Source organism: Lepidochelys olivacea, assembly GCF_965140295.1.
Source record: "Lepidochelys olivacea isolate rLepOli2 genome assembly, chromosome: 7".
NCBI classification, from domain to species: Eukaryota; Metazoa; Chordata; order Testudines; family Cheloniidae; genus Lepidochelys; species Lepidochelys olivacea.
In genome coordinates this window covers 97,152,127-97,440,484 of record NC_140417.1, presented here as the reverse complement: position 1 = coordinate 97,440,484, position 288,358 = coordinate 97,152,127, and the positions used below count along the sequence as shown (strand labels likewise).

Genomic DNA, 288,358 nt, shown 5'->3' with positions numbered 1-288,358 from the left:
TTAGCCTCGAGCGGGACGCCATGTGACTGTCTTCAGCAAGTGCCCGCCGAAGGGTCCCTCTTGAGACCCTGCCCGATGAAGGCTCTTCGTGCTGTGTCCTCCCTTTGCAGCGCTCCCCGAGCTGTCTGCCGCTGCTCTACCTCCCTGCCGCCCTGCCAAGCAGGACAAAGTTGGGGAAAAGGTCACTAAAGAGACTGTCTGGGCAGGGCCTGGAACTAGGTAGCTTTTCCTTCCCGGCACGGACCCAGTTTTCATGGCCATACCTTGAGAGAACAATACAGTCTTCTTGCAACTCCAGCCAATGGGTTGGCTTTTGCAACTTGATTTTTGTGTGTGTTTGTTTTAAATCTCCGAATCCGCAGCCTGAGCAACACCGGGACACATAGGGGCTGGAACCAGGGGTGCTCCTGCACCCCCTGGCTGGAAGTGGTTTTCATTTATATACAGGGTTTATAGTTTGGTTCAATGGGTCTCAGCACCCCCGCTGTACACATTGTTCCAGCACCCCTATTAGGAAAAGCTCCTCACCCCTCTGCGCTGGTTCGGAAAGCGGTGGGACAACCATTAAAGTGTTGGTGTTGCCACCTAGTGGTGCTCTGCGGAAGTGCCCCGAAAAAGAAAGGCTTGTAAGTAACGATAATATAAGGCAGCTTTGCAAACTCATTATGAGACTTTATCAGCAGAGCAGGCACAACATTTATTCACCCACTTTTACTAAGACGGTAACAAACTCAATGGTATTTTGCTTCCCTGGCGCTTCTCCTCCCCCCCCAAGCAAATAGAATGATGCAAAGCTTAATCATACATTTCCCACCAGCATGTATGCAACAATGCATCTTTATAGGGCTAGTCATAATTGATTAGTATACTATTATCTCATAATATTTTCTGCCTCTGAGCTAATCATAATGGACATGTTCAACCGTGGCTGGTGTATAGCTCAGATGGAAAAAATGGTCCTTTCGCCTGCTTTGTTTTCATTTTCCTGAATAAAAGTGTTTTAATGTATCATTTTTTAATAGGCTCCTCCAAGAGTCTCGGCCACCGAACAGAGCCCCAAAAGAGACTTATAGTTCACACAGACTCTGAGATGGCTACATGTTTTATTTTCAGGGCTCTAAAAAAAATCCCATCCTTCAGATTATTCCAGTAATTGTAATAAATCAAAGCACATTAGGTGGCTTATACTATTTCCTTGCATCACATTTTACCAGGTTGTGGTGATTTTTTGTTTGTACTTTAATCCCTGTCATCTGAAGGTAAATATGATTGCTGGAAAGCATTTGGACCATGTTTGGACACCAATAATAAATTGAAACAGGAGTTTTTAAATAAAAGAGCCTGAGAATAATAAGCAAGATAGAAGTGGATTCAGACTAGCAAAGGGATGCAAAGAAACTTCAGTGGTAACCTGCCAAACTGTCCCCTGGTGTGTAACCCTTCATTTCCATGGAGTCATTTGGGAACAAAATATTATTTCATGGCCACTTTTTTTCCTTCTCATTCTGTTAAGCAAAAATGAAACTTTTTGTTGGGCTATTCACTGATAAAAAACAGAGCACTTCATTACATTTAACTATCTTTCTATGGGAGAGACAGCTCTAACCTTGCAACTACTGAAATTAATGGGTGTTTTGCCCTGCCTCCCATGGGAATAGAAACAAGCCACTGGTGACATTTTGAAGTTTGCAAATAAATGACTACCTTTGCTGGACATAATTTTGAAACAAAACTGAGATTGGTAACAAGTAATAGGGAATAAATGCCTCTGCTGTTTACACATTTCTCCATGTTTGTCATGTAGCATTGTGTTAAGTTTAGCCAATATGGTTTATATTTACCTTAGGAAAACAATAATTTTCTGTTTAATGAAGGTTTTAGTGCAATGTTTCTTATGGGCCAAACTCCACATGAGCTTTTTTATTAGAAAGAAAGAAAGAAAGAAACCTGATTAATTTTATGCATTTAAATGGGCAGCAAGCCCAGCACCCACTGAGGTCAGGTTTTGCATTCATTGGAGTTTGGCCTGATAAAGGCCAGCAGGATTTGGCCCATTAAATGTTGTTCGTTTATTATGATATTTCTGTTGTTTAAAGGGCCAGGGCCTGACTTCCTTGTGCTGCAAAAGTTCCACTGACAATGCATGTGTTTGGATTTAATTCAGCGGGCGTGTTTAACGTACAAAGATGTCAGGCTTATGGCTAAACTACTTTTGTAGGATATGTGCCACCTTTTGTGAAAAAATGTTTGGCAAGTGTTTAGAAGCTCTGCTGGCCTTTTCTCATACACAGGTGTTGAGTCAACAAAATAAAACCACAGACAAGGATAATATAGCTTTCATGCTTAGATCATATGCTTTGTCTTTCTGTGTCTGTACTGATTATTATATATATACACACAATACACAAACACATACAAAACAAATGAAATGACTTGTGCAGCAAGTGTTCTGTAGCTAAGTGATATGTCAGCAGTGAATTTTATAGTTTCTGATATGCAGTTTTATGTTAAAATAGAGTGTATTTTAAATCACTTTAGCATATAATGTGACTCAGACCCATAAATGTTTTCAGGATTGGACTGTATTTGAGCAACATCTAGCACAATGCTGTTCTGGTCCTGATTTGGGCCTCTGAATACAATATTATAAACAGTCTTAATAACAATCCTAATAGCTAAGGCTTTGGCCTAACATTTCTTTTGTTGAATTACACCTGGAAATATGAGAAGTGGAATGTGATTAGCCAAGCAACCTGGGCATGGAGAGTAAGCACTTGACACTCTTACAATAGCACAGAGAGACTATAATTCAGGCATATCAGAAGTTGCAGAGCAACATTAATGTGTTTTGATGGAGTAAAAAAATATAATTCCTCTTGGTATCTAATATGTTGTGGCAAAGCACTTAGTTTTGCCTGGGTTCAGACTGAATGCTATGTGTAACCATGGAGTATTGCATGATTTGGAATCATGCCATAAATGCCTGCCCAGATCCTGGTTACTTAAAGGGGTTACATAAAGGGGTGCTGAGTTTTGGATTTGGGAATCTGAAGCCAGGTGACATTTGTGTGGTTTCAGGCTTTGCATTAGCAGGCCTGCAAAGGCTGTGTAAATCGTCCCTTGCCATTTTCTGATATATATGGCCTATGATTTTATTGTTGTTTATTGGTTCTTTAATCTAATGTCAATCATACAATAAACATAGGGAATCACTCATGCCAGGCAATTTTGCTTCCTTAGCTGAACCCATATGCTTCTGCATCCAGCAGTTCCTAAGGAGAAAGAAAAAAGAAGGAAATATTTGGAACGTCATTGAATTAACTCTGAATTTGGAGTATCTCCAAAAATCTATTCAGATTAAAGTTAATAAAGACAATATCACTGCTGTAATGGACCGGAATAAGTAGAAACTGTTAACAATTTATGGAAAAGCAGTCTCTTTGGGACAGATTGACACCCCTTTGCAGAAACCTACAGAAAAGGGACCATAGAGCTGGGAAAACTCGACAATGTTCCCTGTAATGTGCCTGTAAGAGAAAGAGGGATGGTGAGCTGTGGTGTTTACAGCAAGTGAGGCCTCCCAAGCCCATGAATCTTTAGGACCCATAGGCAAGGGATGCCACAGACCCATACAGATGTCAGGGGACCAGTGAGAGGCCCTCTCCACACAGGGGACTTTTGCTTCCAGTGTAGCTCTGTGTCCCTCACAGCACATTTCCTGCTTCTTTGCAGCACAGCTCCACTGGATCCATGTTGTCATTGCTTCCACGCCAGCAAGCACCTCTGGGTCCTATTAAATGGTTAAGTTTCTGCTCCCAAAGGGGTCCATACAAAGTGAATACATCCTAGTATTTTCTTTGTGGGGCATCTTCACAGGGTGATATATGTCCCTGATGGCCACACTCCTATCTTCTGTGTTCCGCCCTGGCCACCCACCTCCTGTTCCTTCCCCACATTTGACTCTCCTCATCCAGGGAGAGCCTTCTGTGCGGGCCAGGGAGTCGGAAGGAACATAGCAATGTCGGGAACAGTCCTCTTTTGTATATGTCACGTGCGAGGATTTCAGGGTAGAACTGGGCCCAGTATTAGGCTCTCACAGACTCTCCTGTGTTTCTGATTTTTGTTTCACCCTCATTTTAGAGCTTGATCCCACAGTATCCCCCTAGTTGAGGATTCATGTATAGCACACAAGACCAAGACATTAATTCCATGTGCTGCCTTTATTAGGTCACTATATAGTAAGAATAAGTGTTGTAAGGAAAAGAGAGAACAACAAATTTCCCTGCAAAGTCTTACATTTCAGGAAGAAAATGTCAGAATCCCAGGCCTAGAAGGAGATGATTAAAAGAATAGTGCCTGAGGCAGACTGAGTTACCCAACTATCAGACCTCAGGGCGCCACCTTAAAGTTTTATAACCCCATTCAGTGTTAAAGGGAGATTAAAACAATTAATACGCTAATTAATGTACTGGCAAAGTTTCTCTTAGAGACTACTGCTATCTTAACAGCTGCAGGGAGTGATTAACTGAAGGTCAGCACCAGGGGGCATTAAAAAAAAAAAAAGTCCACTTATGGTCAATCGGTACTTGAATGCCAGAGTAAGAAGGAGAGAGGAGGAGTTATGTCAGTCAAACAGGAAGCTTATGGAGGTTGTGCTCCGCTTTGAAAGCGCAGTCAAAGTTTGCGAAGGCAAAAAGGAAGTTTGCCGGTTTTGTCACTGCTGTGTCATGCTGTTTATCTCTTAAACATTCCTTGTATGTGCAAAGTAATTGTTTCCCTGGTAGAATCTTACAATGCCCTTTAAACAAAGTAATAAACAAAGAGAGTTTAAAAACTGGGCATTCTCATTCAAGAGTTTGTGCTAAACTATTTGGTTTCTGCTGGCAATCTTTTGTAATGAAAAACTGGTTGATGGTTGTCATTCAGACTAAGTATCTCTTGTACCTAAAAGTAATGGCCAGCCAGCCTATGACAATATAACCTATTAAGGGGAGTCAGGGTCAGCCTGGCCTGTGAGGAACCACTGCCTCCCCATCCCCAGCTGATCCTGATTGGCTGGAGATCAGATGGCTTGGGCCAATAATGATCAGAACCAGCTGAGAGGGAATCAGAGGATTTCCATAAGGGCTGAGAGAGTTCCACTGAGGAGGAGTGATGTAGGGGAGAGTTTATCTCTTGTGACTGGCCCCAAAAGGACAGGAGGCTCCTGTGCTAGGGTCTGTAGAGGGTCAAATCTAGACAGCTGTCTGAAGGTTGATGGGAGAGACCTAGACTAGGGAAAGGACTCTAGGGAGAAAGCCCTGAGGGTCAGTGGCTTGGTTATGAGCTTGGACTCCAGGGAGGAAATGTGGAGGGTCAGCACTCTGAGAGAGCGAAGTGGAAGGGTAGCCTAAGAGGGGGCAGAAGACCTTTCCATGTTATGTTTCTTCTGGGACTATATAGGTTTATCAGTGCCCTGCATGGGAGTGTTGAGAGAGATGGTGGGCCACAAGGGGATGCTGTGGACGCTGACCCTGTCACATATATTAATTATTTTTTAAAATAAAGACACATATATATTTATATATAGATTTGAGAAATGCTTGAACCAGTCCTTGGACTCCTCATTTTGTTTTAAAGGTAGAAGGAAGAAAGTCCTAAATCGCTGAAAACATTTCCCTCTCGAGTAGGCCAAGAGTTACTAAAATGTAATTAAATCAACTTTATTTTGCCATGTGCTGGCTTATGAATTAATAGATTGTTCCTTTTTTAACGCAAAATCTCATAGTCTGCTTATCGCCATGCTCAATGGATGGTGAGCTTGGGCTCCTCTACTGAAAAGTTGACAGTCTTGCAGCCTGTCTCCGTGATATTTGGGAATTGTCATATTCAGGGGTGCACTCCAGACCAGGGAGGGGTTGAGTCACTGCCTGCCTTGTACCCTGAGTGCCTCAAAATGCTCTGCTGCTGGGGTTCACTTGTTTGGATACTTCTAACCAGCATACAAGCTGGCACTGAGTGTCTGTGTGTTCAGCAGCTCTGACTCAGCTATTCTGATTCCAGCAGCCTGCCTACCACACAACAGTCACACGCTGGTCTCTACCACCCAATTACCAGGGTTTAAATTCACAGAGATTATTTTCTGGAGTCCTCCATGTCCCTCCTGTCCCCCGCCCCCAGGCTTCAGCTGCATGGCAGGGGGCCTCTGGGCTTTAGCCCTGTCGGGGGGGAGGCACCAGGGCTTAGGGCTTTAATCCCATGGGCTGTAGATTGCATTCTATGAAAAAGATTGTGGGAACAAAGGATTAAAGCCCCATAAAGACAAGATTAAGACAGATTGAAAACAAGACATACCCATACCCTTAAACAGGTCACAACTCTAAACAGTTTTTCCAAATGATGGATTTTGTAGATGAGCTAAATGATGCGCTCCAGAAGAGAAACTTGTGGAAGGGCTGGGGATGGAGGGGGATGATGCAGTGGAGAAGGGCTTTTCACTCCATATTGTTTATGAAAATATGCTTATGATATGACTATGACATAACTGAGATGTACTTTATGCAAGATGGGTCTTGTAAGATATCACTGTAAAGGTTATAATTTACTGAATGTGATTATCCAATTTGTATGCCGTATCATTGCTGTATCTGGAGTTAGGAATATTGACTATGTATCTGTACTTCGACTATGCTACTTTAGGTGACGCCCACTGCTAACACTTCAGGGACAGCAATGGAAAAGCCAGACAAGGCGGATGGCCCATCAGCGAGGACAATGGACTGTGAAAAGGCTTGACCTTCCTGTGGATGTTCCATATTGCCACTGGCTCATGGACACTGTGATACTACAGAGTCAGGTGGTCTTGTCACCTGATCCTAAACATTACCTGGGACTTCTTGTAACTTCCCACTGGAAGGGAAGGGTGGTGGTGGTCAAGTTTGGGAAACAAAGGATTCCCGCCTTATGTAAAGCCTATTTAAGGGTGGGAAGGAAGGCAAACGGGACTCCTCTCCATGGCCTGTCTGCCCAAAGAGAGAGACTGCAAAAGCCACCTGAAGGGAAGGCTTGGGGGAGGGGCAGGGTCCAGCCTGAGACAGGAATGCTGAACTACAGAAACTTTGCAACCTGCCTAAAATAACATTTAGGGCAAAATTTTACATTTTGTAACCTGTTTCTTAAGTATGTTGAGCTTAGCTTGCATATTTTGCTTGAGTTGGTCAGAAATCTGCTTTGTTCTGTCTGTTATCTCTTATATTCACTTAAAATTCACCTTTTGTAGTCAATAAACGTATTGCCTGTTTATAATATAACCCAGTTAATGTAATTTCTAACTGAGGGGGACAAGAAATTGTGCATTTCTCCCTCCACTTTGAGGGAGAGGGCGAATTTCATAAAGCCTTTGGGTTTGTACCTCTTAAAGGGAGTGGGCACCAGAGTGTTGGGGAAAGTCCCTAAGGCTGAATCTTTCCAGAGCGGATCTCTGTCTCTCTGTGCAGCTGGGTGTGGCCCTGCCTGTGTGCTTGGCTGGAAGAGGCTTGTGAGCCTAACCCAGCAGGGCCAGGTAAAGGGGACCCAGGCTGGCAGAATAGTCTGATAAAGTAGGGGAGGCTCAGTTAAACCCCAGCACATCAGGTGCCACCGCAAAGGGCCCAAGCCCGTCACAGGGCTATCCTGCACCCTGCTGCCTTTCCCCCTTTCTTGAGCAGCCTGCCCCAAACCAGAGAGCCCTAAATGTGCAGAATTACCCATTGTTGTGGTGACTTCATGGTTCAAGACCCCTACTTCTGACTACATTTGGGACATTTCAGCAGGCTTTCTGCTCTTTTTCTATGGCAAAAAATAGTTATGAAAGATTTGCGGTTGATTAATGATAATGATTAATGCCTTCGTCAACCACAAACACTTCATAACTATCCTTTGTTGCAATACTTTCCTTAAAGAACAAGAAGAACAGAAGTTTCATATCTATAGTGTAACCCAGATCGGAGCGTTGACATTTCTGACTCATACTGGAGTCAAGAACTGTGTTAAATATATGGTTTCAATTTGCAATAAATATACCCAATTGCAGTACTTCATAATACACACTTTATAATATCATTTTTCTGAATACAATTTGAAAAAAAAATCTACTATTTTTATGACCTAAATACTTGATACCAAGTGTCACTATTTTTCTGCTTATTTGATTGTTTTCTGAAGTTGAGCTTTTAGTCTCAGACTGAAGAACTATTTGAAAAAAATGTATTGGTAAGTCTATTGAGCTTGACTCTTTTCTGTGTCTGTTTGATATGTATCAGCATAAATTTGGCTATTATGTTATATTGAAGTTTTCAATTTCTTGGCCCCTTTTTGGTGTAAAGACTCATTCCTCAGCTATAGATTTCAAGCTCCAAGGATTTCAAAGCCCCTGGAAAATATTAATTAAGCTCACAATAGCTGTAGAAGATAGGCAAGGAATCACTTCACCCACCACTTGAAACATAAACAACCCCACTCGAAGAAGTGGAACATAGCACTTCAGTACTACATATTTTATAATAAGAAGTGAAGAATAGTCTCTGTTCCACATGAAACTGCCGAGAGAGTATAAGTAGGCAATATGTAATTACCAGAATAAGACTTTTGTCAAGCTAATGGAGTTAACAATCCTTCTCTACAAAAAGTACTTTTGATAACTTCATGTGATCAGGGTCTTCATGGCTTTATGGTTCTTCCCAAACAAACAGCACATTTGGCAACACAGCTGCTCTCAGACATGCTGTAAATTGGATCAGTACTGACTCCGTGTGTCACCTACTGAATTACCCGGGCTGCTTCCTGCAGCTCTTTGGTGCTCTTTTTGAAGTTGCCAGTCCCTGGATGGTACTTTAGCTGGAAACCCATTCTGTCCTGTCTATTGCTTCACTTCTTCTAATGACTTGCCTCATTGCTAGTATTTTATAAACAGTATTTCCTTATGTCAGGCCTGGTTTGCTGGCTTCTCCCCTCACTCAACCTGATACTTTTTCTAGTTGTGTCCATTATAATAGTTTATCCTTTTAATGAGTTATTCTTTAAGTGAGATGAGCCCTTGTGTGCTCTATCTTATCTAACCAAGATGGAGAAATCGTTTGCCCTTATTTGTATTAAACAGATGTATAAACTTTGCTACAAGTCATTAGTGCTATAAAGCGATTGCTTTCCTATTGATAGCCCAGATGGGGAATTTGGGAGTAAATTGCCAATAAATAAAGAGAATGCTTGTAAGCTCTATTGATTCCTGCTGAGCCACAGAAAAGTGTTTTGTTAGTAAAACTCTTCCTGAATGTACAAGCAAGGCAAAACATAATTAGTGACTGAAAAAGCAACTTTAGGTGACAAGCTCATTTTTCCCTTGGAAAGGTCTGCTCTTCCCCAGTTATAGAGACAACTGCTAGTAATGTGACTACAGTTCTTACTTCTACTGTCAGGACATACCACTGGCACAGCTGAGGGGAACAGCCTAGCATTTTCTCTCTCAGACATCACCACTACCACAGGAGAGTCCACAAGCCACAGGGAAGGCAAATAGAATTATAGAAGTTTATGACTGGAATGGACCTTGATAGAGCATCTATTCCAGTTCCCTGCACTGAGGGGTGGGGGGGGTATTATATAGACCATCCCTGACAGGTGTTTGTCTAACCTGTTGTTAAAAGCCTCCAGTGATGCAGATTCTATAACCTTGCTAGGTAATTTATTCTAGTGCTTAACTACCTTTAAAGTTAGAAAGTTTTTTCTAATGTCTAGCCTAAATCTCCCTTGCTGAAATTTAAGCCTATTACTTCTTGTCCTGCCCTCAGTGGTTAAGGAGAACATTTTATCACTTTCCTCTTTATAACAACCTTTTACATACCTGAAGATGGTTATGATGTCCTTGTTCAGTTTCTCCAGACTAAAAAAAGTCCATTTTTTTTCAATCTTTCCTTGTAGGTCATGTTTTCTAGACCTTTAAGCATTTTTGTTGCTTTCCTTAGGACTTGCTCCAATTTGTTCACAGCGTTCCTGAAGTGTGGTGCCCAGTACTGACCACAATACTGCAGTTTGGGGGCCTTATCAATGCAGAATAGAGTAGAAAAATTTATTGTCGTGGATTGCTTACAACACCCCTGCTAATCCATCCCAGAATAATGTTAATTTTTTTGCAAGAGTATTATACTGTTGACTCATTTTTAGTTTGTGAATCACTATACCCCCCAGATCCTTTTCTGCTGTATGCCTTCCTAGGCAGTCATTTCCCATTTTGCGATTGTGTATTCCCTCCAAAGTGTTGACTTTGCATTTGTCCTTATTGACTTTCATCCTATTTATTTCAGACCATTTCTTCATTTTGAATTCCAATGCTGTCTCCCAAAGTGCTTGCAACCCCTCACAGCTTGGTATCATCCGCAAACTTTCTAAGTGTACTCTCTATGCTATTATCCAAATCATTTATGAAGATATTGAATAGAACCAGACCCAGGACAGATCCCTGTGGTACCCCACTAGCTGTGCCCTTCCAGTTTGATTGTGAACCCTTGATAACTATTCTGTAAGGTTTTCCATGTCCATCTTCTAGTAGGTCCATAAAGGCTATATGTCCCTAGTTTGTTTATGAGAAGGTCATAAGAGACAGTATCAAAAGCTTTACTAAAGTCGAGATATATCACATCTACTGCTTCCTCCCATTCCACAAGGCTTGTTACCCTGCCAAAGAAGGATATTAGGTTGGTTTGACATGATGTTCTTGACAAATCCATTCACTGTTATCACCTTACTATCTTCTAGGTGATTACAGATTGATTGCTTATTTTCTCCATTATCTTTCTAGGTACTGAATCATAGAATATCAGGGTTGGAAGGGACCTTAGGAGATCATCTAGTCCAACCTTCTACTCAAAGCAGGACCAGTCCCCAATTTTTGGCCTAGATCCCTAAATGGCCCCCTCAAGGATTGAACTCACAACCATGGATTTAGCAGGCCAATGCTCAAACCACTGAGCTATCCCTCTCCCCGGTTTACTGAGGTTAAGCTGACTGGTCTATAATTCTCTGGGTTGTCCTTTAATCCCCTTTTTGATCGATAGCTACTATATTTTCCCTTTTTCAGTCCTCCTGGATCTTTCCTGTCCTCCATGAGTTCACAAAGATAATCACTAATGGCTCAGATATCTCTTCAGCCATTCCTTAAGTATTCTAGGATGCATTTCATCAGACCCTGCTGACTTGAAGACACCTAACTTGTCTAAGTAATTCTTAACTTGTTTTTTTCCTATTTTACCACCACAGCCCATCCCATTTACTCTGATGTTCACTATGTTAGTAGTCCAGTCACTGCTAACCTTTTGAGTGAAAAGTGAAACAAAAAAGGCACAACACTTTGGCTATTGCTGTGTTATTAGCTTTCCCTCATCAATGAGTAATGGGCCTACCCTGTCCTTGGTCTTGCTCTTGCTTCTCATGTATTTGTAAAATGTGTTCTTGTTACCCTTTATGTCCCTAGTTAGTTTAATCTCATTTTATACCATAGCTTTTTGTCCCTATAGGCTTGTGTTGTTATTTTTATATTTATCTTTCTTAATTTGACCTAGGTTCACTTTTTGTATGACTCTTTTTTGAGTTGCAGGTTGTTGAAGATCTTCTCTTACCATACTTCCTATCTTGCCTATGTGTTGGGATAATTTGTTTATGGGCCCTTGTGACGTTATCTGATTAAAATACGACCATGTAGATCATTGTTGCAACCACTGTTATATATTTGCAACAAATCTTGTACAAAATGTGGCATGTAAGATGTCTATGGAAAAGTTATGATTTGCTGGTTATGATTATGCTATCTGTATTCATGAATCATTTTTGTATTTGAAATTATGAGTATTGGCTCTATACCTGGATTTCAAATGTTTGTCCTAGGGTAACACCTGGGGTAAGCACATCTTGGAGGGATTATTCAAATTGAGTGGCCCATCAAAAGGACACTTAACTCACAATGGACCATGGGAGATACCCATCCAAACTGAATGGAATTTCCTGTGGACATTCCATCTGAAATATAGGTAATGGTTTCCTGCTGTGATGAAGCAAAATTATGCATGGACATGTGATTCTCCCGTGTGACTCCAAACACCATCTTGTCACCTGTAATTTTCCACTAGCTGTGCTGAGGCCTTTGTTTGAAACAGTGGGTTTTCTTCCACATATCAGAAGCTATAAAAGGCCCTGGAAACATCTCAGTTTTTCCCCTTTCCTGCTCAAACCTCTGGACTGTGGACTTATACTAATGGGAGCATTCTCACCAACGGACTGAGGTCCTTCCAATGATTTGGAAGCAACCAGAGATTTAACAAGCCAGCAGTTTATTCCATCACTGCTACAAGCCTGAACCAAGAACTTTGCAATTACTGTATGTATTTGATTCCTTTAATCAATTTTAACTCTCACCTTTCTTTTTCTTTCTTTCTTTTCTTTCTATAAATAAACCTTTAGATTTTAGATACTATAGGCCTGGCATCAGTGTGATTTTGGGGTAAGATCTGAGTTATATATTGACCTGGGTGTGTGGTTGGTCCTTTGGGATCAGAAGAACCTTTTATTTGAGTAGAGTGGTTTTAAAGAACCACTCAGCTCTAAGTCTAGTGTTTTTGGTGGTGACACAAGGACCGGTATGCCTAAGGAAATTGCTTTTATGACTTGTTAGCCAGTGTGGTGAAACAGATGTTTGCTTTTGTTGCTAATTTGGTATATCTCATGGGAGAATTACCTCCACTTTTGGGGTGTTTCTGCCCTATTTCACAGCAGTTTGTCCTGAATTTGGTATTCTCAGTTGTGACCTACAAAGGCACCATTACAACCCTTAATAATGTCTCTTTAAAGAACTGCCAACTCACCTGAACTCTTTTTTGCCTTAGACTTGCTTCCCACAGGACCTTACCTACCAATTCTCTGAGTTTGCTGAAGTCTGCCTTCTTGAAGTCCATTGTCTTTATTCTGAAGTTTTCCCTCCTACCATTCCTTAGAATCATGAACTCTATCACTTTCACCGAAGCTACCTACCATCTGCAAATTCACAACCAGTTCCTCCCCATTTGTCAGAGCCAAATCTGGAACGGTCTCTCCGCTTGTTGCTTTCTCCATTTTATGCAATAAAAAGTTGTCTCCAATACATTCCAAAAACTTGTTGGATTATCTGTACCTTGCTGTATTATTTTCCCAAAAAGATGTCTGGGTAATTGAAGTCCCCCATCACCACCAATCCTGTGCTTTGGGTGATTTTGTTAGTTGTTTTAAAAAAGCCTCATTCACCTCTTCTTCCTAGTTAGGTGGTCTTCAGTAGACCCCCTACCATGATATCACCATTTTTTACTCCTTTTATCCTTCCCCAGAGACTTTCGAGAGGTCTGCCTCCCACTTCGATCTTAACCTCAGTGCAAGTGTATATAGTTTTGATATACACAGGAACACCTCCTCCCTTTTTTCCCAGCCTGTCCTTCCTGAACAAGCTGTACCCTTCTCTACCAATCTTCCAGTCATGGGAATTATCCCATAAAGTCTCTGTGATGCCAGTTATGTTGTAATTGTGTTTAGTCACTAGTATTTCTAGTTTTTCCTGTTTATTCCCCATACTTCTTTGATGTATACAGACAGCAAAGGGCTTGGCTACACTTGTGCGTTAGAGCGCATTAAAGCAGCCCCAGGCACCCTAACTCATGACGAGTCCACACTGGCAAGGCATGTAGAGCGCCCTGACTCCACGGCTGGAGCGCTCCTGGTACTCCACCTCAGCGAGTGGAATAACGTTTGATGCTCCCCCACTGAAGCTTCGCAGTGCCAGTGTGGATGCCCTGGCCTGTTAATGCGCTGTGATCGGCCTCCAGAAGCATCCCACAATGCCTGTTCTAGCCACTTTGGTCATCACTTTGAACTCTATTGCCCTGCCCTCAGGTGACCAACTGTCAGGCCTGCCCTTTAAATTCTCTGGAAATTTTGAAAATCCCCTTCCTGTTTGTTCAGCCAGGCGTGGAGTGCTCTCAGCGAATCTTTCCAGGTGACTATGCCTCCACGTGCCAGGCGATCCCCAATATGGAGCAATGGCTAGGTGCTAGACCTCATCAGTGTTTGCGGGGAGGAAGCTGTCCAGTCCCAGTTGTGCTCCAGCTGTAGGAATTATGATATCTAAGGGCAGATATCAAGGACATGATGGAAAGGGGCCGTGATTGGGATGCACTGCAGTGCAGGGTTAAAGTGAAGGAGCTGCGGAATGCCTATCGCAAAGCCTAGGAGGAAAACAGCTGCTCTGGTGCTACCCCCACGACCTGCCATTTCTACAAAGAGCTGGATGCAATACTGGGGAGCAACCCTACCACCATTCCAAGTACCACCATGGACACTTCAGATCCCAGTTCAACAAGGCAGGAGGAGAAAAGCAGGAGCAAGGGTGCTGAGGAGATGGGAGACACCCCAGCATCCCTAGATGCATGCAGCCAGGAGCTGTTCTCAAGCCAGGAGGAACGTAGCCAGTCGCAGCAGCTGGTGCTTGGGGAAGGACAAACACCAGAGGAGGTTCCCAGTAAGTGGCTTTTATTTTGGGAATGAAGTTATTTGGTGCAGGCTCTTGGGGCAAGGAGGGTTAGGGCTGCATGCATGCTTAGATGTGGAATAGGGTGTTGTGCTCTCTCACATTGCAGTAATCAGCCTCAGTGATCTCTTCAAAGGTCTCATCCAGAAGTTGGACAATGCACTTGCGCAGATTTCTTGGGAGAGCCACTCTGGTCCTTGTTCCAGTCAGGCTAACATATCCATGCCTCTGTGCCATGAGGGACGGGGGAACCATTGCTGCAGACAGACAAGCTGCATATGGGCCAGGGCGGAAGCTGCACTGTATTAGAAGATCCTCCCTTGCTTCCCAGGTTAATCTCAGCAGCGAGATATCTTCCAGGATGAACTCCTGTGGAAAATGTGGGGAGAGTGTTCAGTATAGGGGCCCCCTGCAGCTGTTGGCTCTCCCCAAGGCACAGAAACCTAGAGGACAGTACAGCCATGAAACAATCAGTACCCCTTAACCCAGGGCTTACTCACCATTTTGGGGCTCCCGTGGGTTATGTGTGCTCGCTTTGGGACGGGCAAATTATGCTATTGTGTAGACTGTGCTTGCCCTTAAGTACGGGGGAATCATTGCTCTGTCTGGTGTGAACAATGCTGCCTCTGTTAAGTGTTGCATTTTGCCTTTACAGATGAAATCTTGAGATCTCAGCCGTCCGTGTTATCACCGTCCGAAAAACTTCAACGAATTAGGAAGAGGCCACGTAGAAGTGAAGAAGACATGCTGCATGAAGTCATGCAGCAGTCCCTTAATGAGAATCAAAAATTGTAGGAGTGGCGGGACAGTGAAAGGAGGATCCGCCAGCAGAATGAGAAGTGCCAGCACAAAAGTGCGGAGCTCCAGCAGCAAAGCACAGAGCAGCTGATAAGCATCATGGAGCGCCAAGCGGACTCGATTCAAGCGCTTGTACCTATGCAGGCGGAGCACTACCATGCCCGCCCCCCGCCCCTACAGCCCTTGTCCCAAAACTCTTTTCCTTGTGCTCCCAAGCCACCTCCAACCCACTTTCCCCAACAGCCGGGTTCTTATTGCCACCAGCTGCCTCCAACCATTGTAGCTTCACCACCCAGCCCTGAAAACTACGACCCTTACCAGCTGTACTCAACCCCCATCACCATGCATTATAGCCATCCTGAAGTGCAGCACTCATTGCACAGCACTCCAGACAGGAAGGCTGAATATGATAACAGGCCATACGCAAATCTGTGATTGTACCATTCCCTTCGCCACCCCCTGGCCCTTTCTGTTTCCCAAGCAGTTGTGTTTCTTTTCAGTAAATGAATTTCATTTTCAATAAATGGATTTTTTGGCTTTGAAAACATTCTTTATTATTTATTGCATAAAGTAAAAGATACCTCAGCCCAGGAAAGCAACAGGCACTGCAAGTCAGTGTAGCAATCACAGATTCCTACTAACATTGGAACCACTGCACTTCACTCCCGTACAGGGCACCAAACATTACCGGTGACTTTCAGCCTCAGATTGCTCCCTCAAGCCATCCCTAATCCTTGCAGCCCTGTGATGGGCCTCTCTAATAGCCCTGTTCTCTGGCTGTTCAAATTCAGCCTCCAGGTGTTGAACCTCCGAGTTCCATGCCTGAGTGAATCTTTCACCCTCCCCTTCACAAATGTTATGGAGGGTATAGCATGTGGATATAACTGCAGGGATGCTGTCATCAGCCAGGTCCAGCTTCCCATCCAGAGAGCGCCAGCGGCCCTTTAAATGGCCAAAAGCACTCTACAGTCATTCTGCACCGTCTCAGCCTGTTGTTGAACCACTCCTTGCTGCTGTCAAGGCTCCCTGTGTAGGGTTTCATGAGCCACGGCATTAAAGGGTAAGCGGGGTCTCCAAGGATCACAATGGGCATTTCGACTTCCCCTACAGTGATCATCTGGTCTGGGAAAAAAGTCCCAGCTTGCAGCTTCCTGAACAGGCCAGTGTTCCGAAAGATGCATGCGTCATGCACCTTTCCATGCCAGCCTGCGTTAATGTCAATGGAATGCCCATGGTGATCCACAAGCGCCTGGAGAACCATTGAGAAATACCCCTTCTGATTAACGTATGGAGGCTAGGGGGGCTGGTGCAAGAATTTGAATATGCGTCCCAATCTATCACCTCTCTTCAGTTAGGGAAATCCATTTGTGCAAAGCGGGCCACAATGTCATGCACGTTACCCAGAGTCACAATTTGTCTGAGCAGGATGCGATTAATAGCCCTGCAAACTTGCATCAACACGATTCCAACGGTCGATTTTCCCACTCCAAACTGGTTAGCAACCGATTGGTAGCTGTCTGGAGTTGCCAGCTTCCAGATTGCAATAGCCACCCACTTCTCCACCATCAGGGCAGATCTCAATCTCATGTCCTTGCGCTGCAGGGTGGGGGCAAGCTCATCATACAGTCACATGAAAAGTCCCCTTTTCCCATCCAAAAGTTCTGCAGTCCCTGTTCATCACCCCAGACTTGCATGACAATGTGATCCCACCACTTGGTGCTTGTTTCCCGAGGCCAAAAGCGGCGTTCCACGATGGGGAGCATGTCAGTGAATGCCACAAGCAATCTCACGTCGTATGTGTTACTTGAGTTGATATCATCGTTGGACTCCTCACTGTCAGTTTGGATCTTAAGGAGTATCTCGACTGCCAAACGTGACATGCTGGCGAGCCTCGTCAGCATATTCCTCAACAGTTTGGGCTCCATTCCTGCAGACTGAAAGGAAAGACAGAGTGCGCAGTAGAAAAAACGCTGAAAGATGGTGCCAAGTGTGGACGGAAGCAGAGGGATTGCTGGAATGAGAACTGATGCATCACGGGGCATTGGGACAGGACCCAGAATGCCCTCTCACCCCCTTCCCACAAGCCACAGCGCCAGAATGAGAAGAGGTGCGTTCTGGGATAGCTGCCCATAATGCACCGCTCCCAATGCCGCTGCAAGTGCCGCAGATGTGGCCATGCCAGTGCGCTTGTTGCTGTCAGTGTGGACAGATGGCAGCACTTTCCCTACTGTGCTCTCCAAGGGCTGGTTTAACTCAAAGTGTGCTACATCTGCTAGTGTAGCCATGCCCTAAGATGTTCTTTAAATTTCCCCTCTACATTCCCTCTGTCTTGTCTCTCCTTTGTCCCTGCCGTGATTGCCTGAGTTGTCTCCAGAGTCTGATCCTTCAGCCAGGTTTCTATGTTTTGAACTTACCTGTGGGCTTTTGTCTCCGGTCCCCATTGACCCTAGTTTAAAGACTGCCTCTCTAGGTTAGCCAGTCTGTATCTGAAGATACTCTTCCCCTTCCTTAATAGGTGGACTCCATTGCTGCTCAGCAATCCTTCTCAGAACAGCATCCCATCTTGATGACACCATCTGTGCAGCTGTGCATTCATCGCCAAGATGTATTGGTCTCTGCCTGGGCCCCTACTCTTGACTGGAAGGATCAATGAGAACAGCATCTGCGCCCCCACACGTTCACCCCCCGAGCCCTGTAGTCACTACTTATCTGCTCAGGGTCATACCTTGCAGTATCATTAGTGCCCACACGGTTGAGCAGGATGGGGTAGTAATCAGAGGCCTGGATGGCCTCGACTATAATGTGGATCCCTGGCGGGCAGCACATCTCCTGGGATACCATGTCCAGTCGGTAGATGGATGCCTCCGTCCCACTTAGAAGTGAGTCACTGACCAATTCTCTTGCCCTTCATTCCATCTTGGAAGTGGTGTGGCCATGGTTCTCCTCGCCTTGTGAGAACATGGCTTCTCCTGCTCTACCTTTGGGGGAGGATAGTTTATATAAAGAGTGGAAGTCAGCCTGATGGGGATCAAGGAGAATGTACCTGTAGGGGAAATCTGGCAGTGTGAGTAAAGAGGCCTTTCTCTCAATGAGCCAATGACTGCCCTTTCCTGTCTGTGATCTCTCTTTGTGTCAGCTGGGCAAGTGGCTGGAGCATTCTGTGTTCTGATCCCCGGACTACGGAGGAGCCAATGGGTAGCTGTTCTAGGCTGTGGCTGAGGCAGCTTTAACGTATTCCAGGGGCTAAACTAGTCTCTAGAGCAGCCCAGAATGTGTGAAATACAAAAGTGGCACAAAGCCACCGCTGACTCCACCCCCCCGCCTCCCCACTCCAAGGCTGGGCCTTTGTGCTGCACTTCTCAGAAGGGGTAACACAGAATTGAGTTCTGTACCTTTTCCCATAGCTTTATCTCCCATGTGTACGGATGCTATTAAGAGCTGATATAATGGGTTATACAGAAGAACCCATTTTCAGTGCACAATAACAGTATTAATGGCCCTACTAAGCCAAGGAACTATGCTACTCATTCTTGAGCGCCATCTACTGTCATCAACTATATATATAGATAGATAGATATGTGGCCAGAGCCACCTCTGTAACACAAATTATTTCCAGAGCTACTGCTATAGATCCTGCCTCTTCCCCACTGATCATCATTAACAGTTACAACCAACCCTTCCCAGAAATAGTGGGCTGTGACATAGTGTCCTGTGTTTGTTTGCTCTGTCTTATTGAGATTTACCGCCCCTTCTTTAGGGAGGGAACATTTCTTATCTCTGTTTGTAAAGTGATGTGAAAATGTACCACACTATATAAAATATTTTCTACACCACAGTGAGATTAACAAGAAAAACTAACAATACATTCTAGGAGGGTTATATATGCTTGACTTTTAAACAGTAATTGTAATTAATGAAGCAAATGTACAGGAGCAGGGGATATAGTTTCCTTATCTGGGAGCTGGGGCACTAGGCACTTGTGCAGGGTGAGCATGTCCCTGTGTATATGAGCTTGCATGGAGGGAGTGAGAGGAATTCAGGGCAATGCCCTGTGGAGCCACCTCTGAATGTATAGGAGCCGGCATCAGGGTGGCTTGGATGACCAGACCAATGCTTACTAGGACTGGTTTCAGAGTAGCAGCCGTGTTAGTCTGTATCCGCAAAAAGAAAAGGAGGACTTGTGGCACCTTAGAGACTAACACATTTATTTGTGCATAAGCTTTCGTGGGTTACAGCCCACTTCATCAGATGCATAGAATGGAACATATAGTAAGATGATATATATATATATACATACAGAGAACATGAAAAGGTGGAAGTAGCCATACCAGCTGTAAGAGGCTAATTAGTTAAGATGAGCTATTATCAGCAGGAGAAAAAAAACTTTTGTAGTGATAAGCAGGATGGCCCATTTAGACAGTTGACAAGAAAGTGTGAGGATACTTAACATGGGGAAATAGATTCAATATGTGTAATGACCCAGCCACTTCCAGTCTCTATTCAAAGCCAAGTGAATGGTATCTAGTTTGTATATTAAGTCAAGCTCAGCAGTTTCTCCTTGGAGTCTGTTTCTGAAGGTTTTCTGTTAAAAATTGCCACCTTTAGGTCTGTTACTGAGTGGCCAGAGAGGTTGAAGTGCTCTACTACCGGTTTTTGAATGTTATGATTCCTGTTGTCAGATTTGTGCCCATTTATTCTTTTGTGTAGAGACTGTCCGGTTTGGCCAATGTCCATGGTGGAGGGGCCTTGCTGGCACATGATGGCATACATCACAGTGGTAGATGTGCAGGTGAACGAGCCCCTGATGGCATGGGTAATGTGCTTAGGTCCTATGATGGTGTCACTTGAATAAATATGTGGACAGCGTTAGTCTCTTACAGTTGGCTACTTCCACCTTTTCATGTTCTCTGTATGTGTATATATATATATATATATATATATATCTTCTTACTATATGTTCCATTCTATGTATCCGATGAAGTGAGCTGTAGCCCACGAAAGTTTATGCACAAATAAATGTGTTCGTCTCTAAGGTGCCACAAGTCCTCCTTTTCTTTTTACTAGGACTGGGATGCTTGCCCTGAGAGCTAGCACCATGGTCAAAGCCAAGCCAGACCCAAACGCTGTGGTGAGACCTCTAGATTCTGTCACATCCTGGTGCAGAAGACTGGGTTTCACTTTCACTGTATCCCAGTGGAGTAATAGTGCCCACAACATTAAACAGGTCTTTGACTATGGTTGATTCCACAGACAATTCTCCTTCAATACAATGGACCCTTCACATTTTGAGCTCTGTCTAGCTGGTCTGTCTCACCCAAAGAAGTTGGTCCAATAAAAGATATGATCTCACCCACCTTCTAATAGTCTGGGACTCTCACTGCTACATCAACACTGCATACTCTCTTATTAAAGAAGGCATAAAGCATATTCTAAATGCTGGAGATGTACCAAAGCTACTGATTCATTGATACATATTCCCTGGAACTACTCTAAAGTGAAGGGTTTTTGGAGAGACATGCATGACTAAAAGTTTAATTTGCTAAAAGGAATAGCTACATTTAAAATAAAATTAATTTAGACTGGACTAATGCAAATAGAGGCCTTATAAACCCTTGAAATCTTTGTGCTTCACTTCACTTGCAAAAGTGAAAATGCCATTCATCTCCCAAGATTAAAGCCTGGTATCATAACATCAGGAATGGAAGCCTTTGAACGATTCCCATACAAATGATGGTGAGAACTCAAAAAGCTTCAGGAAATATTTAGTTACAGATTAATCATTTGCTTTCTTTGTTTAACCCGGAGAGTTTGTATTTTATGTATAAACATGGCTGAGAAGTGATTCACCAACTGGATATTTTTCTAACACTTCTCCTCTCTTTTTGCTCTAATCCTCCTGCTTCTGGGATCCCTTCCCCCTCCCCCCAGACAGTCTCTTCTTTTCTAGATCTTTCTTTTTCTATCCATCGTTCTTCCTCCAATATTATTGATAATGTACTTTAATGATCCTTTGAGTGACTTGTTTGTATTCCTTCCCTATCGTCTGCAGACATTTTTAAACAAATACAGATTTAATTTAAAAAAATCAAGCCTCAAACAATCTAGGAAACAAATGGTGCTTATATTTTGATTTACTTCACTCTGTGTGTGGTGTGTGTGTGCGCGCTTGTGTGTCGCTAAAATACTTAGCTTTCATCTTGCATCTGCATAGGCAGTGATGGAAAATTACATGGCACTGGTGAGAGTGGCTGCTTTCAGAATGAGAGCCAATGGGATAGAATTTAATTTACACCACCTGAGGGCACTATTTCCCCACGTGTTCTAATTACTCATGAAAGGAGAGTATGTCTGAAATATTTCAGTGCACTGCATACTTGCTAATTAAGGGAGAGGGGATGTGAGAGTCAAATCCTGCTCACCTTACTGAGGCAAGAGGGCCCACTGAAGTTAATAGGACTCACCTCAGCAATACACATCTATTTGTTGTACAGTTAAAGGCAAGCAGGGGCATTATTTCCCTAACACATTCTCCTTTGTGCACAATTTTGGGAGATACAATCATTTTAAATTATCTGTTACTATGTCATTGATATATTATGGCTTGGCTGTACCAAAGTAACAATAGCTCAGGGTTGCCGAGTTTTCTTTTTCGTTGTTTAGACAATCTCTAAGTTAGCCCCTCTTCTTTCTTCCTGACCCTTCCCTAATTGTTCTCTCTCTCCTTCCCTCTTCAGTTTCCTCCCCTTCCATCCACTTCTCCCTTGTTCCCACCATGTCATTCACGCCCCTTTTCCCTACTCTCCTCAGTGCATAGTTGCTAACATGTGAAACGTGTTGCAAGGAACACGCCTGCTAATAAGGGGGCAGTTCTGTGGCCCTTTTCGTGAGCTTTTAGGTTATTTTCTTCTCTGAAGGTGAGGGGGGAAAAAAATCATTGCAAGCTCACCCAGAATCCTGCAGAGTACAGACAAAACTCCTCGATGACCCCCAAACCCTCTGGCCAATTTGAAAAATCATCCCTGAAAATAAAGTTACTCTCTTTTTATTCCTTTAGCTTTCCGTTCTCCCTTCTGGCCTGTGAGGCTTTTCCTGTTACTTCCCTGATCTTTCTGTGGCCCCTGGTGTTTTCTTGCTGGCATAAAGAGCACTCCTTTTCCTTCCCTGTAGCTGGGCCCAGCTCCATCCCCTTGCTAAAAGAAAAGGAGTACTAGTGGCACCTTAGAGACTAACCAATTTATTTGAGCATAAGCTTTCGTGAGCTACAGCTCACTTCATCGGATGCATTCAGTGGAAAAAAATTCAATGAAGTGAGCTGTAGCTCATGAAAGCTTATGCTCAAATAAATTGGTTAGTCTCTAAGGTGCCACTAGTACTCCTTTTCTTTTTGCGAATACAGACTAACACGGCTGCTACTCTGAGCCCCTTGCTAAGTTGAGCACAGCTCTGGAGTTAGAGTCAAAAACTGGGAGCCACCTGTCTGATGCTAAGAAAAGCAGCATGTTCCCTGCAACGTTGTTCCAGACAGCGTTTATTTGCAGTGGCGTGTCAGAATCTGATACTGTCCCAGCCAAACCTAAGGGGGATGGCGGTTTCTTCCCTCTACCAGCCCAAGCTTACCAGAGTGATCCATGTGAGATATCGGGGTGTGGGTGAGGTGGGGGCAGCATCGGTCAATGCTTTTGTGTGAGCCATATGCTCCTCCAGGTGCAGAGAACAGTCATGCTGAAGAAGAGACTGCTGGAAGAGAACATGAAACACAGCCAGGCAGGCTTTTTCTCTGCTCCTCAGCTTCACAGCTAGTGCGTACTTCTACAGTGGGGGTGAGGTGCCAGAAAATGCCTCCTGTCCACATTTTTCTGACACCCCAAGGGGGCAAGAGACTGGCAGTTTCCCTACTCCACGTGACCCTGCCATCCCTCTTCTCCAGCCTCTATTGACCTCTCTGGACACCACGTCCCTTTTCGGGCTATTCAGAGATCAGGGCAGGGAAAGGGGACAGCTCCTGGAATTCAGAGGCTCCTTTTTCCCCCCACCACTTGTGCTGCATGGCACCAGTGGGCATGTGCAGTTAGAACTGTCATGCCAAGCCCAGGAGAGAGCTCAGGCTACCCTTCTTACGGTGCAGGTTAAATATCTTCTGCTTATTGGTCATTATTTAACTTAAAAATAATCCATGTCCCTTCAGGGAGTAAAGTGGGCACTCTCGTGTGAGGTCAGCAACTCCACTGGCTCGTGCCAGGGTGGGGGCCCAGTCTCTTCCCCAGCCCTTTGGGTGACTAGTGCCAACAGGGCCATAGGCAGGAAGCAGTCCTTGTTCTTAGGTGAGCTCCAAGTCTGCAGTTATGGCTAGTCCTTGAACAGGGAGTCAATGACTGAGACGCCTTGTACTCTCCTCCCAGTTCATGCCTCTCCCTCCTTTTTGATTTGGCCTGATTTGTCTGCTGGCTTAGGTCAATGGCACCAGAACCAGGAGACCAGGGGTTAGCATTGTCCCCTCAAACTGCAAGCCTAGGGCAGGTGTACTTCGCGGTGGGGGAGCCGATCACCATAATCAACTGCTCCATGGTGAAGCACAGCTGCTGCTGGTGCCACTCCTTGCCCCCAAACTATGCGTCTGTTAAAAAGGTGGGGGGCATGGCCCCCTGGGTCTCCCCCAGTTCTGGCGCAGGTGGCTCCCCCACTTCTACAAAGGTTCCAGCATCCTTGGCTTAGGTTCCTACAAAAATATGTTATAAAATAGCTGTGGTCAGGCCATGTTCTGGCATGTTTATTTTTGTTTCCGTTTGTGTAGGCAGCGATGACAAATTAAATGAGTTAACTGTGTCACAGTCCATACAAGCTGGCACCCTTGCTGGTGCGTTCAGAAGCAGAGAGGCCAAGGACCAAACAGACACAGAGACTGAAATAACTACTCATCACTCAGAGGGATCCCTCTAGAAAGTGGTGTTGCAGTACATTGCTGACCTAGTATGGGGAAGCTTCCACTGCTTCTTCTGAGGATAAATAGAGCTGTATTATCCATGTTTCAAACACCATCCACAAGCATTACAGTCATCTTAAAGACCCCCCCCACCCCGACATTTGTAACCCATAGATCTGTGTATGTTATGTTCTGCTCTCTGCCCCGTCCCGCACTTGGTTACAGCCCCTGCCTTCATAGGCTGGCTTTTTAGCTCAAGCTATAGTGACTATAGAAGCTAGGCTTTCAGCCCTGAAAAGCCCTGCTTTATTCCTCAGTGCGTTATCTAAGATGTCAGCTGCCACACAAGTGCATGGTACATGCATTTATTTAATAACTGCTTTTTTTCCAGAGTAATTTGATGCTTTTGCAACAAACTCAGTTTCTAAGCCACACATGATTCTTAGGTGAAAACAAATCTACTCTGAATTTCATGCTTTGTTATGGATTGCTATAATGTTACCCATTTGCAGTCTGTTGCACTACTAAAGAACTCACTTTTAAATAATCATTTGGTGTTACCTTCTGTGAGGGATTGTGATAAGATGTTTAAATTAGAAACCCATGACATGAGTAGTCACTGTATTCGTTTTACTTTGCTTGGATGTTTTAGTGACCCAAGAGTAAGTCAGAAACCATTTTTAGACATAGCTAATTGCTCTGCTGCCATGAGCCAGCTAGATTAGCCCAACTCATGCTTGTAAATTGCATCCACTGATTACAGTGGCATAAGAATTCTACTGTTTCTTCTGTATTTGATGATAGAAATGCATTGGATGAATTGGTTTTCCATAATAGGATTTCTGGCTAGTGCTAATGGAAAATAAAAGTCATGTTAAATAAAGCTGTTCTAAAATATATCTCTGGAGTGACTTATTATCCAGGAATTATCATTGTACTAGGAAAAACAAGAAAAATGAAAGGAGAAAAAGAAAGTTGGATTTATAAATAAAACTACTTATAATGGTCATAAGGTGAACCGTGTATTCGGGACAAAAGTTACCTTTGGTTATCATGGAATATAAAATTGGTTTTGTAGGCCTGAAGAATGCTGTGGTCTCCCAGAGTCCATTGCACTGCCAACTACAATATGACAAGCTTATCAGAAGGCAAAGCAGAAATATTTGTTGAAACTATTCAGAGCACTGTAATAGAGCAACAGCATTGACTTCAATGGAGTTCAGGCCCTAAGAAGGGGGAGGGGGGTGCTCAGGATTTTTGCAGCGTTGTAGGAAACCCTATGAAAATGGATAGAGCTGGTTTTCTGAAGTAGTTAGGAATAGATGAGTCTTTATCTCTCCCAATTAGGCATTACTTAACTGAACATGGACAAGGGGATGAGGGGAGCAGTTAGGAAAAGAAAGATAAAGAGAAAGGGAGTCATTTTATTGCAAGACCAGTAGGTATGTGAGACTGAGGATGGAGAATGCTGACCATACCAACATTCAGCAGAATGAGATCGTTTGGCTGTGGAGAGTCATGCAAGTATTCCATCCAACACTTTTACTTTTCAGAGTAACAGCCGTGTTAGTCTGTCTTTGCAAAAAGAAAAGGAGTACTTGTGGCACCTTAGAGACTAACCAATTTATTTGAGCATGAGCTTTCGTGAGCTACAGCTCACTTCATTGGATGCATACCGTGGAAACTGCAGAAGACATTATATACACACATATAATATAATATAATAATAATGTATATAATGTCTTCTGCAGTTTCCACGGTATGCATCCAATGAAGTGAGCTGTAGCTCACGAAAGCTCATGCTCAAATAAATTGGTTAGTCTCTAAGGTGCCACAAGTACTCCTTTTCTTTTTGCACTTTTACTTTGTATGTCTTAAGGAGATGGTGGGTATGAGGTTTCTAGAACACTCAGTTATACACTTGGCTATGCTTCCTTAGTAAGAATAATATGGGCCCCGTCTCAGCAAGGTACTTAAATACATTCACAATTTTAAGCATCTAAGTTGTCCCATTGACTCTCATGTTTGAATTAATGGCATACTTAACTACCATGCTGAACTGTGGTGATAAGAACTACTGAGCGTCTTTCTTTCCTTTAACTGGGAAAAGCCCAATGGGATTCCTTCAGTAATAAGATCATCCATACGATACGCATTTATTTTATGTTTCCTAAAGTTGATTAAAAAGTGTGATTTGCCAGACTGAAATGTTGGATTATTTCAGAGAGGGGCATTTGGGAAAAGACATGAAAGAGCATTTTGAGATGGAACAGAGAATTTGAGGATAGCTCAAGAGAGGATGGAAAGAGGATTTCTCCTCAGAGCAACAGGGAATGTGGACTAAGGTTGGCCAATAAAATACAAAAGCATGGTCCTTTTCAGTAAGAAGCTGCAAGGCAGTATAGGGATTTAGGGCTAGATCCACAAAGGGACTTTTGCATTGCAATCCTTGACTTTTAGATGCTTCTGAGAGCCTCAAAAACTCTGCTCAGGTGCTGCCTAACATCCCTCACTGCCTAAATTTTCACTGTAAAAGTCCTTAGGAGGCCCCTTTTTGACTGCTGGGCATACACACAGCTATCTCAGTCCTGCCCCGCCTAGCAGGTTGGCCCCTATCATACACCTAAGCACCACTGAGATTGTTAAATTAGGTGTTGCCCTGCCTATCTTGCCTTGGGGGCACAATCCCCTAGGTGTGCTCAGAGCATGTCTAACTCCACACAAAATTATTTTGGGAGGAGGACTAGAACTCCCTTATAATACCTAGTACAGTAGTGAGGATGCTTGTCCAAAATGTGGGAGACCACAGTACAATTCCCTTTGTACCTAATGCAGGGAAGAGATTTGAACTAGGTTTGCCTATCTTACAGGTGAGTGATCAAACTACTTGACTAAGGGCTATTCTTGTGTGGTTTCTCTCAGTCTCTACTGTTGAAGCTGTTCCCCAGGGTATGATAAATAGGCATTGGTCCACACCAACATGGAATGAATCTATAGTCTAGTGGTAAGGGCACTCACCTGAGAGACAGGAAACTCAAGTTCAACTCCCTCCTTTACATCAGGCAGCTGGGGGATTTGAGCCTGGGTCTCCCACATGCTGGATGAGTGCCTTAATCACTGGGCTAAAGGTTAGAAGAGAAAATGCTTGTTGACTCAATGGGCTTTGACTGAGCTTGAACTTCAGGACTGGTTTTCTACACTAAGCTCTAGAGATTGATAGTTGTGGGTGGTGAAACAAAGGGAAGCATCTCCAATGGCTCCCCCAAAAAGGGTGTTAAAAGCAAAAATAGCAAGCGAATGGTGTGTAAAAATGATTGCAACTTTATACCTATCGAATATATTCCCCTGTGTGGCACATAGCAAACACCTATCTTCTGAAAGCTGAGAGCTTATACTACCCTGAAAGAGATTTTTGAGAGACATGTGGTCTCTGTATGTGAAAACCAAGGGTTGCCTTTATCTTTAAACACTACTTACACATACTTTGTTACCCACACACTTTCTCTTCTGTTTCAAGCAATGACTGGTACATTATTTTTCTTTGCTGACATTAATTTTTGACTATTAGACATCCAATTTGCCAAATTAATGATGACACTAATCCTTAAAAGTCTTTTCAACGTGTTTTGTTGTGTTGCTTAATTCCAGATTGTGTATTCTCAGGTTACCCTTTTCACTTTCCTGACTTTTCCTCCCGAAAGAGTTGAAAGACTGAATTTGTTTATACTAGTTAAATTAGTGCCAGATAGTATTACATTCAGTTTAATCAACTATGAAAACTGTAAAGTGTAAATATAGTCTGCCTGCTGCTTAGAACAGGACATGTGTCTCGATGGATGATAACGTAGAAAAATTCTATGTGAACTCAAACTTTCAAGTCTACAGGAAAGAGAGACCAGAAAATTTCAGACCCAAATAAAATGAAACCCGCTGTAGAAGAAAAGGAATGTAAAAAGATTCAGATTGCAATAGTCTTAAGAGATGTCAAATAGGATTTCTCCTCAGAGAAACAAGGAAACGTGGCTATTATTTTAATATGTGATATTTTCTTTTCAAATGCTAATATTTATGATAGGGCAATATCAGCATGAAGAAAATGAAAGGAAATTAAAATGAAAAATCAAAGCTGTCTGTAAAAATGAGGACCAGTGTATCTTTTAATGCATTTCAGAGGGAAAAATCATGTTATAGTCTATAATTAAAAAATAAAAATAAAGACAATTTCATGATCATGAAAGGTGCCAAACTGAGAGCCCAGGAGAGCGATCTCCCACATTACCCACAGCAGCTGCACTGCTGTATGTAGATGCTTCCTACATTGACGGAAGGGGTTTTTCTGTCAGTGATCCACCACCTCTGAGAGGTAGTATGTAGGCTGCGGGAAGAATTCTTCCATTGACCTAGCTGCCTGTACAGTGGGGATTAGGTTGACCGAACTAGCTCGAACAGGTTGTGAAATTTTTCACAGCCCTGATGTAGCTAAGCAGACCTATGTTTTAGGTGTAGACCAAGCCTAAACTTCCCCAAACTGTTCACAAATATGCTGCAAGCTTAAATGCCAAAATTTAGTGGTTCCCTTTGCAAAGGTAAGATATTTGGATGGCAAAGCTATTTTCTCCCAAAATGACAGGTTTCAGAGTAACAGCCGTGTTAGTCTGTATTCACAAAAAGAAAAGGTATGCAAGGTAGCCTATTTCCCCTTGTTTTTTCCTACCCCCCCCCCCCCAAGACGTTCTGGTTAAACTTGGATTTAAACTTGGAGAGTGGTCAGTTTGGATTAGCTATTGCCAGCAGGAGAGTGAGTTTGTATGTGTGTGTGTGTCCCCGGGAAAAAAAAGAAAAAGGGGGGTGGGGTGAGAAAGCCTGGATTTGTGCTGGACATGGCCCACTTTGATTACCATGCACATTGTAGGGAGAGTGGTCACTTTGGATGAGCTATTACCAGCAGGAGAGTGAGTTTGTGTGTGTATGGGGGGTGTGTGTGAGAAAACCTGGATTTGTGCTGGAAATGGCCCACCTTGATTATCATGCACATTGTAGGGAGAGTGGTCACTTTGGATGAGCTATTACCAGCAGGATAGTGAGTTTGTGTGTGTGTTTTTTGGAGGGGGGTGAGGGGGTGAGAGAACCTGGATTTGTGCAGGAAATGGCCCACCTTGATTATCATGCACATTGTGTAGAGAGTTGTCACTTTGGATGGGCTATTACCAGCAGGAGAGTGAGTTTGTGTGTGGGGGGGGGGGAGAGGGTGAGAAAACCTGGATTTGTGCTGGAAATGGCCCAACTTGATGATCACTTTAGATAAGCTATTACCAGCAGGACAGTGGGGTGGGAGGAGGTATTGTTTTATGATCTCTGTGTGTATATAAAGTCTGCTGCAGTTTCCACGGTATGCATCCGATGAAGTGAGCTGTAGCTCACGTAAGCTCATGCTCAAATAAATTGGTTAGTCTCTAAGGTGCCACAAGTACTCCTTTTCTTTCTCCCAAAACTTTACAGGGTCCCTTTTCCTCTCCTTTGGCTCCACCGCCCTCACTACCATTCCCACTAAAGGCTCTCAGGAACTTGCAGACATCTTCAATTGATACTATTATTCACTTGCAGACAAAACTCAGCAACCTATTGCCTTCCAACTTCTATAATTCTTTCTTCATCCTGAACACAAACCTTGCAACCTCCCTTTCTCTGACTCCCAACACCCTATGACACTGACTTCCTACGCCCTTCCAATAGGTTCCTTCCCACTGACCCCCAAGTAAGTTGAGAACTTTTGGACTTTAATGTCATGACTGCAGCTTTTACTGTCAGGGATGCTGTACATTTCACTCCCCAACTTTCTTAAAGAACCTTGGAGGAAAGAGGCATTTTATTTATCTAAACCTTTGGAAAAGTATGTCCAAAGATCAAGGATTGGTCTGAGTTTTTATTCCTGCAATCTGCTTTCCTCTTCTGAGATATAGGAACAGTAGTTGTGAGTTATAAGGTTATACACTGTAGGTACTATCTTTGAGATGAAAAGTAAAACCATGACACAGACTATTAGTATTCAGGACAGATTTTGTAAGAGGAGGGGTGTCCAGTCCCATGGCCAGATTCTAATGCAGGTAATTAAATTCTGCTTACTTAAATTCCTTCTGCAGTTTCAGTTTGATTTGGAGTTCTTCTTCATTGCCTGTCTCTAAATGTTGTGTAGTGTTTCTGTGCATTATTAAACAACAGCCTGTTTCATCTCCGAGGTGACTACATTTAACCGATGATTGAAATGATCATTATATGTAGTTTGCACAGAGAATAAGTTCCTGTAGCAATTTGGTTTCCTCTCTTAAGAAAGAAACCACAATAAGTTATTTTATTATTAACAGGTGGGTATGAGAGATTTTTGAACAGGAAAATGGCAAGGTGTACTTAACTTTCCTTTCACTTACAACTAAAGTATAAATTAAAAAAAAGCAAATATAGCAAAGTATAAATTAAAAAAAAGCATATATTCTGGTATTTACAATTCACTTGTTTTTCTTAAACTAGCTACTTTTACCTCGATAGCATGAGACAAAATATTTTAATGCATTAGTTACATTTAATGTGAATGCTTTAAAGTATTTTTCTCTTTTGTATATTTTGCTATATGCTATACTTTACTCAGTGTATGTGATAAAGGTAATGTATAGGTGTTTGGATCAAGGTAAAAACTGCTAAACCCCCAAAATATATTACATTAGGGTTTGTTGACATACTCTTTATATCGATATTTGGGGTTTTGGATGCTTATGTGTGACCAAGAGGGTGGACTAGCTCGATGACATAGTCCATTAGAAACACTGATCAAGCAGCCTATGTTTTCTTCTTAAATGGGAGGATCCAGCACATCCCATCTTCTGCTCAGAAATTTCCAGAATTCTTTTTTCCTCATCTCATCAAACTACAAACATTTCTAATTATTTAACAGCCAAAACCTAATTCACAAGGACAAGAGCGTTCTTGAGTATGTAGATGAAAAGATTCTATGGTGTCAGTGAATTCAATCCCAGGTCATTATAAAGCTAAATGGAAGACTGAAGCATGAATTGTGATCGCTTATTTCTCTGAAAATATCTGGTTCAGCTAAATGGGTGCTATAATTCAGGGTTGGGTGATTTCAGAGAACAAAATGGTTAAGGAACATAGGAATCCCCAATCTCCGCCTAAACTATAATCTGCGTTATATAACAGTATGTGTGTGTAATATATAAATGCCATATATCAATGCCACTCACTCAATCCCTTGCCAACTGCATTATTTTTTGTAAAACAATAATGGCTTTGGCAAGGGACTAATGAGAGGGTGGAGTTCATAGATGGAGCTATTTATAATTATACGTGGAGCGTGTACTGCTGCCTATAGTTAAGATTACCTGTCAGTTCCCATTAGAAGACCCTGTTTGCAATTGTTTATAACTTTGCCAAACTTTAACCATTTGGGCTTAAATTTCCATACAAGGTCTTTCCCTCAAGCCTAGTATTTTTCTGGAATTTTTAAGCTAAAATAGTTCAGCTTGGCGTCCCCCCCCCATTTTCCTAACTGGGAAAGGGACTTTCATTAGACATTTGTGATGCTCAATCCTTAGATTTATAACAGTCCTTTTTATGGCCAATTTGTCACAGTAGTAGCATTTAACTGAACAGCTTCCCTTTGTTTTTGCAAACAACGTCCCTTGTTTTAGAATTAGAATTTAGAATTATTTTTTCTAATTGTTTAAAAATGTTATGAACCAGATTATAATCCCCTTTTCCATTGTACATATTAGACACAGATCTGTATTTGTACGCTTCCCTCTGCCACCATAGCGGCTGCTTCCTCTTCTGGTGCACTGCTGCAAGGAAAGATTCAGGTTCTGTGGCAAATTTCATAACCTCTTGGACCGTCTTTAGCTTCCTTTTGCTGATTTTGATCTGCAGGTCCAAGTCCAGCTAAGCATCTATAAATCAGTCCATGGCCAATTTACCCTTGAAGTCCTCGCTGGTCTCAGTGTATTCCAGGAGCAGAAGTCTCTGCAGGTTCTCTGCTTTTTCAGGTAAAGTCTCTTCTTTCCCTCTTTTTCTTGCTTTGAGTTGTACCCTGGCTAGCTCAGATTGAAGGCTGGCCCCAAATATATCAAGGGCTTGTACTAGATATGCAGAACCATCAAAGGTGGCCACTCAAGTTAGGGGCTAGAAATGCCATCCTTTTGTCTAGCTCCCCAGCCATTCCTTTAGTCTGCGAGGTTGAACAGAGCCAAAAAAACCCCAGTGAATTTTCCCCTCATTATTTGAGCTGGGACAACCCAAAGTCTCCAATCTTACCCAAGTCCTTCAGCTGACCCAATTCTACATCCAGGTGGCTGCCTTACATTGTGGTCTGCAACCCTTTGATTTCCTTGTCAAGGTGACTTCTCAGCTCCTAAAGTTTCTACTGCAGCTCATCCATGTTAACAAGTGCCAAGCTGGCTAGGGCTTTCTGGGTCTTCCCTATTTCATGGAAAACCTTCTGATCTTTGGCAGTCAGGTTGCTAGTCACCTCATTGATTTGTCTTGTCATCTCTGACTGAAAACCCCAGTTTCAACACTTCCAATTTGTCTTGACACTTTGTAATTGGTGCCCCAAGAGAAATTTCATCTCTGTCTGCAAGTCATCTCTCAGCACATTCTGGGAAACCTCCAAATGCTACTTTAATTTCTTTTGTGAGGCCTTCAGCTCTTTTTTTTTTGGCTCTTATTTTAATTCCTTTTGCAAAGTCCCTAGCTATTTCAGGTCTTGTTTTACTTCCGTTTGGCCTCAGCTGATTTCTGTTACCATTATCTGTTCCATCCTAATGCCACAGAAATACTAGCTCAGCATTTCTCTTTGGAAACTGGATCTCACTCTTAACACTGGCATTACCTCTTTTTGACCTGAGCAGTTAATAAGCGTTATGGGCCTTGTGTGTTGTTTCTGCTAGGAGAACAAACTGATGGAGAATCTATAAAGTCCAGTTTGCCTGAATACAGGAGGCATGAAGCAGCAGGAGATATTTTCTTTGCTCACAATTACAAGCCTCTTTTAGCCAATATTTAGTCCAAAGATCTCTCTCGGTTTTCTCAGGGCTATGCATCCAGTGTTTGACTGGTTTGCGTCCTTGGCTTTCTACACCTCCTGTCTGTTTCTGTGGGGTTCTCTGCTGCTTATCTCTCTCTGCCCTGGTCTACACTAGGACTTTAGGTCGAATTTAGCAGCGTTAAATCGATTTAAACCTGCACCCGTCCACACAGTGAAGCCCTTTATTTCGACTTAAAGGGCTCTTAAAATCGATTTCCTTACTCCACCCCTGACAAGTGGATTAGCGCTTAAATCGACGTTCCCAGCTCGAATTTGGGGTACTGTGGACACAATTCGATGGTATTGGCCTCCGGGAGCTATCCCAGAGTGCTCCATTCTGACCGCTCTGGACAGCACTCTCAACTCAGATGCACTGGCCAGGTAGACAGGAAAAGAACCGCGAACTTTTGAATCTCATTTCCTGTTTGGCCAGCGTGGCAAGCTGCAGGTGACCATGCAGAGCTCATCAGCACAGGTGACCATGATGGAGTCCCAGAATCGCAAAAGAGCTCCAGCATGGACCGAACGGGAGGTACGGGATCTGATCGCTGTTTGGGGAGAGGAATCCGTTCTATCAGAACTCCGTTCCAGTTTTCGAAATGCCAAAACCTTTGTGAAAATCTCCCAGGGCATGAAGGACAGAGGCCATAACAGGGACCCGAAGCAGTGCCGCGTGAAACTGAAGGAGCTGAGGCAAGCCTACCAGAAAACCAGAGAGGCGAACAGCCGCTCTGGGTCAGAGCCCCAAACATGCCGCTTCTATGATGAGCTGCATGCCATTTTAGGGGGTTCAGCCACCACTACCCCAGCCGTGTTGTTTGACTCCTTCAATGGAGATGGAGGCAATACGGAAGCAGGTTTTGGGGACGAAGAAGATGAGGAGGAGGAGGAGGTTGTAGATAGCTCACAGCAAGCAAGCGGAGAAACCGGTTTTCCCGACAGCCAGGAACTGTTTCTCACCCTAGACCTGGAGCCAGTACCCCCCGAACCCACCCAAGGCTGCCTCCTGGACCCAGCAGGCGGAGAAGGGACCTCTGGTGAGTGTACCTTTTAAAATGCTATACATGGTTTAAAAGCAAGCATGTGAAAGGATTACTTTGCCCTGGCATTTGCGGTTCTCCTAGATGTAGTCCTAAAGCCTTTGCAAAAGGTTTCTGGGGAGGGCAGCCTTATTTCGTCCTTCATGGTAGGACACTTTTATCACTCCAGGCCAGTAACACATACTCGGGAATCACTGTAGAACAAAGCATTGCAGTGTATGTTTGCTGGCATTCAACCAAAATCCGTTCTTTCTCTCTCTGTGTTATCCTCAGGAGAGTGAGATATAATTCATGGTCACCTGATTGAAATAGGGTGCTTTTCTTCAGGGACACTCAGTATAGCCCATTCCTGCTGTGCTGTTTGCCTGTGGCTGAACAGAAATGTTCCCCGCTGTTAGCCACGGGGAGGGGGGAGGGTTGAGGGGGTAGTCACGCGGTGGGAGGAGGCAAAATGCGACCTTGTAACGAAAGCACATGTGCTATGTATGTAATGTTAACAGCAAGGTTTACCCTGAAAGAGTGTAGCGACTGTTTTATAAAATGTGTCTTTTTAAATACCGCTGTCCCTTTTTTTTTCTCCACCAGCTGGATGTGTTTCAATGATCACAGGATCTTCTCCTTCCCAGAGGCTAGTGAAGCTTAGAAAGAAAAAAAAACGCACTCGAGATGAAATGTTCTCCGAGCTAATGCTGTCCTCCCACACTGACAGAGCACAGACGAATGCGTGGAGGCAAATAATGTCAGAGTGCAGGAAAGCACAAAATGACCGGGAGGAGAGGTGGAGGGCTGAAGAGAGTAAGTGGCGGGCTGAAGACAGGGCTGAAGCTCAAATGTGGCGGCAGCGTGATGAGAGGAGGCAGGATTCAATGCTGAGGCTGCTGCAGGACCAAACCAGAATGCTCCAGTGTATGGTTGAGCTGCAGCAAAGGCAGCTGGAGCACAGACTGCCACTGCTGCCCCTCTGTAACCAACCGCCCTCCTCCCCAAGTTCCATAGCCTCCACACCCAGACGCCCAAGAACGCGGTGGGGGGGCCTCCGGCCAACCAGCGACTCCACAACAGAGGATTGCCCAAAAAAAAAGAAGGCTGTCATTCAATAAATTTTAAAGTTGTAAACTTTTAAAGTGCTGTGCTTAAAGTGCTGTGTAGCATTTTCCTTCCCTCCTCCACCACCCCTCCTGGGATACCTTGGTAGTCATCCCCCTATTTGTGTGATGAATGAATAACGAATGCATGACTGTGAAGCAGCAATGACTTTATTGCCTCTGCAAGCGGTGATTAAAGGGAGGAGGGGAGGGTGGTTAGCTTACAGGGAAGTAGAGTGAACCAAGGGGCGGGGGGTTTCATCAAGGAGAAACAAACAGAACTTTCACACTGTAGCCTGGCCAGTCATGAAACTGGTTTTCAAAGCTTCTCTGATGCGTACCGCGCCCTCCTGAGCTCTTCTAACCGCCCTGGTGTCTGGCTGCGCGTAAGCAGCAGCCAGGCGATTTGCCTCAATCTCCCACCCCGCCATAAACGTCTCCCCCTTACTCTCACAGATATTGTGGAGCACACAGCAAGCAGTAATAACAGTGGGAATATTGGTTTCGCTGAGGTCTAAGTGAGTCAGTAAACTGCGCCAGCGCGCCTTTAAACATCCAAATGCACATTCTACCACCATTCTGCACTTGCTCAGCCTGTAGTTGAACAGCTCCTGACCACTGTCCAGGCTGCCTGTGTACGGCTTCATGAGCCATGGCATTAAGGGGTAGGCTGGGTCCCCAAGGATACATATAGGCATTTCAACATCCCCAACAGTTATTTTCTGGTCTGGGAAGAAAGTCCCTTCCTGCAGCTTTTGAAACAGACCAGAGTTCCTGAAGATGCGAGCGTCATGCACCTTTCCCGGCCATCCCACGTTGATGTTGGTGAAACGTCCCTTGTGATCCACCAGAGCTTGCAGCACTATCGAAAAGTACCCCTTGCGGTTTATGTACTCGCCGGCTTGGTGCTCTGGTGCCAAGATAGGGATATGGGTTCCGTCTATAGCCCCACCACAGTTAGGGAATCCCATTGCAGCAAAGCCATCCACTATGACCTGCACATTTCCCAGGGTCACTACCCTTGATATCAGCAGATCTTTGATTGCGTGAGCTACTTGCATCACAGCAGCCCCCACAGTAGATTTGCCCACTCCAAATTGATTCCCAACTGACCGGTAGCTGTCTGGCGTTGCAAGCTTCCACAGGGCTATCGCCACTCGCTTCTCAACTGTGAGGGCTGCTCTCATCCTGGTATTCATGCGCTTCAGGGCAGGGGAAAGCAAGTCACAAAGTTCCATGAAAGTGCCCTTACGCATGCGAAAGTTTCGCAGCCACTGGGAATCGTCCCAGACCTGCAACACTATGCGGTCCCACCAGTCTGTGCTTGTTTCCCGAGCCCAGAATCGGCGTTCCACAGCATGAACCTGCCCCATTAGCACCATGATGCATGCATTGGCAGGGCCCATGCTTTCAGAGAAATCTGTGTCCATGTCCTGATCACTCATGGGACCGCGCTGACGTCGCCTCCTCGCCCGGTATCGCGTTGCCATGTTCTGGTGCTGCATATACTGCTGGATAATGCGTGTGGTGGTTGATGTGCTCCTAATTGCCAAAATGAGCTCAGCGGCCTCCATGCTTGCCTTGGTATGGCGTCCGCACAGAAAGAAGGCGCGGAACGATTGTCTGCCGTTGCTCTGACGGAGGGAGGGGCGACTGACGACACGGCTTACAGGGTTGGCTTCAGGGAGCTAAAATCAACAAAGGGTGTGCCTGTACATCAAGGAGTATTTCAGGCAGGACTGCACGGAGGGTTCCAATAAGAAATGGTGCACCAAAGTTATCGTTGTTATTGGAACAAGGAGGTTAGCCTGGCCTCTGATTGATACATGGCTAGATTAACCTCGCTGCGCCTTCTCTGTGACTGACTGCAGTGTGATCTAGACAGGGGAGGAGGAAAATGAGTACAAAACAAATCTGGTCTATTTCTTGTTCTGACCCACTCCATCGATCCTTTACATCTTTGGCTGGCAGCAGACAAAAAAGGCGCGAAATGATTGTCTGCCCTTGCTTTCACGGGGGGAGGGAGGGTGGGAACGGGGTCCTGACGATATGTACCCAGAACCACCCGCGACAATGTTTTAGCCCCATCAGGCATTGGGATATCAACCCAGAATTCCAATGGGCAGTGGAGACTGCGGGAACTGTGGGATAGCTACCCACAGTGCAACGCTCCAGAAGTCGACGCTTGCCTCGGTACTGTGGAAGCGCTCCGCCGAGTTAATGCACTTAATGCACTTAGAGCATTTTCTGTGGGGACACACACACTCGAATATATAAAACCGATTTAAAAAAAAACGACTTCTATAAATTCGACCTAATTTCGTAGTGTAGACATACCCTCTGTCTCTTTCACACCCACCCACCCCTCTAGTTAAACTGTATTTAGCAAAACCCCTTTGCTCACATGTGCCTTTGTTGTGGGTGGAGGCTGCTATTGTTTCAGCTATCTGGTTCCATAACGCAGTGGCTCTCAACCTTTCCAGACTCCTGTACCTCTTTCAGGAGTCTGATTAGTCTTGTGTACCCCCAAGTTTCACCTCACTTAAAAACTACTTACAAAATCAGACATAAAAATACAAAAGTATCACAGCACACTGTTACTGAAAAATTGCTCACTTTCTTATTTTTAACCACATAATAAAATAAATTAATTAGAATATAAATATTATACTTACATTTCAGTGTATTGTACATAGAGAAGTATGAACAAGTCATTATCTAAGAAATTTTAGTTTGTACTGACTTCGCTAGTGCATTTTATCTAGCCTGTTGTAAAAGTAGGCAAATATCTAGATGAGTTGATTTACTCCCCTGGAAGACCTCTGCGTACCCCCAGGGGTACATGTATCCCTGGTTGAGAGCCACAGACATAAAGGAGCTTAGTGGTTTCTTATAACTATCTAAAATGAAGAACAGTGGTTACACCTGCTAGTTTCAAGTTGATTTAACACAAACTATAACAATATGTGGAAACAGGATTAAAGGATTTAAATATAGGCCTCTCAGCTGTAAGAAACAGAGCAACTATCATGCTAAGTCTTAGCCTAATGTCGCAGGACCTGTAGAAGCAGGGCTCACGTCAGAAGCGGGTGGGAAGACAGCAGAGTAGAGTCAGCATGACCCAGCCTTGAGATTAGCGACGTTTTGAGAACAGAAGAGAGAAAATACAGGAATGGGCAGGACATAACATAAACAAACTGCAGATGTTTTTAATTAATGCATGCCACTAAAATGTACAAATGCTTGTGTGATATTGCTTGTACTTTGAAGAAACTGAGGCAGAGATGCTCTCTGTCAGCTGTGTTCTTCCCTTGCAATTGCATGTCCTGAATAAAGCTGTTTCTGATTTTGTTGCTTCCAACCTGAGAGTGAGGATTTAACTTTCTTCCACAAATATGACATGCTATATAATGCTATACACTTTGAAAAATTGGGTCCTAGGCATGTCAAATTGGGCACTGAAAATTAGTGGATTTTTTGACCTTAGCTCTGTGCCTCAGTTTCCAATTGTAAAATAGGGCTAATAATACTCTCTCTCATCTCACAGGGTGTTGTTAAAATAACTTCATTAATGTTTGTGAAGTACTAGGATACTAGTGATAAGCACCATAGAAAACCCCATGAGGAAATTAATAATTCCGTCTTCAGTGCAGGATTTGACTAGTGTGCAGTAAATAGGTCATGGTGGCACAAATTCAACAATATTGAATCATTCTATATGCACAGTCTACACTCTGTTCTAAATGAGGCAGGGGTCCTGTGTAAAAAACAGACTGTGATCATGTAATTAAAGTCTGTATCAGAATGCATATACACAAGGGGACTGAATTAATGTTGCATGGGGAGTCTTAATTCTGGCATTTCCACAGTGCTTGACTTTTAAACTTTAACATAAAAAGCTATGTGTCAATATTATATATAATATAAAGTATTGGTACAGGATTAGTGAATGGGGTGGGGTTAATGGCCAGAGGTGACATTACTTGTTTCTCCCCCATCATCAGTTATAGCACCTCAGTTCCGCCCCCGCCCTCCCGCCCAACCGCATTAAATTAATTTTCCCTTTCTCCGAAGAAGTTACAGAATTAGAGGGATGCCCTTCACTTTACTTCTCAACTTCTTTCCTCGTTTACGTGGGGTTGGAGGTACCTAATTGTTTGTCACGCCTTTCTGTCCATGGCATGGGTTTGTAGGTCTCGGAGTTCTAGGCTCTCTCGTTTCAGACTTTGCTTGATAGAGTATCCTTGATCTTCCACATCATCTCTTACTCTCCTCTTCCTCTCACACTTTCTTTGCTGGTCTTTCTTGTCCCATTCTTATATCATGTTCAGCCCATCTCAAATGTGCACTCCACAGCCTATTTATCACTGACTGTTCCAAGTTCATCTTCCCTGAATTTTTTTCATGTGTACTCTTGTCTACCCTCTGTTTGACTGCCTTTCTCCTCAGCATATTATTTTCTACTAGCTATACCTTCTTTTCTTCTTTCTGTGTAAAACCTACCTTTTTAAAATCATACAGCAGGCAGGGACCAACACATGCAGCATACGTCTTTCCTTTCAGTCTGTTACTTAACTGTCAGCCCCACAGGACTCCTGCCACCTTTTTCACTGCTGCCCATGCACGTTGGATTTTTCTTTTCAGATCTCTCTCTGATGGTACTAAGTGTCCTTCCCAAATATACAAATTCAGCTTCTCTCCTGAAACTTCAGACAGCATTTCTTCCACCTTCCCTACTTGCATTACTTCAGTTTTCTTTGTGTTTACCTTCAAATCACAATCTTCTAACACATATTTCCACTCTGATTCCCTGTTTACCAATGATGTTGTGAAGGCCAAGACTATAACAGGGTTCAAAAAAGAACTAGATAAATTCATGGAGGATAGGTCCATCAATGGATATTAGCCAGGATGGGCAGGGATGGTGTCCCTAGCCTCTGTTTACCAGAAGCTGGGAGTGGGCGACAGGGGATGCATTACTTGATGATTACCCATTCTGTTTATTCTCCCTGGGTACCTGGCATTGGCCACTGTCAGCAGACAGGATACTAGGCTAGATGGACCTTTGGTCTGACCCAGTATGGCCATTCTTATGTTAATGCCTCGTGGCTGCCAGCCAAAAGGGTGAGATCAGCAGCATACATTAGTTTTCACTGTGTCTCCATAGGTTCTATTCTCTTACTAACTAAAATTAATAACTTGGAGGAAGATAAGTGGACTTAGCACATTGCATTGTCTCAATCCCACCTTCACCTCAAAACTCTGAAATTCACAGTATTGGTGCTACACTAGCTCTTGACCATTGATTCAGCTCCTATGTCATCTGCACTTCTTGCAGTCCCCCTCATCTCAATACTCCAAACTCCCAGGGAACCAACTCATATGCTTTTTCAAGATCAATAAATGCTACACAGCAGTTACACCTTCCAGTCATCATTCTTTCAAACTTCTGTCTCATTGAAAATATTGTGTGTATAGTATTCCCTCCCTTCCTCCTCTCCTATATTTCCCCTACTTTGCACCCCAACCTTGCCTCTAAAATTCTCTCAAGGACTTGAAGAAGTGACTTAACAGATTGATGCCCCAGTTGGTGATTGGAAGGGTAAGTGTGATGTAAGTGATCCAAAGAAGCACGTTCAATCCCATTCTCCAGGCATCTGCTATCTTAGCTTGGTCCCAGTTGACACATAGTAATTTATGAAGTCATTTTACTCCAGTATATTCAACTGCTTTGATCATATCAACAGTTATTTGTTCTTCACAAGGTGCTTTACCATTCTTCATCTTATTCAGTGCTTCTTCTACCTTCTTAACAGAGATTGATACCTTTTGAGGCTTCCCTGTAATTGTCCACACTGCTCAGACTTGCAACTCTCCCCTCATTTGGAAATATTTTTTTTATACTTCTACCACCTCTTTCAGGTTAGTTAGCAAACAGCTCCAATCTTTTACACAAAGATTTCTTCATATCTTGAATTTCATTGTTTCTCTTTTTTGCGAACCCCAAAGCAAATTTCCAGCCATCAACTTCCTCCGATTTTCTGTATAATTCCTCTTCAGTCTCCATTCTGACCTTGCCAACTGCTTTTTTTTAGCTTCCTTTTTTGCCTGTTTATATGTATGTTTCATGCTTTCATTAATATGACCTGCTTTCTTAAATTCTTTGAATAATTCTCTCTTTGTATCTTCTCTGGTACATCAGACTACTACCACCAGGTTGTTCTTTGAAAGGACCCCATTGAACCACTTGTGCTACCACGTGTTACCTCTACCATCTTAAAGAAACAATCTATAAAGTGGCTCCATTCTTCCTCCACTGACTTCTTTGTCACTGGCAAAGCTTTAAAGCCTTCCTTTCCTTTCTGGCAGAGCTCTGCTTTTCTCCCCCTGTGACAGAGTGCTGGGCAATAACAGCTGAGCCACTACTCTGGACACTGCAGTTCCAATTAAACAGTGCAGAACAGACCTCGTTAAGAAAAGCAGTGCCTGACTGGTGGGTGGAGGAGAGCTGGAAGACTAATTAAGTCATTAGGCTGAGGATATAAAAAGGCACAGGAAAGCAGTAGGAGAGAGGAAGCATACAGAGAGAGGAAGAGAAAGATTACTCTTCCCTGCTTACCTCACGAGCGGAGGCCCCCCTAAGACCATAGGAGAAAGGCTGTACAGTGTTTTAGGGTGGTGGGAACCAACCTCATAAATAAACCACACTAGGTGTTTTAGCAGCATAAAGCATGAGAGATTTGTGGACTTGAGAGAGGCAGAAGCAAGTGGGCCCTGATACTCTCTCCCTGCCCTTACATAACTACCAATGCAATATCTTCCTCAATTTCCTTTCCTTTCCCATTTTCTCAGGTTGCAGTCAGATTTTAATGATTAATATCTTATGTGGTCTTCCACATATTCACTCAGTATAGCCTTTATATCTTTCACCATTTTCATATTTCTCTTCTTATCAAAATATAGTCTCCTTGGACGTTACTTTTTCCTCTATAGTATATCACCATATCCAATTCTCTTCCCCCCCAAACCATGTATTCATCACGGAAAAACCAGTAAAAAAACACCACCCATTTCTTTCTGTGGTGGAAGTCACTCACCTCACCACTGACCAGGGGTATCTGCACCTGTACTCCGTCCACTTTGGGTGACCCCTAATGGCTGTTAATCTTCTAGACAGGCTTCAGTGACTCAGCCATCTGGCTGAGTGACACACAATCTGTTAGTGTACAAACAAAACAGACCCCTTCTAAAGTAGAAGTTCAACAGGGCCTATCACAGTGCCCTTCAGTTGCAGATTAGCCACTGGACCAACGGGGTCCGTGTCCAAGGGCTCTGGCCAATTGGGGGGCCCCAGAAAAATGAGCACTCCCGCACCCTGACCTGCTTTGCCTGGTGCTCCTGCTGGGGAATGGGACAAACCTCCATGCCCTGACCCCACTCCCTAACAGGAGCCGGGGGAGGGAAGAGGGAAGTCTACAGGCAGAAGGGGTGGGGAGGGGACCCCACTTGCTCTGGCCCAGGGCCCCATGAAAGCTTAATTTGCCCCTGCACTGTGTCTATCTGTAGCCCTGCCCCTGGGCTCAGTTCTAGTCTAATAGGGCCTATTATCGTACCCTCGATTGGTATCTTTAGCCCCAACCCCAGCTCAGCTTTCAGTCAGCCTAACAGGGCCTATCATAGTACCCTGATTATCCTTAGCCGCTCCTGGGCTAGCTTTCAAACTGTGTCTCAGCCCCACTTGGGCTAGCTTTCAATGGTCCCTGCTCTGTTATGGAGCAGTGCCCCAAGGGCTCCCTCGCTGATGACTCTTCACCCTGTCGTGAGACTTATTGACCCCAGCTCTCCAGATGAACCACTAGTTCAGTTCAATCCCCTTCCAGGGGTAACAAGGGTCAATTAAATGCTGACTCTCTTTGGGGTCTTCTGCCCCCTTCTCTGGGCCTGGTTAAACTCCCTTTTCTGGGCTGAGGCCACTCTGCAATGTGGGAGGTGAGGGTGGGGGGGCTGGGGAAGAGACCCAGGTCTGCCCACTACTCCAGGTTCCAACCCAGTGACACTAAGTAGCAGCTGCCTGCTGCTTCATTTTAGCTACTCGTTGCTGTATTTCTCTTGACCACTTCCCTTCTTAGCCCTGGTACTTCCAGTTTCACCCTTACACCTCAGGGATAAAATGCAGCTTGAGTACCAATAATCAGCCAGGAGCACTGTGCTTGGTCCTCTGGCTCTAGCCAGCAACTGCCCTGCCCAGGTACTGAAGCTCCTGCACTTAGCCATGAGCACCTTTCTTACTCCCTTGGCTCCAGCCAGCAACTGATCTGGTCTGTCCAGCAGCTCCGTTGACATGAGCCTGCTGGGCTCTGATTGGCTACTTCCCTGCAGCCTCTCTAGGTAGCCTGGAGGACCCACCTCTACTGTTCTTTCCTGGGGCAGGGCTGCAAGGCCTCCAGCAGGGGGCCTCCAAGGGCCTGATACCCACCATCACACTCTCCTTCTGCATTTCCTTAGCCAAAGCCAATTTCTGGGCTCCCTTCACCAGTATGGCAGTTTAAATCACCACCAACCACTAACAAGGTGTTACTCTCAACCATAACCACCAACTCTGCCCGCTCATTTCTAAAGCTCACCTTTTCTTCCATAGGTCAACCTTGTTGCAGAGCATGTGTTGACATCACACAAATAATCCTACTCTCTATCATTAACCATGCTGCTACAAGTTGGGTCATTATCATCAAAGAAGAGACTAATTCATTTTTTCCTTCAAACCAAATAATTTTAAATCTATCTCTCAAGATTTTACTTTTGCCTCCACAACATCTAGTTTCCTGCAGCTAGTATATGGATTTTCCTTTTAGTCATTGCCTCAACCACCTCTCCTGACCTACCTGTAAGTGAATTTCCAGGTTAAAAATTCTCAGATCTTTGCCAATTTGTTACTATTGCCCAGAAATTGGTGTGTTGGTTACCTCCAGTGTGGTAGCATGTTTTAAATGACTAGAGCACAAAAAATCCATAATACACAAAGAACCTAGGAGCTAAATTGCCTGCTGGTGCTGCCCCACTGTGCTAACCCTGTGGCTGTTTTCATTTGGAGTTTACTTTCTCCTAGATCAGTTCTATCCAAAGGTTCCAAGTCTGAACCATCTGAAGCTGAGAGTCATTTCCTGTTCTCAGGGCAAAAGCTGCCCTACATCTAAGTGCTCCTCCACCCAGTTAGCCATTGGCCCTTTTAGGGATTGATTGCTTACACCAGGCACACAGAGCTGTATTTGCCACTCAGTGAGTGTTACCACCCTCTAACATGTGGAGTTTGTGGTTGGGATGTCTGTGATGAATATATTTGTAACCCACACAACTCCTGGGTGTGGTGTTCTGTCCCATCTAGTGGCACCGAGATCACTGAGAGAGAGACAGGTTCATGAGTCCACTCTACAGCTTTAGCTAACAAGCAGTTGGTTTTTAGCTCATGCGGTAGAGGCTCATGCACTAAGCTCCAGGGGTCCCAGGTTTGATCCCATCTGCCAACGACTAGGGTCTGCCGGTGTTACATATTTAAATGATTTCCTTGATTTTAATACATGGTAACAGAGCATCCGACGGAGGGAAACTTTCCCCATAAAACCTCACAAGAGAAAAGTCTAGCACAAAGTATACATATGTCTCACACACTATCCTGTTCACAAATTCCATTTTGATTATTACATTCTGCCTAACCTAAATTCATCCCATATTTTAATTGGATATGGTATTCTTAATCACTTCCTGTCCTAAATTGTTCTTGGGGCCAAGTTTTATCCCCAAGGTGCCTGCACTTCCAGCAGGAGATGCAGTGATTCTTGTATCTATGCAGTTTATAAAATACTTTGGGGTTGTGTGGGATGAAAAGCACTATGTAAATGTAAGTTATTATAATTGGTTTTTTATTCATAACACACTAGGAGAATTTTGGCCTTTGGCATAACATTAGATCGTTGCAGCAATGCCAAATGTAAAGTAAAACACTTGAGAATGCCATTAACAGAGACAAGAGAAGCACACATTTACGTATGTGTCAGTGAGATGAACCTTACAATGCTGTCCAAGGGCACAAATAATATGAATGAATAGAGCAGAATGTAAGCTCCTGGAGAGTAACAACAAGAAAATGACAGCTGTTTCACTAGTGTTCCTTTCAATGCAGCTCATTTGACATATTAATTTATGGCCTTTCAAACTTGAAATAAACCTGCATGGTGAGCATGTTCCTCACTTAAAATAAAATAATCAAAAACCTGCCAGACACCTGAGTGTATAAAACTGAAGATAAAACAAAAATCAAATCTTCTTATCACTACTGCATTGATAAGAGAAAAAGTGGGGTTGGGGGAATTGGAAGCTTAACAAGAACATACAGGCAGGTTTGGGGTGGGCGGGGGGGGGGGGGGAGGGAGGGAATGGCAGCAAAAACTAAAACAGAATGAGTTAATGTTAACTAAAGGGATTTAGGAGATAAGAAGGGCTTTTACTAATATATCATGGGCAAGACAAGCAGTAGGTAGAAGGCAGGTTCATTAATAAATGAGCTAGAGGAATGGAATTGATATGTCTTTTTTACCTCTCATCTAGGTCCCAATCCTGCAATAAACTCAGGTGCAGGGGATCCATCCCACAGAGCTCATTATCATATTGAGCTCTTAGGGCCAGATTCTGAAAGATATTTAAATGCATACAGATGCAGATATGTGCATTCTTTTAAGTAACTATTGAAATTATTCCTGATTCATAAATGAGAGAAAAATCAGGTCCACTAACTCAACAATGTTACAGTTATCTATCTTTAACAAGAAAAATAAGGAAAAGTTTGCACTATTATCAAAGCAAAACATTCAAATATCATAAATCAGCCCCTTTTTTCAATCCCCTTCCAAATGAGCTTTTCAAAATAACAGATTTTTGGAATCTTTTTATTTGCCATCAGGCTTTTGAGCCTTTAACATTCACATTTTCAAGCTTGTCTCTGTAATATGAAGGCTAGAAACTTACTTTTTTACCTTCTAGAGCTGGGGCTTGAAGAAAAACACCATGAGACTCATGATAAAATCCTGATAGTTGGCAAGATTGAGTTCAGACAATTATCTATTAAATTAATTAATATAGTTGTCACTGAGTCATTAAGAGAAGCAAGAAAAATTACAGCATACGTATTTGCATTAATGAATCTCTCTGCGTCCTTTATTTCTAAAAATATTATACTTTTTGCTGGCTGCATAAACACACCCAGATTTTTTTTAGTGCTGGGCATCATCAGAATTATTATTATTTCTTTCTCAGAGCCAATTTCTTGTCTAGATCTGGTAATAAATAAATAGAATTTCCCTATATTTAGAAAAAGTGTGCAATTTACAATCGTTAGTACTCACATGAGGAAATCTAAGTACTTTATTGCAAATTATGAATTTTAAAATGCACTTTTCACAATCATCAAAGTGCTGTACAAAACCATGACATGAAGGCACAAAGGAATTGCATATGCTTCAAGCCTGCAGTGTACAAAACTTCACTGGGAGTTCCATGGATGGAGGACCTGTGCGATTGAACCTGATGTTACAAGATACTAACACCCTCATCATCCTTTCACTAGATAGTAAATTATGCAAATCTGGTAAAGAACTCCACATCAATTAAAAAGCTCTCACAGATTTGGCAAAAATGCTGATATTAAAAGCAAACCAGAAGTTGAACAAAAATTCTGATTGGGTCTACATTCAGAACCCAAACTAGACAGGTAAAAGGGCAAACAGGAGTGAAAGACCTTCAGGCACCTCGAGGCAACTTCAGTAGGAGTTCAGCTCTTAGGAGAATCAGGTCCTAAATGCCCAGGTTCTGTATGAGAACTTTTAAACTGTATACAAAGAGAAACATGACGCTAGTGAAGGAGCTTAATGAAAGGAATCACATAAGAAAAATGAAAACAGTAAAAGGTGAAATGATTTTCAACAGGTTGGAAGTTGAATAGGGTACATGCCAGCAGACCAGTAAAGAGCCTAGTCCACCAGTAACAGAATCAGGGCATGCAGCAAGCTATCAGTTATAGCAGTTTTCAACGTGAAATAGTGACAGGTCTTGACTACAGACTCTTTCCCCATAATGCATGTCCCAGTTAAGAGGATTATTCGATATTACTGTTAAGAGGAAGAGTTACAATAACCTAATTAATCAGAGTAACTGATATTTAGAGAAAAAGGTTTTAAAGGATTTTCCTTCCCCTACAAAACCAGTACTGAAGAAGATTACAAAACGCTTCTTGTTTTACACTCTCTTTTCCTTAGTGAAATTTAGGTGCCTGAGGGCTTGTCTATACAGTAATTTAGTGAGCAACAATTTGGGATGTAAATCTACAGCGGACCAGCCTGCCATTGCACGAAGTGACCATGTGTATCCCGCTGCTGTGCTCTAAAAGCTCCATTGTGCATTTTGACGCACAATGCTTTACTGTTTAGAGTAAAGCACTCTGTGGTACTCAGTGCGCAGTAGCAGGGGCCATATGGCAACTTAGTGTGCCACAGGTAAGAGTGCTGTAGATTTACACCCCAGCTTGCCATGCACTATGTGGCCTTAAATATAAGCCCTGAGTCCCCTTTGCAACTTGGGTATTTATTCATTTCCACCTGTGCAACACACAATGGTGAGTATGCATACATTCCGTATAGCTGTAAATACCATGCCAGGTGCAGGCAGGGGAGAATCGGGCCTTGTCTGTTTTGAATGACCAGTGTCCAGCCTACTATCTCCCATCAGACCCTTAGAAGGAAGGTCTGTAGATAACTGTTAGTACTATATACTATCATCATTAAATACATTTAGATTTTAAAATAAAAATCTAGGATTCAAGTCCATGAAGACAGACATCTTTCTAACATCACTATGTATCTTTCAAGATCTGTTTGTGCTAACAATGTGTATGCCAAGGCTTATTAAAAAAATATAATCAGATAAAACCAGGCATGCAGAAAATGTCTGTTTCACATGATTGCATACCCAAGCTTAATCCTACCATAAATATCTGAAGAAGTTACTAACTACTTGACAAAGTATGAAAATAATATCTCCAAGAATTCAAGGGCTACTCATAGACAGTTGAGGGCTTGGAAGAAACATACAATACACGCTTCTGACCTAGCTCTCGTCACCTATCAAAAGTGATCTTCCATATTAATTTTCCACATAAGAAACCTGTCTGCAAAGGATAGTGTCGACAATTCTATTGCACAACTGTAACAATGTATTAACTTTAATTTAACTGCAAGAACCAAAGGTAGAAAAATGATCTTTGAACTAAACTGTTCTGTAGTGTGTATTGAGTTTAAATATGATTACTTCAGTATAGTTTACAAAAAACATGACACAAAGGGACAGCCTGCATTTTATTTATAGACCTCTTGAACCTGACAATATTAAACAATAGTTTGGTTTTATGACCATAGCCAATAGTCGGCAGGATACTTGGAGAATATTTACTTGTGAATGTGAGCGGAAAAATTATTTTGCATGAATAATCATTCAACTAAGGTTCTGTACACTAGTCTCAATATTGGAAAGGCCCAAGTGGAGGATTATATGACATATAATTCAAGGTATGGTACAGTGCAATACAAACATCACCAAATGAGTGCAATCCAGTTTCTGTGTGCATATCAATTTTCACTTGACAATTCATTGGTTACCTGCTGGTGAGTTTAAAAGGGCTGGTACTGCAAGATGCTCAGCATCCTCAATGTACTTTGAAATCACAGGGAACTGAGGGTGCTGCATATAACAAGAGGTGCTTATTGTGTCAGAGCATCAGGCTATGAGAAACTATAGTAGTTTCTAAACAAACTAAATGAGAACACGCAGTTCCTCTAGTACCCATAAAAGTGAGAGATCATTATCTCAAGCTACGGTGAGACTCAGTATGGACATTGTTATTTTGTTTTAACTCTGCCTGTACACCTAATAATTGTGCTAAGTTTGCAAATATTTCTTACACCAAGCCCTTGCTATCTCCAGTTAGATATTATTAATTATTAAAAAAATCACAATTAATAACAAACAACTGGACAATTTGTATTGTATAGCAGAAGCAAATTTATCTGAATTAAATTTTTAAAAATGTATTTTTAGCTTCTTTTCACCTGCTGTCTATGGTCTGAACAAATATTGTTGCATATGGGTACCTACTCCATAAAGTGCTGAGTGCCTCTCACGCTGAATGCCCTAAACTCCTACTGAAGTCAATTGGAGTTGAAAGGATGTGGATTTCTGCATTATTTTCCTCACCTAGGCTCCAATCTTGCAAACATTTAGACACATTGTTAATTTTACTATTAAGAGTAGTCCCATTGAAGTCCAGAGGACTACTTGCAGTAGTAAAGTTAAGCATGTGTCTCAGTGTTTGCAGGATCAGGGCCATAGGGCCTGCACTTTTAGAGAGAGGTAAGGGATTGACTCTGTGTACACAAATTTGCAGAGGGACAATAGGGTTGAGGCCTGTTATTTCTCACCTCTATATATTATTTAAAAACATTTTTGCTGTTAACAAGCATGTTATCTCTGGAGACACAAATCCACAGTTTGAGAACCGCAAAACTAAGCATCTCTGATGGTATCTTCTAGACTGACACTGAGTCCCATTGGGTAGATAGAAAGATTAACCTAAATAATCTATACAGAAGCCTCCGGTACCCCCATAAGATTGGGTCCCTAATCCATGAACTCTTGGAACTTATTTACAAAACTTTTCTTAAACATTACATGAATATATTGTCTCATACTATAGAATTAGAATTTATAATCCCTATTCCATGATGAGATATCTTTGAGCTATATTGTATCTTTAGATAGCTTTTTCCCTCAAAAAAAGCACTTTCTCAAAAAAATCTGATTTAAATACAAAAAAATCCATTTTTTTAATTTTTAGTTTTAAAAATCATTGATTTTTATCCACCCTGCTTCCCCCCATGCTCAGCAGTCTTGCTTGCAATTCTCTGGCAATTTCTCCACTTACCACTAGCCCATCTCCAAGATACTTAAATGCAGAAAGTTTGTTTAGGTGCTGGCCCTCTTTGTTGATGTTCACCTATCTTGATTCTGCATGGGTCACCCACATGACTTCAGTCTTTTCTTTACTCATTTTGAGGCCATAGTTTGTTAGTTCCCTATTCCAGGCATCAATTGCCTGGACCAAATCTTCCTCAGTATGCACCATGAGCACAATATCATCTGCATAAAGCAACTTCATACCACCATCCATTTGGATTTGCTTACTTATGAAGTCCACCACAATTATGAATAGTAATGGACTAAGTGCAGATTCTTGGAGGTCTCCAGCGTTTATCTCGAAACCCTTCATTACACCAAAGGTTGGCCACACTTTTTTTATGGAACCATTATACAAACTTATCACCATCTGGAGAAGTTCCTCTGGTACCCCATAGAATTGTAGCAAAGGCCTCAGAAGTAGCTTAGGTACTTTGTCATGTTCTTTCTCCAAATCAAGGAATGCCCATCTGTGCTCGACATTTCTCTCTAGGTTCTTTTCCACCAACTGTCTAGTAATGAATGTACCATATGTCATAGGATTGGTTGTATATGTTACTCCTAAATGATGGGTACAATTTCAGCAGTTTAATTACTTAGGGCCTGATCCTGATTAAGTGTTGAGCGTCACTGACTGCAATGGTATCGATGCGTGCTCAGGCTCTTGGTCCAGTAACCTCTTGACATCAGCCTCTTGGTCCAGTAACTTCTGGGAAAAAGGAAAGAAGATATTGTGCTGGTAAGAGACAGGAGTAAATTGAAGGGAAGATTAGACTGGATACACAGAAGCAGAGTTAGTGAACTACACAAGTGGATTTTTTTAAAATGTGAAAAAAAGTTTTATAATATACCTTGGTAATTGGGAAAACAGTTCCTCACCCCCTCATCCACCACCTCCTCCAAAAAAAGTGACAGCTTCTCGTATAAGTAAGAATAATTACTAAGGGCCCAGTTCTGTACTTCATATCGCTGGCCCTGAATTCTATGATTCATGTTGTAATGCACAATCATAGGAGGTGCTGAATAACTGCTGTAAGATGCTCCCATGTAAACCAATGGAGATAAAAGATACCCTGTACCTTCTCAGATATACCCCTGCCTTGCGTGGCTGAGTCCCTAATCATTAATGGCCTGATCCTGTGAGGCTGATGAGTGCCTTCATTCCCCAGTGAAGTCACTAAGGGAGTTCATCAATTCACAATAGGGGTTAAAGTTGTGCAGAACCTCTATCCCCAGAGGATTTCATGTGAAGGCCTCATAATATACAATATAATTACTTCACACTGACACTTCTACAGAATTTGATTAGAAACTCTTCTCTCCACCATCCGGACTAAGCTTTCTCTTTTATATAACTATTTTGCCTTGTTCATCTGCTCCTTTTTCTCATGGTATGTATATCTGAAAAGGAGGAAAAATTCACAAAAGGAGCCATAAAAAGAACAAAAAGTATTTGCGTGTGTCTAAATTTAACGAATCCTTTGGCTTTCTGCGTGAAGTAGAAGCAGCAGCAGAGGAGGATGGAGAGGAGAGGGTATGTGAGGATTAATTGGACTGAGACTGACTTTGTGCAGCTGCTCTGTGGTGTGCCAAGTCTTGCTGCTCAGTGATGTTGTTACTAAAGAGTAGCTTGCACATTTTGTCCAAGATGATGATCCGTGTTAAGATTCATTCTCACCACAGTCTGAATGCAAGGAGCATCAGACATTATTATTTTCAAATCACAGCATCGAACCAAAATGTTTTCTCTTTTGAGCTAGTGTTATATTTTCTCCCCTTCTCAGTCCATAATATAATATTTCTTGTCCTGCAGTAATTGTACATGCCCACTGCTAAGCTTTTAAAGTGAGCCCCCCCACTCCTAGTGGTTTCAATGTAATAGCAAGACACACTTTAATAACACAGATCAAGAGGGCCATAGCTGCAAGAGCAATGCAGCATTGTAGGATGAATAATTTGGGGCTCAAGATTTACAAAAGTGATTAGCAACTATGGATGTCTCAGTTTTTGGGTGTTCAACTTGAGACACACACACAAAAGATATTAATAATTCTCCAGTAATTGAGCATGAGTAAAAATACTTCCTCTTTTCACAAGAAAATAAGAAAACATATCAGGATCCAAACTTCTGGGGCCTTTTGTCCTTAGAAAATATTTTCCAAATATAAGTCATTCCTTTAATTAAGAGAAAGAGAAAAACTCTGTAATATTCTTTTCTCAGGTACATTTGTTACTTTACCCTAATAAATTATTGTATTTTCCAGCCTATTGATATCAGCCTACATCCTTCATTCGGGTGCTTCAGGTCTTCATTTTAACATTTCCCTGGAAGTTTAGAATGAACCTCCAGCATGGGATAACCAATCAAACTGTCAGTTCACTAACAAAGATAATAACTTCCAATCAGGTTAGAGAAAAAAAACTTTAACTAGAGAGGTTACCATAAAATGAAAAGAATCACAAAAAGTCAAATTATATTTTAAAATGAATTTAATTCCAATACTGCAAATTTTCACCTAAACAAGTTTTTATTCAGTTCTTAGTTCAGCCCTAAGTGATCTAATTAGATTAGATAGCAGCTCAAAAGGGCGGGGGAGGGGAGAGAAGGGAAACTTTTCCTCCTCCTCTCTCTCTCTCTCTTTCTGAGCTTTAGACTGCTACTGCACTCACATCACATGGGATACAGGCAAAAACTATGCCTCTATTATCGTAAGAGAATGTGATGATGATGGAGTCTCACGTTCATGTTGACATATGAGGGTTCAACAAACACTGTAGGTGAACATGTATAGGAGATCAGATCAATCCAAGAATCGCAAACAATCCAAGTGGAGTAGACAAGATTGTCCATGGCCATTGCAGGCTGTTATAGCTTTGTCTTGCGCTGTTCGTGCTTTTCACATAAGGTGTTAATATGCCTTGCTTCAAAGTGGTTAACAGTAACATGACAGATATGCCATTTAGGAATATGGACCTACATTTAGGCTGAAGTAAATTATGATTTTAAATTGAGTTTGAATGTTCACATGATCAAGAAGCTCAAAGTGTGAGACCAAAAAGAATAAAATCATGAGAAAGAAAAAATGTGTTAAATTTGTAGTGACCCTGGAAATACCAGCATCATTTTATGTAAGGCTTGTGAAATAAGTTAACTGCACCTGATTAATTGGAAACTGGGTGCAGATGTAGCCCTAATACTCCCTTTTTTTATTTTTGGCTAGGGTTCAATAATGTCACTTGCTTGTTATAATATATTAAAAACAAGACTTGTGGAAGTTTGTTTTATCAGAGCTTTTTTCCTTACCCCGTTGGAGTAATATCCTGATGGGAAGGAATCTCCTGGGTCTGACGGTATTGTGACTATTTTGGCCAATGTTTACAAGTGTATTGCTGTTAGGATATACAATACTAGTGTGTATATGCATATATAGATATTTTGGATGTAATCAATACCAAGTGACAGTTGAACTAATGAAGTAATGCTTGTATGGAAACTGAGTCATGGTAAACCTTAATAAACTTAAAAGGGAAATTATTTTCAACATGCCACCACATTGCTCTGTAATGGTCTGTTGCTTCCCAATTGCTGGGGTCAACCTGACATGCTTTCAAGTTTGACTTCAGTGTGTCTTTATATCGTTTATATTGGCCACCACAGGCACAGGTGCCTCATGTTAGCTGACCATAAAATATGGCCTCGGGTATTCTTGAGTCATCCATATGAACGAGATGCCCAGACCAGTGCAGCTAAGCTTTCATGAGCATGCTTTGAATGCCAGACATCCAGCAAAGATTAACTATTTTGATATTGGGACTCTTGTCCCAACGTAAGATTCTTCAAAGACACCAAAGACAGCACCTACAGAACTGATAACATTTACTAATGTGGCAGTGATATGTTGTCCATATCTCACAACCATATAGAAGCATTGTAAGCATGACTTCCCAATAAATATTTAGCTTAGTGCTTATTTTTATGCCCCTAACATTCCAAATGCAGAGCTGGCCTTGGCTACACAATGGATAATCTCATCATCCGTTGTGGCATTCTGTGACAGAATACTCCCTAGGTAGCAAAACTTCTTTCGAGACTTGAGAGGAGCCTTGTTGATCTTAATAATTGGGTAGACATGCATGGCCCCAGCACAGGTTGGTACAATGTTTCAGTTTTCTTTAGGTTGATTGTGAAACAAAAATGATTGACTGTACAAGTGAGGGGATCCGTTATAAATTGAATATCATCAATCAAGTGAGCTATCTGTGCAGTCATCAGCAAATAGAAGCTCCTTAATGAGTAAATCTGCCACTTACATGCGAGCATGGGAGCGTTGCATATTGAACAACTTCCCAACACTGCCAAACTGCATAAATACTCCTTTGTCAATGTCATGAAATGCATCCATAAGGATAGCCGAAAAAAAGGATAGAAAAGTGCATGGGAGTCAGCATGCAACCTTGTTTGGTGCCATTGATGACAGGAAAGCGGTCCTACATCTTACCATTTTCCAGCGCTCTGGCCATTATCCTATCATGGAAGGACTGAATGACAGAAATAACCTTCACAGGACAAAAGTTTCCCAAATCCCTCATTATTTACAGACTCAAAAGCTTTAGTGAAGTTGACGATCACTATATAAAGACCACGGTTTTGATCTCAGCATTTTTCCTGAAGCTGGAGGGCTGTGAAGATCATGTGTCTACTGCCTCTACCAGACTGAAATCCATATTGAGATTCAGAAAAAGAAGAAGATGATAAGAAGGGAGGATGGTTTCCAAAAGGTAGGTGTTAAGTCTATTTAACATTACCTGTGAAATAATTTTCCCAGAAACAAAGAGTAGGGAAATGCCATGATGATTATCACAGTTTGTGCTTTCACCTTTGCCCTGATAGAGGTGGACAGTGTTGGCACACTTGAAATCCTGTGGAACTGACTCTTGCTCCCAGAGAATGTGGAAGAGCCATGTGAGGTGCCTTGCAGTGTGATAGCCACCCTGCTTATAGATCTCTACTGGAGTGCCATCCAGTCCAGGCGCTTTCCCTTATGACATCTGCTTGATTGTGTTATGCTCTTATATAAGTTGGGGGCTAGTGTAAAGTTATTTTAACAGGTGTTGTGGAAGAACATTACCTGTAATTGCTTCCTTGAAAACATTGGAAGGGTGATTAAGAAGCAAACTGAAATGTTCTATCCATTGGTCAAGTATTTCTTTTTGGTCAGTTAAAAGTTGATTGCCATTCAGTGTGCATATAGGTGTGATCCTGTGCACCTAGAGCCATTCACAGCCTGAAAGCCAGCAAAAGAGCTTTGGTATCTTTCAGAGTAACAGCCGTGTTAGTCTGTATTCGCAAAAAGAAAAGGAGTACTTGTGTATCTTTGCGATCTGCTGCCATTTTTAACTGCCACTCTCTTGGCTTGCATTTGCAGTCTGGTCAGAAGTCTGGTCTGAAGAATCTATTTTGCTGGAAGACATATAGCTTTCCTAGCTGCCAAAACGTTGTCCGCTATGTAGGCTCTATGGGTGGCATGCAGTGAGTTCAAGAGTCTATATATTTCGGGGCCATTCTCATCAAGCCTGTCCTGATGTTTCCTCTTAATGAAGCCAAGAACTTTAGCAGCCATATTATGTCATGTAAACAAACATGTAAACTGGGTCCAATACTCACTATTCACAGTTAATTCTTTCTGAAAATCAAAAATTTGTGCCCTAATAATGAATCTAAAAATCTACTTCATAAAGCAGACTTGAAATCTAACTTGTTCAATGGCAAAATATAACAGTATAGTTCTAAAGTGGGCACTTAAATAATGAGGTTTCATAAAAAAATGCTCAACCTATCTGGGGAGCTTATTATTTCTCTTTCCTACAAAGTTCACACATCCCAAAGGACTTGTTAGTGGATACTAACTCCCTATAAGATTATATAGATCTAGAGATGTTTTAAGACTTGAGAATCTTTTTGGATATTTCTGTTTGTATTAGAAAAAATGTTAACATAGAGGATATAGCATTTGAATTTGCACGTGGAATATAAAATGTACAGTAATGGTTATAACAACATCTTCAAATGATTTATGATTATTTTCATATTCTGGGGAATCCTATTTTAAGATTATAACTAAATTGTGTAAGGATGCAAATATTTTACCAGGATGGTTACATATGTGCAGAAAATATTTTGATGTATTTTAACTACAAATATTTTTATTTTGTAATGTTTGTAAACCGTGCAGAATTGAAAACCCTGGAGAGTGGTGTGTTGTGTATATCATCACAGGGTCTGATCCTCTGGTCTGATCAAACCGTGCATGAGGCATGACTAGAGATGGGGCAATGGTGGCTTTAAGATCTTCATGCTTCCCCAATCCATGGGCCAGCCAGGGACAGGCTCATCCCTGGTAAAAGTTAGAGCAAGCTGAAGACTATGCTTATGTCTCGGGGTTTGTTCTGAAGAGCCTGTTTTGGCATCTAGGGCCTTGTCTTCACTACAGCGCTAGCTGTAACTTTAGTGTTGCCCCAACTTGACTATTGTCATCACACAAAAATCTCGAGCTGGTGTTAAGCTGACCCATCAGGGAACGTGGGTTGAAGCTTGAGTGCTGCCGACCCTCGAGCTAATAATGCAGTGGGAATGCAGCTGCTCTGTGCTGCTAATCCAATCACCCTATGCTGCGCAAAGTGCTGCTTTCCAGTGCAGCTGCTCTCACTTGAGAGCTAGGTTAATACAAGAGACTTTAACTCAAGCGGTGATAACATGAGCAAATTCTGCAGTGACCAGGTACACTGTCAGGACATAGGGACATTCCTTGTTCGTGCCCCTGCATTGGTGAAGCAGCCCTGACCACCTCCGGTTACCCCCAATATAATGGAAATTGTTAGGTGGGACTGATCTTCTGGGTTTATGGCTTAGCAGTGCAAAGCAGCTGGAGTGCACACAGAATCAGGCCGTCAGAGGTACAACATAAGCATTGCACAGTGCTTCAGTAACGTGCTTCTGTCCTGACCAGGAGTGACCACCTCTTTCAACCGTTGGACTCTTTTCTGAGATTGCCAGTTGTGGTTGTGGTGGTTTTGTGGTGTGGCACCTCTTCACTAGGAAGTGTACTGAGTGAGATTCCATTTAATTTGTGTTATGATCTGGCAGATTTTTCAGAATTGTGAAAAGTATAACATCTGTGGTAAGCCACAGCTGTTAGCTTGCACTATGTAACAGCAAACAACTGAGTATGTGAGATGCATTTTAATTCACTATGCCATAGTGTAACTTTTTGAGCAAACTGCTGCAACATATGTTGGTCAGATTTATTATAGTGGTGGGCGACAGTCTGAGTTTATGGATTTTTTTGGTCATATTTAGGATATGAAATTTGGAGGACAAAAGATGTTTACTGAATATTAGGAGTGTAGCAAGGTCAAGACTCACTGGTGCAGCACCTCCTGCTGGTCGTCTTGGGAGTTAGCTCTTTCAGCACTCGGAGTGTCCTCTGCTGGCCGGTGTCTCGCCTGCCTCAGGCCCCATGTCCCTCCCGGACCCCAGTGCCCATTTACCTTGGGGTTCTGCCCCAGCGGCACCCACTCTCTGGGTCTCTCCTCCCAGGGGAACCCCCAACCCTCTATCCCCACCTTGCCCCAGTGGCTACTGCCAGTCATCATCTAGCCCCCTTTCACTGGGGCAGACTGCAGTCTGTAATGGCCACTCATCACTGGCAAGGGGGGTTTGGACCAGCTGCCTCTGCCTAACTCTGGACTGCACTTCTGCAGCCCCAGTACCTTCTTTAGGCCTTGCACAAGGCCTGCAGCCTTGGGAGTTGCCAGGCTGGAGCTCCCCAGCTCCTCTTGCCTTTCCCCAGCACTACTCTACCTCTGGTACCCTGCTCCCCGGCCGGCCGGTCCGTCCCTCCCTCCACTGCTAGAGAGAGACGGACCCATCTCTTCCCTGAGCCCTTATAACAGGGCTAGGTGTGGCCTGATTGGGGTGTGGCCCCAGCTGTGGCTGCTTCCCCAATAAGCCTAGCCTTTTCTCTCAGGAGTGGGGTAACTGCCCTGCTACAAGGCGGTATTGGCTTAGTTAGTCCTTTGTATATGGCAATTTCAGCTAAAAGTTTATTCATCTTATAATACTAATCACAGGTACTAGAATGGTCTGTTATGTCCACATAAGATATGCCTATAAAGCAGAGAGGGAACAGATCAGAACCAAATTTCTGCAAATTGCTGAGACCAAACCAAAATCTTGGAAAATATCACCCCCCCACAATTTTGGGAGGCTGGGATGTGTTGATGCAGTTCTGAATATTGCAGCCAATATCTTGGGCCATTACTTGTTATTAATTTTTGAATTTTGACTAGAATTTCTTAATTTCTATATACTACTTCTATACATACAAGAATTAATATGCATTACAAAGTTTATCGTGTTAAATAAATGCATCATCTGTTTTCAGAGTCCATATTTCATATTAAATATAGCTAGACTGGGCTGTTCTTACTTCCAAAAGTGCTAGACTATTTCTCCAGCTGATACCACAGTGTTAGCTGTGTGTGTCAAGTGAGATAAGAAAAATTAATAAAAAAGGCAAAATAAAACTCTCTCTGGCAGACATATTCATAAATATAGAAGACTGCTCTACCTAATATGCCATCAAAAACAGACATCAAATTTTTCTTAGTCAGTGAAGTGATGAAAGCATCCAGAGAGATTAAGGCTTCCACAGATAGTGTCTAGAAGCAAATCACAAGCTAGGAAAAATTAGCAAATTGGGACAAAGTTTACTTTTTGGTACAGAGACAAATATATTTGATACACATTAAAACCTCCAATTTCTTTGTATTTTAATAAGCAATCCAATTACACTTAAGTGACAAAAAGGTTTCTATGACCCAGTTTCTATAACATAAATTAATGGGTAAATTGCCTTGCCACTAAGTTATCATATCAAGGCTCAATTTACTTCTTTTGCTTTGGATTTAATAATTTATAACAACAAACTGTGTTAAAAGGTCTTCCTTCTTATTCCTTTGCTTTACAAGTAAAAAAGCCTGCTTGATTTCCAATTCTAATTTATATTACATGATTGAAAACCTGTAAAATTACCATAACATGACCAAGGTCAGTTTAGGCAGAAGAGAAAGCAGCAGAACCACATTAATGGCTCTGTGCTATAATTGTTTTAATTAGGGCTGTCAATTAATTGCAGTTAACTCACGTGATTAACGCAAAAAAATAATTGCGATTAAAATAATTAATCCCAGTTTTAATTGCACTGTTAAACAACAGAATACCAATTGAAATTTATTAAATATTTTTGGATGTTTTTCTACATTTTCATATATATTGTGTTCTGTGTTGTAATTGAAATCAAAGGGTATATTATTTTTGATTACAAATATTTGCACTGTAAAAATGATAAACAAAAGAAATAGTATTTTGCAATTCACCTCATACAAGAACTGTAGTGCAAGCTCTTTATCATGAAATTGCAACTTACAAATGTAGATTTTGTTGTTACAAAGCTGCACTCAAAAACAAAACAATGTAAAACTTCAGAGCCTACAAGTCCACGCAGTCCTTCTTCTTGTTCAGCCAATCGCTAAGAGAAACAAATATCAGGGGGTAGACGTGTTAGTCTTTATTCACAAAAACAACAAGGAGTCCAGTGGCACCTTAAAGACTAACAGATTTATTTGGGCATAAGCTTTCGTGGGTAAAAACCCCACTTCTTCAGATGCAAGGTTTTTTACCCATGAAAGCGTATGCCCAAGTAAATCTATTAATCTTTAAGGTACAACCGGACTCCTTGTTTTTTAAGAGAAACAAGTTTGTTTACATTTACAGGAGATAATGCTACCCTCTTCTTATTTACAATGTCACTAGAAAGCGAGAACAGAAATTTGCATGGCACTTTTGTAGCTCTCATTGCAATATATTTACATGCCAGATATGCTAACCATTCATATGCCCCTTCATGCTTCGGCCACCATTCCAGAGGACATGCTTCCATGTTGATGACGCTCGTTAAAAAAATAATGTGTTAATTAAATTTGTGACTGAACTCCTTATCACATGGAATTACAAGCCCACAGCAAGGATTTTCAATGACTTGGGGGGGGTGTTTCATATCCTATCACTGGAGAATTGCTAATATAGTGCCTATTTTTAAGGAGGGGGAAAAAGTGATTCAAGAAACTACAGGCTTTCTAGTTTGATCTCAATTGTATGCAAGATCTTGGAACAAATTTTGAAAGGGAAAGTAGTTAAATACATACAGGCAAATGGTAATTGGGATAAAATACAACATGGTTTTATAAAAGGTAAATGTGCCTGACAAAAATGGCTTTTTGATCAAAATGAAAATTTGAAAATTAGTAAAAATTGTCCAGTTTTTCAACCAGACCAGGTAACATTTCTTTTCTGATAAACATTTTAATTTGGTAAAAATAATAATTTTTGGTTTGGTTTTAGCCTCAAAATTTTGATGTTTGGTTTTGAAAAATCAAAAATGTTTCTAAATCAAACATTTTTTACCTAAAAAGAAAATATTTTACTGAAAATGTTTTTCAAAAACCTTTTTTTCCATTTTTTCCCCCCGTGGTTGAAAGCAAAACCATGGAAAATTGTGAAAACAATTATTTAAAATTTTTTGCCATGAAAAGAAATTAGTATTTTTAACCACCTCTGGTAAAAATCTTAATAATTAACATTTCTAAAACACCCTTAGATCCTTGGATGAAATTTTAAAGTATAAATTATTATTTAGTTACAGTGCAATTTCTTAAAGAAGCTGGTTTTGTACTCTTATACTCATTCAGATAGAATGTCTTCCTGAATATTTATTGAAACCCTTTATAAAGGTTCAGGAGGTGAGAGGAGAGCAAAATTTGTTAATATTTTGACTCACAGGTCTTTCTCAGAACATTGCAGAGCTATAAAAAAAGCAATGCAATTGATAGCCAACCAATGTGATCATAGAGACAGCTTTCTGAAACAAACATACTCTTCTTCTGTGGAAGGTAGTTAGTAAATTACCTAACAGGTAAATTGTTCCTATCTCATATAGCAATGACCTGGGCAAATAAAAAATAAAATAAAATAAAGTAAGTTCTCAAGCAAATATACAATTTAAAACTCCAACCAGAATGAATATCAAAAGGTACGTCCTGATATATTTAAAAATAAGACAGAAGACATTGTGGACATCTCAAAACATATACATCTGAACTCCAGTACTCAAAATGAGATCAAATTCTTTCATAAGTTAATAAAGCAGAAAGATTACCAAACAATAAGGTGGATCAAAAGGTCCAAAGACTAGTAATACCCCAGAGATTCTCAAATGCTCAGTGAAAGTATCATTACATAGCAAGCTGAAAAGCCATCCCCATGGTACAAAAATAAAAATCTCTGATATTTAACTATTTCCTTCATTTCACAGTTAGGTCGAATGCAGCTTCTATTACAAGTTTCTCTGATGCACAGGGTTCTTTCATGTAGAATGAAAGAGAAGGAGACACATATAGCTACAGTACTCGTTCTCAGCGAAGTTTAGTAGAGGTTGGGGGTTCTCCTTATTCATATCTGACTTTCAGAAAGAAATTTAATGAATGAAGTATCTGCCAGCATAGATCATAAAAATCTACCCAAACTCAGACCACGTTCTTTGTGCCTATGCCTCCAATAAATCTTAATCTGCCTCTGACACAAACAAACAAGCATGTTACTCCATTTGATCCCTCAGACTAGGGTTACAGGCATCACAGCAGCAGTACGTCTTGAGGAGGGATTTGCAGGAGCAGAGAGTAGCACCTTCCAGCTTTCTGTACTGATTTCAGGAATGGGCATCTGTGAGCTCAGTGGCCCAACACCTGGGTATCAAAGTCATTTGCTACTCCTCCTTCAAATTTGTCCTCACCACTTCCTTTTACTGTGATGCCTACAAGGCATTAGCATCTTAGTTTATACTAATTTATTTAATGACTGGATTGTGGCCCAACCCTCCGTGGGGTTCCCTTTCATGACCTCCCGGCATCTCCACTGCAGGCACGGAGCGGTACTCTGGGGCTGCACACCTAGTACTCCCATGCAGATGAACAGGAATTGCTAAAGCAGGATAGGGAATGGACACAACATTCAAGTTGCAGTGCGGGAGGTTTAGGTTGGATATTAGGAAAAGCTTTTTCACTAGGAGGGTGGTGAAACACTGGAATGCGTTACCTAGGGAGGTGGTAGAATCTCCTTCCTTAGAAGTTTTTAAGTTTTAAAGCCCTGGCTGGGATGATTTAATTGGGGATTGGTCCTGCTTTGAGCAGGGGGTTGGACTAGATGACCTCTTGAGGTCCCTTCCAACCCTGATATTCTATGATTCTATGATTCATTCACTGCCTCTAGTGGGCTGGCCAGCATAACTGAACCTGTGCAAGGGTTAGTAGTCTGGTACTGGCCAGGGCCAATAGTCAATTACTACTTCTAGGGAGCAAGGGGAGAACAGGGAAGGAATTGTGCCTCTGTGGGTACTTCCTGGGCTCCTGCTGGGGCAGCACAGCTATGAGTTCCCCTTTTACATAGGCTTGTGCCTAAAAACATAACCCTTATATATGTATTTCTATTAAAAAACTCCCATGCTTTTTACTGAGAAGTTATGCACTGACATTGTGCACACTTCCGTTGTGAACTGGTTATTGTTACCCTTGTCCTCATCTACTGTTTGTCACACCTGGTTAATCTTTTCTTAAATTACACTGTAAGATCTTAGAGACATCAACTATTTCTACCTTTGTGTTTCTCCAATACCTGGAATAATGGGGGCCTGATAATAATTTAGGGTCTGAAATACAAACACAATACAAATGATAAATAAATACAACAATTAATACCAATCAAACGTTATCACACCACACCCATCATGTTAGGTTCAATCCATGAAATTCAGATCTGGAGCCAAATTTCCCCGAAGTTCAGTCATATCTGGGTCAGAGTTTTTGGTTACAGTTAATCTTTATTAGGAACTACTTTTTAAATACTGTTATGAGAGAGAGGCCTTGAACCAAAACCCTTGATCCAAACAGCCCTGAACTTTGGGGATGTTTGGATCTGGAGCTGAACTTCATGGCTCAGGCGCATTTCCAAATGAATTAGACACAAATTGACTCCCCTGTGCAGACATGTGGTCCAAATTACAGTGTAGCTCTGAATACTTCTGCTGCTCTGAGCCTTCACATTTGCTTCTGTCATCCCCACTAATACATTATTATGAGATAATTGGGACCTTTCTGTATGGAGGTGGTGTGGCTGTATTGGTTCTGATGTATGAAGCAGCTTGAATTTCATGGGGGCTTGATAATGAGTTTCTTGACACATTTTAAGTCTGGATTAAAAATGAGTTCAGTGAGTGAATGACAGATTGTTTGACTTTTGTTTGGAGGCTTTTTATTCACTCTTTATTGTGAGCCTAAGAGACCAATGAGCTCGCGAACTAAAAGCTTGTGAACCCAGAGGGACTTTTTTGCTAGGTCTTGGCTTGTTGTGATTTAGAGCCAGCTGTAGATCCCACATATAAATCTCCATGAATCCAATTTTAAAAACACATAACTTTGATTGTTCCCCCTTGAACAAGTAATAATAAACTGAGATGAATGTGTCTATTACAGAAGCCTACATCTGTAAAATAAAAAAGTGTTGTCTCTGCTGTGCCAAGAAAGCAAATTCTGCTTTGTGAGACACTGCTGTTTCAAGCAGAGTCTGATCATGAAAAAAACTCTGACTTCATTATAAAAGTCAATTAAAGTTACAATTGCATGTTGGAGAAAGGGCTTGTGATAATTACAGGAAAGACAGTGGAATAATTGTTTTTCTCCATATTTTGTCCTGGTGGTTGATAGCAGATTAATCACTGCTCACTGCCTCTTCCTCTGCAAAGGTTTAGTCACATAAATTGCTGAGTAGCCAGTTGCTATCCCATTAAATATAGTCAATAATTCTTGTCTACCTGCAATATTTGTACTTTGAAGATGATAAAGACAGTCCTGTTTAACGATTGACTTTTAAACTCTGATCAAGATGGACATGGTTGAGAGGTAAATTTCTTCACCGTGTATTTTCACTGTAGGTAAATATGATGAAAAATGCAACATACTGATTTCTGACTCTGACTTTCGCTTCTTCATAGCTTTGGTCTCAATATAATGCCAATGTTTAGTGCAAATACCACATGCAATCCTTAGAGAATGTGAAATCTAAAGCAATGTTTGAAATATTTGCAAAGGATTGTAGATATCTAATGTCAAATTAAATACAGATAGTCTTTTTCTTTTTAAACACAACGAGGAACCTGGCTAAAGATTAGATTCTGCAACCTAATCATAATCATAATCAGTCTTATGGAATCATACTGAAGTCATGCATGTGATCTCACTGAAGTCAGTGGAACTTCTTGAATGAGTAGGAACTATCTAGTGAGAGCGAGAATTCCAAAATCAGGCCTTAAAAAAGAACATGGTGTAAGTTTTGGAACTATATCTTAAATAAAAACCACCACACGAGTAAAGACACATTTATTTACAGTTCAACAATTAAAAAGTAAATATAATTGATACAAACTCTTTCTGATCTTTTGGTGTTCTCTGTGTGTATGCTCTATGTCCTAATTCTTGCCTGCAATTTGATATGCACTATCCATTCTATCATATTTTGGGATCTTATTGATAAATCAAACATAATGCTGGGAACTGTGAAGTATCTACCTATGGAATTTATTCTCTATCTGATAGTGCATGATCTCAGGTTAGGTTCAGAGCTCTTGAAAATCTGCCGTGTGAGGCAAAGACCTGGATTACAGGAAGCACCCTTTCATTTTGTTGTCCATCTATTCTTTGCTTATCTTTAGTAGCAGATAAGTGGATTTTAACTGGATAACATGGACATCTGAATCCTCACAGAACATGAATCAAGGACAATGAGATCAGACATCAACAAGATGTGTACATGAGAATGCTCAGACAACCGGCTGATGCAGCATTAGAGCCAAACTGGGCTTTGAAAAAAATCAGTTTAAAATCCAATGATGCACATTTTTAAGTTTTGCCAGCAGTCAGAAGGTTGAGAGATGTCATGTTACAGAAGACTGGCCACCAGCCTAGAAACCCAGAGCTCCTGAGTTTCATCCCAGCTCCAGTGTTGCCTGGCAGCATGGCCTTTGGTAAGTCACTTAGGCCTTATCTACACTACACAGTTTTGTCATCAAAAGTCGGCTTTCATCGACAAAACAGTGGAGGTGTACACATTGAAATGTTTCTCCTGCCGACGTGACTCCCCTGCTATGCTGACATAATAAAGCTATTACGACGAGAGGGATAGGACTTATGTTGGTGTAGTTAGGGCAACACAGTGTCTATGTAGACACTGCATTCCTTACATCAGCTATTGGCAGCCATTCTGGAGCTGAAGCCATGAAATTGACAAGAAAGCCAGCTCCTGGTTCCCCTTAGACTCTCCAGCCAGGCAAGCTAGACTTAGTAAAAAAATGGTCACTTACAACAAAAATCATACAATATTCAGGTTTCTTCCAGTCCCAAGAGACCAGTCACTTACCACAAATCAAGTAGTACCCTATATTCTTATAAGATTAACACCTATTTTGAGCAACACTAACACATAAGTGCAATGGTTTGGTCTCCTGCTATCAATTTGTCACTTGTTAGCTAACGTCTGAGGCCTTAGCGAAAGCTGGCACTTGGCCTGCCAGCATCACGGTGTGCTCCTAAGAGTCTCCCATCTAAGAGAATTGTAAAGGGTAATTGTCACCCTATTGATTCGGAAACTGTAGAAATAGGAGCTGAACCCATTGTAGGTTAACACAGAATCATTAATTCAGTTCAAATAAAGAAAGGCTACACCTTCATGCAGACCATCTGCAGACATCTCTCAGAGAGTGACTGTTTATGTGCTTCTCCTCAAAAACTGCAGAGCTCCCAAGGAGGGAGACAGCACCCTGGAGAAGGCACTCCTTGCTTCCATGTCCCAAGGAGGAGTGCCACCTGTGTTAAGTCCCCTCTAGTTGCATAAAAGCAAAGGAGGTGATCTGGGCCCATGTGAGTTCAGTGAGCATTGATCAAGGATGAATTTAATCCACTCAGACTATATTTTAATAGGTGCAGATGGCTTTTTAGACACATAAAAGCATTAGCATTATTATATTTTAATTCCATCCTCCCCATTAACCTTCACACAGGCTCTTTATATATTTGTAGAACCTCCATTAGCTCTCTAAATAAGCAAAAGGGCAAGATCCCGCCCCATCACTCAAGAGAATGTTAGGACTGAACCTAGTTCTGTGATGGCTGAGGCATCATTTTCTATAAGGTTGTGCTATGCCATATTTGATGTATACAGTGAATCCCTCAGCTGGCTGGTGTGCATTCTGCAGTGGGTCAAATATTCTCACCAGGGGAATATTTTTTTCCCCACCAGAGGAGCAGCAGAGTTCACCTAACTTCCCCTTCTGCCCAACTAATCCACACTCCATGAAATCCTATCCTGGCCAGCACAATTTGAGGTGCAGATGTAGATGTATCTGCCAGAATCCCTGCTCTTCTAACAGTGTGGGCAAGGGTAAGATTTAGCCTTTATGGAACGTAGGACATGATCCTGTGAGGTGCTGAGAAGCTCCTGACTTCAAAGCGAGATGAGGGTGAAGGTTGTCTCACAGGACTGGGCCTTAAAGTAGACCTTATCAAATCCTATTAGAAATGTCTCCATGGACTGAATACAGTATGAATTACAACTATAAGCTCTTAGAAGAATGAACATAAGGTGAGACTGAAACAATAGATCACATATCAGTTGTGGATATTTGGCACATCTCTCTCTCTCTCTCTCTCTCAAACTCACACACACACACATTTTGAAGAGGGCCCAGTCCTGCTCCCGTTGAAGTCAATGGCAGTCAGACTTCAGTGGGAATCTCTGATGTACCCTTTACCTCTCCAGGGACACGTGACAGTTGAAGCACAGAAAACTTTGCAAAGCCTGTATGTTATAACACAATTAATCTTTAGGTAGCGCAAGAAATGTACAAATCTGGACAAAATAATAAACACCTATATGCTTTTCTCTGCTTCAGTTTCCTCACCACTCTTGAGCATTCTTTGGGCTCAGGTCAGAGTCTTTATAATGAGTCCAGAATTCTTCCTCTCCTCTCTCTTCTGCAGATGGAACATGGAGTCTCCCCTCATGCCTTCTGGTCTCTTCTCCCTAAAATGGCCAGTGAGCCATCCTTTCTTTTACAACATCCACTCCTATGTATCAGGTGACCAGTGATTAGAGTCCTCCACTAGTGATCCATTGCTTAGTTACCTCCCCACTGGAGTTCAGGCTTGAAAAACTGGTTTGCCCTATGTAGTAGCCACCTTTGTCTCAGGGGGCTTCCATTGGAATGGAAGACTATCAAGGTTTAACAATGCTTCATTGTTAGCCTTCTTGGAATTTCAGGCCAGCGCTGAGGTACCAAGACAAAAGAGACAACAGGCAACCCCACATTCAAAATGGAGTTTTCAGTTGGACACAGATACAGTTGGAGAGTCCCCAATATAAAACAAGAATGCATAAACTGTACATAGATCCCCCAGATTGTCACACTGAGGTTTTGTTTTTGTTATTATGATCTATTTTTCCACACACTGTGTAGACTATAACAACCTCAGTGGCTAAAATCTATTATTAGCCCTACAGAATGCAATATCAAAGAAATTTCAAATGAATAAAAACATTGTAAAACTAATTACACAGCAGCCTGAATATGGGTGATGTTTCTTTTTCTACTGAACTTAGGAATTGTCACATTAGACTTTCAAAAGTATGACGAATGGCAAAAGTTCATGGCAGTTGTTTTCTAGGGTACATGTGGACACCCATTTTATACAAAACTTTATTTATAATCTTTTTATACTCATAAAAGAGCTTGCTGGACCCACACAAAAAGCCCAGGTGAAGCACACATGTATGATCAGTACACAATAACTTATCTACATTTTAATTGCAACACACTTGAATTAGAAAACTTTCCAACCCCAACACACTTATACTGTATTTATATTTATTGCAGAAAGGACAGAAAAAACCCAAACCAGTTCTTCATTCATCACACCCTTTTACGGCAGAGGAGCTAATTTTTAAAGTTAAAATGATTCTCTTTGAAATGAGAGATTCTGATGAACAGAGGCACAGATTGACGATATCCTGCTTCCATAAATGTTTTACTTTAGCTCAGAGTTCATACTAATTAATCTCACTGTAGATTTTATAGTTTGAAATTAATTAAGCCCTTCAGATTTTCTCCATAGATTTTTTTCAATGTGGATTAGATAACAAATAATTTACCCATTCAAGCTTTAATGTGACCTTTAATTTGACATTCAAGGATGATGGAATATGTTTTTACTGAAGATATCGGGAACAGCTGACCAAGTTCCGAGTTATAAAGTCACAGACATCTATTTTTTTTAGAACTTCTGAAAATGAACTCACTCCAATACATCTTCAGTATTTTGTGACAATCTGTAAGTAAATATAGTTTGTTTTCATTCTTAGTATGGTATTTCGAGAGAGCATACTATATTCTTATCACTTTCGAGAATATTTTTAGTCTTTCTAAAGCCAGGTTTATGTCCAGTCACAAAGGTTAACAGATTTTCCCCTTAACCTTTTTGTCACCTTTGGATTATTTTCCACAATTATTCCCTTTGGGTTTACTCTAAGTGAAAGTAAGTACTTTTTTCATATTTCACCTATCTCTGGGTGTTATTTAAAAACATCAGGTATTAGCACTGTTGTCAGCAGGTTTTTGTGCAGCGTTCCCATCCTGAAGAGATGTTCCTTATTTTAAATTTAAAAAAATGCTGGGTTAGATCCCTGCCCCTCCTTCACCCATGCAGAAGCAACAGAAAGCTGCCCTACAGGAACAGCTGGGACTCCCCTGATATAGTAGAGTGGCTGTTGATCAATACAGAATTAAAGGAAAGTAAAATAATTAATGATGGTAGTATGGGCTTATGGAAAACAGATCCTGCCAAACTAACTTTATATCTCTTTTTGATGAGATTTTAAGTATGGCTTATAAAGGCAATAATGTAGATGTAATATACTTAGATTATGGTAAGGCATTTGACTTGTTGTCACATGATATTTTGATTAAAAAATAGAATGATATAAAATTAACATGGAACACATTAAATGGATTCAAAAATGGCTAATTGACAGTTCTCAGAATATATAGCAGTAAATCCATCATTGAGCAGATGTATTTCTAGTGGGGTCCCACAGAGATCAGTTCTTGTCCCTATGCTATTTAACATTTTCATCAATGACCGTGAAGGAAACATTAAAGCATCACTGATACAGTTTGCAGATAACACAAAGATTGGGGGATTGGTAAATAATGAAGAGGACTGGTCACTGATACAAAGTAATCTGGATTGCTTAGTAAACTGGACACATACAAACAATATGTGGTTCAATGAGGTCAAATGTAAAGACTGTAGGCCATACTTACATGGTGGGGGATCTCAATTCTGGGAAGCAGTGACTCTGAAAAAGACTAGGGGGTCACGGGTAGTGATCAATGGCTCGATGTCTAGTTGGCAGCTGGTATCAAGCGGAGTGCCCCAGTGGTTGGTCCTGGGGCTGGTTTTGTTCAACATCTTAATTAATGATCTGGATGATGGGATGGATTGCACCCTCAGCAAGTTCTTGGATGACACTAAGCTGGGGGGAGAGGCAGACACGCTGGAGGGTAGGGATAGGGTCCAGACTGACATAGACAATTGGAGGATTGGGCCAAAAGAAATCTGATGAGATTCAACAAGGACAAGTGCAGAGTCCTGCTCTTAGGACGGAAGAATCCCATGCACTGCTACAGGCTGGGGACCCACTGGCTAAGCAGCAGTTCTGCAGAAAAGAACCTGGGGATTACAGTGGATGAGAAGCTGGATATGAGTCAACAGTGTGCCCCTGTTGCCAAGAAGGCTAACGGCATATTGGGCTGCAATAGTAGGAGCATTGCCAGCAGATTGAGGGAAATGATTATTCCCCTCTATTTGGCTGGTGAGGCCACGTCTGGAGTAGTGCGTCCAGTCTCAGGCCCCCCCACTACAGAAAGGATGTGGACAAATTGGAGAGAGTCCAGCAGACGGCAACGAAAATGATTAGGGGGTTGGGGCACATGGCTTACGAGGAGTGGCTGAGGGAAATGGGCTTATTTAGTCTACAAAGGGAAGAGTGAGGGGGGATCTGATAGCAGCCTTCAACTACCTGAAGGGAGGTTCCAAAGAGGATGGAGCTTGGCTGTTGTCAGTGGTGGCAGATGACAGAACAAGGAGCGATAGTCTCAAGTTGCAGTGGGGGAGGTCTAGGTTGGATATTAGAAAAAACTATTTCACTAGGAGGGTGGTGAAGCATTGGAATGGGTTACCTAGGGAGGTGGTGGAATCTCCATCCTTAGAGGTTTTTAAGGCCTGGTGTCATAAATATAAAGGGAAGGGTAAACCCCTTTGAAATCCCTCCTGGCCAGGGGAAAGCTCCTCTCACCTGTAAAGGGTTAAGAAGCTAAAGGTAACCTCGCTGGCACCTGACCAAAATGACCAATGAGGAGACAAGATACTTTCAAAAGCTGGGAGGAGGGAGAGAAACAAAGGGTTTGTGTGTCTGTCTGTAGTCGCCTTGGCCGGGGACAGAACAGGAATGGAGTCTTAGAACTTTTAGTAAGTAATCTAGCTAGGTATGTGTTAGATTATGATTTCTTTAAATGGCTGAGAAAAGAATTGTGCTGAATAGAATAACTATTTCTGTCTGTGTATCTTTTTTGTAACTTAAGGTTTTGCCTAGAGGGGTTCTCTATGTTTTTGAATCTAATTACCCTGTAAGATATATACCATCCTGATTTTACAGGGGGGATTTCTTTATTTCTATTTACTTCTATTTTTTATTAAAAGTCTTCTTGTAAAAAACTGACTGCTTTTTCATTGTTCTTAGATCCAAGGGTTTGGGTCTGTGGTCACCTATGCAAATTGGTGAGGCTTTTTATCCAACATTTCCCAGGAAAGGGGGGGTGCAAGTGTTGGGAGGATTGTTCATTGTTCTTAAGATCCAAGGGTCTGGGTCTGTAGTCACCTAGGCAAATTGGTGAGGCTTTTTACCAAACCTTGTCCAGGAAGTGGGGTGCAAGGTTTTGGGAAGTATTTTGGGGGGACAGACGTGTCCAAACAGCTCTTCCCCAGTAACCAGTAATTGTTTGGTGGTGGTAGCGGCCATTCCAAGGATAACGGGTGTAATATTTTGTACCTTGGGGAAGTTTTGACCTAAGCTGGTAAAGATAAGCTTAGGAGGTTTTTCATGCAGGTCCCCACATCTGTACCCTAGAGTTCAGAGTGGGGGAGGAACCTTGACATGGTGGCACAGTGGTGGGATTAACCTGAAATCATTTTGAGATCCAGTTGAGATTTTTTGAACTAGAAATACAGATTTTAAAAAGGAATTTTTAGGAAGTCCAGAAGCAGCTTTGAAACTGAAAGCAGCTTGGTTTCTCTCTGCTTTGTGGCCAAGCAGAGACAAAAGGGGATTATCTTGTGAATTGCAGGTTTTCTTTGCCTGGAGGCAGGGTACTTAACTCCTGCAGGGAAATTCACAGTCTTCCAACCCAGAGGTTTTTTTTTTTTTTTCTTTTCTTCCTAAAAGTAAATAGGGGGTGTGTGCTCTACCCATTTGCCTGGAGACAAAAGTGGCAGGGTTTTTTTTAGGATTTTGATTTTTTTTTTGTTTTACAAGGAGCACAGGTTTGAAAAGAAATTTTTTTTTCTTCTTTGGGCTGGGTAAGCAGGTTTCCAAGTAGTTGGAGGTTTTTTGCTTTAATTTGGGCCCAGAGCAGAGACAAGGGAATTGTCTTTTTCTGTAGGCTGACAATCACTATCAGAGAATAGGTATTCTATTCCAGCACAGCAAAATTTTACAGCCAAGTTTTGTTTGTTTATTTCTAAACCTCGGGTGTAAAGTTAGTTAAAAACAGAGAGGTTAGAATGGCCAAATCCTCAGCTCGACTACAGCTGGAATTAGCCAAATTTCAGGCTGAGGAAAAACAAAGGAAACATGAAAGACAGATAGAACTCATGCAGCTGAAGAAGGAACAGGAAAGGGAGGCAGAACAACACCAAGAGGCTGCCCACAAGAGGGAAATGGAGGCAAGGAAGCATGTGGAGGAGGAGAGGGAAAAAGAGAGGAAGCATGTGGAGGAGATGGAGAGGATAAAGGCCCAGCAGAATATACCAACAAACCCTAGCAATCCTTCTCCAGGTACCACTTCCCATCCCAGAAAGTTCCCCACCTACAAGGCAGGTGATGATACTGAGGCCTTCTTAGAAAACTTCGAAAGGGCCTGCCTTGGGTACAACATCTCTACTGACCAATACATGGTAGAGCTGAGGCCGCAGCTCAGTGGACCCTTAGCTGAGGTGGCAGCTGAAATGCCTAAAGAACACATGAACAAGTATGAACTGTTTAAATCCAAGGCGAGAGTCAGAATGGGGATAACACCCGAGCAGTCTCGTCGGAGGTTCAGAGCCCTAAGGTGGAAACCAGACATGTCATTTACCCGACATGCCTACCACATTGTAAAACATTGGGATGCCTGGATATCAGGAGCAAGTGTTGAATCTCCAGTAAATTTGCCCTTCCTAATGCAAATGGAACAATTCTTAGAGGGTGTTCCTGAGGAAATAGAAAGATACATCCTAGATGGGAAACCCAAAACTGTAATTGAGGCAGGAGAGATTGGAGCCAGATGGGTGGAGGTGGCAGAGAAGAAGAAAACTGGTCGCAGTTGGAGCGGAGACCAGAAGGGACCACCCCAGACCACACCCTATTACCGGGGGCCGCCCAAAGCCCCACCTACCTCCCAAAGAACCCTCCAGACCCCTTATCGTCCCACCACCCCGTTCTCCAGCAACCCTCCTCGCCCCAGTGACCCGTCAGCTGGACGATGTTTTAAGTGTAACGAGCTGGGGCATGTAAAGGCCAACTGCCCCAAGAACCCCAACAGATTACAGTTCATTGCACCGGAATCACACCAGAGGTCCACAGGCCCAGATACCTCCCAGATACCCTTGGAGCGGAGGGAAACTGTGAGTGTGGGTGGGAAGAAGGTCACCGCGTGGAGGGACACCGGAGCACAAGTGTCAGCTATCCATGCTTCCTTAGTGGACCCCAATTTAATCAACCCAGAGATCCAAGTGACGATTCAACCCTTCAAGTCCAACTCTTTCAATTTGCCTACAGCCAAGTTGCCTGTCCAGTACAAGGGCTGGTCAGGAATGTGGACTTTTGCAGTCTATGATGATTATCCCATCCCCATGCTGTTGGGGGAAGACTTGGCCAATCATGTGAAGCAGGCCAAGAGGGTGGGAATGGTCACCCGCAACCAGGCTAAACAAGCCGTGAGGCCTAGCTCTGTTCCGGAAACTTCTATCAGGACCCAGTCAGAGGTGATGGACCTGGACCCCAGGCCAATGTCTGCAACAGCAGTAGTGGATCCAGTCCCAGAGACCCAGACGGAACCAGTCCCAGAACCGGAACCAGCCAAACAACCAACACCAGACCCCGTGTCAGCACTGAATCCAGTACTTGCAACCTCAACACCAGAGGGCCCCACCGAACCTGAACTGGCAGCAGCCGATAACCCTACACAAGAGGCTCAGCCGGAGCCTGAATCCCAACATAGTACACCAGCGGAGAGCGGTTCACAGTCAACAGAAACAGCTCCATCCCCTATATCGCTTCCAGAGGGACCAAGCCTAGGTCCACAATCCCATGAGGAACTGATGTCTCCAGCATCAAGGGAACAGTTCCAGACCGAACAGGAAGCAGATGAAAGCCTCCAGAGAGCTTGGACGGCGGCACGGAGCAACCCACCGCCTCTCAGCTCTTCTAATCGATCCAGGTTTGTTGTAGAAAGAGGACTTTTATACAAGGAAACTCTTTCTGGGGGACACCAGGAAGACTGGCATCCTCAGAGACAGTTGGTAGTTCCAACTAAATACCGGGCCAAGCTCTTGAGCTTAGCCCATGATCACCCTAGTGGCCATGCTGGGGTGAACAGGACCAAAGACCGTTTGGGGGGGTCATTCCACTGGGAGGGAATGGGCAAGGATGTTTCTACCTATGTCCAGTCTTGTGAGGTGTGCCAAAGAGTGGGAAAACCCCAAGACCAGGTCAAAGCTCCTCTCCAGCCACTCCCCATCATTGAAGTTCCATTTCAGCGAGTAGCTGTGGATATTCTGGGTCCTTTTCCGAAAAAGACACCCAGAGGAAAGCAGTACATACTGACTTTCATGGATTTTGCCACCCGATGGCCGGAAGCAGTAGCTCTAAGCAACACCAGGGCTAAAAGTGTGTGCCAGGCACTAGCAGACATTTTTGCCAGGGTAGGTTGGCCCTCCGACATCCTCACAGATGCAGGGACTAATTTCCTGGCAGGAACTATGAAAAACCTTTGGGAAGCTCATGGGGTAAATCACTTGGTTGCCACTCCTTACCATCATCAAACAAATGGCATGGTGGAGAAGTTTAATGGAACTTTGGGGGCCATGATACGTAAATTCGTAAATGAGCACTCCAATGATTGGGACCTAGTATTGCAGCAGTTGCTCTTTGCCTACAGAGCTGTACCACATCCCAGTTTAGGGTTTTCTCCATTTGAACTTGTATATGGCCGTGAGGTTAAGGGGCCATTGCAGTTGGTGAAGCAGCAATGGGAGGGATTTACACCTTCTCCAGGAACTAACATTCTGGACTTTGTAACCAACCTACAAAACACCCTCCGAACCTCTTTAGCCCTTGCTAGAGAAAACTTACAGGATGCTCAAAAAGAGCAAAAAGCCTGGTATGATAAACATGCCAGAGAGCGTTCCTTCAAAGTAGGAGACCAGGTCATGGTCTTAAAGGCGCTCCAGGCCCATAAAATGGAAGCATCGTGGGAAGGGCCATTCGTGGTCCAGGAGCGCCTGGGAGCTGTTAATTATCTCATAGCATTCCCCACCTCCAACCGAAAGCCTAAGGTGTATCATATTAATTCTCTAAAGCCCTTTTATTCCAGAGAATTAAAGGTTTGTCAGTTTACAGCCCAGGGAGGAGACGACGCTGAGTGGCCTGAAGGTGTCTACTACGAAGGGAAATGTGCTGGTGGTGTGGAAGAGGTGAACCTCTCCATGACCCTTGGGCGTATGCAGCGACAGCAGATCCAGGAGCTGTGCACTAGCTACGCGCCAACGTTCTCAGCCACCCCAGGACTGACTGAACGGGCATACCACTCCATTGACACAGGTAATGCTCACCCAATTAGGGTCCAACCTTACCGGGTGTCTCCTCAAGCTAAAACTGCTATAGAACGGGAGATCCAGGATATGTTACAGATGGGTGTAATCCGCCCCTCTGAAAGTGCATGGGCATCTCCAGTGGTTCTAGTTCCCAAACCAGATGGGGAAATACGTTTTTGCGTGGACTACCGTAAGCTAAATGCTGTAACTCGCCCAGACAACTATCCAATGCCACGCACTGATGAACTATTAGAGAAACTGGGACGGGCCCAGTTCATCTCTACCTTGGACTTAACCAAGGGGTACTGGCAGGTACCGCTAGATGAATCTGCCAAGGAAAGGTCAGCCTTCATCACACATCTCGGGCTGTATGAATTTAATGTACTCCCTTTCGGGCTGCGAAATGCACCCGCCACTTTCCAAAGACTTGTAGATGGTCTCCTAGCGGGATTAGGAGAATATGCAGTCGCCTACCTTGACGATGTGGCCATATTTTCGGATTCCTGGGCAGACCACCTGGAACATCTACAAAAAGTCCTTGAGCGCATAAGGGAGGCAGGACTAACTGTTAAGGCTAAGAAGTGTCAAATAGGCCTAAACAGAGTGACTTACCTTGGACACCAGGTGGGTCAAGGAACTATCAGCCCCCTACAGGCCAAAGTGGATGCTATCCAAAAGTGGCCTGTCCCAAAGTCAAAGAAACAGGTTCAATCCTTCTTAGGCTTGGCCGGTTATTACAGACGATTTGTACCGCACTACAGCCAAATCGCTGCCCCACTGACAGACCTAACCAAAAAGAAACAGCCAAATGCTGTTCAGTGGACCGGAAAGTGTCAGAAGGCCTTTAACAAGCTTAAAGCGACACTCATGTCTGACCCTGTACTAAGGGCCCCAGACTTTGACAAACCGTTCCTAGTAACCACAGATGCATCCGAGCGTGGTGTGGGAGCAGTTTTAATGCAGAAAGGACCTGATCAAGAATTCCACCCTGTAGTGTTTCTCAGCAAAAAACTGTCTGAGAGGGAAAGCAACTGGTCAGTCACTGAAAAAGAATGTTATGCCATTGTCTACGCTCTGGAAAAGCTACGCCGATATGTTTGGGGACGGCGTTTCCACCTGCAAACCGACCATGCTGCACTAAAGTGGCTTCACACCGTCAAAGAAACTAACAGAAAACTTCTTCGGTGGAGTTTAGCTCTCCAAGATTTTGATTTCGACATCCAACACATCTCAGGAGCTTCTAACAAAGTGGCTGATGCACTCTCCCGTGAAAGTTTCCCAGAATCAACTGGTTAAAATCGTCCTTGAGATGTGGAAAATATTGTTAGTCTTTATGTACTTGGTAGTATATTTAGAGATGCATGTGTCTTATTAACTCTGTTTTCCTAGAGCTCCAGGAAGAAATCCCAGCCAGTGTTTCACCCTAGCTGAGATTTGGGGGGCGTGTCATAAATATAAAGGGAAGGGTAAACCCCTTTGAAATCCCTCCTGGCCAGGGGAAAGCTCCTCTCACCTGTAAAGGGTTAAGAAACTAAAGGTAACCTCGCTGGCACCTGACCAAAATGACCAATGAGGAGACAAGATACTTTCAAAAGCTGGGAGGAGGGAGAGAAACAAAGGGTTTGTGTGTCTGTCTGTAGTCGCCTTGGCCGGGGACAGAACAGGAATGGAGTCTTAGAACTTTTAGTAAGTAATCTAGCTAGGTATGTGTTAGATTATGATTTCTTTAAATGGCTGAGAAAAGAATTGTGCTGAATAGAATAACTATTTCTGTCTGTGTATCTTTTTTGTAACTTAAGGTTTTGCCTAGAGGGGTTCTCTATGTTTTTGAATCTAATTACCCTGTAAGATATATACCATCCTGATTTTACAGGGGGGATTTCTTTATTTCTATTTACTTCTATTTTTTATTAAAAGTCTTCTTGTAAAAAACTGACTGCTTTTTCATTGTTCTTAGATCCAAGGGTTTGGGTCTGTGGTCACCTATGCAAATTGGTGAGGCTTTTTATCCAACATTTCCCAGGAAAGGGGGGGTGCAAGTGTTGGGAGGATTGTTCATTGTTCTTAAGATCCAAGGGTCTGGGTCTGTAGTCACCTAGGCAAATTGGTGAGGCTTTTTACCAAACCTTGTCCAGGAAGTGGGGTGCAAGGTTTTGGGAAGTATTTTGGGGGGACAGACGTGTCCAAACAGCTCTTCCCCAGTAACCAGTAATTGTTTGGTGGTGGTAGCGGCCATTCCAAGGATAACGGGTGTAATATTTTGTACCTTGGGGAAGTTTTGACCTAAGCTGGTAAAGATAAGCTTAGGAGGTTTTTCATGCAGGTCCCCACATCTGTACCCTAGAGTTCAGAGTGGGGGAGGAACCTTGACACCTGGCTTGACAAATCCCTGTCTGGGATGATTTAGTTGGGATTGGTCCTGTTTTGAGCAGGGGGTTGGACTAGAAGACCTCCTGAGGTCTCTTCCAATTCAAATCTTCTATGTTTCTATTCTATGATAGTCTGCTGAACAGGAGCTTCCAGGGTGATGCTGTGGCCAAAAGGGCTAATGAGACACTTGTATGTATATATATATATAAAATGCTGTAGCTGTGTCAGTCCCAGGATATTAGAGAAATAAGGTAGGTGTAACCCTTCTGCCCGTCAGAGTTGGCAGCAACAAGGGCCGGGTTCAATATCTAGGGGTTCCATTCCAATAACACAATGCAAACCGGCTCGAGCCCCCACCCAGTGACCTGGGACAAATATATACCACCCCCGCTGGGCGCCTCCAAGAGGCAATACTTCCCCTCTCGCAAGCACATAGTCTGAGTGTAGCAAAAGTCTTTTAATAACAGAGAGAAACAATGTGGCATTATGTTGGGGAAACACCACCAACCGGATTCATAACACAACCCATGAGCAAAAACAACCCCACCCCAGGCAAATTGGGGCATGCCCTTTTCCCTTTGGTTCTTGAGTCCAGCAACCCCAAAAGTCCAATGCCCCAAAAGTCTCTGTCCCTGGTCAGGGCAGCCCCAGAGTTCGAAAGTTTATCGGCGGAGCTTTACCTCCCAACCTGGGTGGAAATGGGACGGGGGTAAGAGGCACCTTACGTGATCTGAAGCTGACCGCCCCATAGCTCCATAGCGGCGCTCCGCTCCGCTCCGCCAGCCGCCCCACAAAACTCCTTCGCGCAGCTGCACTCCGCTCCACCAGCCGCCCCACGAACTCCTTCGCTCAGCTGCGCTCCGCTCCGCCAGCCGCCCCACGAACTCCTTCACTCAGCTCCACGGCCCACAAGCAGCTCCTGCCATCCACACACTGCTCCGTGTCGAACTGCTTCACCAGCCCTCCCGCAAACTGCTCCACAATATATCTTCAGGCTCCCCCACTACTTAACACAACACTCAGTGATTTCAGCTCTTAGGTGAATTCAGCTTATAGTAGGGGAGCCCCAGTGCTGGGGCACTGTCAGCCCAAAGTGAGCTCAGCAGCCTATAACTAGACTTCTAATAAAATCAAAATTAGCTCTGATATTCCACAGTGGAGAGAGGAGGAAGTGCAATCAGCATGTAAGGCCCTCACCAAGGGGCCCATGCCACCAAGTATTAATACTTGTCCCCAGCCTCTCTCCATTCACACAGTTTTGGAACCCATGACCCTTGCCTAGCGAGTGCTACTTAGATGATGGTGAATCCCTCCATCGTAACAAAAGGCCACGTACAGTTCCAAGCACAGTTCCCATAATCAGGGTAATAACAATTTATTCTTCCTGCCCCAATAACAGAGACACTGGGGATCCCACAGCAGCCAAAGTGACCATTTGGGCAGCTATGGTCTCATTCTAGGCGGGGTGGGTGTGCCTATGCAAATGAGATCTGCCCCTGAAGTTCTTTTCCACAACTTGCCACACCTCACCACCAGATGTCAGGGTGGAGCTCATCCTGACACTGCTTACATAGGTAAGCTAATATCTTTTATTGGACCAACTTCTGTTGGTGAGAGAGAGAAATTTCAAGCTTACACAGAGCTCTTCTTCAGGTCTGGGAAATGTACTCAGCGTGTCACAGCTAAATACAAGGTGGAACGATTGTTAATCATAAGTAGTTAACACACATTTCAAGGGATCATTCAAGGTGAAGTGGCTTGTTAACACCCCTTCAATCACAGGGGGGAAAGAAAGGTGGTGGAAGTCACCTGGGTGGCGGGGGGAGGGGTTGTTAGTGAGCTATAGCCATAAATCCGGTGTCTCTAGTCAGACTATGATTTTTAGTTATGAATTAAAGCTCCCAGACTCATCTTTTGAAAGTACTCTCCTGGTTTCCTTTGAGGATTAGTGGAGTTAACCAGCAATTTCATCTTGAATGGTCCCTTGAAATATGTATTAACTACTTAATTAACTTATGTTAAACTATCTGTTCCACCTTGTATTTCGCTGGGACACTGAGCACCTTTCCCACATCTGAAGAAAAGCTCTGTGTAATCTTGAAAGCTTGTCTCTCTCACCAACAGAAGTTGGTCCAATAAAAGATATTACCTCACCCACCTTGTCTCCCTTGTAGGTATAAAGGGGGGAATATTGAGTAGGAGTAAAGAGGCTGTATCATCTCTGTATTTGGAACTGGTATGACTGCTACTGGAATACAGTGTACAGTTCTGGTGTCCACAATTAAAGAAGGATGGTGATAAATGGGAGAGGATTCAGAGAAGAGCTACAATAATGATTAAAGGATTGGAAAACATGCCATATAGCGATAGACTCAAAGAGCTCAAATTGTTTATCTTGACAAAGAGAAGCAAAAGGGGTGTCTTAGATCACAGTCTATATGTATCTAGTTGGGGAACAGAAATTTGATAATGGGATATTCATTCTAGCAGACAAAGATATAACAAGATCCAATGGCTAGAAGTTGAAGCTGGACAATTCAGACTGGAAATAAAGATTCAAATTTTTAACAGTGAAGATAATTAACTATTGGAAAAACGTTCTATATCACAGGCAATTTAAAAATTAAGGTTAAGTACTGCTGGACACACATTTTAGGAATGGGAAAAAGCTATCAAGACAAACAAAATTATCTTTTTATTTTTGTATTATTTTAGTTACACCTCCCTGCTTGTTCATAATTTTAGGACATAGGATGGTCAAGTTTTCTGCCATTGTAGAGTTTTATCAAACACAAATACAGTAACTGGATAGATTAATCCATGGAACAATGATACTGACTAAATGGATTTACATGAGGGTAAATTTATCCTTTGGTTGAACCAATGACATAATGGGGAAAGATCATCTCCTCTAAAAACATCATAATGTTGACCACATGGAAACTGCTTGTAAGTCAGTTGTATTAGGCAACTATAAACAGAGCAATCGGCAATATTTTTCTGGTGAGGTTATATATTTTATTTTAATGTAGAAATAGAGGGAAAAGAAAACGAATGGAAGGGTGGACGACAGGAAGGAGGAATATACCCAATATCAAACAAACTGCTGTAAATACCAGTTAAAAAACTGATCAAGTGAAAATACTGTAACATCTCAAAAAAAGATTAATTTAAATATGCATTATTGGGTATCTAGCTGGGCATATACTTCCAGAAACAATGCTCTTTCCTCCTAAAATATGATGGACAAGATACACCAGTAGAAGCCAGTGCAACCTGGGTTGCAGTCCTCTGGGGTAGTAAATACAACTGGAGTAAGACAGCAGTTATTATAAGTATGTATTTGTATTACTGTAGTGTCTAGGAGCTTCTTCTCATGGACCAGACCCATTATGCTAGGTGCTGTACAAAAACACAGAACAAAAAGATAGTCTTTGCCCCAAGGAGTTAATCTAAGCAGTGGCCAATCAATACATAACCTCTATTCTGCAAGATTCCCAGGAAGCTTCTGCCAGCAGATTTTATAGCTTCCCTTCTTCATGGGTAAATCCTTTCTTTGCTGAAGCTACGTCTCCATGCACAAATAAGCAAAATTTAGGATAGTGGGGGTAAATGTGGTTTTAAAGCTTTCCCCTTTGCACAATGTAAAATAACCCTCAGCTGTTGTAAATCAGCATAGCTGCAATGAAGTCTATCGATGTATGTTTATTTACATCAGCTGAGGCTCAGGGCAAGATTTCTAGACTTGCAAAAAAAAAAGGAGTACTTGTGGCACCTTAGAGACTAACCAATTTATTTGAGCATGAGCTTTCGTGAGCTACAGCTCACTTCATCGGATGCATACCGTGGAAACTGCAGCAGACTTTATATACACACAGAGAATATGAAACAATACCTCCTCCCACCCCACTGTCCTGCTGGTAATAGCTTATCTAAAGTGATCATCAGGTTGGGCCATTTCCAGCATAAATCCAGGTTTTCTCACCCTCCACCCCCCCACACACAAATTCACTCTCCTGCTGGTAATAGCCCATCCAAAGTGACAACTCTCTACACAATGTGGATGATAATCAAGTTGGGCCATTTCCTGCACAAATCCAGGTTCTCTCACCCCCTCACCCCCCTCCAAAAAACACACACACAAACTCACTATCCTGCTGGTAATAGCTCATCCAAAGTGACCACTTCACTTTAGAGATAAAAAAGCCGTGTTAGAGTGTATACTTTGCTCCCTGCCAACAGTTTCCAACAGGGCATTGTGAAGTGCTATTCCCAGTTTCCAATAGGGCATTGTGAAGTGCTATTCCACAACATCTCTTAGGAAATAGGTCCACATTTTGGTTCCAAATGTCTGTTTTTACTGGATTATGTGTTTTACTTCATCTTTTTCACTTAATTCTTTATACAACATGTTTCTTAGTAACGGTAATTCCAGGAACATTAGCGCAGCTCTTTTCCCCTGTTGTCATATGTTTTGATATAACAAAAGTAAAAGTCACAGTTGAATATTCTTACACTCTCAATCCTCTAGAGCAAACTGTTCTCAGATACTCAAGAAGAGATGAACTGTGACAAGGCAAATTTAAGGCCCCTCTTTGTTTGGCCCTATGTCAATGTATCTTGTATTTATGGTCCCCTATACTGATTAATGGATGAACTGTTGGTCCAGTCCCCTTCAGTTTTAAGGAGGATGAGCATTCCAGTAGTTGCAGAAAATCTAGGAGGATAATGGATATTATTATTTAGCTGAGTCACTGTCCCTTAGTAAGACCCTGTGTGAGACACAGGATTCCTTCTGTCTCCATATATCACAGCAGATAGAAAACCGAGTTCTGCAGCATTTCTTTGTAAACCAGGTACTGCATCTACAATGAGTTCTTCTGGGTTAATAATTTGCTGTTTATTTCCAGGCTAATCTTCTTACTGCACAAGAATGTTAAGCTTGAATGTCACTATTTTTCATATTCTATTTTTAGATAATGAAAAGCAAGGTCATGCTTGTGATGGTTCTCAGGGTACCCACGTCTGCGAGCCACTTTGTTACCCCTGCCTCCAGAGTGAGGGAGTCTTGCTTGTCGTAAAAGAATGTTAGCTCCCTAACACCAGTAGCCTTTCAGCCACTCAAGCCCTCTCCTCCAGGCTATGCCAGCACTGTCATTGTCTGACAAGTTAACAAGAGATGCACTCCAGTCCCCCACCTTTGAATTGTTCCCCTATGATATCTAGCGGCTGCATTGGCTACCCACAGAAATCCCAGCTCCTCTGCCTCCAAAGGAGCAGTGTATCCCAGTTTACCAGTTTTACCTTAAAACCACGGGTCCGGTATAACACACAGCACTTGTAATGAAACAAAAGAAGGAATAGAGATTCACTTAGAAATGAGAGAGTGATGGAAACAAATGCTTACAATACAAACCAAAATAATAAAATGCAAACTATAGCCTGTACTTATTAATAGTTAACTTTCCTATCTAATAAAGTAGGGTTTCTCTCCAAAGTTCAGTCCATTGTAGAGCTGGCAGGCTTCATAGAAGCAAGGATCCAATCTTCCATGAAAAACACCTTGCTCAACAAAATGGCTCCTCGGTAAACAGATCCAGAGTTACCTGTAATACTGAGACAGTCTTATCTTTTTTCATAGGCAGGGTGAACCCTGTCTATTATAATGGTCCTTTTTAAAAAAACCCTCCAAGTGGTTTCAATTGTTTGCAGTTGTGTTTGGTAGTTTTCCATTAGCAGTTCTGTGATGAGGCAGCAACTCCTACACAAACAAGCCATCTCCAAGAAGTATCACTCCTTGGTGAATCCTTTTAATCTTAAGAGCATAAACCATAAGAGCATAAGGGCATTAACTTCAATATAGTTATTTTATTCCTCAATATTACCTGTACACACATCACAGTATGTTTATGAACTCGATAAGTTGCAAACTACGTTACCATTTCAGGACAAATGCTCTGTAAGCAATGTATTTGATGTTGTCAGTTTGTCAGGTTTGAGACAAGAGTTGTTTCAAAAGAATAGGGGACCCTTTTCCAAGGGCCCTGTGTATCACAGTGTTCATCTCACCTTTTGCCATCTGTCAGGATGATATGTATACAAGCAGGTGCACACCTCTGAAGACAGGTGAATACTGTCTAATGAAGTTGTATAGGTAATCATAGGGTTACAGAAGCTGCCATTGTCAGTTTCAGTGGTCCCAGCATTATCATGCCACTGGTATTTGGAATAATGGACTAGATGAAGGGTTATTGGAAACAAAATTCTTATACACATTATAAGGGCCAAACCCAGAGATAGTAAGCAGCTGATGAACATCAACAATTCTCATTGATTAAAATGAGGTTTATTAAATTAAATGCATACAAATCACCTACCAAATCTCTAAGCACTCATACAAATACACTGAAAATCCACAACTAATCAAAAACAGTGTGCCTGGCTTGACCCCCTCATAGATTATAAATCAGTTAGACAGCTGATGATAAACTAACCCCTCCTTGAATGCCCAACTATCATGTACCCTGCAACTTACCACCTTATTAAAACCCTGGGACAATGAGAAAGCATTGCAGAACATCCAAAAATTGCACAATTTCAGGCTATTTCAGACTAAGGTGGGTGATGACAGAATGGAGCATCCCTTATGGAAATGGCCTGCCCACCAGGGAACTGGTACCTTAAACTCCTCTATTAAATACAGCTGAGGCATCACAGAACAAGGAGAAAAGTGGTCTATAAAAGAGGCAGGTCCCAAACCTTTTGCGTTGTTATAAACTAAAATCAACATCCTAAACTACATCCAGAAACTAATAGGCAGCCAGGGTACTGGTATAATGTATTCTAGACCAAAAACTTTACTTAACAGGCAGGCAGCCACATTCTGCATTTGCTTGAGTTTACAAATGGTCTGATGATACAGGACCATGTAGAGAGCATTCCAGAGTGTAATTTTAATTTGGAAAGGCACAGATAGCTGTAGTGAGGTCCACATCCAAAAGAAAGGGTCATACCAGTCTCAACAAGCAAATTTGGAAAAAAAAAAAGCAGTCTTGATCACATTTGCTAACTGATCTTCCAGCTTTCAGAGTAGCAGCCGTGTTAGTCTGTATTCGCAAAAAGAAAAGGAGTACTTGTGGCACCTTAGAGACTAACCAATTTATTTGAGCATAAGCTTTCGTGAGCTACAGCTCACTTCATCGGAGCTCTGAATTGTGAACTTGTGTTAATCTTGACATGAAAGTGGTGTCCTGATTTGTCAGCATCACACTGGGGATGCCTACCTGAGAGAACATTTTTAGCAACTCATCAACAGTGGAATTACACTGGCGCTGCAAGGGGGCCTCCACATCCATGGAGATGAAGAGTGGATTAGTCCCCTGACGAAATTTTGAAAATAAAAATTAACTAATGGAGTGGTGAGGGCATTTACTGACATGGTTAAACATCACCACCATTGTAAATAGTTTGGTCCTATCAAAAGTAAATTCCTCCACTTTTTCCAGATTTACACTGAACCTCAGCAGAACTAAGAGCCCCGCCTGCTTTCATAAACACTTGATTGGACAAAGCAAATGCTTCACAGCCACTTATGTGAGTGAAGGCCATGGCTGTTTACAGAGTAGTATCCTGTGGGACTGACTTTCACAGACTCAATTTTAGCATACTGAAGTAATTCAAGGATACCATTACTAGTATCACATTGATTTAATATCCCATTTCCTTCTCTAGGTCTCCTGGGACTGGTAAATTCAACCCAAGTTCAAAAACTGACATGTACAATTCCAGACAACGGACTTGATTTTAGGTAGCACAGTTCTTATCACCCTGAATTTGTCTTGCAGTTGGAATTACTGAGCGCATTTTACACAAACGTTATTTACATCCGCTCCTGACCTCTGACCTTATGTTACCTGCTCAAACCAACAGTAATTTAGCCACAGACTGAAGGTCTTGTCCAGCCTGCAATCTCCCCTCTTTGTTTACTTTATATAAGTAGTATTAGTCACCAGGGTCTTTGGTAAAGAAACAAGTCAGTCCCTAGCACTTATTCCAAGTAAAGCAGAGGCTGCAGGAATGGGCTAAAAATCTGGAACATGATAAATTCTTACATGGCAGGGCAGTTCACGTTAATGTGGAAATGTTAACAGTTTATGTATACAGCAAAAGAAAAGGCTGAAAGGCCAGGAAGAAAAGACTGACCATTAATAGAAGTGGAAAAACCTAACATCAGGAAAAAAACCAAACAAACCCAGGAGTACTTTTGGCACCTGAGAGACTAACAAATTTATTAGAACATAAACTTCGTGGGCTACAGCCCACTTCATCGGCTGCATTGAATGGAACATATAGAAAGAAGAAAAGGAGTACTTGTGGCACCCGAGTATGCATCCGATGAAGTGAGCTGTAGCTCACGAAAGCTCATGCTCAAATAAATTGGTTAGTCTCTAAGGTGCCACAAATACTCCTTTTCTTTTTGTGAATACAGACTAACACGGCTGCTACTCTGAAACCTACACATATTGAATCTATTTCCACATGTGAAGTATCCTCACACCTTCTTGTCAACTGTCTAAATGGGCCATCTTGATTATCACTACAAAAGGTTTTTTTTCTCCTGCTGATAATAGCTCATCTTAATTAATTAGCCTCTTACAGTTTGTATGGCAAATTCCACCTTCTCTGTATGTGTATATATATATACACATATATATAAATATATATATATATATTTTAGCATACTGAAATATTTCTTATTATGTGTTCCATTCAATGCATCCAGTGAAGTGGGCTGTAGCCCTAATGCTCTAAGTGAGCTGTAGCTCACGAAAGCTTACGCTCAAATAAATTTGTTAGTCTCTAAGGTGCCACAAGTACTCCTTTTCTTTTTGCGAATACAGACTTACACGGCTGCTACTCTGAAACCTAACAAATTTGTTAGTCTCTAAGGTGTCATAAGTACTCCTGTTTTTTGGGTTTTTTTTTTTGGATACATACTACATGGCTTCTACTCTGAAACCTAACATCAGGAGAAAGGATTAAGGGTATTTGTTTTATAAAAGGAACTAAAAAATCTTGTACACTTCCTGGTTGTGTAAATATAAGTAAATAGCTGCAGAACTGCCTCTTTAAATGACAACAATTAAGAACAGCCCCCTGCTGACCAGGGTTCTTAGAGCATTGCTTTGGCTTTTTAAATTTAATCATTATTAATTTTCAAGAAAAATAGTCTCACGAAAAAAAAACAACAACAGAGAAAGCACATATAGATATGTTATTTGGATGAAAGAATGATCTGGAAAATAACAGCCATAAGTAGAGCTGGATAATATAATTTTATGAAAAATTTTTTCAGTGGAAAATGCAGACTTGGCAACACCAAATAGTTCTATGAATTTGTGTTGATGTTGCTGAATTGTTTTGGTAAAAACTAACCAACCAAAAAACAAAACAAAAGAACTCTAAAACAAAAATCTAAAATTCAAAATGTTACATTTTGATATTTTCTAAACAGAATGTTTTGCTTTTTCAATTCAAAATTACTTATTGCTTAGAAATTTTATTTTAAAAAATTTAAAATGCTCAAAAGTGTTCAAAATTGAAACAAAGTGTTTCATTTTAGGTCAAACAAAACATTTTGCTGAAAATTTTAAAAAAAATATTTTCAATTCTATCTGAAACTGTTTTTTCCACCAGACAATTTCCAGTGACCAAAAATAAAATAAAATAATTTTAAAAAATCCAATATTTGCTCATCTCTTCCTGTAACACACCAAGACAGGAGAACCAATCCAGGATACAGCAAGTGTATATTGTAAAAATTAATAAAAATACACATCATGGGGAATCATATTCAGTCATAAAGTAGACCTACCAAAGAAGAAGAACAAGACAAACAAAATATAGATAGCCAAGACAATGAGACATGTGAAACCAAATTTCTGAGAATGTTGAACAGAAAAGGGTAGCACAATATCAAGATAAAAGGGAATACATTTAAATTGTATCTAAAGTTACCAGTGATACAAGTTAGCAGTACAATACAGCAACAGCATAAAAATGCCCAAACTGTGATGATCAACATATAGCCAAGGAATCTGTAACTGTCATGCAAATCTAGCTATGAACTAATTTCCTCCAATGTAAGTTAAATCCCACTTACAAAAATTACTTTTCAGGATAAAAACTTACTCAGTATGAGGAACAGCATGCAGTGTGTGAAAAAGAGCTAAAAGGACAGTATCAGCGTTTGGTTTCATTCTCACAGTTAATGGCATTTAAGGTGATGTTACATCGTTTTAAATAACATGATAATATGAAACATTAATTATAAATTCCTAGGCCAGATCTTCAGCTGTCATGAATTGGCATAGTCAATGGAGCTATGGTGATTTACACCAGCTGAGCACCTGGACCATCAATTTTAACCAGTGTATTTTGATTTTTAATTATGCCACTTTTTGCTTTTTAATATTTTAGTTAGCTTTAAATTATTTATGAAGTTTGTGCTATTAAATTCGATCTGTTTGTGTATTGCCCAACCACTTCAACTGAGTGTATGTTGATGCTTTGTAAATAAAAATATTATTTTAAATGATGGAAGATGGGTTTGGTACTTTTGAGTTAAAAAATATTCTAGTATCTTCCCCACCATCTTTCCATCATCATGTCCAGAAATTCTTATAATTCACTCTCTCTTAAAAAAATAAAAATCAGTTCTAGTTGTTTTAGTTAACAATATAGAAAAATCCCACTGTGACCAGTAATGCCACATATGAAAATGCTATGAAAAAAGTGAATGGAAAAATGAAATTAAGTTAAACTTAAAATTCCAAATCCAATCTTCTGTGGCTTCTTCTGAGGAAGAAGCATAGAGAACCTCTTCCCTTGCATTGCCTACAGGGAAGACTGTCTCCGGCACTTGCCAGTAGAGATGGCTGACCCTTTTATCATGTCCTCTTGGGGCTTAGACCCTCGTATTCCTGTGACTACTGAAACCACTAACCTATGCAGATGCATTTTTATATTACTTTGTCCTCACTGCCCCCTAAACCTTGCCATTGATTCATGTTGTTCAGTGTCAAAATCCTACACTGTGAGCTCCTTAAGAAGAACTGTCTTTGCTTTTGGGTTTGTACATTGGTGCTCTGATTCCTGATTGGGATCCTTAGGCACTATCTCAGTAGAAACACTAATAAATAAATAATCTCTATATTCTCAGGCTGTTAAGGGGCATCCCCACCTGTGATATAATTTAGAGCAGCTTCAGAGACCCATCCATATGGTACCAGATCACTGGCTTGAAATGGGGAACTGAGCAGGCCAACTTGGAAAGAGTAACATAACTAATAAATAATCATAATGGTGATGAATAAAGATGAGTTAGAGACTGGGCATCTGATCATCTTTTTTAGAGGTATATGACTGATTATTAGGGTTCCTCTATATGCTACTATTCCGTGGTCATGACATACCAATTTCATTTGCTCATGTGTGTTTGTAAATTCTGTATTTGCAGTTACTAATGTGTGTATATGAGATTTGCTGTTTCTTTTTGCATATTGTGTTAGAGCTTGAACTGGTATAAACTGACGTAGCTGCAGAGCCTCAAAGGAACTATGCCAAGTCACAACAGTTGAGGATCTGATCCATAGAATTTGGTGATTGTGTCAAGTTATTTTCCCCAGTATTTTACATAGTTAATGATTTTAAGCAATTAAATCATAAGTGTGTGACACACATAAGACACCCCGGTGCCACTTGCTAAAAATATCTGGGAAAAACAGATATTCTTCTTGAGGAATAGAGTCTGCCACCCTTATTCCTGCTGAGTAGTAGCCTTACTTGTCAGGTAGCCGCAATGGGTGCAGGAGTATATTACTCAAGAAGTAAGATGCAACTTAGTGTGAGTAAAGGAGCAGAACTTGACCCTTAATTAGTATGTGCTGGTTTGGTGTTGAAAATATAACTTTTTGTATGCTTTTATTACAAAATCAGTAAAAACCCCTTACTGAAAAAAATGTGTACAGTACAGTGAAAAATGACTAAGGAAATTATGATGAATACTACAGGCAACTGGTCTGATGTCGCTTCAGTTTTAGGGAATGTAAGTTAGCAGAGTAGCTTAGATTTGGACAATTTTACACTGCAGTATCGTTGCCACATTTTACGCCTGCTCTGGCATTCCACCTAATGTTGTCAGGTCTGCCCTCTCTCAAGCAGAGGGAAGTAAGAAAGGAGGCTCCACTCTGTTGTGCTTCCAGCAGAGAGAGACATGAGGAAGATCACCCCTCCCTCAGTAACAAAGGGATTGTTTCATTTTTACAAGGCTGTTTGGCAGACAGGGATTCCAGCCATAGCCTCATCTTCCCCCACAGAACAGGGGTGATCAGAGGTGTGTTTCTGTGTTGCTGTTGGCTGTGTCAGAAGGAGAAATCCTGCTGCTCCTGTAGTTGGGCTTTATTGCAGACGTGGTTACAGTAACAGCTGCCATGAGAGGAAGACTACATTACTTGTCAGAGATCTCCCTGCTTGGACTTGTTCCCACTTCCCATGCACAGCACTGAACTTTCCTCTAGCCAAAACTTTTACTTCCTAGACTTCATTTGGAAAGGAAGATTCATGGAGCTTTTGTTTAAACGACTGTTGGGGATGGCAAATTCCTCCTTTTAACCTGAATATCTACCCCTTATACAGTCAAATACTATCTGAGATCCTTCCCTTCTCTGGCGAGGGAGAGAAAGAAATGGATGTGTTCAGAGCACCTGAAAATGAGTCTCTGCTCTCTGATTCCACTGCAAGCTCCACACCTTGGGATCCCTTCCACCACCCCCTGGAAATCATCCAGCCCTGGAACTTCCAGCTTCTAGCTGCATTAATGTTCTTGGTGACATCTCTGTCGCTCTCTGAGAATTTTGCTGTCATACTGGTGACTTTTAAGTTCAAACAGTTGAGGCAACCTGTCAATTATGTCATAGTAAACCTGGCTATAGCTGATTTTCTGGTCTCATTGATTGGTGGCACGATCAGTTTTTTTACCAATATAAAAGGCTATTTTTATATGGGACATTGGGCTTGTGTACTGGAGGGATTTGCCATCACATTCTTTGGTAAGCTTAACTTTGTTTATATTTTCATATTCATTTGTCTTAATATGAAGCCTTAAGAAAAGAAGTTTCCCTCAGGCTGAGGTCTGTGTTGTGTAGGTTTAGAATCAAACAGGAACATCAAAGTGGTTGTGTACACTGCAACTTTATAAAGTCACTGACTTTACATGCAAATAATTTCACTGGCTCTTTCCAATAAATTATGTTCTGTAGCTGCTGTGGCTTGCTGAGTTCATGTTGCTCATTGAATGTCTTTATCTTTAACATATGTTCGGTTATATTTTTCTGTAAAACAATGGTAGTAAAATATTTTAACAACAATATTTAACAATTTTCATGGTGTGTATGTGTGAGAGAGAGTGAGAGCAAGCACGCACCTGCTGTTCACAAAGTATGAAAAAATGTTTTGATAGTAAAACTCCTCTTATTTTATGAGGATCTTCCTATAGTTTGGGCAGGATTGTGATATTGCTGCAATAGTAATCTCTGACATACTATGCAGTGTTATAAACAAAGATCAGAAACTAATTTTGACATGATCTATTTCAAATCAGTCATTTTTCATGTTCCTTTCTTGTTGTGTTACTTTACTAAATATAAGAAGTATATTAAAAACTGAAAAAGAATAGTAAACCTAGCAAGTTATAGCCTTTCTCCCTACACCCCTTCACCTCCCAGGTCTTCAGCCCAGATAGGAAATTAAAATGAGGCATCCCATACAAAAAATAAATCAATGCCTGCATTCTAACTGGCTTTTTCTCTTTTTGCTGTTTTATAGCTGGGTATCATTTTTCTGAAGTCACATAGCAGTGGTAATCTCCTAACCAGGTCAGCTCTCATACTCAAGGACAGTGCTAGAGAGTGAAGTCAGAAATATTGGTGTGTAGCCGTAACCATCCATACTGATGTATGAGAGCAGCCCGCAGTGAGTGACCCATAAGGAAGGTCCCTTGTCCTCCACTGACAGCTCGTCCATTCTAGAAGTTGCCAGATAGCATAAGAGAGACTGGGAAGAGCTGAACCTGCCAACTTTCTTGGATTATTCTGAAATATTAAGTACCTCAAAGTGTGAAAATTATATAGTCAGGGGATTGTATTTGTTTCTAGCAACCATATTTAGTTGGGGATTGGTCCTACTTTGAGCAGGGAGTTGGACTAGATGACCTCCTGAGGTCCCTTCCAAACCTGATATTCTATGATTCTATTTTGCCAAATAGAGTAAGTCCAAACCACACAAGATCATGTACAAACCCTAAATAGGTAATTAGTACTATTATTTAGCAATTCTGTAATTTTTTTCTTCTTCCTCAAAGTGCTTTACAAAAATTGACTAATTAAACCTTTCCACATACACCCTATGAGGTATTATCACAGATGGGATAATGGGACAAGGAATGTCATGGCAGAGCAAATGTCATTAACTCAGGAGTTGTTGGCTCCAGGTCTTGAGCTCAGATGAGGAGATATCGGAGTACTATGGCCTGCATTACAACTTAAAAAAAAAAATCCATACATCTTTGGGCATAGAGTTCAGCAAATGTAATTGGCAGTGTGCGGGGAGTCAAAAGCTTTTGGGAAGGATTGCTGTGAATGTACAGGGCCAGTCCTGTAGAGTTGTATTTGTGCAAGATTACAATTTAGAGAGGCTCAGTCTTAAGAGACAGTATTATGAATATAGGAATTTTGAGATGTGTCCTGGAAAGAGATTTGAGGACACAGTGTAGCTGTGTACAGCAGTTCACTACAGACACTCTAGTTTTTTAAAATAGAAGTTGTATACCTTTCTCATTCACTGCTTTATTGTTTAATGAACCCCAAGATCATTACATGGTGTCAGAACTGCTGAATGAGAAAGAAACTGCAGTAGTTCTGAGGTTAACTCCTGTGTTTGAAATGAAAGCAGAGGAAAGGGGAAATCAATCTTTTTGCATGTTGTTATGGAAGAAGCACCGAATATTTATAACAACTTTAAAGAAGGTAAAAGCCTGAAATTAAGTAAAACGTTGACTAAACTTGTGGAACATTGCATTCCAGAAAGGAATGAGACATTTAAAGAGAAATTTTTTACCTGCATGCAAAAACCTGATGACACCATAGAGCAATGTGTCACACAATTAAGTAAACTCAGTAAAACCTGTGTCTTTGGTGAGTTCACAGAGTCACTGCTTAGAGACAGAATCATTTGTGGCACTAAAGACAATGTGTTAAGAGAGAGACTGCTCTGTGAAGGAGATTTAACTTGAAAAAAAGCCCTCCAGATATTCAGGGGGCAGAAATTGTGAAAGCACAAACCAAAGAGCTGAATTCATCAGAAGGGGTTATCCATGTACTAAGTACAAAAGAATATAGCCAGAAAGGGTCAAATTAAAAAGTGGAACTACCAGCTATGAAAAGCACTGCTAGCAGGGAGACTGGGTACAGGTGGTTATGTGGAAGATTTGGATCTCAGAAAGACCCCAAACATTGTTTTGCCTTTGGGAAACTCTGGCATAAGTGTGAAAAAAATAACCATTTTGCAAAATGCTGCAAATCCCAGAAAAGTCAAGTGCATGTAGCTGAAAACATGGTTGGGGAGTTTCACATAGACGTGCCTGGATCAAGCAAAACTGATGAGATGGACTGGATGCTGCCAATGAAAGTGAATGAAGCAATTATTCCACTCATACTGGACAAGGGAGCTCAGGTTAATAGTCTGTCTGAACAAGATTATGAGGGAATGAAAATAGACCAACAAATATAAATATAATTGGTTATTCTGGAACAAATATACCAGTGAAGTGGAGGAGCATCGCTCACGTCAAATATAAAAGCACCACATACAGGCTCCCGTTCCTTGTAGTACCAAAGCAGGTGACACCAATTTTAGGTCTGGCTGCCTGTGAAAAACTCAATCTGGTAGAATAGGTGCTCTCATTACAAGATCACATTGAACCTGGCTATGAGATACTCATTTGGGAATATCATGATTTGTTTCAAGGATTGGTTGCTTGCAGGGTGACCATACAATCCAGATAAACAAGCTGATCCCTCCAGTTATCCATCCATGTAGAAAGGTGCCATTTCAACTCTGTGATAAATTTAAGGCGGAACTCATAAGAATGGAAGCTATGCACATAATACAAAAAATTGAGGCACCAACAGAATGGGTGAGCTTCCTACTCACTGTGGAGAAAAACAACAGCCAGCTACACATAGGCTTAGATCTGAGAGACCACAACAAAGCTATAAAAGGAGAACATATCAAACTGCCAGCCACACAGGAGATTATTGCTCAATTTGCGAATGCACAGTATTTCAGTAAATTAGATTCCTCCTCAGAATTTTGGCAGGAACAATTAATGGAAGAAAGCTCAACATTATGCATATTTCATATCTCATTTGGAAGATACAGATTCTTATGCCTACTCTCAGCATAGCTTCAGCACCAGAAGTGTACCACAAAACCATGCCTATGATATATGAACATATGAATGGTCTCAACACGTCAATGGATGATATCATAATCTGGGGTTCAACTAACGAAGAGTGTTATTTCAGGAAGTCTTGGATGCAGCTAGAGTTGCAAACTTGAAACTAAATAGGGAGAGACATGTTTCAGGGGTTCCAGAACTGACTTTTGTTGGAGATACTATTTCCAACAAAGGTGTAAAACCTGACAAGAGGAAGGTTTCAGCCACTGAAATAATGCCATGTCCTCAGTCAAAGAAAGATGTCCAGTGGTTTCTGGGAATGTTAATTATCTTGGAAAATTCATATCTAGAAAAGTAGCAGCTTTGAAGAAACTTCTAGAAAATAAAAATGAATGGTACTGGGGTGCAGAACAGGAGGAATCATAGAGAAGTTTTGAAACAACAACTCATACAAGAGCCAGTGCTGAAGTTCTATGCACCAAGCAGGCCTATTAAAATTTCAGCAGATGCTTCATAGTCTGGATTAGGTGCAGTGATTTTACAGAAACACGATGATTGTTGGCAACCAGCGGTGTACACATCCAAGTCACTGATTTATGTGGAAACCACATATGCCCAGATTGAGAACAAGCTTTTAGGAATATTGTTTGCCCGTGAGAGCTTCAAGCAATATATTTATGGCCAGACAGTGGATGTTGAAACAGACAGGAAGCCTCTCATAGCATTATTTGGCAAACTGCTAAATTACTGTATCTTAAGTAGTCAAAGAATGATGATAAAGCAGCAAGAGTATGATTTGGTTGTGACCTGAACACCCAGCAAATTCATGTTTACTATGATGCACTTTCCTGAGTGGTGACTCTCACTCTGAAGCCAGAGAAGACCCGAGCGATAGAGATGCAAGCCTGTGTAGATCTGATTGTAAAGTCAATTCCTGTACCTAACAAAAACCTGCAACAAATCAGAGGGGAAGCGATGAAAGATGAATCATTAGAGATCCTTAATGTGATAATTAAAGGGTGGCTTGAAGAAATATGCAGTTGCTGTCCAAGTATAAGAGACTATTGGTAGAGCCCTGCGCGGATACAAATTTATACTCACAGATGCAGATATCCACAGATATAAATTAATATCCGCGGAACTGCAGAGCTCTCCCGGGAATCACAGCGGTGAAGGGAGCAGAACATGGGGCCACCACTCCCAGGAGTCATTGCTCTGCACTGGCAGCTCCTCCAGCGTGGCTGTACTGACCCCAGCCCCGCTCACTGGGGCGGGCACCAGGCTCACCAGCAGCTGTCCCTGGTCACATTAGTGTGTGCAAGCAGACAGGAGACGCAGATAGCAGCAGGGAAGGGACGGGGAAGGGGTACAGCCACACAGGAAGAACTGCTGGCATGGGGCGCTGGCTCCTGGGATCAGTGGCCCCATGTTCTGCTCCTTTCACCACTGCAGTTCCTGGGAGAGCCATACGGTGCTGCGGATACCGATTTATATCCACAGATATCCGCGTCTGCGGGTATAAATTTGTATCTGCACAGGGATCTAACTATTGGAACTGCAGATATGAACTTACTGTGATAGACTGAGTGATTTTCAAGGGCTGCAAGGTTGCAATACCAATAAATTTTCAGAAAGAAATGCTACAGAAGATCCACAATAGTCATTTAGGAATTGAGAAGTGCAACCAATGGGCAGGAGAGGCAATGTTCCCTCTAATTTTTCCATCCAGGTATGGAATAAATTTAGTTATGTGCACCGAGGAAAAGTGTGCATGTGCGCCACCAACAGAAACAAAAGATCTAGATATAATATATATTTTAAAAAAGGTACCATAGGGATAATTACTCCAGCCAGGACAGGTTAGGCATTTTAGAACTCACTACTCAAAGAACTAAATTTAAGTGCAAGAGAGAAATAAAAATGATGAAATGCATAGACCAGTCAAAAAACTAAAATAACACACTTTGAAAGAATAAAATTACAGAGAATATATGTGCATTGCAGGAACTACCAACTACCAGACTCTGTGTGTGTGTGTGTGTATATATAGACAGAGATACACACAGACTCTCTCTCTCTGTGTGTATAGACAGAGACACGCACAGTGTGTGTGTGTGTGTAAGAGAGAGAAGAGAGAGACAGACAGTCAGAGATTGTGTATGCTGGGGAAGTCTGTGAGAGACTGTGCGTTGTCTCTTTAAGGTAAAGGCACTCACTCACTGCCCAGTGTTCAGACCTCAGACCCTCTCTTGCTTGGAGTCCTGGGTGAGGCTGTTCTGTCTCCCCTGCTGGGGTACAGGGGCGGGTGTAGGGGAACACTCTGACATCAGCCCCCCTCTCTTCCACTCTGCACAGCCAGCAGGAGGGTCCCAGGAGCAGCAGGGGCTCCAAGGCAGAGGGCAGAAGCAACGTGAAGCAGCAGGGGGAGGGGCACCTGAATATACTCTGGCTCTGTTAATCAACTGCACGGCACTTCAAACATTCCTGGGAGGCCACCCCAGTGCGCAGTTTAGAGGGAACACAGATGAGAGGTGTTGACTGTGGATCAAGCACGAGATTACTAATGCAGTAGGAAACTGCTTTTTGTGATTGAACTAAAAGCCATGCCTTGCACAGTGCCACAAGGCCCTTATGAGAAAGTAGGCACTGACTTATTTACCAAGCAAATGAAAGAATTATTTAATAGTCACAGTTTATTATTCTCTGTACCCAGCACACTACTAGTAGTAAGTCAGTGATAGCCAGCATGAAGGGAATATTTTCAAGACACATCATTCCAGATGAAGTCTTTAGAAATAATGGACTGCAATTTTCCAGAGCAGATTTTAGTCAATTTGCCACAAATTGGGATTTTCATCACAAAACATCAAGTTCAAATTACCCCCAATGAAATGGACTTGTGCAAAGATCTATATGGACAGTAAAGAACCTTATGAAAAAAGACTTTTGATAGTGGGGGCATTTGAATAGCTCTTCCTCTGCTCAGCTGTTAATGGGAAGGATCAGATCTAATTTACCAATCTCTGGTAACTTGCTGAAATCTCCTGACAATGAAGATGGAAGATGAAAAAAACATGGAAGATAAAAGAAAATCAGAAGTGGAAGCAGAAATGTTTTTAGAAAAAAGCCAATGATCTCCCATCTCTTAACCTAGGTAGTAGAGAGTGCCTGAGGAATTACACCTCTAATATTTGGAGCCAAAGGGATACCATTAAAGAACTGCTGCATCCCAGGTCTTACATAGTCCACTAAGGGGTCACATTTTGGACTAATCAAAAGGATCTAAGATTCATTGCAGAAGTTTCCAAAACAGTGAATGTGGATTCTGGCATTTACTAACTGACTGATGGTTTATCATCAAAGGACAAAGGACAAACTGGAAAGCAACAAGAGAACTCAGACACTAATGAAAGGCTGATACTGAGATGATTAGAGAGTGAGACCAAACATCCTGAAAGGCTCATAGAGACTTGCTAACCTGGCTGGAGAAGGGGTTATGACAGTCTGTACCATTATCATTACCCTTTTTATAAAACTATGATAAATTTTGTACAAGGTATGCCTTGTGAGGTTTAATTTGAAAACTCATAATCTGGTGAACATTATTTTCTTGGTAAAATATATGTGGCAACATTGTATGTAAAGTTATAAGATTCTATTTTATAACTTTGTTATAATAGGCTCCAAGTTTAAGACAAGCAGGCCCAAACTAGTTTTTCAGAGACAAAAACACACTAGTGCCCCATCAAATATCAGCATAATCAGATAAACTATTATAGACTATTATCTAGTTAAGCAGCCATTCTGTAGCAGGAAGAAGGGTGTCAGTGAGAACTTTACATATTGACAATGGAACAGCTGGGAGCAGGGCTTAAATTCAGCAGAGCTTCAGTAAATATTTTCAAACCCGCAGCAGCCCCGGTGCCTCCCACGGGGCTGAAGACCTGAGCCACAGCTCCCCGCAGCTAAAGCCCCAAGAGACCCCCCCTCCCGGAGCGGAAACCCAGAGCCCCAAATTGGAGAAGACGTGTGGAGCTCCGAGAAATAGTCTCTGAGAATTTAAGTCCTGGCTGGGATCTTCCTTATAAACTGACTGCCTGTCACGTGAACCCCAGCTGTAGATAATCCTCAAAGAGCAGAGAATGGTATAAGAATGGAGGACACTCACAACACAATTACGTCTCTCCACCATCTCTACTCACAGCAGCTACAATGCTTGAAAGACAAAGGAAACATCGTTTGGGGAAAGGGGTCCTGGCTGGGATGCTTTTCATCCAATACAAACTGCTGTAAGCATATGGTGAGATTAAAACCTTTGTTTTGAATTTATTTAGTTTACTAAATTAGGTATTAGTTTGCATATTATCTTTTAATTTCTTTGTAACCAATTCTGATTTTATACCTCATTACATGTAGTCCCTTAAAATCCTTCTTTCTGTAGTTAATAAACTTCTTTTATTGTTTAACCTAAACCAGTGTGTGTTGGGATTGGAGTGTTCGGGAACCTCCACTTGCGATAACAAATCTGGCCCATATCATGTTCCATTAATGAAATGACAGACATTCTATGATCTTGTATTGTCCAGAAGGAGAGAGCTGGGCAGAACAGGATGCACATTTCTGGGGACAAGTCTGGGACTGGGAGTTTGCTGGTGTTGCTCTACATGTAATTCATGAGTGGCTGGTCAGAGCATTCATTTAATTTAGCTGGGAGTGATTTTGCATGCTAGAGGCTGTGTGTGAGCAGGACCAGGAGTGGTTTGTTCTCACAGCAAAGAAGTGTAAAAAGCACTCCAGGTTGGACACTTAAGGGGACACAGCTGTTCAGCATTCCAGATTGTACCCTGGGTAATGTCACAGGGGTATTTGAGGAAAGTGAGTGGTAAAGAGTCATGTCAGAGTGATATGCAGGTAACCCTTCCTCTCTAGATAGTTGATACATTTTGTACATGGATTATAGTTTATGGAAACATATTAGTTGGGTCAAATTTAATGTATGAGTTATTAGATAGTTCTTCTATATACAAGAAATAAGAGCTAATTTTCTTTTAGGAGGGAAGATGTAGAAATAAGTTTGTGCAACTATAATTTAGAGAAGCTCCCTCATGAGGGACAGTATTATGAAATAGGAATTCTGAGATGTGCCCTGGAAGCAGCTGGCCTGAGAACACAGTGCAGCACTGTACAGCAGTTCATCACAGACACTCTCTAGTTTTGTTAATAAAGGTTTCATTCCTTTCTCATTCACTGGTTTGTGACTTAATGAATCCCAAGGTCACTACAAGACCCTCAGCCCCACCAAGACTGGTTTAACTGGCAAGCTTGGGGGGAAGCTCTGCATGGTCTAGGTCTCCCATGACAGCTCCTACCCTCACCACTCTGGCTCCTTGGTGCATGACGTACACATCTGGGGGGAAAGGAGTATCTACGACCCATGGGTAGCAGAATGGTTCCTTGAGGCGGCAGACAGCTGAGTGTAAGACAGAGTTGCATGACAGTTTGAGTTACAAATGGGCTAAATCTGTTTCAGACTTTTGAAAAGTCAGCTTTTTAAGATAGATCTTACCCAATTATTCTTACAAGCCACACATGGCTTCCCTTGCACTCTGATAAGAAAAATCTTTCTGTGGCACACAAGGAACAAGAGGAGAAATCCAATGCAATTAAAACAATCCACCCTTTGAGTTGCGTTTCTAAATCCGTGTACAGCAGGCCAAAGCTGTAGTCCAGTCTAAGAGCTTTTGCACACTCAAAATGAAACTCAAATATGGGGTAATTCTTTTACACATTCAACCTCTGCTTGAACTAATAGCAAGGGCTTGTGATGTAGGATGGAGTTTGCTTTTTGATCTACTGCTAAGATGGTATTGTAATGTCCTCTTTTTGACCAAGATGCACATTTTCATTACAGGAATCGTTGGTCTCTGGTCTCTTGCTCTGCTGGCTTTTGAGAGATACATTGTGATCTGTCGCCCACTGGGAAATATGCGCCTGAGGGGGAAGCATGCAGCCCTGGGCATTATCTTCGTCTGGATCTTTTCCTTTATCTGGACCATCCCTCCTACCATGGGCTGGAGCAGCTACACCACCAGCAAGATTGGAACTACCTGTGAGCCCAACTGGTAAGGTAACTCCCATAGCACATCAGTGAGAAAACAAAACCAGAGGCTACACTAACTTGGGGTTTGGCTACACTTGCGAGTTACAGCGCAATAAAGCAGCCCCAGGCACCCTAGCTCACTTCACATCCACACTGGCAAGGCATGTAGAGCGCTCTGACTCTGCAGCTACAGCGCTGCTGGTACTCTACCTCGGCGAGAAGATTAACGCTTGCTGCGTAGTGGCTGAAATGCCAGGACATCAGTGTGAGCGAGGTGTTGCATTACTGCGCCCTGAACAGCCTGTGGAAATGTCCCATAATCCCCTTAAGTCAAGTAGCTACTCTTCTTATTGTTTTGAACTCACCCTTTGAAATGTGGATATGCCCTTTGAAAGCTCCGTTTCTGACAACCATCTCCGAGACAAAGCAAGCCATTACTGTGGAATGCTGTGTGAGGGAGAGAGGTGGAGAGGAGGGGGAGGTCTGCTGCTGTCTGAACTTACAAGACAGCATGCGGACATGCTTTAAGACCCCCAAAAACCCACTCTCTCTCCCACCACATACACACAACACACTCCCTGTCACACTCCACCCCACTCACCACCCCCCCATTTGAAAAGCACATTGCAGTCAATTGCATGCTGGGATAGCTGCCCATAAGGCACCGCTCCCAATGCCACTGCAGGTGCCACAAATGCGGCCACGCCAGTGCACTTGAAGTGGTCAGGGTGGACAGACTGCAGCGCTTTCTTTACTGCGCTCTGTGAAGGCTGGTTTAACTCAAAGCGCTCTACATCTGCAAGTGTAGCCATAACCTTAGAGTCTGAAAGTACACACAATAGATTGTGTGCCCATTTATGTGCACCTCATTTGTGCTCACACAAACTCCAATATGTGTGCAAGCCCTCATTTGTGCATGCAGAGAGGTATTTGCCCACAATATTCATAGAAATGTTTATGTACCAGCAAAAGAGCATTATATGTAATGTGTACCCTTTGAAAATTAGACCAGAATATCCAACAGGTAGGTGGCTTGAGCCACCTATAATAAAATGTTACATTTCTGTACATCCCTGCATTTCAAAGGGTCACAAAATGTTTTATAATTAAATTCTGTTTATAAAATATATCTGTATGTGAGAGATACTGATACTCAGTGTCTTGTTGTTAGACTATACTGATCTCTGAAAGCATCAGCCTTCTTACAGCACAACATATAAGGTTTGCTTTCTAATCAAGTAAAGACACACACACAAAGCACTCCTGATATCACTGGAGAACATGAAAGGATTCTTTTCCTCTCCACAAAACAAACTGAAGAAGTAATAATGTAATATTAAAATTATAATACATTTTGTGTTTTATACAGGTATTCAGGAGCCTATAATGATCATACCTACATTATTACATTCTTCACCACCTGTTTCATACTGCCATTACTTGTGATTTTGGTATCCTATGGAAAACTGATGAGGAAACTAAGAAAGGTAGGTACAAACACTACAAAGTAAACAAACAAAAAGGCATAATTACACAGTTGTTTGGAATTTTCAGCACATAAGCACTGTCCAAGACCACCAAACTGTGAGCAGATCGAATTTCCAGACAGAGTGTGTAGTCAGCAGATTTATCATGGCTTGTTAAATACCCATTCTTCCACAGAGAAATTCATACAGATTAGCAATCACTCTTCAAAAGTCTGACGTTTGACTCATTTATCAGTACATCCTGTAAGTTAAATATCAGAGGAGTGAAAGAACATGCTATACTGTGAAAACAAACAAAGAAACGGAACAAGCCAATAAAGTTTATTTACAGTTTTACTTCAAATCAGTGGAGTTTCTTCAGATTTAAACCAGAGTGAGTCAGTATCTACTCAAAATTTCCAGGTTTTGGAAATGTTAAGAGCTGTGTTGTGGAATATGACAGTAATGCTTAAAAACAGCACTACTTAACACGCTGACACAAGATATTTACATGAGCTCGTAGAAACTGTAAATTACAGAATACTGTGCGGCACATATCATGGAAGGCAATAAACTGAATCCAGAAGGTTCTCCAGGGACACTGGGACCTGAAAAGGATAATAGGCTTAAAAAATGTTTTTTTCTGTGACTTAAAAACTATGCCAACTTTCTCAAAATAGTACACATACAAAAAAGGAATGCTCACAAATTTGCTTAAAGTGTGTTAATAAACTACTCACTATGTTTTACACCTAGGAAGAGAATATTACCACCTTTGTTTTATTAATAATGCAGCGCCATCATAATCCTTCATCTAAGCAGGCTACATTGTACTGGGATTTTTTATTTAGGGTTTGAATATTTAAATGTCTGCTTTTATTTATTCTGCATGTCAAAACAGGTCTGGTGTGTAAAATAAGACAGAAGAGAAAAGTTAAGGAAATGAGTATCTGAGCTTTCATCCCAAAGACAAGTTCTAATTGTCTACTGGGATAAGCTGGATAGGAAACTACATGTTGTGGGTGAAATCCTAGCTCTATTGAAGTCAATGGGAGTTTTTCCATTGACTTCAGTGGGGCCAGGACTTCATCCTGTAAATATCCAGGGGAGGCTAGCTGAAATAGCTGCACAAAGATTCACGTAGGTCTTAAAACAAAAAGCGTTCTCAAACTTGGGTGTTAACTGCAGAAGAACTTGTGCTTCTACTGTGCACAGACACTCTGATGTGGAACTGGACCCCTTCAGCAAAAGAGAGAAGTAAATTGCAATGTAGTGGAACCCACAAAGCATTTATGCCTGTGTTGACTTCAGAACAACCCAAAGTCTCTAAACATTGTTGATAAAGGTGATGAATCTCTATTTCCAAAATCCATTACTCGTGGTTCCCCAAACAGTTTTTTTGTGCGGCTGCACCAATGGGGCTGCCTTTCTTGGTGTAGTCAAAGCTGATTGCAGGACCAAGAGAATTTTTTTTTTTTTTGACACCCAGAAAAGAAAATTAAAATGTGGAGAGAAAGACGGGTTTCCTTCAGCACATGCAGCAGCTTTGATCAGCTGCTCTTCCGCGGGAGATGGTCACTCAGACAGGCCTTTCTCCATAGAAAAGGGGTTTTCCTGTAGACTCCAGAAGCCAAAAAGAGAAAAGGAAAAGAGGATATAAGATGGAAAAGGAAAATGACTTATTAATGAAGGGATGATAACAGGAACCTAAGACTCACATTACAGGTGCTGTTCAGGATTTAGCCGAAACTAGTGATGTTCCCTCTCTTGGCTTGGCTTTCACTATCAGGACAACGAAGACCCAACAGCGTCATGGTGGATTCCGGGGTTCAGAAATGATCTTCAAACAAGCAATGTCCAAATCTGTGACTTTACTAGGAGCGTTCAAGACCCCTTAGCATAGTTCTTTTAGTGAAGCCATTCAGTTTGTACTAATCTTTGTCCACAACTTTTGCCAACACTTTTATATATGGGACTGAGTTGGGGTTTCATTACTTTTGACAGGGTAAAGTACAGGCCTCTGCACAACAGTATGTTGATACTGGTTTCTTGAGTACGGAGCTCTGTAATTGCCATTAGATTGTATTAAATACAGCTATTCAATACAGTAGAGAGGGACGCAAGCCTCAAAATTGGGGTCCTGAATATTCCTAAATGCAGGTATTTGCAGCTAGTGATTTTGTCTGGGGCCATCTCTGTTTGGAAACATGCTGCTCTGGGGTCTCATCAGTTTCTTTCCAAACAGAGCCACTCACCGCAGAACTCCCATCTCTCAATATTCATGTCTCTACGGATCCAACAGAAGGTTTAAAAAACAAGTTTGAAAGTTACTAAAGGACTGAACAATTTAAGGAAAGTTTTTAATTAGTGATTTACAACAGAGATAAAGACCTTATGCTTCATTCCTTCATTTGTCATATAAAGCATCACTTCAGCGCTCCTTATCAATTAATTGGTCCTGGGTTTAGGAGGAATACATTGTCATCTGTGACAAGCCAGAATTAGAAGGGACAGGCTAATGTGAGACAAGTAGAGATGGAGCAGAGTCAAAATACTATCCAAACACAGTACCAGAAAAATACATCCTAGCTGTCATTTACACACGGGCACACAGTGTGGAGTAACCCACAGCAGCTCCATTAGGATTAATGGGAAGGAGTGCGTGTGTGGAAACAGAGTTTATAGCTCCTGTCAAGACTGCATCTCTGTTTAGATACTTTGCATCATATGCTCATCTGTGGCTGAGAAACACTTTGCATAGCTGAAGGGAGAATGAGGCAAAAAGGCATCTCTTTTGTATTTTCCGAGTCCTGGAGACACTGCACTGAGCTAGTTTGCTGGCCCAGGTTAGAGTACCCTTTGGCCTTCAGCCTGCTCTCATCTGTGACAGCTGCCAAGAGCTCAAAGGGGACATTCCGGCAGCTAGGGATTGCAGAGGAACACCTCAATCATGCCATCGAAGGCAGTTCTATGCCATCTGAAAAACTTACTTAGGTGAGAACCTCTGAGAACTGGATCTGCTGGGTTTATCATCAGTGTGTGCCAGTAGAACAGTACACAACAGCTGGAGCATGGCCCAGAATCCAGGCCTCTATTTATATATTGCAATACATCCCAAAAGTTCAAAAAATCATGAGATTGGCCCCAAAATCAAAAGATTAAAAAAAAAATTTGAATCATGTTTTCAATCCTTCTTCTGTTTTCTGAACTTCCCTGTGCCTGCCCTTTAATGTGTGTGGGATAACCCAGTGTTGCCAACTTTCACAAATTTAGAATCAGAGAGGTGATTTTGCCCCCTCTCCCCAGTTGGAGCTCTCACTGCAGTCCCCAACTGAGTTTGGGGCCACACTGTGCGACTTGCTGTACAAACACAGAGTAAGGGAAAGTCATGAAGAATTTACAACCTAGTGCAAAATGTAGGGGTGAGTTAGTGGTGTGGGAGCTGGAATTGGGATTCGCTAAACGTATCGCATACAGGGGTCATCCAGCTTCCCTTAGATCGGAACAAGATCTAATCCCTGTTGAGCTAAGCAAGATACAAATGGGTGACCTACAAGTGAAAGGCTCTGGAGCTCATTAGCAATACCCTCAGGCAGCCCTTAAGCACTGAAGTTACACATTCAAGAATGGGGCTGACTTTCTGGAAGGATAAGTTCATTTGAAATCAAGTTCTGACATTTTATGGAGTTTACAGGCAGGATCTTCTGCTTTCTGGGAACACAGGCAAGATCTTCCACACATGTGTAGCTTAACCAAACTAAACAGCAACAAGGTACTCTTGTTCTTAAGAGAGTTCACTCTTGATCAGGAGTAACTCCAGGTGTAGCCAAGCCCTTGACAGTCTTGAATACATTCTGAATCTGCCACACGGTTCTTAAAAGGACAGCTCCCACTAACCAAAACAAAAACACTAAACATACAATCATGAAACCAACGTTAACACAACATCCAAATTCACTTCTAAATACATCCCGCAAGTCACTCCTTGGACTAACTATTACACAGACGTGTATAAATTTTTCACCTCCACACATACATCATCATCATTTGAACCCACAACTGTCAGCAACTTAGCACCAAGCTCACCCACTTGAGTTACAGGAATAATTAATAGATGGAGAGTATGATATTTTCATCTGGGTGGGCTATGCCATATATGGAAAAACACCACACATATAGAGAGTGGGTTATACAAGTATTTGAGAGACAGCAGTGGAATACTGAGAGAGCAGGCTTTGGCTCTCCTCTTCCCTTTATAGCTAATACTGCTCCTCTTATCTGTGGGCTACAGGATTCACTCTTCCTCCTGTTCTCGCTCCTAGCACTTGTTCATCTGTTTTCTCTACCTCTCTCTCACCCCATTTCTCTGAGCATCCGCCTCTCCACGTTTTCCTGCATCTGCTTTCTCTGTCCCTTTCTACCCGTTCCTTTTTTTCAGTTCACAGAAATGTTGGGGAGTGTAACAGGGAAATGGGATGGAGAAAGGAAGAGAAGAATGGACATGAAGGGAGATGTGATTTAGGATCACTGTCAGAGTTGTTGATGGAGTTGGTTTGTGAAAGGACTGCCACTGCATAGAGAGAGTGTGTGTGCCTTGCACATTGTGTCACAAGCATCACCAGACCATTACACAGCCAGTTAAACATACTGTATTTGCCCTCTGCTCCTATTCTCCCTTGCAAGAATCACCACATGAAAAAATAGGACTGGCTTCTCCAACCTGCACCTTAGGGGTAGGTTCCCAGAGCTCAGGGCTCTTTTTTATTGGCTTCTTCCCCACACAGCTTGTTCTGCAGTGTAAGCATGACCACCTATGCTCCAGGAAGTACAGACTTCTCTTGGTTGGCATCACCTGATGATGCTGTCACATGACACACTATGCGATACCTGTCTGCTGAACTCAAACCCGTCATGATTCAAAGAAGGACTTTGGAAATGCATTTGCAAATATCCCCAAAGTGTTTGTCTTGTCCTCGTAGACACCATAGTCATAATGTATTAGCTCTGCCTTGGAATCAGGCGAACAATTTTTGGTACTGGAGATGAGCCTTGCTTGCAAAGTTTGGAGGATGGTTGGATCCTTCCCAAAATTTAGCAGTGCTTGGAACTGAGGTTTTGGGATGAGTCCCTCTCTATTTTGTATATTAGGAAATAATTAAAAGGAGACTTTGAAAACTGCTGAGTACAGCGTAAGAAAAATGCCAAATATCTTTGAGCTCCTGTGGGCTGGCTTGTATGCAGCTGAGACATCTTAACTGTTTGTGGACAGCTGGTAGACCTTTGTGGAGCCTATAAAACATGTTACAGGTTCATTTTCTTTTGGTTTTGTGCTGAACTCCATTCTCTGTCTGGTTAGTCAGTACATTTAACAAATACAGTTCTCATAATGCAGCTAGACTTTCCATTCTGAACATACAGTTCATCTTTCAGAGGAAGACTCAATCCTTGAAAAACAAACAAAACAAGTCCCGCCCGCATCTCTACAGAGAAAAAAATCAGTACATCTCCCAAAACAAAATCTTCTCTGAAGGCTTGACTACTTAACCTTATTTAATTTGGCCTTACAGATCCGATCTGGCTAGAAAACAAACTCCTTCAGTAAATATATGACAATATATGACTATTTCATTTAGGGATTTAGGTTTTCAGTTTAAAACTAAAAATAGCTGATAAAACAACATTGATTGTAACTGTTTTAGAATCTGCTTTTTAAAGAAATAAACTACTGAAAACAACTACCAAATAGAAAGAGGCAAGGTTCCTCACTAGGCACTCTGCTGATTTCACCCCTTATTACATCCAGTTCTTACTCTCTGTAGTTCACTTCTTGGTAATGTATAATAACAATACAGAAGCTCAGTGTATGGGTGTATAGGTGTGGTTACACACAGCTTACAGCACACAATGCAAACAATAAATGATCGCTTTTATGATTATTTGTAAAAGCGCTACATCTTTCTAATTACCCAAATTATATTTGCTCAGATGCAGGCTGTCACAGTTCAAATAAAACCATAAAAATTGATTTCTCTAGGAAGTTATAAGGCATTAAAATAACCAAAATAAACAGAAACGAGTAAAAATAGGAACTGAGAACTGGAATTCCTAATTCCTTCTAGAAATCCGACTTGTTTGGGAAGCGGTGCAGGAATTTAAATAACTTAATCCTTTAATCATCTGTTTCAAATGTGTATATTACTCTCCTTCACCACCTTTCCTAAACCATTACTATTGGTTAAAATACTCTAGTGTTCTTCTTCAGAGGTGACTGTATTTCAGATATGGGTGAAGTGATTCCTAGGTATGTGTAACCCATGCTGCTGGGTGTTGCACTCTGTCCCCCTTTAGTGGCACCCAGACCAGCCAGAGATTGATGAGCCCGCTATAGCCTTGGCTAAGAGACATGTGTCTTTTAGTTCATACAGTAGAGGCTCTTGCGTTAAGTTCCAGAGGTCCCAGATTTTATCCCTGCTGACAATGACCGTTGTCTGTCAGTGTTACATAGGTACATATGAAAAGCACCATATAAATGTCATGGGCTCTTCGGGGCAGGGCCTGTCTTCTTGTTCTGTGTTGTACAGTTCTTAACACTGGTCCATGACTGGGGCTCCTACTAGCACAACATACATAAATAATTATTTGAGATGTATCATCATTACTATTAAGTACTCTTAATTTCTATAGTTTTAACTCACCTCACTCTTTGTTTCTATGCTTGACTGCAAACAGCCATCATTTCAAACATATCATAGAATGCCTCTATTCCTGCTAACTCTGGGGTTCCAAATTCACTACTGAGTTAGTCAACTTTAGGACTAAATAATTTGGAATCTTATGCAAAATCATAATGCCACAGAGCCTCTTTTTTAAAAAAGGAAAATACATTATTGTAATCAAGCAATCAGTTTCAGGTATGTATTCCAATGAAAGGGGTAACAGCAATAAACCAATCTCTTTTCATACTAGATTTTATAAGCAAAACAAAACAAAATCATCCCTGCTAAATCAAGAGCAAATGCAATCAAATCAGGTGGAAAAACATATAGTGCAAAATTTAAAGCATTCCCCATTGGGAGTTAGGTGCCTAGGTGCTTTTAAAAATGCCATTAGGTGCCATCTGCACCTTTTGGAGCCTAAATACTTTTAAAACTCTGCCCCTAAAATGCCGCAGGAACAGTGGAAAATGTAGGGTTGTAACCCTTCAGCTGAATCTACTTTGTCACGTGCTATCATTTCCCTTTCCTCAGGTTGCCCAGCATGAGAATATCCCTCAACATCCTATGTCAAATAAATACCTCTAAGCTTCCCAAGTGCTCTTTGCAGGAAGACAAGTTACCACATATGCGGTCCTAATCCTGCTGTGCTCAATTCACAGTGCTTCTTCCCTACTCTCTGGTGGTGAAGGGCATGCAGCAGCAGAGTGTCTGATATACACTTCTGGCATCTCTGCTCCTTGTGCTCTAATGATCACTCCTGGTGACTAGGTAGGCATATGTACAACTACAATAAGGATAATTCCTGTTAACATTACTATCACACTTCTATCTGTCTCCAAAGCACTCTGAACAATTAGCACCATAATCAGGTGCTGTATATCTGTTATTTGACTCACCATGATCTCTTTTTTTTCCAGGTGCAAGCTAAACAGGGCGCAAGTCAGGCTTAAACTGGTTTAAGTGCCCATGTGCAAAGTTGCACTGGTTTAACTAATTCAGTTTAACATCAGACCTTTAGTTAAACTGGCACAACTTCTGTGTTTAGACCTATAGGCAGGATCAGGATCATAAAATCAAGGAAAAAGAAGTCTGAAATTGACGAAGCTGGTGAAGGAACTCATAAGGAGAGGTGCTTGGTTGGACTGATAGACAAAGAAGATGATTTTGTAGACGAGATCATAGCTTTAAGACAGGGGTGGGCAAACAACGGGGTTGCAAAATGGTATGGAGGGCTGGGTAGGGAAGACTGTGCCTCCTCAAACAGCCTGGCCCCCACTCCCTATCTGCCGCCTCTCACTTCCTGACCCCTGACTGCCCCCCCGGCCCATCCAACCCCCACCCTGGGACCCCACCCACTATCCAACCCTCCCTGTTCCCTGCCCCCTGACAGAACCCCCAACCCGTCCCCGCTTCTTGTGCCCTGACCCCGCCCTCCCAGGACCCCCGCCCCTAACTGCCCCCCCCAGGACCTCTCCCCTGCTCCCTATCCACACCCCGGCCCCCTGAATGCTGAATAGAGGGCCAAATCTTGTGCACTTTGCACATGACTAAAGTCAATAGGATTAAGTATTTCACTGGGATTGTGTCTGAGTCAGGCAGGAAGAATTTGGCTGTGAGATTGTAAAATAAAGAATTAGTGCTACTCCTTTGTAATCAAAGATATTGTCCTTTAAAACCCCCAAACTTTAATAATGATACCACTTGTAATTCACATAAGTCCTCAGTGAACCTCACATGCTATGATCTAGTCACAGCAACCTTACAGGTTGTCTTCAAAAAAGCAGCTAGTTTTCTTACTAGATTTACAGATCCGTGTCTTTGTTTCTTATAGTTAACTAATATATGCTAGCTTGCATACATATATATTATACTGATAATACTACCCACCATATATAGTCCAAGCATTTAAGTCTACACATTATTAAAGCAGTTATTTAGCCCAAATTGGCCTGTATCTTTGTTATAATCCTGTTCACTTAGGCTAAGTATCCCATAACAACTTGCATGAGCTGAAGCAAGCCTTGGCTTGAGTAGATAGGAAAACTGTCAGTATCAGGACATATGATTATTTCCTCATGGCAACAGGAAAGGAGTTACCCACACAAACCTATGAGATGTCTTGAGGCCCCTTGGTACCTGGAATGCATGTGCTCAGAACAAAGATAAGGGTACATCATGACCTGAATGCAGGGGTTCAGACCAAAAGATAAAGGGGTACCCCCATGGTACCAGAAACAAACAAGGTAAAAAGCTGTTTAATTGAATCTAGTTTCAGGTGATGTATATGGTACCTTTTACTGGTAAACAGGTAGGGTATAAAAAGATGGCTTTGGGGATGTAACTTCAGGGAGCACATCTTGTGCATAAGGGGAATGTAACATCACTGCATGGGACTGATCTTCTGAGACTGCTATCGTGTAGATCCTTTTTCCTGTACTATATTAATAAACCTGACTGACACGGATTATTTCCTCTGTTGAGTATATTTCATAACAAAATAACAAACCAAAGTGTGGCCAAGCAACTGACTATATAATTCATCAATATTATTTTCTACCAAATTTTCTGGAACCTTATATGTTTTTCTTTAAAGGTGTCAGATACTCAAGGCAGACTGGGGACTACAAGGAAACCTGAAAGACAAGTCGCTCGAATGGTTATTATTATGATCCTTGCATTTCTATTCTGCTGGTCTCCATATGCAGCCTTTTCCATTCTTGTCACCGCATGGCCTTCCATTGAGCTGGAGCCTCGTCTGGCCGCAATTCCAGCTTTCTTTTCCAAAACAGCTACAGTTTATAATCCGATTATTTATGTCTTTATGAACAAACAGGTACTGTATGCCTTCAATACTCATCTTTTGATATTTTGTTTGAGTCATTCCTGAGTGAAGGCATTGTTTCAATAATTAATTATCTACCTACATGTTAATTCATTTAGATAAATATTGCTCCACTTACATTACACATCTTTCCGAATTAAAATAACCCAATATTTATATCCATCTACTGTATATTATAGGGCAAGGACCTTGAGGTGGCTGGTCTCTAAGCTTTGCTGCAATATAAATATTAAATAAAATAACAATAATTAGTAATAGTAGTTGTAGAAGTTAGGGTTGGAGAAGAATGGAAAAAAAAGCCTTCCAAATTATTCTGGTTCCTTAATGAAAGTTCAGTTTGCAAGACTCTCCCATTCAATTTTTGTCATTTTCTGGGCATTGCAACATTGGTGGATGTTGTGAGGTGTGTACATGGAGGAGCAATGTTAGGGTGTGTTTGCAGAATTTGTGAGAAGGGGAAATGTATGTGTGTGTTTGTGGAGGAGGGGAAAACGTTGGTGTGCGTGAGATAGCATACATTTTTCGGGGGGGTGGGGTGGGGAGGATTGGCTGCATGGAGCTGAAGGAGGGCTGACAAGGGGAAGAAACCTGACTGCTTTGCTGATAGACACAGTAATAAGAAACTCAGTGGAAAGGAATGGTTTGTGGGATGAACAGTAGTGGTTCGTGGTATTAAAAATCAGAATGCAGAGTATTATTATAATAAAGAAAAAAGGACTTGAAATGGAAGTTGTATCTAGGTGAGATAATGAAAGAGCAGCTGATACATTTACTGGCACTCATGACTTTATTCGTTATGTCAGCTGCAAATCTAAACATTTTATGGTTCCGACAGCTATTTCCACACATTCCCAATCCTGAAATGTTGATTCACGCAAGGATTTCCAAATGTTTTCATGCAAAACACAAACAGCCTCACAGAGATATTTTAAGCTTCATGGTAAGGTTTAAAAAAAAGTTAATCTCCTTTATTTTATAATTCTAGTTCCGGAGGTGTTTCATTCAGCTGTGCGGATGCAGTGACCAAGAGACTGCAACATGCAATATGAACCCAACTTTGGAGAGAGTGGTGATAACCCAGGACAAAGGTGGTGATGAAATGTTCACAATAGCAGCACGCAACACCATTTCAAACAGGAGAAATGAGAATGAACAGAGGAGCTGCCATTATTTTACTCAGTTGACAGTTTCAGAAAACAAAGTCTGTCCGATGTAAACAGAACAAGTTTCGAGATAAGAAATGCAGCACTACAGAATGTTCCCTTGTTATCAGCGGTTCATTCAAATGGTTGTCAGCAAGACTGTGAGGGCCCACAATCTGGCAGAAATTTGCTTCTGGGGTTGCTGAGCCACAGAAACACCAAGGGCCTCCAAGCTCTGCAGCTGTAGGTATTCCTTGTATTCAGAGGGCAAAGAATCAGCATGCTATGTGACAGTGGAATGCCCCACTATTAACTGATTCCACACTATCCCTTTTCCAGTCCATCCACCCTCCTGGCTCCTGGGAATGACTTCAGGAGACTCCAGTGAACATATACTGGGACTTGACATGCTAACAGGGAAGTAGGTTCTCATTCAACTGACTGAACATTGGGAATTGGAAGAAAACAAAGGATCCCATGGCTCCAAATTAATAAAGATAAATAAATAATACTTAGTACTTGGCTGACTGGAGCTCAAACAGGTAGAGCTAAGAAGGGATTATGAGCTCTAATAACTTCAAAAAAGAAGAGAATGCAGAGTGCCCTATATTCACTTCTGATCTGTGGTACGGTTCCTTTCCCAAGCCACAACACTCTATGGCAATCAAGAGATGCCTCCAGATTCCCAGCCACTGTTTCATTAATGCAAACCCAGCCAGGGAGACTTCCCGAGAGCCCTTCAAGTCTCTCCTTTCCCCCATATCTTTGCCATACAAGAAAGTCCCTAGAATCCCCTGAGGTGGATTTATAACAGCTGACAATGATTGTGGTGGGGAGAGAGAAGAGGGCTAGGATGTTGCGCAATAAGGGAAATGTCACACCCCACTACTGTGCAAGTGACCTTTCTGAGGAGAACTTCTGTAGCTGGCTGACCTTCCCCTGTAGAAGTCTGCCTGATGCAGAGCTAGGATCCATTACCTTCCAGAGATCACATGGCTCGGGAGGCTGCTGCTATTAATGATCTTTGGGTTTTTTAGTGAATGCCATTTGTAAAAGTCAGCCCCTGGGGTTGAGGAGATTATGGTTAAAAGGCTCAGCTCCAACAAAACTTTAGGCAGACTCTGTGCATCCCTATACCCAAGATGAATTCTTTCCCTTATCCCCTACTTACTTCCCTGGTCCTTCTCGCATGAACAGAGAGCAACAATACCCGAAGTCCAAAGGTGCAAACAATTCAATGTTTATTGGGGTGAACTTCCAGCAAGCATAATTCTAGTTTCCTTCCTTAGTGCCCCCTGCCCAGCTCTGACACCAGAGCCTTACATCTGTGTCCCTGTTCCCATTCCTGCCCTTAGCCAAACATGCTTCCAATTGCCCCACTCTGAAACCTGGGTCATGATGTACTTCTCAAACAAGGCAGCATAGCCCCAGGCCAGCAATCAGCTGCACCATCTTCACTGCTCAGCCTAACAAATTTATCTGAGCATAAGCTTTTGTGAGCTGCAGCTCACTTCATCGGATGCATTCAGTGGAAAATACAGTGGGGAGATTTTATATATACAGAGAACATAAACAATGGGTGTTACCATACAGACTGTAACAAGAGTGATCAGGAAAGGTGAGCTATTACCTGCAGGACAGCGGGGGTGGGGAGAAACCTTTTGTAGTGATAATCAAGGTGGGCCATTTCCAGCAGTTGATAAGAACGGGGGGGGGGGGGGGGAATAAACAGGGGAAATAGTTTTACTTTGTGTAATGACACATCCACTCCCAGTCTTTATTCAAGCCTAAATTAATTGTATCCAGTTTGCAAATTAATTCCAATTCAGCAGTCTCTCCTTGGAGTCTGTTTCCCCCCTACTGTTCTTGTCAACTACTGGAAATGGCCCACCTTGATTATCACTACAAAAGGTTCCCTCCCCCCCCTGCTGTCCTGCAGGTAATAGCTCACCTTTCCTGATCACTCTTGTTACAGTCTGTATGGTAACACCCATTGTTTCATGTTCTCTGTGTATATAAATCTCCCCACTGTATTTTCCACTGTACGCATCCGATGAAGTGAGCTGTAGCTCACGAAAGCTTATGCTCAGATAAATTTGCTAGTCTCTAAGGTGCCACAAGTACTCCTGTTCTTTTTGCGGATACAGACTAAGGCTACTACTCTGAAAACTGCTCAGCCTGTGATCAGCAGCTAAGTCTATGTTTCTGACCTTGGATTCTGGATTTCAAGGATCCTGCCAGCATCAGGCCTCATCTATTCACTGTAGCATTGTGTTCCTGGGCCAAACACTTCAAACCATTATCTTATCTAAGCTTGGATGGCAGGAGCAGGGAGTGCAATGTAAATACAATTTCCATAAACAGTGAGAACAAAACTTACCAGCTTTGATCCTATGTGTTTTTGCATGTCAAATACTTAACGTTATTTACTAATAATGCAGAAATAAAATCTGCTTCCCCTGGACAGCATACACGCTCACCCCCAAAAATCAGGCTAGCACTTGAACGCAATAAGGAATTTAGTTTTGATGCAATCTTTGGTGTACATTGTATGAAATATCACTAAGGATCAGGCATAGTAGATTTGAAATTCTATATTTGTTCTTTTGTAACTGAGTGGAACTAGAATGATGTCAAATCAACATGCAGCGTCTGGCAGTGTTCATGGCAGTAAGGTGTTGTAAGGCAGTATGTCCTTAACGTGGAAAACCATTATTTCTTGAATCACGTGTTTATTAAATGCTACTAGAAGACAGCAATTATTTCACTGCATCCATGCTAGCCATATTATGTACTGGCCATAGCAATGCCAAAGTGATAACAAAATCAGTCACCAAAACCCAGAGTTTTCATTTAAGTTTTGTTTTACTTCAGAGCAAAATAAGAATAAAATTCCTTCGCTGTAAATAAATCAGTGTTGTTTCTAGCTGATTTTTCCTCTTTTTTCTGTACAACATCAGTTTACAAGGAACACAGTATGATAGAACCCTGAACGGTGAATGGATGTGTGATTGACACCAGCATGGCTGGCATATTATGGATTGAATTGGGGACTTTCAGAAAGAAAAGCATGAATCTCTTCAGCTTGAGCTAAAGTGACAGTTTCTGTAACAGACCTGTACCTTTGGCAGGTATAACTATACCTATAACTAGCAGTCCTAGACAAGACTCCAATTACGTGATTACAACACCAGGGACCGAACCACAGAACCAAAAGCTTGAGTTGCCACAGCTTGGGTGAGAGTGCCAGACTTTCTAGCACTGGGATCCTCTGTGGACTGGGCACTGAGGGTGACACATCACATATGCTGACCGGTGGGTACAGATGCATTGATTTTTCTTTCACAGTTTAAACATCAACATTTTTATAGAATAATTTACCACTCCCAAAAGCTGCTGACATATATTCGACACTAACTTCACCAAGCCAGTGTGTGTTAGCTCATAAAGAAATACATAGCCAAAAGGTGGGAAAATGCATCATCTCTTCCTCATCTGTCTCTCTTTTCACCACGACCTTCTTGCCTGAAACTTCATGTTACAGGATTTACAATGTATATTCTCAGAATACAGGTTCTGCAGAACCAATGGGATGTTGTGGGTGCCCTCTAGTGGTCAATATAACACATGACCGTTAAAAGAATATATTACAGTACATGTATTTTGCTGGACGACTATCTAAGCTTACTTTTTTTCTTTTGGAAACCTTGCTGCTGGTGTTTTTTCTTAAAACGGTCATGGTTCCTGGGCCAGATTCTGCCCTCAGTGACTTCTGTGCAGCCTTCAGTGATGATGCATGGGTGTCTCTGAGGGTAGAATTAGGTCCACTAGTTAATTTCTGTCAGTTTTATTTGATAATTTAATCAGTACCTCCTTTAAACCCACACCTAAGGAACTCAAACTACAATATTCAGTAAAGAACCTTTTTGTTTTACATTTATATTGTTTTATGTGTAACTTTTTTCAAAAATCAATACCACAGAAGGTGGTCTGACATTTGCAACTTGAACCAATTTAGAAAAGGGTTACTTGTTTCTGAACAGTATGTATATTATATTCAGGATTAGTAAGTCTTTCTTTTCATTGGCCATATACTGTTCTATCTAGCTGCAATATTTTTGGGGTGTTATTCTGCACATGAGAGCCAGGGCTTTCTAGGGCAGGTAATTCCCATGTCGTGGGATGGTTGGCTCATTATGCATGGAGGAGGAAAACAAATATCCTTTTGGCAGCACTGTGCAATGTGGAGATGTAATTCAAGTTCCACTAACCTCAGTTTTACTCTGAAACCAGTTTTTGATATGTACTCTCTTACCTCCTGCTCAAGCTGTGCAGGGTGAGAAAATTTCTCTTTGCCTCAGGCTATTGTAACCTCTTCACAGAGGGGGGGTCTGCAGAGAGGGGGTAAATGGGTGGGCCCTGGCCAATTTTCTTGGCAAAGTTAAAAATGCACTAACCTGCAGTTGAGGTTGGTGGACTATTGTCATCAACTGGGGAAGGCTGGTTCAGAGACTTCTATATGTTCCCTGGTTCTGCATTGTTGTGGTGAGGGGAACTTCCTTCCTTCCTTCTTCCCACCCTGGGTTTTTCCTTCCCCTTTGATTGTCACCGGGAGGAGGAAAATCTGTAGCTCAATAAGCTCCAGTCAGCAGCTGTCAGGCAGGGTCGGCTGGTACTCAGAATAAAGCTGGGCTCTCCCCAACCACGAGGCAGTAGAACCCCTGCTAGCTAAAAGACCACCCACTGTCAGGCAGCAGAGCCATTACAGCTCCCCCACAGCAAAAAGGATCCCTCCTCCCCACCAGCCAAATGCTCCTCCAACAAGCAGCAGAGACCTTACCCAGGCAAAAGCCCTCACCAGGCTGCAAATCTATGCAGAGGACCCCCTCTAGTCCACTGGCCATAATGCCCCCCACCCGATTTCAGAGCTTCCTAGAGCTTCCTCCTTGTCGGATAAGAGGTTCTACCCCTCAGACTCTCAGGCAAATAGCTCTTGCGCTACCCTTGCAGCCAGCAGAGCCCCTAAGTCCCGCCTGTGCCTTCCCAATGGGCTGCAGCTCCTTGCAGAGCCCCCTCCCCCGGGCAAAGAGCAGCAGAGACCCCTCTTCCTACCAAGCTCATTTGGTGCTGTTGCTCTTCAGATGCAAAGGATGGTGCTGGCAAGCTCCTCGGCCTCCCTGGCTGTCTGCTATACAGGCTCTTTGTGTAGCTCCTGAGGTGGGGGTGGAGCTCGGCACCGTGACTGCTCAGATTCTTTGGGGGCACATTCTTTTTAGCTGACATCATCCCTGTTCCATTCTTTCAGGGCGCCCCCAGAAGTTTTTCCCATGGTATGTGTAGTCAGTCTTCGTGGAGCCATCCCTGCTGCAGCTGCTGGCCCTAGCGCCTCACCAGCTGAGTCACCACCATGCTCAGTTCCTGCCTTCCAGCCTGGACATCCAGGTGCAGAGTCCCTCCCAACCTCTGAGAGGAGAGCAGGCTGCTGGAAGTGTGGTGAGGCCCGGCTGGCCTCGGGAAGCCCTTGTGCAGGAGATGGTTGCACGGCAACAGTGAGAAGGAGTATTACTGTCAGACCCTCTGCTGTGTGCGCCCACTCAGGTTTGGCCTCGTAGCCCTCTAATTTGATGGGGAGGCAGTGGGGCCAAACCTGGGCCTTGCTGCGACCCCCCATGCATGGGGATCACAATGTCACTCACTTAATTTTGGCCCCACAGCCCTGCATCATGACAGAGGGCAGGCAGGGCCAAACTTGAGCAGGTAATAGGATGGCCAGCACTGCTGCTCCTTGCCACTGCCAACGGTGCTCACCATGAGAAATGTGCACATGGCTGTGGGTGCCACAGATGAGGAGCTTCTTTAGGATCAGGCAGCCACCAGCCTGTCCTTTCCTGGGCTGCACTTCACCTTCTTGTGCTGGGACTTGCCCATCATCATCATCAGCCACAACTGCTGTCAGCCAAAGGGCCTGTGGCCCTTTCCAGTAAGATGTACAATAAATGAGGTGCTTGGAAAGGTTTAAAAATGGTTTTAAAAAACTTTTCTTGCTGACATCTTAGTGTGCAAATTCTTTTCATTCTGGAAAATAGAGAAGTATAAGCAGCAAGGAGTCTCTGTAAGTCATGGATACCTTGTGTTACTAAGATTTCATAGACTTTCAGTAATATTTGCTCATCACACAGGTAAGAAGACATTTAAGGTCAAATACTAATATGAAATGTACATGGGTTTATGCTCAAAAAAGAATAAAATGTACAGTCAGAGTAAGACCAGTAAACCTAGCTTCAAACCCAGAAAACAGAAATCTATTCTATATAGAGTCTCAGATGGTGCTCATCAGTGTAGAACGGGGTGGGCAAACTACGGCCTGAGGGCCACATCCGGCCCTCCAGATGTTTTAAACTGGCCCTCAAGCTCCCACCTGGAAGCAGAGTCAGGGGCTTACCCCGCTCCACGCGGCTCCTCGAAGCAGCGGCATGTCCCACCTCCAGCTCCTATGTGTAGGGGGCTCAGTGCACTGCACCCACCCCAAGCACAGCCCCCAAAGCTCCCATTGGCCGGGAACTGCGGCCAATGGGGGTTGCAGGGGAGGTACCTGTGGATGGGGCAGCCTGGTCGCACCTCTGCATAGGAGCCAGAGGGGGGACATGCTGTTGCTTCTGGGAGCTGCTTTAGATAAACGCCACCTGGAACCTGCACCCCTGACCCCCCTTCCATGCCCCAAGCCCCTGCCCCAGCCCTGATCCCCCTCCCACCCTCTGAACCCCTCAGTCCCAGCCCAGAGCTCCCTCTTGCACCCCCAACCTCTCCTCCCCAGCCTCACCCCAGAGCCCTCACCCCCATCCCAACCCCCAATTGTGCGAGCATTCATGGTCCGCCATACAATTTCTATGCCCAGATGTGTCCCTCGGTCCAAAACGTTTGCCCACCCCTGGCGTAGAATCTGAGTTCCTACCAGTAGTGCATTAGGGTGCATGACTAACATCTGTCATGTGATGTTTGTTCTCTCATCCTTTTCCCAGGGGGAGAAGTGGGGACAGTGGAGTGTCTTCTTTTGATAGAGGGAGGATTTTTTGGTTCCTTTTAAATGTACATGTTACTATGTGTTTCTGTTAGAGAAGTGAAGCTCAAAGAACATTGTCTTCACTTGGAGCAGAAAGTCATGAGGTTTGTAATGGTCCTTACTTCCTGGGAGAATTCATTTCACAGTCTTGGACCAGCCCTGAAAAGATTCTGTCTCATGCACAGATGAGCCTTACCTCCTATTGTGCCTGAGCCATGAAGTTCTTGACCAGTCTTCATCCTTGAGCTTTAGGTGATCTTTTAAATATCCTGGGCCCAGGCCACTTAGTGCCTTGAGAATAAGGGCTGAGACCCTGAACTTTATTAATAAATAACGGGGAAGCCAGTATAGAGAACAGAAGACAGCTGTGATGAGCTCACAGTAGCTTGTGTTGCTGAGGAGATGCACTGTAGTGATCTGTGCTAGTTGGAATTTCCTAAGTGCTGAAGGCTTCATGCCCACGTATACACCATTGCTGTAATCCAGCCAAGAGATGATGAAGGTGTGAATAACTAAGGACAGAGGTCAAGGGTTGACAGGATGAACTGTGTCTCCAAGCATCATACAGCCTCTGGAAATGCCCCCTTTCACATGCTAAGCCCTAGACCAGGGGTTCTCAAACTGGGGGTCAGGACCCCTCAGGGGGTCACGAGGTTATTACTTGGGGGGTTGCGAGCTGTCAGCCTCCACCTCAAATCCCACTTTTCCTCCAGCATTTATAATGGTGTTAAATATACAAAAAATGTGTTTTTAATTTATGGGAGGAGGGTGGCACTCAGAGGCTTGCTATATAAAAGGGGTCACCAGTACAAAAGTTTGAGAACTACTGCCCTAGACCTCTACAAGGGCAACTCCACACGACTGGACAGCTAGATTCAGCATCCATGTTTCTCTCTGTAGCTGTCCAGCAGGTCCAAATGAGTTTAGACCCATGGTAGAGACTTTATCCCTGTAGGAAGCAGTACAACCAGTAGCTATTTGCAGCAATGCAAGACAGCATTCTCAAAACAAGACTGCAGTTACTAGTCAACTGAAATACACTATTCAAGCATCCTTAGGTGAGTTTGGAAATGTAAAATTTCATTACGTGCCCCTCTTTTCCAAAGCCTTCTGGACTGCATCTCTGCTGCTGATGTGCAGCAGAAAATCTTAGAACCAAGTGACCTCTCACCTAGAGTCCTTTGTCTCAAGGTCAGTCCTGCTGTGTTCACAGGTTCTGCTTCCCTTGGCTCCTAGCTGTTAACAGTTAGTGTCTGGTCATTGGTCCTCCATTGTATCTCCAAAGCAACTTCATCCATATGTGGACAGTTCTTGAAAGTTCATTCATACCAACTCAGACCTGCCTATATAATGAACACCCCACCCCTTATTCCTCCAGCCCAGAGGAAAAATTAACTCTTTCAGACCTACTGGGAAGCAATACAAAGTGAGTGGGTAAACTGAGTCATGCATATTTTCCATAAAATATTACCAAAAATTTCTACATTTTCCACACCAGGCATCATCCACCAGTATGCGACAGACTTTCCTAGCCAACCAGAGAGGATAGAAAGCATTACTCCTGGATGCTGTTCTTTGAGAGCTTAGTGTTAAAAAGGAAACCAGGAGCAACCCTGAGCTATGGACTAAATGGACCAATTGTGGGTGTGCACTTTTAACCATAGGAGACTGCAAACTCCTCTAAAGGCTTTCCCCTATCCCCTAGCATTACCGCTATCTTGCTGTGATTTAGCTTCAACCAGCTGTTCTCCATCTATGAGCTGATCTCATGCAAGCACTAGGCCATCTTGATAATGGTGTTGACCTACAGACTGAAAATTTGCATCTTTGAGGTTTTATTTTTTCCATGTTCATATGGTCTTGCAATTCTTGGCTTCACATTAGATTTTCAAGCTCACGGAAACCAGACAAAACTGAAAATCTTGACAGAAAAACCTGAGATTTTCACTCTATAAGGAGTCAAAAAAATTTAAATACATGCCCACTGCCTATCTGAACAAATATGTTTTAATTCTGCTAGGACTGCTCACCTGATCCATCTATTCACCCTCAAATAATTTCTGTCTATATTCTGTCTGCAGATAGCACAGCCATGTTCTTTATTGTAAGGTCTTTGGAGCTCATCAAATTATGTGTACTGTGAGCACATTTTTGGGTATGATACAAATTAGAAATAGTAAATATATAAATATACCTGTACTACCAAAAATAATGGGTAATATTTTCTGATCCTATCCTTCTTGTGTTTACTTACTATATTAACGCAAAGTAAAGGCCAAAGGCCATTTTGCAAAACTTTTTCTTCCTTAGCTGACTAATGTGAAAAATAAGTTATTATTTAGCTCTTTCACAAGTACTGGAAAATAAATAGGAAAATTTTTGTATCTACTTTTGTAAAAACTACATTTGATTGTAGTGCAGTAAATGCCATTCATGACATCCTGATCTAATTTGCATTCTTATCGTTGCAGTGTTATATAGCTCCTGGAAAACAGCGCAACATTCTAGAAACATGATACAAAGATCCTCATCAAGGCACTTAGATAACAAGAGCAGAGTATAAAAACACAGGCCTGTCCACAGTGGATATTTGCCCTGGTGCAGCAACTGACCACCACTGTTGGCTGTAATTGGAGGTCCAGCCTGGACAAGACTTCAGGCAAACAGATCACATGAGTGACCTTTTCCTTTGTGCACTAAAAAGCAAAAACAATAAAACAGCAGCTATTATTGACCATTGCTTGATTCAAATCTCTGCTCTAGAAGAGACATACTCCATAGCTAATTGCCAATCCATTTTGCTTTCTAAATGTACCGGTAAGACATTTTACTAAAATTCCCTACTGGAGACAAGGCTACAGTGCATTTCACCCCAAAGTCTTAAACTTTTGTTAATAAGCTTTCATCATTCATGATGTGTACTATGATCCCTATTGTACATATGAGTAAACAGAGGCACAGAGAGGTTAAAGGTCATATAGTAATACAGTGGCAGTGCTTGGTAAAGAACCCAGGAGTTCTAATTCCATTCAACCCCTTGTATCAGTAAATGACAATTCATCTCTTAAAAGGTAGTAAACAACAACAACAAATCTAATTCCATATTAACAGGGATGGACATTTTCTTTCTGACCACTGGTCAGACAATGGTTCTTGGAAAACTAATGTCTTGAAGAATTTATATTGGTCCAAACTGCTGTTTCTAGCACTGGTCGGTCAGAGACTATTGGATCTTACAATGATGCCTACGTTTATTAAATTGGTTTTTCCAGTATTCTTCAATTGTTGTGGAATACTAACTTTGCAAAAGTTCTGTATCAGTAGCAACATGAAGCATACATTAAATGTTTATCTGCCTCCACTGCAGTTCCCTTTTGAGTCCCATGCTGCTGCTGTTTCATAAGTAGTGTCTTGTTTCTATGTTCAAGAGAAGCCACGTTGGTCTAATAAAATTAAATTGAGAAAATTCAGGACAATGGATTTGCACAGGTGTTTCCGAGGGCAGATAAGACCAAGAAAGTCACTTGTGAAATGGTCCACTACAGAAAATGTGTCTCTTATTTGTTCACAGTAAAGGTACCCAGAATTCTCATAGTAACTCAGTATTTGAGTGAATCTCAGCAGATGGAGCAGGAACACACAAAGAGACACTGATTTTTAGAGGCGCTGAGTACCTACAGTTCCCATTGGACCCAGGTTACTAACTTCAACGGCAATTGTTTGAAAATAAGGTCTATAGTGCATTGCACATCCTGGTATAAAACAGACATGATTTCATTTGCTCTGCATACAGGTCATTACTTGCATCACACAGGTGAAATGTAACTACATGGCGAGTTATGAAATGAGGACACTACCATTGCTTATTTGTTTGTTAAATCTATTTCATGTCTAACTAAATTCAAGTGCCACAAATGTACTGTGACCTTAGCTACTGTTAAATATTTCTATATAACACAATTTCAATTATTTTCAAATTATGAGCCAGAGAAAATTAAACAAAAATATTGTATGATTTACAGTGGTGACACCTGATTAGTTCTATTACTTAATGACAACACAACACTAACGGTATGCCCTGCCATGTGCAAACAATTACTTGTGCTATAGACAGGGGACAGTCATGTCAAGAGTTCATGACTGGAGTATAACTTATGCATGTTGCCAAACAATTTGATTATTAAATAACTTTGCATGTAATTGAATTTATATTTTATTGTCAGAAGTTGCCATCAGAAATCACACAGATTTACTGAAAACTATTTTACAGCTTTAACCATGGTTTGGAAAATTAGCATCCTAAAGCAACAACCTCCCTCTGTTTTGTGATCATTTATTACATTTTAATGATGCAGCCTAGACAAACTAACTGACCTTCTTATAAATCTTCCATGACATCAGAGGATAATTGCTTTGTGTTTTTCCTTAAAGAATGTGTCAGCAGTAATCCATCACTTTACTTGTTTACAATGGAAATAGTACTTTTGTTTTCCAGAATGCAATATATAAATTATCCTTGTCATGAGCCTTACTCTTCACTTAAAGTTGTGCCAGCATTCTTTTGAAAACTCAATTTTTAAGGGCTTATGTACCAGAGCAGTAAAAATTTGTTCCTGACTGAAAACTGGCATAGACAACGTTTCTTTAGAAATTAGTTATTTCAGCAAATCTGAAAAATGACTTTAATTTTAATGTATAAATTAAAAATTAGCAAGTAGCACTTTCACTTTTCAGTTTCTAGAACACTTCCACTCAAATACAAAATCGCATTTTAAAATCAATTTTGCAGGTTATTTTCCCATTACCTGGACTAATGCCTGGGGTATTTTGAGGGGCAAAAGGATAAAAATGAGCTAGGGCCAAATCATCCCCTACATGGGGAAAAACATATAGGGGAGATAGGAATCCTTGGTTTGTCATGTAATGTTTCTGTGTGCTGTTAAACAGCTACCACAGCCCACCCTAGTGGTAGATGATATGAGGCTCTGTATCGAGGACTTCACTAATACCTTTCTGAGTGGTAGAAATATTAACTACAGTCACTCAACTTGTGCACCTTTCATAATCACATATGCCTGTGCAGAGTGGATGGATGTAAAATGTTGCCAGATCAAACGGCTAGTATTTTACACCCACTTTGAACAGGTGTTAATGACTTACACAAGGTGTGAGGGCTTGGTGAATACCACCTTGGGTTTTCATTAAAGACCTGCAGTATTTATATTAAACTGTATTCAGTCCTCATTCCAGCAGTAGTGGCAGGCAGGTCTTAGCTGGCCTGTAAAGCACTCCACTTTGCCATATGATAAACAGGTTGACACTTTTGCAGCCAAAAGGGACATTGCTATATGGTCAGCATGCATTTAATCACTTGCGGGCTGTGACTCAATAGAAATGCACATCCAACCTTCCCAAAGGGCCACTGTCATAAATATAAAGGGAAGGGTAAACCCCTTTGAATAATTTAATTACCAAGCTTCCATTCAATGTGACTGCACAGAGTTGCACATACAGTTACATGTATATAACTGGGTTTTATCATTAAACAAAAACTTCCTTCTTGACATCTCACATAAGTATCCAAAGTACCCTCCATTAAAACTTCAGAAAAACAAAAGAGTGTGGAAAGGCAGGTTGCACTTTGAAACTTTTATTTTATTTTTTTTTCCTCCACTCCCCCAGGACCAAGTCTCAGATCCAGTCTCTAAAGGTGGTCTGTTAACTCTGCTTTTGACCTTAAACCCTTTTGTGCCAAATCATCTTTCACTACCCCTAACTAATTTACAACCCTTCAGCAGCCCTTGCTGAAGCAGCACCAAACTTGAAAGATTTCTGGCAGCTTCCCATAATGCTGCCCTTACTTCAAACCTCTTAAGCAGACTGAAGTGCCTCTTTTCCCTGGGAGGCATTCAGTCCCGATGGGCAGGGACCTTCTTCCCCTACCCATATACCAAGGAGGGTGGGCTCCTCAGCCACCCCCCATACCTCTGGGTCCCCTAACACTTCCTCCATTTCCTTTTTAATCTTATCCCAGGTTGACCCCTGTACCTGGTATGGGCCCTGGTCCTCCCTTATCCATTTATCCAAAAAATCCTTTACTCTGGCTTGCCAGAACCCACAACTACCATCACTAGAGTTCGCGATACCCCCTCCAAGCAGCTGCGCGGACTGTTGGGGAGGGGGACTTACAGGCTGCCACTCACCTATCCAATGAAAAGCATCCGAGTCACCGGCACCAAGATGTTAGGGGGCTTATTCCTTCACCCACTTACTTCCCTGGTCCTTCTCGCATGAACAGAGAGCAACAATACCCAAAGTCCAAAGGTGCAAACAATTCGATGTTTATTGGGGTGAACTTCCAGCAAGCATGATTCCAGTTTCCTTCCTTAGTATCCTCCTTCCCAGCTCTGACACCACAGAGCCTTACACCTGTGTCCCTGTTCCCATTCCTACCCTTAGCCAAACATGATTCCAACTTCCTTACTCCCATTCCCTGTTCCCATTTCCCCCTTTAGCAAAACATGATTCCAATTTTCTTACCCCCATTCCCTGTTCCCATCTCCCGCTTTAGCAAAACATGATTCCAATTTTCTTACCCCCATTCCCTGTTCCCATCTCACACACCCACCTGCCCATGCCCACCCCCACCCACACCCTGAGGTTTTCTGTTCATTAAAACACAACAATGCTAGCAACAAGACAAACACCACAAAACATAGATCCATGGTATTCTGGGTTATTTTTCTGCTGGCGCCAGCTTGCTTGTAGAGTATCTGAAAAACAAAAGAAACAATTTCCACACTCTTTTGTTTTTCTGAAGTTTTAATGGAGGGTACTTTGGATACTTATGTGAGATGTCAAGAAGGAAGTTTTTGTTTAATGATAAAACCCAGTTATATACATGTAACTGTATGTGCAACTCTGTGCAGTCACATTGAATGGAAGCTTGGTAATTAAATTATTCAAAGGGGTTTACCCTTCCCTTTATATTTATGACAGCCACAGAAATCAGTTGTCCTTCAGATATTTGCTATTAACTGATATGTTTGCCCCCGTGAGTAATTTGAACATCCCCACAGTGTTGCACACACACAAACTTTAATCAGATAGAATCCCAAGTGCTTTCAAATCAACTTCTTTCATGCAAGCTGCATAGGCATGCTGCAGGAAGATGAACAATGCATTCACTAGACCTTTGTGAAAAAAGGTCTTGGCACAGGTGAATGCTCTACCCCGTATTCACACCCGACTGCAATGGTTTTTTGTACAAAATATGCCCTGTGAGGTATCATTTGAAAACTAATCACACATTAGTCAAGAATATCATTGTAAAATATGTGTAACAATGCTGTGTGTGAAATTATGGATACTCACTAGTATTATTCTTTAAAGTCTGACTAAAAGGTGTTTCAACTGGGCATATCAGGGTGAATTGATAAAACGGGTTTTTTTTCCGAGACAAAGGAAAAAGCCTGACACCTCAAACCAGATGTGGCTCAAATTCAAAACCCCATTCATTGTATCGGAGGTTGCAGCATTAAGAAATATTGTGCATGGTAGTAACTACCAGTGGGGGAAGGAACTAGCATCGAGCCTTATCTTCTAGACCTCAGGGGTCCTTTACTCAGCATGAAGTAATTAACTTAATCTGGGGGTACCCTTCAGAAGAATATATTTAAAATGTTCAAAGTATAAAGAGAGGGCGAGTGAACCCTCAGCTATCTTGCACTTTAAGGAGACAAAGAAACAAAGCAATTTGATCTCTGTGGGTCCTGGCCAGGTTGTCCAGTGAAAAGCTAAAAAGAAGACGGGGGGTGAAAAACCATCTTGAACAACGACTGTCTTGCTAGATTAAGTTTTAGACTTTTAAATGTGTTTTCACTTTTATTTGCTTTTAACTACCTTTATCTTTAGCTCTTTTACTTGGTATCACTTAAGCCATGCTCTTTTGTTAATAAACTTGTTTTGCTTTCATTATAAATCACCAGAGCTGGGTAAGTTTGGTAAAGTGTGTGCTTCTACTAAGCTGACAAGTTAGAAATGCAAGAGTATCTTTGTAAAGGCAGCCAATCTACTGCTTTTTCTGGAAGGGTCCAGTGAGAGGGACTGGTCCCTGCAGTAGGACAATTTTGGGGTGAGTGTGGGGTTGGAAGGGTACTAAGGTCAGCCTGCAAGGAATAAACAAGTTGGGCAAAGCCAGGCTGAGGTCAGTGGGCTGCTAGTAGGCCTTTGGGGTCAAAATGCTGAACCAAAGCTGCATAGCTACAGGACACCCAGGGCTATAAAGCCCATGTTAACTGAACACCTTAGTGGCCTGGGTGAACCCCAACATGTCATAGTGTACAAATAAGGAACTGAATGACAAGACAATGATTTCAATGAACAAAACTTCTGTCCACGGGAATCCCTGGGTAATGGGTACATCCATCATAGCAATCTGTATGCCAACATCCCACACCTGGCTCCTGGTGCAAGAGAAGTGTTTGGGTGAAAGGGGACATGGACAGGGCTTCCCTATGCCATGGTGATCCATAGCTGCCAATCTGCCCTGGGGGGTAATGGACAGCCAGGCATAAATTAGTGCAGCCTTCAGGCTTCTTTAACTTATGGCAGAAACTAGACTAGGCACCTTTGCCCACTCGTCCAGTCTCCTGTCAAGCATAGCTTGGCCAAACCAGAAAATCTGGCATCACATTTGTAATATACAGGGTGTTGTCCAAATTGAATAGATTTGTTTTATTAGTTATATATCTTTGATTGGCTATTAAAACAGCTTGTTCTATTGTTTCATCTGTTAGAAACGCTTCCCCTTTAATGGGGACTTCTTTATAGAAAACCTTGGCTGGCCTCTTGCAGATAAGCCACTGGGAGGCTTTGTTGATCAGTAAGGTGCTGTTATTGAACAGTCTTGTGGTATGACAGAATCAATACTACTAATCATGTTATCTTCATCTTTTTCATTATTCCTTGAAGGTTTTTCAGATAAGAAAGGACAAGAGAATGAATTGCCTGAAAAGCCGAATTTGCTGAGTAGAGGGAGTTATGAGCAACTCCTTCCACAACATGATGGAAATGGGGTCCAGACAGTTCTTGCTACTGCTGCTCTTATGATATTAATTACATCAGTGGAGTGATTTTGATTTTTCAAACATATGTTCATTTACTCTCTTGTTATCCATTACCATCAGGTGAATCATTCGCCTATCAGGCACCAGTGTTAGCTGCACTGTAAAATATGAGCTGTTCCTGAGCGGCTTGAAGAAAAGACTAATAGAAGCAATTGCAGTGATGGGAAGAATTGTATTCCATAAAGGAGAGACATGGAGGGAGGGAGGGAGGTTAAGGGGAGACATGAGCTAATACATTGGGGGAAAGGCAGAGAGAGGCTAATTGAGGATGGAACAAAAGAAAGAAGAGCCACTAGTGATAAACCAAGTCCAACAGCCCCCTTTCTCTTATGTTTCCAGCATCAGCTTTCACGTATGTTCCTGCTTCTGCTTCATTTTCTGCTCCTACTCCCGTTTCTCCAGGTGCAAACTAGTGCTTAGACTAGAATAATAATATAACTTCTATGCTTCTCCTTTCCCTTCAGGCCCACTGTTAGCCTGGGGATTCTCAATGCCACTCTTGAGAGACCATGCTCTCACAATCTACTTATTTACATATTTGCTGTTGCAGGAGATGGCTTTAGATGGAAACTTGACTGGGGTTAGATGGGAGGTGTATTCCAGAATGGATGATTAACTGGGATAAGGGCTTTGGTCCTCTAGGTATTTCTATGCACTGGCATTACTGTGGATACTCCTTCAGGGGTGTATGTCACTAGGAAGTTTGTGCTCAGCTTAACTACAAGAGTAAAACCCACAAAGCTGGTCAGTCAAAATGGTGGTGAAAGTATTTTCTATATATTTTGACCTTAGTTAAAATGATTATCTAAGAAAATAATGCTAATATTAAAAGGATTTTAAATTACTCCGTCCTCTACCCTACCACCTTAAGAGGATTAACAGTAATCCTCATCTCAAATGTTCAGAAACAAAGTTTTAAGATCATTAGTGAAGAAAAGATTTTTAGGAAGAATTTATGGTAATCCTCTTTATTATATTTCTCATTATAGTTCATGTTTTTCTTTTTCTTTATTATATTTATATTGAAGTCTCTCTCCCTTTGCTTGTCACAAAGAGTTAAAACTGTAAGAATTTAAGAGCTTTTCAGTAATTTGGCACATCAGCTTTATCCCAGCTATTACCCAACTGCATCAAGATATTAATGTAGTCATCTCTCTTTAGTCTCAATGAATTGTGATAAAAATGTCAAACAATTAGATTATATTGGCCAACGTAGCCACGTTTGATTGAGTATAGATGTAGGCCATGTCCCTTGAATCATACTGATGAAGAGGCATAAAGGCTTGTAGAACTCCACTGTATATTTATTTCAATATGCAATAGCCTTTAGGTTTCTACTGTCAGTAATGTAGATAACTAAAATATGCTAAACAGGTGTTTTCAGGCTGCATAAAGGTCAATGTCATTCAAGGCAAACAAAACTGATCGCTGCAGGAGGAAAAAAACCTACCAAAGCCACAAAAGATTATGACATAATGGGTCAAGTTAAGCAGGCAGTAAACAGTTTATGACTACAAATTTACAGACAGCAGGTACATTGCACAAATTTTACCTCAACCACCTGAGCTAAAGAATAGTCTGTTAGCCATAGGAGTATTAGCGCTTATATCCTCTCAGCCAGTTACCAGAGTAAATGGTATATATACACATTCTAGCCATTACAATACACAGCTTATAGATAATTGATATGGATAGCTGGTTATGAACTTTTAATGCTAGATATTGTGTATTTACTGGAAGGGCAGTAAGATATCTAGGATGAAATTTTCAGATGGCCTCCCTTTTCTGCATGCACAAAATGTGTGCCCTATAGCCTGTGGAAACGGTACATCACATACTGACAACTCTGAGCATCCACATGGAATGCACAAAACCATTCAATTTGCACATAGAACAGCTACTGATTCCTCAACGGATAAAGTTACTGCAGAAACTGTCATTTTGATGACTTATTTAGGAGATTATAATATGCTCAGTGCAGTCAGGACACAAAATCCAGACAGTTCATGCCTTAAAGAGATCTACACAAGATCCATTAGTAATAGACCCATTGTAGTAAGAATCATTGTTAACCTCACTCCCTTCTGCTCCAAGTGTAAGATGAATTTCCATGAGCTGCCTTCTCCAATACAAACACAGAAGGGTGTGTACGTATTTTAAAACAAAGACAAAAGCTCCACCCTAACATAACACTCCACTGGACACACACTTTCCCCCTTGGTAGAGGATGAGAGAAAGAATGAACCACAAGCCTTGTGGATGTGGGGAAGTGGTAGATGTGGTATATTTTCACTTTAGTAAGGCTTTTGATACTGTCTTGCATGACCTTCTCATAAACAAACTGGTGAAATACAACCTAGATGGAGCTACTATGAGTGCATAACTGGTTGGAAAACCATTCCCAGAGAGTAGTTATCAGTGGTTCATATCAAGTGGGGTCAGGCAGGGATCAGTTCTGGGTCTGGTTCTGTTCAATATCTTCATCAGTGATTTAGATAATGGCATAGAGAGTATACTTACAAAGTTTGCGGATGATACCAAGAGGGGAGGGATTGCAAGTACTTTGGAGGCTAGGATTAAAATTCAAAATGATGTGTACAAACTGGAGAAATGGTCTGAAGTAAATAGGATGAAATTCAATAAGGACAAATGCAACATACTACATTTTGGAAGGAATACTTAATTGCGCAAATACAAAATGGGAAATGACTGCCTGGAAAGGAGTACTGAATGGATCTGGGAGTCATAGTGGATCACAAGCTAAATATGATTCAACAGTGTAATACTGTTGAAAAAAAAAAGCAAATATCATTCTGGAATGCATTAGCAGGAGTGTAGTAAGCAAGACACAAGAAGTAATGCTGATTAGGCCTCAACTGAAGTATTGTGTCCAGTTCTGGGTGCCACATTTCAGGAAAGATGTGGACAAATTGGAGAAAGTCCAGAGAAGAGCAACAAAAATGATTAAAGGTCTAGAAAACAAGACCAATGAAGGAAAATTTAAAAAATTGGGTTTGTTAGTTTGGAGACGAGAAGACAGAGGGGACATGATAACAGTTTTCAAGTACATAAAAAGTTGTTACAAGGAGGAGGGAGAAAAATTGTTCTCCTTAGCCTCCGAGGATAGGACAAGACACAATGCACTTAAATTGCAGCAAAGGTAATTTAGATTGGACATTGGGAAAAACTTCCTGTCAGGGTGGTTAAACACTGGAATAAATTGCCTAGGGAGGTTGTGGAATCTCCATCATTGGAGATTTTTAAGAGCATGTTGGATAATCGCCTGTCAGGGATGGTCTAGATAATACTTAGTCCTGCCATGCGTGCAGGGGACTGGACTAGATGACCTCTCAAGGTCCGCTTCAGTCCTATGATTCTATGTGACAGATGTTAGTCATATTGCTTAATGCATTACTGGAAGGTGCTCGGATACAATGAAGATGAAGGCTGTATTAGAATCAATATCAAACAAAACCAAATAGCTATGGCCATGGGGACTGAACGCCCCATTCCACCCTAGAAGGTGTCCCTCCAAAATCAGGGTAGAGGATTATTAACAGGAGGAGAGGAGGAAATCCTGCATTATCCATGCTGTGCATGTTCGATAAACAGAGGACTTCATTTTGCAGTAATATAAATCTGACCTCATTCACAAGCAATAAGTTCACACATAACCACACATCATTAAAGAAAAACACATATTTCTTAAATAATGAATCTGATTAACAATAGTGGATCTGATTCAAAATTCACAGTGGCAAATGACTTTAGGGGACTTACCCCTGACTTACTTGAGTGTAAATGAGACCCCAGAATGCTCCTGGATCATCTCCTAAAATCTAAAAAGATGTTATGGGCTACAGTTTCTCTATAAAATTGTTCTCTGAAACTTTCACTTTAGTCAGTAGCTTGTTGTGTGACCTTAAAATAATCCAAGCAAAGGAAAAAAACCAACCAAACAAACAAAAAACCCAAATAAAAATATAGAACTTAGTAGAAAAGTGTTTTGGTTGCAGGATGCTGCTTAATGTATTTAATAACCCTCACTTTAGCGGTCAACTATTGAGGTATTTATTCATAAAAGAAAATAAACACAAAGTTCTAATTAGCACTGCATTATTGAAGATTTCTGGAAAGGCTTTTCATCCTTATTTGACTTCTGGCCTTTCCTAATAATTTGAAATGGTAAACGCCAAACTCAAGAACATTAAATAAAATGATAGGATGTGACCTTCCAATTTGAAAAAAGAATGTATTCCTGGAGTTAAGTAGTGATCTCATTTTCAGTTTCATCTTGCAATTTTCTGCCCTCTTCTGCCATCACGTGTCAGGCCCAAGCATTATGAGAAATATAGGAAAAATAATTCAAGTTAAAAATTCAATGATAAATAACTAGATTTCTCAACGTTTGACTTATTAATGCACACTGCCACCAAATTGAAAATCTAACTAAAAAAAAGATGACATTATGTTTAAAAACATTTCAGAAAGATAACAAAATACAAATGCAGTAAAATCTACTTTTATCTATATTTTATTCTAGTAAGGGGGACACCCAGACACTTTAAGGCTTACAGCTATTTGCTGTGTTCATCTTCTTCCATTTACTCTGCTGAAATTACTTCTGAAGGACTTTTGCTTCTAAAAAGAATTTTTATTTTGTTGGCTGCCAGTATAATGCTAGAAGGTATCACATGTCTACCACATGTATATTCTCCCTACAATGCACATGTACAGGGCATGCATACAATGAGAGAATACACTCCAGCCATCTGTACCAATGCTATTGTTATGCTGATATTTATTTTTAAGGTATATTATTTATATAGAAAATACAGACTGTGGGCTTTAGCCTTGGAGACTTTGCAGCTGTTATTTTATACTCCAGTAGGGTTGTGTAAGGTATTATACTGCACTTTGGTTTATAAAGAAAAGAAAAAAAAGAAGGGGCCAATCAGTCTGAAATCAGTCTCTGTACCATAAGAGCTAAGCAGCCCTTCTATAACCTGCAATACTTAACAGAAATGTTTCTCTTATTAGGCATTCTGCCTCACTCTCTCCTCAATATGCTGTAGGGAACTAACCCAAGCAGGGCTTTTGAAGATGACATTCGTCAGGCTCACTCAAGTCCCCCAGATGTGCTAACGCAGGAGACAACTCTCACCAGCTGGCTGCACATCAGCCAACCAGCAGACAGCTTTATGTGAGCCACAGCCTAATGTTCTTGATGTTAGTCAGAGAGACCTCATTTATGCCAATCATTCACTCAACCTCTCAGTACTGGAAAATGGATGGCATAAAGTCTCACTGTTTGACCTCAGGAATGAATCTACCATACATGGACGAGCAACAAAAGGGAACCATGGGTTTTAAAATTTGAAACTTTCAAAACATTCTGGTCTCTGACTATGTATCTGCTGCCTCCCAAGCACTATAAGTATGAGACTTAGTGATAGGATGGTTCCAGAGCATGTCCATTCCCCTCACCTATTGTTGCATGTGAGAGCAATATGCTCACATGTGAGGGACCTAAAATCTATCACCATGCAGCATTGTTGAGTCTGGGTAAAAGGTTAAACTCATTTGTATGCACTCACCCTGCAGTGAGTTCCACAGTGATCAGTCTTCACTGGAAATTGTTATAAACGTTTTAGGGAGAGGCTTCTATGTCAGCCCACCTTCTCTTCTCAGTAGGTAAGTTTCATTGTACAGAAGGTTGTGAATAGATTTAGCTTGATCACATTCTTAGAACTGATGCATATACCACCTGGACAAGTTTTTGGTTAGTTATGCATGTTCCTTAAAACTAGTTATGGGAGACTGTCACAGGGCAAATACATCCTGTCACTCTGGGGGTGGGGTAAGGATATGGTAGTCCCGAGGTTAAATCTACATGGCTGCCCTCAGCCTCAGGGCTGCGTGGTCCAATGGCTGGTGCCAATAGGACTCCCCCTGTCTGCAAGGAAGCACAGCCCAATGGCCAGAGTCAGTAGGACTCCCTTTGGCTGCAGGGTAGTGCGGCCCAATGGCCAGAGCCATCAGGAGGGCATGTGCTGGGCACCCTTTAGGGGGGTGGCCGGATAGGGGAACCTGGACCCTTCATGCTCCACTGGGTCCCAGCCCAGGTAGTGGCAAATCTGTTTGCCACGAAGTCAGCAGGGAATCTGCCCGCAATACGCCGTCTGCTGCAAAGACACTGGCTAGTCCCTCCCTGGGCTACTTCCTACTGTGACTCCTGCAATTGAAGTCAGAGTGTCTTCAGAGTCTTAGGGCTCCTTTGGTGGTGACTGCAATCTCCCTGGGGTGTCTGCAGGTACCTGTGTGCCTGCCTGGGCCTTGGCATCTCCTGCTTCCACAGTCCAGGATCCTGACTGCTCCTTGGTTGGAGCCAGCGAGGTGCATCCTTGCTCCTCAGCCATCAGCCCAGACTAGGCTAGGGTACTCCCTTTTATACTGCAGCAGCACTTGGAGCATGCCCAGCAGGGTTGAGAGGGCGTGGCTTCCACTGCTCAGAGCGCTGCCTTAACCCCTTCCGCTGCAGTGTGGGGCAAGTACGCCCCATCACAGAGACCCATACCATACCTATCTGATTCCTTTAACACAGCGGGATTAAATATTTGGTGGACAGTGTAGAATGCTCAAGTTGCCTGTTTTTGAGTGCACAGTGCTTCTTTGAACATGTGGTATTTCAGAAGAAATTTTTGGCAGAAAATATTTTTCACTGTTTGGATACCTGCAAAAATGTCAACAGCTTTTCACATTTCATTTTGAATGGTGAGTTGGGGGTAGGTTACATGATCAAAGTTGACACTTCTCTGTCTGTAAATCATTTACCTCCCAAGACATGTACTGTGGACATTGTGCAAGTTTTCAAATGAATATGCAACATGTACTGAGAGTACAATACAATTCATTGGTGCATTTTGTAGATTTATAGTGGTTGATTCCATGCTTTGTATACAAATGATGGTAACTACTGCTTTCTGTGCTTCTAAGGTATCTGAGGTTCAATCTTCAAATGGGCCAAGTTTACTCCTGGTGCAGCTCAGGAGAGGTGGAAAGAAAGAGGCTCCCCGATCATGGGCTGGCATAACTTAGAGCAGTCTCAAGGTTATTCTAAGTTATACTGGGTGCAACTCTCCATCACACCAGCTGAGGATTTGCTGGTGTGCTGTACCCTACCCCCTTTGGAAAGTGGCGGGGAGTATGCAGGAGTAGGGGGACAGATACCTAAGTCAGGGGGAATCTTTGTCTGCCCCATTATGGCAGTTTTGTGGCAGCATAAAGCAGTCAGATCAGGGACAATTAAGTGCCTTATTTTTGTTATACCCTTCTCTAGCTAACTGGATGCATTTCTTCACTATGGTACATTTAGAGCTATGAAGTTTTGTCACATTTTTCTTGGACTGTTACCTACCACTCAAATTATGTTCTTGTCCTGTAATATTATCAATAAATTCAACATGATTTTTTTTTCTCCTCACATTTTTTAGGTTACATAAATTTCAGCAGAGCAATTTTTTTCATGCTCGAATATATTATGGTATGTCATTTCTGTTATAAAAGCTAATTGATAATGTGATTTGTTATGTTGCTGAGACATAATTCAGAAAGTTATTTTAAAGCCTTTGATACATGGAATAGCACTAACTGTTTAATATTTCTTGTATGAATGGAGACAGCATCAGGTAAAAAATGTGGTGGCATGTAGATGAAATATTTCCAGAAGCTTTTATTCTTGTTGTTTGGGCTTGTGCCAATGTCTTTCTAGTAGAAAGCTCATATTTCTAAGAGGCTTCTCCTAGAATTTATTCCTTGGTCATTCGTTAGCTTTTTTTTTTTTTTTTTTGGTGGCTGAAAAAAAATAATTTGAAAAAAATAATAGCTTGCAACCAAATATTGAAGCGCATGTCCCTGCAATCCTAAGAACAAAAAAACCTATCGAGCAAATGTTTTTGGTTAAGATTATTTATAATACAGTATAAACATTTAGAAAGTGCACTTCTGAAAAATTGCTGTATTTGTGTGCATCTAATAATAGGTTTGGTGTAATCTTATCAAAATCTTTCTATCTGTGACCATTCTCAGTGTAGTTATCCCCAGGGAGTACTTTTTCTATACAACTTGATAATGGAACTGAAGGTTAACTCAATTTTTATACTTGCACTTGAACAGTTTGGCTGAAAAGATTAAATTTACTCTTCATATTGTAAGATGCAGTCCCTGAACATGGGACCCCACCTCAGTTCCCAGTAGTTCTCCAGTTAACCCACTTGCCACCAGGAGTTTTAAAATAACCTTTCCACTCTTGGGGTCTAATGAATTAAGTCCTCTCAAAATAAATATACAATTTCTTTGGCCCTTGCAGATTCAAACTCGTATTTCCTCAGGGCTTCTTTGTTTCAGGGCTTCAAGTTCTGGCTCTCTTGGCTCCCCAGGTCCTTCCATTCAGGGGGTCTCTGCCAGTCCCACTCTGGCTTCTTGCTCCTCTCTTCCTAGTCCTGATCACTGAGTAGCTCAGATCCTTTTTTCACTTGAGGCAGGGTCTCCCTAGCCCTCCTTGCTTAGGCTGTGCTTGTACTGTGTAGGTTTCCTTAGCCCACCATTATCCTAGTGATGACACCAGAGATCCTCCCTGTTGGTCTCTCCCGACTCTAGTCTCTCCTGAGTTAAGAGCACTCATTTTTAATTCACAGCATGTGGTCACATGACTTAAGACAGCAGGCCTCCCATTTCTAGCTTGGTCTGGTGATCCTTCCCTGAACTTAAAGGGGCCATGACTTGGAACAGAGTTGGCTGGTCCCAGGCCCCCTTCTGGGGAAAGCCCACTCTCTTAGACGTCAGCAGAGATTTCTATAGAATGGTAGGTGCTAAACTTGCAAACAAAATTCATATGACTGCCCAGACAGAGAATTAATTTCAAGAGTTATTTGGCTTGTTCAAAGTTAAGACTCTCTGCGCCTATCTATGCTACAGCCATGTTAAATGCAGCTAGGCTTTGCCCATCTTAAATAGTTAGAGCCAGCACAACTCATAGAGGGTCTCTTCTGCAGTGACTGGGGGAAGATGGTGGAGAAGCAGTTTGCAGCAATGAGCAATCCTCTGCTAGGATCTTTGCACAATCTCATAAAAAATAATATTCCAGTGACTCGTATATTCAGGGCAAGAGGTCAGTTTTGCATAGTTGGTAATTGTAGCACTGTTTTTCTAAATTGCCCAAAGTCACTACAGTTCTTGAATCTACTAATTTGCCTTGAGTCACTACTCAGTATTTAATAAACTGTCTTTTTAAAAACAGTCATTAAGCTTTTCTTAGCTTTAGTTTGTGTCACTTGTCCTGTATTAAATAATAGCTAAATTAGTCTTGTAGACCTTTAGCTTTATTGTTCTTTCAGGAAAGTGTTTGTAATAATAAGGATCATCTGTATTGCAAAGAACGTATACCTAGTTTCCTTAACCTTTTTGAAGAAGAACACTCCCAAATTCCCTCTATCATGCAGAGTAAGCTCTGTGATATTATAAACCCCTTCTATTCTTTTAACTCACCCTTTTACTAAGGGTCACCTCAAGTGTGTACTACACATAAAATATCATTTACACTAAAACCCCATTAATCACTCTGGCAGGTTAAGGTGACCGTATACTGGATGTAAATAATATTTTCCACATATTTTAAGATCCCTTTACACTTCCAGAGTGGTGTAAAGGGCCCTTAGCCTAAGTGAGAATCAGCCCCATAGAGCATTTATGTAGAATGTGACCTTATGAATTGCTTAAATATATACTAATTTCTGAAAAGAGATAGGGATGGCAAAAATTATTTGGCCAAAATAAGAATCAACTTAACTTTCAGCCACAACTCAAGGAAAGTTTGGGAAAAACTTCAGAAAAGCACTCAGGGTTTCAGGTGCTTAACCAACTCAAGCCTTTGAACCTGCCCTTTTCTCCACGACTTTTTTCAACTGTTTGTACACCCCATAATTTGCCCACCCTCGCTTTTTATTTACCAGCTTTGTTGCTTAAAAACTCGCCGCTCTAGAGTTTTATCAGCAGTACTGATGAATTTTTTCCTTGTACAATGTATACTAGTTTTCCTTCTTGTTATTGTCCTCTAGTCCTTACATTTCTTTGCAGTGAAATATAAAAGCTATTCATTTGTCTGTGCTGTTTGGTTCTCCAAATCATTCTGAATTCTACCAGCTTGTGCCTTTGCACTGAGTGACCCTCTGCTTTTATAGTATCAGGAAATTTAATCATGTTACTGCACATTGCTTCTACCTGATAATACAGAGGGAAAAAAACCCACCAAGTACTAATCATTGTGGCATTGACTAGTAATCATCCTATATCACTGCATGAGTACCCACTTTCATTGATATTCAAGGTAGTTTATTATCCACTCAAGCAGCTATACTATATTTACTGATCTTACTAAGTAGTCTTTAGTGCAGTACTGCATAAAAAGGTTTATTAAAGTCCCAGCAACCCATGTTTATGGCTGCACACCATGGCCACAAGTCAACTACTTTGGTTACTTTCTCAAGGAATTTGATCAAATGTTATGCGTGCCCTCTGCTCTGACTATCCTTAATTAGTATAAATCATACATTTCTAGGTGTTCCCCGCTGTATCCCTGATTAGCGTTTCCAGTATCTTCCTCCCAACAAGTCAAGCTTACAGGTCTATAGTTTCCTGGATCTAGACATTATTCTTTATCAAAGTTTTATGATAAAGTAGTGCTGTCAGACTGCAGAGAAATTTTCAAACGTACTCATTCATCTTTTTGACAGAGGTTGCCGCCTGGCAGTTAGGGACAAAGCATCCAATACCAATGGGAACATTTTTGGGAAAAGTCACTTCAAAAGATAAAATATTTACATCAGTTTCATAAATAAAATTCACAATTGTAAACTACTGAATAAGCTAAATACACTTTGATATTAGACACTGCTAAACAGTCTCTCTTAACCTTTTCAGCATTGCATCTTTTATCTTGGGTTATTATCGAAGAACATCCTTTGTAATTTTCTGAATAGGTGAAGAAACTTTTCTGGCCCTGTCATAAGTCTGGAAAGCTGGTACTTCAAGCATACTAAAGTTAATGCAGTAAGTTCATTAAGACATACGTAGCAAAATAGGAAAGGATTGTTGATTTACAATTAAAAAAAGAGTACTCTCTTTTTCAAGCCCTTTTATTATCCATTATAGAGATAAGAGAAGAAAAAGTGAATGAGTGGCACCATATGTCAAAAATATTTACAATGCCAACAAACTACAATTTGACAATAAATAATGTGATGAAGAAAGATGTGGGTAAATTCTCTCGGTGAGAATTCAAGAGAGAAATACCTGTGGATATCTACTACAGGCCACTTAGGTACTCCAGGTTACCAAACACTGTACTCACGGGGAATTTAAATTATCTGTATGGGTGCTGGCAAATGTAGCCGAACATGCATTGAAGAGGCTCCTTTGTTAAGATAAAGTAAACATAAATAAAGGAAAAAACCCTTGGTTCAGAAAGCACAGACTTGAAACAGAGGAGATATTGTTGAATTATTTCATACAGATTGGGAAGAACTGACTGAGAACAAGATATACTGAGAAAGATGTAACCAGTGAACACGATGAGTAACTTAAATTCAGTATTGGAGACCATGGGTTCCCAGAATGAACATTAGATTTCAGAAAAGCAAACTTTGTGAAATTAAAATAGTAAGTATTATTAAAATCAATCATGGTGGAAGAGAGCTGGGAAAGCCTAAAACATATCAAAATTCAGGCCTAGCAGGGTCAAGTTCCTTTCAAAAAGAAAAATGCCAAACAATGGAGTGGCTAATGTGGCTTCAAACTGCTCAAAGATCTGAGGCTAAAAAACATCCTGTCCTGGGGAAAAAAAAAGTTACAAGAATACTTAGTTAAAGCTTACAGGAAAAAAAGTTACCACTGGCTAAATAGATCAAGGGAAATAAGAAAGGTTTTTAAGAAATATATCAGAGGATAAGGAGAAATAGGGATAAACAGATACATTAATAAAATGAGGATGATAACATTAATGGTAATTCAAAAATGACTGAAGCTGAATACATTTTAAAAAGCCTAAGTGGAAAGGGAGAGAAAGAAGATTGAAAAATTGGTAAGGAAGGAAGGCTCTAAAAGTAACTGTAGATAAGGCGCAGTTAAAGGAGTACTGAGAAATTCTGAACATACAATTAAGGTGGTCTGCATGATATGCACTGTAGGTAAAAAGAGAATTAGTTAATGAACTGAGTGTACCACCAACTATTTTTGAAAAATCATGGCCACTGGGGAAATATTGCAAGACTGGAATAAGGCAAATGTAATCCAAAACTACAATAAAGAAAAGTGTAACCCTGGCAGTTACACTCCTGTAACTTCAATTTCTATACTGAGTAAATTAGTGGGGAAAAAAAAATCATGTTAAAAACATAGGTAAACACCTAGAGGATTATGGAACCATGAGCTACAAGCAAGATGCATTTTAGGAAGAAAGTCTATAGAAAAACCTTGGCATTTTAAGAACAGAATTACAAAACTGGTGGGTAAACGGAATGCAGCAGATTATGATTTTAGTAAAGCATTTAATAGATCTTCACGCAAAATTTTGTAAAGCAGCAATTCAAATGGGCTTGGATATGAACATTCACTTGGGCTGAAAAGAGGATAATGCAGGCTGCTACCAGGATAATGCAATGTATCAAGATGAAGGGTAGTGTCTATTGGGGTACCACAGGGATTGGTATTACATTTGGTTTTATGTAGCACCTCCACTAATGATCTGTAAGAGGAAGTGAATTGCAGAGCTGACCTGTGCATTTTTCGTTGGGCTTCCACCCACAGCAAAGATTAATGGTCTGCCATGATTACTCTACTATGCACAGGGCTTGCATAAGGATTTTGGAGAGGCTTAGAGAGTTTGAGAAATTTCTTACCTGATAATTCTCTTTCTGTTAGCAGAGCTTTACCATTAGTTTCCACAATTTTAGGGTGTAACCGAATCATTACAAGAGTATCCTTCAAAGGGCACAATCCAAAGGAAATTAGCTTCTGTATTTACTGAAACACACACACATACACACACACCATAGGCCTCTCGGTCCCACAGAGGCTACTACATTTTGGTGTATATTTTCGAAGGAGTTCAGGGGACTTAGTCACATAGCTTTGAAAATCTCAGCCTTTATGTTGCCCCCCGCCCGACTCCCAAAGATAGATTTACCATCCTGATTGTCACAGAAACAACTGAAGAATGCCGCTGGGGGACTCATGAAAGCCTGAGGTGTGTTCTGACATCATATTACAAGCGCAGGGGTCTTATGAGTTTTTTGACTGAATGGTTGTCAGTAAGGAACGAATAACCGAAACTCTGGACTCTTCTCTGGATGACAGGTTCATTCTGCATATCATCCATGAGAAGCAATACAGGGGCTACAATGCCCAACGATTATTTCCTGATTACCATATTCCCCTCACTCCTGCCCCCTCTTGAGGCATCAAAAAAGAGCAACTGAAGAAAAAGGGAGAAATTCCCTTCAACATTACAGCTGAGGTAGAAGACACCCAGTGGACCACAACAGTAACTGAAAGTGTACAGGACTCCTAGGCATCCCTCAATCAAGTAAGGAGTCCCTGACCTTTAACTGCATGCTTTTTTTATTAAATATTTAAAACATGCAAAACAAAACAAAAACAATCCACACACACTCAAAAAGAAGATAGCCATTACATATTTAACTGTGACAGGGCAAGAGTAGCTGCATTTAGATACCTGGATTATCTCCTAGGACATGCATGCCCATGGGAGAGAGAATTCGTGTTTCTGAGACTCAGGAATAAAAGAGCATAGGAGGTTGGGAGCTTTCTGTCTCCTGGACAGCTACACTTGCCAATGGGGAGCAGATTTTTCTGAGTGTGCAAGACTATGGGAAATGGGGAATAATTAAGTGGGATTCCATGCTAAATATGGCCATCTGCTGTGGCTGTCTGAATCTCGAAAAGTACAGAAGACTGAAGAGAAAACTTATTTTGCTGAATCAGTCCTATGTTTTAACATTGATAACTTAAAACGTTATATGCCAACACTGCCTGGTTTAATTTTGGCATGTTCCCAAAAGCCTAGAGGAAAGCAAGGCAATACATTTACAAAATGTGACTGAGTCAAATGTTTAACTAGAGAAGAAAATTCAATTTAAATGGAATACATTTGTTAAAAAGCATTGTGTGTTTTATAACAAATAATTTGATATAGAAGTTACAGGTCATATAAAGTTATCTGATAAACCTCTGGTAGTGGAGAAGAATTTATTGATATTCTTGTGTGAACAAAAAAGATGTTTTGCATGTCGTGATTTTATAATAATGTGCTACAAATCTTTAAAGCTCTATCAGACTCTAATTAACGTTAGCACAGTATGGTAGCCAGGAACAGTATCTTTTTAGTGACATTTTAATGCCTTAAAAGTGAGTACAAACAATTTATCACAGGGAACAGGCTTGGCTGCCTTGCTGGGAAAAAAGAGTATTTTAAAACTTTTTTGTTTGAAATGATGATCAAAGCTTTATATTTTCACTAAGTTCTAAATTATTTTGCATTTATTACTATTGGTACAAAAAAGGTTATAAAAACTTCCACCGGTGACTGACTAAGCATAAGGCAAACGAAATCTGCCTATTTACAATTATTTCGGAATGTGGTTAATTTAGTAGTTCTACATAAAAGATGCTTTTATATTATCAATGAAACCTATGAACAGACAGCACCAATTAAATATTACATCCCTATTTTAGGTAGTGTAGGACACATAATTTATACTCCCTTATTAGTTAGTTAGTTAATTAATTTTATTTTATTTCATTTATTTTGGAGGCCAGCAAATGTTATCCATGTTTACTGCTATACACTAGGGAAAAGATCAATTACCTCATAATAGGACACCCTAGAAAAATTTTCAGTCAGGTTCCATGGACATTAAATGGTCTGTCTGGGTGTCGAGCTTTTTTTTTGATGTTCACTGTTAAAGTAATACAGGAAAGAAAAGGTTAAGTAATATACATGGTCCCCTAAAATGGGGCACAATCTACTAAGTAGGATAGGGGAAAGGAATTTTAGTGACTTGTACCTGTACAAAACTCCATTGAGTACTTTTATAATTGCTGCCACATCACTGGCTTTAGAATGTGCCCAAATCTTGTGTTCTCTAGGCTGTGACTGTAGGACAAAGCATTGTCAGCAATATAGTAAAGGTGTGACAAGATCAGGAGTGCTGGTAAGAGGCTGGCCTTTCCCATTGTTGGGCTCCCATTGCTGAGCTCCCTTCCCACATCTGTGTGTGGCCCTGGAAAATCCAATCACTATTTATACTATTGTAGGTGAATGCAGAGCAAGTAATGCAAAAAGACGTGGAAAATATACCTTATTTTTGCTCAACACAACATAGTTGATTGCAAATGAGTTTTCTGGAATTTTGTGAACCACAGGAGAGATTTGAGAACTTCGTCAATGCTGTTATAAATTATTCAAAGGAAAGTTAGTCAATTAAAAAATACTTTTGAGTCTCATCGCACAAGTTTGTGACATGAAAACCAATATGTTTGCTCTTTTTTAAGCAGGAGGTAAATAATGGAGTAATCACAAGCAGAAATCCAAGATTTGTTTTTAAAGACTTTAATCAACAACAGAAGAGCACAGAGAACTACATATTTTCAATAACAGAAAGCTCTGATGAAAACCTTCTTTGATACTTTAATATCAGTACACAGATCTAAAACAAAGTAAATTAGCTAACACGCTTTGCATATTCTTAAACTCAGTTCTTATTAGTTTACACAAAAAGTACTTAAGATGACTGACTAAATGCTAGCCTTCAAGATAAGGCCAATATCACGTATTCCTATTTACATATAGAAACCTGATATGAGTTCACGTAACAATTATGTTGGGCAGCCCATATAATACACAATTGAAAGATGAAGGCTGAATTGCAGGAAGGTTTGACTGATTGGGAATGATCTGGTTTTCGATTTCATCACTAGAAGAATTCTTAGAATTCTCTTCCACTAGAAAATATTCAAAAAAACTGTTATTTACAATTATACCTATTAGAATATTTTACAATATAGTATTTTTGCCTTCTGTTTGCTTAAATATTCTAGTATTTTTGCATTCCTCTGTTTTACATTGAAATTATGATCAATACACACTAAGGACATTTGAGTACAGAACAGAGAGAACTCAGACAATACTTATGATTTTAGTCTTCCCACTACCCCAAATCATTACTACAATAAGTCAGCAAAGTGAGGATTTTGTTGGCTTTTCACCAAGAACAATTGCGTTATTTTATTGTACTTTACAGGCAGAAGCCTTAACTTTGGCAACTTCTACACAACTTTGTAAATGGAATATGATTTATGATGCTATGTTAGTAAAAACCAATAGACAGATAAGTCCAGGACTGCCCCTGTGAGGGTCTCCCCCAAAGCCAGCAGGTGGAAATTCCTCTATAAATTACCCTGTACGGAGAAGAATTTCTAGTAGCTACCTTCTACCAAGCAGGCTGAACTTATTTTGTATTTGTAGAGATTTTGCCATGATCTGCAGCCACATCACTGTAATTTACTACTTGCTGTAAAATGTAAAATTAATGAGTATATTTCATGTTTGTCATGCTCTTAGCACTGCTTGCCACTCACACAAATGAAATTTTATATCAGTCAGACTTCATGGGAAATAATCACACTATGTTGGTGAGGATTTGGGCTAATTGTGGTAAAGCTACCAAACAGGAAATTTTACATAGGCAAAATGTAATTACCCAGATTAGATTTTGGTCATATTACTGGCCTTGGTACCCCTAACTTTTCCAAAAATTGCCACTGAATGTCAGCACATGTAGTCAGGACCTTAGCTTTAATTCTCATCTGTTAGACTGCACTTATACCAGCAAAACACCCCCTTTAAACATGTTATTAATTCAATACTAACTAAGGCCCTCTGCCTGCAAACACCTATGTACATGTATAATTTTAAATTTGTGTGTAGTCCCACTGACCACAACGGGACTGCTAATGCGTTTAATGATAAACACATGAGTAACTGTTTGCAGGATTGGGGCTTCAGACGGGAGAGTGCCACCAACTTAATCACCAACCATATTGTATTTTCCAGGGAGGTGTGACTTACGTATTGAGCTACTCTGACTCTATTTCGTGTATGACAGCACACCCAAGGCAGTAAGACTGCACACAGTACATTGTTGATAAATACAGATTGGAAACTGCAGAGAACACTATAAAGAGTGAGTCACATTCATTACTTCCTACTGAGAATTTGCATTTTTATGGAAGTAATTTTATATAATAATAGATTTACTTCATGCAGAGATAGTTCAGTTTACTTTATTACAAATACATACTGCATATGTCAAATGAAACCAAATTCAGAAGTTGCTGGAATCAAGTGAAGAAGTTTTCATAAAATGTAAAGATTAATTAAGCTTTCCATAGAAACTAAACTTGAAAAGTACCTTACTAAATTATAGAAATTTTCCAAATATCCATTCTCCATGGCATATGCATAAATTAAAGCTTGATTTTCAGAGACTCCTGGCACCAGCAGCTCCCGCTGCAGTCTATGGCAATTGCAGGTGCTCAGAACCTCTAGAAATGATGCCATTATGTAATAAGCTATATAAAATGTACACCATTAGATTAAATAGAATGAATTTTTATCAGCATAAAAATAGAGTAATGCAGCGATTTATCAGGACCCAGATTATGAAGCAGAATCAACGTCGTCCTGGATAGTCCAAAAATGTGAGATTAAGACTTATTTGTCTTAATATATGTTGAATTAATATGTTTCTTATATATATTACGACTATATGGTGATTAAAACAATTTATGATTTGGTACATATTAGACACTCTAAGATACTAGTTCACCTTGACTATCTTGTGTGCATCGGTCTACAAGGTCTGACTTTTAAGCTCTTCTCTTTCCCCTAACTCCCTCCATGAACTGTGGATGTACATATCAACTGCAAAATGTTTTAAAAATTGTTGTAATTATATATTCTTATCTCCTAGTTAGTGGAGGCCTTTTTTCAAAACCACAATATTCTCCTGATGTTCCTTTGTTTAAAACATACTTATTTCCAATCTTACCTTTAGCTTTGCAGTAAATCAACTGAGGGAGAAGTGCAACTGAAGACAGGAGCCACTTGATGTGGCCACATTTTTCCTCTCTTGCATTGTAACAAAGAATTGTAATAGTGGTTAAACTACAAGCATCTAACTTTGTTAATATCAGAGGCCAGTTTCTGTACATTATACAGAAGTGTATTTCTTACCTCCAGTTGGTGATTTTTCCACTCCAATCGTATACTTTTGAAGAACACGAATGGTCTGCCCAGTTGTTTTTCCAGTTTGTAACAAATCTAAAAAGAATGACTGTCATTTTAATGAACTTTTAATGAGAATTTTGAAAAACAAGAAGATACAAACCCTGGTTTTTTTAGACCAGTGCCTCAGCTTTTAAAAATTGAGCAAATCAAAATGATATAAATCACTAAGAGTTGGTTATAGTTCTGCCTGATTGTGCTAGTAACTTTCAGGTAGTTTCCCTTGCTGTGCCCTAGCAGCACCTACAGATTGCTCTGTGGCTCTCATGATTCAAGACCTTGCTCTTAACTATAAAAGTCTTGCTCTTAATTTATAACCAGCAGCTTGTCCTTCACTCACATTCATTTTACATTCTTAAAGCAAGAAGACAAAGTTAATGTTCTCCTTGAAGGCATCACAGAACATTTTCTCAAAATAGTAAACTGCTGCTAGTGTCCGGCAGCTCAAGGCCACTTCTCTCTCCATTAATGGGGGACAGGTAGGGCTCTGAGCAGGGTTTTTAGGAGGAGGGATCAGAAAGCCCGCATAGCCAGCCAATCCCTGCTACTTATTAGCATGCAGGTCTTCACAGCCTCTCTCTCAGCCCTCGATCTACAGAGAGGATAGTACAAGAATTGTGCTATTCTACATAAAGCATCAGAAAATTTTAAGGACTAATGTGTTAAGGTAAGATTTGCCACAAGTACATACTTTCAGACAAGATTTCCAGCCTTTTTGCGTTCTCTTGCAGGGGTGTATACCACTGGTTGGCCATAATGGAACGAACACCGGTAAGGCTTAGAAGGATTGCTGTCTCTGTTGGTCTCTCTACAGATATATGTAGACGACTAAAGAAAGTCAATAGTATAAGAATAATAGAATCAATCAATTTTGAATATAGAGGACAAAAATGACTTTTATTCAACTTTTGCCATACAAAACATATCAGTAAATGGTGGATTGCATTTTTCTCATACATTTTTAATTCTTAGTGAAAATGTGTTGGAATGTTTTGTATTAAGTATGGGATGCTATATAAACTACTATGTTAAGTTCTACTTCAACTTTGCAGGGTGTGAACTCTGACCTCGCAGACTGTGCACTGCCATGTTACTGTTTAGGGAAGGATAATAGAGTAAATTAAAGGAAAGAATAACAGACAAAGCACATTAGTTGTGGATAAGGGGCTGTGCAGTAGGCTTTAGAATCCCACTGAGTTCTTTGGAGACAGGCATGCTGAGTTGTTGGCAATGTTTACCTTCAGGAGGAGGAAAAAGAAGAAGAGAAGTGACTTCTCCTTACATGAGATGCATGTCTACGCTTCATCATATTTGGAGATAGGGCTGCTAAAAAAGTTTTACTTTTTTACTGCTAAAAAAGTTGTATTTTGTTTCCCTTGTGGTAATAACATGTGTGAGCTACCCCAAGGTAAAACAACAATGAAGACAAGGCACTTCAGGCTGCCCTTGCAGTTAAACTAGAGTCCCTGGTCTTACTGTATTTTTACCTCAACATAGGTCACACATATTAATTACCCACAGTAAAAAATGCAGATACTTTAGCAGTGAAAACAAGCGGTTATAGCGAGTGCTGAAAAAGTTTGGAGATTCAGAAACAACAAACAAGGAAACATGTTCTCCTCCCTGGAGCTGGACTAAATGAAATTGCTGCAACTGAACATTTGGAGATTTGGAGTTTTGATAGATTTTTTTTTTTAGGTGAAATTTTACAGTATTGGAATTGTAGTAATTTAAAAATGGAATTTGGCTTTTTGTCAGTGTGCATTTCATGGTAATCCCTGTATAAAACAACAGTTAAGGTTTTCTATAATCTCTTTGGAGGATGCTATCTATTTCTTGGGGGAACATGAAGTTATGTGATTTAGCTTCTAATTGAAGTTATTCTAAACTTTCAGGGAACTGTCACAGTCAGAGCCATAAATCATCCACTTAAGAGATGCAGGATGACAGCAACAGGCTGGTAAATACAATAATCTATTAGGATGAGACTGCAAATGTACACAGTTGGAAAACCTACATTAAGAAATTGTCTTTTGACTTAATTTAGGGAACGACTGTGTTTGGGGGAAAAAAGCTTTGAGAAATAAAGGCACCATTCTTAATTGTTTTCACGTAAAAGAGGGGGATTCAGGCTTAGTTACTGGATTTAAATATTTAGTTATTTTGTGTGCGTGTGTATTTATGTATTAGATATCTTACATCCAGCACATTTTAATTTGCAAGGTGTACAGGTACTTTCAGTGGAAGTGGCGATACTCACTGATGACTCTTTATATTTTTAGGCGGACTTTTCTATATATTTCCTATTAGTGGGACATTTATCAGATGAAGTCAGAAAAGTGGAAAGTATTTTAATCTCTCAATAATTTGTATTAGATATATAAAATAAATGTGTAAGCTTTGTCTCTTTAAATTTAGAAGCAAGGCAGATACTTAGCTGTCTTCAAGGTTAACACCTTTAATCAGCAATACTAAACATCTGGAAGGAAGTTAATTAGCATTCCAAAACAATTTATTCTAGCAGACAAACACTTGGCTTAGTGTCAAAGTATTAATTGTATAAACCTTCAGAAGGACTCTAAAGTACCTTTCTATGCTAGAAAGGCTGTATCTGTTTAACTAGATTGATTTAAAAATCCTGAATTCAGAAGACAGTGGGGAAGGTTTCTGCCCCCCTGCCTTTGTCTCCTCACAACCTTGATCTGTCCTCATCTGTGGAACCCTGATACAATGCAGCACCTGCAAAAAAGGCTTCTGTAGGATCATGAAGAAAAGCAGCCAAACTCCCCACTCCAGACTCAGATCTGAGTCCACCCCACTTTCAGAAGCAGAGGAGACAATTTTAAATTTGCTTTTAAAGACAAAAAATGTGGCACTGTGACTATCTGCAGGATAAAGTAAGATTTATGCTACCTTTTGAGTGTATCAAGCTTTGCCAGTCGTTGGAAACTCTGATTTGACTGCATCAGATCTAAAAGTATCATCAACTGGCATTCTGGAAAAATAAAGTTAGTTGTTTTAACAGCATTTACAAAATGAATATAGATAACATGTGCCTTTCTGATGATATTGCTCTGGTGAAAGTATTGAATAAACAGTTTTCAATATAAACATTTATTGTTTCTTCTGCCATAACTGTATATTCAGCTATTGGTTAAGGAAAAGCATTTGAATAATCACTTTCTACTACTACCCGACGTCTTTTTGTTTTGTGTTTGTACAGCACCCAGCACAATTGAGTCCTGGTTCATGAACAGGGCTCCTACGTGTTTTGGTAATACAAATAGTAAACAAATAATAATAATAATAATAAATTTACAGGACTCATTTCTGCAACCCTTTCAAGCTCAGAAGAACTGATTTCAGTAGGATTTACTTGCATGAGTAAATACTGCTTAAGGTTGCAAAATTTGGTTCAATGTGATTTTTATCCAGAAGGGTCCTATTTATTCTTACAAACAAATGACAGGGATCTCTGCTTCATTTGTCAGTTGTCTGTCTGAAAGCAAATTAAATTTAAGTGAGATTTACGAATATTTCTACTATTCAGATAGATAATCACATTTTGCAAATCAAATGTGATTTTTCCAAATGCGTTAAGTTAATTTACATGGTCAGTGAGACCAAATCAAGGAATATATAGCAGACTAATTCACTACCAATGCCTTTTCTGTACTGTTTTTGAATATTTGTTAAGGAAAAACACAAGAAGCTATTGGAATTCGAATAGCTAACTTATCCTTTCTAAATAAATATTCATGTCCTTTGAAAAACTGTGAAATGTGGATAATTGTAGCCAGGATGGCAAGAAACAATCTTCACTTACAGAAAATTTAGTGAGAGAATTATAATGCCATGTTTGCAGACATAGGTCAGTGGAGGGTCATAAGAATTAATACTTATTAGCTTCCATGAAAATTAGCTCTGTACCCAATTCAGCCTACAGGTAACATTAAATGACCTCATGGGCTGTCAACCTGTGGAAAGTTGGGTAGATGACCAGAAAGTGGAAAGATTGTGCAGCTACCCCGACAGATACACTGTGTACAGTGGATATTTAAGGGCTTGAGGCCAGATTTGTAAAGACACTTGAAATTAATGGGTGTTTCATGCCTAAGTCCTTTAAAAATCCCAGTAGGTGCCTAACTGCCTCTTTAGGTGCCTAAATACCTTGAAAAATCTGGCCTCAAATCCTTAAATATGCCCCTAATGGATCTGTCAGGATTAATTCCCTGTAAAAGGTATACTGTGCAGCCTCTAATAGGAATAACTATATTTTAAAGGAATAGAAGCGGTAGCCACATGAAAAGAACATTAACACCTACGCTACTAAGTGCTTAAAGTCATTTTTGAAAATGGGACTTTGGCTTCTAAGACACTTGGGTGCTTCTGAAAATAGAAGACTTTGGTCTTTCAACAGGCTCAGAGAAATTTAACAGACACAGGAAACAGACTTGTTTTCTTTTCCAGTGAGGATGAAGGCCATCACCACATTGGTAAAAATGCATCTGAGTAACTGACAAATCTACCAAAGCTTTCTGAGAAAATATAAGATATTGTATCACTAGCCTCTGTGTTTCCCCTGCACTATGGTCTCTGTCCATGGAGAAGTGCTGGAAATCACACAACATCTGTCTCACATATTTTCTGTTCCGGTGGTGTCTTTATCAACATGTTTAGAATTTCCTGTTGATAAAATAGGGGGACTAGACTTTTCCTAGCACTTGAAATTTGATTCAGCATTCAAGAAGCACCATCATTCTAGACATAGGAAAGGCATTTCCCTGCTTTTTCAGGGGACTATAAAACAAGACTACCAGAGACATATCATTTAGGCCCATGTTTTCAAAAGTGAACTCTAATTTTCAGTGCTCAACTCGAAACATGTAAAGTGTAATTTATAGATACCATCTCCAACTCTAACTCAACTCAACTCGGAGCTGTCAGCGCTCAGAAACTCTGAGAATCAGATCTTGGACTCCCAAAATCTGAGGCAATTTTTGAAAATTTTACTCCTAACCTTATAATATGTGGCTTTTTGAGAAATTTGGACCCAATGGGAAGAAACTAAATTTCAGGAAGAAGAAAAATATGTCCAACAATAAAAACAGCAAGCAAGTCTGACAGTAACCCCTCCGTCCCAAAAACAGTGTTAAATTCTCACTGCTTAAATTCTAAGACTATTCTAACAGATGGCAAACAACAGGAATTTAAATGGCTATTTGTTCCACATGTTGAATGAAGAACTTCTTGAATGAAGAACATGGTCCCTTAGCTCTGTGTTAAACTGTACCTTTCATTGCATAAGCCTAATATTCTCATAATTATTTGGCATGGAATAGAATTTTATGACACTTTGCAAGGTAAGAGAACAAAATATATAGTTTTTTCAGCTTCCTTATCTCACCTGGGATGTTCATAGCAATGAATCTGTTAAGTAAAATATGAGACAAGAATCTTTCCATTCCATAGAACAGAAACGCACTGCAGTTATTCAGAAGCTGCTCCCACTCAGCTTGACTGCAAAGAAAGGTAAGCTATTTAGACCAGACAGTTGATTTACAGTAATATTTTTCTGGATACATCTCTACAAAATATTTCAATGTCAATTTCTCAACAAAAAATTGTTTGAAAAGTAAAAAGACAAAAGAGAGAGAAGACTTCAGTTATGGTACAGAATTTGAACAGCAGTGTGTGTGAACTATTACACAATAATTTACTTAGCTAAATTGTATACTTTACCATAGTAATACAACACCCCACAGTAAATAAGACATGGACTGCGCTTTTGAGATTTAAGGGACTATTCTACAGAGGAACAAGGGAGTATATACTGTGCAATCCCCAATTCTTTGAGATACAGTATTTATTTTAATGTTCAAAGGGAATGCTCAAGGACTAGCAGAGATACACTCATTAGGGAGCTAAGGAATTGGGGTGTGGAAAGAGATGATCCTAAAATTGAAGTAATTATAAATGAAGCTAAGTGAACCACCTATATGAAACAATATTAATTCCATCATCAGGTCTTCTTGAAATTGTAAACTACAGGATGAATCTGCACTATTTTATTTCAGAAGTCTGTGCTACAATATTACAATCCTATAGTTAGTGTGAAAATGATATAGTTTTCAAGTATTTGGTTCCAAAATTGTTGATTTATTAATTCAGTGAAGATGAAAGTACTTGTAAGATGGACGGGTGGTGATCTGAACTATCTGAACTTGTAACCTCCTGTTATTTTGTCAGAGTGATATTGCTAGAATGCCAATGTTATAAATTTGTCTATGTATACACTTTATAACTTTCTCTCAAACTCCTTGTATATGTCTTCTCCAGCTTTCCATTATTTTAGATAAGAAGGTTTTTTCCCAAGTTCCATTTATGGTAATTTTATTACAATCAAGAAGGACAGTGCCATTTTGCTAACAATAGAATACCCCTATACATACTATAACCTTGCTTGTGATCAATATGGCAAAATGTATTACAGGTGTGTCTTCTGGATTCTTTCTTTAAATTCTTCCATCTATAAATCTGTAGCTATGCTTAGGGTAGGGGCGATGTCTTCCTATGCATTTGCACAGCACCTAGCACAATGGCGTCCTAGTCATGACTGGGGCCTCTGGGAAATACCTCTTTGAAAAAAGAGAGAAATATAGAAGAGCCATAACAAACCTTGGAACATGCATGCTACCAATAACTCCTTCCCAGTGTGGTGTAAATTGGTCATGATATTTTTCTAGGATTTCCTTTATTTTTTGGGAAGGACTTACTGCTTCTGTAACATAAGAATTTAATCATTTAACGTAATATAGAGTATGCAATGCAGCCTAAATTTCTAACACACAGAGGCTGGCAATACAATTTTTTTATTTCTATCATCCTTCAGTCTAAAGTTTTTCATGAGAAAAGTCCAGTCGATATGCCCTGTCAATTGTAGGTCTTAATCCTGACTAAAGCTAAAGGTGCCAGCTAGTGCCAAGTGTGATGGCACATTTTATGACTGAGAGGGATACAAAGATAACCTAGGAGAGAAGTCAAGGATAGAATAGGTATAAAAATGAGCTCTAAAGATGGTTCTTCTGTGTCAAGAGTTAACATAACATTGCACTGCTCATAATATTCCTGCTTTAGGGGCTCAGATACTCTGGTGATAGGAATTATATAGCACCTATATACAAAATGGAATTCAATTTCCAGAGCTCTCAGTCTAACACATTTCACAAGACTAAACTCAAAACCAAACAACCCTTCAGTTTTAGTTACAGTTTAATTAGTCTTTTCCATATTGATTATATTTTCTATGTACATGTAGCTATAATTTCCTACGTGCAGCTCCTCCAAAACTTCAGAATCAGTTATTTCTGCTCTGCTATCAAAGAGAAATTAGGTAGAGCAACGTGTCCCAAAGTCATAACATTTGTTATATGCTAAGGCTGGAGCAATATTTTCCCCTTTGTTAAAGATTATTTTTTTATAACTTTATCTGGTTCAAATTCCAAAGTTAAGTATATTTTGAGCATGCTGAATAAATTAGCTTTTGCTAATAAATTTGAATAAAAATTAAATTAAATTATTGTCTTCAGTGGGAAAATAGGTGACATTGGTAGTTATGAAAATATTTTGTGTCATACTGTACAAACACAGTAACTGATACACGTAGCCTTGGTAAATACACTCCACAAGAAAGAAGTGGCCATTTTTAAATGACCTTACATTGACATTCTTGATTATTGTTGTATCCTTGACCTTTTATAAGGAATCACAAGATAACATGCCACTTCAAGGCTTTAATCACTACATGAGTTTTATTTATAATCTTTGGCTAGAGGACTTCTAAATATAACTCTTGTTAAAAGTGATAAAATATACACAGAATTCTAGCATAATGGCTTTTATTTATCAATAGAATGCATAGAATTTTGTTTTTCAAACTTTAACTAGAAAACGTTATTTTCAATTTTAAACGATTCACAAAATATGATTCACAAAAAATGATTCACTAAATCACAAATATGAAATTTCCAAATGTACAGCAAACTGGTATCACATTTCTAGGAGGTTATTTGGGAGGTCTAAGTGCTTTTGAAAATCTTACTCCCAGCGTTTATGTAAGTTTGAAACCAAACAATTTGATTTTTTTTTTGTCTTCTATTTCTTTACACAGGTTTTAAGTGTCAAACCTCCAGGCTGGATTTAAGTGATAGAGTTACATTATTATACCAAACATTTCAGGTACTTTGAATGGATACTCAGGGTCACAGAAGATTTTATGTATGATTACATTTCAAAGAACGCAGAATAAACACCGATTTTTAGAAATGTGTTGATTCACTCTTTGCTGTCACTTGTAGATAACCATTTGATACTTATGAAACGCTGCTTTTCTATAAATTTAGAAAACATGAAACTATTAACACCAATTGTTAAGCGAGGAAAAGGGCTACATACTAAATATTGTAAGAATTTCAGTTTTACATTAATTATTTAAAAAAGAAAAAAGTCCAGCTTATTACCCTGGGGTGAAATTCTTATCACCAACATGAAGTCAGAGTGATCAGGCTCTGTGCAGGTGAAATGCCAAGGGACAGTGGGTTTGGGAGCTGAAATTTGCCCTCACAACCTGATGCGAGGGTATGGAGTTGCAGCACAGACCTCCACTGCAGCTTATGAACTGGAGTAGCAGCTAGAGCTCCTCTGTATCAGTTGCATGTTATCGAAATATGACTGGCTCCCAATGTAGATCACTCTACCTCTCCTCTACCTCACTCCCACCACTACCCTTTGCTCTAGCCCAGTGATACTCAGACTTCAGTGGTTCAGGAGCCAAATTAGTGATCAACATTACCCAACATTACCCAAAAGAGCCACAGTAGTGTGAATTCATTGTTTCATTTACTATTTTTATATAACATATATATTATTCTCCCAGCAAAATGCCTGACCAAGTATTCTACAATTGCTTAATAACATAGTAAAAGCATCCTGACTGGTTAATAACTTAGATTAGTTAATAATTAAATCACACAGTGTTTTAATATCATGTGCTAGAAAGAGCTGCAGGAGACACATTCAAGGGTCAGTTGCAGCTCGAGAGCCTTAGTCTGTTCTAGCCTATGCAGGGCCTGCATGGAGATCTCTTCTGCAACACATAGGAAAATCACAGAGCACTCATTCCTGTGGCTCCTCATGAACCTCCAATGCATGCTTAAGTAGTGCCGAGGCCTTAAGTTTACCAATTTAATCCAAAAATAGTAAAAACAAATTCTTGTTAAAGAGCTATACATTTTGTGGGGAAAATATAATGAGAAAGTTTATTTCAATAATTATTTTCTGGGAGATGTTGGTTCCATATTTTATTAGTTATATGAAGAAGGAAGAATGCAGCCTAATTTGACTGAATCTGAAACAGGTTTTTATTTTTATATAATTAGAAAAATAATTAAAACATAAGCAACATTATGAGGATGACCTGTTATGTCAATTACCTTGTCTTAAGTTCATCACTTACTATAAAAATGTTCCAAACCCACAAAACCTTTAGGTTGTGGAGAAAATATTTTCTAAATATATTACCTGCTTCTTTTGCTTCATTATATGGATCCACAACATCTGACCTATAGCTAAGGAGGTATAAACAATGAAATCTATCATCTGAACCGATACATTCTGGTTAATAGTTCCTTTTGAAAGGATACATTTAAAATTGTGTGTATCAACAGACAGGCAGTTAGGTGGTAGAATACGGTTAATGGGTACCTACAATTAAATAACAAACAAATATTTTGCCATGCAAAAATATTCAGTAGTTATATCAATATTGCACAACATTGTGTCCGACAAAATGAGCTACACTAAAATGCTTTACTGAAGTCTGGGGGCTTAGACCAAAAGCGGTACAATATGCCAGTGCCAACTGAAACCAAAAACATAAGCACATTTTGTTGGGGAGAAGCAGTTCAAGTCTGTTTGAAGCTGCTTACTTTGATCTAATGCTGGATACTTTGCTCATACACAGAATATGAATTTAAAGGAAATGGAGGTTAGTTACCTGTAACTAGATGTTCTTCAAGATGTGTGGTCCCTGTCTGTATTTCACATGTGGGTATGCATATGTGCCATGAGCCTGAGTCGAGAAATTCTAAGCAGCAGTGTCCATTGGCCTACAAATGTGCAGTAGATCTCTCCATACCCAACTGATGGCATAAGAGGCAGTGTGGGCCAACACCTCTCCAGTTCCTCTTCTGATTGCAAATCCAACAGGATTTGAAGCAGAGGAGACGAAGAGTGAGATTTGTATAATACAGATAGGCATCACAAATCTCAAAAAACTTCCTGTTACAGGTAAGTAACCTTCATTTCTTCCTCATGTGGGTGGATTGACAAGCCATGCTTAGACTGGAGGGGAGTGAGAAGCTGGAAGCAAAGATGCTTGCAGTACTGCAGTTCCCACAGCTGCATCTTCAGCTGAGGCCTGAACTAGGTCATAATGTCTGCACTTTCCAGAGACACATGTCTCACCCAAGCAGTAGAGGCAGCATTGATGACTGTCACTCGTGGAGAAGGAACAAGGGCAGGAGACGCAATTCTTGAACTCTGGGACTCTGGGCATAGTTCCAGGTGACGGGGAGGGAGTCCCCAATACAGGGAAAAACAAGCTGTAATAACAATACTATAAAACTCTAACTAGATTAATATAAAAGTTATGAAACATAGAAACTATTAAATATTTATTTACAGGTTCTATCAAGAGAAAAAGCTGCAGAATTCTGTGGACACAGAGATTCTGACTCAGGCCATGCGGCAGTAAGATGGAACTGGAGAGGTGTCAGCCTGCGCTGCCTTTTATACCCTTAGTCGGGAACACAAGTGGGCCAATGGACACTGCGTGTTAGAATTTCTGGACTTGGGCACATGGCACTCATGCATACTCAGGTGTGGAAAACACATAGGCACCAGCACTCAAAGAAGAACTAGCTCAGCAGTTACTGGCAAAGATTAATAAAAAAGATTCTAACAAATTCTGTGGTTTTCACTCCATCTCACACTTACAGTGTGTGTAACTAAGACCCTGATAAGAACAACAAATTACCCTATTGCTTTTCTTAACTTATGTGTCTTAGGAAAATGTAAGGAAATAAATTAAAAAAAAGAAGGCTGAAATATGTTTGTGAGATAGTTTGCAATTATGGTCCTAACATAGGGACGAATGTCTCGCTACACTTTTATGTAAAGCAGTATGAATTTCTCTTGCTTACCATTTTGACGTTCTTTTTCTGATCCACTTTTGGTTTTGGCTCCTTTGTACTTTTAGGGTCTTTTTTTACTTCATTCTCTGTGAAAGTTCAAAGAATAAAAACTTTAAAATATAGGTGGTATTTGCTAAACTGCTGTGCAAATGCTCCTTCACTGAAAAAAAAAAGTAATGATTTTAAAAGATAGACAATATGTGGAATGTTTTGTATCTGAATAGGGACTGCTGAACCCAGTGTCGTCCCTGGCCTGCAGAGGGATAGCATAATGAGCTGTGAATGTGTGGACAGAGGACCACGTTGAGGCTCTACAAATGTCCTGGATAGGGATGTGTGCCAGGAAGACCGCTGAAGATGCCTGAGCTCTAGTCAAGTAGGCTCTGACAATTAGAGGATGCTTGCTACTGCCTAAAAGACTAAGAAGAAAAAGGCAAGGGAAAGGTTGAGAGCAAAGAGAACTGCTACTGACCATTGCCACAGGGGCAGATGATCTGGCAGTAGCCTGGAGACAGTGGTGTTGGCTAGCACAGGCTCTGCTACAGCTTTGAACTGCCTCCAGAAACTGTAGACAGGAGGGGATTAGTTCATAGGTAACAAAGTGTGGGAGACATGGGGCTGCAGAAGACATTTAGAAGAAGAAACATTTCCTGAAAGATTACTTGTTGTTTCTGAAGGTCTATTCTGAGAGAATAGATTAAAAACAGGAAACAATTTCATTCCAGCGAATAACAATGCATAACTATCTGTACTAACCACTTGTCCAAGGCTGACGCTTGCCAAATGGGAAAAGAAGTGAGAAAGGTGGTCACCTAGGCATACAAAAGTTCCAAGAAAAAATACACATATTCATTGATTATTGTACTGCAGATTTAGGAGTGGCGGGCTGGGGAAGAATTGTAGAAGCACTGTCTAGGCTTATTATAGGACCAAGCGCTAGTACCTATCCCCGGAGTAACTACAACCTTTTAAAAAGAACTGGAGTCTTTGTGAAAGAACTAAAGTGAAGAACAACAAAACAAGGACTGCCTGTATTTGTAAGAGGCACTGCATTTTTTATTTAAGTAGTTTTGAAGGATCAGGAGAAAAGAGCTTTCATTTCTCAGTGCACACTGCAACAACTACCTGAGTCTGCTCTAAATTATGAATAATTGGCTATTGTCCCAAGTGGCTGTATAGCAGTCAGGTATTGATGGAGCACACTGCAGCATGGGGATAATTTGAGGTGCCCCTTATTACTCACTAGTTGCTTTTTACTCCTCTTTCCTCACTCTCAGTGGCTGCTTCCATAATTGCATAAACCAAGACCTTTCCTTCAGGCTACACACCCTCATTCCTTCAACACCCATGAAAATGGCTTTCCATGGACTCTGGAGTGTGTGTTTGGGGATGTGACTCTCTCCTCCCTCCCACCAGTGGAACACAGCAGCAGCGGGCACCAGCTCTAGCTGGCCCCCTACATGTTGCCAGCACCATCAGAAGCAGCAGGGCAGTGACCTCCCTGAATTTTATGAAAATTTAAAAACAGAAATTAAAAAAAAGACATTTTCTAAAACTGCCTTTCTAACAAATATATGGCAATGTGTTTGTGTATCTGTGTATTATACAAACATTTGAAAAAACAAAACACTTCTATCCCGGGGAGAGGATAAGAGAACAAATGTGACAGATGTCAATCACATTACTTAATGCACTAGTGGAAGGCACATACTACAGTAACAATCATGGTATGTATTAGAACTTATATAGAATACATTCTGCTTTCTTGGTTTGGAGCTAGGTTTCCTGACCTTACGCATACTTAAGCCCCTTTGTTTTCAGTTTCAACCGATTTTTACCGAAAATTCCGGGTTTTCCAAAAAGTGTTATTTGTTTTTTTCCAATTTTCACTCTACTTTTGTATCATTCAAATATATAAAAATAACTTGTTTTATGAGGAAAATACAGTACATTGCATGAGATATATATATTGCGATAATACATTAATCTGTGTATACGTGCAAAGATGCCTGTTGAAGTAAGGCTACGTATTCGTCTATAAATTACACAATAAACGAACAGGCACGCACGCATGTTCTGAAGTGCATATGTATCTGAACGTATTAATGAATCTCACACCCACCACATACACATTTCAAGCTGTTAGCAGATAAGGTTTTACAGATTTGATATACTAAAATGTGAAGAAAACAAAAATCTGTATCAGAATAAGTTTCAGAATGCAAGGAAGTATTTGAAAGTTAAAAAAAACCCAAACAAACAAACCAAGAGAAAAGGATGAAATTGAATGTATGCATTGCAAATGGTGTGGCCCAATTATTAAATGTAAATATTTATAGGACAATAGATCTTTTATTTACTAATCTGCAAAGGCTTATGATTCTTCTTATTCACTAATATTTCATACTGACAAAGAAGTAATTGTTTTCAGAGCATGTTGTGAAGATTGATTTTTGCAACACACAGAACTATATTTGGGTAACAGAATATGAGATGTTGTCAAAGCAAGGTCTATGTTTTATAAATAATATCTTACACTGATAAGTGCTTTTCATACAAACATCTCAAGGTACTTAGTTGTAGTCCGCTCCTGCCATGCATTTTCTCATGGGCTTCAATGAGAATAGGATTAAGCCAATTGTGCTCCCTGCCACATCCCAGTAACCCAGTTCTTGACCTTACTCTCAGCATCTCCTGAAGATTTCTCTTCCAGTATCTCTTGCAACCCCTGCTTTTTGCTCCTTCCTATAACCTCCATTGTGTGTTGCTGGGACAGAGTCTTCTGCAGCCCTTCTAAGCCCCACTTTCAATAGCTGCCTACAGCAGCACAGAGATTCACAAGGCCCTGTGCTTAAGGTCATACTCTAACAAATAATCAGATACCAGCCAACCAGCACCATATGGCAAGGTTTAGCTCTTTGATACCTAGAAAAATACTGGAACAAATTATTCAACGATCAGTTTGTAAGCACCTAGAATTAATAGGGTTATAAGGAATAGACAGCATGTATTTGTCAAGAATAAATCTTGCGAAGCCAACCTAAATTCCTCCTTTGACAGGGCTACTGGCCTAATGGATGGGGGGGAGGGAAGCTGTAGATATGATACATCTTGATTCAGTGAGGCTTTTGACAGAGTCCCATGGACACTCTCATAAGCAATCCAGAATAATGTGATCTAAATAAAATTATTATAAGGTGGGCGCACAACTGGTTGAAAGACCATACTCAATAGTTTGTTTTCAAACTGAGTGGGGATATCTAGTGGAGCCCTGAAGGAGTCAGTCTTGGGTCCAGTATTACTCAATATTTTCTTTAATGACTTGGATAAAGGAGTGGAGAGTATCCTTATAAACACCAAGCTGGGAGGGACTGCAAGCATGCTGGAGGACAGGACTGGGATTCAAAATGACCCTGACAAATTGGAGAATTGGTCTGAATTCAACAAGATGAAATTCAATAAAGACAAGTGCAAAGTACAGTAGCACCACAAAGATACGAACACCAGAGTTACGGACTGACTGGTCAACTGGACATCATGTGAAACTGGAAGTAACCAATCAGGCAGCAGCAGAGAGAAAAGAGAGAGAAAAAAAAAGCAAATATTGAAACGTGCCTGCATTGCATCTTAAAGGTAGGCACATCTGGGCTGCCTGTCCCCACCCCCACTTACAGCTACAGTAAGAGGTGAAGATGCTGGGGCTGCCAGCCCAAGGAAACCAGAGCCAGCAGAACTGCTTACACACCTCCCACCCTGCGCTGCAAGGAATGGGACTCTCTCTCACACACACACCCCCCATCCTGCTGGGAGGGTGACAAGCTTGCAGTCCGACCCAGGGAAAGAAGCTGCCTGTCAGAGCTGAGGAGGGAGCTCAGCTGCTGCTGAAGCCTGGCCTGGTGTGTCAACCTCCATTCCCGAAGTATCCGTAACTCTGAAGTTCTACTGTATGTCAATTTAGGAAGGAAAAAGCAAATGCACAAATACAAAATGGAGAATAACTGGCTAGTACTGTTGAAAAGGAACTAGGCATTATAGTGGATCACAAATTGAATATGAGTCAACAATGTGATGTAGTTATGAAAAAGGCTAATTTCATTCTGGGGTGTATTAACAAGAATGTTTTGTGTAACAACATGGGATGCAACAATGCTGTGGTTGACATTGGTGAGGCGTATATTGGAGTACTGTTTCCAGTTCCAGGTGCAACACTTTAGGAAAGATGTGGACAAATGGGAGAGAGTCCAGAAGACAGCAACAAAAATGATAAAATGTTTAGAAAACCTGACCTATGAGGAAAGGTTGAAAAATGGGGCATGTTTAGTATTTGTCATTACTCAGGGGTCTCAAACCTATGTCCTCAGGGTCCATGGGAGAAACCATATTCCAACCCCCCACCTAACAGTTTCCTAAAAATGGCATACCTATGAAGCCCAGCCCCAGGGTGACGCTCTGCCTCTGAGGTCAGACTGGCAGAGCCCCAGAGCAGGTGATTGGGTCTCTGGCCCTACTTAAGCCAGTGGCAGGAACAGGAAAGTTTCTGATCAACTAGGCTCCACCCTGCTCTGTACTGTGTGCCTTCTGCTCCTTGATTTCCTGGTATCCTGACCTAGCTTGACTCCTGGCATCTGACTTGTGGTTCAGGACCTCCAATTTGTTTCCTGCCTCCGACCCCTTGGTATCCTGACCCAGCCTGACTCTGGTTTCTGACTTGTAGTTATGATCTCCAGTTTGTCTCCTACTTCTGATCTCCTGGAATCCTGACCCAGCTGACTCCTGTCTTATGACTGCAGACTCTGGCTCTGACTATTAGGTCTGGATCCCCATGATGCGGTGGTGACAGCCTTGAGAAAAGATGACTGAGGGTGACCTGATAACAGTCTTCAAATATGTTAAGGGCTATTATAAAAAGCATGGTGATCAATTGTTTTCCATGTCCACAGAAGGTAGGACAAGAAGTAATAGGCTTAATTTGCAACAATGGAGATGTAGGTTAGATAGTAGAATAACTTTCTAACTATAAGTGTAGTGAAGCTCTGGAATAAGTTTCCAAGGAAGGCTGTGGAATCCCCATCATTGGAGGTTTTTAAAAATGGGTTGGACAAACACCGGTAACAGATGGTCTAGATATACTTGGTCCTGCCACAGAGCAGGAGATTGGACTTGATGACTTCTGGAGGCCCCTTCCAGTCCTATGTTTCTATGATTCTATGAATGCTGGTTGCACAGAGGAATATGCAAATCAATCAGGAGATGATCTGATTCAGTGAGTACCCTTAGAAATCAGAACAGCCCTCTCAACTGGGTTTGAGTTCTCTGGGCATGTAATGCAAGCCATCCTTTTCACACAATTCTCCCATATTTTCTGATCATAGATTTTGCAACAATAGCTCAGTGGATCAAAAGAAATATGTAGCTCACAGTGTAATCTCAGCTAAATACAAAGGAAAATGGTTCAGTAGTTGTGAGGTAACATGTCTTAAAACTTAGTCACATACGGTTTTATGTTAGGGCTTGTCTGTACAGCAAGTTAGTGTGTTGCAAGACAGAGTGTGAATCTACAGCAAAAAAGCTTGCCAGGCACTAACTGGCTTCATGGACCCTGCTATTACACACTAAAGTTCCAAAGTGTTCTTTGACACAGACCTTTTAGTGCATGACAGTAGGGTCCCCCTGGCAAGTTACTACGTGGCAAGCTAGTGTCCTATACATTCACACCCCGGCTTACTGTGTACTAACTCACTGCATAGACAAAACCCTAAATCGCTTTCCTTAATCTGAATTTTTCAATTTAGCTTCTTTGTTCTGTTCTCTGTTCTGACAGCCACTACAAATGTTATGGCTCTAAGAACCACTTGTGTAATCTAAAAGGTCTTTCAAAATTTAAAGTCTAACAAACTTTACAAGTGCTGTAAGGAAGTCCAGGATATTTTAAATTAGAGGCCTTGGAAGCAGATATTGTACTGACACTTTTTTTCTTCTTTCATATATGATCGATGCAGCAGTTAGACAACAGAATATCGAGGGCAGCAAGGTGTTGTAATCCACCCTCCAATCTTCTAATTGTGCACTCCTCCACCACAAGTTTGACCATCTGCATCGCTACCCTGCAGTCACACTGTGAAGTTTGGGCGAAGCTAAATTTCTGCATTGTGGCAGCCACTCTGGCTGTTCCTGTCACTAGTCTGTTAAGCCTAGTCCAGGATCACATCCCACATTGCAAACAGGGGGATGTAAGTTAGGGCTTCTGAAATTTGTCACCATTCCTGTCTCTATCACAGAATTGCTGCCACAATGGGAGGACATAGCAGTTAGTCCTGATATGCCTTTGTTCATCTGAGATTAGCACTAGGCTGGCAATGCTGAGCATGAACAGCTGCTGCAAAAGATGTTGCAAAATCAGTCATGCAGGAACTGCAGGTAAAGTGGCTGTACATAGAACTTATCTAAGTTTTTCAGCTGTATGGTCAAAAGGTAGGTTACAGAGAGGTGACAGACTCCTAGCGTGGATTCAATCTTGGTGGCTTTTTTTTTAGAAAAAGAAAAGCTCACACTGTAATGATATTATAAATCTGTACATACTGAAAAACTATAGTATGTTTTTTAACAATAGATATTCCAGCCAATATTACTAGGAAACTTTTGGGTATGAAATTTTGTCTCATAGTCAAATGTATTCAATGTAAAATAAATGAATAACATAATAAATAATTGATTTTATGATATCATCATTGTACCTGGTTCTTCTACATGTATTCGATTGTAGAGAATTTGGAGAGAAAAGTCTCTGGATACAGAACTTATTGCCTCCTCTTGAAAGATACTTAGAGCTTCCAGAGGTAACTCCATAAGTAGTTTGTCTGCTAGTAATATCACACAATCACCTAAATCCGTAAGTCCACCTGATATAACAAAAATGAGATATTTAGTAATTCTTCATAAATATGTTAATAATTAAAATTACCTGAGAATATGGAGTTTCTTCTTTATCCCACTGCACAAAATGCTTTTTAAATAATGTTATATTATATTTTTAATATTAATAATTCAATAATAATCTGGATAATTCTCTTCATCCAAAGAGAGGCTCTGCAAAGTTCTTAGGATATGCATTTGTGGAGCGTACTCCTCCTTCAGAGGAGAAAGTACCTCATGAACAACCATATTGTCCCTCAAGCAATGTCACATGAATTTGACATATATGCAGTTTCCAACATGGGAATAATATTAGGAAATGTACAGACTTGCCCATTCTGACATGCAACATCCTAAGAAAAAGGCAAGTTAAATGAATTTCAGTCAGAGTACACTTTCAAAGGAGCTGTTATCCAAAGACAGCAGTACCTTTGTGTATGAAACAAAGCAAAATGGTTACTTACTTTCTTGTAACTGTGGCTCTCCCACTGACATAGTGCTGTCCACACTGATGCTTATGTCAGTGTAATTTATGTCGCTCAGGGGGGTGATTTATTCACAAGCCTGAGCAACATAAGTTATTCTGACCTAAGCTGTAATGTAGACAATGCATCCATCTACTTAGCTAAGACTAAGAAACTAACAAATTTATTAGAGCATAAGCTTTCGTGAGCTACAGATCACTTAATCGGATGCATACAGTGGAAAATATAGTGGGGAGATTTTATATACACAGAGAACATGAAACAATGGGTGTTACCATACAGACTGAACAAGAGTGATCAGGAAAGGTGAGCTATTACCAGCAGGAGAGCAGGGGGAGGAGGAGGAACCTTTTGTAGTGATAATCAAGGTGGGACATTTCCAGCACTATACAAGAACAGTAGGAGGGGAAATAAACATGGGGAAATAGTTTTACTTTGTGTAATGACACATCCACTCCCAGTCTTTATTCAAGCCTAAATTAATTGTACCCAGTTTGCAAATTAATTCCAATTCAGCAGTCTCTCCTTGGAGTCTGTTTTTGAAGTTTTTTTGTTGAAGAATTGCCACTTTTAGGTCTGTAATCGAGTGACCAAAGAGACTGAAGTGTTCTCCGACTGGTTTTTGAATGTTATAATTCTTGACGTCTGATTTGTGTCCATTTATTCTTTTATGTAGAGACTGTCCAGTTTGGCCAATGTACATGGCAGAGGGGCATTGCTGGCATATGATGGCATATATCACATTAGTAGATGCGTAGGTGCACGAGCCTCTGATAGTGTGGCTGATGTGATTAGGCCCTATGATGGTGTCCCCTGAATAGATATGTGGACACGGCTGCTACTCTGAAACACAGCAAAGACTATCTTCCATTGGCATAGCTGCATCCACACTAGGTTTTTCTTGACAGAACTATGTTGGTCAGGGGTGTGTTTTTTTTCACACCCCTGACCAAAATACCTATGCCACTGTCACTTTTCAGTATAGGCCAAGCCTAGGACTGTACTAAGTCATACAGACTGTGAGGACCCCCACAGCCTAGAAGAGTGGAGGAGAAGATGAATAAGGAGACTGATGGATCCCAGAGAAGTTCTCTCTTTTTGATCTTCTGCAATGGGTCATCTTTTCTCCCAAATAGATTGTCTTGCTATGGGCTTGTGCAGCTTTGAAAGCAGTGGATAATCTAAGCAGCTATTTTGCAGGCATAATCAAGTACCTGGACATGTCCGGTAAATGGCCTAAATTGCACTTACAACTATTTGTACTTACAAACTGTTGCCGGAGGGGGGGGTTGTGTGTCAATATTTCAAAATTTGTCCCTACATATTATTTTCTAGATCTGACATACCTTGTAATCCAGTATGTTTTGTCTCCTTATCTTTGGCTTTTGTTTTTCCTGATTCTGCTGTTGATACTGATGGACTCTGCTGTCTGAAAATAAGAATTATATCTCAAAATACTACATATATCATAGCAAACTTGAATTTTCAAAGCATTGTGAAGGAAATAAGTGTCTCAATGTCATTGAAATTTAGTGGATGTTGGAGGGCCTACCTCCCTTACGTTTCTTGGAAAATGCAAGCCTTAAATAGTTTAATGATAATGTTTCAACTCTGATTTTAACACTATATAACTTTTGTTATACAGTAACATTTAACAGTGATGGCCATTAATCCTATTTAAGACCTGATCCTGCAAAGACTTACATATGTTACCTTTAAGAACATAAGTAGTTCCTTTCATGGGACTATTCCTGCTTAAAACTAAGCATGTGTGTATGTTTTTGCAGGATCAGGAACTAACTTCATAAATATTTTTAATGTTAATTTTAATATGATTTAGGAAAGGAGATGATAAAACATTTGTAAAAATCTTACCTAAAATCAGTAAAATCAAATACTGGCAAAACTGGTTTCAGATATTCTTCCATGGCTTTTAAAATATCACAGAAATCTGATGTAAAATTTTTCTCATTTTCATTTATGTTTTCTGTTAGATTCTATCATACAAATAAAAAAATCATTGGAATGCTTACAAAGTTAAATGACAACAAAGATGGGAAGTACAATAGGTTAATCAGGGCTAAATTGAATCATCATAGTTTGTAACTAATTGAAACATCATAATATTAAAATAAACAATTTCCCTTAAATCACTGAATTAATTATGTTTTAAAATTGCTCTCTCTGAATGCTTTATTAATGTCAGCATTTTGTTGAAATCCCTTCTCTAATGCAAGAATCAGTGCAATAATGCCTGGGGATATAAAATAAGATATTTTAGCTACAAATACTTTATACTGAATAACACTTGAATTGCTGTAAAGGAGCTAGCTGGAAGGAGGAGGAGGAGAAAGAAGAGAGAAGACCAGAAAAAGACAGAAGTAAAGTGATGGCACAAATCAAGGAAGGAAAAGTAAGAAAGGGGAAATGTGAATAGTAGATGGGAGTAGTAGAGAAAAGGTATGGCCCCAGAGGGAGAGAGGCTGATGAGGGACTCAAACAGGCTGAGGAAAACAGATGGGAAGAGAACTGACAGGCAAAGATGAAAGGAGGTGAAAGAAGAAATGGACAGAGGAGGGAGAAAGTAGATTAGAAATAAAAGGAAGAGGGAAATAATTGAATAGCATAGAAAGGAAAAGTTAAAAACACATACAATTTTAATTTTACACTGAAAGGTCCATTTTTATAGCTATCTCACCCCAGTCTCCATTTGTGTGGGTGTAACTATGTGTGTGCATGAACACTTACACATGCTATTGTGAAGTACTAAATGTCTGTATGTACAGTTGATAAATGCTATCGTATCCACATGCAGCAGATGGGTTCTGTGAAGTAAATTCTATCCTTTGCAGGCAAGTGATAGCATTTATTAACTGAACAGGCAGGTCTTAGCCTTTCAAGTGTCATTATAGGTAACTGAATACATACAGTTCATATGCACACATGGAGGCCAGTGTTTTAAAACTCTGGCCTTGTTCATTCTAACCTATGTTATCATGCTATTGCTATTCCTTATTGGTCAAAAGGAAGGGAAAGGAGAGGGAACCAAAATAATGATCAGATAGGTCTCCATGACAACTAAGGCTGGTTATGGCTACAAACAAATTCATCAATATTTTGCCCACCAGCTTAAATCAGGATTTTTGCTGAGGGACACTGGGATGGAAAAGATAAGGTTCTCCTTTTAGTTTTAAAATTCCTTCCTGATAATTGGTGGTATTCAAAGATTTGTTTAAAACCAAAAATAAGCATTTAAAGTTTTTAAAAAGCAAGGGTTCTCGTTTCAGACATGTTATTTATCACCCAGTTACATATGTATCGTCACCTAATTACTAGAGGCCTGCTTTTACTAGTAGTGATGTAGCAACCTCCATGAAACTTGGAGAAGTGCAGATTGCAGGAAAGAAGTATCTGGAAAAGGCACCAAGAAGTCAGTCTGTGTGCAAATGGCTTGAATGCTAGCTGCAATTGCAGCAAATCTGTAAATAGGTGCTTTAAAATAAACTACCATTTCAGCTTTACAAGCATGCAGTCTTCTCATGTTATTATGCTGCACACGGGACATGAAACACTGACAATCTCAGACAAAGATTTATTTGATCAACCTTTTTTATTCAATTATAGATGTTTTTCAGTGCTTTTGTTAGGAGGCTATAAATTAAGAAAAAAGTTTGACATTTGAACATCACATATTGTATGCCTGTAAGAAAATTAACTACTGTGTGTAAAAGCATATCTAATCTAATGAAGCCAGAGTTCTTGAGTTGACATCAATTTCCTGTGATCTTGCAATCTAAACACAAATGAATGCATACTAAGGACCCAATCCTGCAATTACTTATGCAAGAGCTTTAACTTTATGTATTGTGAGCAGTTCCATTGACTATTTAAGGTTAAGCACTATGTAAATCTTCACAGGATTAGGGCTTAATAGGGACCTAATGATTTTCAGGAATGCCTAAGGGAATTAAAGCCAAGGGGGAGCTTGGTACCTAACTCCTATAGTTTCTTTTCAAAACCTTTTCCCTAATTTTTATATATAAGTAGAAATGAAGACCTCTTAAGATATACAATATTCCATTTGGGGACAAATTATGAATCTCATTTTACATCAACATTCCATCAGTCTAAATTGTTAAGGAAGTTCAAAACTGTTGAAAAAAATCAACAACAACAACAACAGAACAACACTCCATTATTTAGAGCAAAGAAAATAACGGTAAGTTTCAAAGTAGAGCATACACAGGAGATAACAGTTACAGAGCTTATAAGAAGTTGCATTTGAAATAAATGTTAGAAACTGTAGATGAGGGCTATTTTGCCCAGCTTTTTGTTTTATCTTCCGTATATATTTTAATGTCTATTTTAAAAATAAAAATCCTGAATCAAATATATTACCATATCTATTTTGGGAGTAGTTTCTTGCCATTTTTGAAAGTCAATTTTCTCTACATGGAATTTCTTTTCTATTTCCTGTCCGAGGAGATTGTTCATCCTTTCCTGTTTGTAAAGATGTACTTTTCCCAACAAAATCAAGATTGTATCAGGATTCACAGGAAAACGAGAAACTTTAGCCTGCACTAATAAAAGAAAAAAAGTATTTCTTTCTAAAAAAATAATTTCCACATAGCCACAGATTTTTTTATATTCCACTTTGAATAATTCCAGTATATAAAGGGTTAAAATATAGTATTAAACAACAGCACAATTATTTAGGTATAGTCAATATCGAGGAAAAAACAGTAATATAAGTCTGTCTTGAACTTGGAGACACAGTGGCAGAAAGAGAATCAAGTATCTAAAAGCACATTGCCTGGAGCTGCAAGAAAAATGATTTCTCCCCCACGCTATTAAAGATGTGTTTGCATTTTATTATTATGACATATAATACTTTAAAACACACAAATCACACCTGACCTATAAGAAGGGTATAACAACAAAAAGTTTACAATAACCATTATTCTGACTTTGACCATTTTTTGGCCCTCATAAACAACGCGATTAGGTTATTGTAAATTTGGACTAGTGATAAGCACAGAAACAGTACATCTGTTATGCATATAACTTCCACAGGCATTAATGGGATTTATGTACATAAATTTCCAGGTATCAAGACAAGACTACACCCCTTAGCACACTGTCTTAAAATTATATCCATTGCTTGACAGCATGAGTTGGATTTTCTTGTACTGAATGCAACAGTGAGAGCTATGGATCTCCTAACATCACCATTTTGATCACTTTATTTCTAAACAGAGACACTCACCCATTGGCTGACCTGGTTTTCCTTTCTGTTGTCCGCTACTGAGTTTTGGCTTATCAATCATTGCACTATACAACATTGATCTATGGAAAGCAATAAAAATAGAATGGAATATTTGACTATTCACATATTCAGACCTTTCAGCCTTTCAAAGCAATAATTACCACTACCCTGGTGGTCTTTGAATTGCTGCACTAATTTTCTTGTCCATCCCCTTTCCCCCCGCCCCGACACTTTCTCAGGGTATGTCTATACAACAGCTGGAAGGATGCGTCCCAGAGTGGGTAGACAGATGCACTAGCTCTACTTGAGCTAGCATGCTAAAAATAGCAGTGTGGCCACGGGCAGTAATTTGGGCTAGCTGACTATGTACCCACGGGGTTGGGTGGGTTTATACTTGGGTGGCTAATTGAAGTGGTCACACTGCTATTTTTAGTGCGATAGCTCAAGCCTGTCTATCTGCATTGGAAAGCATTCTCCCAGATGCTGTATACATATACCCTTATGAAAAAAGGAAGAAAATCTCTCCTTTCAGGAAGCCTGCAGAGTTGTAAGCAAACTTCACCCAAGTGTGTGTGTGGAAGCTTGGGGAGAAGATTCTCTGTTAAGAGACTTTCACTGATACACATCTGGTCCTTCAGTCCCACAATCTCTATAGGGATGCATAGTGAAACATGGGGGCTGTAAAGTGGACCACTTTAAAGATTTTGGCTCTCTCCTGTCCACCTGAGGAACAGAAAGAGAGAGCACTGTGGAAACTTAAAAATGACTTTAGGTTCATGTTTGAGTTTTGGTCAGTTCTTATTTTTTCTGAACTTGTTCACTTACCCTAAATTACAAAATCAACATAATTAGAAGTAAAAGATAAAAAACAGTCAAAATAACTTGGGAAAAGGAAAATAAAGTTTGTACAAAACAAAATGATAAAGTTTTATACCTGTCATTTGAATGCTGGAGAATGAGTATATGGAAGTTTGGTGGCAATTCATTTATGATGTTAAAATGTTGTGCAAGAACACAGAGATTTCCCCATGCCTGTACAATAATTTAAAACTGACATTACTTTTGCTATCTTTTTATGAACAACACTTACAGTGCATTCATCAAGAGACTGATCTATAATAGTTCCAAAAAACAAGGCACTGTTATTTCCAGAAGGCATACTTAGAAAAGAATAGTGTAGTGCACAATAAATGAAGTTAAAGCAATAATTCATGGCTAACATTAACATGAGTTATTTGCCTACTATACTGCATATCAAGCTAAAAAACTACCAAATGCTGAAACCGATTTATATTATCAGTAGAAAGGAATAGCAAAATATTTCAACTCAACATTTATACTTTCTAAAAGCAATTCAAGCATTTCCATAGGAATATACACCTGGACCATTTATACTCCTCTGTAAAAGGAACTGTATAGACTATAATACATATGTACAAATATTATACATAATAATGTATAATTTGGGAGAAAGAATAAGATCTTCCGGAGCAAACATTTTGCCTACCAAACAAAGGAGCAGATCACAGCTCTAATCTTGTAAAAAATTAAATACATATGATTAACTTTAGTTTAAGTGAAAGGAACTTTTCACGTGCTTAAAATTAACCATGTAAATAAGTGTTTATAGGACCAGGGCCAAAGGAATTAAAGGGAGGGGCCATTATTTTGCTCCAGAGCAATTTCGTTCCACTCATATATAGTATTGTTCAAAAAGTTACCTTTGAGGTAGCAGTTAGCCTCTGCTCCACATTTTTGAGAAGATTACTGGTTATGTCCCCTTTTTGTTTTAAGTGATGTTGAAGATGCAATAGTGCTGCCAGCTGAGAGCTGCTAGTGTTAGAAGTGGCTGCTAGCAGGATATCCTTCATCATCATAGATGATGAACAGCTCTGTAATATTTTAATATTCGTTTATTTTCCCAAATGTTTCATACAAATATTATGAAAAAGCTTGTCAGATAAAAGGTGAAATGAAATGGCAAACATATTACCATTATTTACAGTTACAAAACAGTGTAAAAGCTTTGGCGATAAATTATGAGGACTGGAAGATTTCTTAGCTATTAATTTCCTTTCTGAAATTGATCTCTCCGTCAGTCCTGATTGCTGGAACGCTCCTCCCTGCACTGAGGTAGGGAGAGATCTAATGAGTTTATGGGAGCCTGGGCTTCCAAATCAGGCTCACTGGTATTGTGTCAGAAGAGTACTTCCAAAGGTGTGCAAAAATTTATTTCAGCAATTCAGTATCTAGTAACTATAAACACAAAGTAACTAGAAGAAGACAGCTTAAACCACCTTCAGGAAGCCTGAAAATTAGTTGCTGGAAAATGGTCAACAATGCCAAGGGTTAGACATACTGATGTTGATATCAATCTGACAAACCAAACGTACAGGTAAAATTTTCCAATCCGCTTTAACACAATGAATGCAGAAACCCAGGGCATCATTTTCACAATCCTAGAAACCCAGCCATTTTTACAATCACTTTAGAGGGCAGAATTGCACTTTTTATTGCAGTATAGTTTTCTTTCATTTAATTTTATTATATTTTATACATAGTAAAATGATACAATAATGGTATCTACTAGTGAAAACCTGAAGTCCATATTATGAAAATTATCAAGGTTTTACAATGGTCAGATGTCAATAGCACACTGACAAAAACCACTAAAATCAGCAAACATATTTTATATTTAATTATTATTAATAATAATACCACTACCTAGTTCTTACATAGTGGGTTAGTGGTCAGTTGTCATGCTATCCAAATAGACAAATTTACTTATGGTACTCAAAGCTCTTTTTTATATTGTAGAGGGACTTAAGCAGCAGTTGTGTTACCTGATGAAGGGCCAAAAACTGGCTACTTGAAACTGGATCAAATCGTCCAATGCATTCAATGATTTCAAGACTAGCAGCAGCCAGAATATCAATTATGTTGTTACTGAATGCAACATTCATGCACTGAAGCAAAACTTCACTGGATTGAGAGAGGTATCTTTGGGCCAAAATCCGTTTTCTCTAAGTAATAAAAATAAAAATGTTCTACATTAAAATATTTGTTAAATTACATAAATACATTATTGATGCATTTTTGATCACTACAATCTTGGCAGAAATATCTGGTTTTGTTCTTGTATAATTGTATTTTTTTAAAGTTTGATGAAAAATTGTACAGGTTTAGTCTCCTTGTAAGGAATACATTTAATATCTATTAACATCAGTGAGAGTTAATAGTGTGCAATCAAGAGCCTAGACTGAATGATCAGTTAGTAGAGAGCTATACCGATGAAACTATTCTTTTTAAAAACATCAAATCTTAAACATTTAGTTTATATTTTTCTTTTAAAAGAGAAATGTCTACAATAAAACATCTACAATTATGTATATGTACTAGCTAGTATTATACCAAAATGCCAGTCATTATTAGCCAATCAACACTACTGGCATATGTATAATCACTATAGTTGTTTCTCACTAATCACTTGTGAATGAGAGTAACTTCCTACTCTGACTGGCTTGTGTAATTTTCAAGCTGTTTGCCAGCAATAAAGACACCAGCCCAGCTTCTTGATCCAGTCACCTGAAGCAGAAAACTTCAAAATGTTCAAGAACAAGAATGTACCAAAAATATGCCAAAAGTAAAGAATATGGGATTGTACACACTCAGGCAAGTTAAAAACTCTTTAGTCTCAATTCCCCCTTCTCCTCAAGTGGGTTTCCTCTCCTATAATTCAAAGTTCTTACAAGAAGAACAGGCACATTTACGTTTGCCTTGTTTATTTACTGTACATTCTGCAAATCCCAGACACTCTGTCCCAACTCAGTTCTGAATACAAATTAAACCAAATGACAGCTAGTTAGGGAAGAGGAGGTTAGCTAACCTGTAGCAACCAGGGAGATGGGGAAAAGGGGTAAGAGTGAAAGAAGAGGAAAATGTGAAGGGAGAGCAGGGGAGGTGACAAGAAAGAAGAATCCAACAGGTTTTGTAACTTGTATTTGGAACAATATGCCTTTGGCAGCTTGCCAACCCCATTTTCTGTTTACTTCTTTACTTTGGATATTTAATTAAAAGCTTCAGTATTAAAATGTTAATTGTCTGTAAGAGTGAACTCTGCTACAACACTCATTCTTCAGCCTCAGATTCCATTTGCTAAAAACACCTCACCCCTGAGGCTAATCAGCCCCAGCATAAAAAGGAAGCCCTCAAGTTATTTATATAAATATCTATGTAAAATACCTTTAATTCATTTGCTTTCTTCCTTTGCTCATCATGTTGGTTTTTACTAATTGGAGAACTGCTACTTATCATTTCACGTTCATTGCATTCTGCTTTGGTTGTGGGAGGCTTCATGGTGTTCAATGGAGTTTCTTCCTACCCACCAGAAACAGAGAGGATTCATTAATATATCTATCCCACTAAAATTAAGTGCATTAGTTATTGTGCTTTAAGTTAGGAGGAGTGAAATTCACTGGATAAAGAGGAAGCTAGTTTCAGCCTTAAAAATGGAGAGAGGGTCTATCTCACCACAATAATACCTTTATAATATCAAGTGAATTAGCAAGTTTATGAGGCATTAAACTCTGGTTAGCAGGTGATAGTGATGAATCTGCTAAGTACCTAACATTAATCAGGACTCGTAGGAGAATGAAACACAAACATGGGGATGGATTTTTAAGCAGGAGACCACAACTTTATTAACTTTAATGGTGGAACATAAACTGCCCACCAGAGCATGAGGTACTTACTCAGGTACAGTGCAGTGTTAAAAGGACTCATACTAAAAAACTAGGTTTCAGAGTACCAGCCGTGTTAGTCTGTATTCGCAAAAAGAAAAGGAGTACTTGTGGCACTTTAGAGACTAACAAATTTATTTGAGCATAAGCTTTCGTGAGCTACAGCTCACTTCATCGGATGCATCTACAACCATGAGAGCTAGAACCTTACTTTTATATTTTTAAATGAAAACAGATTCTCACATATTCCCTTAACTCCAGGAGCTAGGGCTTTAAGGAAAGCACGAAATATCATGAGACACATGATAAAAATCACAATAGTAGGCAACACTAGTAATAGTAATGTAGTGGGGAAGCAGTGGTGAAAGAGTTAAAGAAAACCTTCTCCTCCAGGCCCTGACATCACTATTTTACATTCTGGTAAATGTCCTGCTCAATTCATGTCTCATGAACATTTTTATTCAGGATTTGAAGAGGCTCAACTCTTTTCGCCCAGTGGTCAAAATACTGTAAAAAGACGTAAACTTGAGCTTATCAAATAACATTCACTGCATTTTATATATTTTCATTCAGAATCAGATTCTGCCTGCCCCATACAGACAAGCACAGAAGTCTCCCTCTCACTGCACAGCCTATACAAAAGACATACACAATTTTACACCCTGTGCTCTGGGAGAGCACGGACTGCTAAGTCCCTCCCAGGATTTGTCTACACAAACAGTGCATGGCAAGATGGGATGTAAATCTACAGTGCACTAATGCGCTGTTCAATAACTGTTCATGTGGACCTGGCTAAAAGTTCCTTAGTGTGCAATGACCTATTCCCATTTAAAAGTGGATTAGATCAAACTACACTAGAGAACTTTTAGTGTGCAGTAGCAGGGTTCATATGGACAGTTAGTGTGTGGCATACTACTGTGTTGCAGATTTACTCCTCAGCTTGTCCTGCACTAACCATTTGTTTAGACAAGCCCCCAGGAACACATCTCAAAGGGAGTGAGGAAGCAGGGCTACAGCAGAGGTGGCCAGCCACATGGGGCTGCAGAACACAGGCGAAGGTGTGCACCTGGGAGCTCTGGGGAAGGCAAGGCTCCTTTAACTATGGGTTCTGACTAATTTGCACAGTCTATTCCTCAATTAAAAAAGCATTAACAGTACATAAAGAGCAACATTCTAGTAAGCACTTATCAATATATATCTAATAATCTTAATTTAGAACCAAATTCATACCGTAACAGTTTCATTCCAGTAAATATCTGAATTTAAGGGGTCCACATTAACTGCAAGTAAACGCAAAGTTTTCCCAGTGAGATACAGGTACTTGGCTTTGATATCAGGACATCCTGTATAAAGACTCTGTAGACTTGCTAACTGAGCCAGCGCAACGTGACCCACAGTCCGTCCTATGTCTATCCATCCCTGGTAAAATCAAAATTATGTTAAATCAAGTCACATTTTCATATATAAAATAAATGTTCTCCAAGACATCATGAATGAATGAACGATTCATAGATTTATATTGCTCTTTAGCTTGAAATATTGGGTTTTGGGGTTGCATGTGAAACCTAATAATTAATTCTTCAACTTCATGTAACCTTCTTTTCTCTGAAAACATAAAGATAGTTTCAGCTCTATTCCTCCCTTTTTTGAACGCTGAAGCAATAATAGAAAATGAAAACAGAAAATAAATCTATTTTATTTTGAATGCTGAAATTCAATATACTAAAATTTATAAATATGAGAATTTCCAAAATTATCAATATTGGAAACTAATTTCCACTACTTGCTTTACCAAAGCATGTCAAGGGCTCTGTTAATTTTCAAGGCCAAATGGGACAATTTTGATCATCTCTGCTCACCTGCATAATGCAGGGTGTAGAATTGCACCAAGTGATTCATACATCAAGCCTATAACTTCTGGACAAGTTATAGCCTGTCTTTTAGAAAGACATACAATACTGATTTAAAGACTTCAAGTGACAGAGAATCCACCACATCTCTTGATAAGTTGTTTCAATGATGAATTACCCTCACTGTTAAAAATTTGCACCTTATTTCTGGTATGAATTTGTCTAGCTTCAGCTTCCAGGTATTAGTTTCTTAGAACAATCCTGATCTTGTTATGTACAGAACCATTGCTTTTTTTTTTTAAAAAATAACTACATATCTTTCTGGAGTGTGCAAGGTTAACTTCATATACTCACTAATGGACTAGTAAGAGTAGACAGTGTCAGAGGGCCAGATTCTCAACTACGGTGAACCAGTGTAGATCCATCTACTTAAATGGAGCTATGCCCACTTACACCATTCAGATAACCTAGCCAAAAGAGCAGGGGTTAATTTAGGGGTTGATCCTCTAAACTCACTATAGTAAGCACTATACCTGGAGGTACTGGGTGGCCAGTGATGCAGTATTTATGAGGATTCATAGCAGACAGTTTACAGCAGGAGCGTTGATTGGGACTATTAGGTGGAAGATGAGCAAAGGCCTTTCTATTCAGGTTTATTACAAATATTGAAAAATGAGTGAAAATCGGTGCACAAAGTTAACTTCATGGTTTTCAGGGTAAATTTTGGGGTTAATATTCTGGAATGGGAGGACAGAAAAAAAGCAACAAACAGAAAAAAGTAACAGCTCTGAAAGTAAAAGTAGTTAAATACTGTGGTTTATTTCATGAAGTATATTAATAGAACATATACATATGCATGTGCATGTGTGTGTATCTTCCATTACATTGCCTTACTTTAACAGACAACCCTACATTTCTACTAAGACTAATTTATTATTAACAAACCTAATGAAATATATTGGATTTTCTTAAAATAATCAGTATTTTCATGTTGTTGAGTGGTCCAAAATTCAGATGAAAAAATCTGTAAAAAAACCGAATTGTTTTTTTAAAAACCTGGGAATTTCTCAGTAAAAAACTGAAAATGAAGGGCCTTAAGGATGAAGTACAATGCTGCAGTCATATTATGAGTATGAGTGGTGAAAAGAGTGTGATTTAATGGGGAAAATGTAGTTCAGTGAAGACAGCTCAATTTCACTCAACTTTTGCTTCTGACAATAATCCTTAAGCCTTTGCCTTGGAGAGACAAGAGCCTTTTTGGCACAGAGAACAGGCAAGGTCTTAACAAGGTCGTGAAAACCCATACTTGAATGTTCTGTGCCCCCGTATTCAAATGAAAGATTTGCCAGCCCTTTCTCCTGTTTAGCAGTTATTAATCAGTTATTAATTGTTAGCTAAGGCGATCCCTCTAGCCTAACACAAGGATTTTTTTTTAAATATAACATTTATAGTTAAATCACAGGAAGGATCATATGTAATTACCTGTTCCACTGAAGCACTATCAGGTGTTAACCTGACAAATTCTTCGACAACTTGATTAAGTGATCCCTCTCTCAGCTCTTTCCGCTTTTTTTCCGCATTAACAAGATGAAGAATATCCAAATTAATTTCCACAAAGCTTAGCTTCAGATTAGCAAGCCGTCTCATTAATGGCATACTAATATTTCTAATCTGAAATATAAAAAAATTGAGTGGAAGTCCATCTTTAAATCACCGTCATCGATTGGTCCATCAGCCCTCACAGAGAGAACACTGATCGCAACACATCAGTCGCATTGTTCTAGCCAGTCCTTCAGCCACCTGCTGGCCAGGCTGTCAGTGGCCCTGGACATCCGATCAGCATAGTGCACCGCAGCCCACAACCCGAGCAATCCGCCAGCCTCAGTCTCCCAAGCAGCTGGGATTACAGGCACACGCCACCGCGCCCGACCTATCTTTAAATATACAGTGTTAATATTTTTGTTAATTTATTGGATTAAAGTTAGAATTTCAGAACTCCTTTAATTATTTGAGGCACACATTTTAAATAAATAATAATGAGATCACTACATTATAGCACACTGACATATTTCTATGAAAATAATAAAGCAGGGAAAGAAATAAGGGTGGCATTTCAGACCACCTCACAAAAATTTTTCCACATGTAAGAAGTCACAAAGGAAAAATCATGGAGAAACCTGTGGGAGAACTGGACAAGCAGGGTATCCAGAGCTGCATCACTGGCCAAATAGAAGGGACTGACTGACACACATGCATCCCTTTTCAACTAGATCTTTGATTTTTTTTAATGTATCCTGCTCTATTCTGTGGAGATTTTTGCCCCATACAATAACTCCTTGCTTAACGCTGTAGTTATATTCCTGAAAAATGTGACTTTAAACTAAACGATGCTAAGCGAATCCAATATCCCCATAGGAATTAATGTAAATGGGGTGGGTTAGATTCCGGGGAAATTTTTTTCACCAGACAAAAGACTATATATATATATACACACACACACACACACACACACACACACACACAGTATAAGTTTTAAACAAACAATTTAATACTGGTACATAGTGATGATGATTGTGAAGCTTGGTTGAGGTGGTAAAGTCAGAGGGTGGGATATTTCCCAGGGGACGCCTTACTGCTAAATGATGCACTAGCAATCAGCTGAGCCCTCAGGGGTTAACCCATTGTTGTTAATGTAGCCTCACACTCTACAAGGGAGCACGAATGGAGGGAGGGGAGACAGCATGGCAGACAGAGACACACACACTGTGTGTGTGTGAGAGAGAGAGAGATGCGCATTGCCACTTTAAGTACGCTGACCCCACTGCCTTTTAAGTAGATCAGCAAGTTGAGACAGAAGCTGCTGCCAGGAAGCTCCCTCTGTCCTGAACCCTGTCGTGTCCCCCCCCGGTTCTATGGAAATGGGGTAAGTGGGGTGCAGGAACAGGGGGACACCCTGACATTAGCCCCCTTTCCCCCCCGCCCCCCCACACAGCAAGCAGGAGGCTCCGGGGAGCAGCTCCAAGGCAGAGGGCAAGCGCAGCCCATGGCAATTGATAGCCTGCTGGGCGGCTGCCACACAGGAAAGGGCGGCTGCCACACAGGAAACGGGGAGCTGATAGGGGGGCTGCCGGTCCACCCTAGCTCCAAGCCACCACCAGTTAGCTCCAATGGGCTGCTCTTCCTGCAAGCAGTGGACAAAGCAGGTGGCTGCCAAACCACGTTATAAGGGAGCATTGCACAACTTTAAACGAACATGTTCTCTAATTGATCAGCAACGTAACAATGAAACAACGTTAACTGGGACGACTTTAAGTGAGGAGTTACTGTACTTATCGCTATAGTATCTGAGCACTTTTCAGCAGCTCTGTATTTGTTAGACAAAGTAAGATCAAAGAAATGGACCTTGCACTTGGGAATAGAAAGTGGTGAAGTTTATAATCGTCTTTAGTTCTTATCTGTGTCTTATTTTAGGGTTTATCCCACTGTGCATTCATAGTATTAGGGAGTGACCCATTTTGACTAGTTAGGTAACTATATAATGGTCTTCCCTTATCCTATATATTTCTGACAGATCTAGATATTATTTTTATATCATGACAAACCATACAGAAGGGTATATTTCTCACCTAATAACTTACTGTATGCTAGTTCAAAAAGAAAAAGGGATATATTTCCTAATACCCAACACAATGCTTACTTCCCTTCCTTGACATTTCACTTCTAGCTGATCTAGACAATTCTAGCAGAGTAAGCCCCCACAGCAGGGAAGCACAATTCTTCTTGGTACTGTCTTAGCCAGGGAAGTGCTTTAGCCAAGTAACAGCTAACTGTGGTTTCAGAGTAGCAGCCGTATTAGACTGTATCCGCAAAAAGAAAAGGAGTACTTGTGGCATGTTAGAGACGAACAAATTTATTTGAGCATAAGCTTTCGTGAGTTATAGCTCACTTCATCTGCTGGAAATGGCCCACCTTGATTATCACTACAAAAGTTTTTTTTCCTCTCCTGCTGGTAATAGCTCACCTTACCTGATCACTCTCGTTACAGTGTGTATGGTAACACCCATTGTTTCATGTTCTCTGTGTATATAAAATCTCCCCACTGTATTTTCCACTGCATGCATCCGATGAAGTGAGCTGTAGTTCATGAAAGCTTATGCGCAAATAATTTGTTAGGCTCTAAGGTGCCACAAGTACTCCTTTTCTTTTAAGCTAACTGTGGTGTCCATCATAATTTATCATTTAACAGCAGAAATGTGTCTATGGGCTAAAAACAACTTGGACAAATGAAAGCAGCTATTCTTCAAAAATATGCTATCTGTACCATTTTTAGAAGTACTAGCAAAAGTCAACTTATCTCAGTGTCAGACTTCTGGGGGGAAAGGTGGGGGAGGATTCTTACCCTCGTATAGATCCATTTGCAGGATTAGGACCTAAATATTTACTCTGTACTAAGGGCCAATTCTGCTCGCAATTACACATGTGCAACACTAACCGCTGTCTAAACAAACAGTTAGTGCGTGACACAAAGGGGTGTCAATCAACCTTACACTAGAGCGCCACACACTAACTTTCTGTGTGGACCCTTCATTAGAGTTTCACAGAAGTAAACTATGGATGGAATCTGGTTTCTCGTTTCATAATGAAAGTGAAGAAATGACAAACTGAAGTTATGGTATTTAACAGGAAAACTTGGTTTCATGTGCTCTGCTGGTAAAAGACTTCTGAGTCTCAAACAATAGGCATAACACTGGGTTAGGCAAATATAATAATACTCCTTTGAATACCTAAGCACATTTTTCACCTCACAGATTAGAAGGTGGTCTGGGGGAGGGCAGATAGTCTATAGTGGAGGGAACTGGGGAAGTTTGGGCTCCCTGTTTTTTTGCCCCTGCCCAGTGCAGGTTACAACAGCCTGGAGACTACTCTAACTTTTGGCAGCTATAAGTAGTCCCCAGAGATCTGCTAGCTGGGATCCCTGGCATGAACTGGGAGCTGCAGGGAGGGAGGTGTAGGAACTAGCTATCCTTGCTCCATGCCCATTAGCATGCATTTCTAGCTGGTAGTTGTGAGCAGGGGCTGGCCATACTGTGCTACTCAAGTGGCACAAAGGAAGCAGAGTGAGCTGAAGAATCTAGCCCATAATATTTAGAATTGGGATAAATGAGAAATTCAGCTTCACATGGGAATTTTTTCTTTTCTGCCTTATATGAAGCATAAAATAAAATAAAGTCTTTTAAATTTTGTGACAAATTTATCCTGTGCTCATTTTTAAAAAAAATTAATTTCAACTTTTTTTATTTTCATTATCTGACAAATCATTTATTGAACTCTGGTGAACTGGTTTACAGCCTGATCAAAAACTGTCAATACAAATTCCTTTTAGTTTTTTTTAATCTGAGTTATGATGATTTTTCACTGTAAATGTCATATTTTTTCTTTTGAAAGGTTTGCGTCAAACAATCGTTTATCTTTTAGAATGTCTATTAGTTGGCATTCCTAATTTGCTTTTTCTTCCTCAAGTTTGCTGTAGTTTATTATGCAGGGCATTTATGATGGATTTATAGTGAATGTTTGTGAGAATAATGTCATATTCAGGTAGTTCTGTTTTTGATTGATTTCTTTAGTATCTGGATAAATATTAGAATTAAATGCTGAAAAAATAAGTGGGAAATTAGCTTACTTCAAAAGAAAGAATATATTTGCAATGCTAGTATCTAATTTCCAGTCAAATTTTACAAAGAATGCTATTGGTGTAAAAATATTACAACAGGATTTCCAGGAAACAGGATTGGCAGTAGTGCTTAGTGGACAGGGCACTGGACTGTGACTATGGAGACCTAGATTTGATTCCCAGCTCTGCCAGTGGCCTGCTGTGTGACTTTATACCAGAGGTGGGCAAACTACAGCCCGTGGGCCACATCCAGCCCGCGGGACCCTCCTGCCCGGCCGGCTTGCCCTCGGCCCCTCTCCCGCAGCCTCAGCTCACTGAGCTGCCCGCACAATGCTCTGGGTGGTGGGGCTGCGAGCTCCTGGGGCAGCGCAGCTGCAGAACCTGGCCTGACCCAGTGCTCTGTGCTGCGCGGTGGCATGGCTGGGTCCAGGGGGCGAGCACGGCTGCAGCACCGCCAGCCACCGGTGCTCCAGACAGCGTGGTAAGGGGGCAGGGAGGGCGGGGGGTTGGATAGAGGGCTGGGGAGTTCAGGGGATGGGGGTGTGGATAGTGTTTGGGGCATCAGAGGGCAGGGAATGGGAGTTTGAATGGGAGCAGGGGTCCTGGGGGAGCAGTCAGGAAGGAGGAGGGGTTGGATGGGGCAGCGGGGGGCAGTCAGGAGCAGGGGTTTCAGGGGGCAGTCAGGAATGACGGGGGGGGGTTTGGATGGGGCAGTGGGGGGCAGTCAGGGGACAAGGAACAGGGGGTGGAGGCACATCAGGGGGCGAGAAGTGGGGGGGAGGGAGATAGGAAGTGGGGGCCGGGCTACACCTAGCTGTTTGGGGAGGCACAGCCTCCCCTAACCAGCCCTCCATACAATTTCCAAAACCCTATGCGGCCCTCAGATCAAAAGGTTTGCCCACCCCTGCTTTAGACAAATCATCTCATCTCTCTGTGTCTCCATTTTTCCTTCCATCTTTTTTATGCCTTGTCTATTTAGAATCTAAACTCCTTTGGGCAGAGATTGTTTCTCACTTTGTTCCCTGCCTGCCACAATGGGGCACCATCTCAGATGGGGATTGCAGGAATTTCTGTAATACAATTAATAATAATCCTAATTGAACAGATCTCGCATACAGTAAAAGTATCCCATTTACCTCGTGAAGTGGAAGCAAGCTCCAGATATTGTTAAACACTTCTTCTTCTTCATATACTGCTCTCTGAGCTAACTTGTATGCATCTAGATAACAACTATGTTTTTCTTCTTCATCTTCTGTATGTGTTGCAATTGTTCTGTAAAAAAGCAAAACAGAGTTTTACAAGAGTAGTAGTATAAAAGATTATTACTTCTATAATGCTATAAATATTCAAAATGCTCAATGAACAACTAACTTGCATTGTTTATGTATATTGTTTAAGACTCAAATACAAAAAGTAAATATTTAAGCATTAATTTTTTAAAGGCCTTATTCTTGGAACAGGTTAAGTCCCTTCTGCAACATAAAGAGGACTTAAAGCTGCCCTAAATGGATAGCTGGAGAGTCTTCTGCCAGAAGGTATGCCCCCGTGGCATAAGGCTAGCGTAGCTGGCTTTATTCTTCCCATTCTCCCAGTCTCTGAATGGGGTGTCCTGGGGAAAGCTGGAAGTTGGAGCACACTGTGCTCTGGCAATCTCTAGCCATAACAGCAGACCATAGGGAATTGTTCAAGAGACATCAATGAAAGGAATCCTGTGGCTACTTTAACTTATGCCAAGGGTGCTGGTTCAGCAATCAAATGGCCCTAAAATAGAAAGAATCCTTGGTGCTTTATTCTGACCTCAAAGGTAGAACACATAACCATAAATCTTGTGAGAACAGCTGCTACATGCATAGGAACAGTAAATCCTTGATTTTACAGAATATTTGTTGATATATTACATCAAGAATGACAATGTGAATCCAAAATCAGGATATAGAAGTAGGTGATATTATTAACCCTCATGCACTTTTTCCCAGACAGCTGAAATCTTACTCTAAATCAGCACCTGATGAGTATTTTAAATAAGGTGTAATAAACATTTCCAGCAAATGTGTAAGTTTACCTGTGAATATTTGCACGTTCCAGCAGGATCTCAGCACTATGATCTTTATATCCATAACGAAGGAAGTCCTCTTCAATTTGAATTAATTTGTCATATGGTTCCTGTAGCATACTTGATAACTGAGAGGACTCAGCATTAACCTTCATGAAATTTTGGGCATATTTTATTTGAATAAGTGTTCTCCTTTGGAGAATAATAGAATATATACTAGCATGGGATTAAGAATTCTGATAAACAGTTCAAGTATCAACCTCATATTTGTGTCCAAAAACTGATGTATTATTTTTCTTTCTGCCTCCTTTTCCATTTTTCTGTTTGTAATGGATATGGAGGAGGACCCCTTCTAATTCTTTATATATCTTAATATGCTTTAACAATTAGATGTAGTTTTAAAATAGAATATACAAAACATGATTTTCAGAAACAATGTTTCAACACCATATGAGTGATGCCATGGTGCAATTATTAGATCCATATTCATTTAATACATTTACCTAGGCCTAAGCAGTCATTTAAAAGATAGCTAAATTAAGAAGTCCATATTCAGTTAAAATAAAAACTACTGGAGTGATTCTGTAATTATAAGGAAAAGGAGACAATTACATATGCTGTTTAGGAAAGAGAAATAAAAGGTAAAGGTGGTGGAGTAGCATTGTATATCAATGATGAGGTAGAATGTAAAGAAATAAGAAGCGATGGAATGGATAAGACAGAGTCCATCTGGGCAAAAATAACATTGGGGAAGAAAACTACTAGAGCCTCCCCTGTGATAGTACTTGGGGTGTGCTACAGACCGCTGGGATCTAATTTGGATATGGATAGAGACCTCTTTAATGTTTTTAATGAAGTAAATACCAATGGAAACTGTGTGATCATGGGAGACTAACTTCCCAGATATAGACTGGAGGACAAGTGCTAGTAATAATAATAGGGCTCAGATTTTCCTAGATGCGATAGCTGATGGATTCCTTCATCAAGTAGTTGCTGAACCGACTCGAGGGGATGCCATTTTAGATTTGGTTTTGCTGAGTAGCGAGGACTCATAGAAGAAATGGTTGTAGGGGACAACTTTGGTTCAAGTGATCATGAGCTAATTCAGTTCAAACTGAACAGAAGGATAAACAAAAATAAATCTGCGACTAGGGTTTTTGATTTCAAAAGGGCTGACTTTCAAAAATTAAGTAAAATTAGTTAGGGAAGTGGATAGGACTGAAGAATTTATGGAACTAAAAGCAGAGGAGGCCTGGGATTACTTCAAATCAAAGCTGTAGAAGCTATCGGAAGCCTGCATCCCAAGAAAGGGGAAAAAATTCATAGGCAGGAGTTGTAGACCAAGCTGGATGAGTAAGCATCTCAGAGAGGTGATTAAGAAAAAGCAGAAAGCATTCAGGGAGTGGGAAGGATCAGCAAGGAAAGCTACCTTATTGAAGTCAGAACATGTAGGGATAAAGTGAGAAAGGCTAAAAGTCAAGTAGAGTTGTACCTTGCAAAGGGAATTAAAACCAACAGTAAAAGGTTCTATAGCCATATAAATAAGAAGAAAACAAAGAAAGAAGAAGTGGGACCGCTAAACACTGAGGATGGAGTGGAAGTTAAGGATAATCTAGGCATGGCCCAATATCTAAACAAATACTTTGCCTCAGTCTTTAATAAGGCTAAAGAGGATCTTAGGGATAATGGTAGCATGACAAATGGGAATGAGGATATGGAGGTAGATATTACCATATCTGAGGTAGAAGTGAAACTTGAACAGCTTAATGGGACTAAATCGGGGGGCCCAGATAACCTTCATCCAAGAATATGAAAGGAATTGGCACATGAAGTTGCAAGCCCATTAGCAAGAATTTTTAATGAATCTGTAAACTCAGGGATTGTACCGTATGACTGGAGAATTGCAAACATAGTTCCTAGTTTTAAGAAAGGAAAAAAAAAAAAAGTGATCTGGGTAACTACTGGCCTGTTAGTTTGACATCTGTAGTATGCAAGGTCTTGGAAAAAATTTTGAAGGAGAAAGTAGTTAAGGACATTGAGGTAAATGGGACAAAATACAACATGGTTTTACAAAAGGTAGATCATGCCAAACCAACCTGATCTCCTTCTTTGAGAAGGTAACAGATTTTTTAGACAAAGGAAACGCGGTGGATCTAATTTACCTCAATTTCAGTAAGGCATTTGATACGGTGCCACATGGGGAATTATTAGTTAAATTGGAAAAGATGGGGATCAATATGAAAATTGAAAGGTGGATAAGGAATTGGTTAAAGGGGAGACTACGGTGGGTCATACTGAAAGGTGAACTGTCAGACTGGAGGGAGGTTACCAGTGAAGTTCCTCAGAGATCGGTTTTGGGACCAATCTTTTCATTACTGACCTCGGCACAAAAAGTGGGAGTGTGCTAATAAAGTTTGCGGATGATACAAAGCTGAGAGGTATTGCCAATTTAAAGAAGGACCGGGATATCATACAGGAGGATCTGGATGACCTTGTAAACTGGAGTAATAGTAATAGGATGAAATTTAATAGTGAGAAGTGTAACGTCATGCATTTAGGGATTAATAACAAGAATTTTAGTTATAAGCTGGGGACGCATCAATTAGAAGTAACAGAGGAGGAGAAGAACTTGTAGTATTGGTTGACCACAGGATGACTATGAGCCACCAATGTGATATGGCTGTGAAAAAAGCTAATGCGGTCTTGGGATGCATCAGGTGAGGTATTTCCATTAGAGATAAGGAGGTGTTAGTACTTATACAAGGCACTGGTGAGACCTCATCTGGAATACTATGTGCAGTTCTGGTCTCCCATGTTTAAGAAGGATGAATTCAAACAGGAACAGGTAAAGAGAAGGGCTACTAGGATGACCCGAGGAATGGAAAACCTGTTTTATGAAAGGAGACTCAAGGAGCTTGGCTTGTTTAGCCTAACCAAAAGAAAGTTGAGGGGAGATATGATTGCTCTCTATAAATATATCAGAGGGATAAATACCGGAGAGGGAGAGGAATTATTTAAGCTCAGTACCAATGTGGACACAAGAACAAATGGATATAAACTGGCCATTGGGAAGTTTAGACTTGAAATTAGATGAAGGTTTCTAACCATCAGAGGAGTGAAGTTCTGGAATAGCCTTCCAAGGGAAGCAGTGGGGGCAAAAGACCTATCTGGCTTCAAGATTAAACTCGATAAATTTATGGAGGAGAGTGTATGATGGGATAACATGATTTTGGCAATTAATTGATCATTTACTATTCATGGTAAATAGGCCCAATGGCCTGTGATGGGATGTTAGATGGGGTAGGAACTGAGTTACTATAGAGAATTCTTTCCTGGGTATCTGGCTGGTGAATCTTGCCCACATGCTCAGAGTTCAGCTAATTGTCGTATTTGGGGTCGAGAAGGAATTTTCCTCCAGGGTAGATTGGAAGAGGCCCTGGGGGTTTCTTGCCTTCCTCTGCAGCATGGGGCTCGGGTCACTTGCTGGAGGATTCTCTGCACCTTGAAGTCTTTAAACCATGATTTGAGGACTTCACTAGCTCAGACATAGGTGAGAGGTTTATTGCAGGAGTGGGTGGATGAGACTCTATGGCCTGCATTGTGCAGGTCAGACTAGATGATCATAATGGTCCCTTCTGACCTTAATATCTTTGTGTCTATATGAACGGTAAAATGAAAAGAGACAGCCCTTAGTCTGATAGACAGGGCTGTCCTTAGGGGGGTGCAGGGTCCAGGGCGGGAGTGGTGGATTTGTCTCTTCCGGGACTCACCACGCCGGCCAATTGCACCGGCCCACGGGACCCCCAAAGTGCTGGGCGTGGAGCAGTCGCCCCAATTTGCCCCACCCAAGGGACGGCTTTGCTGATAGTTTTGTATAGTCTTCTTAGCTGAAAAAAATTCAAGTAAGAAAAGGACCCAGTTAATAGGTCCATTATATCTTGCCCATATAATCCAAAAGCTACTGAACTTTGGAAATTTTTTTTATTGATCTGAATATTACGGACATCCCTCCTCTTCCTACCCACCCAAATTCATACTTTAACATCTCAAACAACACCTTTCAAGGAACGTGATTTAAAATATATAACAGAGGGTAAAATAAATATGGGTTTCACTATCACCAAATTAACCCTTATGGTATGTCTACATTTGAGTTGGGAGATGTGAATCCCAGCTTGGGTGGACATACCTGCACTTACTCTGCTTAAGCTAGTTCACTAAAAATAGCAGTGTAGCCTGGGTAGTAGCATGGGCATCAGCTCAAGCTTTTATCCAGCGTAAGTTCCCAGGGGGTCCAAGTGGATTTCCATTTGGGTCCTTAGCCTGAGCTGCTGCTCAGGCTATCCTGGCTACACTGCTATTTTTAGCATGCTTGCTCTAGCAGAACGAGCATGGGTACATCTATGTGAGCAGGGAATCACACCTCCCAGCTCAAATGTAGATGTATGCTCTGTTTCAGGGTTTAAATTCACAGGGCAAAGGGCTTCTTCCTGGATCCCTCTAACTTAGATTATAGTGCTTGGTAGCACATTCCAAAAGTAGTCATAATAAACTATATTTCCGATTTTAGACTATTACTTTTGTTAGTTCAAACACATCAGCCTCGGGCAGGTAGGGCAAACTATATAAAAACATAAGGTTCACAAGGGTATCTCTACGCAGCAGCTGGGAGGGTGCATTTCAGCTCTCATAGACGGATATGCTAGCTCAAACACACTCAAAATAGCAGTAAAACTGAATGTCTAGCTACCTGAGGGGTATGCGGGCTTGTACTTGGGCTGTGAGCCTGAGCCACCGCCTGGGTTGCTGCAGCTGCCCTGCTATTTTAATCTACTAGTTTAAACAGAGCTAATGCATATCTATCTACCAGCACTGGGAAGCAAACTTCCAGCTGGGCTACATGCAATATATAAAATTAGGAAAGGAGAATTAGGCGTTAAAAATTAACACCATCAGAAGAAGTCAACTAAAGAAAACACACTTAAGCATGCATAGAAAATACTGAAGTAAAGTTGGGTTGAATGATAAATGACATCCATATTCCTATCGAAAAGTCATAAAATAGGTTATTTCTTACTCTCAGCTAGAATAGACCAGCACTGCCATGGAGAATTTGAGAAGGGACAGTAGTGTCCCTAGTGTAAGCTGTTATTTGCTTCCCAATGAGGAAAATGGCATCATTAAGCTAAGAACTCAGTCCTTCATTCCAATGGGGATGTTTTGAAATTTGCTTTTATTCAAAAAATGTTCTCTCAGACTGACAACCTTCCTCAGAGGAAAAATTCTAGAATGTGAATCTTTTGGGCATCATTACTTGATGGCTTGTGGCTACCATAACACTTTGTGGCACATGGTTATTAAACAGCACACTGATGTCTATAAAAAAAAACCGACCTGTGACTCATATATAATAATTTAAATGACAAAACTGGCAGAAGGAAAGAAGCAAGGCCTATGGATTACATCAGGACATTGGGTGTTAGGACTCGTGATTCCTGATTCTACTAGAAATATTAACCAAGTGTATAAAAAATATAACATGATGTATGAGACAATGTCTTTAAGGTGTTTTTAGCTTCTTGGAGGAAAAACACAATATAGTTACAAAGTAGTAGCTGGACAAAAAAAACACATGACGGATACACTCAGGGAATAGTAAATTGTATAAAACACTCTGATAACAGAATGTCCATAGCAAAGGCAAAAGACTTTATAATTTCAAAATTTACATCGAAAGTAAAGAAGCTTCTTTACTAAACATAACATATATAGCTAGTATCATATCCCCCCAAAACCAAATACTACAGACATAATGCATATATATATAATTAATTATATAAAAAGTTACCTGGCTTCAAGGGATGCAATTATAAAACCCAGGTCAGACTTTCTGTTCGGTCTCTCCTCTAATGTAGATCTAAACACCTTCACAGTTTTTTGCAAAATTTTGCATGCCTGCAGATAACATTATAATATATGTAACTGTCTTTTTATATTTCTATATACGTTAACCATTATTTTAGAACACACAATTGAGAAGAAAATCTTTGTTATTTTTTCCTAATATTCTCCAAGATTATGGAACTTATCTTGTACAATTTGCTCAGAATTTTAAAAAGTAACAGTATAGACAGGACTACATTTAATTAACTATACTGATTTAATTAATCTATAAATATTCACCTAGGGACAGATTCTGATGCCCTTATGCTCGTTGAGTAGCACATTACTCCACCACTAGCCACACTGGGTTAAATAAGACTACTCACAGAGTGAAGGCTTGTCTACACATGACAGTAAATCCAGAATTAGATAGGGTGTGAATTTAAAGCTGATTAACTATTCCTGATTAGCTACATGTGTGGACACTCTTGAGAATACAGCACTCTTATTCCAGAATAAGAGCATCCACACATGGAGTTAATCAAGAAGAACTATTCTGGAACAGTTTCCTGTGTAGACTGTACCGAGAAAGGGAACAATATCCATTTTATTTTCTTACCACTCTCTCTTTTCCTTCCTTATCTTCCTCTAGAACTGCCTGTATGAGACTCAGAGTGCTATTGTACCAAAACTGTTCATTTCCTCCTATCAGTTGTGCCTTCTCAAGAAGTGCCTTAGCTTGCCCATGGTTCTTTTCCAGGTTAGCCACTACAGCAAGAAGGTACAAGCATCTTGACACTGCATGTATGTCATTCATTTCCTAGGGGGAAAAAAGATATTTCAGATATATTTAAAAGCAGAGACTCTACCTTGTCCTAGTAACATTTAAAGACAAATACTGGGATAGGCACTGAAGCACAAAATCAGTGACAGTTTTGTGCATGTATCTGGCAGAAGAATTTGCTCTTTAGCATTCATGCTACTTCCTAATTGTTTTTCAGGCTACAAAAATTTGCCAGCTCATTTTAAGCATATTTTCTATTTCCAAACTATTGCCTATTTTCCTTTATCTCCCCAAGTGGATTCTTCTATACCATAGGTAAAATAAATCCTCTTTTTCCCTTTTATTAGATATTATACGTTCTGCTGTCAGAATCTGAGGCAAAAGAAATGTGATCACAGAGAAGAGTTTCAATGGGTCATATCCTCAGCTGGTCTCAATCAGCATTTCTCCACTGACTTCAATAAAGCCCTGCTGATTTATATCAGTTGTGAACCTGGCCCAGTATCTTTTATGATATAACAAGATATTTTTTCATTTCACTGGACTTTGTTCACTGCCCAATACTAAATTCATGCTGTATGTAAAAGAAAAAATATTTGTTTAAAATATGATTAAAAATAATAGTTGATATTTGTATTTGTCTAAAAATATAAAGACTTATTTGAAATGATGATGAAGGGCAGAAACAACTATGACAGATTAACATGATCTTCATGAGGAGAAAACCACACTGCACACTGGAGAGCAGCAGGATGTAACAAGACAGGACTTAAAGATATCTTTCATGCAGATCCTTTACATATTGAATTGGCAGGGGTCAGACTGGTGAGTGCATGGTAGCACTGTACTTAAGCTCTGCCCAAAATTATAAGTCACACCCCCACCCCTGCGCACACACTATTCCTGCATAACTGGATGTTTCTTTCTTTTATTTTAAAAAAAGACCAGCAGTGAAACAATTAGCAATATTGACTTCATATTGCCATAACTAGGTTTCAGAGTTATCACACACACCGAGATGAGTAGAGGCAGGTCACATCTCTCAAGAGCAAATATTGAACTCCCGCACAATAGCTAAATAAACAGATCCTGGATTGATACATTGCTTCCAGTAGTACTAGAGGAGCATACACAGCTGCTGCCACTACTTCACAGGGTGCATTGCATGCTCCATCCTATGCCCCCTCAGCTGTAAGAACAACCTCTAGAGGGTAAGAGTTAAAGTTTTTGGGTGTCATAACTCCGAATCTCCATACTTTCAAATGTTTGGGTTTCTTTTAAGTTCTTTTAAATACAAGATCTAGGTTTCTAATGAATGTAGTCTTTTTTAAAGTAACTTCAGTGTTCTTTTAAGGATTTTGTAGCTTTAAGTATATGATATAAACCTTGTAAAACTGAGAGTATATAAATTTAAACTCCAAGAGGTAATTTTCCAGCCTTTGGACAGTGTTTTTGCATTTTGACTACTATTAACATAAGTGACATTTTAATCATGCTAAACATTTTGTTTTTACAGGCTTGAATTATTTCTGATTGACCTGTGTTGCACTGTGTGCCTCTGAAAGGAGTAGCCTTGCTGGTTGATATAAACCCAGCTGAATTAGTACTTCAGCTTTGTCAATCCACAGGTATGGGAAAGAAAGTCCACTCAACCCTTTTCCAGTTACTGCATCTAACTCCAAAATCTGAAAAATAATAAAACTTTAAATTATTACAGTCTTTCAGAAAATTAATCCAAATTAATATTGAAAATCCTACTTAATATTAAACCTCATATTCATCTGACTGTTTTATAACCTAGAAATTAGAACTTAAACTATAGTAGAAAACGTATTTACTGGGGCATTTGGACTTCACAGAACACAAAAAGAATTTGCATAACAAATGTATAAGATAAATGCAATACTGTAACTGACTTTTGGGTAGTGAAAATAATTTAGATCCTGTACTGTCTGGAAACAAAACTAAGATGGGAGAAGTTAACTTATTTTGTCCAGAACTAAGAGAGAAACAGGAGAAGAATATGTGAGAGTTAAATGAGCGGGTTGAGGAGGAAGTCATTAATAAGAGGGAAGAACTCGTGGGAGCAGAGGGAGAGGAAGATAATGAAGTAATACAGGGAAAAAGAGGAATGAAATGCAAATGAAGAGACGAGTGGAAGAAAGCAACAAGAAAACATGGGATTATTTTGTAAGACTAAAGTTAGGGGAGAGGAGAATTAGAGCTGGAATGTATCTCTTCAGAGCTGCTTGCAGGGGGAGTGAAAACAGTATCTAGTGATGTCAGTGGAGGGAAAAGAAAGAAGAGAAGAGTGATATTAGAGATGGGAGCTCCTTTTCCTGTTCCTCGATCTTTGCTGTTGAGCTGGGCTAGCCTTAGAGAAACAATATCACTGCCAGATACTGGAAAGAGCAGCAGTCAGTGGCTTTAAATACAGCTCCGTTCTTCTTGCTCTGCATCAGTTCTTCATGATGAGCAACTTCAACTCACATCAGCTCACATGCTGGTAACCTAGGTCAGAGGAACCTAAGTAGCATACAATTTTAAAGAACATCTAAGATTCAAGAAATATGGTTCCTACAGTTGAAAACTGTAACTGATTGAAATCAATAGTGTATCATAATCTGTCTAGAAAAAACACAGTGAAAATAGAAACTTTGTTCAATATAGCACGTGTGGAATTGAATTAAATAACCTTTTCCTTTGCAGTAAGTGAGTTCTTATATCCATTATTATGTGATTTGGTACATTCAGATAATCCATTTCTTTCCTCCTCCTTAGGTTGCACATTTTCCCCATTTTTTAATGCAATCTCTTGTCTATACCTAAATTGTAGTGGCAGAGGGGAGGGAAGGAAATTAAAAATATTGTTTAAAATATCTTTAATCTGAAGTGTTATTATACTACACAGATTTATGACAGTAATTCTGTAAATTTGTGTGAAATGCTTCATAGACAATGTTGTGCTGTGTCACAAGTATATTAAAAGTGGTGCTAGGAAATGGTGTTTTAAAAATAAAATTATTATCATTCTAACTTTATAATGCGCTGCATAGTTTCCATGTTACCAGATGACTAGATGACTTCTCCAGGTCCCTACTGGTCCTATGATTCTGTGAAAACAAAAAAGCTACACAAAGTGCATTGCGATAAGAACACATACTTTGCCTGTTCCACTTCGTTAATGTATGCTTCTCCAACTGCTTTCTCATGATATGAGAATGCCTGACTCAATTTTATATCTGAACATATCAGGGAGATTCTGTGAAAATAAAAAGATTAGTGTGCATAATGATCACAAAAATGAAAATATTGCTTGATAGAAACAAAATTTCTGAAAAAGTGTATTTTTATGCTTTCAATTTTTTTTTTTGGTAACTTTGACTAATATAGCCAATAACAACAGAATTCTGTGAAGTTTAAATCTGGAAAAAATTCAATACATTTTGGAGAAAGTTTTTAACCTCTAACATGCTAGATCCCTAACAGATTTTATGCTCTTAACAGAAGCATAAAAAAAAGTGGGGAGCTGAGAATTTTTGCCATCTGAAAATGTACCCCTTAAAAAGAGAATTGTTGCTTCAACTGTGCATGCAAATCTGAGTATAGCAGTTAGAGAGAAAGACACAACTACTCAATACATCGTGGGGGTGCAAGCAGGGATGCTTGGCTTCAAACTATGTTAAACTATTTAACTAGTATGTCTCTTTTTAAAAAAATGAAGTTGTTTCCTAATTCTTCAGTGTTAACAGAACTACAAACACTTTTCATTTGGAGATTTGTCTAATCCTGTAAACACTTACTTTGGGACATAGCACATAATAATATAGGTACCCTTACTGGATTTCATGAGAGAAAAGAAAGAACAAACCATACTGAATATTGTTAAACATTCTGTATGTTAATAAAGAGAACAAATCAATTTTAAAATCATGAACAAGGTAAAACAATGTAAATCATAAAAGGGATGGTTTACATAGTGTAATTGAGGATCAGTGTACAAAATGGAGGGGGCTGGTTTGGCTTTTCATAAACATCTCCCATTTAGCCAAAGCAAGTAACTTATACAAACCGAAGATGGTAGAGATCAGACAGACTTTTACTTTCCACAACATCGTGAGCAATAACCTCAGCCAGCTGAAAGATGGGAAGAGTAAGGTGGTTGCAAGAAATTTTCTGCAGCTCCTTAGCCAAAAGGTCCATAAAATATAAAGTATAAGTCTAAAAATAAAAAAAACAAATAATAAATTCTGTACCAATTGTTGGTATTTTTAATTTAAACTATACATTCTTCTTTCTTCAACTGTACAAGCTAAACAAAAAATCATGACATAAATCTTATCCTCCAGACATACATACGGCTGTATTAAGACACGCTTAATTGGACTTCAGTCTTTGATGCCAAACAGATCAGAATTTTACAATTCTAAGTTTTGAGCCACTGAAATACCTCATTTACAGCTCCCTGTGCAGATCGCTGGTTAGTGCTTTAAAAGACAAAAAGAGTATTAAAGAAAATAGTCAGCACTTAGCTAAGGAACTGGCAGACAATCACTAACTCCCCTATTTCTCACCACAAAAAGCTGATGTAAAAAGATACGTAGGGAGCAGTAACTGAATGCAACTCTGAACACAAGTGCAGGCAAAGAGGGACTGAGAAAATGAGAGTTATTTGGTAATGAGTTGTACAAGAAAGCAAACATGTACTTCCTCCTGGTATGGAAGATGACTTTTGAAGTTCTGACCTCTAATGAACCAGAGCTATGAGACCCAGGGAGTGGGCCACCTGTTACCACTAGCATTTTGATGAAGAGGTTACTCATGTTGTGCAGTAACTGGAGTTCTTCAAGATGTGTGTCACTGTGAGTGTTCCACTTCAGGTGAGCTCATGCCTTTCTTTGACTGGAGATTTTGGGTAACAGTGCCCATTTGACCCAGGCAAGCACCCCATACATTTTCATGACCTGCACTGAGGTTACATGGGGCAATGTGGGCAAACTGCCTTCAGTTCCTCCTCCATTGCAAAGTCTCACAATGGAGACTCTGAAGCAGAGGGGAAGGAGGGAGGGTAGAGGAGCACCCTAAAGGACACACATCTTGAAGAATTCCAGTTACTGCACAACGTGAATAACCTCTCCTTTTTTGAGTAGTGTGCCTGTGGATGCACCACTTCAGGTGATTCCCAAAGAATACCCCCTCTGAGGAGGTGCAAGGTTCAGAGCAGAGTCCAATACAGAAGAGGGAATTGCACTGCCTACAGTTGAATTTGATCTTGTGGTAGGCACCATGGCACAATGACTAGACAAGGTATGCAAGAGGACCATGTTGCTGCTTTACAGTTGTCTGCAATGGATACCTCCTTATGTCAGGCTATAGAAGTAGAAAGTGCTCTAGTGGAATGTGCTATCATTCTTGAAGGGGGTTGAAGTTGAGCTTGATCATAACAAATCTTAATACATCCAGAGATCCACTTTGATAACCTCTGTTTTGAAATAACCAAACCCTTACTTCTGTCCACAATGGAGACAAATAGTCAAGGAGATCTTCTAATAGTTGTGGCCCTATCTAAGTAAAAAGCTAAGGCCCTCCTACCATCTAGGGTACGGAACATGGTTTCTTGACAAGTCTGAATGTGGTTTTGGGGAAAAAACCTGGGAGATGAATAGTTTGATTAACTCCAAGGACGCCTTCGGTAAAAATCTGGAATGGGCCTTCAGCGATACTTTCTCTCTGGTGAATGGGGCAAAGGGGGCGTGCAGTGTTTCCCATTAAAGCACCCAGTTCTCCAGCCATTAAAGCTCCCAATTCTCCAGTTATAGCTACCAAGAAAGCCATCTTCATTGACAGATCTAACAAAGAATATGTAGCTGGTGGCTCACAGGCAGTTAAGGACTATGTTCTGGTCCCAGCTAGAGCAGTTCTGATTTGTGGGAAGAGATTTGACAAACCTCTTAGGAATCTTACCATGGCTTGGTGATGAAGAGTGGAAAAAACAAAAAGCAACTGTGTGTAAATGAAAGGTTGTTATTGCTTCTAAAGGGTTCCCCAATAGAGTTCACAGAAAACACACTATGTTTCCAATTCCAACAAGTAATCCAATACTCTGAGAAGGGAGGAAAGAATAGGTGAAATCTGATGATTGCTACACCAAAGAGAATAATGCTTCCATTTCTGGAGATAAGTATTTCTTGTAGATTCTTTTCTACTGTTTAATAAAATGTGTTGTACCTCTGATGAACAGATTCATTCCTATTCCTAGATTCATTGAGGAACCATGCTTGGAGCCTCAGAACCTGCGGGTTGCAGTGAACTGTTCAACTGAGTCAGGAGGAGAGAAGTGATCGGAAGTCTCCAATGAGGGCAAGAGGTTAGTCTGATTAGGTAGGAATACCAAATTTGTCTTGGCTACGTTGGTGCAATCACTATGACCCTGACCTGACCCTGGTTGAGGACCTTTAACAGTAACAGTGTTGCTGGAGATACACAGAGAAGTCCCTTCTTCCTTGAGATGAGAAAATATCTCCTAGGGGCTGGGGATTGAGACCCCCCTCTGGAACAACAGCTGATGCATTTTGCTTTAGCTACCATGGCAAACTGATTGACCGCCAAGACTCTCCAGACTAGGAATATCATGTGGAGGACTTGGGAGTTTAATTCCTATTCGTAATTTCAAGATAAATGTCTGCTGAGGTCATCTGCCATGGTGTTCTGAATACCTGGGAGATATGAAGCTAAGATGACTATCTGCCAATTCCACAATTTTATTGCTTCAGCACAGAGAGGTGGGGAATGTACTCCTCTCTGACAGTGATGTCATATATGCATGCCAGATTGTCATTATTTTTATAGACTGGGACCTAATTAGCAGTAGGAAGTGTAAGCAAGCATTTTTGATTACTCTCAATTCCAGTAGTCACCATTTGCTCTGAACCAGATGTATCCTCCAACCCAAAAATGAAGTGTTGGATGTTATGACTGTCATAGACAGATTCTGGAAAAATGGAACACCTGCACATGTTTGAGCTGGGTCCTTCCACCAGTTCAGTGTTTGTATAACCCACTGGGAGAACAGATAGTAACCTGTCTAGACTGTGCTTTCTTGGGTTGTAAACCATTTGCAGTCATCCCTGTAGACTTCTGAGATGTAGTCTGGCAAGTTACACTACAAAGACACAAGCTGACATGTGTCCAAGCAGCTGAAGACAATCTCCTACTGTTACTTGAGGACTTCCCTGAATCCTGGATATGAGATTTGTTACAGCAAGAAGTCTGCTGCTCAGTCTGTCAGTGCATCCAGGAAAGCTCCTATGAAGTCTAGATGCTGTGTTAGAATAAAAATGGACTTTCTGGGATTTATCTGGGAGGCCCAGGCTGCCAAACAGAGTATACATCATCTTTATTGCTGCCAACACTTCCTGACATGATGTGCCCCGATCAGTCAATTGTTCAGATAAGGTAAAACTACTATATCCAAATGATATAGGTGGGTGGCGACTACCACCAGAATCTTTGAGGATATTCTTGGGGAGAAGACAGATTGAAAGAAAGCACCCTGTATGGGCAGCGCTCGTTGTTGATCAAAAATTGAAGAAATCTTTGGTGTGAAGGGTAAATAGCAACATGAAAGTGTGTGAGTCTTGTTGGCTGAGAGTCATTGTCATAAATGTAAAGGGAAGGGTAAACACCTTTAAAATCCCTCCTGGCCAGAGGAAAAACCCTTTCACCTGTAAAGGGTTAAGAAGCTAGGATAACCTCACTGGCACCTGACCAAAATGACCAACGAGGAGACAAGATACTTTCAAAAGCTGGGGGGAGGGAGAAACAAAGCCTCTCTCTCTGTCTGTGTGATGCTTTTGCTGGGGACAGAACAGGAATGGAGTCTTAGAACTTAGTAAATAATCTAGCTAGATATGCGTTAGATTCCGATTTCTTTAAATGGCTGAGAAAACAAGCTGTGCTGAATGGAATGTAGATTCCTGTTTTTGTGTCTTTTTGTAACTTAAGGTTTTGCCTAGAGGGATTCTCTATGTTTTGAATCTGATTACCCTGTGAGGTATTTACCATCCTGATTTTACAGAGGTGATTCTTTTTACTTTTTCTTCTATTAAAATTCTTCTTGTAAGAATCTGAATGCTTTTTCATTGTTCTTAAGATGCAACGGTTTGGGTCTGTGTTCACCTATGCAAATGGGTGAGGATTTTTATCAAACCTTTCCCAGAAAAGGGGGTGTAAGGTTTGGGAGGATTTGGGGGGGAAAGATGTTTCCAAACAGGCTCTTTCCCAGTTATATACCTGTTAGAAGTTTGGTGGTGGCAGCGATAAAGTCCAAGGGCAAAAGGTAAAATAGTTTGTACCTTAGGGAAGTTTTAACCTAAGCTGGTAAAAGTAAGCTTAGGAGGGGTTCATGAAGGTTCCCACATCTATACCCTAGAGTTCAGAGTGGGGAAGGAACCTTGACAGTCATAAACCAATCTCCTAATTTTAAACGAGGGAATTATTGCTGCAAGGGTCGCCATCTAAAGTCCTCTAAGCTGAACAGCTGCACAGCAGCCTATTAAGTGCCGTGCAGGTGCTCAGGGCTGCGGCAGGGAGAGGTGCCTCTCCCCCAACCCTGGAGCTGCTGCAGCAGGGAGAGGTGCCTCTCCCCCAGCCCCAACCCAGCCTGGCCCCGGAGCTTCTGCAGCGGGGAGAGACCCCTTGCCCGCCCTCCCCCAGCCCAGTGCTGCTGTGGGGAGAGAGAGATGGGGAGAGTCCTCTCTCCCTGCGATAGCCCCTCATCCCCGGCCCCACCCCCAGAGCTGCAGCCCCCTGCATCCAAACCCTCTGCCCCAGCCCTGAGCTCCTCATCGCTGGCTCCACCCTAGAGCCCGCACCCCCAGCCAGAGCCCTAACCCCCTGCACCCTAACCCTCTGCCCCAGCCCTAAGCCCCCTCCCACACTCCAAAACCTTTGGCCCACCCCCCATCACATGTATTTTGTTATGTGCACCAATATGGAGGTGATATGTCACACATCACCTCCATATTGGTGCACATAACAAAATTCATTCTGCACATGTGTGGGAAAAATTAGAGGGAATGCTGATCACCGTCCTGAATTTCTGCTGTTTTACATATCTGAGGAGGGCCCAAATGGAGGCATTCATGTGTGTTCCTGCCATGTGGGTTCCATCTGGGATCTATCTTGCTGTAGTACGTCAGTATAAGATGGACAGCAGCATGTACGGGAATAGATAAGGGAACCCTAGACAGATACATGAGAGTCCAAAGATTCCTCCTTCACATACACCAACAGTGGAGATAGCTGTTCCATTTACAAGAAAAATGAGGGTGAATGTGGTGGTCTAGGAGATAGCGGAGTCAGTGACCAAGAGAGTCTTGATGTTGACAAACCTCCAGCACTCATTAACAGAGAAGAGTTCGGTTCCCAAGATACTATCAGTCCACAGGGTACCTACATTCATGCGGTAACAATGGTGTCCAAGAGTGGGTTGAGAGAGAAACTGTTGAGAGCGACTCTGGTTGAGAGCGATTCTGGGGGATGGAACACTTGATGATTACCTGTTTTGTTCATTCCCTGGGGCACTTGGCATTGGCCACTATTGGAAGACAGGATACTGGGCTAGATGGACTGTTGGTCTGACCCAGTATGGCTGTTCTTATGGTACTGAAGAAGCTGGTACTAAGCCCTTTGCATGGGAGATAGTCAGTGTCAATTCCCTTGGTACCATAAGCACCTGAGTGGTCTTTGCTACCCCTGACTTTCCTGTTACTGGTACTGAATGTTGTTCATGGCTCAGCTCAGAACTCTTCACTACCTTGACTCTGCTGCTCTGCATAGTGGTGCCCGAGCTTGGTACTGTGTCTGTCTTAGACAATTGACTCCTTTTGCCTTTGTGGTATCAACATGGTTCAGAGTCTGCATGGAATTCCTCTTGGGACTTGAGGTCTCCATACTCTTCTTGTGTGTCAGTGACTGAGATTTTCTTGGAGTTTTACTCATTCCCTTCTGCTTAGAGGCAGGTATTGGAACTATCTTTGCTGAAGTCTTTGGTACCGTAAATGTACTCAGTGTCACGGTACCACCTATGTCTCTAGCTTTGTCCAGGGACTGAGATGTCGATGTGGATGGGGGCACTAGTGATAGTGGGAGGCCTATGTAAAGGGAGGTCCACCAAAGCTCCATCATCAGGAATTTAATGGGAATCTACTCTTGAAGGAAGTGCAGATCTTGCACTTATTAGAAATATGGGTATCACCCAAACAGCAAAGACACTGGGGGATTCCCTGCTGACTCAGACAGCCTCACAACAAGAGATGCACCTTTTGAATCCCAGGAAGCCTGGCATTCCCAAGCAAATTAACAACAAACTGACCTCTACTGAAGGAAAAACACATTTAACACTATCTAACAATATGCATGAACAACAAATTAAAAAACATTTTTTTCCAAAGGAAGGAAAGAAGGAAGGAAGGAAGGAAGGAACAGATGTTCCAACAACTACTAACACTATATACTAACAAACAAACTGAATTCTGAATACTAGTAGAGAAGAGGCACAGTTGTAGACTCCACCTCAGGCCAAAGGCAGCTGAGAAGGAACTGAAGTGGTTTGCGCGAGTGGCCCCATATAGCCTCAGTGTGAGGCACAAGGACGTGTGGAGTGCATGCACAGGCCAGACAGGCACCGCTACCAAAAATCTCCAGTCAAAGGCACAGGGTGCAGATCACCTGAAGTGGAGCACCCATAGGGACACTACTTGAAGAAGAATTAAAAGATCCTCAGGCCAAAATGACTGTTATCATTAGAATTTTCATAATTACTATATAGCACTTATAGATTTGCATAATTTCCCATGGATTAGTTTGTGAACTTCTTACTCCTATTGATGAGCACTTATTCACATGGCCAGTCCCACTGGTTTCATCAGTGGGAATAATTGGTCCAAATCTGGTTCATTATGTTTGGTATACACATCTTCTCTGATGAAGGATAAAATCTACCAGAAAAATGAAGCTGATAAAGATTTATATCTGATGAAGAAAATCTTATGCATTGACTATTTGTTGTACATACGTTTTCAGTTATGATGAATAACAGCAGAAATTTTTTAAAAATATTTTAAAAAAACTTGCTAGCATACCAGATCCACTCAAAATTCACCTCTACCACAGCTGAGGAGATACAGGGTTGTTTTAAAGATATATATATAAACAAAAGAATATGCAATTGGTGTGAACATTTTTCATGAAGCTGTCACTCTACATCTGACGAATCAGTCCTCATTCTCAAAGGAAACCTGTCCAATAGTTTCAAAAGACAAATCTACGAGGCTAAATTCATAACTTTGCTAGACACTAAAAATCATTGACTGAATAGAGACCCTGGATTTATGGTTTATTATAACAAACTAACCCATTAACAACCCCCATACCTCGCTGCCTTTCCCCCTCCCTTGTCTTTCCCCACTTTGACTGGAGGGGTGTTAACGGACCACTTCACCTTGAATGGTCAGTCCCTTGAAATATGTGTTAACAACTTATGCTAAGCAATCTGTTTCACACTGTATTTAGCTGTGACACTCTGAGTATATTTCCCACAACTGAAGAAGAGATCCATGTAAGCTTGAAAGCTTGTCTCTCTCACCAACTTTGTCCAACTGGCATAAAGGAATTTTAACTAAAGACCATTTACTTAATAATATTTGATTTAAAGAAACCCAAACAAAAAAATTCAAATGGCACAAAATCTAACATTATGTAAAGTTTCACGTAATGTTAGAACACTTACAGAATTAAAAGGAATGTGTTGCCCCTTTTAAGCCTGTTTCAGAACATTATAATTATGGAGTTGCAAACAGCACCTTCATAATATAAAAGCAGATAAGGGAAAGAAAAAAAAGTCTTTTTAAAAACTGTCTGCAAAACGCATTGACTATATACAGACAAAAACTAATGTCTAGATGTCACGGAGTCCCTGGGCAATGCTCTGGAACTGCTCCCCATGAAGCCAGTCAGAACTCTGGGGAAGTCTCCTTTCTGTGAGCAGACTGTCTGCAGGACACACAGCTCACACAACTTCCACCTTCCTGGGTCTGACCTCAGAGCATTCAGCATCCTCTGCCCCTCTGTGCACTTCCCACAGTGAGTCCGCCCAGGCAGGCTCCTGGGGAAGCCAGAGGGTCCTGCACCCCAGCTCCGCAGTCAGACGTGACTCTTGACTCTCGGCCAGCCAGTAAAACAGAGGTTTATTAGACAACAGGAACATGGTCTAACACAGAGCTTGTAGGTGCAGAGAACAGGACCCCTCAGCTGGGTCCATTTTGGGGGGCAGTGAGCCAGACAACCACGTCTGTACTTCACTCCATGTCCCCAGCCAGCCTCAAACTGAAAACCCTCTCCAGCCCTTCCTCCTCTGGGCTTTGTCCCTTTCCCGGGCCAGGAGGTCACCTGATTCCTTTGTTCTCCAACCCTTTAGCTCTCACCCTGCAGGGGGAAGGGCCAGGCCATCAGTTGCCAGGAAACAGGGTGTCGGCCATTCTCTGTGTCCAGACCCCTGCACACACCTGCTCTCTAGGGCTCTGCAATGATCATACACCCTTACCCCACCAGCTAGATACTTAAGACCTGCATAGGGGAAACTGAGGCACCCCCACACTATTCAGAGGAAACATTAAGAACAGTCCCACTTCGTCACACTAGGATTGGTCTCAGCTTTTGTTTTCCTAAAGTAGAGCAATGATTTTGAAATGTTTACTTACAGGTACCAGAATATTATCCCGGTTAATAACATAACAGCTTGTTTCCTGTTTAAAAGCATCTCTAACTTCATCAGGGCAGTCATAGCTAGCCCATTCCTCCACACTCGCTGGTAATGCTTCAACTGGTCCTTTTCGTTTAGGCTTCTCCTTCATAACTGAAGACTGCACCTTTAATTAAAGGAACTCTTTAGAGAGTTTATTTTCTATAAGCAATAAATATTTACTTAAACAGAACTGTTTCAAAGAGGAAAAAAGAAAGACACCTGTTTGGCATCCTTTTGGGCTTGGTTCTTTTTAAGGGTGGTTGATTTTGGGGTCTGGAAAGCAGCAGGTGGTGAGTTTTAGCACTGTAATGCCAATTTCTATAATTTTGTGCTTGAAGAACTGACCTAAGAAACACTATTTATTGAAGTAAAAATATCTAGATTTTTCATAAAGAGGAGTGCCTTACTTGTTTTGCATCCTTTTTGCCTTTATCTTTCTTAGGTGTGGCTGACTGTGCATTCTGGGAAGATGGTGAGGATTTTGGTAATGCTTTAATAATAGATCCTGCTGCAGACAATGAAACCTAGAGAAAAATAATTACAATTATTTAACTTTAAATAAATAAATAAATAAATGCTGTCCTTAGCTACTAGAAACAGAATCACACTCCATTATGTTCACTCAAGACTACTCTCCCAGAGACAGAAAATTTCAAAGGCTCCTAGAACCCTCACATTATGATTATTTCTACAAGCATTTATGGAAGCATGAGTCACCATAGTGCACTTAAACAGCTCAAGTGTTATGACTGAACACAGCTGTTCAGTTTGGGTACAGAAAGTGAGAGTCTTTGAAATAAATACCTAGATCATTTAGGACTTTACAACCATCACCTTAGTTTCACAGCACCATGAATTGGGAGCCTGTGCACAGATGAAAGACAAGTATAATATGCTCCTCCAAGTCTGCCCTATTGCAAAAGTGTAGTGTAGCATAGTGTATGCTGCATTAACTGAAGCTCCAGAATATGAAGTATCTGGAGAAAATCTTTCTTTCTCTTTGTCTTGTGGAAGCAAAGCTTTGACGTTCTGATTCCCAAGGAAGGAGAGAACTCCTTACTGAAGCTCTTTTTGTTATTGATCTTGACTAAAAATTAGGATAGTAATTTGGTAGGACATTTGAACAATAATTTCTGTTAGAGGTGATCAAAGTCCACAAGACAACCTGTGGACTAAAACTGGAACACCGGCTACATGTTCCATAACTTATCAAGATCTCACACTGGGTCTTTACCATATGGCACTATGTGTTTTTTTTTTTAAGGCATCTAACATTTCATGGTTTTTTTTAAGCTTTCAGAAATTACTCCATTGCCTAACAGATAGTTACTGAAGAGTCTTAAGATTCTAGAGTCTCACCTGGAAATGAAAACAAGCATCAGGATCCCCGAGGAGTTCAAAAGATTTTAATCTGTCCTTCTCATTCATCTTCAATCAAATCTGCTCTATTTTTAATCCCAAACAAGCTTCACATCACACAGTCTTGCAAGCTTTCCTGTATCTCTTTATAAACAACCTATTTTCAATCCTAAAATGTCTTTTATGAAAAGTTTGAAGCTCACAGCAATGTTAATATATAACAGTGACACTCAGACTGAGGCTCGCAAGCGGCTCTTTAATGCGTCTCCTGCAGCTCTTTACAGCACATGATATTAAAACTCTGTGTGATTGAATTATTCATCACCCTAAGTAATTAAGCATTCAAGATGCTTTTACTATGGTATTAACCAATTGTAGCTGATAAAATAATAATACTTGGTCAGTCATTTTGCTGTGAGAATTTATATATATATGTGTAAACAAACCCACACACCCACCCACACTATTTCCCATCATACTGTTTAAATATGAATATATAGTACTATAGTAAATGAAACAATGAATTCACACTACTGTGGCTCTTTTGGGTAATGTTTGCTAATTTGGCTCCTGAACTGCTGAGGTCTGAGAAGCACTGATCTATAAGCATTAGCCCACAGACAGCTACTGCAATTGTCCTATAACAGACACTGATATCTGCACTAGCTACTTTTGATGTTTATTCATCTACTATCATTATCTAGAAATCATCCTGTTTCTCTTAGTCAAGTACAGAATATTAAAAATTCTAACGATGTGAAATTTGGAAATGTTAGTCAGAATTTTATTTTCTAAAATTCCTGTTTTCCAAATTTTTATATGTTATATAGTCCAAACTAATTTCACGATGAATGTCTGATAATTATCAACACATGTATGTAGTAGGGTTCAGCTACAAGCTTTTATATTAAGCAATTACTTAATCACTTTGTAAGCATTTGTAATCACTGGAAAAACAATAATACAACCTGGAACATACTGATTTGGATACCAGCTTCACTTTGCAGATCTCTCACCCACACCACTCAGGTGGCACTTACGATGGCATGTGGCATATACTGAGGTAAAGTACAGCTTTCACCATTTCGAATATTTAAATAAATTAAAAAAATTTAACATGCAGTGCAGTCCTTCTGATGTTTTCTATAAATGTCACTGGAAATTAGGCAGTCACATCAATGAGAAAATACAACATTTAATGAGGTTCATTCAATTTGATTTGAAATGCTGCAGAACAGTAGATCTAAGTACATGGACTTCAGCTGCGTTATTCATGTAGCTGAAGTTGTGCAACTTAGATTGATCCCCCCCGCCCAGTGTAAACCAGGCCTGAGTCAAATAATTCCTTTAGTTAAATGACATACCCTTTGAAATGATCTAAGTCACTATCTATCTGTAATTATTGTTCTTCACCAATAGTATTGTGAATTCTGTAAATCACCAATCATGGTTCTTATTCTACCCTAGCTATTTAGATAGTAAAGTTTAGAAACCATTGGTAGAAGAAGTGGATCCCCAGGCTCCAAAGAATATACACACCAACAGAGAGTAATAGCTTTAGCTGAGCACTGTCTTTCTTCCATATGGTTGTTGGAAGAATTTGAACTACACAGAGGTACTCTCTAGTTTCTTGTGATAATTTTCTAATTTAAAGCTTAGAAACTGTAAAACTATATCCTAACAATATTGTAAAATTGGATTGTCTGTATTATAATAAAGACAGTTAAAATAACAAAATACTGTCTCCCTATGTATTCATATAGTAGATAAATTAAATGTGATTGGTAAATTCTGATCTCCTCACCTGCCAGATACGAATGATGTTAGCATAAGCCATCAAACAGTGTTGTTGATGATAAGGTGAGCTATGGCCAGAAATTATAGCCATTAAAGTATGTGCTCTAAACAAAGTTTCCAATTGCCTTATGTTTTTTAAATCTTCATTAGCAGTTTGGGGAATTGTAACATTTACCCCAAAGTCTACCTTCAGCTTTGCTGGAGATGGTATTTCTTGTTTGATGTTTTTCTCTGTTAAAAAACAACAATGAAAACAATGTCAATGGTCTGACATTGTACAATATTTCAAGGCTTATTTAAAGTTGCATTTCTAAGGTGGAAATGAAAAAGAATCCACTGACAGCAAGATGACATTAGAAAAATGGAAATCCAACTTACCAAAGATGACCTTGCTATGATAGAAGAATATTACTTCTATCATAGTTTCAATTATTAATAAAAACATAACAATACACTTTAAAAAGAACTGTAAGCAATGACAAAGCAAAGAAATGCAGAGTAAGGGTACCCTCATCTAATTGTGCCTGGTTTAAGCAGCCCACAGGGTGGATATTCTAACTTTCTGTTCTGGGGCCCCTTAAGAGTGGTGCTCTAACTGTTATGAGTTAAATGTGGAAGATTGTGGGATCTGAGATTTTAACAAAAATATCCATATTCCCCTAAAGGGGCAGGAACAACTTTAATAAGTTCATAATCTGATCTGCTTTTTTTGTTCTATTTTTCTCAAAATCCATTAAAATCTATATATACATTTTTATACAAAATGGTTAATGCTTTTCTTCTTAAAAGAGAACTGATGAAAGGGGCCCAGCATTCATCAACAACCAGCAAGATTATGTGGAATGGAAGGGAAATACCATGAATAGAGATTAATTTTAAATTGCCATTACACAAACAATGATAAGTAATATTTAAAGAAAAAAACATGAATAGGACATTTTCAGTGCCATTTTAATTATGCAGTGTTAACAGAGGAATCATGCATCTTTCACAACTGCATCTCATCACTTGTTCTTTTTTGACCCATCTCATCTGTCTATATAAAAATACGACACAAATGGAGAAGATGTCAGTTAATGTCACACATCATTCGTCTAGAAATTAGTTGTTTTCTTCAATTAGACTGGAACATTCTATCAAACTAGTCACTGAGGTATTAGCAATGTAAATGGTTACAAAGGGTAAAAACTTAGGGGCCTGAGTTGCTTCTTCAAAAATCACGCTCGTGCTTAGGAGGCTGAAGTCCCATTGACAATCATGTTTTAAAATGGGACCTAGGCACTTTTGAAAATTTTACCCAGAGATTTCATAAAGTAATGGAAATAGGGTAAAGGGATAAAGAAATGGGGTGTGGTTTCATAGTTGTAATAAGGGTCTGGGAGTCAGAACGCCAGATTCTATCTCTGGTCGTTGCATTGAGCATTCATGGGAAAGTGACAGTCTCTCTATGCCTCCATTTCACTATCTGTAAAAGGGGTACAAACTAGTTATTTACATCAACACTGGTTCTTGAGTGTCTCTGGCACCTATCTTTGTATCAACCTGTTCCATTTCTTCTGTGATTTATTTAAGGGCCTGATGCAAAGTTCACTGACGTCAGTAACTTCAGTTTTGAATCAGGTCTTAAGTGAAGAAGCTCAGGTTTTTCATTTTCACTTCCTCTAAGTCTTTTGTAGATGAAGAAACATGTTCTATATAAAGAAAAGGAGTACTTGTGGCACCTTAAAGACTAACAAATTAGTCTCTAAGGTGCCACAAGTACTCCTTTTCTTTTTGCGACTACAGACTAACACGGCTGCTACTCTGAAACATGTTCCATATAAGGTCTTTTTATATACTGAAAATGATCAGGTGCTTTTATTCTGTAAAAGATAGTAAGACAAAAAACATATACTGCATTCATGTACTGAAATTATTTTGAAGGATAAGTACATCAATTACACACCTTCTTCCTCAAGAGGTCCTTTGGCAAGTTTCAAATGTAGCAAGATATCTACTGCCCAGTCCAGATGTTTAATAGCATCATTAAGAGGAAACTTATTGCAGTATAACCATTCTGCAAATTCCATTAGATAATCAACTTTCTGCCACTCACTTTCTTGTTTCTACAGAAAAGACAGAATGATTTAGTTCACATACTGTAGTCTGTAACATCAAATTACTGATACTAAGATCTATATAGATTTGTCAGTTTTTTGGAAGCAAAAATTTAATTTTAAATAGGTAGCAAGCAATTTACTGACATTGCCTAATCAGGGAAAATGTCTAACTGAATGTAATTAAAAAAATCAGTATTAGTTAAATTTCTTTTCTTCTATTAAAGTCTCCATCAATTAGTCACTGTTAGGCCTTTTCCTCCTCAAGAGAGACCAGGCATCAGTTCAAATGCGTTGACACAGAGTCCCAGGACTTAAACTACATCCACTTGGTTTTCCATCAGAAAAATAATTTCAAAGTTGTGAAAAATAACCCTCACCAAATTAACAAACTGACAAAACAATTTGCACAACATTTATTCTTTCTATTAAATTGAACTATTTTAAACTATGATGAAAAGTAATGCTAAATGAACATGTAATTAATGGTTTACTCTTATGTATAATTCTAAAGTGATGGAGATACCAAAGAAATTAAATTATGTAAAAAAATTACTCTCTTTTGCTCATTATCAGTCCATCACTATTGGGAAGGAGCTAAGCAGTGAGACAGTATAATGGAGGACTGAGAGAAGATGACTACAAATGGAAGATAAAGAATTGAAACTAACAATGACCAGGTGTTGCATTAAACATCTCCTTGACTGGTGTTAAAAAGAAAAGGAGTACTTGTGGCATCTTAGAGACTAACAAATTTATTTGAGCATAAGCTTTCGTGAGCTACAGCTCACTTCATCGGATGCATGCAGTGAGCTGTATATTCTATTCTATTAAGAGTCTATTAAAAATTAACAACATAGAGACCTGTAAAGCTTCAATGGCATTCTGATAGCAGGTTAACTGCCCGACAATGTCTTTGGAGATTGGTGCCAGACGATGCCACATATGTGACACATAGTCCTCACTTTCATCCTTGAATTTCTGAATGTCCATCATAAAATTACGTCCAAGTCTTGCCTTCACTATAACCATATGTTTGAAAATCAGGCTAAAAAAAAAGTTTAGAAATTACTCAATTTCTTATCTGTAAAATTATGGACTGTATCCTACAATATGTTACAGTTGTGAAGGTAACTGCACTTCACTACTCATCTTTCTTTTATAGAAAAGTCAAATTCCCTGCTCCTCTGGATATTTACAAACCTTAACTTTAGAAAATAAATTAGACCCTAATCCTGCAAAGATGCACATATGTAACCTTATGCACTATGACCAGTTCCTTTGACATCAAAGAGACTACACACAGGGGAGATCCTCAACTACTGTTACTTGTCATAACGCTGTGCTTAAGCCTTTGCACGTGTAAGTCTTTGCAGGATCAGAGCCTTAGGCTGCTTATAGTCTAGTTTCAGAGTTTTAACCTAACTGGAGTTAGAGCTGGGGAAAGTCCAAATTCCTGTTATTTTATCTTAAAAGGTGGTAGTACCCCCTTCTCCACCCTCACTCATCTAATATGAAATAGACATTCAGACATGTGAAATTGTAGCCGGCCGCAAGTAACACACTTAGACGTAAATGTTGTCATGGATTTTTATGCAAAACAAACTGAATAATAACTAATCATTCAAATATACTTTTACTAATGTATTAGCCAAACAATGTTCTTCAACCAGACAACACATGCCTTGATGTTCAACAAGCCTGGTCATTAAATAAAAGATAGGTTAAATATAATGTTTTAATATAGTATTTTGACTTAAATAATGAAATAAGCTATGTGAGGAGTCACCCCCTGAAAAACAACCTCAGTTGAATCCACTGTAACCAATGAAGAGGCCTGACCCCAAAGTCAGGAACAAGAGACGTAAGAACTTGACGGAGAAATATGAAACGTACCTCTGATGGGATACTATCTTAACTGGTTAAGCCACAGTGTTTGCTTGTCAACATTGTCTGGAGGGTTTACTTAGAGAAGTAACATATCATTAGCAAGCTCCTATCTTGGCAGATGATATAAAATAGACAGGTGTCATGAATACTAGTCAGGACAAAGAAATAATAAAGAGGGGAGCTGGAGAGGTTAAAACATGTGTGGAACTCTCTTTGAAAAATGCAAGGATAACAAAATCGGGGGGAAATAACTGACATTATATATTTTATATTATTATTTTATTACAGTAGTGATCAAAAGGAGCACAAAGTCTAAATTAGAGGTACATATGCATAGAGAGGGAAGACTAAGCTGCCTGAGATCTCATTCTCCTTAGCTCAACTTCATTTCAATGGGTAATTTGAATCGTAACTCATCCTGTGATCACATCTAAAAAGCTTTTCTTACAACATCTTGCTTTTAAAATCTGGACTTCAGATAGTAATTAGAAGAGAAGGAAACAGAGCAAAGTAAGATCCATAATCAAATAGTTGAAAAGGTTATACAGTACCTACTTAGGAACTTTTTTAAAGATGACCTACACAAACATTATAAACATTTTAATTATAAGAAGCAATCAAAGATCAAGCCTTTCTTTGATACTCAAAAGCAGTGTGAAGGGGCAGGGAAAAGATACAATATTGTCTTCTGTTATAAAAATTGTCAGCTCAACAAAAAGGCAACCTCTATACTATTTTATTAATGTAAAATATATATTTAAATATTATCCATATTTTTATATTTCTCAAGAGTCAGGATGCTTAAAATGTTTCAGTAAAAAAAGAGATCAACCAACTTACAGTCTATGTTTAGTTCGAGGCAGAACTTGAATGGCTTCATCTAACACTTTTAGTCCTGTCTCCCAGTCACTTTTATCAGCATACATGTGGAATAATAACCCATACAGGGATGTCCTTAATGTCAGATCCTCTTCAGTACCTTTGAAATACATTCAAATGATAAATTAACATTGTAACATGCAGCCATCCCACAAAAATATTAGGAGGACTTGTGGCACCTTAGAGACTAACCAATTTATTAGAGCATAAGCTTTCGTGAGCTACAGCTCACTTCCTCAGATGCATATCGTGGAAACTGCAGCAGGCTTTATATATACACAGAGAATATGAAACAATACCTATTCCCACCCCACTGTCCTGCTGGTAATAGCTTATCTAAAGTGATTTCCAGCACAAATCCAGGTTTTCTCACCCTCCACCCCCCCACACAAATTCACTCTCCTGCTGGTGATAGCCCATCCAAAGTGACAACTCTTTACACAATGTGCATGACAATCAAGCTGGGCTATTTCCTGCACAAATCCAGGTTCTCACATCCCCCCCACCCCCATACACACACAAACTCACTCTCCTGCTGGTAATAGCTCATCCAAACTGACCACTCTTCAAGTTAAAATCCAAGTTAAACCAGAACATCTGGGGGGTGGGGCAGGAAAAAACAAGAGGAAACAGGCTACCTTGCATAATGACTTAGCCACTCCAAGTCTCTATTTAAGCCTAAATTAATAGTATCCAATTTGCAAATGAATTCCAATTCAGCAGTTTCTCGCTGGAGTCTGGATTTGAAGTTTTTTTGTTTTAAGATAGCGACCTTCATGTCTGTGATCGCGTGACCAGAGAGATTGAAGTGTTCTCCGACTGGTTTATGAATGTTATAATTCTTGACATCTGATTTGTGTCCATTTATTCTTTTACGTAGAGACTGTCCAGTTTGACCAATGTACATGGCAGAGGGGCATTGCTGGCACATGATGGCATATATCACATTGGTGGATGTGCAGGTGAACGAGCCTCTGATAGTGTGGCTGATGTTATTAGGCCCTGTGATGGTGTCCCCTGAATAGATATGTGGGCACAGTTGGCAACGGGCTTTGTTGCAAGGATAAGTTCCTGGGTTAGTGGTTCTGTTGTGTGGTATGTGGTTGTTGGTGAGTATTTGCTTCAGGTTGCGGGGCTGTCTGTAGGCAAGGACTGGCCTGTCTCCCAAGATTTGTGAGAGTGTTGGGTCATCCTTTAGGATAGGTTGTAGATCCTTAATAATGCGTTGGAGGGGTTTTAGTTGGGGGCTGAAGGTGACGGCTAGTGGCGTTCTGTTATTTTCTTTGTTAGGCCTGTCCTGTAGTAGGTAACTTCTGGGAACTCTTAAGTTACCTACTACAGGACAGGCCTAACAAAGAAAATAACAGAACGCCACTAGCCGTCACCTTCAGCCCCCAACTAAAACCCCTCCAACGCATTATTAAGGATCTACAACCTATCCTAAAGGATGACCCAACACTCTCACAAATCTTGGGAGACAGGCCAGTCCTTGCCTACAGACAGCCCCGCAACCTGAAGCAAATACTCACCAACAACCACATACCACACAACAGAACCACTAACCCAGGAACTTATCCTTGCAACAAAGCCCGTTGCCAACTGTGCCCACATATCTATTCAGGGGACACCATCACAGGGCCTAATAACATCAGCCACACTATCAGAGGCTCGTTCACCTGCACATCCACCAATGTGATATATGCCATCATGTGCCAGCAATGCCCCTCTGCCATGTACATTGGTCAAACTGGACAGTCTCTACGTAAAAGAATAAATGGACACAAATCAGATGTCAAGAATTATAACATTCATAAACCAGTCGGAGAACACTTCAATCTCTCTGGTCACGCGATCACAGACATGAAGGTCGCTATCTTAAAACAAAAAAACTTCAAATCCAGACTCCAGCGAGAAACTGCTGAATTGGAATTCATTTGCAAATTGGATACTATTAATTTAGGCTTAAATAGAGACTTGGAGTGGCTAAGTCATTATGCAAGGTAGCCTGTTTCCTCTTGTTTTTTCCTACCCCCCCCCCCCAGATGTTCTGGTTTAACTTGGATTTTAACTTGAAGAGTGGTCAGTTTGGATGAGCTATTACCAGCAGGAGAGTGAGTTTGTGTGTGTATGGGGGTGGGGGGGATGTGAGAACCTGGATTTGTGCAGGAAATAGCCCAGCTTGATTGTCATGCACATTGTGTAAAGAGTTGTCACTTTGGATGGGCTATCACCAGCAGGAGAGTGAATTTGTGTGGGGGGGTGGAGGGTGAGAAAACCTGGATTTGTGCTGGAAATCACTTTAGATAAGCTATTACCAGCAGGACAGTGGGGTGGGAATAGGTATTGTTTCATATTCTCTGTGTATATATAAAGCCTGCTGCAGTTTCCACGATATGCATCTGAGGAAGTGAGCTGTAGCTCACGAAAGCTTATGCTCTAATAAATTGGTTAGTCTCTAAGGTGCCACAAGTCCTCCTTTTCTTTTTGCGAATACAGACTAACACGGCTGTTACTCTGAAACAAAAATATTAGACTATTCATTTTTGCATGACAAGAATAAAACACATGCCTGGGAGAAAATGACCTTCTGATGATCCACTACTTTGAAAATCCTTTGTAGGCCATTGATGAAGCTGCAACGTATTTTCTGTTCCCTAAAAAGAAAAAGAAAAGTAGTGCATACATTTTTGTTAGCACAACTCTTCAAGCTCTGGTCCTGTTTTCTATGTATAAATAGGATCAATTTAATTATAATATTTAAACTATTAATACACTAAGAGTAATAATCATTAATTGAGAGGGTGATTAGGTCAGTTAATAAGAATATGGGAGTTGAAAACTAAAACAACTATTTTCCTCCAAATCAATGTTTCTAATGGCATAGTGTATTACACAATTGCACTGATTAATACAATGAACTACACAATACTTTCCCATACCATAATGTTGCTTGAGGTAACTAGATTTTGTCAGTCCTGTCTTGGCTTAGCTGGCTTTAGTTTGTAACTGGATGACCACAAATATCACAGAATTAAGGGATTTTTGCATGGATTTTTTTCATCTTGTTTCCAATGTGACCGACCCCAAAGCTAATATTCTCTGAGCACCTGGCTGTTTCCACATGCAAACCCCAAAGGTATGGTTCTGCTGGTATACTGACCACAAATTACATAGGGACTGGGCTAGTAAATTCTCTAAACTAGAGTTATAGCTGTTGGACAACGGATCAGTTTTGGACAGGCCAACACATGTCTTCCTAGAAGTGATGGAATATCTAGGCTTTACACTGAGAGTTGAGGAGAACCCCAACATAGCTTACAGTAATTGGACATTAGTTTTTAAAGCTCTTAGTCCTTAGCAGAGTTGGTCCTTATCTCAACCTCAAATTTTGTTTTGATTCAGATACCACTCACCTTTCCAGGATGGTACACATCTTAAACCAGCTGTCAACTGTGCCTTTGCAGTGTTGGATCACTGTATTACCCTGCCCACCTGACATATATCTTAGGAACATATGAATTACTATACTGGATCAGTATACAGAAGTTGTTAGTGTGCACCATTTTCTGTCTCTGATAGTAGTCAGTACAATATGCTTCAAAGAAATCCTGAAGTGGACATCTATGGCCTGACCTGCCTGTAAGGGCAACTAACCACTATCACTCTGTGGTTTTCATATGTTCTGAAGCATGAGCGTTTATAACCTTTCTAAAAAAAAAAAAAAGGGGTTTTGTTCTGTCTAATGCATATGTGTGGATGTTTTCATGATCCACATAAATGTCTAAATCTTTTTTATGACTCCTATTAAGGTTTTAGCCCAAATTATATCCTCTGACAATGAGTTCCATAAGTTAATTATGAGTCATATAAAAAAGCATTTCCTTTTATCACTTTTAAATGTATTGCCTTGTTAAGCTCTGGAAATAACCAGACCCTTAGCAAAAAGTGTCTAGTGGCAGTAGCTACTGTGATGGGGCTAGGCCAGATGGCTATAGAAAAGTAGTGGGAGATAGATATATTAGCTCCAGGCTAAACAAATCCCTGGTACCAGGATAAGTGAAATGGCAGCTTCTCCAGGTCAATTAAGACACCTGGGGCCAATTAAGAACCTTCCAGAAGGCAGGGAGAACGCTAGGTTGATTGGGACACCTGAAGCCAATCAGGGGCTGGCTGAAACTAGTTAAAAGCTTCCCACTTAGTCAGGTGGGTATGCATGTCAGGAGCTGTACTGTTAGAGAGACTGAGTAGTACACACCGTATCAGGCACAAGGAAGGAGGCCCTGAGGTAAGGGTGAAGTGGAACTTGAGGAAGTGAGGGCTGCTGTGGGGGAAGTAGCCCAGGGAACTGTGCATGTCATGTTTCTAAAAGGTCAGCTACCATAGCTGATACTATTAGGGTCCCTGGGCTGGAGTCCGGAGTAGAGGGTGGGCCTGGGCTCCCTTTGCCCCCTGATTAATCACTGAGACTGGGAGACAACAGAGACTGTGCAAGGAAGGATAACTTCTCCTCACCTCCCTTACTGGCTTATGATGAAAATGGCTCAGTAGACTGTGACCCTTGTCCCTAGAGAGAGAAGGGTTACGTGGAGGGTCACAGTGAGCCTCTGAGGCTAGCGAAATCTGCCAGGAAACGCGGGACCCATGGAGGCAAGGACAGAGCTTTGTCACAGTAACTTATCTATAAGACATCAGAACTCTTAAGTTTACAACTGTTCTCATCATTATACTTTCAAGTACAGAGTAACACTCATCAATTTTGTCTTCTAATCACTTTGAAAGAGCAGACCAGACATCACGCTTCTGATTTATATACTACTTGGGGTGGAAATAAAATTCAGTTTTTTGTTCTTTATTATACTCTGTTACTACATGATCTAAGATGCAGCCTGAAACTGAAATGGTACACTCTGGTATTACTGAGCCTGAATGCAAAATATATGAACAAGATTTTAAGGGCCTGATGCAAAACGCATTGACATGAAAGGAAAGACTTCAATGGGAAATGTATTAGTTTTCTAAAGAGAGAATTCTAAAAACTCCAAGTGCTTTTGAAGAACAAAAAGAAAAATGTCTCAATAAATAGATGGTTATGTTTCATCACGACAGTGTGCACATATCAGGAGATGATCTGTTGGTCCCTTCTGGCCTTAAACTCCATGGCTCTACGAGATTTGAAGAAAATTAACATGATACCATCTAGAACGCAGCAAGTATTTCCTATCTACTACTAGATGGTATTTAGAAAGGTGCCTATTTCCACATTGTGTAAAGGGTTTTACTGAAAAGGTTTAAGAAGTATTTCATGTTATTATTGACTCTTAACACCCTTTCGGTTATAGTTTTCCCCTCAAAACTGTTGAATATTTTGTTGAATATCAGCCCCCTCTGAAGAAAGTATGTACAATAAAAACTCTTTCAGGCAGGTGGAAGAGAAATCCGATATTCTGCAGTTATGAGGAAAAAACAGTTACTCACCTTCTCGTAAGGTGTTGTTCTTCGAGATGTCTTGCTTATGTCCATTCCAATCAGGTGTGTGTGTGCCGTGTGCACGCCAGCCAGAAGATTTTTCCTTTAGCAGCATCTGTAGGGTCGGCCTGGGCGCTCCCTGGAGTTGTGCCTTCATGGCGCCCAATATAGGGTCCTGCCAACCCACCACCCCCTTAATTCCTTCTTGCCAGCTACTCCAACAGAGGGGTAGGAGGGCGGGTATTGGAATGGACATGAACAACACATCCTGAAGAACAATAGTTACAAGAAGGTGAGTAACTGTTTCTTCTTCAAGTGATTGTTCATGTTCATTCCAATCAGGTGACTCCCAAGCCCAAGTTTAGGAGGTGGGGTCGGAGTCGTCCACTGATTGTAGCACTGTTCTCCCAAAGGCCGCATCGTCTCTGGCTTGCTGAGTGATTGCATAGTGCGTGGTGAAAATGTGTATGGAGGACCATGTTGCTGCTCTGCAGATTTCCCTGGGTGGGAACCTGCGCCAGGAATGCTGCTGAGGAGGCCTGAGCCTTGATGGAGTGCGCGGTGATGGAAGGAGCGGGCACCTTTGCCAAGCTATAGCAATCCTGAATACATGACATGATCCATGACGAGATATGCTGAGAGGAGACAGGAAGACCTTTCATTCTGTCTGCCACTGCCAAGAATAATTGGACAGAACTTCAGAACAGTTTCGTTCTCTCAATGTAGAAGGCTAGCGCTCTGCAGACATCCAGTGAAGCCTCTGCTCCCTGGCGCTGGAGTGCAGCTTAGGATAGAATACAGGGAGGAAGATATCCTGGTTGATGTGAAATTGGGAGACAACCTTTGGGAGAAAAGCCGGGTGAAGCCTGAGCTGAACCTTGCCCTTATGGACTACTGTGTAAGGGGGCTCTGAATTTAGGGCCCTGAGCTCAGACACCCTTCTGGTTGAGGTTATCGCTACCAGAAATGCCACCTTGTATGAGAGAGAGAGCAGGGAGCACGTCGCCAAGGGCTCAAATGGCGGTCCCATAAGTCTGGAAAGGACCAGATTGAGGTCCCAAGCCAGGACAGGCTGTTGGACCTGTGGGTATAGTCTGTCGAGACCTTTAAGGAAACAGCTGACTATCTGGTTAGCAAAGACTGAACAGTCCTCTGCGCCTGTGTGGAAGGCAGAGATGGTGGCCAAGTGAACCACTATTGATGACATGGACAGCCCCTGCTGCTTGAGATGGAAAAGATAGTCCAGTATAAGTGGCACCAAGGCGAGCGTTGGGGACAGAATGTGCTGCACCGACCAGATTGAAAATCTCTTCCACTTGGCAAGGTAGGTAGCTGTTGTAGAGGGTTTCCTGCTGCCAAGGAGAACTTGTCTGACTTGATCAGAGCACGAGAGCTCCACTGCATTCAGCCATGGAGCTTCTACGCTGTAAGGTGGAGCGACTCGAAGTTTGGATATTGGTGGGGGAGCAGGAATCGATGAGACCCTGGGAGGTGGAAGAGCCGAGGTGATGTGGATTGAATTGGGGTCTCCCTGCTGCAGGCTCCTTGGGCTTGGAAGGGGGAGAGTGACCCCCTCCAGCCTTTTCTTTTTGTGGGGCACTGGGGACTGAGACTGATGCCGCACAGAAGACTGTCTATGGATGGAGCGTGGCGGTGCCGTGACTCCTTGGGGTCCTTCCTCGGCACCAGCTAACACACCATCAGCGCCGGATCACTGCGCACAAACAAGGAGGTGCTGGGTGTGGGTTCTGCTGACCCTAGGTCGGATTGTGGCTGGAGTGCCGCCTTCATTAAAAGGATCTTGAGTCTTTGATCTTGGTCCTTTAAGGTCCTAGGGTGGAACCCTTTGCAAATTCTGCACTTCTTCTTGTGGTGGCTCTCCTTGAGACACCACAGACAGGAAGAGTGTGGGTCACTTTTTTAGGCATAAACTATCCACAGTCCTCACAGAGCTTGAATCCTGGGGATCAGGCATACCCCGGACCCTGGGAAGCGTTGGTGAGGGGAGGGCTGGGGGAGGAACCCAAAAGGAAACTTAAGAACTACTACCTGACTACTACAAACTATAAACATAAAGAGTGGACACTGCCCAAATGTGCTTGCAATGCAAGAGCAACAGTTTGTTCCAGCTAGCCATCACCAGCGGTAAGAAGGAAGTAAGGCGGTGGCGGGTCGGCAGGGCCCTATATTTGGCGCTGTGAAGGCGCAACTCCAGTAGGTGTCCGGGCCGATCCCATGGACACTGCTAAGGGAAAAGTATTCCAGGTGGCGTGCATGCGGCATGCACACACCTGACTGGAATGGACATGAACGAGCACTCAAAGAAGAACCTCTGTTCACTGGAGATTTTCTTTGAATATGTCCTGTAGATCAAGAGCACTATGACCAACTATCACCACCAATCTGCAAGTTACTGGCTGATTTTTCCCATATTTTCTTATATTAATATTTTGTATTAATACCATTTTGTAAACCTCAGAAAGGGACACCTGAAAGTTGTAAGTTGCAGCAAATCTTTTTGAAGAAAACAGTTCCAGCTGAGAGGCTATTGATGAGGTGCGTCAACGTGTGTTCAGATGAGAGGAATATAAGTGCTCATAAAAGATGCTAGACTGATAAACTCGAAGTTTTCTCCTCTCCCGCAGGAAAGAGAATCCTGAAGTAAACATCCCTAATTTCAAATAAAGCAACATTGTGCTTCAAAATCACAACTGGTCAGTAAATTCTACTAAAATATTGCTACTTATTAGATAATCTTACCTGCTTAATTTTAGATTCTGCTTTAATGATGTTTTTGAGAATTGTTTCTGTGGGCTCTTTAAGCTGTTCTCTGTCTAGTGAAGAACCTATAAAAGGTAAACATGCATTCCAGAAGTGTCTAGCTGCCAGCATTACAAGGGTACAGTTTCCTGTTTCACCTGCATATCTGAGGGAGAAAAGTATGATTAAACTGAGAAAAGACTGCCATTCATGCTGAACTGCATGCTGTAGTCAATGTCTGCTAAGCATAACCATGGAACCACCCAACTCAGCTCCCTTTGTGTCCTAATCAGGATTTATATATGTCTCCCTCAGATGAGAGGCTTTTGAATTAACCCCTATAGAAAGCATTTTCCATTTTGGGTAATGAATATGTTCACACCCACAAATAGCGGCTGTAAGAAATAAGTAAAAAGATATCCTTTTATATGATATCAGTAACATCTATGTGTTATATTTAATTGTAACCCATTTGAAGAGTCTTTATTACTAAAACTGTTGAATTTGTACTTGGGAATCATAACAAAACTCTCTATTTTTAAACTATTGTGTTTTGTCTACCAACCATGTTAATGTCTCATTACAGTATCATTTAACAAAAAAAAAAAAAACCTCTTAAACTACTATGTGGTTTCACACAGTATAATGAAGTACTGAAGTAATACGAAGACACAACTTGAATGTCCCTAGTTCCATACAAGAATAGTTTCTGTGACAATATTCCATGCTATTGCTATTTTTGTGTCCTGAAATTAGTAATTCTTTCCCAGTTGTGGTACCATGTCATCTTTCTACTCAGTGGCTTAAATCCCATCATATAGCTATAAGTAGGAATCTTGTGAAATAACAGACTGTTACCAGATGATGATGCCTAAGGCTTGCTCACTATGCTTACCAGAATGGTCATGGTTTCTGACAAAGCTATGCAATTTTAGCATTTTTTAAGTCTGTATTTCCTTTCATATAACTTGTCACTGGATATATTATTATAGCCAATGTTTTGTAAACAATATTTCTTGCTTCCCTCTTAGAATCTCTGTCCAGCTATGCCAAACTCAGTACAGAACACTTGATTTTGTATGAAGAAGTCTCTGTTCATCACTTGCATTTAAAAGAGCACAGAATTGTTTGCTTTAACTGGATATCCCCAAAGATTCTGTTTCCTCGAACTTATCCCGTCACACACTTCTTACTGGCTGATGGAAGGGAAAGAGCTGGAATATTGGCAGTCTCAGGTTAGAGCTTCAGATTCTCATCTATTAAAAATTCATATCCTATCTACTTTTGACTGCCAGTGGGACCAATTATTTTCTCCTTTTGTTTGGAAGACTGATATTTTTTACTGTCCCCAGTACTATTTCCTACAACTATTAGATCAGGGATCAGCAATCTTTGGCACGTGGTCCATCTGGGAAATCCGCCGGCACATCCCTTGGTCCACGCTGCTTCCCACAGCCCCCATTGGCCTGGAACGGCAAACCGTGGCCAGTGGGAGCTGCGACTGGCTGAACCTGTAGGATGCTGCAGGTAAACAAACTGTCCTGGCCCACCAGTGGATTTCCCTGATGAGCCGCATGCCAAAGGTTGCCGATCCCTGTATTAGATAATAGGTTCTCCCTCATTTTGGATCTGTGGCTTCACCTTCATTGATTAGTAGTGACTTTAAAGATACTCATTTTGAAGCTCTAGCATCCAGCTATATGGGAGACATGAGTATTCAGTATTTTTCTGAACTGGAAGGTTTCACAAGATTGTTTGTTAAGTATTTCAGCCCACAAGCCACCTCTTGGAAAAGAAGAATATGTTGATCTGATTCCAAAATAGGAATTATATCAAAATTTAAAGCTGCATTAAATTATTCTGCTGAGCCCCATCAAAATACAACATACCTTGCACTTTGAACAAAGGCTTTTGATGCTGCTAAGCGCAAATGTTTTTTTCCAGCCAAATTTTCCATGATACTCCTCCCCTGTATACAAGCAGCAGTGCTTAACATTTCTTGTCTTGCTGTGTAATCATCCCTGCATAAAGACAAATAATTCACAATGTGTTCTAATCTTTCAGAGTGAGAATGCATCCATTCCCATTGACTGTTTGTCTTTTACAAAATGGTGGTGTTACAGACTCTACTTAAACATTTATTCAGTTTCTACCAAAACTAAAAACTAAATTTGAAAACTTTTTTTTATAATCAGATACCAAATTATGAAACTAATATGCGGTGTAGCTTCACTCAAACATTACTCTATACTTTATACTCTACCTTTCTGGTTCTGTAAAATAATACTGTAATTATATTAGGGATACATTACAGAGATAAAATATGTTAAGGCTAGGACCCTCAGTTTGAGAAACACTGGTCTCCCCCATGAAATCTGTATAGTATAGGTAAAAGCACATGGAAGACCAGATTTCATGGGGGGGTGGAGAGGGGAAGGCCAGATTTCACGGTCCGTGACGCATTTTTCTTGGCCATGAATTTGGAAGGGCCCTATATATGTTATACCAACATGAACGCTTGTGTGCACAGCGGTATGTCAGTGGGAGAGCTTCTCCCACCACTATAGCTTCTGCCATTCACGGAGGTGCTGACAGGACAGCTTTCTCCTGTTGGCATAGACCATCTTCACCAGACATGCTGGCAGTAGCGCAACTGCATCGATATACTGCGCCGCTGCAGCACTCTACATGTAGACATGTCCTAACACTAATGCAGCTTTCTCTGTCTCTCTTGTTCTCTCTTTTTATATACACACACACACACGCAAATGCAAAACCCTATTCAGACTTTTACTGGGGCTCCAAGATTAGGCCACAATCTTTTATGACCTCCCACTTCAAAGTATTTCCAAGGCTGCATAATATAAAATGGGAATTGACTGCCTAGGAAGGAGTACTGAGGAACGGGATATAGGGGTCATAATGGATCACAAGCTAAATATGAGTCAACAGTATAACACTGTTGCAAAAAAAGCAAACATCATTCTGGGATGTATTCGCAGGAATGATGTAAGCAAGACACAAGATGGAATTCTTCTGCTCTACTCCTCTCTGATTAGGCCTCAACTGGAGTATTGTGTCCAGTTCTGGGCACCACATTTCAAGAAAGATGTGGACAAACTGGAGAAAGTCCAAAAAAGATCAAAAGTGATTAAAGGGCTAGAAGACATGACCTATGAGGGAAGATTGAAAAAATTGGGTTTGTTTAGTTTGGAGAAGAGAAGAATGAGGGGGGACCTGATAACAGTTTTCAAGTACATAAAAGGTTGTTACAAGGAAGAGGGAGAAAAATTATGTTCCTTAACCTCTGAAGATAGGACAAGAAGCAATGGCCTTAAATTGCAGCAAGGGTGATTTAGGTTGGACATTAGGAGAAACTTCCTAACTGTCAGGGCAGTTAAGAACTAGAATAAATTGCCTAGTGAGGTTGTAGAATCTGAATATTTGGAGATTTTTAAGAGCAGGTTAAACAAACACCTGTCAGGGATGGACTAGGTAATTCTTAGTCCTGCCATGCATGTGACTGGACTAGATGAGGTCTCTTACAGTCCTACCATTCTATGATTCTAAAAAACACTGACAGTTGTTAGTGAGAACTTTAAACTTAGGCAGCAACTTTAAACAATAGAACTATGTACAAGGCTCCAGATGAGCCCACTTCTGATCTTCTCCCTGTGAATTTATTCAGGGTGGGGTGGACTGAAAGAGAGGTCAGTTCAAGCAAAGAAAGAAATCATGTAAAAATGTTCCATTCTGAGACATTTGGATCTCAAAGCTTTAAGAGAAAAAGGATAATATATGTATTTTTGCAGGGAAAAAAATTCTGTTGTATCTATATTATGCAAACTTTTAAAAACCAAACTGTATGCATAGAAGAGAATAAAAAGAAACATTTTCAAAGTGAACTTATTTTTATTGCATTACCAGGTCCACCTGGCCTAGCACCTACCCTTTAGAGCAAAAACTATTATGCAATAATGATTATGACCACTAGAGGTTACCAGTGTTCCACTGTTCACTTTTACACTGAAAAAATGAAAACCAAAGCAACTTTAAGCCGTATTTTACCCTAATGTTGCTCTTTAACATACCAAAATGAAAAATGAGTATTGTTTGCATTTACACGGGAGAAATTGACACATCCTGGACTAAAGTTGTGTGTCAAAGATGAAAATATTTTATCCATTCATTGTTTTATGAATTGAAAAGCCTTCAGAGAGCTGCTCTCTATCTATGATATTCAAGATCTCTATTTATTTGAATGTCTCATTTTGCTGAAAGATTTGAAAAAAATGTAGAAAGTCAATTTCCTAGTGAATGGCTGCAGCTGATAAAGAGCACATGTTTTTCCAGTTAAGGTTAATGTCAGCATTTAATTATGCTCAAAATTTTCCATCCAGAATTACCTTTTCCCCTGACAGTATAAAAACATTATTATTAACTGGGCTAATTTCATCCATTTTTGGTCAAAACACATTTCCTTTTTGGGCTGCATTTATACATCTGGGGATCTTCCTTTCTGGATGATAGGACTGTATCAGCAGATCCTCAATCTAGTGTGGAAGTTGCCTTAATCCCAGATATGAAGCCAGTTTTCAGACTTCAACTCCTTTGTTAACAGTCTCAGTGCACCTAGGTACTGCAACATAAATGACAAAGCCCATCTTATATGGGCTACCTCCATCTCCATCCCCCATGTGGGGAAAGAGTAGCTGCCACTGGGCTCGGGCTCCTCCTCCCACAGAAGTGGTCAGGGAATGGATGAGCAAAGATGTGGGCAGTCTTGGCACCACCTCCAAACTGCGTAAATTCAGTCCATGCATCAAACCCAGTGCAGTTAGGGACACAATCCTGCATCACCAGAAGGGCTAGCACAGATTACCTTCCACCTGGAATGAAGTGAAAGCAGGAACAAGATTGTGAATGTTAGAGGCCCTAATTTAGGTGAGCACATGCTTAACTTTAAGCATATGATTTACTTCAATGGGCCTTTAGCATGTGTTTACATGTTTTCTTGAACTGAGTCAAGGACACTCAATCTGCTTCCTGCATTGCTCCTTACTCAGGCTGCATTGTAAGGTTATAATCTAGCCCTCAATGCTCAAACGGTGCTGGAACTGCTAACCACAATAGAGTGAGTAAGAGGGAAGTTTCACCTTTTACTCTTAAATACAGTTTTTTACTCCTTAAACCAGATCCTTACCTCTAACAATTTTGATTATATAATCACAAAAATGTACGTATCTTACTGAATGCTTTGATGTTATTTTATGTAATCATGGAAAATTCTGTATACTTACATTTCATGTTTCTTCACATCTGTATCATACAAAACTGCATCATCTAGTTGTAAGGTTCTTTGGGAACAAGTCATCACTATTTCATGATCATGTGACGCATACGCAAAATTTGTAAGTCGTGTCAATGTCTGCAATTCCACTAATGGATCTGACCAGTTGCATTCTAAAGTCATTTTCACCAACTGCAAATAATAGCAAAAGAAATATGTTCTCTTATGCTCTAATTTTGATTGTCAATCACTTTTCATACACAGTATGCAAGGATATATTAAATATTTTATAAGTTATGCAACAACTTTGTAAAGATTCAAAGAAAACAACATATATAAAGGTATGATTACATAATTCTATTTCTGTCCTTCACTTCGTACTGCCCCATATATGATATGACTTTCTCACTATCAGTGTAGAAGATAAGCCCTGATTCAAATAGCAGTTTGCAGACCCACCACCCTTTTTGATTCAAATCATCCTGATTCCCACAAACACAAACTTTTAAAAAATGTATATACAGTAATTTAAAGTTATCCCATCTTCTCTTTGTTGGTCTTTTAGATTGCAAAATCTTTGGAACACAGCCTATCTTTGCATCTTGTATAATATCAAACACACTGTGTTCACAACACAAACAAAAAGTTACTAATTACAGGCAAAGAAAAATATGGAATGTGACCTACAGAATTAGAATTGGGAAAGAAAAGTTATTTATGATGACTATAGTTCTTGAAGAACACTGTTGGCATAGTATCAGAGGGGTAGCCGTGTTAGTCTGGATCTGTAAAAGTGGCAAAGAGTCCTGTGGCACCTTATAGACTAACAGACGTATTGGAGCATAAGCTTTTGTGGGTGAATACCCACTTCGTCGGATGCATGTTGGCATAGATTCCTACTCTTGGCATATGCCTGCAATCCATACATTGAGTCAGAATCTTCTAAAAAGAAGACGTGTATTGGGGCTTGGTGCTGAATGCCAAACAGAAGGACTGAGGTTTCCAACTTTATTTTTAATTCTTTCACCTACTGAAACCTCTATTAGAGCCAAATAAGAGGAGTCAGATTTTAAAAATGGTGCATTCAACATTATATTCTGTTTCTGAAACTAACAAAATTATCATTTGAATCTTTAAGCTGGCCCTGAGGATCTGTGGGACAATTTACTCAAAGAACTATAGTTAATGGTGTGCAACATTTCTGCAAACAGCAAGGATACTTATATATAGGCTTAGTTATATGTCTAGATAGTAGCTAAGGGTCTTCTTAACATACAGACCATGTAACCTGAATTCCCTGGTATTTGAGTAAAGCTTAGTGAAAATTACTGAGTTGGTTGGTGGATTGGTACAGGGGAAATTTAGTCAGGATTTTGGGGGGTTGCAGCATCATTTTAGTTTATGAAACTGGGTACGCGAGCTCAGCCATCAAGACCTAGATCTCATGAACTCTGTGGAGACTTATGCCTACTAAGAATCCAATCTTTAGGGACAGTTGAAGAGCAACTGGCTATGAACACAAAAACTAATAGCAAAGACTGTTTTAAGTAAAACAATCAGGTTTTTTAAGTGACAAATCTGAGGAACTGTTCCAGACTGAGACGTACAGGAGGTTTTGGAAAAACATGATAAATTAAAGAGCAATACATCACCAGGACAAGATGATATTCACTGAAGAGTTCTGAACTCTACTAACAGAACTACTAACTGTGGTACATAACCTATCACTTAAATCACCCACTGTGCCAAATGACAGGAGGGTACCTAATGTAATGTTAATTTTTTTAAAAAGCCACACAATTACAGGCTGGTCAGAATAACTTCAGTACCAGGCAAACTGGATGAAACTATAGTAAAGAACAATATTATCAGACACACACAAACATGATATGTTGGGATAGAGTTAACATGGCTTTTGTAATGGGAAATCATGCCTCACCAATCTATTAGAATTCTCTGAGGGAGTCAACAAGCATGTGGATAGGGGTGATCCAGTTGACATAGCGTACGTGGACCTTCAGAAAGCCTTTGACAAGGTCCCACACCAAAGGCTCTTTAGCAAACTAAACAGTATGGGATAAGAGGGAAGGTCCTCAGATGGATCAACAACTCGTTAGAAGACAGGAAACAAAGGGTAGTTTTCAGTTTTCACAATGGAGAGTGGTAAACATAAGGGTCTCCCAAGGTTCTGTACAGGCACCTGTGTTGTTCAACATGTTCATAAAATGATCTGGAAAAAGGGCTGAATAGTGAGGTGGCAAAATTTGCAAATGATGCAAAATTCCTCAAGATAGTTAAGTCCTAAGATGACTGCAAAGACTCACAAAGGAATCTCACCTAGCTGGGTGACTGCGTGACAAAATGACAAATGTAATTCAGTGCTGATAAGTGCAAAGCAATGCGCATTGAAAAACGTAATTCAAACTACACATACAAAACTATAGGGTCTAAATGATCTGTTACCACTCAAAGAGATCTTGAAGTCATGAATAGTTCTCTGAATACATCCGCTCAATGTGCAGCAGCAGTCAAAAAAGCTAACAGTTAGGAACCATTAGGAAAGGGATAGATAATAAGGCAGAAAATATCATAAAGCCACTGTATAAATCCATGGTACACCCACACTATGAATACTGCATACAATTCTGGTCGCCTCATCTCAAAATAGATATATTAGAATTGGAAGAGGTATAGAGAGCGGCAACGGGAATGATTAGGGATATGGAACACCTTCCATACAAGGAGAGACAAAAAAAGACTGGGACTGTTCAGCTTTGAAAAGAGACAACTCAGAGGGGATATGACAGCGGTCTATAAAATCATGACTGGTGTGGAGAAAGTGAATAGAAAAGTGTTATTTATCCCTTTCCATAATACAAGCACTAAGGGTCACCAAATGAAATTAATAGGCAACTGGTTTAAAACAAACAAAAGGAAGTATTTCTTCATACAACAGTCAACTTCTGGAACTCACTGCCAAGGGATCTTGTGAAAGATAAAAAAAATTAGGTTAAAAAAATGAGGTAAGTTCCTGGAGGATATCTCTATAAACAGCTATTAGCCAAGATGCTCAGGGACGCAACCTCATGTTCCAGGTGTCCCTAAACTTACAACTGCCAAACGCTGGGACTAGATAACAGGTGATGGATTACTCAACATTGTCCTGTTCTGTTCATTATCTCTGAAGCGTCTGGCAATGGCCACTGTCAGAAGACAGGATACTGGGCTAAATGGACCATTGGTCTGACACAGTATGGCCATTCTTATGTTCTTAATTTCTCATGGTATCCTTAGAAGACCTTACTGTACTAAGTTTATATATTATTGTGGGCTGTGATCATGTGTAACCTCTCTGGGGGTAGTTGTGAGATTTGGGAATTTAAATGACTACACTGAAAATGTGCTAGACATGTACGAACTTTGGGACAATAAGTGTTAATTGGATTTCCTGGGCAAACCCTACAGCAAGGATAATGCAAAATTTCCCAACTCTCGTTATACAAAAATCAAGACTTTTGAAGCTATGACCTGAGAAGAGGGTTTGTCTGCCAATTACCTGTTACACAAGGCCACGATTAAAGGCTCAAGCTGTATAAAAAAAATGGCTGATCTGCCCAGTCTGGGTTCTGGTTCTAAGATGGATATGTACTAATATCCACTTGTGGTTTTTAAAAGCCTGAAACTTACAAGAGCAAGAGGTTGGAACTGAGGGTGACCTCTGGTAAGCTTTTTAGCATGAATGTAGTTTTTCTTTTTTAATATGTTTTCTATGTAATGCTTCTACCTCAAGGATAAATGTGTTTGCTTATAAGGAGCTTAAAACTGGAGGGAATACACTAGTCATAGCCCTCCAAGGGAAAGCAAAGTGAAGGCACAGGCCTTTTGGGCAATCTGGCTTGGTGGGGATATCCAAGTGTACAGCAGGGAACTGTGCCACCTTTAAGTCCCTGGTCAGGAGGGAGAGAGATGTGAGTTTCCACCAAAAGAGGTAATTGCTGAGAGCCAGAAGCCTGAAGTCAGTGCCCTTGGTGGACCATGGAGGGGGAGTATAGCCCTGCCCTGAAACTGGGGGATACAGCTGATACCCTGTACTGTGGATGGTATACAGATATGACTACAAAATAGACTGACAGAACTCAAAGACAACTTTGACATCTTGGGATATAGGCCAGATTCTGTCACCCTGACTCATGCTTAGTAACTCAATGGGGTTACATTTGGAGAATGGCACTAATCAACATGAATAATGGTGGCAAAATCTGCCCCAAAACAAATAGTCACATACTAAAGAAATTGTGGATAGTGATGCATTACTGCCTTCCTGAGACACAAATAATGAAAACCTCTTCATGTTCCCTTAAATGGCCACAGGTTCTATTTATGCCCCACTCTCAAGACCTCAAGAAGTGACTAGAGAATGCTTGAGGTATGTGTTGGTTTGGGTTTTTGTACAGTATTTTCAGCACAGAGCATCTGTTAAGTTGTCATCTTTGCCACAGAGATGAGAGGCCAGAAGTGTGGTCTGATGTTGAATGCAACTTTACCAGAATCTGGCAGCTCCCAGCACAACTTGGTAGAATATCAGGGGGAATCTTGCACTCCCACTATTTTATTGTACCCATTTTGTGGTTAAATGTAGAGATTTAATCTCCAGGGATGTCAATTTACTAATTGTTGTGATCATTACCTTAACTTTAAAAAGTTTTAAAAGAAAATAAAAAACAGTATAGCTCTCTAACAGAAATAATTTTGTATCCAACTATGCAAAACAGAGATTACAGAAAGATACCAGCAACATCTACAGTATGTAGACATACATATTATCACAAGAAAAACCTAGTAAAATAAAGCTAAATACCTGAGACAAACTGGGAACAATAAAGTCCATGAGCCCCAAGCCATTACATGAGTACATTTCCAAAGCAACAAGAACTTTTGTGATTGGATTTTGTCCCTCGCCAGTCTGAGAAGCAAGCAATTTCACATTTATTCCAAACTTTATGCAGATATAAACATTATAAAATAATGTAAATTCATTAATTAGACAAAGGATATATTTTAACTATGTTTGGGAATATATATGTAGAACTCTCATTGGCATTAAAGGGTCATTTAGCTAAAAGAAAAACTGTTCACCTGTTTTTTACTGTGTTCCTAAAATGTAAATTTTTATAGTTTTTATACATTTAATTTCATTCATAACTCCTGTCAAATCAAAACTCCAATAGTTTCAATATGAAAGAGAATAGCAACTATACAATGAATATATATACATATATATGCTACAAAATTCTGAGATCATGGTTTTATTAGATATATTTTATTTTTATGTTTTTATTTAAAACAGGCATTCCCATTGAAATACACCAGCAAGAACAAAAATTCAAATTAATAATATAATTCAAATTAATAATAATATTCTTACTTATATAATGCAAATATCAATATTATATGTTTATTGAAATATGCTTGAGGTCTCTTAGCATTTTATAACTCTATAAATGTATATCTTTAAAAGATGGTATAGTTATGATGTCATCATATGACAGTTACCGCTATTTATTTCTTGTAGCTAAAAACGGAAGGTAGAAATAAAATAAACTCAAGAGAGTCATTTCTACACCCCATGCAAAAAACTAGTTGTCCTTTGTAATGTGTTGATTGGAACAACCAAATCTTATTTTCCATATTGCATTCAAAAAGTGTACATATTCTCATATTTTCCATAGTTAAGTATGTTATATGTATTCATTTTTCACATATGATTTCACAGAATCTATACCTCATCATCAGTTCCAAGTTTATGCCCAATTTGTTGCTGAAGTAACTGTTTTGCTTTCACCCAGGTAGCAATGATCTGTTGTCGTACAGCAATAGGTACCAGTTCATTAGGTATGTTTCTATTTGTCAAATTCAGGGCAAATTCACAAACCTAAAATCCAAGAATAAAATTAAACTTAGAACATGAATCCATAGCCCAGCACTTGTTATGAATACAATGCATTCCTCAGAGGGTATGCTGAGAATACCGCATATCTATCTGTCTAACATCTCTATGAGGCAACTGAGTTAAAGGATAAAGGCTCTAATTTTCCAACTTGAGCTGTGAGTGTGTACTTGTGTGTGTGTATGGTGGGGAGAGGTTTTTTCCCCCTCCAAATATAGTGGTTTGATAGGAAACAGAGCAATGAGAACTTTGTACCTCTAAGGCCGCTTTAATATCAGGGAGTCCATTTGGATCCACTGACAAAGGTTGGACACTGTTTGTTTTTTCAAGCCCCTTTATTGAGGACCTTTTACTTTTGTCTGTTGCTGCATCTATCTTTTTCTTCTCATCAGTTTTCAAAACTGATTTTGGAATCCAACAAAGAATTAGGCCTCGAGCCAAAGCATTACATAACATCACCAAAACAACAGTATTTCTGAAAGACAAAACAAAAAGACGAAGTGTAAGAAACATCTCCTTAGAGTAAAATAAAGATGGCACAGAAAGATGATTAACACTTCTCTAAATTCTAAGTTTCCCTTGGAAAGCAAACTTATGAAACATTTGCAAAATAACCTTAAAGAAACACTTTCACATTGGAGAAAAAGTTAAAATATACCAAAGTTAAGCTTAGCTAAATTTAGCCTTCATGGTTTTTCATAATGTCCTTTTCCAAGGTGTTCTACATTAAGATCTGCCATTGCTTCCTGGAAAATATTCTATTTATGAAACCTTTTGTCTATGTATCAGTTCAAGATTTTTATTACTCCTCTACGCTCTCACTTGTATTAATAAGAGTATTTGCACAAAAACACTCTTATGTCAACTCCTCTTATGTGAAATCACACTTCTTTATTTGTAACATTGCATTAATTTCTACAACAATCAATTGTTGAGTTGCAATTAACAACAGCTATAGCAGATATTCCTTCTGGTAAAGCACAGATCTCACAGTAGCTGTGGTGCCCCTATTATTAACTTTTCTTTCCCCGTTAATGTGCATTTTACATAACTACATGAGGTCCTGGCAAAGGTGACTCCAGAACAAAAGATGATTACTGCTTCCTTGGCGTACTCTAATCTGAGAAAAAAATGTTCTTCTGTGTAGACTACTGGAAACAATATTAAGGCACATATTGTAGAAAGTGAGTACCAGAAGTAGTAAATGGAGTTTAATTTTTTTATTTGACTTTTTGCCATAAGTCAGGCATCCTTTTTTTTCTGCCACCTGTGGTTTAATAAAGTATTGCCACTGTCAGTGATGGAGTCCCCATCATCACTGTTGCATTCTTCCTAAATGCTAGCAGTACTGGTATTGCCATATTCCTCATCCAAAATTCCATCTCTCCGATAATCAACAGCATCCTCACTTCCTCCATATCAGTATCAACAATACCTGTTTGTTTTTATTGAAAAACTTTCTTCTGGGTCTCCAAGATTCTAAGTGATTAGCTCAAAACTAAGAATGGCAACTACATACGGTACAAGTTAGAGTTAACACATTTTTGCAAAGAGATAGTGATTAAAGCTATTGTACTAACTTTTTGTTCCCATTCATGAGTTTTCAATTTCAGAGGCAAGATGGGATTCTTTATACCAGATCTTATAAGAGAAGATATTCCTACACTGCATTCCTCTCCTTATCATGTTCAGTGAAGCCTGACTTGGATCTTTACTGATACTAATTATTCAGACTTTAGTGATGATTTAATGGCAGTTACAGGTTTATGGATATCCCCTGGACTGCAACCAACTACTGTGTGTTTTCCTTTTACTTTCTTTCCCTCCCCCCGCTTTAAATTTTACAAAGCTTTTACATTCATAAAAATTAATAGACCACACTTGCTTTGATTATTAAACATTTACAACAAATATAATGCATTAAATTTGAAAGAGATGGACATCAAGTGAATACATTTCAGGGCACCCTGCTTTGGCAAGACAGTGTGCAGAGTAAGCTTTTCCTTTTGATTAGCCACAGAAGCCCTGCTGCCACTCCAAACTAAAAAGACCAGATCAGCTTTGTATAGTCACTCTTTAATAAGGTTTAGACAGGGCAGAGTGAATATCATGCAGTGTTAGACTGGGGAACTTCATTTTAAACCAACTAATCCACTATACCATCTCAAATATCCATGCACAAATCAAATAAAACACTAACAACATTTCTTTAGTGCTATTGGAATATGGCACAATGAAAAAGTGATTTATGATTAGTGAAAAAATATTTTTAGAATTTATTTTTAGCTTCATAAAAGGCTTAATAGAAAAGAGAAAGGTAATAATCAAACTCAACCATCATACTTACCCACTGTGTCCAGTATTCTTGATTGCACTGAGAAGACTCTGCAGGGACTCAACAATCTCTCGCTGTCTTCCTGAAGCTATAAGATGTTTATTGTGATTTAAGACATACACCACTGTGTTGTGAACAATCCAGGCCTCATTTAACTCTTCTCCCATTTCTGCAGCCCGCAGAAAGTTTTCCATAGCATATTGGGATAAGTGGTCTATCCAGATACTATAAAATTAATATTAAGTAGCTATTATTCCAAAACTACAAAACCAAAACGAATATATTCTAAGAACTAGAATTTACAAGCACTCTTGCTTGACCCAGCAACCATTTTTTAAACACAGTATTTTGTATGGAATTTTCTAATTGTTTGTTTGTTTTTTAACTATGAAATAGATGGGGGGAAGAGAGAAGAAGGAAAATCAACATAAGGAACATCAGTCTCCAGAACGCTAAAACACTGTCATCCAAAATAATGCAAATAGTGTGTTCAATAATCCAAATCTAATGTCTTATCCCCAGGGCACCTTATAAAGTGTCCATGAGTCCATGTCTCAGTCCCAGAGCTCATTACAAACTTCAGGTTAAAACTATAATTGAATATAGATTTTTAGTGTCCATTTAATTTTGCAGCACATTCCTAGCTTGCCTATCTGGATAGTTAGGTTAAAGTGCACAGGAGGGCACCCCAATGCTGCACATGTATCAAGAATTCATAGATTTTTATGACCACAAGGGACCATTATGATAATCTGTCTTGACCTCCTCCATAATACAAATCATAGAATCAATCCAGTAATTTCTGCATCAAGTCCATAACTATTGTACTTTCTATACAGCAGGCTCATAATTACTGTTCCGTCTATGTTGAGCACATGCATGGAAGCACATCCTTCTGACAGGTGTCGTACATAGCTAAGTGCTTGCTGCCTAGGAAAACATTCTCCCACTACTTCTAGTGTCACTGGTCTGGGGACAGTGGGGTGAAAAAGCTTAACTGCTCAGCATATGTCTGGAACCGTCAAGGACATTTTGGTGCCACATCTCACATCTTTAAATTGCTTTTTTTTCCCCTCGTGCCACATAGTTGATTGAAAATGAGAAGTAAAGGAATTGATGTAAAACTAGCTTGGAACCCTAGAACTCCACAGAGGGGAATAGTCCAAAATCACTTGATAACATGAAGAAGACTGTCGAGAATTCTGCAGCAGCACAGTTAGCAAGCAGTTTGGAATCTGCATCAGCATACTTCTAAAAATAATTCTTTGTATAGTAGACTAAAAATTACAGTATAAACACAAGTATCCTCAAAATAACAAAAGGAGAGGGATAGATGAGTTCAAGGTCAATACAACTGATGTAAAGAAGATGTTTCTGACACATATTGCCTATGACACAGGAAAGGAACTAAGGCTGGTTTGGGACACAGTCCCTCTCACGAAACACTCGAATCCCTGATGGGCTCTACATGTAGCCAAATGCTCACTACTTTCTAGTTTCAGAGTAACAGCCGTGTTAGTCTGTATTCGCAAAAAGAAAAGGAGTACTTGTGGCACCTTAGAGACTAACCAATTTATTTGAGCATGAGCTTGAATCCGATGAAGTGAGCTGTAGCTCACGAAAGCTCATGCTCAAATAAACTGGTTAGTCTCTAAGGTGCCACAAGTACTCCTTTTCTTTTTACTTTCTAGTTGCAATCTTGTGGCACCAAGGCGCATACACTCCTAAAAGTAGAACAGCAACTTTTTATACTGGAGGAAGCATTGTCTAATCATAGAGACTTTAAGCTTCAAATCATGATGAAATTGAATGTGAGTAGAAGTATTAGCATCCCTTAGTTGATGTGTCTTTAATTATTTCTTTTTAGATCCTTCTTTAATGAAAGCTTTTCCTGAGAGCATATTGAATAAAGACGGCCAGAGGATGCCCTAATTATTTTAATAAGGACCCACCACATACTTTAGCTTCTTCAGGGTCTATGCTAATTTATCTGAACTGAGAGTGTCCCTCCACTACATGAAATATTGCTGAGCCACTCTGACCTTCCTGCTGCAAACCTGATACATGGTGCCAGGAACTTCCAAGCAGTATTTTCAGTGGCAGGGGTTCACAATGTCATGTCCCATGCATCAAATGTATTTTTTATTTAACAAATGCATGTCTCCATGCCTTCTAAAATATCCCCAGGTGTTTGGAATTCTTTGCTTCATTTTTAATTAAGATAACATTTTCCCCAAAAAAGAAAAGGAGTACTTGTGGCAAATTTATTAGTCTAAGGTGCCACAAGTACTCCTTTTCTTTTTGCGAATACAGACTAACACGGCTGCTACTCTGAAACCTGTCATTTTCCCCCAAGTGCTTCACGGTAATACAATAATAAAACAAATCTTTTAACTATAAAATCAGTTTTGAGGATGCACACTCCACTTATTAATCTCAAGGCAGCATAACTCAAAATACAGCTAACATTTTTATACAGCCTTACATGGCCACATGGAATCTGATTGCTTCATTCATCTGACCAAAACATTTCATTGTTGTTAACTGTATTACTGCAATGCCTACAGCCCCCAACTGAAATCAGGGTTTTACTATGCTAGTATAGACAGACAGTGTAAGACACAGTCCCTTCTGCAATAATATAATTACACAAAACAGACAAATGGTGGGATGGTACACAGAGAGATGCATTAACTTGCCCAAGGTCACACAGCGGTTAGTGGCAGATCTTGGAAGAGAATCAGGTCTCCTGTGTCCCCTATTACTGGCCTCTTTCCAAATCTGCACAGTAGTCAAAATATTTTTAAATATTCACCAGTATCAAAAATAAAAGCAGATTTTCTGCTGTCCTCTACTCCTTGTGCATTGCTCAGACAGTGTAAAGGGAGTAGAGACTGGCCATAGGCCCCCATCAAGCATACATCCAACAGAGCTCCTAAGTCTCTCTCCCAAAAACTATAGGAGAAGGGGGTATGAATGGGCATGAAGTGACCAAAGAGAGGTGGAGAGTTAGTATGGCTGAAGCATTCCTCAACTGGTGAATTGTTCCCTGCGGACGATAGTCAGCTGGCACATTGGATCATCCCCTGGGCTGCTCTAACCTGTGATTGGAGCAGGGAAGAGAATTAGAGATAAAAGCAGGGAGATAAAGGCAGAGATAAAAGCAGGATGGCAACAGTAAACCTGTCTCAAAATCCCTTTTCCTCCCTCCATTGCTTTTTAGAAAGGGCTAACGTACTGTACTCAACTTGTTCGTACCACTAAGTTGCAACAAGTACTGGTATTCTCAGGGTCATGATGTACCTCCGCATCCTTTCAGCTGACTACTGCATCTTCTCCTTTCATGTTCAACAGCAGCCAGCACAAAGGATCTTGCGGCATATTGGTACATCAAAGACAGTGATTTCAGATACTCAACAGGAAACCATAATTTCGGCAGCAAATTATCAGTCTAAAGCAGAGGTGGACAAACTATGGCCCCTGGGCCACATCTGGCCTAAGGAACCATCCTGCCCGGCCCTTGAGCTCCCAGCCAGGGAGGCTAACCTCCCGGCCCCTCCCCTGATATTCCCCCTCCCACGCAGCCTCAGCGCGCCGTGCCACCAGTGCAGGAGGGGCTGCACTGTGGGGGCAAGGGACAGCAGGAAGGGAGGCTCACCTGCAACCTCAGGGGAGCAGGCGGGCAGTGCGGATGGCAGAAGTGTGGTGAACGCGGGTGGAGGACTCAGGAGGAGCACCAGGCAGCCGTGCAGATGGCCGGAGAGAAGCGGAGCTTTAAAGGGGAAACCGCAACTTCTCTCTGGCTGCGTAGCTGCCCTTGCTCCTCCCGAGTCCTCTGCCCATGTTCGCAGGGCTGTATTCTGAAAGGGGCTTTAGAGGGGGGTTTGGATAGTGGTTGGGGGTTTAGATAGGGGTTGGGGCAGTCAGGGAGCGTGGGAGGTTGGATAGGGGGTGGGGTCCCGGTGGAGTGGTTAGGGGCAGGGGGTCCCAGGTGCGGGTGGTCGGGGACAAGGAGTTGGGGGGGTTGGATGGGTTGGGGTTCTTGGGGGGACAGTCAGGGGGTGGGAAGTGGGAGGTGGAGGATAGGGTTAGGGGAGGCATAGCCTTCCCTATCTGGCCCTCCATACAGTTTTGGAACCCCGATGTGGCCCTCAGGGCCAAAAAGTTTGCCCACCCCGGTATAAAGGGTCAATGTGTCCCTCCAATTTTATTATTTAAAAGAGAACAGAAACAGAAGAGAGGGAAGGAAATGAAGGGAAGAAGAGAATTTACTCAGGGATATATATATACTTGCTAGGAAATGGTTACTCTTCACTCTCAGTTTTTCAGAGTATAAATATATAAAATTTGTAGTGGAAATTACTGTCCCTCAGCCTAAAACTTTCAGCATTATATATTAATATATTATAATGAATGATGATGATAATCTTAACTTCTACAGAGCTTTCCATCTGAGGATCTCAAGGAACTTCAAACATACCTAAGAAAGGTTGTCTTGTTTTTTACCTCAGTACCCATTCCTTCATTATGGCGTCATGATAGTAATGCCATGGTCAAAGTTCCATTTTAAAAAAGATGATAAATGTTTCCCCACACAACCCCCTCTAAAAATATGAAAAAAAAAATCTGCTTTACAGACAATTTCTCTTGTGTAATTTATGCCCAGAGGTGAACTTTTCTTTTAAAGTTTGATGTTAAGCAGACATCTATTTCTGAGGCAAGAATTAAAAAAAAAAGATATTTTTTTCACTTTGATTTTGATCCTTTTTAATGTCTAATCATAATTCAGTACCATCCTATTTTAAGAAATTCCATGTCTTTTTTTCATTAATTCTCAGTGAGTATGAGCATACACTTTTTTGTTTTTGTTTTTCCCCAAGTTTGAATGCCAACTTACAAGTTATTAGAGGTGGCCTTCAGGAACATTATAATCTCCTTGAAAGGACTTCAGTTCCAAAGGTAAAATTTACTACATAGATCCCTTTCTCCCTTGATTTTAAACAGAAACAAATAACTTAATAGCATTTATGGAGGTGGGAGAAAAAAAGAAACCTGAAATTAATTTCTCTTCATTTCACTCCCTTTGGATGGAGGGAATAGAGAGGAAGTTTTTCCAACTTAAGTCATTTATTATGTATTTACATAGATGCTCAGATATTATTACAGTGACGGGCATTGTACAGAAAAAGACAGAATGGAATACATTGGTTTTGGAATTTGAACAGAAAATTTTCTGAGTTTTGGCAATTATGTTTTTTTTAAACTATGAAATCCTATTTTTTTTTTAAATGGACAGCACAGTTAACCTTAGCTTTAAAGAGTTTTTGTGTGGCTATAAGCTTCTTAGGTCTGACAGTTAAAATGTTCATTGCAAGAGTGTATGCCAGTAGCTATTCCATAATGGAGCCAACTCAGAAACTGCCACTTAAAACCTTTTCCTTTAGTTTCTCTCTTTTCCCACTAGAATCCATGCCTTTGAAAATGAACCATTTGATAACAATGGATTTTATTTTAAGAAGTAACAACTTTTGAAAATATCTTCATGGTGTGATCATCAAACAGAATTTGCCAAAGGCCCCAGGGTTTGGTACAGATTAAAGAAAAACACCTGTATGTTATCCAATCTGGATCATGTTCAGGAAGTTTGGAAATATATCCTGTGGGATGCTGGCTTGTATCTTCAGGCGGAACAGCATGGTCATTCAGCTGAACACCCTCCAATCTTAACAAATGAATAGTCACCTAGAAATATATATAGAAAACATATATACGAAACTGCAATTTCATCAAACCATATCACATTGAAAATAGAGACTGGCTTCTGCTCAAGTCACAGTCTCAATTCTACAAGAAAATATTAGCTGCACAATTTTGTCAAATACTGTCTAGGCATATAGCAATTTATCACAAAATATATTAAATATAGTCCTTCAAATTCCTTATAACCTGACAATGAATTTAACATAATTCCTGTAAAAAAAACCAACCACCACACCTTATCTCAGTGAAATTTTAAAACTCCAGGGCTCTATGGGCAGTTGTCAAACATTTGCAATAAATTCACTGAGAAATACATTATCTGTACTGACACGGAAAACATTAGTATACTTACTTTAAATGGAAACTTCTTAGACATTAGCTTCATGAAACTAATTTTTTTTAGTTGCTCTGCAAACACATTAGTTATTGTTTACAATCTCTAATATTTGGCACATCATTCCTTAAGATGAATGTATACCAGCACTATAGATAAAGCCAAGGATGGAGGACACAAAAAATGAATATTACAGCTGTAGCATTTACCAACCTCTGCATTAATGAATCTTATTTCTGCTAATGTTCTGAGTAAATCTCTTTCAAGAGAGAATGATTTAATGGGTAAGGATGATTCCATTTGTAGGCTTCCACCTCGATTATCATCCATCACAATTGTACTAGCTTTCTTCTTTTGAGCTAAGAAAAAGGAAGCTTTACTTATTATTGTTATGTAAATCAGAAAGACTTTTTACTTTACTCCTAAATAAGAAAAATGCTGAGTTACATTAAAATCTATAAAAGGGATAGAATGAATCAGATTTAAAATTGCTGCCTCCAAAATCCTTATTCATTACAGTTTACTGCAACTGAAAATACCTCTCTGCAGGCAGTGCCGGGAGACAAGTATGTAAATCAGTTAGATGGATGGTAGTGTGAGTGGGACATCATGCAGTGATCAGGAAATGGCAGCTTTAAAGAGTCTTCTCTTGTCAAACCAAGCACCTTTCTCACATTTCTGGGTTGCTGGCATGAAGCTGTGACTACAGAAAACACAGGGGGACAGAAGCAGCTCCTTTGTGCTCCACTTCTTGCTTCCTGAATCTATCATTCTTCCACAATTGAGTTGTATAGGTTAGACATCTTTGAGTGCTGACACATTACAGTTTATTACTTTTTCAAATTGGTTAACATTAGGGTTGCTAATTTTCTAACTGCAGAAAACCTAACACCCTTGCTCCGTCCCTTCCAAAGGCCTCTCCCATTCTCTGAGGCCTTACCCCAACTCATTCCATCCATCACTCGCTGTCCCCACCCTCACTCACTAGCTCATTTTCACCAGGCTGGGGAAGGGGGTTGGGGTGAGGCCAGAAATGAGGGGTTCAGGGTACAGGATGGGGCTCTGGACTGGGGGCTGAGGTGCGGGAGGGGGTGAGGGCTCCGGCTGGGGGTAGGGGCTCTGGGCTGGGGCTGAGGGATTAGGAGTGCGAGGGGGGCTGAGGGCTCTGGCTAGGGGTGTGGGTCAGAAGTAGGGCTGGGGATGAGGGGTTTGAGGTGCAGGAGGGAGGTGAGGGCTCCAACTACGGATGTGGGTCTGAGGTGGGTCTGAAGATGAGGGGCTTGGGGTGCAGGAGGGGTCTCCAGGCTGGGGCTGAGGGGTATGGAGTGTGCGAGAGTGCTCAGGGCTGGGGCAGGGGGTTGGGGTGTGGGAGGGGCTGAGGGGGTGCAGACTCTGGGTGGCGCTTACCTCAGGTGACTCCTGGGAAGCGACCAGCATATCCTTCTGGCTCCTAGGGGGAGGGGCAGCCAGGGGTTCTGCGCGCTGCCCCCACAGCAAACACTGACTGCTGTTCCTGGCCAATGGGAGCTGCAGAGCTGGCACTCGGGGAGGGGGCAGTGCACGGAGCCCCCGTGGCTGCCCCTCCCCTAGGAGCCAGAGAGACTTCCCGGGAGCCGCATGGAGCCGGATAGGGAGCCTGCCAGCCCCTTGCCAACCGGACTTTTAACAGCCCACTCAGCTGGCAACCCTAGTTAACTTGCACTTTTATGTTTTGTAAGCATTACAGTTGAGATTTTGCTCAGTTTGGGCAGGTGTGAACTTTTCAAGATTTGCTCCAATCAGAGTGTGTATGTTTGGATTTCACAGATATGAGCCCGGCTCACATTTTCCAGTTCACTTCTTTCATTGTCTTACAGGGATCAGAACACTGGGCATTTTGTCCTGACAGAGGAAGAGAAAATCTCAAATGGTGTTAAAATCAAGAAGGGGAATGATGGTCTGTCAACCTCACAGTAATTAAGAGAAAACAGATTCTCTTTTCCCTTGGATTAAGCATTAATCCAACATCCTGGAACATGGCAATTCTGTCCCCTGTTGTGCCCTAACTCTTGGTGTAAAATTGTGAATGTCGTGATGAAGTAGCTAGGGTGGTACTGTAGGGCTGTTTAGGCAGGTCTATTTAGGCACAGGGATTAAGTAAATCTGTTTGTGTGCAGAACAATTCATTGTGGTGACTGAAACAATTTACTACGGTTGAGGTGGACTTTTCATCACTGGCAATTTTAAAATCAAGATTAGATGTTTTTCTAAAAATCTATGCTCTAGTTCAAACAGAAATTAACTCAGAGAAGATCTATGTCCTGTATTATGCAGGAGGACAGACTAGATAATCAAAATGCCCTTCTGGCTTTATAATCTATGTAGCATTCAGTGTCTCATAAGTGTCAACAGGTGGACCAGTGACAGGCAGGGAGGCCATCACTTCCTCCCAGGACCAATTTAAAACAGTTTTATCCTTTTAAGTGTGAGTTGATTTTTGACCAATTTCTAGATAAACAGAGACTATCCTCTCTGGTGATTACCCTCAGCAATAAAATAGTCTTATTTCAGACCCTGTACTTTTTTCTTGAGATTTTCTTTACTAAAAATTCCAGCCCAGCATGTTATATTCCTGCATTAAAATAACAGAACACTACAACAAAAGAATTCCAGTTTACAAGATATGTAATATTGTTTGTGCACAAGACACAAATGATTTGTATTTATATGCATACAACAATTCTGATCCATCTACAAACCTCCCAAATGAACAATGATATAGCTTTAACTAAACATCCTATGAACTATTAAATGAATAATAATGCCACATAAATTTCATTTATATGCTGGAAAACATGCTTCATGGCTCGCTACTTGTCTAACAACTGATTAATTGTACCAAATATTACCCTTTTACATCACTGATAACTGTGTAACAAACATCAAATTCTCTGCGGGTAAAAACTGGCACAGTTCCATAGATTAAATGGCACTGTACCAATTAACACCCATAGAAAATTTGGCCAATTACTCCTGTGTTACTTCCTCTTTCTAACATTTACCTGTATAAATAACTTTAAGTAGACTCTGTATATCTACTGATGAAAACTGCTATACAAGACCTACATATTATGATTATGTATACCTAACCGTACATTTGTGGTTTTACCTACAGCTATCCCCCTGAAACACAAACAGATATTATTTAAGGAAAAGATAAACATGAATAAGAACAAAGTCTAGTCACCCTTTTCCAACTGCCATGATTTCATGTTGCAGCACAGTGAATAACACTGTAATGTTGCTCTTGGAAAAGCCTTGTTTGGAAGTATCGGTAGGTTTCTATATGTACGCGTGGTGTGAGGAAGAAAGTACACATATTTACACCCTGGAATCTTGTTTTAAGTTCAGTTACTGGAGAGAACAAATAATCTTATTGTAACACAAATTGTTTTGATTTTAACATAATGTAACATCAGAGATTTAACTAGTATAAGGAACAGCTGTGCAATTAGAAATGTGCTTGGTTCAGAATGTTCAAAATGCACTTTTATTATATACATAAAAACATGAGGCACATTACTGATGGCATTGATTTGTAAAAAGGACACGGTTGTTCAACTAATTTAAAAAGACGAAGTTTTTGAAAATTGCCATTAACACACTCACATAGCTCTAAATAAAATACATTCCTCAAATAGGACTGCTTTGTGCCAAGCTTCTCTATTTCTGCATTCCTGATGCCTCGTACAACTATTCATGCTCAAACAGCTTTTCAATTAAAAATCAAAGGCACTAGAAATGAAAACTTTTGGAGTATATAGTGTCCTCAATTCATGTATACAGTTGCCATTAATGGAGTTCTGCCTGATGTTTGAGAGCAATAGGCTATATAGTCCTTAAATATATAATTGTCCACATAATGGAAAAAATGGATTAAAATTCACTTTTAAAAGGACATCATTAATTTGAAAAGAAATGACTTGAAAGTAGTTTCTGACACCCTGTAAATCCTCCCTGACAAATCTATGAATTTTACTATCACATTTACCTAATTTTTTAAAAACGCTTCTCCCATGTTTTTGAGAGAAAGACACACATTAACAATAGGAGAAACTGACTACCACTAATACTGGATAAAAACCTACTGCTAATATCATCTAATGGAATTATTCCTTTAGCTTGACTGCTAGAGTTCTGCAATCTGAAGCTGAATGTTCCAAGGTTCAAAACCTGAAGACAATCCAGACATGGGGTGGTTATATACACAAACTGCTATCACAGTATGAAATAAATACACTGAAAAAAGAGAAGCTCCATTCGCTCTAATCTTTTTCAGTGATAGGAACCTCAGGAGTTATAATACTACATAAAACATTCTCAGATAGAATTCCAATTTTTAAATTGATGTGTTTTTAATTCTTTGCTAATGCAATGTTATGGCAGCCTAATACCTTGTAAATTAGCAAAATAATAGACTCTCTCAAAATTTTGCAGACTAATTTAAAGTTCTATTTTACTACTAATTTACCAAATCAGAAGTGTTGAATTGTTTAATAATCAATTATCCCTCTGGGGTTAAAACAAATTTAAAGTAATTTATTTACAATGTATGACACTGAGTTCTCATTTAAAAATACTTTTAAGATATCAATTAAGAAAAGTTACAATGTAAGTAATGTGTTGACTTACATTTTTTAGATTTTGGTACCTTCCTCATCTGAGTATCATCATACAAGAGACAGAATCTGCATGCTGCCCGGCACACATCCCATACTCCTTGTTTCCGTGCAACTTTTGCCAAATCTGCCCAAAGTCTTATTCTATCACACAAAAAGCACATGTAAAAACTATTTAATTAGCTAATTTATTTCCTAAATTCCAGATTCAGCCTGAAACTTCAGGTTAATTGAAAATATCCTTCATCATAATACAGACTTTAAAGTCTAGTAACAATTATTTTAATATTACTAAATTGAGGGTCAATTTTTATCACTAATAAAGATAACTTATAAATCATAAAGCATCGACCATCAACTGCAGAAGGAGGGTGCCAGTTACTGAAGACTCCTTATACATTGGAAATGAAGGAATAAAGCTGTTATTTCTAATTATATCAGCATATAGATAAACAAAACAAAGCTAAACAAAATTTAACGGCTTATGATATGGCCACACTGATCCCTTGCTTAAAAGTAAGTACATGCTTAAATGCTACATTGGATCTGTACCAGGGTGCTCAGCACCTTGCAGGATTGAGCCTCAAATAATTTCAGAGTCCTAATATCAAAACTTTCCCCTTTGGCATTAGTAATATACCACTTTTAAAATGAAAAAAAATATCTACACCTTCTTTATGGTAATTACCTCTCCTTGTCATTTCCATGCCCTAATCGTTTCAAATGTCCATTGGTTTTCTCCACACTCTTAGTATGATGCTGTGCTTTTGCACAGAGATAACTTATTTGACTCCTACTTTTACCTGAGGAAACTTAATGGAGACAAAGAAATGCAAGCAAATTTTGAAGTATTACAATGCACGTTTTTCATCACTACAATAACTTCATTCATAAGTAGGTCCTTATATATTTTAAAATATCTATATTATACTAATTAAAAAAATACTAACAATTTTGTTTGGAATTAGTATATAAAAATGTTCTATAATTTCCCAAATCAGCAAAAAATAGTTTGATTCACTGCAGCCTAATTAAAAAGAGAAATATATCTATAATTGGAGACCTCTACTGTATGGGGTATATGTGATTTGTGTGAGTATATGTGATTCATTCGTGTGATTTTGTGTGCTAATTGGAATTTAGAATAATATTTGAAATCTCATTGATAAAGCAATCTATGTCGAGTCAGTGAAAAGTATACATACTGGTTCACAACAAAATTTGTGAAATATTTGAAATTTTGCCTTTTATAGTGCTCAGAGCTTCCTTCAAAAGGCCCCAATTCAGCACTTGACAAACTGTGCTCCAGCATCCAGGGACCACCAGGGCTATGACTCCCTAGCTATGCTCCCTCTCCCTTGGACACGATCTCTACACTGTGGTGAAGGAGGGGAATCCTCAGAAGGCTGCTTAAACTGACGTTATAGGTGCTTTGTACTGCTAGAGTGGCACAAAGCAGCAGGAATAGTATGGACAATCTATCTCCTGATGGACGCTGTTTAACGACAGAGTGGGTAGCCTTTCACAGGATAAAATGTCCATGGTATAACGTACAAGCAATGAGCTCAAATCCTGGGGTCCGTGTTTTAGAAGGTAAACTGTGAATTTATATTTAGTTCTTTGCATAATAAAGAAACAAGAGAGCACTCAAAATTGAAAGGCAACAAATTTGAAAGTAATAAAGAACATATGTATTTCAATGCCACAGAATATTATTGAGTCAAACAGTAACTTGAAAGAGCATTCAATAGTTACCATGTATGACTAGGAACAGCTTCTGCTGTTACAAATTTAAAATAAAATTATACAAGACATCAATTTTTTGTTGAGAGCATAAGTTTATAGTGTCACACAGTTATGTGCATCGGAAATGGGACTACAGGGTTTCCTCCAAAAACATGATGACCCTACCGAAGGCAATGGGAATTTTGCCACTACAGCAATGATTTCACCCAAAGGCATATAGTCTTCTAAACAGAAAAGGAGTACTTGTGGCACCTTAGAGACTAACCAATTTATTTGAGCATGAGCTTTCGTGAGCTACAGCATCCGATGAAGTGAGCTGTAGCTCACGAAAGCTCATGCTCAAATAAATTGGTTAGTCTCTAAGGTGCCACAAGTACTCCTTTTCTTTTTGCGAATACAGACTAACATGGCTGTTACTCTGAAACCAGTCTTCTAAACATTATCATTGGCCCCAGTGGTCAAATATCTTTCAGGCTGGGTAAAGAATCAGTAACAGACAAATCTTTAACCTATTTTAATCACAGCAAACATACCTTACCTTTAGCTTCATTTTCACTGTCAAGGACTATTTGAAATGCATCAGGAGCCAGTGCAAGACCTGCATTGACCAAAAGAGACCGCTTCTTCCTCACACTGTCTTTCTGCTTCCCTTTTTTAGCCTACATAAAGAAAAGGACTAACTGTCATGGGTACATTCACAGTTGTATTAAAAATAAATACATTTTCATTAAATTGGTGTTTGTACATCTGTCAAGGCTGATTCCACACTCTGGCACTTCGAGTGCAGAAAGTGGGGGCCCGCAAGGATTCTAAAAATTAATACTGGCCACTCCATGCTTGTATTAAACTCCCAAGGTTACAGCTTCTTCTGACCTTGAATGGGTAGATGCTGCCACCACCCAAATGCAAAACCCTCCTTTTTGGAACCCAGGAAGGTGCCCTTGGGAATTCCCTCCTTTGGGGTACCCTCAAGCCCTTTCACTCCCTCCCGGGGAAGATCTGAGAAAGAAAACGAAGGAAATTAGCTGTTGCCCCAGCTAATTAAACAACATGTGCACAAATGTCTTAGGACACCAAAAATCCAATCCTGTTCTTAAAAAAGGTAAATTTTATTAAAAACAAAAGAGAAAGAAAATACATTTGGAACTTAGGTGTTTGCTAGATTTAAAAAACCCACTTTCAAAAATTATACATCAAGAATAACCTTCTTGAGGTCCACCTTAAAGGTTACAAGCAAAACAAAAAGCATTTGAGGTTAGCACAGAGGAGTCCACAAACCAATAAGAAATAAAAGAAATAACCCTAATCGCGTCTTCCTAGTCATTTCCTAATTTACTTACATATTTGGGGTTTCAGATAAGTAGGTTCAAGGTATGAATTGATGCTTTTTCATATCTGGTTTTAAAGCTGCTTACAGCATTGCTGTTCTGTGTCTCTGCTCTCCAGAGAGCAGACAGACAGACAAAGGGAAAGTTTTTTTTCCCAATTTTAAAAAGTTTTAGCCCTCCCACTGGCTCTTTGGGTCAGGTGCCCACTCCCTTTCTTTTACCTAGCCAGGGAGACTTTTTAACCTTTACAGGTAAAGCAAGCAGAGACACCAAGAGGGACTTTATAGCGAACTGGCTGGCTGGGTGTCCATAAAAGGGAGCTACTCCCACCTTTATTTATCACAACATCTCACCCATTAAATAAGCCACAACATTGGTCACAGGCTTACGTACCACAGGAATTGCATTACAGTCCAGAAACACTTATGTACTGTTCTACAATGTTATTATTGGATAGACTTACTCTGAAACCTTGGTTCTTGACATGAACATTTTGAGGCTAACTCAGAGCATATGCAGGTAACTACATTTTAATGTTGCTCACATTCATGGCTGAATTTTACTATTTAATTTTTAACGTATGAACTGTCACTATGATATATTCTCAAAAATAAAATGGTTCAGTTAAAGAAAATTACAAAACAGTTTGGTTATAACCAAATATAATTGAGAATTAATATGCAACATATCAACCAAAAAAGCATCAGTGGTCCATTTCACAGCACATTGTGGAGCAAATGCAAATTAGTTATTCCAAAAACAGGTCTGAGGATGCAACCTGAGGAAATCCCTTCATGCAAATGATGCAGGTTGGTGGTCTGCAGGAATCGGAGAGTCATGGCTTGCCAGGGGCGAGCAGACGTTTAGGATAGTATGGTCCTTCAGGAAACCTGTATAATTTCAGCCAGAAATCCTCGTGTTTTAACATTAAATTATTATTTTCAGCTTCTGTTCCACATGTGAGGAGTAACTGTGCACATCCGTACACTAATGAACCAGTAGCAACATACACAGGTGATCTTTGTAGTCTTTAAAGACTACATACATGTATCCATCCCACGCTGATTTGGACCTTCAGATCGAAAGGAAACTCTCAGCTTTCATCTACAAAACATGTTTCTAGGCTTCTTCCTTGTGAAGCTAGCCTTGAAATTGTAACCCTATATAAACTGGTTGCTAGAGTTGGAAGCTTGTCACTGACTTGTCCTAAAAATCAAATTCATAACTAACTGTAACTGCCCAGCACTAACCTCTAGGTTCTATGACAACCATGGCCAAGGATCTCTGAATTTCTGTGAAGACTCCAAATCCGTTTGTAGTTGCAGGAAGCAATGCCTCCAAGGTTGACAGTGCAAAGGCTGCTGCAAGTTTCCTCCCAGCCAACCTGCAGCTGAGCAAGCTAGTATGATCCGTTATCACTATCAGCGGCAGTTCAGTAAAATGAAAAGCAACACAGGCTAATGGATGAAGCAATATACTCCTGTCTTCTATCCACAACTTTGACATTGATTCTCACTTAAGTTCTCTGTGTCTTCATTTCTCCAGTTGTAAAACTGAGGTAATAATTACCTGGCCCAAAGGAGGTTGTGGTTGTTAGGCAGATGATCTTTGTAAAACAGAATATAAGTGCTAAAATTCACCAGAATCCACACAAAACCTCTACGGGCTAGGTTCTAAACGCACAGGCCTTCAGTTTATTTAGACAACTGACCCCTGAAACACAATTTTAAAAGTTGACAACTATGTAGAGAGCCAACCATAAGCTGCTGAGCTCCACTTTTGCAGCACAAAGATATAAATGGGGAAGAACCTTAATATTCTTAATATTTATATGCTTTTGTTGGTGCCTAAAACACCAGATTATTTGGGGACTATCACAGCTGAATTATCTGAGATGGTATCAGAGAAGTTGCTGGAGTCCTGAAACTATGCTATACCTAAAATCAAATCATACCTAAAATACAGCAGTCCACCAACGCTGACAATTGTATGCCAACACAGAGGGATCTGAAATGCAGCATTCCTTAATGTACTTTCCTATCTCCTTTATTGTACATGAGTGTTCTTACTGTAAATATGGGATGGAATATTATTGGTATGCCGATACACAAGTTTATTTTCCCCATAAACCCTGCTAGTTCAGTCTCTTCCTACATGGGTGTATGGATGATATTGCCATCTGAATGCATCAGAACTGCTGCCCTCTCCTTTGAATACTGTCAGTAAAGATTAACATTAACAGTTATTTATTAAATAATTTTGCAAGAAATTACTCAAAAGGCCAAAACTTAATTATCTTAGAAATCTTGGATCTGAATATACACAATTCTTAGAATAGAATTATAAATGAAAATTTCTTTTGGAGAAGTTTAATAAGCAAACTTTTTGTTTCTACAAATGAAATTGTTCTTTATTATTACCTGTTCAATCATCATAATTGCTTGATCCTCTAGGCGCTCAGGTGACTTGTACAACATAGTGCATAAATGAAGACGATGAAAAGCCATTTTAAGATGTTCCTGGTATTGCCCATTGTTATCTAGATATATAGCCTTCTGAAAATGTTCCATGGCAGCTTCTATTCTATCTTCATCTTCTTCAATACGAGCAATTTCCATATGAACTTGGCAACGTAGCAAAATCAACAAGCTAGGAAATTGGACAATTTTATAGGTAAACTGTTAAAACAGTAAGAGACAAAGTTGTCTAGACTTAAAATTATAAAAAATGCAGCTGAAATATGAATAATATAAGTAACAAGATTCCTTCACTCAACTTATCTGTTCCTTGCATGTTTTCTGTGTCATATCATCATACTGAAGTGACTAACATAACCATTTACTACATTTTGCTTTCCTTAGCCCTGGGGAGCCAACACAGCCAAGAAAGAACTGTATAATCTTGCTGTTGAGTTGTTTCTTGTGTATCACTGATAGAGTTGTTCAAAAAGAGCCAGATTTTCAGTAGTTCCTATTTAGGCACCTAAATGACATGACCATATTTTCAAAAGTGCCCTGTAGACATACCCTGTGTGACTACGCAGTTACTTAAAATTAAGCATGTCATTAAGCACCTTCCTGAATCAGGGATGGGACAAGACACCTCTAAGGAAAACGTCACAACTACTACAAAAAAGGTGCTGGCAATACAATACATGGCACCCCTCCTTTTGACTAATGAATCAATACCCCAATGTGGTGTTAGAGGACACTAGGCTGCAGGAAGTGCTGTCTTTTGTCTGAGATGTAATAGTCAAGCTCTCACCTCTTGGAAGAAACAGTAACTAACCTTCATATAACTGTTGTTCGAGATGGGTTGCACATGTCCATTTCACTATAGGTGTGTGTGCGCCCAGCACACAGTTGTTATAGACTTTCTTCCCTCAGCAGTACTTGTTGGGATGCAGTGAGCTCTCTGCTACCTCATGCTACTCTACATAGGTATAAAGAGCAGAGTGCCCCCCCACCCCCCCGAGCCTCCTCAGATCCTTCTTACCAGATAGACTTTGATATGGTCCTTCAGGAAACCATATCAAACCGGTGTCATGGAATAGAGGGTGAGTCACAGACATACAACACATTTCAAAGAACAACTTACAAGAGGTTTAACCATTTTTTCTTTGAGTGATTGCATGTGTCCATTCTTTTGCAGAGGAATCGCAAGCAGTTCAAACAGGGGTTGCCCTTGGTGTCTATTTGAACAAAGATTGGAGAACCACACAACTAATCTGGTATCGTCCTTGGTTTGCTGAGAGATGGCACAGTGAGAGGCAAATGTATGGCCTGACAACCAAGTTGCCACCTCGTAGACATCCAAGGTGGGCACATGAGCGAGAAAGGCTGCAGAAGCTGCATGAAACTTGGTTGCACCGGCTAATATTCTAGTTGGGGGAGTCACATAGCCAATTGGCAGTGTAAACAAGCTGGAGCAAGCAGAAATCCAAGATGAGTTTCTTTGGGAGGACATTAGACTGCCCTTTATTCTGACTGCAACTCAATAAAAACAGCTGCAAGATTGAGCTAAATTACTTAGTTTGATCAATGTTTGACTCAGCCAAACCAGGAGAGTACGCCTAAGAGATGCAGACCGGTTTGGTGCCTGCTTTGAGCAGGAAGCTCCAATGGTGGACAGCACACGGACTCCATTAAGTGAAACTTGAGTCTGTCAGCCCTGTCTTTCTTGGAACAGGGCTTAAAACTCTGAAAAATATCCCCCAGGCACTTAAGACAGTTGGCATGAGGTCACTCACAGGCACTGATTTTCTGCAAGAGCAACAAGACTTGCAATCTGGAGACTGAGGCATGACCCCGATACCAGTCCCGATATCTAGGCAAAAACCAGAGAGTCCAAACTATCAAAAACTAAAACTTAACTCTAACGTTAAAACTATGTAAAACCTTCAGACTACTCGAGAATTATAATAAACAGATACTATGAGGGAAGGACTTGAAAAGGCAAGAAACACCACCTCTAACAACCGCCATGAGCAGTAAGAAGGAACAGATGGGTGGATCCAGGCCACTCCACCTGTTCTACCTGTGCATAGTAGCACAAGGCAGCAGTTGTGCTCACTTCACTCCGACAGGTGCCATAGACGGAAGAAAGTCTCCAACAACTGTGAGCTGGTGCACATATCCCTATGGTGGAATAGACATGCAATCAATCAAATTATTATATATTGTGCAGTATTTTTCCCAAATGCAGGGATGTTCTTGTCAGAATCCAGGCCATATTCCAGCATATTTTATCACATTATGATGACACAATTTCCACATATAATTTCAATTGGATACATTATTCCTCACTTCCTGTCCTAAACTGCAGTGTTTCTGTATACCATTAATCATTTGTGATATTTCATTTGAGAGAAGGCTGCATTTTAGTGATAGATAGGGTGAGATACAGATTATCCAGATATTAATTTATTACAATCTGTTGGGAAATTTTTCAGAGATGTTTGAGATCTACATAAGGGAAGGCTACAATAGGAATGCGATATTATTTAGGTGTCCTGTTTAAATATTATTTTTACCCACCTTTTACTGATGCCCATAATTACCTTTTGGTCTTTACATTAGCTTTCAAATGACCACTATTTTCCAAAGTAACAAATAACAACGTACATAGCATAGTAACTTACCTGTCAATCTTTTCTAAGCTATCAGCAACAGATATTAATGGTTTTCGTACATGTTGATGCAAATTGTGTTGTAGCAGTGGAAGGCAAAGATTCCACTGTGTAGCACAAACCACCTGAATAACATTAGGGTCTCCCAGTCGAACTGCATGTTGCAACACTTGTACAAGTCTTCTTATCACTTTCAGCTGAGTCTGTAAATAAAAATTTACTTCACATTGATTATATATACATATAATACAAATGATTTGCTAAATATTACTGTAAAACTGCAATTTTAGGTTCTTTCCAACAGAAAACACCCTCTGTAGTTTCTGATTTATGAAACTTTCACATACCTCAAGTGTACCCCATATTTCATGCACAGTACATGAATTTTTTTTTCAAAAGTCTCATTTTGACTGCTAAAGAATGTCATTTTAGGTACTCTATAATGTTACAGCTACTGCCACACTCAGCCAAGAGCCTGTCTATCCCTATCGCCTATGATAGCAGAAATCCATGATTGTGGATTATTTGTGAATTCTGAGGATTTAGTAAATTCATCAGATGCTGAGGTTCTAACATGGGGTAGAAAGAAGAGAAGAAACATTATAAGTGGGATTTTCCAAAGGAATCAGTCTTGGCTTAACTCTGCTCCATTCAAATCAATGGCAAAACTCCCATTGACTTCAATGTGAAGCCAACATAGAGCTCTTTGAAAATCCTAGCCTACATAAATAGGGCTCTACAGCAGAAATTTACAAATTCATAGCTTTCAGTAGAGTTTTAACACAGTAAAAACTAAAAAGAAATTTAGTAATATGCATTTGTTTTATGGATACTTCTTAAATATATCTAAATTTCTATTACATTTATTCAAATGGAAATAGCACTGATATGTTTTTTTCTAATTATTCAATAATTGAAATAAGTGACTGATATTTTAGGTTCCAAACATGTGAAGACTTCTATTCAGAAGCAACTTTACTCAATGTGACTACCTATGGGAGTCAAGTTACTCCTTCATGCATGTATTTGCAAAATCTGGCCCTCAATGTGTGTCACATTACACTCCATATGTTTATGTAAATATGCTTAGGAGTGTGAATATAAAGTAACTGGAATATGGTTTATGCAAAAGGTCTCTTATAAGGTATCATTACAAAGCTTATGATCTACTGAGTGTGGTTATCCTATTTGTATAAATGTATCATTCTTGTATCTGAAACTAGCAATATGAAATATAACTCTGAGGTCCTACTGTAATTATGCAAAGTGTGGACCATTAATGGTGGCTTAGGATCTTGATGGCTCCCATTAACTAGAACAATTGGTTGTAAATGGCTGTTTACTTGTAAATCTTCCTGTGTTCCTGAGAGTCAGGCCGGAAAGAATGGAAGCTTGGGGTCTTACAGTGACGTGTGCTCATGTCACCTGAACTGGAATCCATCTTAAACCTGGTGCTTTTCCATTTAGAAGGAGGGGTGGGGATCCAGAGAGACAAAAGATTCCCGCCTTACGCTAAAGCTACAAAAGAGGGTGGAACAGAATAAAGGGGGCTGCAGTCATAAGAAAACCCCTAGTTACCACCTGAGCTGGAATTAACAAGAACTGTACCAGGAGAAAGGATTGGGCCCAGACTAAGGAGGAGTCTAGTGTGTGAAAGAAGCTTATTGGAACATCCCTGAAGGTGAGATTTACCTGTATTCAGTTTCTTAAATGTATTAGGCTTAGACTTGCGTGTTTTATTTTATTTTGCTTGGTAACCTACTTTGTTCTGTCTGTTATTACTTGAAACCACTTAAATCCTACTTTTTATACTTAATAAAATCACGTTTGTTTATTAATTAACCCAGAGTAATTGATTAATACCTGGGGGAGCAAACAGCTGTGCATATCTCTCTATCAGTGTTATAAAGGGCGGACAATTTATGAGTTTACTCTGTATAAGCTTTATATAGAGTAAAACAGATTTATTTGGGGTTTGGATCCCACTGGGAAGTGGGTGTCTGGGTGCTGGAGATAGGTGACTTGCTGAGCAGTTTTTGGTTGAAGTCTGCTGCTTTGCGGACGTGGACCAGACCTGGGTCTGTGTTGCAGCAGACTAGTGTGTCTGGCTCAACAAGGCAGGGTTCTGGAGTCCCAAACTGACAGGGAAAACGGGCTCAGAGGTAATTCCAGCACTTCAGAAGACAATCCCAAGGAGGTCTCTGTGACCGAACCCATCACAATTTGTATGCAAACAGTTTCCCTAGATATGATGCAAAATATGAGTATGACACAGCATTCCTTTGTCCCCTTTTTTCCATTGACTGCACACCTTTAAGCTGGGGGGAATTTGGCTGGCTGGCTGAATGAAGGGAACAGTGCTTTATGGGAGGCGAGGGAGAGGTCAAACTGCTGCAGAAGGGGCCAGCATGGTGTCACTGACTCATCTCCTGAGAACTGGGTGGACATAAGGGCTTAAAAGGCACAGCCTGTGTAGTGAAGCCCCCTTTTACAGCAGCACCCACCCTTCTTCCCCTTTAGGTGGTGAAGTACCAGCTTTGGTCTAGACCTGCTGTAGGCATTGCACTAGCAGACTCATTTTAGGGAGGCTGGGAAGGAATTTTTTCCTTATCACCAAATTGGCATAGGTGGAGTTGGGGTTTTCTTGCCTTCCCCACAGTGGCTTCAGGGAGAGCTTTGTTGATGTGTGGCATGAAGGGAGTTAGGCTATATGTCACAACTCATTATGTAAGTGTGGGGCAGATATCCAGTGCAGGTATTCCTTAGGGAACGTATACAGTGACCAGATAAATGGCTTGGTAAAAGACTTTAAAAGGAGATGTTGGTTAAATGAATGGAATGAGAATAGAGAGGAGCTGGGGTTCCTATGAATGGTACAGCAGGGAGCCAAACCGCCTTTCTTAAAGCCCACCTTAAACCCTCCTACAAGGGGGGTGGATAGTAAGGTGCCCGCAATGGGTTGGCTAGGAGACCTGGATGGAAAAAGAGAGGGCTAGCTGATGGAAGTCCCCTGGGAAGTTACTGAATAAACATGGGGTTACCACCACTATACACTTTTATCTGCCAGGTAGTTCCAGACATCTAATAGAGCTGCAGCATGATTAAAACCATATCAAATGTCTCCAATCCTTCTTTTGGTATAGCCAGACAATTTGGTTCCTTCTTGTGGAACAACATGATATGGCCCTGTTCTACCGAATTGTTGATATGATGACAGAACAGAGGATTCTATTTATTTCACTCAATGTTCTTTTGTTCAGGCCCATTAGAAAGATATTATATTAAAATTAATGGATATAATTGAAAATGATCTGGGTTTTTTTTTACAAAGTTGCATGAGATTGAGACACACAGTTAATGTGCAACTTTTGAAAATTTAACAGAAAGTTAATGTTCACCTTCTTCATAGAAATTAGTGCTAATTAAAGAACATACCTCAACAACACCTTTAGTATAAGTTGCAATTTTAGTGCCAAGTTTCTGGACTTCATATTCACATTCCAGACATTCTATTTCAATCAGTTTTCCTGGCGCCTATAAAATATGAATATATAAAATATATTTGTAAAATTAATTACAAGTATAGTGATTTAGACCCCAACCTTACAAACAGATGTGCTAGTGAAGTCCACCCCGCCTCCCCGTTCATATACATTGCAGACTTTGGGAGAAACTGGCACAGGAGATGGACATGCCAGTACAAAGGGAATTCTCAAGTGTCTATCTCCAGTCATTTAAGGTTCACAAAGAGGATTTAGAAGGTAGGAGATTTCAACCCATTATATTTGCAAAGTATAGTAGAAAGGGCAAATGGAACACCAAAGATTTTGTGTTGATTGAAAAGGACAGGTACCTTTAATTATTTTTCCATTAGTTTATGTCTTTGGTTTTATTTTGAAAACTTTTGTTTTCCTAGCTTTATGGTTTTACTTTGACAGTTTAAATTAAATCTTTTAACTGATAATCCTGTTCTATTACATCTAAAACATGCAATTCTCAAGAGTAAGACAAAAGAGTCAAGAATGATGGTTGACTGTTTCTGAGCTGGTACTGGACAAAATTATCTGATTTTACATGCTGGATGGGGTTCAATACTATTGTTGATATTTGATGCAGATGTTTGCTTCTGAAAGGTGCAAAATTAAAATCTATATGAAAAAAGTATTCCAATAGGTCTCTCAATAGTACAGCAGGTCAAGAATTTTCTGACAAAACAGAATTTCAACAGAAAATGCTGATTCATCAAAAATAAACTGTTTTGCAGAAATTTCTCTGATTCAACAAACTTTCGTCTGATCTCAGTCCCCCCCCCCAGTGCTCACTAGCTCATTGCCCCCCTCCACCAAGCACACTTTACTCCCCAGCTCCCAGTCTCCTTGCCCAACCAGAATCAGTCTTCACACACTAGGCTCCTGCTCCCAATATACTCCCCCAGTCCATCCCCACAATCCTCTAGGTCCAACACTTGTGCCCTCTGCATTTGAATCAGATGCTTTCCTCCACACTGCCTGAGTGACAGAAAGCGTCTCACTGAAAGCATAGATGATCAGGCTCCCTGCTCTCAGATCTAGTGATCAGCCCCATCCTGGCCCAGAGTAGCCAGAAGCAGCCAGTACAAGGAAACTGCAGGTTTGCCCCATATCCCTGGGCTGCAGTATACTCAGTCACTCTGTGGAGATGGTTCATTCCACAGCCTGCTAACATGCTGGAGCAATGAAGGGCAGAAGCATGCTCAGTCACTTTGTAGGGGATAGCGCATGCACAATTTAGTCAGCACTAGGAGCTGTGAGAAGCTCAAGCATGCTCAGCGAGGATGGAATCTTTGTCGATTTTGGGTGAACCATGATTTTTCAAAGTCTTATAACTTGGCCACATTTTGGCAGATTTTTTTGGAGCAGTAAAAAAAACACATCACTGACAGCACCCCCTGTTGCCAAATTTCAAGCCCCATCACTGACAGCTCCCCCGTTGCAAAATTTCAAGCCCATATTCCAAAGCATGGAGGGGTGCAAGAGTTCTCCAAACTTTATTTTTCCCTACCCTCATTCTTGGAAATGGCCAAACCATTTTGGTTGAAATTAAAAAAACAAAAAACAAAACAAAACACAATACCAAAAAACAATCAGCCTGAGGTAGACAGCTAACATGGAAAATATCAGCCTCAGCAGTTAAAGTTTGGTAAAGTTACAAGCAACTGAAAATAGGGGCTTACAATGGAAATCACTAGGCAACCGTAATCATATTGGTTGAGAGGGACACAGTTTTTGAATCTGTAAATCCCCCTCTTGCCCCACGGGAACAGCAGCTCTTCCACACACTATAATGCCTGAGAACTTTAGGGCTCCCTGTGTGCAGTGGTAGACAATAAGGGGACAAAAAGAATAAACAAGAGTGTCCCCATCAGCCAGTCTGGAGGTGAGAGTGGACAGGGACAAACACCCACCCAGACCAACAGTTATAGTGAGAGCATACAGGACAAGTACACAATACTCCGCTCCAATCCCCTAGTATACGCTTTGTTTGCCACCATAATCTAATTACTACAAAATAAGAATAATTAAAACAATAAAATGTCAGGAGAAGAGGCTTGGGGAAGGAGCAGGACTCAACCCCTCAAATCCAGCAATGGGAGGGGATAGCAAGAACAGCTGGTTTCACAGCCTATACAGACTTGTGTGTTCATTGAAGGAACAGCCCTATGACCTCCCATTACCAAGAAGAGAGAATAACCTGAGGTATGTTTTTGGCAAGCTCCTCTTGAACTGCCCCATACCTTAACCCTAACCAACAGCCTAGCCTTGGCACATATGAATGCCCCACTTCCCTCTCAGCAGGGGTGGAATCCACCTGCTGTATACTGAGGTTGATTACACAATATTTTATTCAAAAAGAGTGCCATGAATATTAAGTAAAATATCACTGCTTTTACAGCTTACATATTGATGGCTGACAGAATCTTCCATGGCTGGGCTGGTTACATCTTTTCCAAAACTGCGACATCATTTTGGGAGAGAGATACCTCCCACATGAGGAGTTTTGGAGGTATCCCCAATTAAGACTTTCCACAGGAGACAGTTTCAAAATATAGACAAGAATCTGTATTTAACATTTTATTTAACAAAACTTTTCTTTTAACTATTCTGAGACAAACTCTTTTCCTTAATCGTTCATCTTTTCTCTAATTTAGGGACAGAAAATTTATGCAAGTATCTCCTATTCATATTAATGAGGTTTAATTACATCAGTACCTCAGTGTGAGAATAGGCCTTGATGCATACAGAATTGTTTTGAAGCATAATAACAATAAAGTATTAGACCAGTGTAATCCTAGCACTTACTTTAATCCCAGCTTGCTTCAAATCATGTATGCAATCAAATGCAAGTTGGATAGAGTTTAATTTCAAAGAAAGACGAGCCAATTCTAGAAGCAAAGGAATTCTGCAAAAATAATAAAATCATTAAAAGATCATTTGTCTCATCCAATTAACTTGATATAATTCCTTGATTAAGGTGATAAATCTCACTTGGATTTCTCTAAAGTATCTGAATTAATACTGCAGGCCATTGTGATTTAATACTAGCACTATACAGAATCAATACAGTAAACAGTAAATTAATTAAAAGCAGGCTAACTGATCAATACTAAAATGTAACTGTCTGTGGGAAATTATCAACCAGTGAGGGTGTTTTAATGGGATCCTACAGGGATTGGTTCTTAGCCCAACACTATTCCTTATCATCATCTTCACTGATCTGGAAGAAAATATAAAATAATTGCTGACAAAGCTTGCAGATAACACAAAGACAGTCAAGGTGGCAAATAATGAGGTCAAATCATTGATACTGAGTGATCCAGGTCAGTTGGCAAACTTGATGCAATCAGATGTCATGCATTCTACTACAGCCAAACATAAGGCCATATATCTTGGAACAAAGAATGTAGGTTATGCTTACAGGAAGGGAACTGTATTCTAGAAAGCTGTGACCGTAAGGAGGACTGAAAGATAACCTAATTAACATGAACTTCCAGTGCAAATTATGGCTAAAAAAGCTAAGATAGTACTTGGATGGATTAATAGGAAAATATCAAGCATGAAGAGTAAAAAGAAGATATTACCTCTATATACAACATTGGTGAAACCACTGCTGGAATACTGGATCCAGTGTGGTGTCCGCACTTCAAAAATCATGTTGAAAAATTAGGGAGGGTTCAGAAAAGAGCTGGAATGATTTAGGTCTGGAAAACTGTATTAAATTGAGAGACTAAATTCTATCAGCTCAATCTATTCAGTTTATCAAAGACAAGGTTAAAAGAACATTTAATCATGATCTATAAGTACCTACACGGGGAGAAGATATTTGATACTACAGGGCTGCTTAATTTAACAAAATGGGACCTTGATCCCTCATTTGAACATCTAAGTACTATTGCAAACAATGATGATGAAGAATAACTACTTTCACAAAGATGAATAGAAATTGTGCCATGGACTTCATGGGATCAGAATCAGGCTCATCATGATCTTTCAGAGGGCGATGACCAATAAAACTTACTTTTCATCAAGAACTGAAACTGAAGAATCCTCGTCATACTGTTTCAAAAATTCAAACACGGTATTCAGACTTGTGGTGGCTTCTCTTGGAAACTCATTTGTATCCAATTGTCTGCAATTATATTAGAAACGGATGGTTATTTAATCAGAAAAATAAATATTTCAAATATTCTTCTGTAACACTCTGGGTACACCTACACTGCAAAAAAACTCCCAAGGCAGCGAGTCTCAGAGCCAAGGTCAACTGACTTGGGCTTGTGTGGCTCACATTGTGAGGCTAAAAATATCAGTACAGACTTTCAGGCTCTGGCGCTGTGTCCTGGGCTCTAAGACCTTCCCTACTCACTTGGTCTCAGAGTCGAAGCCTTAGCCCAAGCTGAATGTCTACACTGACAAATATAGTCCCATAGTGCAAGCCTTGTGAGCTCAAGTCAATTGACCCAGGCTCTGAGGCTCACTTCTGTGGGGGTTTTTTTTCTCTGTAGATGTATCGTATGTCCCCTAACCACAGTAATGTTTCTACCTCACCATTTAAGTGGAATGTACTGCTGCTTACTGTAATAGAATTATTCAAAATGAAAGTAAACATAGAACGTGGCAAGAAATAGCTAAGGATTCCCAGAAACAAGATGCCATATAAGAAAATATCCACATGAACACCATATGATTGGATATCTTGAATAATCTAGATTCAAATGGAATCTGGAAAATGTTTTGAAGCCCAGGCAAGAAGAAAATTTCAGAGTGAGAGAAATGTTAGAGCTGGAGAATTAAACTGAACGTATGGGCAAGGAAAAGGGGCTCAAAGAAAAGAGTGCTCAATTCCGCTCTTATTTACATAAGCAGAAGTTATTCCAGAAATACCTCTATCTACATAAGAACAGAATTTGCCCTTAAATGAATGGCTCTTTGGTTGAGAAGTTGGGAAAATTAAGTGGTTAAGTTTTTGGGACCATGGGCTCAGTTGTGTTTGATAGTTGCTAAAAGAAAGCAAGGTCTAGATGCCTGTGTTTTGTTCTTCGTTTTTAAAATTTTAAAAGCTATAGGTGATAATTTCTCCCTTTATGACTTGCCCCCTATATTTAAGATGTGACTTCCACAATTCTCTCTTTCTCTCTCTCCTCATTTAAGATTTATGTACAGTTATCTGTACTCAGCTACATTTATGCAATGATGGCTTTCAGACATCTTTAAATTCCCTCAGTTCTCAGCATAATTTTCACACAATGGCACATTGTCCCAGTGGATCATTTCACCTCTTTCCCTTGTGCTAGGTGCTGGGAGAAGGGTGGCACTGGATCCATCATGGCTTCTCCACAACACCCAGATTTCTAGGATTCCTTTAGGCAAGAGGATTCCTCTAATGATCAGCTAAGATGGCTTTACAAGCTGCTTTGTGCCACCAGAACAGGAGCTAGGATCTGGATTTACATATTTATTGTCAGAAATCAAAATTCAAAAGGACGTCTGGATTCCAATACTTACGATTTTATTGTTTGAATTTTATAAATGACTGACAAACTGATGGAGCTTTGTATGTCTTCCTCTATCTGGGAAGCGTTCATTAGTTTGTGATGCACCTACAAAAACGGTAACAAAATAATTCACCATTTTAATAAACCACAAAGGAACAGGTCATCAGCTGGTGTAAATTAATGTAGGTTCATTGACTACATTTTTCCTTCCATAGATTTTAAGGCCAGAAGGGACCATTGTGCTAATCTAGTCTGACCTCCTGCATAACAGGCAAGAATATTTTACCTACTAGGGCTATGCCAATTTATGCCACCTGAGGATTTGGCCCATTAAGTTAAACCTCTACATACTATTAGGATTTGATTTAAAGTACTAACTAAAGCCCTAACAGTCTCCTCCAGTTACTGTGGATGAACACTGTTCCACTACTGTCACACCCCTGAATATTTACATACTATTAACCACAGCCCACAAATTCATCTGCTCTGATTTACCTTGATTTACTGCCTATTGTACTCACCTTCCACGTGCCAACAAACATGGCCACCTCAACTTCTCTCACACCTCACCCTGCCCTCTGTTCTCCCAACCATCTCACCCTTTGTGAGGAAGGCTTAGCTTCCCACTACCCCCAACAGAATGTTTGGTTATTTTAAAAGCTCTTCCATTCCTGCATTACCTTCCTTCAATCTCTTTATCTCCTTCCCGACCCATCTCCCACTCAAGAATTCTCTATGTTTATCCCCTGCGGAGTATTTTTCCTCATGCAATGTTATTTAAAAGCTAAAAGCTTAAAAGATCCTGGAATCAATTATGCTATTACTAAAGCACTAAAGGGAGTGCAAAGCTTGGTGGCACTGCTGAGACATTCAGTCCAGATGCAATTTTAAAACCATTTTATGTTCATTTTAAGGCCACTGCCAGGCTGATTTTCTCAACAATGTCTCCAAGCAGCTAACAATGCACAGCCTGGCTTTGCCTCCATTTTACTGCTTCACTAATATCACAATTGCAAGGAGTCCTGCACCCGTTTTAAAGATTGGAGATCCAATCCCCCATTTTGTAATTCCTCACTGGGGTACGAAGTCTTGCCAAACAATAAGGATGTGGAGAGCTCAGAATTATTAACATTAATTAGTGGACATGAGTTGAGATCTCATAGTCTCCTGGTTCACACACAGTGCATCCAATCCTAGGCCAATCAACATTTTGAAGATGAAGAGGATCCATCAGTGGCACATTGAAGTGAGATGCTGGAGAACATGCTTAGGGTAGGTGCAATGGTGATCAATTTTAGCAGCAAGTCTCTAGCAAGCTCTGTTAAGCAGAATGCAGATTGCAAATGACAATTTTTGACAATTTGAGACTTGGCCAAATCTAAATGGATTTTAAGGGAGACCACAAGAGGTACTTCTGTGACCCCATAAACATCCCCTTGCCAAATTTCAGTTCTGTTGCAAACCATGGAAATGTTATAGCTCCCCAAGAAATGTTTTGGATAAATTTGGATAATGGGAAATGTAAGGCACACTTAATAAAGAATTGTCCTATAGACTCATCTTCATTCATTCATTTCCCCAAACACTTTAGCTGTTCTGGAATTTTTGCTTTTTAAAATAGGACTTTCTCATATTTAAATAGTTTACCTTGAGTTACTTTATTTGTGAGCTTATAAATGTAAACTAAGCTTATTAACATATTGGATGAAGAAGAGTTTATTAACCCAGGTTATGCTTATTAAGTTATTAACATGGAGTATCCCCAAATATTAGTATCCCCAAATATTATTATCACAGTAGCTATCCTTATAAAACTGATTTATAAGAATAATCTGGTATAAAACTCCAGTGATATTACCCCAGGGCTGACTTTAGCCTACAACAGCAAAATGAATAATTATGCAAATTATTTTCACTGTTGATATCTGCCTTTGTAATACATCAGTTCTATGTTGCTTTACCTTGCATTATTTGTTATTTCAGTTATACTCAAAGTCCTGAAATTTCTGATAAATGGAAAAGAGAAATTCAATAATAAAATTTACCAGAAACTGCATTCTGGGATATTTTGTGATCTTTATGTTTTGTGATAAAACACTTTTAAAGTGCTGAAATCCTTTATTCATGATGCTGGGAAAACTCTCACTGACTTCATAGGGCATTTTGCTAGTTCTAGAATCAAATTCTGATCCTTAATTTAAATATTACAGATTAGATAGATACAGATATAAATATATAGATATATTTAGAATTACCATTAGAGAAAACATGTGTTGGTATTTATCTGGAACATTATTTTTAATGAATGCAGCTGCTGTAGATGAAAAATCCACTGCTTCTTTAATTTTCGAAGCATCCAAGAAACATTCAAGTAGCTCTCTGCAAGACAAACAAAAATATATTATATTAAACATCTAATAACACTTTTTATTATCTAAAGAAAATTTCAGTTATTTACATTCTATCAGGAGACTTTATAAATTCATGCTTCACCCAGAAGAGCTGCATGCTCCCCATTACAGTGCTATAGAGAAGAATGGTACTATAAGGCAATAATTCCCAAACAGGATGTTAAACTACAGACCTCCTAGTTCCAAGCCCTTTCTTCATCTACAATATCTTATAACTTTTATCTTCTATTTATTGCAGCTTTTTCAAAATCACAATTACAAAATTTTCTCATAAGTGACTAGATTTGAAGGTTTTTTGAATACTTTTCAATCAAAGAATTAAACAGAAAAATTCAGAAACTGTGAAATGAAACAAGCTGGTAAAACATTTCAGTGTGCTGTGTTCTCAGATTTCTTTTTCTCTACCTGATGAAAGGATTGGATTCACAAAGCTGTCAAGTCAGATAAATCACTATTCATGCCAGGAGTTGGATGAAGTATACCTGTTGCATTTTCAGTATTTTATCAGGATTTAACAAGTAGAGACCCATTGTTAACTCTTAAATAACGCATTTTAATGTTTCTAGCAAATTAAAGTAAATGTAAAAGATGAAAAGGTTAATGCAAAGAGACTACTTCTCCTGCAGGACATACATTTAATATGCATTCACAAGTTTCCCCAACATTCCCCAAAGAGGATATTTTCATATAATGTGATTTATTCATAGCATGGTATTTTTCACAGCCTTTAGCATAACTTTTGGATTTTTTCTCTGTTGGATTCAACTTTTCATTCCCCCCCCAGGGTCCACTTTAAAAAAAAACAAAACAAAAAAAAAAAACCCAAAGAAAACAAAATAGACACTGTAGTGCAATAAAAGATACTATCAGATGTACAAGGGATCATGTTACATAAATGTTATTTTCCCCCCAGTACTAAAGCAGAAGACTTGGTGGTAAATCTCCCACTGATGTCAATGGTGCAGAAGCAGGACCAGTAAATGACTGCATAATCAAAATATTTTAAATTGTGTAACAGTTTAAAGACTATAACTAAAGGCCAAATTGTGGCCTGTCTGGTACAGCAACAGAGGGGTACAATGCATAGCATTGTGCAGACTACACCTCACCTCACACAGGTAAACAGGAAGGGACAGACGGGGGGAACTGGGAGGAGCTTTAGCGCCACCCCCTCCCTAACATCCCTGCCAGAGTAGCTGTGTCAGCACAGAAGGGAACATATGCTGCACTGAATATATACCTGCATGATTTACTCTCTCACTGGAGCAGTGGGGAGACCAGGATGGAAATTGTGATTGAGTCATAGATCTCCCTCCTGGGCCACACATGGAGCAATGAAACATCATACTGTCCCTTACTCTGGGCTTGACTCCAAGCCATAAGTGTCTCTACATCAGAAGAAAACTCAGTGGAGCAGCAATTTAATCCAAATTCTCAAAATGAAAAGTTTTCTGATTTTCATCTCAAACTCCGCAACAGAATATACCTCACTCTTGCGTGAGACCGCTTCTTTAAATTCAGTCTTTATTTTTTGCAAGTACAGTGAAAGCATAGTATAGCTTGTCCTACTGTACTGCTGTATTAGCTCATGATAAATGGTGTTTGTGTGGTGGGGAGGGGAAGAAATCAAACACTGATTTATTGCTTTCTTTAATATGAAAACTGAAAAAAATATGGGAAAACAGAATGTGTTTATCTATAGTATAATTTCCACAGCCTTGTACTTCTTGCCTCTAGCTGGCTGGAGTTCAATATTCTAATTGCTCTTCAGTTATTCCATTTTTCTTTTACTTCACAAACAAGGAAATTAGGCCTTTACCTAGAAAGGCACTTAACACATGCATAACTTTAAGCCTTTTAGTCTTTATCTCATTGAAGTCAACAAAATTAATCCTGAGTTTAAAATTATGCATCTGCTTTGCTGGATCAGCACTTTAATGAGGTTGAAAAGATGACAGCTGTTTAGTTGGCCCAGTAGCATGAGGAAGAATTGGTAATTGAACTGAAGGAAATTTTAAATTGAGCTAAATTCAGGGGGAAGGGCAACAAACATTTAGATCAGAGATATTTTAGAATGGATTTTTGTTTGTTTTTAAGAACTTGCTTAGGCAGAACCAAGAAATTGGTTAAGTTACTTGACTATAGGTCTCCTTACTCCCACACACTTTATATCTAGAGTAGCTATGTTTTCATCTTACCATTATTGTTTTGGCTCCTGCAAATATTGTTTGCCACATTAGGGCAATTAGGTAGGAAAAAAGAACAACTTTCCAGAAGGAAGGGACCAGTTTTTGAGTGAAAAGTTTCGTAAAACATACCAGCAGTAGCATGAGTGGAACCCAAGAGTTTTAAAAGAATAGGAAGAAGGCCCCTGAGTCCCTGATGTAGCTTTTTAGCAAATCTTCGAACACTGTGGAAATTCTAAAGAACTGGAAAATTGTGCAAATATTTTAAAAGGCTGTACAGAATGGCCTGGTTAACTATGGGCTGGCAAGCCAGGAATCGATCTCGGGCACAGTTTTGGAAAAGCTGATAAAGGATGCAATCAGTAAATAATTAGAAGACAGTATTATAATTAAAGTTAAACGTGGTTTTATGGAAAATAGGTCTTGTCAACCATTACTGTATCAACCAAATTTGTGATCTCATCAAAAATATCCAGTTTATTTGGCTTCTGTGAGATATTTGACTTAATACTGTATTCCATTCTAATTAAAATATTAGCTCTACACAAAATCAATGTAGCACATTTTAAATGAATTAAAAACTAGCTAACAGATATCAAAAATTGTAATGAGGAAAATTATAATCCAGTGGGGATACCTCTAGTGTCAGAGGCTCATTAATATTCTTTGCCAGGATGGCCTGGAATTCCTTGCAGTGTCTTTGGCTCATATTGCTAAGATCAATTACATTCAAAGAAGGGGGAAAATTTTCCAACAGATTTTAAAAAATTAATTTTGTAGCCTTTTTGGCTAATGCTCAGACCTATTCATTGAAGGTATTTAGGGGACATCAGAGATAAAAAGCTTTTAGTTTCCCTCCCTAAGGAAGGTCCTCAAAGTAGGTAGAATGTCCTCATTTTCTCAATACCGAGCACCCTTAAATCAAGGTTCAGTTATACAAGCAGACTTCTCAGTTTGTGCTTATTGCTCACACCTCTGTGGTGGAGAGGGTGAATAACTGGACAAAAGACCATCGGAAGTGACTATAAGACTCTTTTGCTTTCATCACACTGGCTTTCACTTTTTCCCAAAAAGAGAATTTTACTCCTCAACTTTCTGCTGCACTTCATTATAAATGCCAGAAAAATGCATTCATGAATACTTGTGCACATCTATGCCCAAGGCCTGGCATCGCTACCCATTTGGGGATGGGGGCAGAAGGGACAACTCATTTTCATTCTCTGAGAGATGAGGTTAGATATTTGAGACCTATAGCCATTAGGACTGTCTGGGCTGGAATCAACATATTTGAATGGAAGACCCTACAGAGACAGTGGAAAACCTAATGACCACAGATTAGCACCTTGCTGCAGAGGCAGCTGAACAGCATGGCTGGAGCTGGAGAACAAAAACAAGGTAACAGGCGGCTGTATTAAAAGCTGAGCTCTCAAAGACACAGACATATACCTGGAGCCAAAGACAAAGGGACAGAGCAGAAAGGACGAGCCAAGATGGTTTCACCAGCAGCATGCCTTCAGGGAGCCCTTGCATTGGCCAGTCTGATCTCTGTCTTGACCTTACCTCTCTTTGCTAACTTAAGGACTTTCAGAATTTATATAGCAGGGGACTAATAAATGGTTACCTTGTTTTGAAAAGGCTGGCTAGTATTGCTGCAAGTATTTACGGACAGCATAGTGCCCTGAAGGAGTAGAGGACAAGTCTCCCACAGGAGTCTGGCTTGGCTGGATTCGCTGCAGGGAACCACAGAGAAAGATAGGGACCACTTGTGCCTAAAGGCCCAGTTTCAGAGCCCTAGAGGCTGAAGACCTGTGTGTGTCCTTGGGGTCTGGCACACTAAAGAGGTCACTCCCAAGGGCCTGGTTACAGCCTGGTCATAGACCAAAACCTATAGATCCGTGATACCTGGCAAGTCCGAAAGCAAATAAGTGAACAATTTGTCAGTTTCTGTTGCCATACTGGCTCTTTTTTGGCAGGGATAATCTACATACTTGGCACTTTGTTCCTATCAGCTTTCATTGGTTTGCAAAGATTAGTAGTGCTGTTCCTTTACTGGCCCCCTGATATACTGGCTCATCCAGACAAGGTATAGTTTGTTTGGGATCAGAAAGCCTAGCTGTGAAGGAAATTCAATGAAGTTATTTGTACACGCATGAAACTAGTGACATTTCAGAGACTGATGACATTGGCAGAGAGTGCAAAGGGAATGAGTGTGCTCAGGAATAGCCAAGCATTCTTCAGTTTTAGAGGTGGTTGGCTAAGGTTTCTGGGTTTGATACTCAGACCCTGTCCAGGAGATTCCTAGAGTCATGACTGACAGTTGCCAAGACTAGACTGGATAAACTCAGAGTGCATCACCCCAAACCCAAATGAGTTTGGAAGCTAGGTTGCCCATGAGAAAAGGGTTTGCCTTTTTGCAACAGCTGCCATCTGTGGTAGCTATGTCTTACAAGGGCAAGGCACAGTTCAAGCTATGGAAGAGGGCTGATACCTAAATGAATTTTCTGCCACCTCCCAAAAAGCATAAAGATTTCAAGAAGATTATCTGTCAGGGTTTGGACACTGCCAGGCATCTGATGCACAATATCTTATGATGTTGGTGACACAATAATGAGGGTGATTAGGTACAGTGTCACAGAGACAGCTTATAAAAATATTATTACAGAAAATTCCCACATTTGTCACACCTGGGAAATGGAAGAACTGAAAAAGCCACAAAGAGATCAAGGGAGAAACGAGGCAGAAATACATCATGAGCTCGAATGGTCTGCAAAATGGTTATTTCAGGTACTACTGCAACAACAACAGTCAATGAAAAATGGGGGCAGCACTGGTACAGTTAGTTGGTGCACATATGGAACAGCTTCAACCAATTCAGTGTGCAAAATCCTAAAGAGCTTTTGGAGTTTACACCTGGTCTTATTCAGGGAATCTATACGTGATAGTTTACTATGATGGATATCTTTGGATAAAAAATTCACTGCATTCATTTAAGACTTTCCTTATCACTGGCCAAGGGGAAAAACAACACATTTCTATGTTCAGTTCTACAAAACTTCAGATGAAATACTAATCTATGGACAGAATTACAAATGTCAAACAACTACAATTTCTCCATTCTTGTTTTTTCTCATAGGCAATACACCGGACCCTCGCTAGAACGTGGGATTTGGGATCCATGACAAGTACTGTGTTATAGCGGGGACCGCGTTAAAATGAAATTACTGTATACAGTAAATGTCACATCCATAAAGTATAGAAAACCTTAGAAAATAAACTCCTACTTGAAGGAAACAATGAACGACAAAAAAAAGTGTTGATTTATTAGAGATTTAAAGTTGACATTACAATAAACTAGTTTAGTTTTTCTTTAAAAAGTTGGTGAGTTGCTTTTGCTTCTTGCTGCTGTGCTGCTTCCACTTAGCAATCTGCAAAAGACTACTTAGCTGCATAATTTTTATAGGCTCAATGTCTTACGTCTCAAACCATTTCAAATCAGTCTCTAAGCCGGCTATGGTTGCAGTTGACATTGGAACGACGTCCACTTCATCTTCCTCTTCTTCTTCCACGGCGAAGGCCAATTCTTCAGCTTCTGGAATGTTGTTTGGTCGTACTGCCTGAAGAATTTGGTCATCCGTTAGACTTTCAGCAACGGGACAAAATTCTTCTGCTTCATCATCACCTCTTATCCAGGACTCGATATTTTGTGGCAGTACAGTTACCGCGAGCCAAGACAGTTGCTCGCACAGCTCCTGCATCCACTCCACGTCTGTTCTTCCAACTTCCTCCTCTGTAAATCCCTCAAAGTCGAATTCCTTGTCAGACTGTGATCTGCTTTCTTCATTTTCTTCCAGGAGCGGATGATCAAACTACTCTCTCAGTTCCACCATCCAACAGTGGTTTATTGTTTTAGCATGTAATAAATTCCAGGAATCGCCACCAATGTAAAAGAAGTCTTTTATAGTCAACTTCTTCAGAAAATCGGTGACAGACAACTCGCTTTCTATCATTTGTTGTACCAAGTTCCGTCAACAGTGCTGCTTAAAAATGGCGATAACACCTTGATCAAATGGCTGGATTTTGGAAGTCATGTTTTTAGATAAGTATTCAACCCGTATTTTACTGTCACAGGTTTTGAGTCTTTTGGCCAGAGGATGCACTGGACCGTTGTCTAGCAAAAGAACGGCCTTTTCTTCTAAGCGTTTTGCCTGCAAATGCTTTCGCACAGAAGGGACAAATTTGGTGAAGAACATTGTTCAAAAATCTCTCTTGTCATCTGGGAATTTTTGGAGTTCTTGTACAGGCAATTCACATTTACGTGATGAAAGCACAGAGGCATACAAGACTTTCCAATGCACAATGGTTTTAATTTATGCTTGCCTGTTGCATTCACACAAAATAATAAAGTAAGGCAATTTTTTACCTGTTTATATCCTTCTTTCTTATGTTCATCTGTTCTGACCACCAGGGTTTTAAACGGACAACATTTTATAATTGTCAAAAATATAAAGGGAAGGGTAAACCCCTTTGAAATCCCTCCTGGCCAGAGGAAAAATCCTCTCACCTGTAAAGGGTTAAGAAGCTAAAGGTAACCTCGCTGGCACCTGACCAAAATGACCAATGAGGAGACAAGATATTTTCAAAAGCTGGGAGGAGGGAGAGAAACAAAGGGTCTGTGTCTGTCGGTATGCTGCTTTTGCTGGGGATAGAACAGGAATGGAGTCTTAGAACTTTTAGTAAGTAATCTAGCTAGGTATGTGTTAGATTATGATTTCTTTAAATGGCTGAGAAAAGAACTGTGCTGAATAGAATGACTATTTCTGTCTGTGTGTCTTTTTTGTAACTTAAGGTTTTGCCTAGGGGGATTCTCTATGTTTTGAATCTAATTACCCTGTAAGGTATCTACCATCCTGATTTTACAGGGGTGATTCCTTTACTTCTATCTACTTCTATTTCTATTAAAAGTCTTCTTGTAAGAAAACTGAATGCTTTTTCATTGTTCTCAGATCCAAGGGTTTGGGTCTGTAGTCACCTATGCAAATTGGTGAGGATTTTTACCAAACCTTTCCCAGGAAGTGGGGTGCAAGGGTTGGGAGGATTCTGGGGGGAAAGACGTGTCCAAACTACGTTTCCCAGTAAACCCAGTTAGAGTTTGGTGGTGGCAGTGGATATTCCAAGGACAAAGGATAAAATTAATTTGTACCTTGGGGAAGTTTTAACCTAAGCTGGTAAAAGTAAGCTTAGGAGGTTTTCATGCAGGTCCCCACATCTGTATCCTAGAGTTCAGAGTGGGGAAGGAACCTTGACAATAATAAATTCCTGTTTCATCTGCATTGTAAACCTGTTCCTCCAAGTAACCCTCTGCCTGTAAAATTTCCCTCAGCTTCGCAGAGTATGATTGCGCATCGTTGTCGTCAGCAGAGCATTTTTCCCCCAAAACTGCAATCTGAGAGATTCCGTGTCTTTTTGAAATCGTCATAGCCAACCCAAACTTGCCTTAAAATTGCTGAATTTGCCTTTAAGTTCCTGGTCGATTTTTTCCACTTGCATGGCTATAAGCGGACCAGAGATCAGAATGCCTTTCTGCTGTTCTTGCACAAACCACGTGAACACTACAGAATCAAGATCAGCATCATTCACTAAATGGGCTCATTTTCTTTGAAGGCCACACTCTTCATCCAGGTTATGAATGTAAGTTCTGAGCTTGTCAGCATTCTTTAGCTATCCACGAAAGGTGGACTCGTTAATGCCAGTATCGAGGCTAATCTTTGCCTGGGTTTCGTCATTTCTAAGTCGTTCATCAGCATCCAATTTCTCCTGCACCGAGTAAGCCTTCCTTTTGCCTGACATTTTTGACATCTTTCTAAAGATAAATACAGTACTGTACCTGTAAATTTTTATTATATTACATTTGTATGGCGTTCTAGGCCTACAGCAATCATTTTAGGGCTTGTCTACGCTACTGTGCAGGGTCAATCTAAGATACACAACTTCAGCTACTTGAATAGCTGACGCTCTCCCGTCAACTGCACTTGCACTCCTCGTTCTGGTGGAGTACTAGAGTTGACAGGAGTGTGCTCAGTGGTTGATTTATTGCGTCTATACTAAAAAAAAAAAATGGTACTGTACTGAAATTTGGGATCTGTGGCCGCAACCGCATTATATCAGAATTCGTGTTATATAGATGCGCATTCTAGTGAGGGTCTGGCATAAATCAGTTGGAAGAAGTTTCCTGTGCTATCTTTCTTAAGTATTTCAATGGCACCATGGCATCTAAGCACGGACTATCTTTCAAATCCTTTGAAAAATATTACAATGTGGATACCATTAACCTAGCTTCAATTCTGCTTTACACGGTAAGTTCTAGAAAAATGCACTGATGATGGTTTTCTACCTAAAACATTTTTTTCTCTTTGCTCCTACTGCTTTTCTTATTTATTTTTGTGAAGATTTCTGATATCACTTGCTTTTCATATAATTAGAAATGCAGTAAACCTACTCACATTCTGAGCTGAGTTATTTTCAACATTCCTTTTTCTTGGTGACCATTGACCTGCAAGTGTCTTAGCCTCTGTATGCTCTTCAACCCAGAGAGACCCTGAGAAAGTACTTTTCAACTCCATTGAACTAAAATGCAAAAAGGATCAATGCCTTTTCACTGAGAACACCAGATAACTTCTCTGTTAAAATCCAGGACTGTTAGCTCAAGCAACCAAGCCAATCTCAATTGTGGAAGTACCAGACTAGGAGAGAAGAGGTCTTTTTAGCAGGACCTCATATTGTTAAAGGAATTAGGTCCCAGACTTATTTTGTTGGAACCCACTGTTGTGACCGGCTGAAAACTGCTTTAAAATAATATTTCAATATTATCCAACCACATAATTTTCCCTTTAATTCAGGAAATCTATCGGAGCAAATTTTTCAAAACTGGCTTCCACCTGTCCCCAAAGTACACCTTCATGTGTCCTTTTTGAACACTAATACTTAGGCACCTGAGGGACAGAATTCACACACAAAACACACATTCAAATTCCATTTACATCCCAGTGTTAGTGCCAGAAAAGAGTGCATGCAGATGTCCTCACACACAACTTCAGATTAAGGTCTCTGACAATTCAGCCAGTGAAATAACATTTGGAAAGCACCCACTGAGCATTGTTTAAACTAGATTCTGTATGGTAATGCTACAACTACCATGCATCTTTCTGCTGTTCTTATTGCATTTAAATGCATCTTTATGTAATTTTTCTAAAAAAAATCTGTCTTGGTGGTCATTTGAAAATTTAGTGGCACTAGCAAAAAACAAACCAACAAAAAAAGCCCAAACCAAAATAACAAAAAACACAACAACACTCCTCGATCATAAGCTGATTCATTTATAAGCCGACCCCCACAAGATGGACAATAAAAATCGAAAATTTTTATGACCCATTCATTAGTTGACCCTATAATTCAGGGGTCAGCAAACTTTGGCTTCTTGCCCATCAGGATAAGCAGCTGGTGGGCCAAGATAGTTTGTTTACCTTGAGCATCCGCAGGCATGGAGGTAAACCCAAGTAAACAAAATGTCCTGGCCCACCAGTGGCTTACCCTGACGGGCTGGGACAGCAACTGGTGGGGAAATTTTGGGGATGGGGGAGAAGCTGGGGGTCAGAAGAGTAACCCCTGTGAGGACCCCTCACTTGACCCCACCACTAACTCAGGATCTCCTCACATGACCCCTCCCTGTGTAACCCCTCCCTACCCCATCCCTAGCCTGGGACTCCACACTCTCCCCATCCCATCCCTTCCCACCTTACCTGGGGAGGGCCAGGGGAAGATGCCAGCCCCGGAGCTACAGCTACTTCAGAGTCTGGGGGGACAGCAGCGTGGCCAGAAGAGGAGAGACTCTGGCCCCACCTCTTCCCTTCTGGCTCTGCTGGCTGAACTGCCCCCTCTGTTGGGGGGTGTGGGCGGGGTTGTGTCCCACCTCTCCCCCTCTCCATACCTGTTCATAAGCCGACCCCCTTCTCTGATGCTTCCCCTATTTACTGAAAAAATTCGGCTTATGAACGAGTATATATAGTATAACAAAATCCCATATTTTTACCTATCTTTTTAAGTGACATTCTACTTTGTTTCATGTTGAATTTTCCTCTACAAGCAATATGGACTTTTTAGATACCCTTAGTATTTGCATCTCTGAAACAGAGATGATTATAGACTATATGTAACTACATCAGAATTTTTTTATTATGAGCATCAATAGTTAAATATTCTGCCCACAGATAATTGTTTAACCTAGTGCTCATTACTCTAATTACTGAACAAATAAGATATACAGGAAAAATCTAAAAGTTCTATAAATATGAAAAAAAATCAGCTGGTTTAAATCTGATCTATGGCACTAGGGAACTTTTCAGGATGCCAAAATAATTAATCATTTCTCACAGTGTCACATGACTTAAAATCTAGGTCCACAGATAATTTCAGAGAATAAATTTAAGTATTAACTACTGAAATGGCTGAACACCACAATGAGTTCCTCTGCTACTGTGAGGGAAGATCAAAACTGATGGTTTAAATCTAACAACATGGTATCTGAAGTTCTTTCACTTCCTTTGTCTATTGACTCCTGCTTTGGAAAAGAGGGTTGCTATAGAAATTGCAGAAGCTATGACAGCACTGCTAATGCTCATGCCAAAGGCAATGTTAACAAAGACTGTGGATCAAAATTTAGCTTTAGAGAATAATTAGAATGAGACCTACTACTTTTATACTTTGGGACACGAGGCCTGTGGCTTTGGTTCAAATTAGTAAGGAAGAACCTTTAAGACACCATGGAAGAAAAATGCTACTAATACTCACTAATAAAAAATAAGCTTAAACAGAATCAGGTTACTTTGATGAGAATTTCCTTCTAATATATAATCCAGTAATATATGCATGAATTACAAATTGCAAAATGAGTTCACCATATTTTACAGTCATAAAATGTGCTGTCTGATAATGAAGAATAATGTTTATACCCAAGGATGTCTCAGAAATATTATATCTCAGATAGCTCTTGTAACAAATGATACATAGCTGGTCACGTGGATAAAAAAGCCCACATACCTCAACTGATTGAACACTAGTATTCATTTGTGTGCCCTTTACTCGAAAATTTAGTATTTAGTATACATTTTCCAAGTGTCACTTGCTAAACACACTTATTTCATGAAATTTCATTTTGACGTACAGCTACATTAAACAGGAGAAAAAGTTAATATGAAAATTTAACCTTTCACAAATTCACTTGACCTTTCACTCATTCATCTGAGAGAAAGGGAACTCCTCTGGCTACTGGCCAGACAGCACTTCAGGGCCTTCTTAGCTATGCAGCCAGAGACCGCCCCTATTCTTCCTCCTTGGTGACAGTTTGAATGTCAATTTTTAAGGGGTAAGGTCATACATTTTGCCAAACCCAACTACCATATAACGCAATCAGGCAAAAAAGAAGGAAATCAGAAATACTGAATATGCTCCTCTCTGACTCTCCTGGCAGGGACAGGAACCTCCCACCCTCTCCAAGGATCAGGGGACAGGAGATATGTCTGTTGCCCCAGTCTAGGCTAGGGATTTTTATCTAAAGAAAAATGGTTCTTAAGCCATGATGTAGCTAGTTTGTCTCCTAACCTAAAAGGACACACACAACAGTTAATTCAGCAACACAGCTGATTTAATCCAAAAGGTTATGATGCCTCAGACTGGAACTGACTAGATATAGAGAGTAAAAGTTTCCTTCCAAGAGTAATTCCACAACTCCTTTACAGACAGGGATTTTTTAAATATATATTTTGACCATATGAAGCAAGACAACCTGTTGCAGAGACAGTGACTATAGCTTTCTAACTCTTGTGACGTGTCAAATCCACGGATGTCACTTCCATTTTAACCACAATACAAATATCAAACTGGAGTACCTTTAGTACTATATATACAGTTTTATTAGATTTTATTAAAGAACAGTTAAACAGTCTGATCCTGCAGTTTTCTCTATACAACTACTGGTCTATGTACAAATTATGAAATTCTGCTCTATGATTTACAAGTTGTACCATACTCACAATATATTTAGAATAATATTTAATATGCCAGTTTGTGATCAAAGATAACCACAAATGGGAGCTACATGCTCAAAAGGACTACAGGACCCTGGTCCTAAAATAACAGTTCAAACTTACATCATGAGTTCTGCTCGCCATTGCTTGTCTTGCTCTTCAGCTTGATTTAATGCTGTTACAATCTGAGATAGGCTGGGAATAAGAAGGTAGCGGAACCCAGGTTTAAGATATGGCCTTACAACCTGCCAGTAAAGGACTGAAGCATTATATATCAAAAAATAATATCTGAAAAACAAGAAATAGGATTTTATAATCTGAGATAAACATATACTTATTTAAAAGGCTCTTTATGTAGTTTCTAAACAAAAGTAGGGACTGCGTCTTTCTATTGTTTGTACTGCACCTACCATCCTGACTGAGGATGGTGGGCACCTCAGGAATATATCAGTGAGAGCTAACCCTGCACTCTCCTTCCCACCAGCGGAGTTATAAAATGGAGGGACATAATCAGCCATATATATCACATTAAAGCACATTTATATTCATCTTGTCTTCTTAATACTGTTCTACTATTATTTTTCATAGTGAAGCACTAATGTTGTTACAGGAAAGGAGTAGGACTGAGACAGATATGCTCCACAAAAAGATCTGTGTTACCCAGAGCCCCACAAAATGAAAGTATGAGAAGCAATTATCTTAAAAAACTAGGTCAGTAACACTGTTGAGATTTGGAACTGTAACCCCTATCAGATAGTTTTACCTTGGATCGTGTATTGCAAAGTCTAATGCTTTCATAAGGTACATCACAAAGTTCTCAAATTTTTCCTAAAAAAAAAAAAGAATTGTTAAAGCTCGTTTGACACATATCTTTATTAATCACTGCCACATTACTAATAATTTTCAGCCTATTATCAAATTATTTTTATTGCTACAGGTGGGGCTGCCAGTACCATATAATATTAAGGTTGTCTAATTCTTTCCATTAATAAAGACCCTACTAGAGCTGCTTATAACATTGCCAAACTTTAACCATTTAGGCTGAAATTTTTGCTGACATATGTTTAGAAAATTTCAGCTTAAAACATTCCTTACACAAAGACCACTCTTCCACACCCCTCCCCCATCCCAGGGGGTCAGTCATTTCCAAGAACAAGGACAGCCTGTACCCCATGTTCACCACTTTTATAAGATTATGATAAATTTTGTACAAAGTATGCCTTGTGAGTTATCATTGTAAACTCATACTCTGCTGAATATTATCATTCTGTTGAGATATGTGTAGTAACACTATGTGTAAAGTTATAAGTTTCTACGGCATGATTGTCTGAAATATGTTGTAATTCCAGGTAACGCCCACAAACCAGTTTCTCAGGGTATGGCTACACTATTAGGCTTTTAGTGACACTGCTGTGCGGCTACAGCCATGCCGCTAAAAGGCACGCAGTGTAGCTGCTGTTTGTCAGCAAGAGAGAGCTCTCTTGCTGACAAAAGACTTCCACCTCCCATGAGTGGCAGTGGCTTTGTCAGCAGGAGTGCACTTCTGCCAACAAACAGCTGTTCACACCAGCATTTTTTGGCGGTAAACCTTTTGTCGTTCGGGGTGGGGTGGGGTATAGGGGGTGTTAACACCTTTGAACGACAAAAGTTTTGCCCACAAAGTGCCAGGGAAGACAAAAGCCTTAGAAACAAAGACCCACTGGCACACCAGCAAGGTGTTAAGGGGCCATTACCTATTTAACTGTCTATTCATCAGTGGGGGGAGGGGGGGGGGGAATAAACAAGAAATTTACACTGCAACACAGGTATGTTTCTAACCTCAAGTCCACAAGGGACTGCCTGTCACCATGACTCAGCAAGAATGTTTCTAGTACAAGAAATTGACTTATAATCTCTCTGCTCATGTCATCAATGAACACATGAAGAACTGAACAAATGGGGGAATGGTCCCTAGCTGGAAAAGAAATCCAGCCTGTGAACTGTTGCAGTTTATGGTGAGAGAAACATTTTGTTTTTGAGTTCATTTAGGTATTAGCATGTGGTTTTAGTTCTTTTGTAACCAATCCTGACTTACATGTATCTATACTTGTAAAAAAATCTATCTTTCTGTAGTAAATAAATTTATCTTACTGTGTTATCTTAACCAGTGTGTGTTTGAATTAAAGTGTGTAGGGAACCTCTATTTGAGAATACAAGATTGGTGCATTATTACTTCCCAGCGTTGGAATGATGGACTATCTATGAGCTTGTACTGTCCAGGAGCATACTGAGCAGTGCAAAATGCTCATTTCTAGGGAACAAGGCTGGGACTAAGAATTTGCGGGTAGTTCATGCGTGGCTGGGAGAGCACTCGTGTATTTAGCTGAGAGTGAATTTACATGCTGAAGGCTGCGTGACCAGACAAGGAGTGGCTGTTCTGGAAGTAAAGCAATATAAAAGGCACCCCAAGCTAGAGAGTTCTGGAGACATCGCTGTTGAACCGTTCAGATTGTACCCTGGGGAATCTGACACAGGGAAAATACATTTTTTTTTTGCTCACTTTAAAATTCTGTTGACCTTTTATTTGAAAGGCCCCGGTAAGTCTATAATTTGGAGCAAGCAGTTGAAATTTGGGATGGGGAAGGGGTGCGGAAGAGTAGTCTTTGTGTAAGGAACGTGGCTTTTTTCATCCCTGTAAAAACCCACTCAAATTTGGCCAAGTTATAAACCTTTGAAAAGTCACTGTTCGAACACGCTAAGTAGCAACCTGTTATATTTCAAAGATTCATGCTTGTCATGCTCCAACCCAGGACTGTGCAAAACTTTCCCTGTAATGGGAAAGAGCTTTAGACTGAAAACCTGAACTGAGAGCAGGGACCCTATCTCTCCGTGCTCTCAATGACCCTGTGCCTGGATGAGGCAATTTGGAGGAGAAAGCTGCCTGATTCAAACTAAGAGGGGACAAGACTGTACCAAGGGGTGTGAAGATTGTGGGGAGTAGATTGGGACAAGACACCTGGAAGGCTGGGACTGGATGCTTGGGGGAGAGAGGGAAACTAGGACTGGGAGTTGGGACAGAGGGAGAGACTAAGACTGGCTAGGCAAGGAGACTAGGACTGGGAGCTGGGGAGAGAAAGAAGTGGGGGAACTGCAAGCCAATAAACTGGGGAAAGATTGAGATTGTACGAGGAAATGGGTGAGTGAACAGGGACTCTGAGCAAGGATGTTGGGGACAGAGCACCAGTTGGGTGGGGAAAGTAAGTTTGGGGACAGAAGACAGATCTAATGAGGAGCCAGGGTGTGGGGGAACAACTAGGAATGGCTGGGCAAAGAGACTGGGACAAGGAGAGCTCTGAGTTACTACAGAGAATTTTTTCCCAAGTGTCTGGCTGGTGGGTCTTGCCCACATGCTCAGGGTCTAACTGATCGTCATATTTGGGGTTGTGAAGGAATTTTCCCTGGGTCAGATTGGCAGAGACACTGAGGGCTTTTTCGCCTTCCTCTGCAGCATGGGGCACTAGTCATTTGCAGGTCTAAACTAGCATAAATGGTGGATTCTCTGTAACTTTAAGTCTTTAAATCATGATTTGAGGATTTCAGTAACTCAGTCAGAGGTTATGGGTCTATTATAGGAATGGCTGGGTGAGGTTCTATGGTCTACAATGTGCAGGAGGTCAAACTAGATGATCAGGATCATCTCTTCTGGCCTTAAAGCCTGTGAGATGAGGGCGGTAGGAGGGGGGGACCTGGACTACATGGTCAAGAAGACTGGGAACAAGGAGTTGTGGGGGGTGTGGGGGAAGACTAGAACGGGGAGTCCAGACAGAAGGTACTCCCTCCAGAGCCTGGCCTGGAACCCAAGATTCCTGAGTTTTACCATTCTTCCACTGTCAGCAGATATCAGTGAAACTGACTGGCAAAATGCCCCATTCAGCTCTAGGAATGATCTACTTACAGGATGATAACCTATGACAGTTATTTACTCCATTAGCTCAAGTGACTAAATTTTGGGTGATGGATCTAAAGGTTCTAACCTTATGATTTATGTACGTATAAATGTAATGCAACATGGTGGAATTTCTGTTTTTTCACTTAGGTTTTTCAGAAACCTGGGAAATTACACACAAATATGTTAAAAGAACATTTTTAAGATTCCAGAGTCAAATACTCAAAGGCTAGGAAATGCCAGAATTTAAGGTCACCTGTGCAACTTAATTTGCTCCCCTTCTGTGAATGCTTTATGATACTGTCTTTAATTACGTTATCACATACTACTTTTTTCCAAAGGACTCCTGTCTGATTCAGTGCACAGTGAATAGACTGCCTCTGAAAACAGTGCTGTGTAGTGAAGGAGACTGTTTGTAGGACCCCTGTTTCATCTGCTGCAGAAGCTGGAAGATGCATACTGACAGACAGTGAATTGCAGGAAGAGTAAAGATGCTGGCCTGAAGAATTTCTGAAAATCTAAATCAACCAGAAATCTGTATACTCACTGAAAGGAATTTTTAAAAAAGTAGTAATATAAAAATTCAGTGTCCTCCATTTTAGGAAGTTGTCACACATAAGTTACTACTATAGAAGGTCAGAAATTTTCTGATGAAACAGTTTAATCTGAAAATACTAATTCACTGAAGCAAAATGTTTCATCAAATCTCTCAGAGATTTGACAAAATTTCTGTTGAAACACAGGAAAACTTGCTACTTTTCCAGCGTCCACATCTCCAGCAGGGAGCATGCAAGCCCCCAGAGCCAGGGCTTTTGGGGCTGGCAGGGTCCCTGCTCTGCAGCAGCAACCTTGGGAACCCTGCCTGGAGTCAGCATTCTCCAGGCTACTAGGCTACCAGCTCCATGGCAGGGACCCTGCCATTGTCCAGAACCCCAGCTGGAGCGAGGACTCTGGTGCCTGTTAGGCTTCCCACTTTGGGGGCAAGGAGTTTGCCAGACCCCGGAGTCTCAGCTGGAGCTGGGGTCTCCATTCTATGGCAGCAGCCCTGGGAGCTCTGGCTGGAGCCAGTCCTATGACTTCCAGCTCCATGGCAGGGGCCCTGGAAGCCTTAAAAGCCCTGAGAGCTCCAGCTAGGGGACTAGCTGCTGTGAGAGTTCCAGCTAAGAGAAACTGACATTCTTGTCAGTTTCATGGCTGCTATTCAGTAAATTACAAGAATGTCAGTTTTGCATATTTGTTTGGGTAACACTACATCTTGGTGTTTCTAAAACAAAAATTTCAGGTTATCTCCAGTTTGTGGAGAAATGTTGGTAAATATGCTTTTGTTCTAATTTGGAACAAAAGTAAATATGATAGTACCAAAACTTCTGGTAAACCAAAATCTCTACGTTTCAGCCAGCTCTACCTACTACCCTTACAAATATATTAAAAAAAAAAAAAAGAATTGAGAACAAACATTATTTAAAACTCACAATTTAATTTAACATTGAACTATCAACATTCTTAAAACTAGATGTTACCATAATGTTAAAATTCACAATATTTTCTCACCAAATTATCTGTGGAGAGTGGGCTGTACAACTGGCCTTGGCACAAGTAGGCTCTACCCATAAACTGGTTTACAGGATGGCTTCCTTTAAAGTACATCTGTAGACAGTCACTGCTAATTTCTGGATACCCCAACTAGAACAAAACATTATTTTAAAGTTTTTTGTTGTTGTTTTTTTTGTTTTTTTTTGTTAAATGAACAACAATCCAATAAACAGTTGGTCAAAAATGGTCAGCTTTTAAAAGTGTGTGTTTGGTGAGACAGCAGCATGTACATTTATAGGTCCATTTACAATTGGAAAGTAAGGCCAGCACAAACAACTCAAGACATTAGGATTTTAAAGTTAACCATTCTTCTCCCCCAAAATTATGGGAAATGGCAACTTTTTACACAACAGATCTGGTTCCTAGGTTTATTCAGAGTCACACAGAGGTTTACTATAGTATAAAAATAAATATTTATTATTTGTTACACTTTACACTGTATTGCACATCATTAAAAGAACTGTTAACTGAAAGGTCAAATTCTGAGTTGCATAAGCATAACCAAGAGCAGAATTTAGCCTACAGAATCTTTTTTTGCTGGCAATGATGCACAGCCCCCAAATAATGCACATTAGATTTCAGATCTCAGGTACAATTTATATGGATGGTAACTATGAAAAAGAAATAAAAATCTTTTACTTGTAAACTGAACACATTGGAACTTCAGATGCCACTTTTCAGTGCAAAATCATACTTTAAAAGTATTTCAAACTTATAAAAATCTGAGTCACATTTTATATGACACTCAAAGGTAGCAGCAACAATCTCTTGTGATTAGAATGTTTTCTCAGTTTCTGCATGACAACAACCATTCATCAGCAACTCCTCTTCCATCTTGTCCAAACAGCTCACACTAGCATTCTCATAACAAAAGAAACAATGATCACAAAACTATTAATATACATTTGACTTGTCTACCTCTCTTACTCTGTGCTAATCAGAGACTTCAGAAAGTGCAGCTTGCTGATTGATGAAGTTTACAAAAATGCTGACTTTGGGAAGAGGCTGGGGCAAAGGATAGACTGGCATAAGCCAAAAAGCAAGTCTAAGCAATTGGTCTGTAAAGTAAGAAAATTGCAGCATAACAAATTTCAGAATCTGTATTTCCAGTGGTCCTGGCAATATCTTTAAATATTAATTTACCAAAGCACTATCATAGTATAATTCTAGACAGTTCTTTTTATTTATTTCAGATAAATACCCTACCTAGAAAATGTAGTTACCTGGAGTGCTTGTTCTGCACACAAGACATATAAATCAGAGCTAAAGCTCTCTGATGAATCAAGTGCAGATTTCCCTTGATTGGCTGATTTGATCAACTCATAAGTATTCTTCAAAGCTTGAATGTCTGTTAATAAAAATAACGTATAAGGAAGATAATAAATAATATTCTTTGTTTTATGCCAGAATGCACAGACACTTGACTGTATTATTTCAAGTGATCAACCCAACAATAAGAGCTCTTATTTTTACTCATAGTAAAGAATCATATATTTGCAGGGAGAAGTTATCAAAAGACATTGTGTAAAGCTAAGCACATGCTGGATGGGAATTTTAATGAGTCTCTTGCAGTTTTAAATAAAAAAAATCAAGCAGACAAGAAAACAAAGGACATATAAGGCCTGTTCTGAAACTCCTTGAAATCAATGAGAATCTTTCTACTGACTTCATTGGACCTTGGATCCAGTTCTCAGAGCTACTATATGAAATAAAATTGTTTTGAAGTAAACTATTTGACTAAAAAGAGCGTTGTATTATGGTATTTATTTCACGTCCTCTAACAAAGACATACAAAGTAGTCATAGAAAAATATTTTGTCTACAGTTCTGCATATATAAAAATAAGAACTGATGAAGGTCCATGTACTGCAAGAACTTTTACAGTCCTCTTTTATTTAAAATAGCTGCCAAGTAACATTTCTATACATTATTCAAGCATTTACCTTGGTGGTTCTGTGCTGCAGACAACTGCTGTCTGATCACCAAATCCATGTTCTTAGTCAAAAAGGCTCCGATTGAACAAGTCTGCTATAAATGCAATAAACACAATTGTTTCAAACAAACACTATTTACATAGATGCTTGAATTAATCAAATCAGATTCTTTTTAAAAACCCACTACATTTATTTTTGATCCATAATTATTACTGTGCGATTAAATCTCCATTCTGCACACCGCAGAGTCTATTTAGATCACAAATACAGCTAAAGCTGCCAGACAGAAAGGGGTGTATTTTAATTATCTTTCCGTAGATGGCCCTGGCCTCCCTTGGCTGATCACACTTCCCAGTTAGAGACTCTCGGAAACCAGCAGAACAAACGAACGACATATTTACAAACAGTCGAGTTCCCTGTCTGTAAAAACCGCTACAGTACTGTGCAGCGAAGGCACACGGACAAGGGCGGGGCGGTGGGGGGGGGCACCCCATAGCGCGGGGGCCACTGTAGCGTCCGGGCACGGCCTGTAGAATAAAGGCCAGAACACAAGGAAACTTGTCCTGCCAAAGCGTCCACGCCGCCGCCCCCCCAACACCGCCCCTGCCTGAGCCCCGACTCCGCTCGCTCCCCCTGCCCCGCTCCTCATCTCCCAACAGCCCCCCCGTCCCAGGCCGACACCCTCGCTCTGCCCGCTCTCCCTGCCCCCCTAACTGCCCGCACCAGACGCTATCAGCAAGCGGCGCCCTCCATCCCCTGCTCGGCAGCGCTCCTCACTCGCTGCCCAGCGGCTCCTAGCAACGCACCAACATACCTCGCTTCCCCCTACGGGGTCCTGCCTGGGACACACTTCCCGTCCCAGCCCGGCGCTTTCCCGGCCGGGGGGAGGGGTGCGTGTGTGTTCTAATTCCTGCCTCCCGAGTTCTGGGTGAGCCCCAAGGCGAGGACTGGCCCGTCCCTGGGAATGGAATTGCTCAGGAGCTGGCACCAGCAACAGCGATGTGCTGGACTCAGCCGCCCAACTCCCAAGGCAGCGACTGCCAGTAGTGTGGGGCTGAATCCACACAGGAGGGACCCAGATCCAGAGCACCGTCAGCCCCAAACACTCTGCTTCCTGCTCTCAGGGGAGTGCTTGGGATGGCCTGGAGGCTCACACAGTGCTTTCCAAGCCCACAGGATGTGTGTGTTTGGTGAGACAGCAGAATGTACATTCATAGGTCCACCCCGGCCCATCTCCGCATCCCCAGGTAGAGAACCAAGACAGACAAAAGGGGACAAGAAGAAAAGTATTAACTGTTGAGGATGTAGAAATAAACTAGCAGAATATATTGCTTTAAAATCACAGAAGAAGTTTCAGGGAAAGCAAACAATTTAGTAACAAGGGCCTCCACAAAAGGATGTGCTACAAAACATCACAGTCACTGATATTTTTATTATAGAAAACGGTTATAGCAGTAGATGGGATCAGGGGGTGTCAAGGTTCCTCCCCCACTCTGAACTCTAGGGTACAGATGTGGGGACCTGCATGAAAAACCTCCTAAGCTTATCTTTACCAGCTTAGGTCAAAACTTCCCCAAGGTACAAAATATTACACCCGTTATCCTTGGACTGGCCGCTACCACCACCAAACTAATACTGGTTACTGGGGAAGAGCTGTTTGGACGCGTCCTTCCCCCCCAAAATACTTCCCAAAACCTTGCACCCCACTTCCTGGACAAGGTTTGGTAAAAAGCCTCACCAATTTGCCTAGGTGACTACAGACCCAGACCCTTGGATCTTAAGAACAATGAACAATCCTCCCAACACTTGCACCCCCCCTTTCCTGGAAAATGTTGGATAAAAAGCCTCACCAATTTGCATAGGTGACCACAGACCCAAACCCTTGGATCTGAGAACAATGAAAAAGCATTCAGTGTTTTACAAGAAGACTTTTAATAAAAAATAGAAGTAAATAGAAATAAAGAAATCCCCCCTGTAAAATCAGGATGGTAGATATCTTACAGGGTAATTAGATTCAAAAACATAGAGAACCCCTCTAGGCAAAACCTTAAGTTACAAAAAAGATGCTCAGACAGAAATAGTTATTCTATTCAGCACAATTCTTTTCTCAGCCATTTAAAGAAATCATAATCTAACACATACCTAGCTAGATTACTTACTAAAAGTTCTAAGGCTCCATTCCTGGTCTATCCCTGGCAGAAACCAGCATACAGACAGACACAGACCCTTTGTTTCTCTCCCTCCTCCCAGCTTTTGAAAGTATCTTGTCTCCTCATTGGTCATTTTGAGGTGAGAGGTGCTTTCCCCTGGCCAGGAGGGATTTCAAAGGGGTTTACCCTTCCCTTTACATTTATGACAGGGGGTTATAAGAAAACAATAGGAGCAGAGCCTAGCCACATAATCAATCCAGTTAAGAAATTATAAAAGAAACATTCTCTTACTGTGTCCTTCAAGAACAATCCTGCTCTTGTTTTTTAGCAGGATTCCAAAAATCGCAAGTGGGAGTGGGAGACCCTGCTCATGTCGTAGCAAAAACATCCTCCTAAAATGAATGCATCTGTAAAGCACAATTTCATGAAAAAACATACTGTATATAGATTCACTTCTGAACAGGAATTAGTTAACAAAAACAGTGATTGATAGTTTTACACTAAGAGTGTTTGCCAAGAAAAGTGATCAGCACTGATGTACACCTTTGCCTTTAGTACCTTTACCATGGAATCTTTTGAAATAACAAGATATGCCACCAGTGTCCACAGCTTTAGGCTGAAATCACATGTAATGGCAAATGACATTACATCATATTTACCAATGTAGACAACAGCCATTGGGTATGAATAAGTGTCTTTTGAAATCTAAGGTTTTATTTTATCTAGACTCCTTTCACAGTATATCAGTCAAGCGCATTTCCATTCTTCAGAGAACAGCAGTACAGAAAAAAGATTCAGTCAGAAATGAATTGGTTGGAGTGGACCTTCAATGACCCTGCTTACATCAATTCAAAGATTTTCAAAATGAAATGTTTGGGCTATCCCTATTTCCAAACTCCCGTTCAGCCATGCCAGCATCCATAGTGC

At 40.4% G+C, this 288,358-nt stretch overlaps 2 protein-coding genes across 9 annotated transcripts; one reads left to right on the top strand and one right to left on the bottom strand.

The window, feature by feature from the left end:
• Positions 1-91,007: 91,007 nt before the first annotated feature.
• Positions 91,008-113,118, top strand: LOC311523250 (vertebrate ancient opsin-like; the record flags this gene model as incomplete). The annotated part of the gene is made up of 5 exons (XM_084633022.1): positions 91,008-91,371; positions 100,690-100,900; positions 102,248-102,365; positions 111,654-111,893; positions 112,888-113,118. 5 exons carry the CDS (start codon positions 91,008-91,010, stop codon positions 113,116-113,118), a joined length of 1,164 nt encoding a protein of 387 aa, XP_084489148.1.
• A 31,827-nt stretch (positions 113,119-144,945) lies between these two features.
• CFAP46 (cilia and flagella associated protein 46) lies at positions 144,946-286,215 on the bottom strand. Of its 8 annotated transcripts, none has more exons than XM_084635260.1 (60): positions 286,096-286,215; positions 285,291-285,375; positions 284,572-284,696; positions 283,307-283,438; positions 278,594-278,658; positions 277,954-278,118; positions 265,410-265,533; positions 263,165-263,259; positions 261,681-261,791; positions 260,465-260,564; positions 257,562-257,660; positions 254,139-254,329; positions 251,419-251,647; positions 248,209-248,329; positions 246,613-246,736; positions 245,938-246,068; positions 241,480-241,625; positions 240,781-240,914; positions 235,185-235,397; positions 233,093-233,312; positions 232,673-232,822; positions 231,749-231,853; positions 226,901-227,082; positions 223,490-223,621; positions 221,601-221,766; positions 215,944-216,028; positions 213,336-213,474; positions 211,470-211,653; positions 210,455-210,614; positions 208,517-208,740; positions 205,761-205,877; positions 205,310-205,477; positions 196,621-196,769; positions 195,712-195,810; positions 195,244-195,373; positions 194,087-194,233; positions 192,384-192,584; positions 191,730-191,836; positions 185,891-186,073; positions 184,965-185,100; positions 179,640-179,828; positions 177,538-177,726; positions 175,811-175,945; positions 174,412-174,591; positions 173,290-173,460; positions 172,503-172,600; positions 171,569-171,648; positions 170,701-170,882; positions 168,178-168,299; positions 167,649-167,731; positions 165,640-165,804; positions 158,915-158,991; positions 157,355-157,415; positions 157,233-157,268; positions 154,332-154,434; positions 153,061-153,173; positions 150,567-150,648; positions 148,345-148,481; positions 147,603-147,689; positions 144,946-145,309 (listed from the first exon to the last, which is right to left on the bottom strand). In XM_084635260.1, the coding sequence occupies exons 2-60, from the start codon at positions 285,337-285,339 to the stop codon at positions 145,173-145,175; spliced, it is 7,965 nt and encodes a 2,654-aa protein (XP_084491386.1). In that variant the 5' UTR covers positions 285,340-285,375; positions 286,096-286,215; the 3' UTR covers positions 144,946-145,172. The 8 variants fall into 8 exon arrangements, 7 of the variants coding, with proteins under 7 accessions (XP_084491386.1, XP_084491384.1, XP_084491385.1 ...); XM_084635258.1 differs by lacking the exon at positions 286,096-286,215 and adding an exon at positions 286,005-286,091; XM_084635259.1 differs by lacking the exon at positions 286,096-286,215 and adding an exon at positions 286,005-286,091 and having other exon boundaries at positions 285,291-285,372.
• Between the last annotated feature and the right edge of the window lie 2,143 nt (positions 286,216-288,358).

Excerpts from the sequence above, each read along its gene's own strand:
- CFAP46 (XM_084635255.1), bottom strand. The coding sequence starts at position 285,775 with ATGGGGTGCCCCCCCCCACCGCCCCGCCCTTGTCCGTGTGCCTTCGCT. Across the intron at positions 235,398-240,780 it reads CCAGATTGGATAACATACAG|TATCTGGATAGACCACTTAT; the intron begins GTGTTTTTCTTT and ends TTAATTTTATAG. Across the intron at positions 167,732-168,177 it reads TTTGATTTTACTGATTTTAG|ACAGCAGAGTCCATCAGTAT; the intron begins GTAAGATTTTTA and ends TCTTATTTTCAG.